The sequence below is a fragment of the Muntiacus reevesi genome, chromosome 11 (genome assembly GCF_963930625.1).
Source record: "Muntiacus reevesi chromosome 11, mMunRee1.1, whole genome shotgun sequence".
NCBI classification, from domain to species: Eukaryota; Metazoa; Chordata; class Mammalia; order Artiodactyla; family Cervidae; genus Muntiacus; species Muntiacus reevesi.
In genome coordinates this window covers 33,612,236-33,881,067 of record NC_089259.1, presented here as the reverse complement: position 1 = coordinate 33,881,067, position 268,832 = coordinate 33,612,236, and the positions used below count along the sequence as shown (strand labels likewise).

General features: G+C 44.1%; 5 protein-coding genes across 13 annotated transcripts; 2 read left to right on the top strand and 3 right to left on the bottom strand.

The window, feature by feature from the left end:
- The first annotated feature begins 14,920 nt into the window (after positions 1-14,920).
- IFT88 (intraflagellar transport 88) lies at positions 14,921-77,077 on the top strand. Of its 6 annotated transcripts, XR_010658524.1 has the most exons (27): positions 14,921-15,040; positions 21,927-22,022; positions 28,240-28,302; positions 34,674-34,730; positions 35,826-35,879; positions 36,492-36,555; positions 37,243-37,312; positions 39,946-40,036; positions 41,337-41,441; positions 42,672-42,774; positions 43,156-43,270; positions 45,072-45,303; positions 46,260-46,330; positions 52,724-52,810; positions 53,196-53,295; positions 55,885-55,971; positions 58,597-58,783; positions 59,668-59,776; positions 61,048-61,198; positions 61,711-61,826; positions 63,172-63,224; positions 64,104-64,169; positions 67,212-67,318; positions 73,139-73,205; positions 74,347-74,639; positions 76,452-76,562; positions 76,771-76,790. XR_010658524.1 is itself a non-coding variant. In XM_065902130.1 (26 exons), exons 2-26 carry the CDS (start codon positions 21,933-21,935, stop codon positions 76,890-76,892), a joined length of 2,478 nt encoding a protein of 825 aa, XP_065758202.1. In that variant the 5' UTR covers positions 14,921-15,040; positions 21,927-21,932; the 3' UTR covers positions 76,893-77,077. The 6 variants fall into 6 exon arrangements, 5 of the variants coding, with proteins under 5 accessions (XP_065758202.1, XP_065758204.1, XP_065758205.1 ...); XM_065902130.1 differs by lacking the exon at positions 74,347-74,639 and having other exon boundaries at positions 76,771-77,077; XM_065902131.1 differs by lacking the exons at positions 14,921-15,040; positions 74,347-74,639 and adding an exon at positions 15,050-15,202 and having other exon boundaries at positions 76,771-77,077.
- Positions 77,078-80,970: 3,893 nt separating this feature from the next.
- IL17D (interleukin 17D) lies at positions 80,971-111,990 on the top strand. The gene is made up of 4 exons (XM_065902287.1): positions 80,971-81,131; positions 81,462-81,622; positions 82,075-82,370; positions 110,655-111,990. The coding sequence occupies exons 2-4, from the start codon at positions 81,608-81,610 to the stop codon at positions 110,935-110,937; spliced, it is 594 nt and encodes a 197-aa protein (XP_065758359.1). The 5' UTR covers positions 80,971-81,131; positions 81,462-81,607; the 3' UTR covers positions 110,938-111,990.
- A 384-nt stretch (positions 111,991-112,374) lies between these two features.
- Positions 112,375-131,012, bottom strand: EEF1AKMT1 (EEF1A lysine methyltransferase 1). Of its 2 annotated transcripts, none has more exons than XM_065902286.1 (5): positions 130,880-131,012; positions 118,880-119,033; positions 117,154-117,236; positions 113,658-113,938; positions 112,375-112,893 (listed from the first exon to the last, which is right to left on the bottom strand). In XM_065902286.1, the coding sequence occupies exons 2-5, from the start codon at positions 119,024-119,026 to the stop codon at positions 112,724-112,726; spliced, it is 681 nt and encodes a 226-aa protein (XP_065758358.1). In that variant the 5' UTR covers positions 119,027-119,033; positions 130,880-131,012; the 3' UTR covers positions 112,375-112,723. The 2 variants fall into 2 exon arrangements, with proteins under 2 accessions (XP_065758358.1, XP_065758357.1); XM_065902285.1 differs by having other exon boundaries at positions 130,819-130,971.
- A 1,160-nt stretch (positions 131,013-132,172) lies between these two features.
- Positions 132,173-224,446, bottom strand: XPO4 (exportin 4). 3 transcript variants are annotated; one of them, XM_065902388.1, is made up of 24 exons: positions 224,323-224,349; positions 207,612-207,717; positions 202,583-202,752; positions 202,333-202,474; positions 198,415-198,553; positions 188,730-188,846; positions 187,879-188,031; positions 176,604-176,717; positions 172,162-172,319; positions 171,788-171,962; positions 156,930-157,106; positions 156,240-156,382; positions 155,597-155,742; positions 154,676-154,853; positions 151,265-151,424; positions 150,610-150,779; positions 149,436-149,610; positions 146,909-147,202; positions 145,691-145,871; positions 142,969-143,087; positions 141,790-141,920; positions 141,160-141,277; positions 140,690-140,782; positions 132,173-138,868 (listed from the first exon to the last, which is right to left on the bottom strand). In XM_065902388.1, exons 4-24 carry the CDS (start codon positions 202,425-202,427, stop codon positions 138,671-138,673), a joined length of 3,234 nt encoding a protein of 1,077 aa, XP_065758460.1. In that variant the 5' UTR covers positions 202,428-202,474; positions 202,583-202,752; positions 207,612-207,717; positions 224,323-224,349; the 3' UTR covers positions 132,173-138,670. The 3 variants fall into 3 exon arrangements, with proteins under 3 accessions (XP_065758460.1, XP_065758458.1, XP_065758459.1); XM_065902386.1 differs by lacking the exon at positions 202,583-202,752 and having other exon boundaries at positions 224,323-224,446; XM_065902387.1 differs by lacking the exon at positions 224,323-224,349 and having other exon boundaries at positions 202,583-202,736.
- Positions 224,447-235,794: 11,348 nt separating this feature from the next.
- On the bottom strand, positions 235,795-267,629 carry LATS2 (large tumor suppressor kinase 2). The gene is made up of 8 exons (XM_065901675.1): positions 267,425-267,629; positions 259,380-259,910; positions 248,218-248,350; positions 245,867-247,080; positions 244,463-245,045; positions 243,095-243,277; positions 241,335-241,441; positions 235,795-237,973 (listed from the first exon to the last, which is right to left on the bottom strand). Exons 2-8 carry the CDS (start codon positions 259,707-259,709, stop codon positions 237,476-237,478), a joined length of 3,048 nt encoding a protein of 1,015 aa, XP_065757747.1. The 5' UTR covers positions 259,710-259,910; positions 267,425-267,629; the 3' UTR covers positions 235,795-237,475.
- Between the last annotated feature and the right edge of the window lie 1,203 nt (positions 267,630-268,832).

Below are 268,832 nucleotides of genomic sequence, written 5' to 3'. Positions count from 1 at the left end.
AAGTTTCTACCATAAGAGCCACTGTGTTAGGGTCAGCTTAATGTTTAGTCTTCAATTAAATTGTAAGCTTAAGGTTAAGAACCATACCTCTTTTTCTCCTTACTAAGCACATACTCTTTTTTCTTTTTAATATGTATTTATTTATTTGGCTGTGTCAGGTCTTAGTTGCATCATGAGGGATCTTTGTTGCGGGGCATAGACTCTGGTTGTGGCATGCAGGCTCGGTAGTTGGCCCCCATCACCACCACGTTCTCCTTGCTTTGCCCCATAATGAAACTTGTCTGCTACAAACTCCAGCCGCGTGGAATTGTTTGGCCTCACTTGCCTTCAGTAATACAGGGAGGGCAGATGGGCCTGGGGGGTGGAGGGAGCCCCACTGCTCCTAGGGGGTCCTCCTGCTCCACAGCCACAGAGCACCCTGTCTCCCCGACTTGGGCCATTTTGGACTCCAACGTAACAGCCATCTCCTGGCTTCTATTCAATCCGTGACTTTTTCCTGGCTCCTTAGATTCCCCAGCAGGAGTCAAATCAGTTCAGTTCAGTTCAGTCGCTCAGTCGTGTCCAACTGTTTGCAACCCCATGGACTGTAGCACGCCAGGCCTCCCAGTCCATCACCTACTCCCAGAGTTTACTCAAACTCATGTTCATCGCGTCATGGGGGATGCCACCCAACTATCTCATCCTCTGTCATCCCCTTCTCCTCCTGCCTTCAATCTTTCCCATCATCAGGGTCTTTTCCAGTGAGTCAGATCTTCACATTAGGTGGCCAAAGTACTGGAGTTTCAGCTTCAACATCAGTCCTTCCAATGAATATTCAGGACTGATTTCCTTTAGGATGGACTGGTTGGATCTCCTTGCAGTCCAAGGGACTCAAGAGTCTTCTCCAACACCACAGTTCAAAAAGAGTCAAATACTCATCCTCTATCTCCCAACCCTCAGTTCTCTGAATGGTCTCTTTCAGTCCACTTTTCCCTCTGTCCACCCACAGTCATCGTGGCAGGTAGAAGAGCACGGATGGCTTCTCACCCCCACCCCCACCATCCCTCCTCCGCCTCCTTTGAGTTCAGCTCCCATCCTTTACCCCAAGGCTGGTTAGGGAACCAAAGTTCTAAACTCTCCTGACAGCTTACTCTGAAAAAAGTGATCTGTGGTGAGGATTAGGGTTAGTTAGCAATTCACCTTTATAGATCTGATGTCTGATGTCTTAGAGTACTGACTGTAATTCCCAACGTAACATCTTGCTATGAAGACCACAGTTACAGGTCAGCATCAGAAAGGCTCAGTGGTACCACGGTCAGCGATGGGGGCTTCAGAGTTGGCCTGCAAGAGCTTCCGTCTCAGATTCTCCATTCCATACTGTGTGATCTGGACCAGTTAATTCATCTCTCAAAACTTAATTTCTTTTTCTTTTTTTTGCCACACTGTGTGGCTTGTGGGATATTGCTTCTCTGACCAGGGATTGAACCTGTGCTCTCAGCAGTGAGAACATAGTCCTATGTTCAGACCACTGGACTACCAGGGAAATCCAAAACTTGGTTTCTTCCCTAGTAGAATGGGCACGATAAGAGCTCCCTCTGAAGGTGGTTACTGTATTCATTGATATAATGGCTTGTTAAACACAGTCAATATCGGCTGACATGTGTCCACACAGTTCTTCATGGCAGGTCTGCTGTGTGCTTTCCCCATGGCCCTCAGAGCCTCCTTGCAGAGCTGGGATGTCATTCTCCCCTCACCCTGACTGAGCACCCGGGCCTCCCAGAGGCTGAGGGAGATACTGAGAATCTTGGATCAGAACTTTTCTTTCCAGTTAAGCTGCCCTGAGTTTTATATTTATCCTAAGATTGAACAATGTTTCTCAAAAGATTTGAAATTTGAATTTCAACTCTGAATTTATAACCTCAGGAACAGTCTCCAGGAACATCCAAAGGAATTGCAAGATCCTAGCAAAAAAAGTACCTCAAAATTAAAGATTCCTTTCTATTTCCATAAATCACGTTTATACCCATGGTCCCACGAGGCCTAGGAAAGCTTAAACTATGCTATATTATCCATACTATATAGCATGTGTAATATATTGAAACTGTTATTTTAACAAGGAGTCAGCATTTTAGAAGCTAGAATTTCAAAATATACCCTAGATAATTCTTTTTCCTTTTCTCCACCTGTTAAACTGCATTAGTTCATTTTCACCAATAATAGAGGGCTGATTTTATACAGGACCTAGAGCAAGTAATGAGCCATTTCACACCTTTGTGTAAGTGAGAAAAAGGCACTTCCTCCTCAGGACACTGTATTCCCATCTGCTTAAGATTGCTGTGCTATATTGATTTTTTAGAATAAGATTATTTTATTGCCATCTTCTGGGAAATAATTTTTATTATTATTATATTTCCTGCTTATTTAACTTATATACAGAGTACATCATGAGAAATGCTGGGCTGGATGAAGCACAAGCTGGAATCAAGATTGCTAGGAGAAATATCAACAACCTCACATATGCAGATGATACCACCCTTATGGCAGAAAGTGAAGAACTGAAGAGCCTCTTGATGAAAGAGGAGAGTGAAAAAGTTGGCTTAAAGCTCAACATTCAGAAAAGTAAGATCATGGCATCTGGTCCCATCACTTCATGACAAATAGATGGGGAAACAGTGGAAACAATGGCTGACTTTATTTTGGGGGGCTCCAAAATCACTGCAGATGATGACTGTGGCCATGAAATTAAAAGAGGCTTACTCCTTGGAAGAAAAGTTATGAACAACCTAGACAGCATATTAAAAAGTAGAGATATTAGTTTGTCAACAAAGGTCTGTCTAGTCAAGGCTATAGTTTTTCCAGTAGTCATGTATGGATGTGAGAGTTGGACTATAAAGAAAGCTGAGCGCCGAAGAATTGATGCTTTTGAACTGTGGCGTTGGAGAAGGCTCTTGAGGGTCCCTTGAACTGCAAGGAGATCCACCCAGTCCATCCTGAAGGAAATCAGTCCTGGGTGTTCATTGGAAGGACTGATGTTGAAGCTGAAACTCCAATACTTTGGCCACCTGATGTGAAGAGCTGACTCATTGGAAAAGACCCTGATGCTGGGAAAGATTGAAGGTGGGAGGAGAAGGGGACGACAGAGGATGAGATGGTTGGATGCCATCACTGACTCAATGGATATCAGTTTGGGTAAACTCCGGGAGTTGGTGATGGACAGAGAGGCCTGGTGTGCTGTGGTTCATGGGGTCGCAAAGAGTCGGACACGATTGAGCAACTGAACTGAACTGACTGAACTGATAAGCACCAAATCTATGATACCCAATATATGATGTATGCCCCTCTTGTGCAGTGCCCAACCTGTATAATCATATGTGACAGAGGCTGTGAGGTGTAAAACATCGTCTAGGGAAATTCATGTGCTTGAATGTAGCTCTGTCTGGAGAGATTGTAACTCCTTGTCAGAAAGGTAGGATTTCATAACCATTATAATCACTATGACTTGTTTCCAAATGATTTCTGAGTTTACCCAGGGAAGATGTCATTCAGGGATTTTACCTTTGTCTGGGCTCAGGATTTTGGGGGTGGCAGGGGGCTCAGAAAGCTGAAGATAAGGGGCTCAATCAATTAGGACCCTCACCCTGAGTGACCCTTGACTTTACTGGGGTTTTAGAGAAAGTCCTTTGATCTCTGTTCCAAAGGCATTACTGGATAGACACATTTGCAATAAAAACAGAGATTCCTCTTGCCTTTTGGCTCAGTTCAACAATTCTGTGTACAAGCCACCTCAAAGAGACAAAAGCCTGGGAATTACCTAGTGGTCCAGTGGTTAGGACTCAGAGCTCCCACTGCCCTGTCTTAGGTTCATTCTCTGGTCAGGGAACTAAGATCCCACAAGCCGAATGGCTTTAAAAAAAAAAAAATCTTCCCACAAATCGCTCCCACTTCCCCCTGGAATTAAACAAACTCACCCAAAACATGAACCAAATGAATGTGATGACTAACAATGTTTCTGTGAAGCGATATTTGTTCTTCACACAGAGAATTTTGACAGCACGCGTCAATACAACAGTAATTCATTTCTCAACATTATGTATTGTATTGTTATAGATATTTAGCAGAATTTACTGACCAGGTCACTGATGATTCTTTAGGCCATGTTCTGGGCTTACAAACATCTGTAGATTATTCCAGTTGTTCCTGGTGGTGCATCAGGTTAGTTTAATGATCTCTGCATCCTGTACAGGTACAGAGTCTGTGGGCAGGTACTCCTGTGATGATGGAAAAGTTCTGCACTTGTGTCTCCAGTACAAACCTGCTGAATGCAGCCAGCGAGACTAAGGAACTAAACTTCATATTTGATTTAATTTTCATTTTAAGTAGTCACCAGCAGCTACTGGTTACCATCTTAGTGCTGCTTATACATTCTGCTCCATCTTCCAGGAATGCCTTATTTCTCAAGACTCTCCTACACCTGAATGAATGAATGAAAGAATGAGCAAATGTTACTATTAAACCCTGAACACAACTGACACAAAGCAATGAAAATATTTATGCTGACAATAGAAAGCACTTAATTTCACTGTTTCAGGTCATTAAATATCCTTGTACAATATTCTAAATGAGTTTTGATTATTTGAGCATACTTGGGTTTGTGTGTGTGTGTGTGTGTGTGTGTGTGTGTGTGTGTGTGTGATTTTGGATGAAAGAGTGAGTGTTTATTTTGGTTTGGATAAAAAGTTATAGGTTTTTTTCCAAGCCACATTCTACCTTCACTGATCCTACTTTGGAGCTAGAAAGCTAAATTCCCGCCTGTTATTATGAAACTGACTTAATTACGGAGTCATGCAAGTAGAAAAAAATTGACATGTTCTACTAGGGTGTGGCTTTTTATAAGCAAGTTGTTATGCAAGCAGAAAGGTAAAGTCAAGGTGAAGGGTATTTACTTTGCACACATGCTTCACAAGCTGCCCTTTGAGAGCAAGGCCTTGGTGAAGCCTGAGTATCTTGGGTGCATGGTGCGTGTGGCTCCCGCAAGGGCTTTCTGAAGAGACCTTTTCACCCTGGTCCGCTTTGCTCCAAGCTCAGCCTGGACCACGGGGGCAGCGATCAGAGGCACCTCAGTTTGCCTTTAACTAGTTTCCATCCATAAATGTTGTCTGAACATTTATTAGTATTTTTCCACTTTTTTCTGTCTGCTGGGCCCACTCCCTTGTGTTAATCAACAATCTCCTTTCACACTGAACACAGACTTGTTACCTTAAATCTAGAGCACTCTACCGACTTAAAAGTGAGAGATTCATGTAAAGGAAAATCTTATTTTTGAATTTAAATATTCATTAATACTAAGGAAACTTCCCTTAACAATAGTTACGTAGTTATTATATACAATTATATATATATACATACACACACATACACACATATATATATAGTTAGATGTGTGAGTGTGTGTGTAAGCAGCTTCAGTTGTGTCCAACTCTTTGTGACCCTACGGACTGTAGCCCATCAGGCTTCTCTATCCATGGGATTCTCCAGGCAAGAATACTGGAATGGGTTGTCATGCTCTCCTTCAGGAGATCTTGCCAACCCAGGGATTGAACCCGCATCTCTTATGTCTCCTATATTGGGTGGCAGGTTCTTTACCACTAGCACCACCTGAGAGGCCCCATAGTTACATAGGTATTCTTAATAATGTCATGGTTATTGGCAGTTATTATATTCAGTATAACTGGATGTGAATTATTAAATGTGTTTGAACTCAGATAAACAAGCTTTATGGGTTAGATGAAAGAATGTGCATGTCTGAATATTTTATAGAAGCTATCTGCAATCCTTTACAAATAAATATTTTTATCTGAGTATTTTTTTTAACTTCTAATTTTCTTTTTATACCACTTATTACTATACCACTTCAGTATTCTCGCCTTGAGAACCCCATGAGCTGTATGAAAAGGCAAAAAGATAGGGCACTGAAAGATGAACTCCCCAGGTCGGTAGGTGCCCAATATGCTACTGGAGATTAGTGGAGAAATAACTCCAGAAAGAATGAAGGGATGGAGCCAAAGCAAAAACAACACCCCAGATGTGGATGTGACTGGTGATGGAAGCAAGGTCCGATGCTGTAAAGGGCAATATTGCATAGGAACCTGGAATGTTAGGTCCATGAAACAAGGCAAATTGGAAGTGTTCAAATAGGAGATGGCAAGAGTGAACGTTGACATTCTAGGAAACAGTGAACTAAAATGAGCTGGAATGGGTGAATTTAACTCAGATGACCATTATAACTACTACTGTGGGCAAGAATCCCTTAGAAGAAATGGAGTAACCATCATAGTCAACAAAAGAGTCTGACATGCAGTGCAGTTCAGTTCAGTTCAGTCGTTCAGTCATGTCCAACTCTTTGCGACCCCATGAATCACAGCACGCCAGGCCTCCCTGTCTGTCACCAACTCCCATGGTTTACCCAAACTCACGTCCATGGAGTCGGTGATGCCATCCAGCCATCTCATCCTCTGTCATCCCCTCTCCTCCTGCTCCCAATCCCTCCCAACATCAGGGTCTTTTCCAATGAGTCAGCTGTTCACATGAGGTGGCCAAAGTATTGGAGTTTTAGCTTCAGCATCAGTCCTTTCAATGAACACCCAGGACTGATCTCCTTTAGGATGCTGAAATGCAGTACTTGGATGCGATCTCAGAAACGACAGAATGATCTCTGTTCATTTCCAAGGCAAACCATTCAATATCACGGTAATCCAGATCTATGCCCTGAATAGTAACACTGAAGAAGCTGAAGTTGAACAGTTCTATAGAGACCTACAAGACCTTTTAGAACTAACACCCAAAAAAGATGTTCTTTTCATTATAGGGGACTGGAATGTAAAAGTAGGAAGTCAAGAAACACCTGGAGTAACAGGCAAATTTGGCCTTGGAGTACAGAAAGAAGCAGGGCAAAGGTTAATAGAGTTCTGCCAAGAGAATGCACTGGTCATAGCAAACACCCTCTTCCAACAACACAAGAGAAGACTACACATGGACATCACCAGATGGTCAACACCGAAATCAGATTGATTATATTCTTTGCAGCCAAGGATGGAGACGCTCTATCCAGTCAGCAAAAACAAGACCAGAGCTGACTGTGGCTCAGATCAAGAACTCCTTATTGCCAAATTCAGACTTAAACTGAAGAAAGTGGGGAAAACTACTAGACCATTCAGGTATGACCTAAATCAAATCCCTTATGATTTTACAGTGGAAGTGAGAAATAGCTTTATGGGACTAGATCTGATAAAGTGCCTGATGAACTATGGACGGAGGTTCATGACATTGTACAGGAGACAGGGAGCAAGACAATCCCCATGAAAACAAAATGCAAAAAAGAAAAATGGCTGTCTGAGGATGCCTTACAAATAGCTGTGAAAAGAAGAGAAGCGAAAAGCAAAGGAGAAAAGGAAAGATATACCCATTTAAACACAGAGTACCAAAGGATAGCAAGGAGAGATAAAAAAAAAAAAAGCCTTCCTCAGTGATCGGTGCAAAGAAATAGAGGAAAACAATAGAATGGGAAAGACTAGAGATCTCTTCAAGAAAATTAGAGACACCAAGGGAACATTTCATGCAAAGATGGGCTCAGTAAAGGACAGAAATGTGGAGAGGGAAATGGCAACCCACTCCAGTATCTTGCCTGGAAAAGTTCATGGACAGAGGAGCCTGGCGGGCTGCAGTCCATGGGATTACATGACTGAGCATGTGTGCACAAGGGTAGAGGGAGATGGGTTGGTAACAATAAAGTGGTAGAACTAAAAAAAAAAAAAAGAAAACAGGACAGAAATGGTATGGATCTAACAGAAGCAGATGATATTAAGAAGAGGTGGCAAGAATACACAGAAGAACTGTACAAAAAAGATCTTCATGACCCAGATAATCACAATGGTGTGATCACTCACCTAAAGCCAGACTTCCTGGAATGTGAAATCAAGTGGGCCTTAGGAAGCATTATTGAACAAAGCTAATGGAGGTGATGGAATTCCAGTTGAGCTATTTCAAATCCTAAAAGATGATGCTGTGAAAGTGCTGCACTCAATATGTCAGCAAATTTGGAAAATTCAGCAGTGGCCACAGGACTGGAAAATGTCAGTTTTCATTCCAATCCCAAAGAAAGGCAATCCCAAAGAATGCTCCAATGACCACACAGTTGGACTCATCTCACATGCTAGTAAAGTAATGCTCCAAATTCTCCAAGCCAGGCTTCAACAGTACATGAACCGTGAACTTCCAGATGTTCAAGCTGGTTTTAGAAAAGGCAGAGGAACCAGAGATCAAATCGCCAACGTCCACTGGAGCATCGAAAAAGCAAGAGTTCCAGAAAAACATCTGTTTCTGCTTTATTGTCTATGCAAAAGACTTTGACTGTATGGATCACAATTAACTGTGGAAAATTCTCAAAGAGATGGGAATACCAGACCACCTGACCTGCCTCCTGAGAAATGTGTATGCAGGTCAGGAAGCAACAGTTAGAACTGGACATGGAACAACAGACTGGTTCCAAATAGGAAAAGGAGTATGTCAAGGCTATATATTGTCACCCTGCTTATTTAACTTATATGCAGACTACATCATGAGAAATTCTGGGCTGGATGAAGCACAAGCTGGAATAAATATTGCTGGGAGAAATATCAATAATCTCAGAAATATCAATAACCCTTATGGCAGAAAGTGAAGAAGAACTTAAGAGCCTCTTGATGAAAGTGAAAGAGGAGAGTGAGAAAGTTAGCTTAAAACTCACCATTCAGAAAACTAAGATCATGGCATCCGGTCCCATCACTTCATGGCAAATAGATGGAGAAACAGTGGATGCAGTGTCAGACTTTAATTTGGGGGCTCCAAAATCACTGCAGATGGTGATTGCAGCCATGAAATTAAAAGATGCTTACTCCTTGAAAGGAAAGTTATGACCAATCTAGATAGCATATTAGAAAGCAGAGACATTACTTTGCCAACAAACATCTGTCTAGTCAAGGCTATGGTTTTTCCAGTAGTCATGTATGGATGTGAGAGTTGGACTATAAAGAAAGCTGAGAGCCGAAGAATTGATGCTTTTGAACTGTGGTGTTGGAGAAGACTCTTGAGAGTCCCTTGGACTGCAAGGAGATCCAACTATTCCATCCTAAAGGAAATCAGTCCTGGATGTTCATTGAAAGGACTGATGTTGAAGTTGAAACTCCAATACTTTGGCCACCTGATGTGAAGAGCTGACTCATAGGAAAAGACCCTGATGCTGGGAAAGATTGAAGGCAGGAGGAGTAAGGGATGACAGAGAATGAGGTGGTTGGATGGCATCACCAATGTGATGGACATGAGTTTGGGTGAACTCTGGGAATTGGTGATCTGCAGGGAATCCTGGCATGCTGTGGATCATGGGGTCGCAAAGAGTCGGACACGACTGAGTGACTGAACTGAACTGAATTTTCTTTTTATAATTGAAAAACTAAGGGAAGAAAAACAAATCTACATATCCATGGAGGATACCAAGAAATATAAGGCCTGGCCCCTGTTGATGGAAATAGTGAGTGTGATAGTCGCTCAGACATATCCGACTCTTTGCAACTCCATGGACTGGAGCCCACTGGGCTCCTCTGTCCATGGAATTCTCCAGGCAAGAATACTGGAATAGGTTGCCATTTCCTTCTCCACCCCACCCCTGTTCAATGAAAATAATCAATAAACAATTTATAATAGGAACAGAAAAGAGCTTTATTTAAGCCAACCTGGAAGACTATAGCCTAGGAAGCACAGATTCAAAAAGCACCTGTGGGCAGGCAACAGTTATAGGAACAACCTGAAGTGTCTCACGCTGCCTTGTATATTACCTCTTGATATCAACCAGTTAATGAGCCTGGTTTCTGTGGTGTGAATGGACAGAGGGTAATTCACAGTCCGATGTCCATTTATTTTAGAACAGATTGAAATTATTGGCAGGTTCAAGTTAATTTGTAACTTGCAAGTAAGAAATCTTTTGAGCCTGAGCACAAAACGTCCACCCAGAATTTAGGGTCTAACAATCCTCCCCAAAGACCCTGAGGTTGACTTCTCTGGCCTTGGCTGGTGCCAGTTAGAGAAGCAGTGCTTTCCATGTTAAGAAATATAACTCTCACTGAGGTGGCTCTGGAAGGAGGCAGCATAGGACATTCGATGGAGAATGTGCAAAATTAGGCCTACTCAATCCTTCTCTTGCACATTTCAACCCAAAGAGAACCCTGGTAAGACATCCTGTGGAGTATAGGTCACTAATATGTCTTACAAACAGTAAAAGATTTAAAAGAGTACATGGAACTTCAGTGACTGTATTTTCATGACACTGAGTGGTGACTATCCTCTTCGTTGTTGTAGCTCAGTCATGTCTGGCTCTTCGTGACCCCATGGACTGTAGCCTACGAGGCTCTTCCGCCTATGGGATTTTCCAGGCAAGAGTATGGGTGGGTTGCCATTTACTTCTCCAGGGGATCTTCCTGATCCAGGGATTGAACCCGGGTCTCTTGCATTGCAGGCAGACGTTTTACCCTCTAAGCCACCAGGGAAGCCCCCTTTAACATGTATTAAAAAGGATGATAAGCTTTACTGGTCGTGTTGTTAGCCTCAGGAAAGACTTGGTCTCAGTTATTTTAAAGATGAGGAAAAAAAACTTTGATTTACATTTTCAGGCTAAATGGCTTCTAGCTTTTACGGTTAAAGAAATTGCCATGATAATTTTAAATATTTAACAGGCAATCACTGCATTTCATGGTATTTTTCTGGGCAGAAGAGGTGAAAGGTCTTCACAGTGCCTAATAAATTACTTATTAGATAAACGAAGTGTTGCCAAGCTGGAGTGGGAAACCAATGGTGATAACACCTGGGGTGTACTTAAATAAACTTTTATGAATAAACAGTAACTATAAAACTGTTATGAGGGACTTCCCTGGTGGTCCAATGGTTAAGAATCCACCTCATAATGCAGGGGTCACAGGTTTGATCCCTAGGCCGGGAGGATTCCACATGCTGCAAAGCAGCTAAGCCCATGTGCCACAGCTGCTAAAGCCTGCACACCTAGAGCCTATGCTCCTCAACAAGAGAAGCCACCACGATGAGAAGCCAGCACCCCGCAACTAGAGAGTAGCTACCTCTTGCTTCAGCTAGAGAAATCCCATGCATCAATGAAGATCCAGAACAGCCAAAAAATAAATTAAATAAATATATAAATCTTAAAAAAAAAACTGTTATAAGCTCTGATACTGGCAGATCCACAGGGCCTCACATACACCAGGTGTTATGGACCAAATCCTGTCCCCCAAATTCAAATGTGGAAGCTCCACCCTCAGGATCCCAGAATGGGACAGTATTTGGAGACAGGGCCTTTAAGGAGGGATTAAGGTGGGCCTAAAAGGAGGCCCTGAGCACAGGACTTAATCCAATCTGACTGGTGTCCTCATTTTATTTACTTATTTATATTTTGGGCACACAGTGCAGCCTGTGGAATCTTAGTTCCCTAACCAGGAATCAAACCTGTGCTTCCTCAATTGCGAGTGCAGAGTCTTAACTACTGGACCACCAAGGAATTCTTAGCATTCGACTTAAAAACAGCCAACATGTGTTCTCATCTGGGGCTTTGACCCAGTAGGAAGGAAGATAAAGGACAGGATGATTAGAAATGGTCCACAGGGGCTGGGACAAAACCAGGGCCCAGTGGGAAAGCAGGACACACCAGAGCCCAGAGCACAGCTGTGTGACCATTCGTCCACCCACAACAAGGCAGGTCTCATGGTACTGAGTCAGCAGGAACCCACAGCAGCAGACTAAGGGGGTGGCCGACTTGTCCTGCTTTTCCTGGGATTTTCCTAGCTTGACACTCGAAAATCCCACACAGGTCCTGAGCAGACAGTGAGGGCAGGTCATGGCTTTGGCCACTCACTTCTGGGGGATGGTTTTGGTTGGGCCTTACTGCCTGATCTGCTGTTGTTTTTCCAAACCTTGCTCCTTAGCTTCTCTGACAATTCCAAGTCACCTGATACCTTTCCAAAAAATTCCTTTTCTGCTTCAGTTAGCAACAATTGATTTTTCTTGGCCACAACAAAGAATCCTGAGTCCTGACCCCTGAAGGGCCTTAGACTTTGTTCACAGGTCAAGGCCAGGGGGACAGAGGGCTCCAGAAGGTTCTGAGTAGAGAGGGATGTGATCAGATTTTCACTGCAGGATGATCACGTAGACTTACACTGTGGAGAACAGATGGAGCGACAGCGAGAGAAGATGGGAGTGAGGAGGCAGTGGGAAGAGTCAGGTGTAAGGAAACTGGGCAGCACAAGATGGCTACCTGGCCTCCAGGTGGGAGGGAACGGACACGAGAATCTGCTCTCTCTGGAGCTTATATTTTAGTAACACAAGTTATGTGACCTTAGCATGTTGTCTGGTGATGTAGGCATGTGCTTAATAAATAGTAGGGCTTCCCTCCTAGTTCAGTTGGTAAAGAATCTGCCTGCAATGCAGGAGACATGGGTTCGATTCCTGGATTGGGAAGATCCCCTGGAGAAGGAAATGGCAACCCACTCCAGTATTCTTGCCTGGAGAACCCCATGGACAGAGGAACCTTGTGGGCTACAGCCCATGGGGTCACAAGAACTGGACACGAGTGAGTGACTTTCACTACTACTACTACGACTAATAAGTAGTAGCTTCATTACAACATTTGAAACGAAAGACGATCCTGTACACCCTGGCAGGTAATGGTATCGTGCTTAAAGGGTGACCAAGTTGAAAGGAACTTGAATCTGTTTCTGATTTAAAACAAAACAAAGACAATTGAGGGAGCTGGAAATTTACAGCCGGGAGATCTAAAGACACAATGAAAATGGAAACAGGGACTTGAGGGCTCTGCAGTGTTCAGCAATTCAACAAAGATGCCATGAGCAGCGGCTTGTGCCAGGCATGGATACTCTCAAGAGCGCCTCCTAGCTGACGAGCTAAGCGGGCGTGTGACTGCAGCAGAAAGTACCAGCTCAGGGACAGGACCTCACTGTTCACTGCCAGCGAGAGCCTGGACTTCATGCACCCTCGGCCCACTCGCCTCCCGAGTCCCAAGGGGGTACCCCAGTGCTGCTGCACAGGCAGTGAGTTTGTGTAACTGCTAAAGGACCTTAAACGGAGGAAACCTCGGTCTTGTGATGAACTACAGGCCAGCACGGGGCTCAGCATTTGCCCTGGAGGCAGACATTGTCTCTACTGTGCCAGAGAGCACAACCTGCCTTTTGCACTGGAGGGAGGCCATGATCTCAGTCTTCCAGTGCATGCATGTGTGGGTGCTCAATCGTGTCCGACTCTTCACGACCTCATGGGTTCCTCTGTCCATAGGATTCTCTAGGCAAGAATACTGGGATGGGTTGCTATTTACCTCTCTAGGGGATTGTCCCAACTCAGGGAACAAACCTGCATCTCCCTGCATTGCAGGCGGGTCCTTTATCACTCTGCCTACCTGGGAAGCCCTTCCTGTACAAAATTCTTTCAAAATATAGTCTCCATAGAGACCGAGTGGGAGAGAAATGACTTTAAGGCATCCACTCTGAGGTTATGGGAGCAGCTGGAGGCCCAGGGTAGAACTGATGTTGTGGCTGAGTCTGAAGGCTACTGGAAGCAGGACTCCCACATTCCCTGGAGGTGTCAGTCTTTCCTAGGCCTTTCAACTGATTGGATGAGGTCCACCCACATTATGGAGGATAATCTGCTTTACTCAAAGTCTACTGACCTAACTGCCAGCCCACCTAAAAAACACCTTCACAGCAACAACTTGACTGGTGTTTGACAAAAAGCTGGGTACCATGGTCCAGCTGAAAATTACATTAACCATCACAATGGTCCAGAACAGAAACAAGACATCGTGGAGAACTGTCTCCCCACATGTACTTAAAGTCTGTTATTGCTCAGTCAGTCAGTGGTGTCTGACTCTTTGTGACCCCATTGACTGCAGCACACCAGGTTCCTCTGTCCTCCACCATCTCCTGGAGTTGGCTCAAACTCATGTATTGAGACGGTGATGCCATCCAACCATCTCATCCTCCACAGCCTGCTTCTCCTTTTGCCCTCAATCTTTCCCAGCATCAGGGTCTCTTCCAATGAGTTGGCTCTTCCCATCAGGTGGCTAAAGTATTGGAGCTTCAGCTTCAGCATCAGTCCTTCCAACGATTATTCAGAGTTGATTTCCTTTAGGATTGACTGTTTGATCTTGCAGTCCAAGGGATTCTCAAGAGTCTTCTCCAGCACAATTCAAACTTTAAAACTTAAAGTTTAAAAATCACTAATTACTGGTGTCTTTAAAAGACGCCTCCTTGCGATTTATTTTAAAATGTAGGAGAAACTTTAATGATGTGAACCAGTTATGAAGTCCACTCCTCATTCTCTTGCTGAGCATCACACTGAGGTGATGGCCTTGGGCCGACTCAGTCCACCCCCGAGGTGTCCAGGGCAGGAATACACAAGACAGGACCACGAGGTGCGGGAGGCTCCCCCGGAGGCTCCCCCCCCCCCGCCCCCCCCATCCTCCAGGCTCCAGCTGGACGCAAGGGGAACCGAGGGGTGGGGCTGGGGGTGGGTCCAGCCAGCCAGCGCGGCCTTGACGCTCTTCCAGGGCTCACAGGCTAGTGCCGCAGCCACCGGAGCTATTCACAGCAACTAGCACCACCCGCCGGTGACCGGCCCTCCAGCTGAGTTCATTAGGATCTAGAGGACTGTGGCTTCCTTGCCTTCCGGTACCCCGTGCCCGATTCCACCATCCCCGTCGCCTCGCTAGGACCGCCTCTGTGTGGCCCCTCCTCCTGCCCGCTTCCACGCGACCGGCCCCGCCCCGCCCCTCGGCCCCGCCCCGCCCGCCAGGCCTATTTCTCTCTAAAGGCTCGGTCCCGCCCTCTCGCGGAGCACTGTGGGAGCGGCTTCCTTGGTTTCGCGCGTGGCAACCCCGCGGACGCGTCGCTCGCTGAAGAGTCCCGCCAAGGCCGCACCCGCCCCGCCGCGCTCGCAGTCGCCCTCCTCCACTCGCGGCGAGGTAGAAGAGGGCCCCGGGGCGGCGCGGGTCCCAGGCGCCCTCTGAGGGGGCCGTGGGGGTGGGACGCGGTAGGGGGCTCTGCCCTTCCCTCCCGCGCGGCCCTAAACCCCTCACCGCGAGTTCGTGACGGGAAGCACCGAAATCCCCGGGAAGGCTTGGCGGGTGAGGGAGGCGCGAGTTCGGGCTTCCGTCACAGAGGTGGGCGTCCCCGGGCTGGAGTCGGCCCCCGCCTCTAGGCAGAGGGCTGTCTGGTGCCGACCCCGGGGGGCAGGAGGCCGCGGGTCGGGACGGGGGCCCCGGGGGGACTTTCCGTGCTGAGTCCGGGAGGCGCCGTCCTGGGAGCTGTCTTTGCACCGGGCCTTGGTGGAGCTCGATCGCCTCACCTGGGCGCCTCACCTTTCCCCACCCACACTCTCTGCGTTTGTTCCCACCGTGTCGGTTTAGGCCGAGTTTCTCAAAGATGAACTTTTTTGGTCTGGTTAGTCCAGAAGAAACGGTCTCCAGTTGTAAAGCAGCTAGTTTTGCTGACAGACATGTCAACTAAATTGACTTAAGTGGGGCTTGTAATCAGGAGGTTCTCCTTGTGCACAGTGGTCCTCAACGTGTGGTCCGTGGACCATATCAGCATCAGCAACACCTGATTAGAAACTTGTTAGAACTTCACTCTCCAAGGAATGAGGGTGATGACTCCCACCAGTGAATAAGATACTGGTGAAGGCGGGGAATGGCAATCTTATTTTAAGAAGTCCGTGGGTTTCTGGCAAATGCTAACCTTTGCGAACCCCTGGTTTCACATTACCTGACCTAAAGCTTGTAAGTTAAAATTTTTTATATATCTTCTGTCATTGACTTAATACTTTCCGGAGGTATTTTGGAATGAATATTTGTATATGATTGACATTTGCTCTTGTGAATTTTCATCTCCAAAAAGTAATGCAAAGTTAACTAAAAAGACCTAAATCTAGGACTTCTCTGGTGGCCCAGTGGTTAAGACTCTGTCCACCAAATGTAGGGTGCATGGGGGAACTGAGACCCACATGCCCCGCCTTTCAGCTTAAAAAAAAAAAAAAATTCCCTAAAGCTAGGAGCTAAAGCCATGAAACCCTTAGAAGAAAACAAGTGTAAGTCTTCTTGAACTTGGATTAGGCAGTGGTTTTTTAGCTCTAACATCTAAAGCACAACCAACCAAAGAATTATGTGTGTGCGCGTGCGCGTACGTGCTCGGTACTGTCCGTCTCTTTGCGACCCATGGACTGTAGCCCTCCAGGCTTTGTCCATGAGATTTTCCAGGCGAGAATATGGAGTGGGTTGCCATTTCCTCCTCCTGGGGATCTTCCCGACCCAGGGATCGAACCTGCATCTTCTGCGTTGGCAGGTAGATTCTTAGCGTACCCCTGCGCCACCTGGGAAGCCCATCATTGAATTAAAAAGTTTTGTGCTTCAAAGGACAAGAAGGTGGAAAGACAGTGCACAGAATGGGAGAAAATATTTGCTAATTGTTTCTCTGACAAGATCTAATATCAAGAATATATAGGGATTCTTTTTTTTTTTCTTCTTCTTTTTTTTTTTTTTTTTTGCATGCCACAAGACTTGGTTTGTGGGACCAGGGAGTGAAGCGCCATGGCAGTGAATGTGCAGGATCCTAACCACTGGACTGCCAGGGTACACCCAAGGAATTCTTTTTTTTAAATTTAAGGATAATTGCTTTACAGAATTTTGTCGTTTTCTGTCAAACCTCAACATGAATCAGATCAAAAAACCAATTTTTAAAAATGGGCAAAGCATCTGAACAGACAAAAAGTTAAACATAATGTTGCCACGTGACCCAGCAATTCCATTCCTCTGTGTGTGTGTGTGTGTGTACATATATATATATATATATGTACACACACACATACAGACACACTCAATAAAATTGAAAATATGCATCTTCACTAAAGCTTGTACAGATAATTCTATAAAGCAATTATCCTTCAGTTGAAAAATTTAAAAAAAAAGAATGCACAGAACTAAAGAATGCACAAGCTAAAGAATGCACTAAAGAACTAAAGCATGTTCATTGTTTATACTGCAGTAGTTTTCTTTGTTTGTTTTGGGGCTCCACTGTGGGGCTTGTGGGATCTTAGTTCATCCTGGAATGCGAAGTCAAGTTGGCCTTAGGAAGCATCACTACGAACAAAGCTAGTGGAGGTGATGAAATTCCAGATGAGCTATTTCAAATCCTAAAAGATGATGCTGTGAAAGTGCTGCACTCAATATGCCAGCAAGTTTGGAAAACTCAGCAGTGGCCACAGGACTGGAAAAGGTCAGTTTTCATTCCAATCCCAAAGAAAGGCAATGCCAAAGAATGTTCAAAGTGAAAGTGAAAGTCTCTCAGTCATGTCCGACTCTTTGCGACCCCATGGACTTAGTCCATGGAATTCTCCAGGCCAGAATACTGGAGTGGGTAGCCTTTTCCTTCTCCAGGGAATCTTCCTAACCCAGGGATCGAACCCAGATCTCCCACTTAACAGGTGGATTCTTGTACAGCTGAGCCACAAGGTCTCCCACTTTACAGGATTCTTGTACAGCTGAGCCTCAAGGGAAGCCCAAGAATACTGGGGTGGGTAGCCTATCTCTTCTCCAGGGGATCTGCCCAACCCAGGAATTGAACTGGGGTCTCCTGCATTGCAGGCGGATTCTAGAGTGTTCAGACTACCGCACAGTTGCACTCATCTCACACACTAGCAAAGTAATGCTCAACATTCTCCAAGCCGGGCTTCAGTAATACGCGAACCATGAACTTCCAGATGTACAAACTGGATTTAGAAAAGGCAGAGGAACCAGAGATCAAATTGCCAACATCAGCTGGATCATCAAAAAAGCAAGAGAATTCCAGAAAAACATCTATTTCTGCTTTATTGACTATGCCAAAATCTTTAGCTGTGTGGATCACAACAAACTGTGGAAAATTCTTCAAGAGATGGGAATTCCAGACCACCTGACCTGGCCCCTGAGAAATCTGTATGCAGGTCAGGAAGCAACAGTTAGAACTGGACATGGAGCAACAGACTGTTTCCAAATCAGGAAAGGAGTACATCAAGTCTGTATATTGTCATCCAGCTTATTTAACTTATATGCAGAGTACATCATGAGAAATGCTGGACTGGCTGAAGCACAAGCTGGAATCAAAATTGCTAGGAGAAATATCCATTACCTCAGATATGCAGATGACACCACTCTTATGGCAGAAAGTGAAGAGGAACTAAAAAGCCTCTTGGTGAAAGTGAAAGAGGAGAATGATAAAGCTGACTTAAAACTCAACATTCAGAAAACTAAGATCATGGCATCTGGTCCCATCACCTCATGGCAAGTAAATGGGGAAACAATGGAAACAGTGACAGACTTTATTTTTGGGGCTCCAGAATCACTGCAGATGGTGACTGCAGTCATGAAATTAAAAGACGCTTACTCCTTGGAAGAAAAGTTATGACCAACCTAGATAGCATATTAAAAAGCAGAGATATTACTTTGCCAACAAAGGTCTGTGTAGTCAAAGCTATGGTTTTTCCAGTAGTCATGTATGGATGTGAAAGTTGGACTATAAAGAAAGTTGAGTGCCAAAGAACTGATGCTTTTGAACTGTGGTGTTGGAGAAGACCCTTGAGAGTCTCTTGGACTGCAAGGAGATCCAACCAGTCCATCCCAAAGGAAATCAGTCCTGAATATTCATTGGAAGGACTGATGCTGAAGCTGAAACTCCAATACTTTGGCCACCTGATGCGAACTGACTCATTGGAAAAAACCCTGATGCTGGGAAAGATTGAAATCAGGAGGAGAAGGGGATGACGGAGGATGAGATGGCTGGTGGCATCACCAACTCAATGGGCATGAATTTGAGTAAACTCCAGGAGTTGGTGATGGACAGGGAGGCCTGGTGTACTGCAGTCCATGGGGTCGCAAAGAGTCAGATACGACTGAGCGACTCAACTCAACTCAACTGTGGGGCTAGTGGGATCTTAGTTCATCCACCAGGGATTGAACCCAGGCCCTCCGCAGTGACAGCACCGAGTCCTAACCACTGAAATGCCAGGGAATTCCCTTGTTTTTGTTTTTAGATTCCAAAGATAAGTGAGATCATGCAGTTTTTGTCTTTCTCTATCTGACTTAATTTCGCTCAGCATAGTGCATTCTCGGCTTCCCAGGTGGTGCAGTCGTAAAGAATCTGCCTGCCAATGCAGGAGATTCAGTTTTGATCCCTAGGTCGGAAAGATGCCCTGGAGAAGGAAATGGTAACCCACCCCAGTATTCTTGCCTGGGAAATCCCATGGACAGAGGAGCCCAGCGGGCTCCAGTCCATGGGGTTACAAAATAATAGGATACTACTTAGTGACTAAACAACAATGCCATATAGATCCATCCATAATCATAATGGCAAAATTTCCTTTTGGGGGCTGAATAGTAGTCCATTGTATGTGTGCACCTGTGTTTGTGTGTGTATCACATTTTCTTTATCCAGTCATCCATCGATGGACACATAGGTTGTTTCCATATCTTACTTGTTAGTAATGATACAGCAAACATAGTGGTGCAGATACTTTTTTGAGTTACTCTTTTCATTTATTTCAGATAAATACCCAGAAGTGGAATTGCTAGATTGTTCAGTAACTGTATTTTTAATTTTTTAGGAATCTCCATACTGTTCTCCATAGTGGCTTCATCAGCTTATAGTCCTACCAACAGTGCACAAGGGTTTCCTTTCCTTCACATCCTCATCAATGCTTTTATTGTTTTTTACAATTACCATTCTAACCAGTGTGAGGTGCTTTCTCCTTGTATTTTTTATTTTATTTCCCTGATGATTAGTGAGGTTGAGCATCTTTTCATAACTATCTGTATTGTCTGATTTGGAAAAATGTATATTTAGGTCCTCTGCTCATTTTTTAAAATACTGTATTTATTTTTGGTTGTCCTGGGTCTTTGTTACTGTGTGAGGGCTTTCTCTAGCTGTGAGCCCCAGGGGCTGCTCTTCGTTGTGTTGCATGGGCTTCTTATTGTACCTTCTTTGTTGTGGAGCACAGGCTCTGAGCTCACCAGCTTCATTAGTTGTGGCACATGGGCTCAGTAGTTGTGGCTCAAAGGCTTTATAGCACAGGCTCCATGACATGTGAGATCTTCCCAGACTAGGGATCAAACCCTTGTCCCCTGCATTGACAGGCGAATTCTTAACCACTGGATCACTGGGGAAGTCCCCTCTGCCCATTTTTTTTTCCATTTATTTTTATTAGTTGGAGGCTAATTACAATATTGTAGTGGTTTTTGCCATACATTGACATGAATCAGCCATGGATTTACATGTGTTCCCCATCCTGAACCCCCCCTCCCAACTCCCTCCCCATCCCTTCCCTTCCTTCTGGGTCATCCCAGTGCACCAGCCCTGAGCACTTGTTTCATGCATCCAACCTAGACTGGCGATCTGTTTCACACTTAATAGTATACATGCTTCAATGCTGTTCTCTCTATTTATCCCACCCTAGCCTTCTCCCATAGAGTCCAGAAGTTTGTTCTATACATCTATGTCTCTTTTTCTGTCTTGCATATAGGGTTATCGTTACCATCTTTCTAAATTCCATATATATGCGTTAGCATACTGTATTGGTGTTTATCTTTCTGGCTTACTTCACTCTGTATAATGGGCTCCAGTTTTATCCATCTCATTAGAATTGATTCAAATGTATTCTTTTTAATGGCTGAATAATAGTCCATTGTGTATATGTACCACAGCTTTCTTATCCGTTCGTCTGCTGATGGGCATCTATGTTGCTTCCATGCCCTGGCTATTATGAACAGTGCTGCGATGAACATTGGGGTACACGTGTCTCTTTCAGATCTGGTTTCCTCCGTGTGTATGATTAGGAGTGGGATTGCTGGGTCATATGGCAGTTCTATTTCCAGGTTTTTAAGGAATCTCCACACTGTTCTCCCTAGTGGCTATACTAGTTTGCATTCCCACCAACAGTGTAAGAGGGTTCCCTTTTCTCCACACCCTCTCCAGCATTTATTGCTTGTAGACTTTTGGATAGCAGCCATCCTGACTGGCGTGTAATGGTACCTCGCTGTGGTTTTGATTTGCATTTCTCTGATAATGAGTGATGTTGAGCATCTTTCCATGTGTTTGTTAGCCATCTGTATGTCTTCTTTGGAGAAATGTCTGTTTAGATCTTTGGCCCATTTTTTGATTGGGTTGTCCATTTTTTAATTGAGTTTTTGTTGTTGTTGTTGAGTTACATGAGTTCTTTATATATTTTGGATATTAACCCCTTATCAGATACATGATTTGCAAATATTTCTCCCAATAACCTTTTCATTTTGTTGATGATTTCATTTGCTGTGCAGAAACTTTTAAGTTTGATTTAGTCCCACTTACCTATTTTTAGTTTTGTTGTCATTTCTTTTGGTGTCAATTCCAGAAAAGGTATCATCAAAACTGATGTCAAGGCACTTATCATCTATGTTTACAAGTTTTATGGTTTCAAGTCTTATGTGCATTTTGCATTGATTTTTGTATATGGTATAAGGTAGGGCCCAGATGTATTTTTTTGCATGTGGCTGTCCAGTTTTCCCAACACCATTTGTCGAAGAGACTGTCCTTTCTCCATTGTTTATTTTTGGGTCCCTTGTCATAAATTAATCGATCTTAAATGCTCACATTTATTGGGCCCTCTCTATTCTGTTCCATTGACTTGTGTGTCTGTTTTGATACCTAGTTTTAAGAATTTGACACGAAAAATGTTTAAGCCATAAACATATGTAGACATAAATTTGACCAGAAAGGTTGTTAATAGTTGCGCTTTATTTCAATTAAGAATTATTTCAAGAATACATTTACAACAGTGATTTTTCACAGGTACAAATGATGCAAAATGTACATCTGGCCCCAGAAACAGATGATGATGATCTTTATTCTGGCTATAATGACTACAATCCAACCTATGATACTGAGGTAAAAAAAAATTTTTGTTTTATTGGTTTTTACTTTGGTCTTTGCTAACCAGCTGGTTTGTGAAAATTTTGAATTTGACAGTTCTGCTATATTATGCTTTAGATTAAGTTAAGTTGATTTAAAGGCTAGAAAAGTGCTATTACTGAAGACTGTACTAACTTCTACCAATAGTAATAATCGCAGCAGAAGGGAAAAGCATAGAGATATGAAAAAATGTTATGGAAAAGAATTAGGATCAATTATATTCTTGTATTCTTTTACACTAGTTACCTGAATATGTATGTTAAAAGACTTAGATCCCTTGAGGTGCCTAAAATTGGTTTTTTACTGCTCTAAATTTGAAATGTCATATAGAGTTACTTTTCTTCTTTGAATTACATTATACAAGTATTTTATAGAAAAACTAGAGAATAAAAATAAAAAATTAAAATAATTGAAACTGTCACCACCCAGAGATAAACATCAACTAAGTTACAGTGCTTAATGCTAAATGTTTCCCTATGCAGAAATATATGTGTATATATATTTATGTATACCGTATGTCTATATGTTTTTGGAGAAAATGGTATCATACTATGTGTACTGTTTTGTAACCTGCTTTTTTCCTTTTATGAATGTTCACTTATGTCAACAAGCCTATATCTGCTTAATATTTAGTGGTATAGTAATTATAGGATGAAATTGTTATTAAGACAATTATTTGATTATTTTAAATCTGTTTACATTGTGAGAATTACAGTTTCCAAATTGTAAAAGACAAAAACCAGAAGAAGCTGCTTTATAAATTTACCTTGAATTAGTGTGTGAAACAATTTAAGGACGAAGGATGTGAGCCCTAATTTTCTTGCTAGTATGTGAGAATCAAATATTAGCATTCAGAGGACTTTAATATAGGAACTTACATTCTATTCTCGAGTTTTTCACGTGACTTTCAGTAATTTTTGAAGTTTTTCCCTCTGGAGAAGAATGATGGTTTGTGAATTTGAGACCTAGAAAGCAAGAAGAGAAAATAGAAACTATTCATTTACTCTGTATGAAGTAAAAATCTAGGAGATATTATTTATCATAGAAAATTTGAAAAATAGAGAAGATTAGAAAAAAAAATAAAATGACAAATACTGTTACCTGGTGATGACCTGTACTGTAGCAGGTCATAGCACCGATGTTTTGCTGTGTTCCTTGTCTTTTTATGTAGATAGGTGTGTCCCTCCCTATATATTTAATACAAACATCTGTATACATGGATATGACTATAGAGCCTAGTTTTTAAAAATATGTATTAAAACATGGGCATTTTCCTAAGTTAGTGTTAATTATGAAAACCATTAAATCTTTCCCTTTCTCCCAGTTATAAAAGTTACATGTATAAAAATATATGTGCCCATTGTTGGAAAACAAAATTGTCCATAATTCCACCACTCAGAAATAACTACTGCTAATGACCATTATATTTACTACTGTGGGCAGGAATCCCTTAGAAGAATGGAGTAGCCATCATAGTCAACAAAAGAATCCGAAATGTAGTACTTGGATGCAATCTCAAAAATGACAGAATGATCTCTGTTCGTTTCCAAGGCAAACCATTCAATATCATGGTAATCCAAGCCTATGCCCCAACCAGTAACGCCGAAGAAACTGAAGTTGAACGGTTCTATGAAGACCTACAAGACCTTTTAGAACTAACACCCAAAAAAGACGTCTTTTTCATTATAGGGGACTGGAATGTAAAAGTAGGAAGTCAAGAAACAACTGGAGTAACAGGCAAATTTGGCCTTGGAGTACAGAATGAAGCAGGGCAAAGGCTAATAGAGTTCTGCCAAGAGAATGCACTGGTCATAGCAAACACCCTCTTCCAACAACACAAGAGAAGACTCTACACATGGACATCACCAGATGGTCAACACCGAAATCAGATTGATTATATTCTTTGCAGCCAAAGATGGAGAAGCTCTATTCAGTCAGCAAAAACAAGAACGGAGCTGACTGTGGCTCAGATCAAGAACTCCTTATTGCCAAATTCAGACTTAAACTGAAGAAAGTAGGGAAAACCACTAGACCATTCAGGTATGACGTAAATCAAATCCCTTATGACTATACAGTGGAAGTAAGAAATAGATTTAAAGGACTAGATCTGATAGAGTGCCTGATGAACCATGGACGAAGGTTCGTGACATTGTACAGGAGACAGGGATCAAGACCATCCCCATGAAAAAGAAATGCAAAAAGGCAAAATGGTTGTCTGAGGTGGCCTTACAAATAGCTGTGAAAAGAAGAGAAGCGAAAAGCAAAGGAGAAAAGGAAAGATATACCGATTTGAACACAGAGTCCCAAGGAGAGATAAGAAAGCCTTCCTCAGCAATCAGTGCAAAGAAATAGAGGAAAACAACAGAATGAGAAAGACTAGAGATCTCGTCAAGAAAATTAGAGACACCAAGGGAACATTTCATGCAAAGATGGGCTCAATAAAGGACAGAAATGGTATGGACCTAACAAAAGCAGATGATATTAAGAAGAGGTGGCGAGAATACACAGAAGGACTATACAAAAAAGATCTTCATGACCCAGATAATCACAATGATGTGATCACTCACCTAGAGCCAGACATCCTGGAATGTGAAGTCAGGTGGTCCTTAGAAAGCATCACTATGAACACAGCTAGTGGAGGTGATGGAATTCCAGTTGAGCTATTTCAAATCCTGAGAGATGATGTTGTGAAGGTGCTGCTTTTAGTATGCCAGCAAATTTGGAAAACTCAGCAGTGGCCACAGGACTGTAAAATGTCAGTTTTCATTCCAATCCCAAAGAATGCTCAAACTACCACACAATTGCACTTAATCTCACACGTTAGTAAAGTAATGCTCAAAATTCTCCAAGCCTGGCTTCAGTAATACGTGAACCGTGAACTTCCAGATGTTCAAGCTAGTTTTAGGAAAGGCAGAGGAACCAGAAATCAAATTGCTGACATCAGCTGGATCATCGAAAAAGCAAGAGAGTTCCATAAAAACATCTATTTCTGCTTTATTGACTATGCCAAAGCCTTTGACTGTGTGGATCACAATAAACTATGGAAAATTCTGAAAGAGATGGGAATACCAGACCACCTGACCCACCTCTTCAGAAACCTATATGCAGGTCAGGAAACAACAGTTAGAACTGGACATGGACCAACAGACTGGTTCCAAATAGGAAAAGGAGTACGTCAAGGCTGTATATTGTTACCCTGCTTGTTTAACTTATATGCAGAGTATATCATGAGAAAGGCTGGGCTGGAAGAAGCACAAGCTGGAATCAAGATTGCTGGGAGAACTATCAATAACCTCAGATATGCAGATGACAGCACCCTTATGGCAGAAAGTGAAGAGGAACTAAAAAGTCTCTTGATGAAAGTGAAAGAAGGGAGTAAAAAAGTTGGCTTAAAGCTCAACATTCCAAAAACTAAGATCATGACATCTGGTCCCATCACTTCATGAGAAATAGATGGGGAAACAGTGGATGCAGTGTCAGACTTTATTTTTGGGGGCTCCAAAATCACTGCAGATGGTGATTGCAGCCATGAAATTAAAAGACGCTTACTCCTTGGAAGGAAATTTATGACCAACCTAAATAGCTTATTAAAAAGCAGAGCCATTACTTTGCCAACAGAGGTCTGTTTAGTCAAGGCTATGGTTTTTCCAGTGGTCATGTATTGTGAGAGTTGGACTGTGAAGAAAGCTGAGCGCCAAAAGATTGATGTTTTTGAACTGTGGTGTTGGAGAAGACTCTTGAGAGTCCCTTGGACTGCAAGGAGATCCAACCAGTCCATCCTAAAGGAGACCAGTCCCGGGTGTTCATTGGAAGGACTGATGCTGAAGCTGAAACTCCAATATTTTGGCCACCTCATGCAAAGAGGTGACTCATTGGAAAAGACCCTGATGTTGGGAGGGATTGGGAGCATAAGGAGAAGGGGACGACAGAGGATGACATGGCTGGATGGCATCACCGACTCGATGGACATGAGTTTGAATAAACTCTGAGAGTTGGTGATAGACAGGGAGGCCTGGTGTGCAGGCCGCAAAGAATTGGACACAACTGAGCAACTGAACTGACTGACTGACTGAATGTTTTGTTTGTCTTTCCTTCATGCATATACACAGAATTTTCTTTTAGAATGTTTGGAACTGAACTAACCATTACTTTTCTGATTACTTACCTATTTTCGGCTATGTCATAAACAATGTCTCATGATACTAAAAATTTAAATATAGTTTTAATGGCTGCATACTACTGACTATATACAATTGATTACTTTCTGACTATAGGATAGTTATTTATAGTTTTCTGCCCCATTAATAACAATAACACAGTGAACAATTTTATGCATAAGTAATTTTTTACCTTGTGATCAAACATTTCTTGGGTAGAGTCCCACAAGTGCAATTAGTAGATCATCATGATCATTTTTAATAATATCAGATAAACTTCCTAACTCTTCAGGTCATCACAGTGTGGCTTTATTATCTATTAATAACTTGAAGCAAATATTCAGAATATCATACACAAATTATACAGTAAAATAAAAATTTGGTTTGCTCATGGTTTCCTTTTATTTTAATTAATTAGAATAAGTTAATATATAACTGAATTACTTGAAACAGTTGCTAAGGTGTTCATAGATTGTGCAAATTGTTAATCAAATCATGAACAAAGGAAAAGAAATTACAAAAGTTGTGTTTGGTATTTGTAATTGGAGAATTTGTTGATAGGTTTTAGTTTATCATTTAGTTAGACTTCTTTGAGGTGATTAATTGAATTTTACTAGTAATATAGGAATATTAGACTTTTTTTCCCCTAAAAGATGTCCCAAGGGAGCCCTTGGCTTGACTCAGGAAAGTTGCCTGGTTTCTATGGCTGAGTGAGATTTGTGTACTTACTTCATTTTTTTTTTTTTTTTTTCTTTTGAAGGGATTCAGCCATACATATACATGTATCCATTCTCCCCCCTCAACCCCTCTCCCATCCAGGCTGCCACATAACATTGAGCAGAGTTCCATGTGCTACACAGTAGGGCCTTGTTGGTTATACATTTTAAATAGAGCAGTGTTGTACTTACTTCATTTTATGTAGTTGATATGGGAGGTTATAAAGATTATTTGAAGTAAAACTAAAGAATGCTTGTGCATAATCATGTTTAAAGTACATTGTATTTTGTTCATTTGTAAAGTACACCTTGGTTATAAAACCATGTTGTCTCCAGGGTTTTAAAAAACTAATTGATAATGACTATTTTTTTTTTAGTGTATTGTTTGTTTTTTAGTAATCAGCAAATATATTTCTGTGGGAAGTAGACTGAAGTGAGTCAGAGGCGAGTGTGAGAAGTGTGCACTGATGTGTATAGAGGGCTGGACTCAGAGCTTATGGTAGTGAAGGAACCAGAGGCAAAGGCTGGTTACACTGGGAGTTGGAAAATAGCATTTTATATAGGAAACCTGGGGGCCCTAGTAACTTGCCCCTGACTAATGTGACTTTCCTCAGGTTCCTGAGGGAGAATGTGAGCACGGGTCAGGAATCAGCAAAGCACAGTAATGTTTTATGTCAGCTGAGCCTTTGGTTCCAAAGCATGACAGGTTGGACCCAGTGGAGCCTCGGCTGGCTCCAGTCTGGGTCTCAGACTTTACCTCTCCCTGAGATGAAAAACCATTTTCACTTGGGAGATGAGACAAGAGAGTTTGCCCAATTTCTGGGAGAGGATGCAGCTTTTTCTGTCCTCAGCTTCTCAGGTAAGGTTAGTAGCCATGGCCCAGGAAATGGAAGAAGAGAGGAGGGGGAAAGGAGGGGGTGATTCTCTGTTCTTGCTGCTCCAGTCACTTGGAAGAGAGAGACAAGAAAGACCACCCACTGAAAAATAAAAAATAAAAAAAATTAAAAATTAAAAAAAAAAAAGAAAGACTTGATCTTGGGACCAGGCATGCTGACAGTACCCATTGAGCCAGTAGCCAGTGACATGTCTTTGCACTTGACTAGATTGTCAGTGCTCCTCTCCCCAAGGGAGAGAGGGCCTTCGGTATTTCTTGTCCTGTGAAGGGCAAGTTGAGGACAGGAGTCCTTGAGCCCTACCTGGATGTCAGCAGATGAAGAAAGATGGATCCTAAAGGTTCCTGAACACCAAACAGTAGTAGCTAAACATTTTTTTAAAATTTGTCACCTCACATTGAATGTTAAATTTGCCTTTTTGTTTTAGGAATTGGAGAATGACACAGCCTTTCAGCAAGCTGTGAGAACTAGTCATGGCAGAAGACCTCCAGTAAGTGAATTTTTTTTGTTATGGTAAAAAAAAAAAAAAAAAAACAATAAAGCTTACCCTGTTCATTGTTTTTAAATGTACACATTGGGAGTGCTAAATTAATTCCCATTGTTGTGAAACTGACCCCTAGAACTTTCCATTTTCCCAAACTGAGGCTCTGTCCTCACTGAATAACGTCCTCCAGCTGCTGGCCACATTTCTACTCTTTATCTTTATGTTTTTGCCTGTTCTAGGTGCCTCATGTTAGTGGAATTGAACAGTTATTTCACTCAGCATAACGTCTTCAAGGTTCATCCATGGTATAGCAGGTGTCAGGGTTTCCTTCCTTTTTAAGGCTGAATGACATTTCATTGTCTGAATGGACCACATCTTGTTCTACACAAACTTGGGTTGCTTCCACCTTTTGGCTGTTGTGAGCAGCACTGCTGTGAACTTGGGGACGCAAATATCATGAGGTCCTGTTTTCAGGGTGTATATCTGGAAGTGGGGTTGCTGGATTGTATGGTAGTTCTGCTGACAGTGCACGCAGGCTCCAGTTCCTCTACCCCTCACTAACACTTGTTATTTTCTGTTTTTTAATAGTAGCAGTTTTAATGGGTATGAGGTGGTTCTCATTGTGGTTTTGATTTGCATTTCTCCAATTATTAGTGATGTTATCTTTTCATATACTTTTTGGCCATTTGTATATGATCTTTGAAGAAATGTCTGTTCAAGTGTTTTACCCATTTTTAAGCTGGGTTATTTAATGTTTTGTTGTTGAGTCGTAGGAGTTCTTTATTGGATATATGCTTTGCAGATATTTTCTCCCATTCTGTACGTAGCTGTTTTTTATTCTGTTGATTGGATCCTTTAGCTCACAAAGGGCTATATGTTTGATGTGGTCCCATTTGTCTGTTTTTGCTTATGTTGCCTGTGCTTTTTGATGTCATATCCAGGAAATCATTGCTAAGTCCAATGCCATGAAGTTGTCCTCTGTTATTTTCTACCAGTTTTATAGTCTTTTAGGTCTCATATGTTTGGGCCTTTAATCTACTTTGAGTTCATTTTTGAATGCTCTATAAGACTAAGGGTCCAATTTCATTGTTTTGTGTGAGGATATCCAGTATTCTCAGCGCTGTTTGGGAGAGACTGACCTTCCCCCGTTGTGTGTTCTTGATACCCTTGTTGAAAGCCATTCCTTTCATTGGTTTCTTATGCCAGCACCACATTGTTTCCAGTGCAATAGCGTTGTAATATGTTTTGAAATCAGCAGATAGGAGTCAACTTAGATCTTTTTCAAAATTTTTCAGCTCTCCAGGGTCTCTTAAGATTCAAAATGACTTTAGGTTGGATTTTTGCATTTCTTAAAAAAGTAAAAAAGATGACATTGGGATTTTGGTAGAGATTGCATTGAATCTGTGTGTTGCTTTGAGTAATATAGATATCTTTTTTTAAAGTAATTTATTTATATCTGGCTGTGTGTTGGGTCTTTGTTGCTGCACATGTGCTTTCTCAAGTTGCAGTGTGTGGGCTTCTAATTGTGGTGGCTTCTCTTGTGGATTGTGGGCTCTAGGGCATGCGGGCTTCAGTAGTTGTGGCTCATGGGCTTAGTTGCCCCGAGGCATGTGGGTTCTTCCCTGACCAAGGATCGAACCCGTGTCCCCTGCATTAGCGGGCAGATTCTTTTTTTTTTTAATCCAGAATATATTTTGAAAACTTTTACACTGATACCAAAGCCAGGCAAAGACACTACAAGAAAATTACAAATATCCTTTATGAATACTGACCTAGAAATCCTGAACAAAATACAAGCAAACCAAAGCAGTGTATTACAACGGTTATACACTATGACCAAGTGGGATTTATTCCTGGAATTTGAGAATGGGTCAACAGACAAAAATTAATCAGTGTGATATGTCACCTTAATAGAATGAAGGGGGAAAAAACCCAAATCATCTCAACTGATGCAATAAAAGAACTTGACAAAATTCCACATCCTTTCACAATAAAAACACATAATGAACTAGAAATAGAAGAAAACTCACTATGATAAAGGCTATATAAGAAAACCCCACTGCTAGCAACATATTTGGTGGTAAAAGACCAAAAGCTTTTCCCCTAGAATTAGGAATAATGCCCACTTTTGCCACTTCCAATCAATTATAGGGCGGGTGTATTCTTAACCACTGGACCACCAGGGAAGTTCAGTATAGATATCTTAACAATATTAAGGTTTACAGCCTTGAATACAGGATGCCTTTCCATTTATTTGTTTCTTTTTCAGTTTCTTATAGCGATGTTTTATAGTTTACAGTATATCCAGTAAGTTAATTTTAAAGTAATATAGATCAAAGAGCTTTTATGCTCTTGAGAATATAAATATTATTACTCATGTAAAACACTGCAATATGTTTACCCAAAACATTATTTTTAAAAATTTGTCTTTCTAATTTTTAATGTTATGTAAATATTGATCTTTGAAAACACTGGGGCTAAAGTTGCAAATTACACCTCCCTTGGATTAATGACTGTCTGCTAATTAATCCTCCACCAGTGCATACATGGGTAGAGTGATTGTTTTCAGTAGTATTAGGAAAGTTTTTATATGTCACACAGAGAATAGACTTCTGCCTTCCATTGTGCATGAATTCTACTGAGCATCTTTTGTAGTTGAAAATAAACAATGTTGGCACTAGGTAAAGCGAGAAGTACAGAAAGTTCTATGCCTAATGTTCTGCCCACCCACGGCTCCAGAGCAGTGGTTCTCAGTGCCCACTTGCCCACCTGCCCTGGCACATATTTGCCCTGGAGATGTTTTTAGTTCTCATAACTTGGACCAGTGCCAGCATCTTGGAGGCAGCAGGCCACCCCACAGTAAGTTACCTAAAAGAGGCCGGCAGTGCCAGGTCAACAGGCTCTTAGGGAGTGAATCCCCTGCTATAGATGGCGTGTCCTCCCGCCTGCCCTCCCTCCCTCTGTCAGAGCCTCTTTCCTCCCACCACACTTAACTGTTCAGCAATAATGAAAGGTCCGCATTAAACCACTTCCGGTGGGAAGGACCTTGCCCATCACGTTTGTGGGGTTCCCTCCTCGAAGTTAGCACAGCCGTCCACAGGACTGTCCTCACTTATAATTCCAGCTGCAGCCACCTTCAGCATCTGTAATTTTCTGAAAAGACTCAAAGAACTCACTGAAAACTATTATACTTAATGGTTTATTTCAGGAGAAGGATACAGATTAAATCTGCTGAGAGAAGAGAGACCTGGGGCAGAGTCTGGGAGGTCAGACGTGGGGGGTCTGGTTGTCCTTTCCCTGTGGAGCCCTGGGTGGCTTTAACCCACCCTGGCCCCTCTGTGTGGTGATGGTACTTGTAGAGCCGGCAAGGAGGCCCTCCCATGGCTGATGTCCAAGGTGTTTATGGGGCTCCGTCACACACTGTCCTTGTGGCTGCCCATTGGTCTCTAGCCCCTCATGGAGCTTCAAGGTAATATATCTGGGAGTTAGACTGTCTGGTGGCCAAAGCCCCCCAGGGAAACAGGGATGTATCAGGCAGGACATTACAGGGGCATACAGATCACCTCCTGGTAGTGAAGGGCAAAGCCAGTACTCTCTTTGGGTGAAGTCAGTTCTTGACTACACATTCCATAAGCTGTATTTTGATTTTAAGGTTACCTTCATCATGGAAAGGAAAACTATAGATTAAGTTCTTGCACTTGGCTAATGACAAGACTGTAACCTTTCTGAAGAGGTCAACTGTCTTATTTATTGATCTTTTCTTTATTTGCTGTGGGTACTCCACAGATCTTTATATCACAACTTAGTGAATAAGTGAAAGTCTTCAGTTTAGTGATTTGGTATATCAACAAGTGATAATGTCTCCAAGCTGGCCCTTCATTGATGTCTAGAAATTAACTTCAGAGACCCTCATGTTAGAGACAGGAAACAAGGCTGGGAGGAGAGGTCTCACAGTTACCTGTAACCAGGACAGAAAGTAGGTATGCACCCCTTTGAATGATATTGTCATCACACCCTACTTCTGTATTAAATGGGAAAAAACTGTGCAACTTTTATAGGAGAGGCCCTGGGCTCATTTAAGAGGGATAAAATTCCAGCTAGCTCCAGAGAAGAGTAAAGTGGACACAAATAGAAATGACAGGGCATATTATAATTTGTGTTTTAAAAAGAGTATAAATTGTTCTGGGACCACAAAGATAAGTTCTTTATCCCTAGTTGGGACAGTCAGGAGATAAATGTACAGTTGAATATTTAAGGATGTGTGCAGTTAAGATCAGCCTTGAGGTATGTTGAGGAAAGGCACTGTGGGTGAGGGTGCAGGGTGAGTAAGGAGCGAGGTGACACAGGATCCAGTCTTTCTAAGAGATCAGTCCAGTGCTAAGAGTAAAAATCAGAAGAACAGATCTAGTCATTAGTGAGTGATTAAAAAGAAAAATAGTCTCTTTCCTTCAGTTTGTTCTCACAGAAAATTTTTGCTGGGAACTACATCCTTCCTTTTCGTGTTTTTCCAAAATCTGTTATCTGTCAGTTTGGTCAAGTTTGTTAATGATTTTGTTCAAATGTTCAGTATTTTTATTGATTTTTTTGGGGGGGAGGGACGCAGGAATTGCAGTTCTATTATTATCAATGAGAAAAATAGATTGTACACTATGACTGTGAATTTCTTTGTTTAGGTTTTTGTTTTATATATTTGTAGTAAAAACATTTAGAATTGTTATATTTTTATGTTGAGTCTTCTATTGTTATGAAATGTCCTTCTGGCTCTAGTAGTGCTGTGTGTCTGTTTTGTCAGGTGTTAGTACATTGCTGTAGAACCCAGGTTCTCTTTTGTCTAGTGTTTGCATTGTATGTCTTCCCCATTTTTTCACTTCCAGCTTTTTCATATCTGTGTATTTGAGATATATTTCTTAGAGAAATATGTTTTATTAGCATTATGAATAGAATTCTGTTTTTGTTTAAATATTGTCAGATAATCTTACTCTTTTAGTGAAATATTTCATCTACTTACATTTAATGAAATTGGTTTCATTTGTTGTCTTAGTATTTGCTTTTTGTTTTTTCCTTCCTCCTTTGTTTTATTTCTTGCCTTTCTTACCTTTTTTTGTTTGATTTTTTATTGCATTTCTCCCTCTGTTCGCTTGGGAGTTTACATTCCTTGACCATTCTTTTAATGTTTTAGTAAAGATTACAATACTCATCTTTTAACTTATCAGTCTAGTATAATTTACTATTTTATTACTTTCTGGACAATGCCAAATTTTTACATTATTTTCAGTTATCCATTTTCCGTAGTTTTCAGTTCTGTCACTGAACATGTTGAGCATGCTGGTCAGAGCCTCTGTTTGATGTTTCTTTCCATCATATGATTCTCCTTCTGCATGTCTTTCCATTTTGTTTCTCTTGGATTTTGATTAGGGACCCTTGCTCCTATGTGTTTGGTTGTTTTAGACTGGATGCCAGACATTGTAAATGAAACATTTTAGAGATAATTTAAGGCATGCGTCTGTGCTGTCTAGAATGATAACCACTAGCCATGTTGTAGCTATTTACATCTAAATCATTAAAAAGTAAGTAAAAATTTAAAATCCAGATGCTACTGCCTGAGCCACATTTCAAATGCTCAACAGCCACGTGGCTGCCTTATCAGGGCAGGTGTCTTTTACTGGAGAGAATTTACTTTTATGTATGGCTGCAGAGATGCTTGGAACACTGAATCACTTCAACCCAGTTGAATGTGAAATGTTTCTAAATTGGGCTCAGGTCTTACACGGGCTGATTGACCTTCCAGTCTGAGTGAAGCCTTGTGAGGTCACAGTCTGAAGTTTGGAGGAGTCCCAGGGCTACCCCCTCAGCAGACCCCCTCTAGGGTTTGTCTGTTCAACCCAGTGCTTCTATGAAAAGCTCCATGATCAACTATGGCTACAATTTTGTGATCAACATGCTTTGTATCTTTATTTCAGAGATGAAAACATTTATGTTCAGAGAGGTAAAGTAAACACAGCAAGTAGAGGGAGAGCTGAGTCTCAAACCCAGGGTCCCTGACTCCAGATTCAGTGTCTGTTGTTAGACCCAGTGTCTGGTGGTGATAATCATGCAGAATTAATGGTAGGTGTGTCCATTGGAGACTCCTGTATCCCACTGACCTACAGGTCACTCTAAAGTTCCTTTTCTCCTTTCAGATGAGTTCCAGAATAGACCTCCTTCTCAGTACTTAAAATACTCCAGCACCTTAATATTTAGAATAATTTAAAAGAAATTATTATAAATGTTATATAAATATTTCCCTATTGATAAGTCTGTATTTTCCATTTATTTTCCAGTTTTCTATTATATAACTTAATCTGAATTCTATTAACTATTTTTTTTTCCTCCCCAAGATAACTGCTAAAATACCAAGCACAGCAGTTTCTAGACCCGTAGCTACTGGATATGGGGTATGTTTTCTTAAGCTGAAGATATGAAGATACTTTTCTCATGTATAAGTTCACTTTAGGCAGTTTTAAATAAGTCTGGCTACCTTTCAGCTCGCGATCCAGATGTATTTTCCATTTTGAATAGTGATAAATATTATTAATTGTTGATAAATAACTTTGAATATTCTAGTCATTTTGGTTGTAAATAAAATGTTTTACTATCTTTTCCTGTCTGTAAACATTGTGTTTGTTGATTTTCATTTTCTATATCATATAACCAAATGTCATATGTATTACATTCGTATATTTTGTGTGAAGTTAGTGTTATACAAATGTAATGTTTATAATTTCTAAAAATTTACTAAGTAATACATGAAAAAATAAAATTGAAGAAAAATTTAAGAGGCATATATAATTGGATCTTGCTTTTATTTGAGATCTTTGGAGGAAAGATGCTATGTAAAAATCCATAAAATCTTTTAAATCTTGCCCAAATTATAAACAATTTGGATATTTTCATTTATGCTAAACAGTAGAGAAATGGGAGAAAAATGAAGAAATAAGGTGAAATAGAATTTCCTAGTCTTTCTGATAATATTTCGTAGGGGTCGTAAAGATGGCTTCAGAACCTAGAGGTCCTGGGCACTGGCCTTCCAGTTATCCCCTTCCTGCAGACTGAGAGAGTGGCCTTAATGTTGTATCGTGTGAAACATCCGTTTATTAATCAGTCAGAGCAGATATCACTCATGAATTTGGTTTTGGTGATGTTTCAGAACAGGAGTCAGCGAGCCTTTCTGTGAAGAGTCAGACGGTTTAGGCTCTGGGGGACCCAGCTGTGCATCTGTGGAGAGGCAGCCACAGACAGTATGCAAATGAAGGGAGTGGCTCTGTCCCACACAAGGGCCGAGGGATGTAGTTTGCTGATGCCTGTTTTAGACTTTTATTGTTTGATCCTATATCCTCGGGAGATAAATGAAAAAAAAATTAGGTTTACTTGCCAGTAGAATGAAGGAAAAAAAAGTTATAAAGAAACTTTTATACCTTGGTTTATTAAATTAAGTGTAGAAGTTTTTTGGAATCATTAAAATGATTAAAACTTAGTTTTTTGTTCACTAGTCCAAGACCTCCCTGGCGTCATCAATGGGAAGACCGATGACAGGGGCTATTCAGGTATCCCCATGTGTGGGTTTGCATCTTGGGCCTTTCTTGTGACTTAGAATATTATTACCGAAGTGTTTTTTAAAGATGCTACTTACATAGTGACCCTGATTCTTTTAAACTGTGAGCTGAAATGTGAACTGCTTGAAATCTTTGGCGGCAGTCTCTGGGTTTATCACTATTTACTCAGGTCTCAAGTGAAATCCCACAGGGGAATGGACATAGGCCTTCTAGTTTGTAGGATGGACTCTGGGACCCGGTTCTCCTGTGCTGTCACTTCCAACGGTTTCTATGGTTTCTCTCATAGGCCTACAGGAGACCAGCCCAAAGTAGGGAGTAGCCAGCCACTAAGCTATATAAGGTACTACTGAAAAACCTTGAGAGTGTTTTTCTTTTCAAACTAGGAGTAAGTCCAGTTTGATTAAAGAATTGAAATTTTATAGGACAATGGAAAAGTTTGGACAGGGTGACACATGAGGAGGCAGAAGTGAGGAACAGTAGGGAGGGATTATAAACCTCTGTCCAAGACTGGGACTTTATTAAGATGTGTGTCATGTGCAGAACTGTAAATAAGAGGTAGATCATACATAAGAACACTTTCTAAATGATTCTTGTTTTCCTAAGGATGGAGTTACTAGACCCATGACAGCAGTGAGAGCCGCTGGCTTTACCAAGGGAGCTTTGAGAGGTTTGTTACATTATTTCAGCTATTAATTTTTTTTCAAATCTTTTAAGTTTTAAAATGTTTTTGTATGTATAAATATATTACCATTTTAAATAAAACTTAACATGTCATTGATTATTTTAGGGTTAGGGTCAGGAAAGGAAAAGGGTGGTGGGAGTGTTCTGTGTCCCAGTTGAGGTATAGTCACACTGCATGTCATGTTAGATCATGCCGTGCTGCACACTGAAAATTTGTCTGTGAGTTAGAGCTAAAGAATCAAAGGTGAAAATAGTATTTAAATGGATGATAAGTTAAATAATAATTTTAAAATAAAACTACTGTGACAAAATTAATGTTTATAATACCAATAATGAAAATTAAAAAGCCAATACCAGGTTATTAATCCCATGATTGACAGTTTAGAAGTCATAACAAGGATAGATTACTGTGGGGAGAAATAAGTACTAAGAGTATTTATTTTTGTTTTTATATGGTAATGCAGTTTTATTTACATGGTTTTATGACGACTGAAGTGACTTAGCAGCAGCATGAGTGTTAAAAATCTTACCAGTTTCTTGATATAAAGAATACTCATGTAAGCATAAAAAAGGTCCATTCCATTTAATAAATAGGTGAATTAGATAGGGTTTCACAGTTCCTCCAATTGTGTGGATGCACACTGAACGTGATCTCTTGACTGTTGTGTCCCAGGTTCTGCGTTTGACCCCCTTGGACAGTCACGGGGCCCCGCACCACCCCTGGAGGCCAGGAGTGAAGACAGGTATGCAAGTCCTGTGCTGCTTTGCTGTGGTGGTTGCATGTCTTCAGTTTTTACTTCTCAAATACATAATCCTTACGTATTTTGAAAGTTTGTGTCAGCAGAATAGTAATCAAAGCATTGTCCTAGCATCTAGGAAGAGACTCATGTCTAAGAAAGGCAGCCCTATGTATCTGTGCAGTTTTACTGGAGCACATTGAAGGCATGTCTCATTTTTTATGGGTGCCAGTATTGATTCTCCTGAAGGCCAAGTGTGGTTGTGTGTGTGATAGATATTCTTATTTTAAAAGCATACTTCAAAGAAAAAAAATTAAAATGTATGTTATATTGATATTGAGAAATTTAATTTTTTATAGTATTAGTTTCATGCTGGTAGAGTAGCTAAAAGCTACAGCATAAAATCAGCTGTGTAGCATGTACTGATACCTGAGCACTGTGAATCTATACATTTTGCAAATAACATCAGCCAGCGCTCACAGTGTGCTCACCGTGTGCCCAGTGCTATGCACATGCGTCTCTAGAAGACCAAGCCCTGTGTCCTCAGTTCAGTGAGAGGGGAGCGTGGAGAGCGAGCTGGGTCCTACAGGGACACATGGGACTGAGATTGGAACCCAGGCTGTGTGCTTCCAGGGCTCATGTCTTTAAATTATAATCCTTAAACCCAGTATTTGGGGTGTTATATAAATTAAATAATTTCCCTTTTTGACTAATAAGGAACTTCTATAGAAATTCAGTTTACCTTGTATGCTAGTTAGTGACAGCAAGTTTGCTAATAAATATTAGTTTATTTAAATATGTCATTTAGGAGCTTTTCAGCTGCTGACAGCAGAAAACACCAGGAAAAACACAAAATTGTTGATTATCTCCCATAACATGAAGTCTGTAGGATGGTTAGCTGCTCTGTAACCTCACACTGGTCCCGCTTCTCTCTGATTCTCTTGGCTTTTCTCAAGGACTGCCTGTCCTCATGATTCCAAGAGGGTCATGGGAGTCTGGAACCTTCGTGTAGTCATTAACACCTAGACTCAGAAGATGCCCGGTCTCAGGTCCCCTTTGAGAAGCAAAGGCCTTTCTGGGAGACGTCTGCCCTGGGAAGACGTGTCTTTGTTTCTCATTGGCCAGAATCTCAGCACAGGTGTCTGATGGAACCAGATGTTTGGCTGGAGAGGGAGACTCTTCTGTAGCCTGGCTTCCGAGCACACGGTGGTAGGCGGGTGCAGGTACCTGTGGGGGGTATCCAGCAGGGTCTGCACACAGGGTTCATTCTCTTGGCATCTGGTGGGGATAGGTCAGTTACTGCCACTGTCCTCATGGAGTTCTCTTACAGATTTAAAATTTTTATATTGACATTTTAGGCTTAAAAGTAACACTCTTTAAGTACTGTTTAAAGACATTTATTAGAGTGTTTCAGACAATTTGAAAATAGAGTTCTGTACTTGAATTCTGAACTTTCTAACCTTTACAAAACCACCATCTATTGTGTTCAGTTACTCAGAATTTTGGAGATCTCTATAATAAAATTTGTTGCCTTAATCCCAGGTTTTACTGAAGAATTTGATTTTATAGACCTAATTTGTTCCTGTGTTCTTTTTAAAAGTCCGTTTGTAGAGAATTAGGAGACTTGATGTTTATTCTGATGTATTTGTAGTAGAAGTTTGTTTAGGCAGTGATGTACATACAGAATGTTGTGGTACTTTGTTAGAAGAAAGTGGTAATGAAACAACGTTGATGCTGGTTTGAAATGTGATTGGTTTGGAGATACTTCGTGTGCTACTGACAGAGTCAAGATTTTTTAAAATTCTTTACGTTGTTAGAAGTCTCTATGGGGAGCTCCCTATTGTGGTCCAGTGATTAGGACTCCGGGCTTTTACTAACGTGGTCTGGGTTCCATCCTTGGTTATCCCAAAAGCAGTGCTCCTCAGCCAAAAAATAAAAAAACTCTGGTATCTATTTGGTAGTAAATCATAATAATTTTTCTCTTTTTTATGGGGGCTTCAGTTATTCCACCATTGATAAAGTTTTCATTTGCCATAGGATCCACTTCCCTTCAGGAATGGTATTAACAATATGATAGCATGGACCCTAGGGTTATCTTATTTGTGTTCAAACCTTGGCTCTGTAACTTACCAGATGTATGATCTCAGGCATAATATTTAGCTTTCTTTCTTTCTTTTTTGGGCCTCTCCACACCACTTATGGATCTCAGTTCCCCAACCAGAGACTGAACCTGAGCCTCCTGCAGTGGAAGCATGCAGAGTCCTAACCACTGGACTGCCAGTACTTAACTTTGTAAACCTCAGTTTCCCTGTCAGTGAAATTAAATAATGATACTACTTGTATCAAATATTTTTATGAAGATTAAGTGACATAATTAGGGTAAAGCATTTAGCTCAAAATTAAATTACACTTATGCTGAAAAAAACATTAACTATATTTACTATTATTATGAATATATACTGTAGTTATTAAAAACAGTGGTATTTTTATTGTTCATTGCCATTTATGTATTTGTCTTATCTGTGACCTACTTTTAAAGTTAATGAGCACATGATGGACTATGTTAAAAGTAAGCTAAATTTCGTACATTTTATTAGTGGTTGAATGATTCAGAATATACTTGGTTTTTTCTTTAACAGTCCAGAAGAAAAGATCAGACAATTAGAGAAGAAAGTAAATGAGTTGGTAGAAGAAAGCTGTATTGCTAACAGTTGTGGAGACTTAAAATTGGTAAGTCCATAAACTGATTAAGATGCAAGATCATGAAGTGTGTGAGTATGTATCTGCACCCATACATGCACACATCTATATAACTATTTTCATTTTGCTGTGGACTGGCCTTGGAGTTTTCACTGAAATAATTATTTTGAGAGTCTATAGTTTTAACTCTGCTTCATAAACTCTGATGTCAAAACAGTTGGCTGATTTTGTAATTTTTCTCTTTGGTCATTTAAGGAGGGGAGAGAATTCTGATGTATCAGTTGACTAAGTTTTGCAGCCTGGTGGATTACTGGATTGATGCACAGTCTGCTGCAGGCAGAGCTACTGTGTTCCACAAAAACAGTACTAAGGGCCTTTTTTCTTATTTAAGCCTCACTGCCCTAAAATATTTTGTCCGAAGTAAAACTGCAAACTCATGATTTGCTTTCTGGGACTCCAACTCTGTGGCTTTTTTTTTTTTTCTCTTAGGTGCTTTGTTCACATTACTTTGATCATCACACCACATAAATACAGTTTCTGTGACTTAATTATCAGATTAAGGCATTAATGGGACTGGTCAGTCTTTCCATGAAAATCAGTTAAAGGTTCTTAATGTTCTGAGTAAGATCTTAGTGAAACTGAGGATCTGTTGTCCTATTGGGTAGCAGTTATCCATGGCTTATCTGTACTTTGAGCATCCCAGAAACCAAACAAACTCACCTAAATTCCTGTCTCATGAGATTGAATTAAAACACCAAAGATTCAGGAGCTGAAAGGAATAAAGAAGTAGAGGGGCATGCAGTGAAAGTTTTAGTCGCTCAGTCATGTTGGATTCTTTGTGACCCCATGGACTGTAGCCTGCCAGGCTCCTCTATCCATGGAATTCTCCAGGCAAGAATACTGAAGTGGGTTGCCATTTCCTCCTCCAGGGGATCTTCCCGACCCAGGGATTGAACTTAGATCTTCTGCATTGTAGGCAGATTCTTTATTGGCTGGGCCACCAAGGAAGCCCTAATGATGGTAGGTCAGACATGTAGGTAGGCATGGTCAGACCTAAAGTTGGTAGGAGGAGAGGTGATGAGAAACTCAGTGTGGGTAGGTATGCTCCAGGTATTAGCCCCCACCTTGTGCTTCCCCTTCTTTTCAAGAGAAGACACATGGACTTTCCATGAGGGATGAGAGCTCACGGTTAGACAAACAGGAGGGGAGTTTATGGTAGGAGCGCTCAGAGCACCCAGGAAGTAGGGGTAATGGATCTGCAGGTGCCTCTGATGCATCAAGAGCTATGTGAGTTTGCGAAGGAGTTGACACCCTTTACACTTGGTTTCAGGCCTTGGAAAAGGCAAAAGATGCAGGCAGAAAGGAGAGAGTCCTGGTGAGGCAACGAGAACAAGTTACAAGGCCAGAGAACATCAACTTGGATTTAACTTACTCAGTAAGTACAAAGTGCCTGTTGAATACAGTTATTTTGGTGAGAATTTATAGATTCCAGAAGTCTTTTTTCTTTGTTGTTTTCTCTTGTTCCTTAAGTCTTACTGGACTTAAGGTGCCCAGAATTCAGTTAATAATGCTCTTCAGTTAATGGGACCACTCTCATCTTTGGTCTGTACAGTGATCTTCTTTAGTTAATCATTTTAAATAATGCAGTAAATACTAGTAAATCTTCCAGCTAAGGACTCCTGAAAATTACTAATATTTGGACTCTATTCAGTGTGGTTACTTTGACAAGACTCCTTTTGTTTTGTTTTGAGGTATAATTGTGATTCAGTGCTCTGTTAATTTCAGCTATTCAACCTGATATTTGTATATATTGTGAAATGATCACCACAATAAGTCTAGTAGACATCCGTCAACAACATAGTTAGATAATGAGGTTTGAATGTGGACTTTTTGGTCTGTGATTTTAGAGAGCTTCAAACTAGATTAATAAGACAGTGTTTTGTGAGGATAGTAGGGGGAAAAAAACAGCTAGTTTCTAGCAAAATTTATTCAATTCTGAAAAGACACTTCTTTCATATATATACTGCTGTTTAAAAGGGTGTATTTTCAGTAGGAGAAATCTTCATAAGCTAAACAAGTGGAAAAAAGGACATTGAAACTTGGAGGAAGAGAATTTAGACATTAACTATTTATAGTTAATATTTTTAGATTCCATGGAATCTTTAGATATGGGAATAATTTACAATGATCATCTTTTTCCTCTAGGAACATACTTTACTGTAGCTCAATTATTTAAATTATAAATTTGCATATAGAGCAGCAATACTCTACAAATTAAGGTTTAAGATAATTCCACATGATGTTTATGTTTTCAAAGAGAATTTGTTCCACTATCTTCCTTACTCTTTTTATTACCAGCAATACTAACAATACACATATATTCTTTGTGGGTCTTCCTGAGATTAAAGGATAGCAAATCCATTGACCAGAAAGAATACATGGAAAATTAGGTGGAATTTAGAGGATAGCTCCACCTGTCCTAATGTTTTGGTTCGTATTGGAATGCAAGATACTCTCTGTGGACTTCATTTCTTAATGGTTTGGGAGTCTTCATAGAGGCAACTAACATTTTTATAGTATTTTATAGTATTTTAATCTCTAGAAAGATAGACAAAAGGGACCTAAGATGATCATTATATGTTTCTTTGCAATATTTTTTCCTTAGGTGCTTTTCAACTTGGCCAGTCAATATTCAGCTAATGAGATGTATGCTGAAGCACTAAACACGTATCAAGTTATAGTGAAAAATAAGATGTTTAGCAATGCAGGTAGGTGTGTGTAGTTAGTTTTTCTGATAAGTATAGTTCTTTTGTAGTGTTAGTTTACAGTTTCCTCAGTTATTCTTATGAAATTATCTAAGCAAGTTAAATTTGTGATAGTGTCCTGCTTAAAGGATATGAAAATTCACACAAATACAAATGAAAAAATATAGTTTGTATAAGACATATTGCCTAATAGTAAATGAAGACTATGTTCTGTATCACAAGTAGAATTAGCCATAGTAACCCCATGGAACATGTTGCCTTGTAGAATTTATCCACAAGAGATTATTGTTTATCTTTAGCATTTATACTGTATACTTTTTGATCTCATAGAAAAAGTGAAAGAAATAGGATATTACATATTCATTAATTTTTTTTTTAAATTAGGACGGTTGAAAGTGAATATGGGAAATATTTATTTAAAGCAACGAAATTATTCCAAAGCCATTAAATTCTACCGAATGGCCTTAGATCAAATTCCAAGTGTCCATAAAGAAATGAGGTAAGTTTGTAAAATTTGTCATTCTTTAGAAACAGAGTCACTCTTCTGACGTGTTGCCAGTGGACTGAGTGCTTTGTGGTATGGGTACATGAGAGGTGTTAGATTTTTCTTATAGGTGTAGTGTTTAGGTCTGACCCTTGCATGCATTTGTATGATGGAAGCTAAAGGTTAAAGGCATAATACGTGATCAGTTGGAATAAAACTGAACTAATGGGCCTGTATAGGAAATAACCCTCCAGCCATTAGCACTGTAATACAACTTACTGCCCACACCAAATCAGACAGCAGTTGTTTAGAACATAGCAGACTCCAGTGTGCCAGACAGGATACTTAATTCCTTACATTCTTACCAGAGCTCGAGAAGGAAATAGTGGAGGAAGGGTTACTGTTGACTCTTAGAAGAGGTGGGCAGGGGAGGTGCTGGGGTATTTCCTATTATAATATTTTAAAGGCAGAAACAGTAAGTTATCTTAGTCTGGTATAACTAGGGGAACTTAGGTTTCTAGGATATTTACTGTTCATAATTTCTCCTGGGCACGGTGCAATTCCCTTGAAAAAGTTAATTTATTTGTAAATGCCACTTTTCGCGAACATTTGTTTTTGAATTATGCAAGATATCTCACTATCATCAGCAGTTATCTAACTTATAGAACATAGTGCCCTTGAGGTACTTTTAACCCAGATGAGACCAAGAATTTAAACATTTTAGAAAAAGATAGTATTATATAGTAAATGGTAAGTGCTTAACAATCCACAGTCAAGAGGTAGTATGGTAATTAAGTTGCAAGAATAATCACTGAGAATAGGAATTCTCAGGAAAGGTCAGGAAAGGCTTAGTGAAGGAGGTGCACTTGAGTTGGTTACTGAAGTGAACACAGAGATGACATTCCAGACAAAAGGACACTGAGAAAAGGCTGAGAAACACCATGGTCTGATGGTCAGAGAATTATGAATAAAGAGATTTAGTTGAAATGGGATTATATTACGTAATGGTTGGAAATAAGGTAGAATAGCTGTCATCAAATATAGACAATGATCAGTGCTGAGGAAGATGCCGAGAAATGAGAGTCCTTATGCACTGAGGATATAAAATAGCACAGACACTTTGGAAAATAATAAGGTTGTTTTTAAAAAAATTAAATGCAAATTTACTATATGGCCAATTCCACTGTTAGGTATATAACCAAGAGAAATGAAAACATATATTGTCACAAAGGAGTATACATGAGTGTTTGTAGCAGCATTATTCATAATATCCAAAAAGTAGAAGCAGTCCAAGTATCTATCACGTAGTCAATGGATGGAAGGTGGTATAGCTGCACTGTAGGATACTATTCAGCAATGAAAAAAGAGTGACATCCTCTTACATGCTGTTATATGGAGGAACCTCAAAAATTATGCTAATTGAATGAAGGCAGAGAATATCACATGTTGTGTAACTCCATTCATATGCAATGTCTAGAAAGGCAAGTCCAGTCCAGAGAGCAGAAAGGAAATTAGCGTTTGCCTGGGGCTAGAGGCTAGATTGAGGAGTGATTGCAGGTGGGCACAGGTGTTCTTTCTAGGGAGATGGAAATGACTTAGAGTGTGATTGTGGTTTCACAACTGTGTTAGTACTGCAGTAGTCATTGAATCACATACTTAAAGCAAGTGAATTTTATAATGTGTAAAATAAACCTCAGTAAATGTTTAACAAAACAAAAAGTAACACGGCAAAGAAAAGGAGGAAATTATTTGTGGAATAACTTGATTGCCAGCTGGGGAGTTTAAACTTCTAAAGGGAGTCCGTGTGTTTTTTCAGGATTAAAATTATGCAGAACATTGGAGTCACATTTATTAAAACTGGCCAGTATTCGGATGCTATCTCTTCTTTTGAGCACATCATGAGTATGGCTCCAAATCTGAAGGCAGGCTTCAATCTGATTCTTAGTTACTTTGCCATTGGAGATCGAGAAAAAATGAAGAAGTCATTCCAAAAACTGATTGCTGTTCCACTAGAAATTGACGAAGATGATAAATACATTTCGCCAAGCGTGAGTATGAAGAAGACTCTTAGGTAGACAGCTCCTAATTAGCTGTGCTTCTCTGTCTCCAGAGTTATGAAGTTGGGGTGAATGACTCTTCAGGTTTCTGTCAGTCCTATATTAATATGTTTTATCATTTTCATTTGTTATTTAGATTAGGTTGACAGTGGAACTATTGAAATAGGGCTGGAGATTATGGTTTAAACAGACTGCACAATTTTACTCAAAAAACAAAAGGGAGAATCTTATGAAAAATTATCATTCCTTAATGTTATCTTATGTGAAGTTAAATCATGTGAAATTGTCCATGTTGATAGATCGTGATGGTATAGTAATGTCAATTTCATAAAAGGAACCTGCTAGATTTTCTTGATGGATTACAAGGGAATGGCAGTGTGGTGGTTGGCCCCACTGCTCAGTATCTATTCTCCTTGTCCTTTGTTTTTAAAATAGCACTAAATACAACAGCCTGCTGTATAGGGTTGTGAGGATCCAATGAGGGAATGCATGTGAAATGCTTAATCCTGGAACATAGTAAGTGCTGGGTAGATGTTAATTATCATATATAACTTTCATATTGAGAAAAAATAATGTATGTTGTGAAAGAAATCATCCGTGTCTTCAATAGGAAGTAGAGGTCAATGTAGGGTCATACTAAGTCACTGATGTCATTAAGGCAATTACATGTGACTTAGGCTTTCACCCGTTTGTACTGACAACCATGGCTTCCGTATTCTTGGTTCTATGCTTTCCAGCCTGACCTTGTGTCAGCTGCTAGAATCTGCATTAGTTCAGTGAAGAGTGTGACAGGTCATCAGAAGGAAGAGAGAAAGTTCTGCTTTACATGAGAAAAACAGTTCAGTAAGACTCACTCACTCTCCACTGTGTACAGTGTGGCCTAGTGCTGAGGCTGATTAGCCACCAGTTCTCAGTATTTACTTCTGATTCCCTCACTTTTCCCCCAGGATGACCCACATACTAATTTAGTGATTGAAGCTATAAAAAATGATCATCTGAGACAAATGGAACGTGAAAGGTAATATTTTGGGCACTTAATGATTAAATATGGTATTCTCTAAGAGACTTGAATGTGCATTCTGATTATTCCTTTCAAAACTTGTTGTGTTGAGTATATTTCTAGAATAGTGCTGTTTCACCATTTCTGTCTTTATTGAATTCTGTTTTCTGCTTCAAAATAATCTCAGTCCTCATGTTAATCCCAGTTATTTTTACTCAGTTTCTCTGTAGTTTGCTTTCCCTCTGCTTCTGGTGCAGTAGTAAGACTTTGTTCATATTACCTTTGTTTAAATATATCTCTCTATTTTTATCCTGCCCAGTTAAATTACAGCTCCCAGAGACAAAATTCTTTCTCTTTAAATCTTTTCTTCCTTTCTCCAGTATGGTACCTAATCTCTGTCAAGTATGGCTTGAACATTCTAATATTGAGTATGCATCAGGCATCTTAGGAGTTATATCACATGAGAGAAGACTCAGTTTTTTTAAATTGTGGTAAAATACACATAATGTAAAATTTATCTCAACCATGGTAGATAATTCTTCATTTCAAAGATAGTGTTAAGTACTGGAACATTCACATTGATTTGTGACTGGTGCTCAGAAGTCTTCACCTTCCACACTGCAGCTCAGTACCCACTGCACAACTCCCCCCACCAACTTCTGCCTACCCCCCAGTCCCTGACAGCCACCACTCTGCTGCCTGTTATATGACATCCACTGCCCTGGGGACCTCATCTGAGTGGAATCACGGTATTTGTTCGTTTATGACTGGCTTTTCATCTGTGTTTAGCATGTGACAGAATTTCCTTCATTTTTAAGGCTGAATAATATTCCATTGTATGTATACATGCATGCTAAGTTGCTTTAGTAGTGTCCGACTCTATATGACCCTCTTGACTGTAGCCCTCCAAGTTCCTCTGTCCGTGGAGATTCTCCAGGCAAGAATACTGGAGAGGATTGCCATGCCCTCCTCCAGGGGATCTTCCTGACCCAGGGATCGAACCTATGTCCCTTAGGTCTCCTGCATTGGCAGGCGGGTTCTTTACCACTAGCACCACCTGGGAAGCCCTGTGTATGGAGAGCCCTCAATCTTTAGGGGTTAGTTTAACAGTAAAAATTAAGCTTATCCTTCTGGGAAGATGGAGTAGATGTACTTTTCCATGTTCGTCCCACTAAGTACAAGTAAAAACCCTGGGAATTGTATATAAAGCAAAGTGAGAAGAAATGTGGAAACAAGAGGGCAGATGAGCAGGGGCCCTGGTGACTTGAAGAGCAGCCTGACAGTGATCCCCTCATGCTTCCCAGACTGGGAGCTGAATAAATAGGGAGTCAGGAAGCCAGGGGCTGCATTTTTTAAAAAGCCTGCTTTCTTTAGCCAAAGGACAAGATGAGGGTCAGAGCAGGCTGTGGGGAATGTGGGCGTCTCCCTTTATCTGCAAGTGATGAGGTGATATCTCTTCTCTGCCAGCTGCAGTGGTGTCAAGAAAGCTAAAACAGAAGATTTCAATAAAATTCAGTCTTTTTATTTTCTACCTATCATTTTTTTCCCAAATAAAATACAAAAGCATTTGCCTCTTTAAAATACATCACTTCCCAAATCCTTAAAATCAAGGTGAAAGTAGTATAGAAGATCCTGAATGAACATTATTTTATTTTTAACTTTTTATTGAAACATAGTTGATCTACTCTCTGTATATTAATATATAAACACTCCCCATTCCCCTTTGTTTTCTATGCCTATGAGTCTGTTTTATAAATAAGTTCACTTGTATCATTTTTTTAGATTCCACATATAAACTGCATATTTGACTTAGTATGTTCATCTCTAGGTCCATCCTTGTTGCTTCACATGACATTATTTCATTCTTTTTTATGGCTGAGTAATATTCCATCATCATATATATACCAAAAATGTCAACATTTCTTTCTTTTTTTTGGTCTGTGCTGCAGCTTGCAGGAGGTCTCAGTTCCCTGACCCAGGAATTGAACGCAGACCATGGCACTGAAAACCCAGAACCCTAACCACTAGGTTGCCAGGGAAGTCCTCAAAATGTCCAAGTTTTGATCAATAATTACTCACCATACCAAGAACCAGGAAGATCTCAGTGAAAAAAGACAGTCCATAGATGCCAACACTGAAATGACAGAAATGTTAGAATTATTTGACAAATTTTAAAGCAACCATGATATAAATGCTTCAATGAGCAATTATGAACATGCTTAAAATTAGAGCATACATCTGCACAGTCACTTAACAAATGTTCATAGTAGCCATCCAAGAAGGGAACCAACCCAAATGTCCACAACATGAATGGATAAAAAATATCTGGTCCATCCATACAATAAAATATTATTTAGCCATAAAATGAATGAGATACTGACATATGCTACAGTACACATAAATCTGACTCCATTTGTATGAAAGGTGAAGATTAGGCAGCTCTATAGAGAAGTGTAGCTGTTCAGTTCTAATATTTACCATAGCTTCTTCAGTGGCGGTTTTCACTCTTTGACTTTCCCAGATGGTGCAGGTCCCAGAGCTTCAGCTGCCGAGTCCTGTGTCTGTCCCCTGCATCCCTCCCTCCCCCTTCCACTCCCTGCTTTCCTTCTTTCATCAGAGGCATCTCAGACCAAAAACTGCTGATCTCACAGGTCATCATGGCCTTCTAATCCCATTTCCTGGTCGTGGTTTTCAACCTGATTTGTAAACAGATTGCTAGCACAGCTGCCCGTAGACAGTGTTGATGCTTGTTGTTATTGTTGTTGTTTAGTCGCTAGGTCGGTGACTCTTTGCGACCCCATAAACTGCAGCACCAGGCTTCCCTGTCCTTCACCATCTCCTGGAGCTTGCTCAAACTCGTGTCCATTAAGTCAGTGATGCCATGCAACCGTCTCATTTTCTGTCGCCCCCTTTTCCTCCTGATCTCAGTCTTTCCCAGCATCAGGGTCTTTTCCTATCAATCAGCTGTTCGAATCAGCTGGCCAAAGTATTGGAGCTTTAGCATCAGTCCGTCCATGAATATTCAGGGTTGATTTCCTTTAGGATTAACTGGTTTGATCTTCTTGTAGTCCGAGGGACTCGAGAGTCTTCTCCAACGCAACAGTTCAAAAGCATCAATTTTTGGTGCTTAGCCTTCTTTATGGTCCTACTCTCACATCCGTACACAATTACTGTAAAAACCATAGCTTTGACTAGATTGACCTTTGTTGGCAAAGTGATATCTCTGCTTTTTAATACACTGTCTGTGCTTATTATAGCTTTTCTTCAGCTCAGTTGTGTCCGACTCTTTGCAACCCCATGGACTGCAGCACGCAAAGCCTCCCTGTCCATCACCAACTCCTGGAACTTACTCAAACTCATGTCCATCGAGTCAGTGATGCCATCCAACTATCTCATCCTCTGTTGGCCCCTTCTCCTCCCGCCTTCAATCTTTCCCAGCATCAGGGTCTTTTCCAGTGAGTCAGTTCTTCCCATCAGTTGGCCAAAAGTGTTGGAGAGCTTCGGCATCAGTCCTTTCAATGAACATCCAGGACTGATTTCCTTTAGGATGGACTGGTTGGATCTCCTTGTAGTCCAAGGGACTCTCAAGAGTCTTCTCTAATACCACAGTTCAAAAGCATCAATTCTTCAGTGCTCAACTTACTCTCACATCCGTACACAACTACTGGAAAAACCATAGTTTTGACTAGACGGACCTTTGTTGACAAAGTAATGTCTCTGCTTTTTAATATGCTGTCTAGGTTGGTCATAGCTTTTCTTCCAAGGAACAAGTGTCTTTTAATTTCATGGCTGCAGTCACCATCTGCAGTGATTTTGGAGCCCAAGAAAATAAAGTCTGTCACTGTTTCCATTGTTTCCCCATCTTATTTGTTATGAAGTGATGGGACCAGGTGCCATGATCTTAGTTTTTTGAATGTTGAGTTTTAAGCCAGCTTTTTCACTCTGCTCTTTCACTTTCATCAAGAAGCTCTTTAGTTCTTCTTCATTTTCTGCCATAAGGGTGGTGTCATCTGCATATCTGAGGTTGTTGATATTTCTCCTGGCAATCTTGATTCCAGCTTGTGCTTCATCTAGCTCAGCATTTCTCATGATGTACTCTGCATATAAGTTAAATAATCATGGTGACAATATACAGCCTTGATGTACTTCTTTCCCGATTTAGAACCAGTCTGCTGCTCCATGTCCAGTTCTGTTGCTTCCTTACCTGCATACAGGATTCTCTGGAGGCAGGTATGGTGGTCTAGTATTCCCATCTCTTAAGAATTTTCCATGGTTTGTTGTGATCCATACAGTCAACAGCTTTAGCATAGTCATTGAAGCAGAAGTAGATGTTTTTTTGGAATTCTCTTGCTTTTTCTGTGATCCACCAGATGTTGGTGATTTGATCTCTGGTTTGTCTGCCTTTTCTAAACCCAGCTTATACATCTGGAAGTTCTCTGTTCATGTACTGCTGAAGCCTAGCTTGAAGGATTTTGAGCATATTCTTGCTGTCATGTGAGATGAGTGCAATTGTGCAGTTATTTGAACATTCTTTGGCATTGCCTTTCTTTGGATTTGGAATGAAAACTGACCTTTTCCAGTCCAGTGGTCACTGCTGAGTTTTCCCAATGTGCTGGCATATTGAGTGAACACTTTTTTTTTTTTTGTTCTACCACTTTATTGCTACCAACCCATCTCCCTCCACCCTTGTGCACACATGCTCAGTCATGTAATCCCATGGACTGCAGCCTGCCAGGCTCCTCTGTTCATGGATTTTTCCAGGCAAGAATACTGGAGTGGGTTGCCATTTCCTTCTCCTGAGTGAACACCTTAACAGCATCATCTTTTAAGATTTAAAATAGCTCATCTGGAATTCTATCACCTCTGCTACTGTTCTTCACAGTAATACTTCCTAAGGCCCACTTGACTTCACACTCCAGGATGTTTGGCTCTAGGCAAGTGACCACACCATTGTGGTTATCCTTGTCGTTAATACCTTTTTTGTGTAGTTCTTCTGTGTATTCTCGTCACCTCTTCTTAGTCTCTTCTGCTTCTGTTGGGTTCTTGCCATTTCTGTCCTTTATTGTGCCCATTTTTGCATGAAATATTCCCCTAGTATCTCTAGTTTTCTTGAAGAGATCTTTGGTCTTTCCTATTCTATTGTTTTCGTCTATTTCTTTGATTCTTCACTGAAGAAGGCTTTCTTATTTCTCCTTGCTAGTCTTTGGAGCACTGCATTCACATGGGTATATCTTTCCCTTTCTTTTTTGCCTTTCATTTCTCTTCTTTTGTCAGCTATTTGTAAGGCTCCCTCACACAACACTTTGCCTTTTTGCATTTCTTTTTCTTGGGGATAGTTTTGGTCATCCCGTCCTATATAATGTACGAACCTCCATCCATAGTTCTTCAGGCTGTCTTCCTACCAAATCGAATCCCTTGAATCTGTTTGTCATCTCCACTGTGTAATCATAAGTGATTTGATTTAGGTCATAAACTAGAGGTTTTCCCTACTTTCTTCAGTTTAAGCCTGAATTTTGCAGTAAGGAGCTGATGATCTGAGCCACAGTCAGCTAGCTCCTGGTCTTGTTTTTGCTGACTGTATATAGCTTCTCCATCTTCGGCTGCAAATAATTTGACCATCTGATGATGTCCATATCTAGACTCGTCTCTTGTGTTGTTGGAAAAGGATGTTTGCTATGACCAGTGCGTTCTCTTGCAAAACTCTGTTAGTCTTTGCCCTGCTTCATTTTGTACTCCAAGGCCAACCTTGCCTGTTGCTCTAGGTTTCTTTTTACTTCCTAGTTTTGTGTTCCAGTCCCCTATGATGAAAAGGACATCTTTTTTTGGTGTTTGTTCTGGAACGTCTTGTAGGTCTTCTTAGAACCATTCAACTTCGGCTTCTTCAGCATTACTGGTTGGGGCATAGACTTGGATTACTGTGATATCGAATGCTTTGCCTTGGAAATGAGCCAAGATGATTCTGTCGTTCTTGAGATTGCCCCAAGTACTGCATTTTGGACTCTTATGTTGACTATGAGGGCCACTGTATTTCTTCTAAAGGATTCTTGCCCACAGTAGTAGATATAATGGTCACTGATTAAATTCACCCATTCCCATCCATTTTAGTTCACTGATTGCTAAGATGTCGGTGTTCAGTCTTGCCATCTCCTGCTTGACCACATCCAATTTACCTTGATTCATAGGTGTAACATTCCAGCTTCCTATGCAGTATTGTTCTTTACAGCATCAGATTCTAGTTTCACTACCAGACACACCCACAGCTGATCAGTGTTTCCGCTTTTGCCCAACTGCTTCATTCTTTCTAGAGCTGTTTCTCTGCTCTTCCCCAGTGGCATAAGTTTATATTTTAAGGAGTAAATTGAAACTTTTTATACCATATTTCTAAATAAAGCTTTTGTTTTTTTGATGTAGAAAAGCCATGGCAGAAAAGTGTATCATGACAGCTGCAAAACTCATTGCTCCTGTAATTGAAACATCCTTTGCTGTAGGTTATGACTGGTAAGAGAGAAATTCACTGTGACTGGATGGACATGGTGTTTTCTTTTATTGATTTAAAATTTTTTTATTAGAAAAATGAATAAATAATTACAAATAGTGATTTCTTCTTATGAAGCAAATCATATTATATGGTAAATTAGCATAGGACACTCTAAAAGTTATAACATTTTAAAAAATTATGTATTTATTTATTTGGCTCCACCAGGTCTTAGTTGGGTACAAGGGGTCTTTAGCTGCGGTATGTGACTCTTAGTTGTAGCATGTGGGGTCTAGTTCACTGACCAGGTGTCTAACCCATGCCCCCTGCATTGGGAGTGCATAGTCTTAACCACTGTACCACCTGGGAAGTCACCTAAAATAACCTTTTTTATGCTTTATTTTATAGGTGTGTTGAAGTTGTGAAAGCCTCTCAGTATGTAGAGCTGGCAAATGATCTGGAAATAAACAAAGCAATTACATACCTGAGACAAAAAGACTTTAATCAAGTAAGTTTAAAAAAAGTGTGTAGATGCACAGGGACTGCCCTCCCACAGTCCCCCAGGCCCCGCTAGCTCTGACAGCCTAGTGTTTGGGTAGGTCTGAATACAATCAGCCACAGGAAGGGGACCCTGGATGGAGCAGGTGAGATGGAGCTCTACTGGCCTGTCCGGTTGTCACTGTCCCCTCTGGGTCTGCTCGGCTCGTGCACTGGCTCTCATTTCATGAATAAGACCAGAAAAAAAAAGTGTTTAGATGGAATTTCATGTTAACTGATCAAAGTGATATTATTATGAAACTCTTTTCTAGAATACTATTACCTGTGATTATTCTGAAGTAGAGTAATATTTTTATTTCTAAACATAATTTCCTTTAACAATGCTGTGTTTTTAATTTTGACCTGTTACTTCTGTTTCTTTCTTTTTTTGCCATGCTAGGCAACTTGCAGGGATTTAGTTCCTGACCAGGAATGGAGCCATGCCTCCAACAGTGGAAGCACAGAGTCCTAATCAGTGGACCACTAGGGAGGTCCCTGTGGTCATCTTTATATCAGAGAAAGAATTCCATTAGAGCTACACATGGACAAGGTGAAGGCCAGTGGTGGTAGATGAACACATTCAGGAAAGCTGAAGCCTGTAGCTTCAGACAGTATCAGCCAGGAAAAGAAATGAAAACAGAGATTTATCTGTTTTCCTAATGAGGGCAGGAGGAGAAGGGGGAAATAGAGGATGAGATGGTTGGATGACATCTCCAACTGAATGGACATGAGTTTGAGTAAACTGTGGGAGATAGTGAAGGACAGGGAAGCCTGGTATGCTGCAGTTCATGGGGCCACAAAGAGTTGGACATGACTTAGCAACTGAATAGCCACAACTACTCTTCTTGGAGGGGAAAAAAAAAACCCAAACTAACACTGTTTATTTTCATTATTTATTTTTCCACTTACAACTAAATTTTATTAAGTTAACTTTTATCAGTTTCATTTATAAATATGTTTATATTATTTTACTTTTAAAAACAAATGTTGGAGACATTCATAAAACATGTAAAGAACATGATGAAAACTGCCTACTTCAGAGCCAAAAATACCTGAGACTGTTCCTTTTATTAGAATTTAATTATTTCAGGATATTATAGTATAGAATCTTAAAATATGAAATATGTTTTTATTCTGTCCATGTTTTTAAGTGGATGTTGGAGCTTCTAAATACTTTTGTAAATTCTTCTAAGTCTGACATCCCTTGTGTCCTGCTTGGTCAGGACATCTCAGACTTGCAGAGGGTTAAGAACGTGCTTTAAAGTCTTCTTGCTGCAGAGTGTAGTCACATTTGGATCTGCAGCAGGTCACTTTGTAATGCTCCAGAATTGCTTCCTGTCCCACTTTTGAGGCTGCTCAGCTGTGTCTCCTTTCCTGGGGCTGCAATCTTGTCTGTCCCTCTCTTCACCTCCATCCACAGGGCCCTCATATTTTAAGAATGTTTCTCAGCCTTTTCTTCCTCTGTGCTTATTTAGGCTCAGTGTTTGCTGAGTCTTGGGTTCAAATTTTGTTGCCTCAGTAGCTCTCCAGTGCCCTCAAAAGTATTTTTAGTGAGTTATCTGACTTTTCTAATTGTTCTCTGAGAGAAGATGGTCTTCTTTAGGTAAACACTGACTACATCACAGGCTCACAGAACCAGTGTCACTGCTCCCTCAGCCAAATCTAATCGGCTGTGGACCCACCAGTTGTGTTCATAACATTACTATTTCTTGTTGTTGTTCAGTCGCTCACTTGTGTCCGACTCTTTGCAATCCCATGGACTGCAGCACGCCAGGCTTCCCTGTCCTTCACCATTTCCTGGAGCTTGCTGAAATTCAGGTCCACTGAGTCAGTGATACCATCCAACCATGTCATCCTTTGTCGCCCCCTTCTCCTCCTGCCTTCAATCTTTCCGAGCATCAGCGTCTTTTCCAATGAGTCAGCTCTTCACATCAGGTGGCCAAAATATTGGAGCTTCAGCTTTAGCATCAGTCCTTCCAGTGAATATTCAGGGTTGATTTCCTTTAGGATTGACTGGTTTGATCTCTTTGCAGTCAAGGGACTCTCAAGAGTCTTCTCCAACACTGAAGTTTGAAAGCATCAATTCTTTGATGCTCAGCCTTCTTTATAGTCCAACTCTCATGTCCATACATGACTACAGGAAAAACCATAGCTTAGACTAGATGGAGTTTTGTTGGCAAAGTAGTGTCTTTACATTTTAGTACTCTGTCTAGGTATGTCATAGCTTTTCTTCCAAGGAGCTTTTACTTTGATGGCTGCAGTCACCATCTGCAGTGATTTTGGAGCCCAAGAAAATAAAGTCTGTCACTGATTCCATTGTTTCCGCATCTGTGTGCTGTGAAGTGAGGGACCTTTGTGAAATTTTAAGTGTTTCTAGTTTGTCCTTTTTCACAAGTCCTGATAATCACTGACCTCCTGACCTGTCACCTATTCTCCTTAACACACTAGCCACCCCTGGCCTTTCTGGGTCCTCTGTCCAGGTACGCTAATCTTGTCCCCTACTTCAGTCTAAGTGCTGTCATGTTACCAGGGTAACAACTTGCAGATTTTTCATTTCTAGGCTGTGGAGACCTTAAAAATGTTTGAAAAAAAGGACAGTAGAGTGAAGAGTGCAGCTGCGACCAACCTCTCTTTCCTGTATTACTTGGTGAGTTTTGCTTTTCACAAGCATGTATTGGAGCCGTGTATTTTTATGCTGGTGCCAAGGTGAGGCTCTGGAAAAGCTGGGGGACTGTGACACCAGGGCAAGGTCAGGGGTGCTGGACTGGCTTTGTGGACAGGAGGGCGAGGGCTGTCCCGGAATGAGGACCTTGGAACTGATCTCAGCTGGGATGTCAGGATGAGAGATGGACTTGGCTGGTTGTCTCTTGGAGGTTTAAGCTTTGATAATAGATTCCGTGGACAGGAGGACCATCTCCCCCAGGTTCATATTTGCAGCCCTCATATCCTGTGTGATGGTATTTGGAGGTGGGGACTTAGGTTTAGCCAAGGCTGTGAGGGGATTTGTGCCTTTATTAGAAGAGGAGGAGACCAGAGCCCTGCCCTCAGAGGACACAGCAAGTGGGCACCTGCAGGTCTGGACATGGCCCTTGTTGGACACCAGGCCTGCTGGCCCCTCGATCCTTGCCCTCCAGTCTCCAGAACCATGAGAGTGACTGTTGTTGTTGAAGGCCCAGCTCTGGTATGAAGACAGCAGCTGTGTGTCCAGGGAGCAAGTGAGGCACAGGATACAGGGTGGGGACCAAGGAGGCCAGAGTGCCAGTCAGATGGAGACAGGAGAGGAGAAGCTCACAACCTGATGACTCTGATTGGTGGGAGGCACGAAGGGAAGTAGGAGTCTTGAGAGTAGAGAGCCAGTGCAGGAGAACAGAGATCCCGGGCTGGAGTTGGGAGTCCTACAGGGGCAGAGAGGGGAGAGGAAGGGCTTGGCCTTCATAGCATCACTTGACGCCTCAGCTGACCCTGAGGACCTTTCCTGCTGTGGTAGGTCTGGGCCTTTGTACCTGCAGCTGCTCCCAGGAGGGGCCCTTGCCCGCCCCAGGGTCATGAGCGGGCTGACAGCAAGGCTGGAACCTGGCATTCCCAGCTGTTCCTGGACGTGTCTCCGCTGCAGCCAGTCCATTAGATTTAGAAAATCTTCAGTGGACTTTGTGAAGATGATTTACTTTCTGACCAGATTTTTATCAGGTTGGATGAGTGTGCAGGAGGAGACCAAGAAAAACTTACAAGGAGGAGGAGAACTGAGTGGTCAGCCAAGCAGAGCCACTGCAGCCTCTGACCAGTGACTCACTGCTCCTGGTTCTGTGGGAGTGTTTAAGGCAGTGTGACCAGTCTGGGGTGTCATGTGGGTGACATAGTCCAAGGTATGTGGCTTGTGTCCAGTGTGGGGTCTGTTGCTCTGTAATAAGCTTGAAGAGCTTCAAGCTCTTGGTGCTTGAAGTCGCCAAGGCCCCCTCACATCCTGCCTGAAGGGCCTGGATTTATCTAGCGCCCCATCACCTGAGGCTGGGAGGTGCTCCCTCTATCTCACAGCTCTGCTTGCTCGTCTGCCAGGGTCCCTGAGAGCAGAGGCTGCTGTCTGCATGGAGTTTGTTGTCTTGTTGGGAAAGGTTTGGAGAGGAGGGTGTGAAGGTTACGGTTGTCCTTGAGGCCATTCTTGAATCTTGCTCCCCTTCTCCCCTCCCCTCCCCTCCTGCTGTAGCTGCCCTCCCTCCCGGGACCCTGAGGTCATCCAGCCACAGTATCAGGCTCAAAGCCATTTCCAGCCTCCACTCCTGGCTCATGGCCTCTCTGCAGCAGCCCCTCACTGCTCTTCCTGCAGCCTAGTCCAGGAGACAGTGTTGCATGTTTCAGTGTGTTTGGCAGCAGCACCCGGCTGATAGGTACTGATTCATGAATTACGGTGCAGGGTCCCCACTGATTCTCATATGTGCGTGCTCAGGGCAGCGCCACTCTCAATAACCATAAGTGGCTAGAAACACCCCAGTGCCCGTCAGCTTGGTGGAGAGGTCCCTGGGATGCGGCTGCCCCCTCTGTGGTTCACTGCCCAGCCTGGCACAGATCCGGGTCATGTTCATCAGCAGGAGGAAGAATTGGACTTTGTGGCAAGGAGCGAGTGAGGACAGCCTGGGGCCCAGGGGCGTCTCCACCCCAGCCCTGCAGCTGGAAACCTGGAAGAACCTTCACCAGGGTGGGGGAGGGTGGTGCTGCCTCACATCCTGGAGCCCCATAGCCGCTGGACAAGAACCACAGGGGAGGGGAGGTGGGAAGCTGGGTCCCTCCCTCAGCCAAGACGATGAGGCACCACCAGTTATGTGAGAGGCCTGCACGGGGCAGGTGAAGGATAGCCGTGTCTGCATCAGGCAGTGACAGAGTGACACTGGGGATGCAGCGGAGGCTGTGGACTGTGGTGATGCGGGGATCCTTGGGCCATGCAGCCAGGGTGGTGGTGGGGACAGTGGTGCCTTGGTAGCTGTGCGGGTGTTGTAGGCCGAGGGTGCTCACACCTTCCATCCGTGGTGACGGGGGATGGAGCCACTGACTTCTGAGTGGTGGGGTGTTCAGACCTTGACTGTGGAGAAGTCATTCATAAGAAACTTCTTGATGATTAAAACCCCTCTGTAGGATGAGTCTGGCAAGACCAGGATATATAAAATGTGTGTTTCTCCTATATGTAATTTCAGAAAGTCCATTTATCATGTCTGTAATCTCAGAAGAGTCAGAAAAGGTATGAAGAGCTTCAGGTAATTTGTGCATTTGGTACTTTATTTAGGAAAATGAATTTGCACAAGCCAGTAGCTATGCAGATTTAGCTGTGAACTCTGACAGATATAATCCGTCGGCTCTTACTAATAAAGGGAATACAGTCTTTGCAAATGGAGACTATGAGAAGGCAGCTGAGTTCTATAAAGAGGCTCTAAGAAATGACTGTTCTTGCACTGAAGCGCTTTATAACATTGGTGAGTAAAATGGGAAAGTTGCCCTTTTTTGATTCCACCCTCCTGGACTGGGGCTGGGTAAGAGGAGCCAGCAGGGAGGAATGAGCAGTTCTAGTGGCACAGGCAGACAGTAAAGCTGCATGTGAAGGAAGGGGCGTAGATAGGAGAGGGACGAGTGTAGACCCCTTGGGGCAGGAGGTCGCTCACCAGGCACCTGTCTGTTTTATCTTCTTCATGCATTTAAATGTGTCTCCTAGTCCATTGCTTGAAGGAGCTTTATTAGTTCTTCTGTGAAAAGGAATTTTTCTATGTTTTCTATGTGAAAGGAATGTTTCTATGTAGTCATATTTGGCTTCTGAAAACTTGTGGCTTATTTGTTTATTGCTTTACGAAGCCCTTCCCCACCTCAAGATTACAAAATCATTTTCCTCTGTTTTCTTTTCATACTTTGATAGCTTTGTTTTTTCTGTTTTGCAAATAAATTATGAATTTATTCAAAAAAGGAAAAAATTCAAGAGAGGACTCTTGATTTTTCGTCGTGCGTGGTCACTTGTCCTGGCACCTTTATAATTTGTCCCTTAGTTGTCCTCAACTTCAAATGCCCACTGACTGAATTCTGTAACCCAGCTTGTTTCTGAACTGTTTGTTATGGTCCTTTCTATCTGTTTCTCATTCCTGCCCCACCCCCCATTTTAAATTATGAAAGCTTTGGGCTTGTTTTGGTGTCTACCAAACATCAATGGAATTTCCTGTCTTCTCTCCCTTTTTAACAAATTGTGTTTATTTTTATTTTGTCTTCTGGATGAATATTTACCTATATTTAAATACTCCTTCTGTTACTTTGAGAAAATTACTACCAGTGCTAATATTTATAATTTATGTTTTTTCTTTTCCTTCTTTTCAAGGCCTTACCTATAAGAAGCTAAACCGGCTTGATGAAGCTTTGGACTGTTTCCTGAAACTTCATGCCATCCTAAGGAACAGCGCCCAAGTCCTTTACCAGATAGCAAATGTGTATCTTCCTTAAGGATGGTTTCATTGATTCACTCAGCTGGTGACTGAGTACCACTTACTAGATAAGCTTAACCAGTGAAGTAATTGATGGGGATATATTTTAAAATCTAGCTATCAGTTTAATATGTGATGAAAATATTATTTGAGTGATCCTGTTTTAAATGGTCATGTGCATTATAGGAGGAATTATTTAGAAGTGACAGCTATTATTAATCTTTAGAAATAATAATTGAAATAATTGGGTGTCATGTCAGGTCCATACAAGCTGTTCATTAAGCATAAATTAGACCCTTCAGGGGGCTCCGTGGTCGCCCAGTGGTTAGGACTGTGTGCTCTCACTGCCAGGCCCTAGATTTGATTCCTGGCCAGGAAACTAAGATACTGAAACCTGTGCATCATGCCAAATAATCAGAAATAATAATGTTTTACATATTGTCTCCTGTTCTTCTGGTAGGGTAGATAAAATTTTTTGGCTAAAAAATTTTAGTTGTAGAGCAGATAGTGTTTGTTACTTCTTTTAGCCTTTTTTATTTTGTGAGTTCTTTTCTCCTGAGATGTCAGTGTTATGACCTGCTGGTGTCTGGTTCCTGATCAGTTTGGGTCCAGACAAACAATTGATGTGTTTGAGGCTATTTGAATACATTTCCTTGTTTTTATGTTTTTCTTGTTGTGTCGTGTTTGTCATCATTAAAAACAGAAGACTTATTTTTCAGTGAAACTTTGGATTGAAATATTTTCATTAAGGTAGCTAATACAAAATAATTAGTAGTCCATAAGTATTGGTATGAATAAATTATTTTAATGTATGCAGAGGATTTACAAGGCACAGAGCTACAAAAATCTGTCTTGGGCTTGTACTGTAATTAGAGAAAAACTCATCGGAAAGAACACAGAAACCATTCTTTTAAAATATTGCTCATGTTAAGAGACGGTGAATAATTGAACACAGCATTCATGTTTCTTTGTTAAGAACAAATTTTGGATAAGACGTTGAATAAAATAGCACACTGTTAATTCTTGTACAAATGTGGTGGCGATCTTAGTGGGTAGTAATGAAGAAGGAAAAGCAAGGTGTACAAAGGGACAGAAGTGCTGTTTCCAGTGAGACCCCGTTTTTCATCCTCATCCCTGAAAAAAATCTGGAGTAAACAGTGTTACGTAGCACATTAGTATAGACTAAGAAACATTTTTATTGAAATGTTGGCTTTAGGTTTGCCTCTTGATCAATGAATTTAGAAAAATTATGTTATCCTTAATTGAAATTGTCTAAGATATGAGTTAATGGAAGATCCCAGTCAAGCTATGGAATGGTTGATGCAGCTGATCAGCGTTGTTCCCACTGACTCCAGGGCCCTGTCTAAACTGGGAGGGCTGTACGACAGCGAGGGGGATAAGTCCCAAGCGTTCCAGTACTACTACGAGGTGGGTGTACAGGCTTGCCTACCTTCCATGAGTTGTTTTAAAGAAGACAGCAGGCCTTTGAAGTTTTAAAAATTAGAAATGCTTATTAGCTTTTATTTTTTTTTTCTCTCTCTCTTTTTTTTTTGGAAATGCTTATTAGCTTTTAAATGAATAATGATTTAAAATAAAGCATCTGTGGAATATAAAGTTAGTTTTTGATTGATTTTAATAAAAAATAAAAATAAAAAGTTCAAATTCATTTTTCTCCTGAAGGATGATTTCATTCCTTTTGAGTCTATTACATATTTAATTTGACTCAGATTGTGTATCAGTACATCAAAAAGATGTTTATAGATAACTGAAAAATGTGTCAAGCGAATCTTAAGTTCTCCAAATCTTGTATACTTTCAAAGGTTGTACAGTGCTTCTGACAGCTGGTGTGTTTTAATTAAGACATGTCACACTGGATAAATTACTCTGGCCAGTAGGTAAATGCTACAGACTGAACCGTTGTTGACTAGTTCACTCTCCAGTCGTATAGGTATTTCCCATCCAACATTGAGGTCATCGAGTGGCTCGGGGCCTATTACATTGACACCCAGTTTTGTGAAAAAGCCATTCAGTACTTTGAAAGAGCTTCACTTATACAGTAAGTAACGTTGTGATTTTGTGTTTAGTTAAGTGCCTGAACTCTGATAGACGTGCTGTGCTCCTGAACAGTTGTAGTGAACATTCATGCGTCATTTCCATTTTCTGTGTTTCATTTGACTTAATCTTTATTGTGATAAATATATTTCCTTTTTATGCACAAGTTAAAAAAAACTTCTTTAAGGTACTTTGTGTATTTTTCACATCTCAGCAAGCAGCTATTATTTCTTTATCAATTAGAAAATGACTATCTCAGTCCAAGGGCAGAGTTTAATTTCTGAAAGAGCCCTAATACAAATGTTTCACTTGTCTCAATTTATAATTGATATACATTGTACAGTTCAGTGTCATATCTTTTTGCCTTTTCATACTGTTTGTGGGGTTCTTAAGGCAAGAACACTGAAGTGGTTTGCCATTGCCTTCTCCATATATTATATATTAAGAATGAAACTTTTAAAGATGACTTTAAGTTCATATCAGAATGTTCTATACATGTCTGATTCAAAAATAATTGGGTTATACCATGTTCTGTTTTGTATTTGGCCTAATTGAATTTTAACGTTAAATGTGGGGAAAGTGGAGGTGGGGGACAAGGTGGGGAGGGAGTGGTTATGAGGATAAAATAAATAAGACACGAAGCCGGTATTGTGCAGCACAGGGAATATAGCCTATATTTTAGAACAACTTTAAATGGAGTCATTTGAATCACTATGTTGTACACTTGAAACTAATACTGTAAATCAACTACATATTTGATTTGGAAAAATAAAGTGAGGAGAGCATTAGATTGTTCCCTAGTCTTTTATTTTGTCAATTTTTTTCTTAGAAATTTTTAATGGTAGTCTTTAGAAATCCTGGTCATGTTTATTTTAGAAAAAAAATTCATTTAATTCTTTTTAAGGGGATAAAAAAAGGATGAGTAGAATTCTTTTTTACTTTCTTTTTAGTAGAAGTCTAATTGTTCAAATACAAGGTCAAAAATTGCCTTTAGGTACTAAATTTGCAAGCCTAAAGCCCAGTTTCCAAGCCTGAGGTACTAAGCCAAAGAACTGGCAAAGGTTTAATATAGAATGCTGAGAAGTTTACCCAGATTGGTGAGCTTTATTCTTACAGCTAAATAAAGGTGTGAATTAGGTTGAAGGACTCTGAATCTAAATTTCCTCATATAAATATGGCAGATGATGGTGAAGGACATTATATATGTATGCTGTTTTTAATAACAAAGGTGATCTAATCATATGTCAAAAAGTAATCAGAAGATAGTACAGGTAGGTGGCTTTATAAAGCTGTTTGACCACAGATTATTTTTGTTTCATCTAATTTCATCTAATTTATTTCTTTTATAGGCCTACACAAGTGAAATGGCAGCTGATGGTAGCTAGTTGTTTTAGAAGAAGTGGTAAATGCTCTTATTCATTTTAATATATGTTGCTTCTTTCTGTCATTTAGGTCATTATGTATAAACGTGTTCTGATTTTGTGTATTTATTAATATTAACTTTTTATAAGCACACATATTTGAGGCATTATATGAAAGACACAGTGGTTGCCACAATAAAGAAAAATGTTATGTTCCTGTTGGCAGTACAACCTCGCTGTGTACACACATTTTATTACATCAGTTGCCTAAACTCACAGAACGCCCGTCTGTGAAGTGTATGTGTGAGGTCCTCTGGTCTGAGCTCCGATGTGTAGGTCAGGAGAAGAGAAGCTGCCTCAGCTAACCCGGCCAACCCGAGCTGGACGCTCCTACTTCACCTCGGTCATTCCCACCAGACTCTGAGGCTTGCAGGGCTGCGCTCTTGTACACGGAGTCCAACACAGGGCCAAAGCTATTTCCTGAGATTTTTGCAAACATCTTTGATCCAAAATTCACTTTTTTAATTCTTTGCTGATATGTGAAGCTAAATTACTTTATTACAAAATAAAATGCCTTCTATAAACTTCTTAATGTTTCAAAATAAAAACAGCAAAACAAGTTATTTTTCATCTTTTCCAGGTGAATGACATTGCAATTAGTCTCTCAAATTATTTTAAGAAGTAGAACTAAATTTCAGCCATCACTGGTTTACATCTGCTTTTACCCCTTTTTCAAATTTATCTGTGCATTTTCTTCCAGAGGTTGTATGAAGAATGGTTACTTATGCTTGTGGCAAGCATGAAAGTCATTCTTCTAAACCAGTGAAGTGGTGCCAGCATATGGAATTTAAATCAGTCCTTTGCTGAATCCTCTGAATTTCTGTAATTGCTTGTATGTTTGTTTTTTCTTTTACTTATAGGTAACTACCAGAAAGCATTAGACACTTATAAAGATATTCACAGAAAATTTCCAGAAAATGTAGAATGTAAGTGGGACTACAGTTTATAACTTGTGAGAGTATAGGTTCTCACATTTTATGTCTAAAGATGTAATAATTACCTTTGTTACAGTAGCTGCATATGTAGATACCAACCTATAATTTGTGGTACATGTATTCAAATATTTGATTATAGGATCAGAAAAATTGACTATGCAAGTACCTGGTGGTGCTAGTGGGAAAGAACCTGCCTGCTAATGCAGCAGACGTTAAGAGATGCAGATTCTGTCTCTGGGTTGGGAAGATCCCCTGGAGGAGGGTGTGGCAACCCACTCCAGTATTCTTGCCTGAAAACTCCCATGAACAGAGGAGCCTGGTGGACTGCAGTCCATATTGTCACAAAGAGTTAGACTGAAATGACTTAGCATACATGCACATATTTTTATAGAATTTAATTGTTGGTGGATTTAAATACATCACTGGGAAATTTCCTGGCAGTCCAGTGGAAAGGATTTCACCCACTCACTGCCAAAGGCCCATGTTCAATCCCTGGTCAGGGAACTAAATTCCACTAATTCCGTAGCTTGGCCAAAAAAAAGAATTTTTTAAAAAGTGAGGCTTCAGTTAAAAACAAATAAATATACCACTTAATTCTCTTCAGTAGCAAAGATATCTATATTTCAAAGCTTTATGAAATTTTAAGACTAGATTTTGGTTTATTATTGATTTTTTAAAGTTTATAAACTATGGTATTTTATAGAAAAGGCATTTTAAACTATCCATTTAATGTATCTTTTTGAGATTGAAAATATACCTTTAGAGTTTATGATAATAGAATGCTAATAATCTTGCTGATACAGCAAATGAAGTTTTATTAGATTATTTTTAAACCTTATGGTATATCTTATTTCCCTTTTATAAAGTTGGTTTTGTATAAAATATTTATTTCTTTCAGTCTTACTACACAGTGGATTTGATGCAACTTGAAGTAACAATGCAAAGTGTTACAGTAACAACAAGACCAGGATCCAGAAAAGGACAAAATAACTGTATTCTATGTGTGTACTCAGTTGCTCAGTTGTGTCTGACTCTCTGTGACCCTTTGGTCTATAACCTCCCAAGTTCCTCTGTCCATATAACCTCCCAGGTTCCTCTGTCCATGCGACTTTTCAGGGAAAAATACTGTGTTCTAGGTTGTATATTCTCACTAAACTACATTTGGCCCTGAGTAGCCTTGGGGCTAAAGGAAAAAGAGAAAACACGGTGGTTTGTATGAATGAAATCTTTACTATTTATGAGCAAAATAGGAAGTAGTTCTTTTGGAGGAAGTAGTTCTTTTGGAGGAAGCAGATCTATTCAGCTCTTGCTGCAGTCGTGTTGAGACGCAGAGGAGGGTGGGCAAGGTCACTGAGAGACGTCGGCCCTCCTGCCAGCATCCCTGCAGCAAGTAGAATATGTGTGTGAAAAGACCATTCTGAATGTTGTCCTCCAGTGACTATGTACACAAAACAGCACGTTTCCGTAAAAACGGATCTTTTCTGGGCCAAGTTTTCAGTGGCACAGTCCAATCCAGGGGTTAGATATGCTGCATGTTCCTTCAGTAATATTTTTCTCAATTTGGCTTTTGGGAAAAACAGAGAACTCAGAATTATGGCCTTTGAAAGGAGCCTAGGGGCAAGGGGTTTTGTAATGCTGCTCAGATGTGGGTTCATTAGCTCACAGCAGTTTCCAAACACCAGTCAAAAAAACAGGATACATGGGGATTACTTGTAAAGCCTGTAAAAACCACAAATCTGTAGCCCAGCCCACAGAGAGTCTCCTTCAGGTTTGCAGTGGACCTGGATGTCTGATTTTTTCCTGTTTCTTTTTTAACAACTTTTAATATAATTCTTAAGCTCGGCCACACTGGGAAACTGATGCTTTAGACATTACATGGGAGCAGTGATAGAATAATCATTATAGTAGTCCCAGCCCAGGTATTGAAGCCACATCTCCCGCACTGCAGGTGGATTCTTTACCAGCTGAACCACAAGGGAAGTACTGGAGTGGGTAGCCTATCCCTTCTCCAGTAGATCTTCCCGACCCAGGAATCGAACCTAGGTCTCCTGCATTGCAGGTGGGATTCTTTACCAGCTGAGCTATCGGGGAAGCCCATTGTAGTAGTAGTAGTAATAATAGTAATTCCATTTTGGAAATGGAAACCCAGCAGTCTGCTAGGCAGAGTTTCCCAGCCTCTGCACCACTGATGTTGGGGATCGGATAATTCTGTTGTGGGGTCGTCCGTGAATTCTGGAATGTCTAACAGCATCCTTGGCCTGCACCCACAGTGCCAGCTGCATACCTTCTGTTGGGTGCTGCCAGGTGTCCCCTGGGGACGCAGTTGACACGGGTGGAAGACCACCACAGTAGCCACAGCATCTCCGCATTGGACGGCAGAGCAAGCACCTCCCTGCAAGGCCACATTTCTTTCTTTAAAGAGAGTTTAGGATACCTTGTAAAAGTCGAATGAGTATCTATGCCACAGGAAATGTCCAGGACACTTGGGCCTGGGTAATTTTCAGAACAGGTGTAATCAGTAGCCTACCTTGATGCTAGCATAGGAGAAACCCTTGCACCCATGTGCAGCCTCACTTTGAGCAGAGTACTTTTCTGATGAACCCAGAAAAGTCATCAGGTGACTGCAGTGCTGGTACATGGCACTGTTCCTGCCCTATGGACGTGGCAGAAAACAAGACACATGAAAATCATGGCCTTGTGGAGCTTGGATTCTAGTGGGAAGGAAAAGACAATAAACATATAACATGTCAGGAGTCATAAATGCATCAAGGAGAAACAGGTGAGAAGCTAAAGGCTCAAACTGTAGGTGTCATGGTCTCCCCTGAAGGGTGGCGGGCAGGTGTGCTGAGTCGCTCTAAGCCCTCTTTCAAGGAGGCTACTTCTCTGAAGGCCAGGAATGCAAACTGCAGAGATTTTTCGGAAGAAACAAACACTGTGAGCATCTTTCCGACTGTCCCCGAGGATCGAGTGTATTGATTTGTTCTTTGAACACCATGTTTAAACACGTCTCTGAAAATGTTTTTCATAATTTAGGTCTACGTTTCTTGGTCCGTCTCTGCACAGACATTGGATTGAAAGAAGTTCAAGAATATGCAACAAAACTCAAGAGATTGGAAAAAATGAAAGAAATCAGAGAACAGGTATCTCACATGAATGAGCTGAAAACTGCTGTCTGTTGATTCTGAAAACATCAGCCTTTTGTGCTCATCTGAGTGATGTCGGGGCTTCTGTCAATAAAACTAAGTTGAAACTAGTTTTCTGCTCTAGCATAAAAGGAGAGATAACTGAAACTGTAGTTTTAGCATACATTTCTGTCAAAACTTTGTTCCTAATCTGAGGAAGTGCATTGGATTCAATGTAGTCCTTAGTGAGTGGCTACTAATAGACTAACAATGGTAATTTTCCTGCTACAAATAACCACAGATTAATTTATAGACCTGACTTCAGCTGGAGAGTCCATGCCTGTGGGAACCAAGATGCAGGGGCTCATGTGTAGCAGTGGTGGTTTTTTGTTGGCTGCTCTGTTGTATAGTAGGACATGGCACTGAGAATAGTGCTGGTGCCTGAAGGGTTGTATGTGTTTGTGTTCCCTGCAGTATTTTTGCTTCTGAAAGTGAGTACTCCCTCCTGTGTTTGAGACTAGACTATTTAAAAACTTTTTTTGAGTATCTGTTTTTCATAGAAATATATTCTTTAAGCTTAAACTTTTTCAAGAACTTAATTACCTTAGATAATTAAACCTAAGTTCCATATTTGCTTTCAAAATGTGGTTATCTTGTGTTTGCTTGGAGGATGTGATCTGTTTTATTCTTTTTAAAATCTGTCCATGGGATTCTCCAGGCAAGAACTCTGGAGTTGGTTGCCATTTCCTCCTGCAGGGGGTCTTGCTGACCCAGGACTGAACCTATGTCTCTTACCTCTCCTTCATTAGAAGGCAGCTTCTCTGATAGCTCAGTTGGTAAAGAATCCACCTGCAATGCAGGAGACCCCAGTTCCATTTCTGAGTCGAGAAGATCCCCTGGAGAAGGGATAGGCTACCCACTCCGGTTTCTTTGGTTTCCCTTGTGGCCCAGCTGATGATGAATCCACCTGTAATGTGGGAGACCTGGGTTCAATTCCTGGGTTGGGAAGATCTCCTGGAGAAAGGAAAGGCTACCCATTCCAGTATTCTGGACTGGAGAATTCCAGGGACTCTATAGTCCATGTGGTCGCAGAGTCAGACCTAACTGAGGGACTTTCACTTTCACTTTCTTTACCCCTGCACCACTTGGGAAACCCCCATCAAGCTAAAAGAGCTTTAAATTGGTCTTGCAGAGCAGGGGCCCTACCCTATACCTATCCCGGCCCCAGAATTAGATCTGTGGAGTCCAAGAGTCTGTATTTTATTTATTTATTTATTTATTTTTGAGTCTGTGTTTTAGAAACAAGTTCTCCAGGTAATTTTTTAATCCACAATATTCAAGAAACACTGGTCTAGAGTTATGCTTCTGAAGGGTTACCTTCAAATGATCAAACACCAGCTTAGGATACAAAGTCTGATTTAAAGGGAAAAGTAAACACAAATTAGGCCATGGACTTTAAAAACTGTTTTCAAATGAAGAAGGATTTGTGTAGACCTGGGGTGGTTCAGATGGTGAAGAATCAACCTGCAGTGTAGGAGACACGGGTTCAATTCCTGGGTCGAGAAAATCCCCTGGAGGAGGAAATGGCAACCCACTTCAGTATTCTTGCCAGGGAAATCCCATGGACAGAGGAACCTGGAGGACTACAGTCCATGGGGTCACAAAGAGTCAAACATGACTTAGCGACTAAACCACCACCACAGAAGGAAAGGTAAATGGATTCAGGTTTATTTGGGTCAGGATAATGGATCTTGCCAAGCCCCTAGGTCCTATTTTAAGATACTGAAGCTGGAAGTTTGTTTCTGTGGACTGACTTTTCACAGGAGCGTGTCCTTTTCTGGAACATTTATGGAGAAGATGACTGTTCTCCCTTTGTGCTCTAGGTCGAGTTCCTGGGCCTGGAGGGAGCCTGCGCCCTGTTCTTGGGGGCAGCGACAAACAGCTGGGCAGGGTGGGACACTGCAGCCCCCAGCAGTGCTGAGTTTTCAGCATTTTGTGTTTCTGCTTCACTGAACATAAAAACATTAGTTGCAAGAAACTTGTGAAACTTTGTTGTACAACTGGAAAAGAGGAAAACGAGAAGAGCAGGAATTGAGGACTGAGTATTTTAAATACAACAAGGAAGAGGAAAATGTTAGCCCAAACTAGAGAGGAGTAGAGAATAAAAGGGAATGACTAGGAGGCAAAAGAGGATGGGAGAGAGACAGTTTACACAATGCAGGAAGTTTTCATTGCTCATCCAAAAATGAAGCATACTCATAATTTGTTCAATTTTAGAAATTGAATTTCTAAATTCTTACAATATTCAAAAAGAGAATTCCCCAAGAGGGAGGAGTTATATGCATATATACAGCGGATTTATGTTGTTGTACAGCAGAAACTAATACAACATTGTAAAGCAGTTATATTGTAACATTAATAAATAAAGAACTCCGGTCTTAATATTTGTCATTCCCATCCCCCCCCCACCCCAGAGAAATCAAACAGTTTCAAGAAATTCTTTGTTTTGGCCAACTTAAAATACCGTGGGACATTCAAAACTAATATAAAATGTAGTTGGTACTTACCCCTAAATTTCCAATTATTTCCAAAAGCTATTTGAGCAGAAACCTATTTGGCTATATTTCTTAAACGGAAAAAGAGTCCATGTGAAGAACTCTTAAAGGCACAGCTTTAAATTGACTGTAAAGGAAATTGTAATAAAAGTGGCAGTCATGTTTTGCACATTTTATATATTATTGGATTTACAAAGTACAAGAAAGAAAACCAGAGGATAACCCATATGACATTTATCCTTGGTGCAAAGTGTATAGTGATTTGGGCTGGATGACACTCTCCAGGTGAGGCTCTGGTGCATTTTGTTGAGGCTTGGGGGCCTTGCGGGCTTCCGTCCTAGGTAGACGGTGCTAGTCCTAGGTTCACCTGTCCAGGAAACAGTCGAATGGGGAAGGTACTCCAGAAGCTGGTCACCTGGTGGGAGAATAAAATGAATGCAGGTTGCTTCCGCCCGGCCCACAGACATGCAGTGTGGTCCTCAGGGTGTGGCTGGACCTCAGGGCCCGGTGCAGAGGCGGGAAGGTGTGAGTTGAGGTGTGAGCAGGAAGGTGCAGCCACGTTCATGGGTTTTTTTGGAGCTAAAGCCATGAAAAAATGTCTTCAGGTCTGTTTTCTATTGAATTTGAAATTAGTCTTCTTAAGGATCCTTAACTTGTTAACATCCGTTCCTTGTTCTAAGACAAGGCTCTAACTCTTACGGAATAAAAGCCCTGTCGTGGACGGAACCCTGGGCTGTTGTCCTTCTTACCCCCAGTCAGCATTCGGAAACTGTCCACAGTGAAGTCAGGTTTGTCCCAGTCTGTCACTGGCATTGCTAGAAAATGGCCATATACTCAGATGTCAGCAACATCCAGTCACTGGGGGAGTTTGCAGCCCACACCGCCCCCCGCCGGGTACTGTGGCCACTCTTGGGGGCAGGCGACAGTGTGGCCACAGGGCACCACATGGTGGGTCCCTGTGGGGGAGCAGTGTTGTGTGTTCACGGCGGGGAGGGTGCTGTCTCCCGACACTCCTCTGTTTACATTCTTCTCTCATTTTTCCCCCAATATGGGAATGGCATCTCTCTCTCTCGTTTTTTTTCCATATTATTGGAAAGACAAGTGTTATTCTAAAAATATAGGTAGATGACTTTTGTAAGTAGTAGTCAAATTAAAATGTGTAAAGAAAAAACTGAAAATCATTAAACCACAACTTTGAGATCACTATTATTAATATTTTGGTATTTATATTCCCAAGCATTTTTACAAATATATACAAACATATATTCAATATGCATTTTAAAATGGGAACTTTTCTTCTTTTTTTTTTTCTTTTTACAAAAGTGAGATTTTTACAAAATACTGCTTATACCCTGCATTTTCCCCCTACTTAGCAAAACAACCTGGGGAGCATCCTGTGTCCCTGAAGGCAGACCCCTGTTATTTTTTGTGGCTCTTCTGTCACGTAGCTGTTTCCTTCACATGTCAGTCCTGTATCCATACCTCACTCCCCCAGATCAGTCCAGATTCCCAGGAACTTTACGAGGTGTCGAAACTCTGAGAAGATGGCAGCGTCTCTCCTCCTGGCATCAGCACAGACCACCTGCTGAGAAAGAAATGAGACAGGCTTCTCAGTCACTGAAATGTGCCTGTGTCCCTGGGGCTGCGTCTGTACCCGCCCTGTTCGCTGTGGGGCTGGGCCCCTCAGTAAGCCATTACTGTTTTACCTGCTCCATTACTGTTCTTCCAGAAAGTTCCCCCAGTCTGGACCTGTCCCTCCTGCTCCCAGGTGTCCCTCTTCCTTCCCTGCCAGGGGGGAGGATTATATGGACATTTGTCTTTACAAGTTTAATTATTTTATCATTGCCTTAAGTCTTTTAAATATGCTGGTAATTATTCATCTATGGGCTTCTCAGGTGGCACTAGTGGTAAAGAATTCGCCTGCCAATGCAGGAGGCACAGGAGATGCAGGTTGGATTCCTGAGTCGGGAAAATCCCCTGGAGGAGGAAACGGGCAGCCCACTCCAGTATTCTTGCTTAGAGAATTCCCATGGACAGAGGAGCTTGGTGGGCTATGGTCCATGGGATCGCACGGGTTGGACATGACTGAACATCTAAGCACAGATAAACACCAAGTTTCTACAGTCTGAGTATAGATATAAATATTTTTGTTACATCATCTTTGGGTTTTCTTTTGTCTGTGGAGGCAAAGGGAGAGATGGGGTTCCCAGCGAGGTTTCTTTTTAATAGAAACTTGAGCATGTTTACTGATATTTGGAAGACTGGAATTTTAGGAGAGTGTTTCATTATACAGACTTGAGTCTTAGATTATGGAAAGAAAAGTGTTTTCTTCTTCCTAGCAGACTATATTATCAATAACCCCATCCATGATCTGATAATTTATAAATAAATTGGAGAGTTGTCAGGTTTGAAGGTGTAAATAATGTGTCCTTTGAGTTATTTATGGAATTATGTTCATGATATTAAAGATCTAAATAAGATATCAACCTTTGTTGAGAAAATTTTAATTCAGTTGTAAATAGTTGTCCAACACTGTCTGTTTCTATTCACTGAGTACTGTTTTCTCTCAATGAACCTTTATATGTACAAGAAACTGACAGTGCTGGAGCCAGGTTCAGTGTTAATTCAAAAATTCTAACTTGGGCAAAACACAGAATAACCGTAAGATTCAGAAAGAAACGTAAGAATGTCACAGTTTGGAGATAATTCTTATGACTTATGTGTGCTTTACATCTAGGAAAGTAGACTGTTGGGCAGACCTTAGGTGTCCTTTGAGATTTAATAGTGCTTTTACTGTGGAAGGTGAATTTCAAAGCCCTGCTGTCCTTTTCCCCCTGAAATAGTTCTGGTCCAGTGTTATCATATGGGGCTAAAGCAGAAACAGCCCACGCTCAAGTCCCCTTCTCCTTCCACCTCTTTAGCTGCTATTTTTAAAACCTGAACTTTCACATCTGGAAAGTACTTGGTTTTTAAGTTACTTGCAGAAGCATGGGTGACCCTGCCCTGTTAAGGCCAAGTGCCATCCGTGTGTGTAGCGGGACTGGGGTCTCCAGGTTTCCCACTTCATTTCCAGGACAGCCGGGCCTTCCTCCTGTGGGGCCGGCTTGAGGGCAGGTCACGTGAACCCAGCCTGAGAGACAGGACCAGTCAGGCCTGGGGGCTGTGTTTTAACAATAAATCAACGCTTGGTTATGGTGGTTCCTGCAGGTATCATCTGTTCTTTTCACTGAAGCAGGACTTGTGTCCAGCGTGTCCTTGTTAACATGTGGTCTTCTTGCTCTAGCGCATCAAGTCTGGTCGGGACAGCAGCGGGTGTCCCCGCGGCCGGAGAGACGGGAGTGCGGGCGGTGGTGAGTGTCCCTGACCCTGGAGAGGCCAGGGTTGGCAGATCCTAGTGCACTGGCTTCTGGAAACTCCTTGAAACAATCTAGAAACATCCTGTTTGTTTTTTTATATACAGCAAACCTCACTTACTTTCACTTTTAGTCCCTTACCTCACTTACTTTAAGTTACTTTTCTAAGCATCAGCCTGCTGTATTATGAACAGGTGTTTGCAGGTGTTAGTAGTTAAATAACCAGCCCTGTTTCTGCTGATTGATGAGTAAATGGTCATGTTGGGTAGATCATTGCAGGCGTCCGTACCAGTGAGGTTTGCTGTGTCACAGTGTTCAGATGGATGTTGTTAGGTGGGGTCTCATAGGATGCTGACGGACCGCTGCACCTCAGTGCAGAAGTGGTGCCAGCCTGGGCACTGAGCAGCATGCCTCTGGACCAGCCACACAAACCCTGCTGCTTTGGGCTGCTCCTGAGTTCCTGCTCTGTGACTGCTTGTGACATCGTTACTTAGAATTTGTTATGTTTTCCTCCCCCTTTTCCCCGTCAACAGAATCCACCTTCTTTCTCTATTTCAGGGGGTAGTAGAAGTTATATTTAGGGGAAGTTGGGTGGTTTTAAGGAAACTAATTAGAAAACCAAGTGCTAAATTGAGATCCAAGTTGTGTCCACACTTAGCCCCACCATGCACACAGGACTGACTTCATCCTGTTGTCTGCTTGTGGTCCAGGGGACATGACACAGGCAGGCCTGGCCTGCAGCTTAGGGAGGTCTTCTTTTCATTCCTTCATTACTGTTGGCTGCATTCTGGGTGCCAGTGACATGAGACGGGGCGCGCGCACGAGCCCTGATCTACTGTGGGTGCTGCCTGGCGGAGTGGGGCCGTGGCCGGGACGGCCACTCCTTGAGAGCGGGGCTTTGCTCCGCAGGTGTGTGCAGCCACTGCAGGCAGCAGGGCACCTGGATGCCCCGAGGGGCAGCCCCACTGCTCCAGGGGAACCCCAGCTATGTAATACCCCTGGGGATCACCTCAGTATCAGGTGATATCTCATTACTTTAGTGAAACAGGAATGTTCACACTGAGGATAAATAATGGCCTGGGATAGCTTCAGGCCAAGGCAGGTTTTATTCTTGACATGAAGCCATGTTTCTCCCCAGAAACCTGCTTTAGCGCCGTTTGGAATTGGGCTTGTAGACGAGGAATGTGGGCCTGCGTGCACCAACAGTTCTCAGCAGCCGGGAAGTTGTGGACCAGCCTGTGCATCCATGAGAAGAGCCTAGAAAGGGCCCCAGCAGCCCTCTCCTCCCACTCCCCTTCTCTTAGGAGGCAGGTTCCCGGGCTGTGAGCGCGTTTGAATTGGGTGTCCCTTTAAGGAATAACCCTAGGGGAGCATCAGTTCTTTACTGAAGTTCAGGATCCTACACTTGGCTCCAGAAATCCTCGGTTCAGAGTAAGCAACCAGTTCCTCCCAAACCCACCACCAAACCTCCTTCCCGGGTCATCATGGGATTGTGCGGTGTGGCTGAGGCCCCACCTCACATTTAAAGTCCACTTTGGAAGCTCCGTCCTCCTAGCCAGGTGTCCTGAGAGCTGGTGAAGCTGAACCAGAGCCCGGAGGACAGTGTCCAGACCCAGAGAGTGTCCCCAGGCCCTGGGATGCTGCCTCAGGCCGAGGAGGGCCAAGACTGTGTGGAGAGGGGCCTCCTGGGGGCCTTCCTGCCGCCGCCGCTGCTATTTCTTAGCAAATTTTCCCTTCTGTCATCCAGCTCATGTCAGCCCAACACAAACAGGCAGTCCTGGTGCACAAACAAGCTTCTGGAAGCTGAAGCTGGGCTTCCCGATGGGCCAGGTATCAGGTCCTGGCCCTGGGGCAGCACCTGGCTCTCTTGCTTCTCTCTCCCAACACTTGCCTTTTTGTTCCTGGTTTCCTGTCATCGCCGATGGCGCCACCTCCTCCCAGCGCCCCCACACTGTTCCGGAGCCTGCCTGTCAGCACTCCCGCCTCCAGTTCTCTCAGGCCCGGGGCCAGGCTCTCCCTGGCTTTGGGGTCTGAGTCCACCAGGCTGTGGCGCCACCTGAATTCCTCCCCACTTCACCTTCTGGGCCCATGGGGCCCTCGTGGACACGGCCCATCTTCAGCAGTGTCCCCTCCCTGCACTTGTCAGCACAGCCTGAGTGTTAAAGGGTGCCCAGTCCTACCACTTCCACTTCTGCCCTGGGAGACCCAGTGATGCACGTTCACGTCTCAGCGTGGACATCTCTGGCATTTCTGTCTGAGTGAGAATCACAGTTCACAAAGGGGAAAGGGGTTTTTTCTTGAGTCCAGTTGAGGCCAGACTTGAGCTGGTTTACGTGTATTGAGTCCAGTTGAGGCCAGACTTGAGAGCTGGTTTAAGTGTAGTGTGTTGAAATAAATGCCATGCCTACAACTGGATTTTTAAAGTGTTGCTTAGGAGAGAGGACCATTTTGTACAAATAATTCTGATTATATATGAGAGGACCATAGGGAACATATAATCAGAATTATTAGTTTCTACAAAATGGCTCTTTCCGAAATGTTTGAGGGCCTTTGAAAATGGTTCTTTTTTGTGTGTCAGACTGGTCTCATTGTAGCCTTATTTCTCAATAATTTGTTTTATAAACCTCAGTACCCTTCTTTATGAGGGGTCCTCAGGTCTTACTGTGTATCAGAGTCACTAGGAAGGCTGGTTAAAACAGACCCAACCCCAGCATCTCTGAGCTGGCCAGTGATGGGCCTGGGACTTTGTGTTTCTGACCAGGTCCCAGCTGTGGTGGTCCCAGGGCCACACCCGGAAAACCACTGCTGTGTCTTACAGGAACGACCTTGTGTAGGTGAGAGGTCACTGCTGCCACTTTTCCACCAGACCCATGGCCACGCAGTGAGAGTCTTTGGCCTCCTAGCCCACTGAGTCTGTGAGGCTGTGGTGGCTCCCAGGCTGCACACAGCTGACGGCGCAGCCCCTCCCCCCAAACTGGGGGACCTCTGCCAGTGTCTCCAGCACCCGGTGGGACCTGAGCCATGTAAAGACTACTCAAGTGATGCTCTCACTATAGTATGAGATTTCTGCTTGGGATTTCACCATGGAATTTCTTAGAAATTTCAGAAGACGAGAATTACATCCCTTGGAAATTGGCTGTCAGATGAAACAACCAGCCTGTTTTTTGGCAGATAACTATACTGTAAGATAATGCAGTGTGATGTTCCCCCGGCATGTTCAACACCTGTTGTTTCCGTTTCCAGACAGTGGCCAGAACTGTAGCGCTGGCAGCAAAGGCGAGCGACTGAGTGCCCAGCTCCGAGCACTGCCTGGCACAGACGAGCCTTATGAGAGCAGCAGCAACAAGGAGCCAGGTGAGTGCCCCTGGCCCATGGGTCTGCTGGGATGGCGGAGGGACAGACGCGTGCCCCTGGGGGTCTCTGCGACACAGACAAAGCTTCTTGTGATTTGGGAGGCGTGCCTGCTCTCTTTGGGTTGCTCACTGTTGACAACGAGTCTAACTGGTTCTACATTTGCTGTTTTTCCTGTTCCTCTAATGTCACCATCTGCTCTGAAACCCAGACGCCTCCTATGTGGATCCGCTTGGCCCTCAAATAGAAAGACCTAAAACCGCAGCCAAAAAGAGAATGGACGAGGATGATTTTGCTGATGAAGAGTTAGGAGATGATTTGCTTCCAGAATAGTACAATTTTAATGTGTTATTTATTAAAGGAAAGAAGTCACTTTACAAGATTATATTCATGTTGAACTTTGAATTAAATATCCAAACTTTAATTTTGCACAGTCAAAACTTTTCATAAGTATATTCTGTTCTGTGAATTTTGGGTTTAGGTTTTGTTTTTAATGGAATAAAAACATGTGAAAATAACACTTAGGCCAGTGACTGACTTACCCTTTTGAAAACATTGATCCACAGTAGGAAGTAAATCTTCTTCCCTAGTGGCTCAGTGGTAGAGAATCTGCCTGCAAGGCAGGAGACTCAGGTCTGATCCCTGGATCAGGAAGATCCTCTGGAGACGGAACTGGCAACCCACTCCAGTATTCTTGCCTGGAGAATCCATGGACAGAGGAGGGGGTCACAAAGAATCGGACACAACTGAGTGACTAATAGTAACAATGAAATATGGACAAGAAGTAAATCTTGCAACACTACCTGGCACCCACACCCATGTAGGTATCACTAATCACTGAGGTATGTGCTGCTCTTTTCTGTAATTTCTTAGACAGTGTTAGTAGTGAAAGAACCATATTGACTTAATGGTTTGTGGCTTGAAAAATACTGTGCTCGGATATACCCTTGATGAGTTGTTGTTCAGGCAAGCTTGCTTGGCGTTTGGGGACTGAGTCTGGAAGTTTTGCCTGGTGGAGGCTCCAGCACTAGTGAAGCAGTTGTGTCTTGAAGGCAGGAAGGTGTAGTGACAGGAAATATCGGGTCTTGAGCCTCTCAATCTTTTCTATAGTCGCCTCCTCCTGCAGCCTCGTAGCACCAACCACCCAAGCAATGGCAGCATCAAGGGGGCTTCCCCATCAGGACACTGGGTGTGGGGTCAAGGCCAGGCCTGCTTGCATCCTCAGCAGTGCACCTGACTGGTTGGCCGTGTCCTGCAGACTTGCATTGGTGGGCAGTCAGGAGAAGTGGCTTGTCTGTAATACCTTATGAGAGAGGAGGGCCCATCCGTCTCATCTTACCTTGTTTCTGCCACATGCATACTTCTGTTAGGTACAGGAGAGAAACACCTAATTAGAGCACATTCCCTGCTTCCTAAAAAGGTCATGACCTGATGGGGCAGGTGTTCAGCAAATGCATGAGATGTCTGGTGTGTGCGAGAGTCTAAGGACACAGTCATGACCAAGAGAGCAACACCCAGTCCGTAAAGAGCTTAAATTCTGGCCAGGGAAACAGATAGTGAATGTAGTTTCAGTGGGCTGTAGGGCAGTTGTTGTTCAGTTGCTCAGTCGTGTCTGACTCTGTGACCCCCATGGACTGCAGCACGCCAGGCTTCCCTGTCCATCACCAGCTCCTGGAGTTTACTCAAACTCATGTCCATTGAGTTGGTGATGCCATCCAACCATCTTATCCTCTGTCACCCCCTTCTCCTCCTGCCCTCAATCTTTGTCAGCATCAGGATCTTTTCCAATAAGTCAGTTCTTTGCATCAGGTGGCCAAAATAATGGAGTTTCAGCTTCAGCATCAGTCCTTCCAATGAATATTCAGGACTGATTTCCTTCAGGATTGACTGGTTGGATCTCCTTGCAGTCCAAGGGATTCTCAAGAGTCTTCTCCAACACCACAGTTCAAAAGCATCTGTTCTTCAGTGCTCAGCCTTCTTTATGGTCCAGCTCTCACATCCACACATGACTACTGGGAACACCACAGCTCTGATGAGGGCAGTTAGAAGATGCAATGAAGGCACATCAGGAGAGTGCTGATGGTGGAGGAGATGATCTGGGAACCCCTCTGGGAGGGGCGTTTGTATCAGCATCAGGTGATGATTCGCAGGCAGCAATGCCCTGGGGCAGGAGGAGCAGATGCTAACCCACAAGCAGGGGAGTCTGGGGCTGTTGGGGGCAGAGAGCTAGAGTGTCTGGGGCCGTCTGTGTGGTGGGTACAGTGTGCTCAGGAGTGGGCAAGGGGCTGCTATCCAGGGAGGCAGTAGTGGGTCTTTTTCTAGCAACAGCAGAGAGGAAGGTGAGTGATGTGACTTAACTTCTAGAAACAGTGACCCCACTGGTGTCAGGGGGATGGGGGAGGGGACCACTTGCAGAGGCCTGGGTGAGAGGTCACCGGGCTGGCCTTGTTCTGGCAGTGAGAGCTGTTGGGATTGATCCATTTGAGCCCATGTTTAGGAGGTGGAGCGTGCCCGTGCAGGAGACTTGGGTTCAATCCCTGGGTCAGGAAGATCCTCTGGAGAAGGAACTGGCAACCCACTCCAGTGTTCTTGCTTGGAGAATCCATGGACAGAGGAGGGGCTTGCAAAGAATTGGACACAACTGAGTGGCTAAACAACACTACTTACTTAAAGAAATAAACATGTTAACAGTTCAGTCCAACCCTGACAAGTAAGAGAAAGGCACACCTAGAGTCCTGATGAGGGAAGCCCAGAAGGGAGGCTGATGGCCACTTTTGCGGCTGAGGAGCTGAGCGGCTGCTGGTGTTGCCTTTTACGGAGGTGGGCGGTTCAGGGGGAAGGCGGTCCAGGGGGAAGGTTGGTCACCCCAGGCCAGAGTTGCTGCTCTAATTCCCAAGGGAGAACAGCAGAAAATCGTGGGTGTTAGGTCACGGGAGGGCTGGAAGCAGCACGACTAAGAAGTGTGTAGAGCCCGGGGCATGGAGGTGAAGGAGAGCAGAGATCCGAGGATGGATGTGGAAGTTAGTCGTCTCTGGAAAAGTGACCGTGAGTCCGGAAGTGTGACGCACAGGGGTGTGGGTGGAGGCCTCAGGTATGTGGCATAGACAGCTGTGTGTGGTCAGCCAGCTGTGTGAACTGAACAGAGCAGCTAAAAAGGATCAAGGGACTGGGGTAACTGTCGAACGTTTGGGGGAGGACACCAGGACTCGTTGGGGTGGGGGGGGCAGTGGTGAAGAGGCAGGGTCAGAGCAAAGAATTGCAGAAGGTGAGGGAAGAAAGTGCTAGTGCCTGAGGTGAGTCACAGGCCACACTGGGAACCGGTATCCACAGTGATCACACCTGGAGGTGGGGGGTAAGGGGTGTGTGCAAGGGGCGGGGGGCCGCCACACGCTCCAGGACCTGAGACCTGATGGGGAACATCGGGTGGAGCCGGGGTAGCCACTTGGAGGCCAGTTTTGGATGACTCCTCGGGTGTCCAAGGTGGGGAGTGAAGAGCAGGGGTGGGACATCCAGGTGCTGACAGAGGAGACGGCAGAGGAAGAGGCGCTGACTTTCACAGGAGGGAAAGAGTTTTGGTCTGCCCTGACCCAGGAAGGTGAGTGGAAACAACTGCCCCCACAGTGGCTCTGGGTGCCTAGATGAGGGGCCGGACTTTTGAGAACGTACTTCCCATTATCTCACTTGTCTTAGCGTGGGATTTGAATTGTTAACATGTTTATTTCATAAGTATGTTCATTTCATAAGTATGTTCATTTCATAAGTATGTTCTGAGCTGAGGGTACTGACTACTGGATTTTGCACCTGTTAGAAGAGAATTTCTCAACTTTGTTTAGTATTGAAAAGATGATTTGTATGTTCTATCAAGTGGGCGAGCATGTTCAGTGTTTATGATCTTTCACAAAATGAAAACTGTTGGAAAGTAAATATTTTCGTTTCCAAGTAACAAGGGAGGAGAGAGAAGTTACTGAGTTATCAGACAGTGGAAGGTATTTCGTTGAATAATGCAGAGGGAACAGTCTGGTCTGTACTGCCTAACCTTTCAAAGTATTCCCACACCTTTACCAAGTTGGGGGAAAAAAAACACAAACAGTATGTTTGTGCATTGATATGTTTATTCCCATTTTACCAGAAAGGAAACAAAGAACACAATTTACCTACTAGTAAAAAAAAAAAAAAAGTAACCTCAAAACGAACGCTTACTCACCAAGCTGTTAATTGCTTAAATTGGCAATTTCTGTGGGCTTTTTAGCAGTAAATAGGGCTATTCCTCTTCAGTTATAGGGTATTCAAGGCATACAAAAGTGTTGTTTTTCTACACAGCATAACTGAAATGTGGTTTCACCAATGATTTACAAGGCAAATACCAAAGCTAGAAACCGTTTAAGGAATCATAAATTGTGTATTTTCTGTACCTTCGGAAACCTTTCAGCTCTTATCATTCTTTTGTTTTTATTGGCGAAGTATGACGGCTGTGAAATGACCGTATTCACCAGGCCGCCGCCTAAAAGCATTAAAGTAGATTTATAGAACGAGCGATCACGTTTGCTTGTTCTTGAAATAGAATCCCTCGAGGTAAGTACATTGTCTTTATTTACAAAGTATCGGTCTTATTTCACACCACTGCTCGCGCTTAGAGTCCCGGCTTCAGGAGCAGGCGTCCAGACACCGGCGCGCCCAAAAGTGCCGGTTTCCAGCCACAAAAGGGCAGCCTGGGTCGGGTGTTTGGTGCTCGGTTTTCTGAGCTGCTGGGGGCGGGGGTGGGTGCAGAGAAGGGCCGTTTCCTGGGCGTTTGGGGGAAGGACAAACTGCCGCTCCCCCACCCGGTTCGGAACACTCAGTCTCCAGTCCCTCAGGAAGGCGTGGTGAGACAGGCTGCCTCCAGGCCCGCGCGCTCCTCTCCAGGTGCCCGTCGTCCCGAGGCTCTTCCCGCGCGACCGGACCCGCTGACTTCCCTTCCAGCCGAGGCGCCTCCTTCCGCTCGCGCCGCGCCGCGCGGCTCCGCTCGGACGTGTCCGCGCCGCCGCGACCACCGGAGCCACTTCGCGGCGATGCTGGGGCCGCCAGTGAGTGCGCGGCGCGAGCGCCAGGCTCAGTCCCGGGCCCGGGCGGCTCGTGGGACCCGCGCGCCTCGGACACGCGGGGGCCGCCGAGGGCCCGGGCGCCGTCACAGGCACTCGCAGCCGGCGGCGCAGCAGCCCGGCCGGCACACGCACACGCGCACCGCACACCCGTGCTCCGCACGGACGCCGGCTCGGGGCGGCGGCGGCGGGGGGCGCGTGGGCCGGCGCGGAGCAGGGCCGCGGGGTCCCCGAGGGCGACGCACGGGCGGGGAGGGCGCGCGGGGCCCGGCGTGGTCCGCACCCATCCTCCGGGCGGGGGGCGCGGGGCCACGGGTGGAGCGCGGGACGGGGCCCCAGAGGTGGAGGGCGCGGGGCGGGGACCCGGGGCAGGGGACGCGGGAGGCCGGGGGTACGGCCCCTCCTGCGCGCGGCGCTGAGCGCGGCCTGTCCCGCAGGTCTGGGCGTTGGTGGCCGGTGTCCTGCTGGCGCTGTCGCCGGGCCGGGCGGGGGGCGCCCCGAAGGCGGGCCGGCGGCCAGCACGGGCGCGGGGCTGCGCGGACCGGCCCGAGGAGCTCCTGGAGCAGCTGTACGGGCGACTGGCGGCCGGCGTGCTCGGCGCCTTCCACCACACGCTGCAGCTGGGCCCGCGCGAGCAGGCGCGCAACGCCAGCTGCCCGGCCGGGGGCAGGCCCGCCGACCGCCGCTTCCGGCCGCCCACCAACCTGCGCAGCGTGTCGCCCTGGGCCTACAGGTGAGCAGGGCGCCGGGAGGGCGGGGGGCGCCAGGGGTCTGGACCCGGAGCAGGCCTTCCCGCAGAGGCCCTACACCTTCCTCCGAGGGGACCGTGTCCTCTGGGGAACTCGTCGTTCTGCCAGACGCCTCAGGGTTTCTTGAGCACCTGCTCTTTGCCAGGTACGTGGTTAAGTGGAGTCCACGGGGGACCGAGCCGGGTGGGCTTTTGTTAACAGAGCTTTGCACCGGCGGCCCGTGAGGGTCTTGCAGATGTTTTCCGGGTGCCTGTGCCCATCCAGGGACAGCTGGGCATTGGATCTCAGTAGCGCATCTTCTGAGTTTTCCAGCCCGTGGCCAAACGGGAGGGGCGGTGGGGGTCACCAGAGAGTAACCGAGGCGGGAGGAGAGAGGAGCTGAGCGTGCGGTGGTTGGCAGGGCACTTTGGAGTTTGGGAGTCTTTACGTGGCTTTTCAAGAGGTCGATCTCCTCGGAGGAAAGGAGCAGCGTGCAGACAGGCCCATTGTGGCTGGAGTGTCCTCAGCACACGTGTGACTGTCCCCTTCTTTCCCCGCCATCCCCGTGCCAAGGCGCTCATAGTCAGACTGCAGAAGGCGGGAGCCTTCACTCCGAAGCCTCGAGAAAGGGAAGGGGTGACCCAGAGGAAAGGAGGAGAGTGAGGGACCCAGGCCTGTGTGCATGTGTGTGGTGGGAGCGCAGGCCTGGGTTTGACTTTAGCAGGGTTGCAAAGTTGACATTTAACCTTGAGGGTGTTTTTCAATCAAGGAAGCTGTCCTCGAGCAGGGTAAACTGGAAGAGAACAGGGACACTCGAACTGGGTCGTAGAGGAGGTGAAGCAGGACCAGTTTGAACAGCATTGCTTCAGGAAGTGAAACTGACCGGGTTGATTGGAGGATGGTTATTGCGGGAGGTAGGGGCTCACTACAGACGTCCCCGCTGGGGTTTGTGTGCAGGGAACCTGTGAAGAACCCCAGGCTGCTTCCCTGGTCTTTGCCCCACCTTCCCACCTCCCCTTGCTCCCCCTTTCTGCTCTGTCTGATGCTCTCGGGACTCATCCTGGCCTTGGTCTCTGCCTTCCCTCCTCCCACCACGCCCAGGGCCCCAGAGGGTGGGTTCTTGTCAGGCCCCTCTTCCTGTAGCCTCCTATACAGCCTTGGTGTGCCACGTGTCCTCGTGGACAACACACTCCTCTCTGCAGGCGGGTAGCTGCTTCCCAGGCCAGTTGAGGCCCGGGGACCACGGGACCATGAGGGGCCTGTTTGCCACGCAACTGGCTTGCGTCGGTGTCTTCTAGCAGCAGCACGAGGAGATGAGTTTTCAGAGCTGGGCCTGCTGGTTCTCATCCCTGAGACTGGGGGCTGGGGGCATGAAGGTGTGTGTGTGTGTAGACCGAGCCCCTGTCTCCCCAGGGGAGTCCTCGGCGCAGAGGGGGAGGCCTCGGAGGGGAGAGAGATGATTGTTGAGAACAGCAGCCAGTGTCCCGGGTGCTGGTAAGGAGCAGGAGTTACACCTGCGTGGTTTTCATGCGTCTCTAGGCGGGTGAGAGTGCCTCTTGTGAGCACTCACGTGGCGGCCGGCCCCACCCTCTGCAGGGGGTTGGCTTCTGGGCGGGGCCTGGGCTGCAGGTGGCTGGCTGCTGGGGGACCCCTCTCCGCCCCGCCCTCGGATCGCCTCCCAACCTCCTGAGTTCCTAGGAAGATTAGAAAAAGTCGTGCACTTGGCAGTCAGGAACCTATTATAAGCTGTGAGTGGTGGGGTCAGCTTCTTAGGTGTTCTTGCCTGGCAGGTCTTGAGCAAAATAGTGGCCTTACCTGTGTGGAGTCAGCTCAGACTCAGAGTGGTGTTTAAGGCTAGAACAAAGGGAACTGGATGAGGAAGCCACTACTTGCCAGACTAGAAAGGACCACTTTAGGTGAATAAGGTCAGCTTTGAAATAGAAACGTGGACTATAAGGTAGCTTTCAGTGTCTTTAGGGGAGAGACAGGTCATTTGATAAATAGTGTTGGGACTGGGTAACCAGCTTGGAAAAGATGCAATTGGATCTCACCCCTGTATGAAAATGAGTTCCAGATGACTCAAAGACTTAAGTGTGAATAATAAAACCACAAAAACCCATAAAGAGCGGTAAGTTATATTCATACTCTTGAGTGGAGAAGGCCTGTTTAGTAGTTTCCAGACCCCCAATGGGCTTCCCTGGTTGCTAGGTGATGGTGAATCTGCCAGCCAGTACCAGAGACCTGGGTTCTATCCTTTGGTCTGCAAGATCCCCTGAAGGAGGGAATGGCAACCCTGTCCAGTATTCTTGGCTGGAGAATCCTATGGACAGAGGAGCCTGTTGGGCTACAGTCCATGGAGTGGCAAAGAGTTGGACACAGCTGAGCAACAAAGGACATACACAAAAGACCCCCAGGGTCACAAAAGAGGAGAGCGATACATTTAATTGCATAGTAATATGCCATTTCTTCTTGGCAAAATTGAAAAAAAAATACAAGGGCAAACTGGAAGAAAATATGGTGCAAAATCCATGTGACAAAGAGCTTGTTTTATAAAGAGTGCTTACAAACCAAGAAAAAGATATGATGAAAGGATGACAGAAGCCATGGACTATCCTGGACAGACCTTGCCTTCAGGTGTAGTGTTGTACCGAGAGAACTTTCCCGGTGGGGCATTCATCAGGCGGGGCTGCAGGTGTGCGAGGGGAAAGTGTCTCCCAACACAGTGTCGGTGTGACTGGTCCAGCTTCCATGGAAGAGAGTTGGGGAGTAACTATGACAGCTTCAAATCCCTACCCTGTCCTTCCGTGATTTCCTCTCCCCATTGGCAACCAGCCACTTGTTTGCTCTCTGTATCTGTTTCTGTTTTGTTTTATTGCTTCTTTTCTGTTTTTTTAAGATGCCACATACAAAAGGGTAACAGTGTTTGTCTTTTCCTGAATAATACCCTCCAGATCTGTCCACAATCCTGCAAGTGGCAAAATTTCATTCTTTTTCTGTGGCTAATATCCCCTTATATATATTTACTATGTCTTCTTTATCCGTTTGCTTGTTGATGGACACCTGGGTTGCTTCCATGTCTTGGCTTTTGTAAACAACGTTGCTATGAATTTTGGGGTATGTGTGTCTTTTTTCATTTTTTCTGGATTTATATCCAGAAGTGGAATTGCTGGATCATATGGTATAACAGTTCTAGTTTTTTAAAAATAATTTATTTTTTTTATTTTTGGCCATGCTGGGCCTCTGTTGCTGTGCAGGCTTTCTTCTGTAGTTGTAGCAAACAGGGGCTACTCTCTAGTTTCAGTTTCTGAAACGCAGGTTTCTCATTGCGGTGACTTCTCGTTGCAGAGCACAGGCTCTAGGGCACGTGGGCTTCAGGGATTGCGGCCCCCCAGGCTCTAGAACACAGGTTCAGTTGCTGTGGTGCATGGGCTCAGTGGTTCCGAGGCATGTGGGACCTTCCTGGACCAGGGATCAAACTGGTTGTCTCCTGTTTGACACCAGTTTACCACCATTGTTTACCACTGAGCTGACAGTGAAGCCCTATTTTTGTTTTTTTGAGGAACGCGCACAATTTTCCATAGAGGATGCACTAATTTACACTCCCACCTACAGTGCACAAGGGTTCCCTTTACTCCACATCCTCACCAGCATTTGATTTTTGTGATCTTTTTGATGATAGCCATTCTGACATGTATGAGGTGATAGCTCTTTGTGGTTTTGATTTGCACTTCCCTGATTAGCAGTGTTGAGCATCTTTTCATGTGCTTGTTGGTCATCTATGTATCTTCTTTGGAAAAATGTATATTCAAGTCTTCTGCCCTTTAAAAAAATTTTTTTATATTGAGTTGTATGAGCTGTTTGTATATTTTTGATAGTAATTATTGGTTTTAACAATTGCAAATATCTTCTCCCATTCAGTAGACTGAGTTTTCACTTTGTCATTAGTTTTCTTTGCTGTGCAAAAGCTTGTAAATTTATTTTTGCTTTCATTTCCTTTGTCTTAAGAAAAGAATTGAAAAAATATCACTATGATTTATGTCAGTGTTCAACCTGATCTTTAGTTGTGAATGTATAGAAATGCAATGGATTTCTCTATATTAATTTTGTTGTCTACAAATTTACTGAATTCATTTATGAGCTGTAACAGTTTTCTGGTGGCATCTTTAGGATTTTCTATGTATAGTATCTTGTCATCTGCAAACAATGACAGTTTTACTTCCTTTCCAATTTGGATCCCTTTTTTTTTTCTTCCGATTGCCATGGCTAGGACTTCCAATAGTAGTATGTTGAATGAAAGTAGTGAGAGTAGGCATTCTTGTTTTCTTTCTTTCTGTCTTGAATTTAATTTTTGCACATTTTTAAGAAAGTCAACTCTCTGTTTTAGAGGTGAGAGTTCTATTTTTTTCATTTTATTTTTTAATTGAAGTATAGTTAGTTTACAATGTAGTGCTCCAGGTGTACCATAAAATGATTCAGTTATGTGTGTGTGTGTACACACACATATATCCTCCCACTTTCCCCCAGTAACCATAAGTTTGTTTTCTACATCTGTGACTCTATTTCTGTTTTGTAAATAAGTTCATTTTACATTTTTTTTAGATTTTCCCATATACGGGGTATCATATATTTGTCTCTCTCTGTCTTACTTCACTCAGTATGATAATCTCTAGGTTCATCCATGTTGCTGCAAGTAGCTTTATTTCATTCTCTTTTATGATTGAGTAATATTCCATTGTGTATATGTACCACATCTTTACCTGTTCAGCTGTTGATGGACATTTAGGTGGCTTTCATGTTTTAGCTATTGTAAATAGTGCTGCAGTGAACATTGGGGTGCATGTATTATTTCAAATTATGGTTTTTTTTTTACAGGGTATATGCCCAGGAGTGGGATTGCAGGATCAGATGTTAGCTCTGTTTCCTGCATGCTGTTTTCCTTTGCTGTACAAAAGCTTTTTAGTTTAATTCGGTTCCATTTGTTTGTTTTTATGTCCACTACTGTAGGAGGTAGATTCAAAAAGATCTTGCTGCAGTTTATATCAACAAGTGTTCTGCCTGTTTTTTTCTTAAGAATATTATAGTATCCAGCCCTACATTTAGGTCTTTAATCCATTTTGAGCTTATTTTTGTGTATGAGGTTAGAGAATGTTCTGATTTCATTTTATATGCAACTGTCCAGTTTTCCCAGCACTTAACTGAAGAGACTATTTTTTATCATTGTTTATTCTTGCCTCCTTTGTTGTAGATTAATTGATCATAGGTATGTGGGTTTATTTCCAGGCTTTCTATCCTGTCTGAGCTAATATGTCTTTTTTTGTGCCAGCACCATACTGTTTTGACTATTGTAGCTTTGCAGTATCGTCTGAAGTCAGGGAATATGATTCTTCCAGCTCCGTTTTTCTCAGTATATGTGGAGGTATGTTCCCTCTATACCCAGGACTGGAGAGTTTGTTGTTGTTGTTTTTTTTAATCATAAATGGATTTTGAATTTTATCCAAAGCTTTTTCCTGCATCTATTGAAATGATCATATGGTTTTTATTCTAAAGTTGGTCAGTGTGGTATATCACACTGATTGATTTATTGATGCTGAAAAAAATCCTTGCGTCCCTGGGATAAATCCTACTTGATCATGGTGTATGGTCCTTTTAGTGTGTTATTGGAATTAGTGTGGTAATATTTTGTTGAGGATTTTTGTGTGTGTTCATCAAGTGATGTTGACCTGTAATTTTCTTTTTTGTATGATATCCTTGTCTAGTTTTGGTATCAAAGTGATTCTGGTCTTGTAGAATGACTTCAGATGCATTCTTCCCTCTGTTTTTCTTTTCTTTTAATAGTCTTCAGAATGATCAACTCTTTTCTAAATGTTTGCTGAAATTCACCCATGAAGCCATCTGGTTCTGCACTTTTGTTTGTTGGGTGTTTTTTAAAATTATTGATTCAATTTGATTACTGGTAATTGGTCTGTTCATATTTTCTATTTCTTCCTTGTTAAGTCTTGGGAGATTGTACATTTCTAGAAATTTGTCCATTTCTTCTAGTTTTGCTATTTTATTGATATACAGTTGTTTGTAATAGTCTTTTATGATCCTTTGTGTTTCTGTGGTATCAATTGTTAACTTTTCCTTTTTCATTTTTGGTTTTAACCAAAATCTCTTTTGATGACTCTGGATAAAGACTTATCAACTTTATCTTTTCAAAGACCAACTCTTAGTTTTATTGATCTTTTTATTTTCTTATTTATTTTTGCCTCAATTTCATTTATTTCTGCTCTGATTTTATCTTTCCTTCTATTAACTTTGAGTTTTGTTCTTATTTTTTCTAGTTCATTTAGGTGCGAGTTTAGGTTGTTTTGAGTTTTTCTTGTTTCTTGAGTGTGTATCACTATAAACTTCCCTCTTAGAGCTGTTTTTTTTTTTAATTTTTAAAAAATACTTATTGAAATAGTCTGCATACTTTTTGTTCAAATGCCCTTAGGTATTTTTTAATTTATTTTATATTTATTTTTTACTGTGTTGGCTTTTCGTTGCTATATTAGGGCTTTCTCCAGCTGCCAGCTCCAGCAAGCAGAGGCTGCTCTCTGGTTGTGGTGTGAGGGCTTCTCATTGCAGTGGCTTCTCTTGTTGTGGATCACGGGCATGTGTGCTTCAAGAGTTTCAGCTCTTGGGCTCCAGAGCCTGGACTCATTAATTGTGGCACACGAGCTCAGTTGCCCCAAGGCATGTGGGATCTTCTTGGACCAGGGATTGAACCAGTGTCCCTTGCATTGCAAGGCGGATTCTTAACCACTTGGACTACCAGGGAAGCTCCTTTTTTTCATTTTTAATTGAAGTGTAGTTTTGATTACAATGTTGTGTTGGCTTCTGGTGTATAGCAAAATGATTCAGATATAATGTACATACACATATGTGTGTATACATATATATATTCATATTCTTTTCCATTATGTTTTCTTATGGATATTGAATATAGTTCCTGTGGTATAGTGTAGGGCCATGTTTTTTATGTATTTTATATACTGTAGTGTGTATCTACTAATCCCAAACTCCTAACCTATCCTTCCCCCTTCTTTTTTGGTAACCTCAGGTTTATGTTCTGTGTCTGGGAGTCTGTTTCTGTTTTGTAAATAAATTCATTTGTGTGACATTTTGGAGTCTACATTTTAGTGGTATCATATGCTATTTGCTTTTCTGTCTGACTTGACTTCATATGATTGCCTCTTGGTCCATTCATGTTGCTGCAAATGACATTATTTTATTGTTTTTCATGGCTGAGTAGTATTCCATTGTATATATGTACCACATCTTCTTTATCCATTCATCCGTTGATGGACATCTATGTTGCTTCCATGTCCTGGGTATTGTAAATAGTGCTGCAGTGAACATTGGGGTGCATGTATCTTTTAGAATTGGAGTTTTCGTTTTTTCCAGATATATGCCCGGGAGTGGGATTATTGGGTCATATGATAGTTCTGTTTTTAATGTTCTAAGGAACCTCCATACTGTTCTCCAGTGGCTGCACCAGTTTACATTCCCACCAACAGTGTAGGAGGGTTCCATCTTTTCCACATCCTCTCCAGCATTTGTTATTCATAGGCTTTTTAATGTCCATTCTGACTGGTCTGAGTGGTTTTGATTTCATTTCTCTAGTAATCAGAAGTGTTGAGCATCTCTTACGTACCTTTTGGCCATCTGTATATCCTCTTTGGGAAAATGCCTTCTAAAAGTTTTCTGCCTACTTTTTTAGTTGGGTATTTTAGTTTTCTGTTATTGAGTTGTATGAGCTATTCGTGTGTTTTGGAAATTAAACCCTTACTGGTTGCATTATTTGCAAATATTTTCTTCCAGTCCTTTTGTAGGTAGTCTTTTCATTTAAAAGCTTTTTAAAATGAAAAAGGATTTTAAAAGTAAAACCTTGAAAGTTTGATTAGGTCCCATTTATTTGTTTTTGCTTTTATTTCTATTGCCTTGGCAGACCAACCTAAGATCACATTGGCAAGATTTATGTGATAATGTTTTGCCTGTGCTCTCTTCTTAGAGTTTTATGGTGTCCTGTCTTATTTTTTTTTAGAACTGTTTTTATTGCATCCCATCAATTTTGAATCATTGGCCTTCTGTTTTCATTTGTATCTGGGTATTTTTAAATTCCTTCTTCTTTGTTGTTTTCTGGCCACACTGCGTGGCATGTGAGATCTTAGTTCCCTGACCAGGGATTGAACTCGTCCGCTGCATTGGCAGGTGGATTCTTAACCACTGGACCACCGGGGAAGTCCCACCTTGAAGTCTTATTAAGTAGATTGCCTGCCTCCATTTCACCTAATGCTTCTGGGTTCTTATGTTGTTCCTCACTTTGGAACGTGTTCCGCTGTTGCCTCATTTTGCCTAGTTAGCTGTTTTTATTTCCATGTATCTGGTAGGTTGGTTGTGTGTCTTGACCTTGGAGAAGTGGCCTCTTGTAGCACACAGGTCCCCTCTGGTCACCAGAGCCGTACGTTGTAGTGAACCCTATGTGGGCTGCCTGTGTCTTTCTGTTGTGGTGGCTGACCACTGTGGGTAGTCTGGGAGGTGTTGCAGGGCCCTGGTACAGTTGACTCTGGTACTAGGCCTTGTCTTGTGTGGAGGCTGCTGGAACCATTGTGGGGCTGGGCCACAAGGAGGATGGCTGCAGGGCCTGCGGGTCCCAGGGACAGTGCTGGCCCATGGCAGGCTTGGTGGGGAGCAGTTCCAAGGTGGGCTGCTCTGGGGCCAGTGTTTCTGGATCTTGTGTCAGCTGCTGGGGGATGGGGCTGGGTTCTTAACATGGCTGCTGCAGGTTGCAGGGTATCCCAGAGCCAGAGCTGGCCTGCTGATGAGTGATGCTGGATCCTGGCGGACTTGCTGAGGGGTCCAAGATGTGTAGAGCTCATGGTGGCCTGGGGGTGGAGGGGGGACTGGAGCCTGGGGTGGGGCCTGGGGCAAGTACTGGTTTAGTGATGGGTGGAGCCAGGTCCCAGATCAATGGTGCTGGGCCTTAGGGACCTGGGCTGGTGCCAGCCTGCTGGTGGTGGGGAGGGGGGGTGGCAGCTGGCCGAGGGGCCCAGGCATCTTAGGGCTGGCATTAGGTGGGCTGTGTCCTGCTGTGGCAGACCTCAGGGCTTCCGTGGTCCTGGGCTGGTGGGGGCCCAGGGTTCGGGGGGCTGGGTCCTGGGCTCCCTGGCTGCTGGGCCCTAGGATCCTAGAGCTGGTGTCAGCCCACTGGTGACTGGCACTGCTCCTGAGGGCACGGCCAGGTCCAGGGGTTCTGGGCTTGGTTGCCGGCTCACTGATGAGTCTAGGGGGGCTGTGGACCCAGGGGTCTTAGGGCAGCCTGTGTGCTGGCAGGTGGGGCTGCGTTTCTGCTCAGTTAGCCGTTTAGCTTGAGGAGTCCCAGTATTGGGGCCTCAGAAGGTGGCCAGGGCAGGGCCGGGTGATGCACTGGAGAGGATCCACAGTGGCGTGTGCCAGTGCCATTGTCCACGTGGTTGGAGGAACTCCAAGGAATGGCCATGCCCATGACTGTGGCCCCCAGAGCTTCAGTCGCCAGCATCCTGGGAAACTCACCAGGATCAGCAGGGGAGCTGATCTAGGCTTCTCTCAGATTACTGCTCCTTGCTACAGGCCCTCAGGGATGCCCTGATGTAAGCCCTACTGGCCTTTAAAGCCAAACATTCTAGGGGCTCGTCTTCCTGGCTCAGGATCCCCAGGCTGGGGAGCCAGGAATGGGCTCAGAGCCAGGAATGAGTGGGGGAACCTCTGCAATGTAGTTGTCCTCCCGTTTGTGGGTTTGCTCACCCTCTGCCCCCCAGGGGTGTGGGTCTTGGCTGTGCTGTGACTTAGCCCTTCCGGCTTGTTTCACCACTGTTCCTTCTTTACATCTTTAGTTGTAGAAGGTCTTCCCTGGTAGGTTCTGGTCTGTGTTATCAATAGTTGCTCTGTAAGTATCTGTCATTTTGGTGTGCCTGTGAGAGGTCGTGAGCTTGGGGTCTTCTTGCTCCCCCATCATGGCCGAGCTCCCGTAAAAAGCTAGAGCAGGGCAGTGGTGGGCAAAGCATCTGAATCTTTTTCATATTAGCATGTGGTTGGTTTACAGTGTTGTGTTCGTCTGTGTACAGCAGAGTGATTCACTTATATATGTATATACATTTATCAATTCTTTCTCAGATTCTTTTCCTATTTAGGCTATTACAAAATACTGAATAGGGTTCCCTGTATCATACAGTAGGTCCTAGGTCCTTGTTATCTATTTTATATGTAGTGGCATGTACATGTCAATCTCTGTTTCCCAATTTGTCCCCCTACCCTTTTCCCTCCGGTAACCATAAGTTTGTTTTCTACCTCCATGACTCTACTTCTGTTTTGTAAATAAATTCATTTCTACCCTTTTTTTGTTTAAGATTCCACATATAAGTGATATCATATTTGTCTTTCTCTGTCTGACTTCACTCAATATGGCAATCTCTAGGTCCATCCATGTTACTGTAAATGGCATTATTTATTCTTTTTTTATGACTGACCAATATTCCATTGTATATATGTACCACATCACGTTTATCCATTCATCTGTTGATGGACATCTAGGTTGCTCCCATGTCATGGCTGTTGTAAATAGTGCCACTATGAACATTGGGTTGCATGTATCTTTTTGAACTGTGTTTTTCTCCAGATATGTGCCCAGGACTGGGGTTGCTGAGTCATATGGTAGGTCTGTTTTTACTTTTTTAAGGAATCTCCATACTGTTCACCATAGTGGCTGCACCAGTTTACATTCCCACAAACAGTATAGGAGGGTTCCCTCCTCTTCACACCCTCTCCAGGATTTATTATTTGTAGGGTTTTTTGATGATGAATATTCTGACCAGTATGAGATCTCATTGTAGTTTTAATTTGCATTTTGTTAATAATTAGTTATTATTAGATGATAATTCCTGATGCTGGGAAAGATTGAAGGCGGGAGGAGAAGGAGATGACAGAGGATGAGATGGTTAGATAGCATCACCAACTCGATGAATATGAGTTTGAGCAAGCTCCGGGAGTTGGTGATGGACAGGGAAGCCTGGCGTGCTGCAGTCCATGGGGTCACAAAGAGTTGGACATGACTGAGCGACTGAACTGAATTGAATAATTAGTGATGTTGAGCATTTTTAAATGTGCTTTTTAAGCTGTCTGTATGTCTTCTTTGGAGAAATGTCTGTGTCAATCTGCTTTTTTTGTGGTTGGATTGTTCGTTTTTTTGATATTGAGCTATCTGTTGTTCAGTCACCAAGTCACACGTCCAACACTTTGCAACCCCATAAACTACAGCACACCAGGCTTCCCTGTGCCTCACCATCTCCTGGAGTTTGCCGAAGTTCATGTCCATTGACTCAGTGATGCCGTTCAACCATCTCATCCTCTATCACCCTCCTCTCCTTTTGCCTTCAATGTTTCCCAGCATCAGGGTCTTTTCCAGTGAGTCAACTTTTTGCATGTGTGGCCAAAGTATTGGAGCTTCAGCTTCAGCATCAGCCCTTCCAAAGAATATTCAGGGTTGATTTCCTTTAAGATGGGCTTGTTTGATCTCCTTGATTCCAAGGAATGCTCAAGAATCTTTTACAGCACCACAGTTCGAAATAATCAATTCTTTGGTGCTTTTATTGTCTAGCTCTCACATCCATACATGACCACTGGAAAAACCATAGCTTTGACTATATGGAACTTTGTTGGCAAAGTGATGTTTTTGCTTTTTAACACAGTGTCTCGATTTCTCATAGCTTTCCTGCCAAGAAGCAATCGTCTTCTAACTTCAGGGCTGCCGTTTGAAGTGATCTTAAATCTGCAATGATTTTAGAGCCCAAGCAGAGGAAATCTGTCACTGCTTCCACCTTTTCCCCTTCTATTTGTCATGAAGTGATGGGACTGGATGCCATGATCTTAGTTTTTTTAATACTGAATTTTAAGCCAGCTTTTTCACTCTTCTCCTTCACCCGCATCAAGAGGCTCCTTTTAGTTCCTCATCACTTTCTGCAAATAGAGTGGTATCATCCATATATCTGAGGTTGTTGATATTTCTCCTAGCCATTTTGATTCTGACTTGTAACTCATACATCCCAGCATTTCACATGATGTGTTCTGTGTATAAGTTAAATAAACAGGGTGACAATAAACAGCCTTGTTGTATTCCTTCTCAATCCTGAACCAGTCAGTTGTTCCATACAGGGTTCTAACTGTTGCTTCCTGACGCACATACAGATTTCTCAGGACACAGGTAAGATGGTCTGGTATTCCCACCTCTTTAAAAGTGTTCCAGTTTGTGTTGATCCACACAGTCAAAGGATTTAGCATAGTCTATGAAACAGAGGTAGATGTTTTTCTGGAATTCCCTTGCTTTCTCCATGATCCAGTGAATGTTGGCAATTTGATCTCTGGTTCCTCTGCCTTTTCTAAACGCAGCTTGAACATCTGGAAGTTCTCAGTTCACTAATGCTGAAGCCCAGCTTGGAGGATTTTGAACATTACCTTACTAGCATGGGAGATGAGTGCAGTTGCCAGTGGTTTGAACATTCTTTAGTACTGCCCTTCTTGGGAATTGGGATGAGGATTGACCTTTTGCAGTCCTGTGGCCACTGCCGGGTTTTCCAAATTTGCTGGCATATTGAGTGCAGCACTTTAACGGCATCACCTTTTAAGATTTTAAATATCTCTTCTGGAATGCTGTCACCTCCACTAGCTTTATTGGCAGCAGTGCTCCCTAAGGCCCACTTGACTTCACACTCCAGAATGTCTGGCTCCGAGTGAGAGACTACACCATCATGGTTATTTGGGTCATTAAGATCTTTTTTTTGTACAGTTCTTCTGTGTATTCTTTCCATCTCTTGATCACTTCTGCTTCTATTACATCTTTACCATTTCTGTCCCTTACTGTGCCTATCTTTGGATGTAATGTTCCTTTGATATTTCCGGCTTTCTAGAAGTGATCTCTAGTCTTACCCTTTCTGTTGTTTTCTTCTATTTCTTTGCATTGAAGAAGGCCTTCTTGTCTCTCCTTGCTATTCTCTGGAACTCTGCATTTAGTTGGGTGTACCTTTCCCTTTCTCCCTTGCTTTTTGCTTCTCTTCTTTCCTCTGTTTGTGAGGCCTCCTCAGAGAACCACTTTCCTTCTTGCATTTCTTCTTCTTTGGGATGGTTTTGTTCGCTGCCTCCTGTACAGTATATGGACCTCTGCCCGTAGTTCTTCAGGCATTCTGTTTACTAAATCTAATCCCTTGGATCTATTCCCTATTTCCACTGCATATTCATAGGGGATTTGATTTAAGTTGTACCTGACTGGGGCCTAGTGGTTTTCCCTAGTGGTTTTGCTATGAGAAGCTGATGATAAGAGTCACAGTCAACTCAAGGTCTTGTTTTTGCTGACTGTAATGAGTATGATTTTGGTATTGACCATCTGGTGATGTCCATGTATAAAGTCATCTCTTGTGTTGTTGAAAAAGGGTGTTTGCTATGATCAGTGCGATCTCTTGGCAGAATCTTGTTAGCCTTTGCCCTGCTTCATTTTGTACTCCCAAGGCCAAACTTGCCTGTTATTCCAGGTATTTCTTGACTTTCTACTTTTGCATTACAGTCCCCTATGATGAATAGGATATCTTTTTTTGGTGTTAGTTCTAGAAGTTCTGGTAGATCTTCATAGAACCGTTCAACTTAGCTGCTTCGCCATTAGTGGTTGGGGCATAGACGTGGATTACTGTGATGTTGAATGGTTTACCTTGGATACGAACTGAGATCATTCTGTCATTTTTAAGGTTGAACCTGAGTACTGAGTTTCGGACTCTGATTATGAGGGCTACTCCATTTCTTCTATGGGATTCTTGCCCACATTAATAGATATAATGGTCATCTGAATTAAATTCACCCATTCTCGTCCATATTAGTTCACTGATTCCTAAGATCTCAATGTTTACTCTTGCCATCTCCTGCTTGATGACGTCCAGTTTACCTTGATTCATAGACCAAACATTCCAGGTTCCTATGCAATACTGTTCTTTACAGCACTGAATTTTACTTTCACCACCAGACATCCACAACTGAGTGTCATTTCTGCTTTGGCCCAGCTGCTTCATGCTTTCTGAAGTTATTAGTGTTGTTTATTAGTTATTAGAGGTTGCTCCCCTCTTCCCCAGTAGCACATTGGACACCTTCTGACCTGGGGGGCTCATCTTTTGGTGTCATATCTTTTTGCCTTTTTATACAGTTCATGGTGTTCTCATGGCTAGTATACTGGAGTGGTTTGCCATTCCCTCCTCCAGTGAACCATGTTTTGTCAGAACTCTCCACCATGACCCATCCAACTTGGGTGGCCCTGCACGGCATGGCTCAAAGCTTCATTTAGTTATGCAAGCCCCTTTTCACGACAAGGCTGTGATCCATGAAGGGGAGCTACCTGAGCTGTTTGTATATTTTGGAGCTTAATCCCTTGTTGGTTGCATTGTTTGCAAATATTTTCCCCCATTCTGTGGGTTGTTTATTCCTTTCCTTTGCTGTGCATAAGCTTTTAAATTGAACTAGGTCCCTTTTGTTTATTTTTGTTATTATTTTCATTACTCTAGGAGGTGGATTCAAAAAGATATCACTGTGATTTATGTCAAAGAGTGTTTTTCCTGCGTTTTCCTCTATAAGTTTTATAGTATCTGGCCTTACATTTAGGTATTTAATAATCCATTTTGAGTGTATTTTTGTGTATTTAGTTAGAGAATGTTCTAATTTAATTCTTTTATATGCTTTCCCAGCAGTGCTTATTGAACAGACTATCTTTTCACCATTGTGTATTCTTGCCTCCTTTGTTGTAGATGAAATGATCATAGGTGTGTGGGTCTATTTCTGGGTTCTCTGCCCTGTTCCCCATTGAGCTATATGTCTGTTTTTGTGCCAGTACCATACTGTTTTGATTACAGTAGCTTTGTAGTATAGTCTGAAGTCAGGGAGCATGATTATTACAGCTCTGTTTTTCTTTCTCAAGATTAAGATCTTTTGTGTTTCCATGTGAATTTAAAAAATTTTTTGTTCCAGTTCTATGAAAAATGCCATTGGTAATTTGATAGGGATTGCAGTGAATCTCTATATTGCCTTGGGTAGGTAGTACGGTTATCTAAAAAATACTCTTCCAATCCAAGAACATATTATATCTTTCCATCTGTTTGTATCATCTTCTATTTCCTTCATCAGCATCTTATAGTTTTCAGAGTACAGGTTTTTTTGCCTCCTTAGGTAGGTTTATTCCTAGGTATTTTATTCTTTTTTGATGAGATGGTAAATGGGATTGTTTCTTGAATTTCTCTTTCTGATCTTTTGTTTAGTTAGCTTATCAGTCAGTTCAGTTGCTCAGTCGTGTCTGACTCTTAGTGACCCTATGGACTGCAGCACGCCAGGCTTCCCTGTCCATCACCAACTCCCAGAGCTTGCTCGAACCCATGTTCATTGAGTTGGTGATGCCATCCAACCATCTCATCCTCTGTAATCCCCTTCTCCTGCCTTCAATCTTTCCCAGCATCAGGGTCTTTTCCAATGAGTCAGTTCTTTGTATCAGGTGGCCGTATTATTGGAACTTCAGCATCAGTCCTTCCAATGAATATTCAGGACTGATTTCCTTTAGAATTGACTGGTTTGATCTCCTTTCAGTTCAAGGGACTCTCAAGAGTCTTCTCCAATACCACAATTCAAAAGCATCAATTCTTTGGCACTCAGTTTTCTTTATAGTCCAACTCTCTCACATCCATATATGACTATTGGAAAAACCATAGTTCTGACTAGATGGAGCTTTGTTGGCCAAGTATGTCTGCTTGTTAATATGCTGTCTAGGTTTGTCATAGCTTTTTTTCCAAGGAGCAAGTGTCTTTTAATTTCATGGCTATAGTCACCATCTGCAGTGATTTTGGAGCCCAGAAAAAGTCTGTCAGTGTTTCCATTGTTTCCCCATCTAGAGTATAGGAATGTATATTGTGTGTCCGGAAACTTTTAAAATTTTTTGTTTAGTTATTTTGTAAACTTTTGACTGTGCTGGGTCTTCATTGCTGCCCAGGCTTTTTCTCTAGTTGTAATGATGGAGCTATTCCGTAGTTGCAGTGTGTGGGCTTCTCATTGCAGTGGCTTCTTTTGTTGCAGAGCAAGGGCTCTAGGGCGCATGGGCTCAGTAGTTGTGGTTCCCGGGCTCTAGAGCACAGACTCAGGAGTTGTGGCCCCGAGGCATGTGGGATCTTCCCAACCCAGGGATTGAACCTGCATCTCCTCCATTGGCAGACCAATTCATTACCATTGAGTCACCTGGGAAGCCCTGTATCCTGACACTTGACCAAATTCACTGAGTCTAGTAGTTTTTTGGTGGTGTCTTTAGGAGTTTCTATGTATAGTATCTTGCTTGTGTGTATAGGCTGAGTGTCATTATCTTCAGTCATAGAGCATCTTTCCTCGTAGGTTCTGGTATGTGTTATCAGTAGTTGATCTGTAAATGTTTGTCATTTTGGTGTGCCTGTGAGAGGATGTGAGCTCATGGTGTTCCTGCTCTACCATCGTGGCCAAGCTCCAAAAAAAGGAGTGGGGGTTGGGCAAAGCATCTGAATTTTACAGTGGAAAGCAGAAAGGGAAATTTACCAGTCATGAGGAAAGAGTAGATACTGGAGAAAGGAGCTTCAGTGGGTCATGACAGCCTCCCATTTCCCAGGAACCTTGGCTTGGAGGAAACTGTTTGCTCTCACAGGCCTCACGGAGGTCAGACACCTGGCACCCACAGCCTGGGTGTGCAGGAGACAGGTGCAGAGGGTGCTGTTTTCCCCACTGTGCTCCCACCGATGGGCTCTTAGAAAGCAACATTCAGCCTCCAGAATATAAAAATATTTTCTCATTTACTTTGTGGCATCCTGTTTGTTTCTCTTAAGCTTAGAAACAAATATGACAAAAATAAAATCAGTGTGGTTGCTCAATAGATATTTTTAAGCTACACTGACATATTAAGGAACCTATTGTAAGAACACAGAGGTTTATTAGGGTTTAAAGATACACGTTGCTGTATTGACTCCCCAAAGATAAATACCCTCCAACACGCTGTGTAATTTTTACTTGTTTATATTCCTCAATTTTGGGTAGTAGTCTAAAGATAACTTTCCTTTGGGATTTATATTTTTAGGCTTTGCTACCTTTCTTTGTCAGTTCCTCCTGGACCTTTAAGCAACCACACCTACGTTAATTGTGTAGTAAACAAGTGCATGGATCACAGCAGCAGCTCGGGAATAAATGGAGGGAAAAAGCAGCAGGACAGGGAGGAGTGGGGTGGACCAGCAGGGGAGGTCGAGGACCTGATGGGAAGGGTGGGGGCAACCATCTTGTGGGGCCATGGGAATGTGCCTGCTTGGGGGACCTGCACGGGCATCCCGGGGTTAGGGGGCGGCGGAAAAGTGGCATTTTCTCAAGAGAACTCAGTTGGCTCTGCTCTCTGCACCCCAAACTCTGTGCAGGTGACTCTGGGGAGCAGGGGTGGAGCAGCAACAGCTTGTGGAGGGGGTCACCCCTCTCCCAGCCAGGCCAGCGGGGTGCCCACAGGGGTCACCCTCATTCCCACAAGCCCCTCAGTGGGTGTTTGGTAATGTTGGTTTCAGGAGGTTGAAACAGGTGCTCTGCTCCCCCCACCCCCACCCCCGACCCCACATCAACCGTCCTCCTTGCAGTGCCCCTTCGTCGAGTCCACTGCCCAGGGTTATGCCCTGGACATCATTTTTTCTTCATTGTAAAATAATTATAAAATTGTAAAGAATATTTTTTTTTATTTTCTTATTTATTTGGCTGTGCGGGATCTTAGTAGTGGTGTGTGGAGTCTAGCTTGACCAGGGATCGAACCCAGGTCCCCTGCACTGGGAGCATGGAGTCTGAGCCACTGCATCACCAGGCAAGTCCCGGTAGAAGAATATTAACTAGAGAAAGTAGAGAGGTGAGGAGCCTGACGCTGGAGACAGCCTTCCCCCTTCTTAATCTCCCTGCTTAGCTTTGTCTCTGTGACCTCCCTCCCCTAGTGCAGGGTCAGACCTGTGTTCAGGCCCCGAGGGCCCAGCCCATCGGCAGGAGCGGGGCTCCCAGGGGGGGCCGCTAGGGGGCAGCACCGGCCCACCCGCCCTCAGCCCTTGCGTCTTTGAACCTGGGGAGCCATGTCTCTGTCTCCTTTGCAAGTTCACTGCTGCCTGGGGCTGCTTCACTGTCCTAATGACTTAGAAAGGAAGCTTTCAGCCCTCACGGGGATCTATGTGTTGTCTACACATCGTCACGGGCACTGAGTCCTTTCTGTTACAAAGGGCAGGGAGGGAGGGAGAAAAGGACCAGGCGGATGGCCTCCAGCCACAGCATGTGACATGGGGGTGGAGGGGACATCGTCAGACTCCGAGGTAGAGAAAGGACAAGCTCATTGTTTAAAGCTGCTTGTTAAATGTTGGTGTGTCTCCCCCACATATTTTTATGGGTAAATGACTTTAATAGGTCGAGGTCCTATATAGTTTTTCTTTTTCTCCAAGCTTCTCAGAACACAGCAGGCTTGGCTGCAGCCACCACTGTTTGAGAGTAAAAATACAAGTGTCATTGGGAGCCTTGTCATGGGATGAGAGTGTTGTGCCTTAAAGGTTGTCTTCTCCGACTGCTGAGTCTTGCTCTTTGTGCTTTTAATGGAAGGTGCATGACTGTTCCGTGGCGTGGTTGCCTCTCAGATCCTGACATCCGGATACGGCGTCTGTGCTCTTCAGGCTGACACGGGGCCGGGCGGGGAGAGGGTGGACAAGCTCTTGGCATCCATCTTCCAGAGCCGCCTGGTGAGGCTTGGAGGAGGGCGGTGCGTGCGCTGCCCCCAGCTGACGAGGTCAGGGAGACGGTAACCTTCCAGAAGCTCCTCACACGAGGGGCTGGCCTGCCCGCTTACCCCGGGAACAGCGCGAGAATGTGGCTCCGACCCCAGATTCTGCAGCTTCCTTGGAGCCTCTGTGGCAAGAGTTCTGTTTTCCTTTGAAGAGACCTGCTGGCCGCTCGGAATGCGTGGCATCTGCCCTGAGGGAGGAGAGGGCCGGGGACTTCTGGCTCACCCGGCCCCTTCTCTGTCCCTGGGCAGCGCTTGGTCCTCCAGTGTCTCCAGGCTCTTCCCTGACCTCCAGGTGGGCACGTCTGCTGTGGCCTCAGGGGATTCACCCTTTCCAGGACCCCTGGTGGTGGGACTGAGCCCCTGGGGGCCTTGGGTCCCCCTGCAGGGGTGGGAGTGAGGACCAACCTGGCGGGCAGAGGACCCCGTGGGTCTGGCTCAGCTTCAGGATGGCAGTGCGGTGGCCTCGGCTTGGGGTGACTGACCCTGGCTGTCCTCACCGGCATGGGGCCAGGTGCTCCCAAGGGGTGGCCTCGGGGTCTGAGCGGGTCAGGCCCGCTGCCCTCCCCACGGCCCTCCCCTGGGATGCACCGCGCAGGTTCCTGTCAGGCGGGGCCGAAGGCCCGTCTGGCTTGGCCTAAGTGCCGGTGCTGTGGTCTTCTGTCCCCTCGTCCCCTTTCCTCCCCCCAGCTGTGGGGCCTGTTCCACAGGGAACCACAGACACCCATCTCGGTGCTTCGTGGCCTCAGACCTGGGCCCGGTGCCCTCCGCTGGGCTGGGCAGGGTTGTCTAGGGGGCTTTCAGGCCTGGCCCTGGGCTGAGCTCCAAGCCCTGGGGAGGGCTCAACTGCCTGGCTGTGTCTGGCAGTGTCAGTGCCACTCCGTCCACGCTGGGTTAGCAGTGGCCTCGAACTCTAGTTAGACTCCTCGGCCGGGGCGTCCCAGCAGGGGGTGGGGGGCATGCTGAGATGGAAGTGTATCGGAAAATGCTCCCCACCTCCGAGGTGCCTGGGGCTACAGCCCAGCTGCGGGGCTTCTGTCCTGGGCCCCCTGGTGGCCAGAGGGCTGAGCTGCTGGGTGTGGGGTGAAGGGTGAGAAGTCGGGGCTGTCACAGGCCCCACGTCACCACCCGATTCTGAAAAAAACAGTTTGGAAGCCTGGTTTCTGCCTCAGTTGCACCCGTGCAGGAGAAGTTCTAGCTCTTGGGAAAGGAACGTGCCCCTTTAAACTTCCCCAAGGGCCACTGCTGTTACCAGCTGTTATCTTGATGGCTAGTGGGAGGTCCCCTTGTCCTTCCCCATGATGGTCTAGACTATTCTGGGCCCTTTTTTGTCTGTGTGAATTTTAGGGCCAGCCTGCCAAGTTTTAAGAGAAATCGACAAGAACTGCACTGACTTGACAGATTACTTTGGGCAGAGTCTCTGATACTTTGGAACCTCCGGATTATAGACATCTTTTTTAAACAGAAAACATTGATAAAAATGTCACTTTATCAGTCTTGCCTTCAGGAAGCTGGGGGACCTCCACTTTGCTGAGAACCAGTGGGGGTGACGCGCCCCTGTTGCTGGTCGGTAAGCAGGTCGGAATGAAATTGTAGGTTCAGGACCCTCATTCCAGGCCGCCCCTTTAAGAAAGTCTGTGGACCTTGGGATCTGGGGACCCCGGGCTATTGAGGTCACTTCCTCCAGTGCTTGTGGCAGAGGGCCTTTCCCCACTTCTTCCTGGCTTTGGGGTCTGGGGTCTTGAGACTGACTGCCGTGGGAGAGACGATCCCACAGCCTCTACTGTTTGTGGACTGGTTTATGCTTTGCAAAGAGGGAGGGTGGGATTGTGCGCCGACTCGGCAGCTCTGTCCTCGACCTGCTCACCGTCCTCGTGAGCTGCTTCAAATTGTTTCCTACGGTCCGGGGCCCAGTGGCTTTTCCTGGCCCTGCCGTCACCCACATTCCTCTGGGCTCGGTTTCCATCCCCTCCTCACGTCCTTTGTTCCTGGATTAAGCCGGCCAGCTGTCACTGCCTCCAGCCAAGCTTCACATGTGGGTCCCAGCAGAGGAGACCTGGCCCGGTTCCCGTTCCCTTAGGCGGGCGCGCACGCAGGGCCGTCCACGGTGTGTCCTTGTTGGTGACAGGGACGACCCCTCTGGCAGCTTTTGATGGCAGTGTTCTTCACAAAGTGCTCCAGTCAAGGGTCTTTCCGAGATCTTGAGGCACGAGGTTGGGGGGGATCAGCTTAAACGTGCATCTATCCTGTGTCCTCAGGCGTCTGGGTCCCTCCCCTCCTACGCTGTGGTCCCCACAGGCCCCCCAGTGCTGGGTGCCACGGCATGGATGCGGGGCACCGCCCCCCCTTGCCAGCATCTCTGTGTTTGGAGAGAAACCCCGGCCATGAACCCAGATGCTGCACGATGGGCGGGGGTCTTGTCCCAGTGCCTTGGCCAGCGCGTCCCCAAGGCCAACTGGTGGGAGAGGGGCGGATATTTTTAGTCGGATGAGGCTTCTGACCCATCGTCGCATCCAGGCAACCGTCAGGTCCACTAGCCAGTGACACAGGGACTGTCACCCGTGTCAAAAGAGAAACCCCAGCTGCAAAAGGGACCTTTGTGCCCCAAGGTCAGACTCAGGTTACAAATGCGGAAGCTGTGCAGGGCCTCTCTGCCAGGCCGGTTCTGTCCCACCCGTGGCGGTATCCACACCGCCTGAGCCGGTCTGCCACTCATAGCCCCTCGTGGCTTCCAGGGCTGGAACTCCAGACTCTGCTCTGGGCTTCAGGGCTCCTGCCACCTCACAGATTTCTTACAGGTCCCTGCCCCACTGCACGCACGTGTGTACCCACACACACACAGGCCATTCCCGCAGGTGTGCTGCTCCCTGCCCAGCATTTCTCTGTCCTCACCTCGCCCCCCGGGCCTCCCTCAGGGCCTGCATGAGTGTGTCCTGACCCCTGGCTGACAGGGTCAGGTTCAGAGGCACATGGTCACTGTGTGTGTGTCTGTGTGTGTGCGTGCGTGTGTGTAGACACTTGCAAGTTTGGTAGTTTCTCTAAAAGGTAAGGACTCTGTTAACAAAACCACAGTACCACTAATACACCTCAAAGTGAATACTTCCTTAATATCTTCAAATAGCCCGGTTCAGATTTTCTTGATTGTCTCATATTTTTTAAAACTTAAAAATTTTTTCTCTTATTATTTAATCCTATGCTTTGAAATAATTTCAAAGTAACAGAAAAACCTGTGAAACTTGCACAAGGAAATCCCTGTGCCCTCTGCCCAGAGGTCAGCATCACCGCTCAGCACGATGAGGACGTGTGTGGAGGCGCTGCCGTGTTCTGACCTGTGACCAGCAGAGGGTCCTACTGGTGCCTCTTTACCGCCTGGGGTCCAGCCTAGAGGCAGCTCAGGGCCCTCAGTCTGTGATGGTCCCTCCATCCTTTACCTATCGTGGCACTTTGTGACACTTTGAAACAATGCTGGAGTGTTGTTTTGTTGAATGTCCCTCTCTAAGGGTGTGATGTTTTTTTAAGCAATCATATAATTTCTCATCCAAATGAAAACACTTGTTAATTGGGACTCAGTTCCTCACTGCACCTGATCTGGAGGTGTAAACCAGGTCAGCAATGCTCTGGCACTTAGTATCTCTGCTCAGGCTCTTAGTTTGTTGAGATATAATTGACAGGTTGTGTTAGTTACAGTTGTACAGTATAATGACTCAATATCTGCATATATAACAAAATGATCACCACAATAAATCACTATCTCCTAGAGTTTGCTCAAACTCATGTCCATTGAGTTGTTGATGGTATCTAACCATCTCATCCTCTGTTGCCTCCTCCTCCTCCCTTCAGTCTTTCCCAGCATCAGGGTCTTTTCCAATGAGTTGGCTCTTCCCATAAGGTGGTCAAAGGGTTGGAGCTTCGGCATCAGTCCTTCCAATGAATATTTAGGGTTGATTTCCTTTAGGGTGGCTTCCCTAGTAGTTCAGCTGGTAAAGAATCCACCTGCAATGCAGGAGACCCTGGTTCAATTCCTGAATCTGCTGGAAAAGGGATAGGCTACCCACTCCAGTGTTTTTGGGCTTCCCTTGTGGCTCAGCTGGTAAAGAGTCCACTGCGATGTGGGAGACCTGGTTTTGATCCCTGGGTTGGGAAGATTCCCTAGAGAAGGGAAAGGCTACCCACACCAGTGTTTTTTTCAATGTATTTATTTGTTTTAATTGGAGGCTAATTACATTACAATATTGTAGTGGTTTTTGCCATACACTGACTTGAATCAGCCATGGGTGTACATGTGTCTCCCATCCTGAACCCCCCTCCCACCTCCCTCCCCATACCATCCCTCAGGGTTGTCCCAGCGCACCAGTCCTGAGCACCCTGTCTCAGGCATCAAACCTGGACTGGCGATCTGTTTCACATATGGTAATATACATGTTTCAATGCTGTTCTCTCAAATCATCCCACTCTCGCCTTCTCCCACAGAGTCCAAAAGTCTGTTCTTTATCTCTGTGTCTCTTTTGCTTTCTTGAATACAGGGTCATCTATACCATCTTTCTAAATTCCATATATATGTGTTAATATACTGTATTGTATACTGTATTGTTTTTCTTTCTGACTTATTTCACTCTGTATAATAGGCTCCAGTTTCGTCCACCTCATTAGAACTGATACATTCTTTTTAGTAGCTGAGTAATATTCCATGGTGTATATGTACCACAGCTTCCTTATCCATTCGTCTGCTGATGGGCATCTAGGTTGCTTCCATGTCCTGGTGATTGTAAACAGTGCTGCGATGAACATTGGGGTGCATGTGTCTCTTTCAATTCTGGTTTCCTCAGTGTGTATGCCCAGCAGTGGGATTGCTGGAGCGTATGGCAGTTCTATTTCCAGTTTTTTAAGGAATCTCCACACTGTTCTCCATAGTAACTGTACTAGTTTGCATTCCCACCAACAGTGTAAGAGGGTCCCTTTTCTCTGCACCCTCTCCAGCATTTATTGTCTGTAGACTTTTTGATGACAGCCATTCTGACTGGCGTGAGATGGTACCTCATTGAGGTTTTGATTTGCATTTCTCTGATAATGAGTGATGTTGAGCATCTTTCCATGTGTTTGTTAGCTGTCTGTATGTCTTCTTTGGAGAAATGTCTGTTTAGTTCTTTGGCCCATTTTTTGATTGAGTCATTTATTTTTCTGGTATTGAGCTGCATGAGCTGCTTATTTTCTCCCATTCTGAAGGCTGTCTTTTCACCTTATAGTTTCCTTTGTTGTGCAAAAGCTTTTAAGTTTAATTAGGTCCCATTTGTTTATTGTTGTTTTTATTTGCTGGGAGGTGGGTCATAGAGGATCCTGCTATGATTTATGTCAGAGAGTGTTTTGCCTATGTTTTCCTCTAAGCCACTCCAGTATTCTGGCCTGGAGAATTCCACTGGACTCAACTGAGCAACTTTCACTTTCCTTTAGGGTTAACTGGTTTGATCTCCTGGCTGTTGAAGGGAGTCCTAAGAATTTACTCTCTTATCAGCTCTCAAATATGCACACAGCATTGTTAACTAGTCCTCATGCTGTACTGTACATCCCCACAATTTATAACCAGAAATTTGTACTGTGGACTCCCTGTGCCATTTTGCCCACCCTCTACTCCCTGCCCTGGCAAACACTGGTCAGTTCTCTATATCTATGGTTGTGTTGTTTTTTGTTTAGATTTCACATATAAGTGAGATCACACAGTGTTTATCTTCCTCTCTCTGACTTACTTCACTTAGCATAATGCCTTCAAGTTCTATCCATGTTGCAAATGGCAAGATTTCATTCTTTATCATGGCTGAAGGATATTCCATTGTATATATACCACGTCCTCTCTATCCATTCATCGATTTGTTGTTTCCATATCTTGGCTGTTGTAAATAATGCTGCAGTGATCATATGTCTTTAAAGGTGGTGTTTTGTTTGCATTGGATAAATACCCAGCAGTGGAATTGCTCTATTATATAGTAGTTCTATTGTTACTTTTTTGAGGAATCTCCGTATTATTTTCCACAGTGTCCGCACCAATTTACACTCCCACCAAGAGTACATGAAGGTTCTCTTTTCTCTGTGTCCTCAGCAATACTTACTTCTTGTCTTTCTGATGACCGCTATTCTTCTTCCAGATGTAGGTGACATCTCATTGTGGTTTTAATTTGCATTTCTCTAATAATTAGTGATGGCGAACATCTGTCTGTGTGCCTGTTGGACATCTATATGCCTTCTTTGGAAAAATGTCTGTTTAGGTCTTGTGCCCATTTTTAAATCACATTTTTATTTTCTGATATTGAGTTATTCTTTGTGTATTTTGTGTATTATCCCCTTGTATATGATTTGCAAATATTTTCTCCTGTTCAGTGGGCTGCCTTTTCATTTTGCTGATGGTTTCTCAAGGCTCTTTTATTTTTTTAATTTATTTACTTTTTAGTTGTGTGTAACTCACGAACTTTATTTTCCTTTTGTTAATCTTCAATTCTTATTAAAAATTTATTTGACTAATTCTGCTTTATTACATTCATGATTAGGAAATTGAAAAAAAAAAAGCCCTAACATTCTTTTTTGTTGTTTTTTTTTTTAATTTTTCAGTGGGTTTTGTCATACATTGATATGAATCAGCCATAGAGTTACACGTATTCCCCATCCCAATCCCCCCTCCCACCTCCCTCTCCACCCGATTCCTCTGGGTCTTCCCAGCCCACCAGGCCCGAGCACTTGACTCATGCATCCCACCTGGGCTGGTGATCTGTTTCACCATAGATAATATACATGCTGTTCTTTCGAAACATCCCACCCTCACCTTCTCCCACAGAGTTCAAAAGTCTGTTCTGTACTTCTGCGTCTCTTCTTCTGTTTTGCATATAGGGTTATCGTTACCATCTTTCTTCAAGGCTCTTTTAATATTTAGTTCCCCTGCCTCTTTTCCCTCTTGGAATGGAAACCTGTTGAGTTTCTCTCTATATGCACTTCCATGAATGATCTTATTTGACTACTATTCATGTGCTAATAATGTAAAAGTCTCCCTCTCAGCCAGGATCCCTCCTGGGCTCCAGACTGTCTTCCACTCTGTACCCTGAGGGATCTAAACTCCACGAGACTGGGTCACTTCTTCCTGTAACATCCTTCTGCCTTCAGGGTCAGACCCTCCACAGAGGGCTCCAGCCACACCAGTTATCCTGGGTGGCACCTCCTAACTGACGTGGTCCTGAGTCTAGGCTCTGACCTCTGCCCAGAGGCCCTTCCTCCCCTCCATCTGGACCAGTCCACCCTGGCTCCACTTTGCCAGGAAGTTGCCCGTGCTGCCATGGCTGGGTTAACTGCTTCTTTGTACATTTATCCCGGAGAGGGTGAGTCCTTGGATGACCGATGACTGTATTATTTCATCTGTATTCCTACTGCCTGAAACATCCCTGGCACTCAGGTGTTTGTTGAATGTGAGTGGAGATATCCACCCTCTCACCATCTGCTGTGCAGGCACCGAGTGGGCTTTCTGGAGCAAGAGGGGAGGACAGATGCAGCCCTTACCTTTCAAGGTAAGGAAAAGGTGCAGTTCTGTCTGAGAGGCCCCAAGTGTTACAGGAATATGGGGAAAGTGAAGGTTAATTTTGACTAAGGCAATCTGAAAACTCTTAAGATACTGACTTGCATTGGACCTTAAGAAATGAGATTGGTTTTGGGGAGAGTTCACCTTGAGCAAAAGCTCAGCTGTGGCCCCCAACAGGTGTCCCACTGTGGGGCTGGGGAGCCTGCCCAAGCTTGGGGAGACAGGCGGCAGCAGCAGGTTGTGGAGGCCTTTGAAGGCGAAGCTGAGGAGCTGGGGTTCTTCGTGACATGACCCCCACCCCTGCCTGCAGGGGTTCCGGGGAGGCTGTGCCCTCACTGAAGGATGGGAATGAGGCGGTTCAGGGGGTGGAGGGCTGGAAAGGTAAAGCTCTTGCAAAGACAGGACTGACCGTAAGTGATGAAAATCCCATAACATGTTGTCAAGCCCTGTGTGTGCACGCTGGACAGGCTCGGTGTGGATCTGAGGTCCTGGGGCAGACGGGGTGCTGGCTGACTGGCTCTGCCGCCCTTCTCCTATTCATCTCGACAGATTTCTGCTGCCACCCCCCACAGCAATGAGAAGGGAATTGCTGGGGGTCCACAACTGAGTTGGCTCTCCCTCTCCATTGTGACACCTGTCTTGGTCACCTGACCTTTCCTGACCTTATCCCCACATCCACGTGGTGACCAAGGACTCGGACATGTCCCTCTGAGCACTGGGGTGCTTGCAGGCAGGTGCGTGGTCCCTGAGTTTAAGCACCCCCTCCTTCCTTGGGGCCACAGATCACCCCACACAGACCGTCCTAGTTCTTTCCTGCTGTATAAGTGGTTTGTACGCAGCGTTATCAGGTGGACTTGCTGCCAAGATGCCATTTCCAGGTCTTCCTGCTCAGTCATCTGCTCAATCAGTGTCTAAAGATGCTGAACCCAAATGAGGAAGCGAGCCATGGGCCTTCCTTCACATCAGGGGCCATGGCTGCCCCCCGGCCGTGGGCAGTTAGCCTGGCTGACACGGTCTCCTTCCTCCAACGCTGACAGCTGGTCAGGTTCTGCCTCCCCACCCTATCACTCATCACGTGCCTTCCTGCATCTCTGCTTCCATAACTGGTTGTGTGAAGATCCTTCTTAGTTGGACACTTCTTAATTCAGCTGCTGCCCAGCAGGCCCAGGCAGTGCAGGCCAGGGAAGACCAGTCCACAGAGGTCCCCTTGGGCTGATCTCGTTTGGTTTATTTCTGTCCTGTGCTCCCGTGGGGCTAGCATTCTAGGGCCTTCCCAGGTGTGACCGGCATAGTGTGTCCCCCATGAGGTCAGCGGTCACAGCTGTGACTCTTGAGACTTCAGGGTCACAAGGTCTCGGCTCTAGAAGAGGGCAGATGAACAGTGATGAGAGTCTGGGGTCATGGCAACCTTGTGACGTGGGGGACGTTAGGGAGGAGTGCTGACCCCCACCAGTGACCTCCTGGTTTCAGGGAGGTGGAGTCAGAGTCCGCCCGGGGCTGCAGGCCCATCGTGGGCGCTGAGGCTTGGATTTTGGCGTCTGACCAGAAAGTAGGGTGACTTGGAGGAACATCGAGTGGTCAGGTTTAGGGTCTCCTTCACTTTCCAGGTCCCAGCCTGCCCACCCCCCTCCCCGTGTCACTCAGCCCCTTCGCGCAGACAGGGGGGTGCGTGAACCTTGACGGACAGAAGGACCTGGGTCTGGGCCTCCTAAACAGGTCTGGCGGCTCGGGGCAGGAGGCCACAGGACCCTTGGAGGAGCTGCAGGCTCCGGGCTGAGAAGGGGCATCTCCCTTTTCGGGGTGTGCAGTAGACTCTGGGCGCGGTTCAGGGAGCATGGCCCGGGGCCCAGCGCCGCCCTCTCCCCGCAGGATCTCCTACGACCCTGGCCGCTTCCCGCGGTACCTGCCCGAGGCCTACTGCCTGTGCCGGGGCTGCCTGACCGGGCCACATGGGGAGGAGGATGTGCGCCTGCGCAGCGTCCCAGTGCTCGTGCCCGCGGTGGTCCTGCGCCGGACCCCAGGCTGCGCGGGTGGTCGCGCCGTCTACGTCGAGGAGTACGTCACCGTGCCCGTGGGCTGCACCTGCGTGCCCGGGCCGGAGAAGGATGCGGACGCTGCCAACTCCAGCCTGGACAAGTCGGTCCGGCCCTGACCACCCACCCGGGACCCCGGGCCCGAGGAAACGTGCCCAGCGGTGGACTGGACCAGACCGGACTGGACCGCGTGGTGGGCCACCCCGGACTTCCTCTTGAGCAGGCGCACAGGGCGGCCGGAAGGTGATGGTGACTGAGCGGGGTGGCCCGCCTCGTCCCCAGGACCAAGGGAGGGGCGAGTCTCAGAGGACAGACGGATGCTTGCAGTTTTAAAAAGTAGAGTAAACCGTTTATTCAGCTATTTTTTCAATAGGGGCAGGAACAAAATATTTTCATGCTAGCCGTTTTGAGCAAGTATATTGTTTTTGCCTGATCTGTAAACATTTTATAAACATTGTTTTCACTTCCTCAGCAGGAATTTTTAGAAGTTCAGGTAGGCTGACTCTTGCTTCGGTTGGTCACCGGTGGACACGGCTGGACAGGACCTGCCCTCCCTATGGGCAGCTCAGCTCACCCCAGTCTCACTTTATTCATGAGGCTATAAATCGCCACAGGTTTATACAGGGAGAAAGTTTTTTACTTTTCAAAGTCAAGGGCCAGTTTATGGACAAGAGGCAGTGAGGTCAGCGCGTGGTATGTGAGATCTGTGCCGATTCCCAGGTATCTGGCTAGTTTTAAGGGCTTCAGGAGCTATTAAGTGCGCAGACTTAACAGTTTCCAGAACGCCTCTTCTAGCACTACAGCTAAAGACCAGAACTATCTGTAAATGTGAGATCTTCTTAACTCGATTTATGTAACACCTGTAGGTAGGTGAAGGGCATGCTGGCTGTGGTTTTCTCTCTGGACCCCGCTTTGATAGGCTCAACTAGTTCTTAGAGGAAACGATGTTTATTAAGGTCTTATCTTAATTTTATGGTTGAAGTTTTTAAGAGCAACTGTGAAGTCAGCCTCTCTGTTTATGTGCTCTCTTCCCCATTTAAAATCAGCCTTGGTTTGATCTGAATGGAAGCTTTACTGAGAACTTCCAGTTTGTACTATATATTGACAGAGGTTGTACATGAAAAACATTGCTGAGCAAAATTCATATTTTCCAAATAAAAATTCAGAACTGAAATTGATAGCTGTGGGTAGTTCTATACAGCTTGGGCCAAATGTTACTTCCCTGCTCAACCTCTGGAAATAACAACATAAGATAAGACTAGTGGTGGTATATCTGAACCTTTCAGAAGGGTTCAGGTTAACAACAAAGAAATACACAAAAAGAAAAACTGCCTTTCAAACCTTGGGTAATTATTTCAATCATCGCCACTATTGTGTAACATTTTCCAGCCACTCTGCAAATATAAATAGTGCAAACATCAGAGCACTGGACAAAGAGTAAATGGATTGCATGTGGAAAATACTGCAGTTCCATTAACCGTGTTCATCAGTTTAGCTCACCTTAACTGTTAAAGGCAGCACATTCCCAATGGAAGAATTGACTTTCCTTGCCAAGATCCAGAAAGGTAACCTTTATTTGCACTTTTCCTCTGAATGGAATTCATTTAACAAATATTTACTGAGCACGTGCCCTCCCTCTTCTGAACACAAACTGTGTCCTCAACTACAAATCCCTTGGCTGTTAGAGCCAGGGGCTGAGGTCTTGGCTGGTCACGACGTACTGCTCTTTACCTGTGTTAAGTGAGGAGAGCAGACTAGATGGGGTCTAAAAGTTCTTCCAGATAAAATTCCACAGACTCAAGTCGGCAAAAGCACCCTGAGCTCCAGGGACATCCTAAGGAAATCATGATGTCTTCATCTCGAAAATGAGGACTGGGGAGGTGGTAGTTTTTCAGACGGGAAATGTCACTTGGGTCCTTCCTGCCCTGGGAGCTGCACTGACAGATCACGGTCCAGCCCGGAGTCGTAATTCACGAAACATCGAAACTCGTTTCCCAGGGTGCGAGTGTGTTCTGGAATAAACTTGCACATCTTCACTCCAAGCAGTTTTGCTGCCGCCTCCTCCATGACAGCACCTGAAGAGAACCACCAGACAAGCCTCAGCGCCACGCTGGCTGGGGCGAGGAGCAGTGAGCTGACAGTTCCACTCAGCAATAGGGGGAAGGTCACACTGCTCTCTATCCTTTTACTTCCTTCAACATTTTTGCCAAGTTCCTACTTTTTTCTACCTCTACAAAGCTGAGATACTTAGAAACTTTAAAAATTGCTTATATTCTACAAAGTAACAAAAGATAATTTTACTAAAAACTTTTCCAACTTGGACTCAGAGGCCCCTTTCTCAATAATATGGAATTGTGCAAACTCATACTGATACATTCGTACCAGCCTCTGGCTGATGAATGCTCTTCTCCCTCCAGCCCCTCCTTAGGACCCACTGCACCATGGGGAGCAAAGGGGCTGCAGGCCTGGAAGTAAGGGGACCTACGGTTCATGTTTTCGTTTTGAAACACCAGGATAATTCCCCTTACCAGTGAGAATGTCTTCTCTTCTCGTAAACTGAACCTAATGTCTCACTCTGTAACCTCTGACATCCAGTTTAACCCCCGAGGTTGCAAATTTCTTTTATCAGCTGGAGAGGCTGAGTCAGACATGTTACTAGAACTGACACTGCTGAGTACAGATAGCACTCCTGGTGCCCTCACCGCACGCCAGACCCCACTTCCTGGGCATTGTGCCACAGAATTCTCAACAGGCCCCGAGAGGCAGCAGCACCTCAGCCCCAGGGTGCAGGGAGTTAAGTGGAATGAGGTCACAGGGTGTGTGGTCAGCCAGCACCCACCTGTGCACAGCAGGATCTTGTCCCGGGTCAGGAGCTTGATGGTTTCCGACATTTTCCTAAGACATTCCTCCGAGAGATAAGGGGGATCTGCCACGACAATGTCAAAGCTGTGTGTGGCGATCCTCTCAGGTAAGTCCACAGGGCTCTTGTAGTCATAGTAGACAAAGTCCTCTCCGTATACGGCAAACCTACGGTCGTACTCAAAGATGCAGACAGAGACATCGTCTCTGTGCCGCTCTCTCAGCTTCTGGTAGACGCTGGGGGCGCTCACACACGCTATTCTGGGACAGAGAGACCCAGCTCATGAACGAGCTTTGTGATAGCGTTATAGCAGCAAATAACCACTTCACTAAAAGAGTATGGAGTGCATTCAGATTTTCTTAAAACAACACTACAAACTAATAACAGCAGTGAATTTTGGGAGGAGTGTGGTGTTTACAGATCTACAACTCATAATTTTTAAGTATGAAATGTACTTTTCATAGTAAAAAATGTGAACTCTTAGGTACAAGAGTTACGCAGCCCATGACCTGAATTTACCTATTATTTTCCTGTTGGTCTCTTTTAACATTTATTTCAAATACTTTTAAGCCTCAAACTAAATATTTTCAAGTTATTTTGTGATATTCATATATTTAATATATAAAGAAAAAGACAGCCTTAGGACTTTCAGATAAAGATGCAGAGGGAACACATTCATTTAGATTTGCTTCTTCAAAGCAAATAAATCATGAGAAAGAAACCTCCAACAGCAAGACAATGAGGGAAGACAAAGGAAACACACTCAGGAAGCTGACAGGCAAGGGTGTGGGCTGGGTGGTTTCTCACTCTGCAGGCCCAAGGGAGCCAAGTCCCAAGCTGGCAGCCAGGAAAGCTGAGAGAGGGCCTCGCCGACACCAAAGCACCTGCAGCTCAGGAAGCTGAAAAACAGGTAACTCAAGAAGTAGGGGGGAAGGGGCGGCAGGGGGACTGTTTTTGGAAGGTCTATTGAAGAGGAAACTTCCCAGGATTCTCATCTCTGTGCCAAGCCGCCACACTGTGGGAGAAAATGGGAAGGATGTTCTCCGGATGGGGGTGGGGGCACAGCTAGTGGTGAAGGGCCGTGTGGAATGGCAAGGATCACATTAAACCCACCAGATGTTGGGACCCCTGACCTATGTGCCTCCTGGAATGAGGTCAACGAGAACTCCGCATTTTAAAATACCTTGAAAATGTTAAATATTTTTAGCTTTGTCCATGCATGCTCAGTCATGTCTGACTCTTTGCGACCCCATGAACTGTAGCCCTCAAGGCTTTTCTGTCCATAGAATTTTCCAGGCAAGATTACTGGAGTGGGTCGCTATTTCATACTCTAGGGGATCTTCCCGACCCAGGGATTGAACCTGAGTCTCCTGCGGATGGAAGGTCGCTCTTTCTGGGGCTTTTACCAGCCCACAAGAAAAAGCCTGGATATACTGACCGGGCATTCCCGGGAAAAGAGCTGATCCATAGCAGCCAACTGCAAACACCAAAGAGAAAGCCTGCCCAAGTATCGGAGCTTCCAGCCTTAGCATGCCCACCTCAACTAGGAGCACACGGCAGAGGGTCAGCAGACAACTCAGAAGAGTCAGCACATACTAGAGCCAAAATATTAATAAAACACGAGAGGCATGCTGGAGCCGGAGACTGCGAGGAGAAGAAATCCTGTAATGTGATATCCTCAGAAGGATGAACAAGATACCATGATAAATATCGAGAGACCGAAGAAATTACAGGTGATAAAGTACAGGACAGCAGAAATGGCAAACTCTGTGGAAATTTTCAAAGATAAAGTTGAGGAATTTTCCCAGAAGGTCAGGTAAGACAAAATATGTGAAAAGGACAGAAAGAAAAATGAATCAGGTAAAGAAGAATAGAGAGAAAAAAAAAAGACAATTTTCCCAAACTGGAGGACCCAAGTTATGAGACCAGAAAGGCGTCCACCCTGTTCAACAGATGAAAGCACCACACCAGGACACACAGAACACTGGGGATCAGTAGAAGACCCTGAGCAGCAGGGGGCAGGGACGGGAAAAACAGGTTTCGCATAAGAAATCAAAATGGCACTGTATTTCTCAATAACACATCAAGAGAATGGGTAGAATAAAAATATTTTCAGACAAGTTTTAAAATGTTCCCTCTAGTGAAAAGTGTTGAAGGATGTATGCAACCAGGATAAAGCTGTGAACTAAGGACTGGGATACTGGATACAGGAAGATCAAAACGAGAGAGATAAGAGGACACTTGGTAGATGGTGGAGGGAAACACCAAGAACAGAGCTGGACATCAACCAGTCCAGACAGAAGAAGATGGCAAAGTCGGGGGCGGGGGGGTGGTGGTGGTATTTTTTCAAGGAGTTGAAATATGTGTGAGTTCGTTGATTAAGACATTTACGCCACTGGGGAGAATTTGAGGATTAGTGATATGGATGTATAAACCCTATTTAACCAAGATAGGATATAACTAACACCAATTCTACACAATCACTTCCAGAAAACAAATACAGTAACACTTCCCAGGTCATTTTACGAAGCTACTAATATGAAACCCAAACCAAGGAAATAAAAGAGGAAATTTCAAATTAATTATCACTCATGAAAGTTGCTGAGTCGTGGCCAACTCTTTGTGACCCCATGGACTTCTCCAGGGGATCTTCCCAACTCAGGGATCAAACCCAGGTCTCCCGCATTGCAGGCTGATTCTTTACCAACTGAGCCACCAGGGAAGTATGTAGAAGCAAAGCCTCAACAAAATATTACCAACAAGTCCAACCATAAAAAAAAAAATGGGCAGAACTACTGGGAGCATGGACAGTAAGCACGTGTGCAGTGGAGGATGAAGGAGCTAAATCCTTAGTCTCTCTTTTTTTTTTTTTCCTCCAGTGGGTTTTGTCATACATTGATATGAATCAGCCATAGAGTTACACGTATTCCCCATCCCGGTCCCCCATCCCACCTCCCTCTTAAGGTGAGATGTCTGTGAGTGACAAGTGAACAAGTGCCAACAAAAACAGCCTTAAAGATGTAGAAGAGCTGAAAGGCAAGGGGGGGACAAGGGGAAAATTAACAATAGATTACTTTTTTCAACAAGTCTTTCAGGTCCATTTGACTTTATATGCACACGAAGTTCTGATAGAAATAAAAACCAAACTAACAAAACCTGTGATTCTTAAAATTTTAGAAAGATCAAACATTAAGATTTTTTTTCTTTTAAAGCAATTCTAGGGGAATAAAAGTAACAGGGTAGAAAAATGTTAAAATAAGAAACAGATTAAGATGACTTATACGGAACAGCGTTTTGAGTGTGCCCCTAGATGTGACAGGAAAGCATTCTTACTTCCTTGTGGTCTTCAAATCATCAACCACAGGTTTTGCAGATTACAGTTGAACCTTCTTACGAACCATCTCTCATCCAGGAAGGACATTTAAAGTATTACTTTAGATTAAAAGGCAAAAGAGAAGCAAACCTGGTATCTCACCTGCCGCCCTCCCCGGCAGCTGCTACGGCATCCTCAGCAAGGCGCAGGGCCGTCTCCGGGCTGTACCAGAACTGGCTCAGCTGCTGTGATAGGAATGAGTGAATTATATTAGACCTGGCATACACTTGTCCTTTTAATTCATATCTACTTACCAATATAAACTCTATCAACAGCCAGTGTCACTGCTGGGCCATGCAGTATATTCTGCGCTTCCTTCTGGTATGGCATCTCCTATTCTTCTAGAGTTAATAAACAAACCACTGTTGCATTTGCTTGGGTTCTCCGAAACTATCCCTAATTCTCCCAACATCATCCTGTAGCTCCTGAAAAGTGGTGCATGGGAAGTCAATGTTGTGAGACTTACCATGTCTAATACATTTAAGATTTTATCCTCACATTTCATTGGTAACTCAGCTGGGCATAGAGTCCTAGACTGAGTGAAATTTTCACTCTAAACACTGAAGGCAGTGCTTCACTTTTTTCCTAGTTTCTAATAAAGCTATTGAGAAGTGCAACGTGACCTGTCCTAAGACACTGGAGGTGACATGCTTTTCTCCAGAAGGTTCTAGGATCTTCTTAGTCACCTACATCCAAGTTTCACACATGCCTCCTGGACTTGCCCTCTAGTTTTATAATGTATTCTTTCAAACTTCCTGGGAGATTTCTTCATTTTTGTGAACAAACCAAAACACGTGCCAAAAATATACAACTAGTTAATTCAGGTAGTGAAATTATGACTTGTTTTTTTAACTGATGTTTTACCTATCTTCTACACCAGCCATAGATTACTTTCAGAATCAGAAAGAAAGTACACAGTATTTAAATAAGCAAAAGGAAAAGACAAAAAGATTACCTTAAGGTGGACTTCAGGTTTCTAATATTTATTATTCAAAGCATCAAGCTAAAAATAAAAACATGAGGAAGGAAAACTAGAGGCATCTGAGTAGGTAGAACATTCAGAGTAAATATAAAGAAACATTTCTGTCACAGTTTCAGAGACGACAGTTTCAAAGACAGGATGAATTTTATATAAAATAATATAAACTTTATAACTTAAAGAGATCTAAACTTGACACAAAATGTAAAAGACTGCACACACACACCTCCCAGATGCAAAGTGATGAAGAGAGGCAGATCAATGATCAAGGTAGTCAAAGAAATTTCAAGCCTCATCTATCTCTAACTATGCTTCAAAAAAGGTAGATTTATACGTTACAGTTTAGGTTAGCTTTCCTCAACTCACTTTTAAAAATTCCTATTTTTATTTGGCCCATAGAAATACAATTAAAATACATACTGTGCACCAGGAACTATTAATATCTTCTTTAAAAACCCCTTTCATCAATTTTTCACTACATGTTTAACACCCCCATTACTACAGTTGCCCCATTACTACAATGATCCCTTCCCACAAGGAATGCTGGGCTCCAGTAAAAACTGACAGAAGGAACCTGTCTTATAAGAAAGAAGTACAGTCTGTGTTGGACACGGTGATATGCTCTTCCCCTATCTGAAACGTTCCCTCCTCTGACCATCAAGCAGCCCGGGTCAGAATGAGGAGAATCTGCACTCCCAGTGTCTTAGCTACTGAACAGGCTATCAGCTTCCTAGTGACAAGTGAGACAAACTGGGCTGTTAGGTGGGGTAAAGACCAACAGTGGACTAGCTACAGAACACGCTCCACACTGCCAACACGTCCTGAAGGATGCGGAGCTTGTTCACTTACCCAGTTCTCTTCTATTATCCCGATGTTATACTTATCGTCACCACGGAGGTCAGAGTGGTGCTGCTGCTGCTCAGCATAAAATTCCTGCAGAGCTGCAAGGGCGTAGGAAGAAAGCTGGGGGGGGCCCTCGTCTTCAGAGTCACTCATCTCACACCTGTGGGGAATGAGTCTAAGTGATGTGAGTGTGTTTTTCTTTTCCATCAAACAATTAAAAAAAATTAACTCACAGCAGTGATCCAAACTGGAAGTGAGTTGTATAAGGAAAACAGGTATTTAAAATTTCTGAGACCAGGAACCTCCCAGATGGTTCAGTGGCCAAGCGCACACTCCCAGTGCAAGGCCCGGTTCTACCCCTGGTCAGGGAACGAGATGCCACGTGCCATTAACAAAGGCCTGGCGCAGCCAAACACATGCATACATACGTCTGCAGAGATCTTCCCCTGAACTACAGCTGAAAAAATAAATGCATGCTTTCTCTCTCCATGTATACAGATTTTACAATAAAATTTTTCACATTTTTATGACTCCTTTCAGAATGAAATCTGTAAAGATGTTTTGCTTTCTCCTGGTACCCCAGTGGTCACATGCAGATAATTCACAGCAGACTCTCTGAATCAGAGCTTTTTATGTGTGAATGTCATTGTCGAGATGACCTAAGGCTCCTAGGTGTTATGATGGGATAAGGGAAGGATTGGTAAAGGAGGGGGAGAGGAAGAGATAGGAAAATTAAAAGGGATGAGAGAGGATGCAAATTACCATCACAATGAGATATAACTATATACCTACCAGACTGACTACAATGGAAAAGACAGGTAACACCGAATGTTTTGGGGGGGGGGGGCGGTGTAGAATAATAGAAACTGCCTTCTTTGCTGCTGAAATGTAAACTGATGAAAACATTTTGGATAACAATATTACCTTACCTCTGCTTCAAACTCAGTAATTCTGTATCATACAACTATATGAAACTCCTGTGATTCACATAGATAGACATAGAGATACGTTCAAAGTGGGAATGTGTACTGGCCACAACAAACTACTGAAATGTCCACTCACTGGACGTTACATAATATACTGCTGTATATTCCTACAGTAGGATATTATATCACAATGAAAACATTTTCTTTTCTCCTTTGCGGGCTTGCCACCTGTAACTGTTATGTAAGTAGTTACTTTAAGGATTACAGGTTTACAGGATATCTATCATGGCACACATTCAAATAACATTACGCCACTTCCTGTGTTATACAAAAACCTTACGATTTGTATATAACTTCCATTTCTCTCCTCTAAGCCTTTGTGTTACTATTGTCCAACATCTTATTTTTATATTTGATATAAAATAAACACATCACAGGCAAATTTGGCCTTCGAGTAATGAAGCAGGGCAAAGGCTAACAGAGTTTTGCCAAGAGAATGCACTGGTCATAGCAAACACCCTCTTCCAACAACACAAGAGAAGACTCTACACATGGACATCACCAGATGGTCAATACCAAAATCAGACTGATTATATTCTTTGCAGCCAAAGATGGAGAAGCTCTATACAGTCAACAAAAACAAGACAGGGAGCTGACTGTAGCTCAGATCATGAACTCCTTATTGCCAAATTCAGACTTACATTGAAGAAAGCAGGGAAAACCACTAGACCAATTCAGGTATGACCTAAATCAAATCCCTTACGATTATACAGTGCAAGTGACAAATAGATTCACGGGATTAGATTTGATAGACAGTGAGTGCCTGAAGAACTATGGATGAAGGTTTGTGACACTGTACAGGAAGCAGTGATCAAGACCATCCCAAGGAAAAGAAATGTAAAAAGGCAAAATAGTTGTCTGAGGAGGCCGTACAAATAGCTGAGAAAAGAGAAACGAAAGACAAAGGACAAAAGGAAAGATACACCCATTTGAATGCAGAGTTCCAAAGAATAGCAAGGAGAGATTAAAAAAAAAAGCCTTCCTCAGTGATCAATGCAAAGAAATAAGAGGAAAATAACAGAATGGGAAAGACTAGAGATGTCTTCAAGAAAATCAGAGATACCAAGGAAGTTTTCACGCAAAGATGGGCAAAATAAAGGACAGAAACGGTATGGACCTAACAGAAGCAGAAGAGGTGTAGAAGAGGTGGCAAGAATACACAGAAGAACTGTACAAAAAAGATCTTCATGACCCAGATAATCACGATGGTGTGATCACTCACCTAGAGCCAGACATCCTGGAATGTGAAGTCAAGTGGACCTTAGGAAGCATCACTATGAACAAAGCTAGTGGAGGTGATGGAATTCCAGCTGAGCTATTTCAAATCCTAAAAGATCATGCTGTGACAGTTCTGTACTCAGTATGCCAGCACATTTGGAACTCAGCAGTGGCCACAGGACTGCAAAATGTCAGTTTTCATTCCAATCCCAAAGAAAGGCAATCCCAAAGAATGCTCCAATGACCACACAGTTGCACTCATCTTACATGCTAGCAAAGGAATGTTCCAAATTCTCCAAGCCAGGCTTCAACAGTACATGAACCGTGAACCTCCAGATGTTTAAGCTGGATTTAGAAAAGGCAGAGGAACCAGAGATCAAATTGCCAATATCCGCTGGATCACTGAAAAAGCAAGAGAGTTCTAGAGAAACATCTACTTCTGCTTTATTGACTATGCCAAACCCTATGACTGTGTGGATCACAACAAACTGGAAAATTCTTCAAGAGATGGGAATACCAGACCAACTGACCTGCCTCCTAAGAAATCTGTATGCAGGTCAAGAAGCAACAGTTAGAACTGGACATGGCACAACAAAGTGTTTCCAAATGGGAAAAGAGTTCGTCAAGGCTGTGCACTGTCACCCTACCTATTTACCTTATGTGCAGAGTATATCATGAGAAACGCTGGGCTGGATGAAGCACAAGCTGGAATCAAGACTGCTAAGAGAAATATTCAACAACCTCAGATATGCAGATGACACCACCCTTATGGCAGACAGTGAAGAACTAAAGAGCCTCTTGATGAAAGTGAAAGGAGAGTGAAAAAGTTGGCTTAAAGCTCAACAGTCAGAAAACTAAGATCACGGCATCTGGTCCCATCAGTTCATGGCAAATAGATGGGGAAACAGTGGAAACAGTGATAGACTTTATTCTGGGGGGCTCCAAAATCACTGCAGATGGTGACTGCAGTCATGAAATTAAAAGACACTTGTTCCTTGGAAGAAAAGTTATAACCAACCTAGACAGCATATCAAAAAGCAGAGAAATTACTTTGCCAACAAAGGTCCATCTAGTCAAGGCTACAGTTTTTCCAATAGTCATGTCATGCATAGATGTGAGAGTTGGACTATAAAGAGAGCTGAGCACTAAAGAATTGATGCTTTTGAACTGTGGTGTTGGAGAAGACTCTTGAGAGTCCCTTGGACTGCAAGGAGATTCAACCAGTCCATCCTAAAGGAAATCAGTCCTGAATATTCATTGGAAGGACTGATGCTGAAACTCCAATACTTTGGCCACCTAATGCAAAGAACTGACTCACTGGAAAAGACCCTGATGCTGGGAAAGATTGAAGGCGGGAGGAGAAGGGGACAACAGAGGATGAGATGGTTGGATGGCATCACCAACTCGATGGACATGAGTTTGAGTAACTCCAGGAACTGGTGATGGACAGGGAGGTCTGGAGTGCTGCAGTCCATGGGGTTGCAGAGTCAGCCATGACCGAGTGACTGAACTGAACTAGAACACACCACACTGTTAAAAAAATCTTTTGTATTTACCTACATAGTAACCACTTACATTGCACTTCATTTTGTATTGATTAATACTGCCATCACCTGTCATTCTCCTTCTGCTTGAACGAACGTTTCTTGTAACGCAGTTCTCTGGAGCTCCTCCTCTGGTACTCACTCTGCCCTGCCTGCTTCCCATGAGGCTTCCCCCAAATCTATCAGTATTTCCTTGAGTCAGAGTGGTCCCTGGGTTCCCTTCCCTGCATAGCAGCCTAAAAACTCTCTCAGGCAGTAAGATGGAACAACCATCAGGCACAGTCTGTTCATTTCCCTTTTTCAGGGTCCACTGACCTTTGTGGCCTGGTTCCTGTTATCTTCAAAGGCATTTTCCCCCATATATTTTACCTGTTTTTCTTTCTTTCTTTTTTTTTTTTTTCCAGTTCTATCAGATGGGAGGGGAAATTTAGTCCTTGTTACTCCTAGTGGAAGTTCACCACAGGGGGAAAAAAAAAAACAAAACCTACAGCCACATATCCTAACAAGAATCAATCTTAAGAATATGTTAAATCACAGAGTTACAGAATACATATAGTATCAATAATTCTATTTCAGTGAAGTTCAGAAACATGGAGATAAAAGCAAGTTAATGAAAAACTAAAGATTAAAGATAGTGGTTACCACTGGGAGTGAGGAATACATAATTTTTAAAATGTTTATTATATTATCTGCAGAGACCCATGGACTTGATTCTGTAACCAAAAAGTGTCTGAAATGGTTTCTAAACACTTTGAGCCTTCCCCAAGTAAAAATCTTTTTCAAAGAACTTAGAATAAATCCCATGACTCATCTATTTTTCTACCTGCATTTTTCACACTGTACAATGATTTCCATTAAGGTATGAATTCAACATAGGAAAATATAAGCTTTTTTAAAAACAGAAAAAAATGCATCCAAGTAAACGTATGGCTTATAGTAGAAGCCAGTAGTGCTCTGTGAAATGTTTTAGCAAAAAATACACATGAGTATAGGGTCATGCATCACGACAAACTTCCTACTGCAGGCTGTAGTCTTAAATGTTTGGAGTTTTTCACTGTAAACGATCTATAATTTTTGCACAGATTCATCTCAAGACTGCGACGTTCTAATACTTTATACAAACAGCTCTTATCTGAAGCAGATACTTGGTATTTTTTATACTGATTGTGAAAAAGCATTTCTGCTATTATTTAGACATTCAGAAAAACAATATAATACTGGATTAAGAGCAAGAACTGCAGCCAAACTACCTAAGCGTAAATCATGGCTTTGCCACTTCTTAACTACATAGCTTTAAGCAAGTGTTTAACTCTTCTATGCCTTAATTTTCTCATCTATGAAATGGAGATAATGTTAAAACTTACTTAATAGAGTTGTTCTGAATTAGATGAGTTTCCAGTGACAAACCACCTAATCGGCCTTGGCACCCAACAGGAACAGAAACAATTACCTTCAGTACTGTTCACGTTGCAGCATCTCACTGACAATATGCAATCTGTGGCAACCACTAGTTTAGTACCTTCATATGACTATCTACTTGGCAGCAAAGGGACCACAAGAAATCAATAATTAAAGAACACTACGAAGTGTGACAGGAAACGATGAGCATGGTGAACGCTGTGTGCAGGGAGCAGGATTGGCTCTGGTTGACTTGTCACATGTCACCTTCACAGATGTAGGATGGACTGATGCTGAATACTCTGGCCACCAGATGTAAAGGGCTGACTCATTAGAAAAGACCCTGATGCTGCAAAAGATTGAGGGACGACAGAGGATGAGATGGTTGGATGGCATCACCGAATCAATGGACATGAATTTGAGCAAACTCTGGGATAGTGAGGGACAGGGGAGCCTGGCATGCTGCAGTCCACAGGGTCACAAAGAACTGGACACAACTGAACAAGCTATCACTATATCACTTTTAGACAAAACACAGATTAACAGATCTGTCATCTCATAGCACAAAATAAAGTGGTCAGAGAGGTGAGACTGTTCAGAAGGTAGACATCATCAAGGTGGGGTCTAAAGGGGGGAAGGAATGGTTAGTGTGTATCAAGTTATTAGAAGGATCTGGGAAGACTGTCTCCATACTAAGAGAATTGTACTGACACAGTCTATCTGATGAAACTACTTCGGATTACTAGTCTATTCAAAGGTTTTCGACTCCCAGGAGAAGACTTAAAATGTCGTTAATTTCAGTCAGTTTGGGCCCTTAACTCAGCAGTGGCTTCCTATCCCCACTTGCCTCAGGAAGGTTTTGTGCTCAGGGGTTAACATACAGCTGAGTGAGGTCAATGCCACGGAAAGTTTGCTGTTCCCAGTTCTAGAAATCCAAGTCACAGCACAGCGGGAAGGACCACCTAAGACTGGTCACATGCAGGAACAAGGAGGCAGGGAGAAAATGGGGACAGTGTTTTTACTGCTCAGACAGTGGGCGGAAGGGGAAAACATCCTATGAGAGCAGAGATGACTTTCCTGTGCACCTGAGAGCTAAGCTGCGGAGAAGACGTAAGCCCCTCCGGCCCTGAGAGGAACAGACGCCAGGCAGACAGACGTGCTAGAGTCTCAGAACGCAACTCCAACAGCTCTAGGAGAAGCTTGTATGTAACACAGTGGGAGGGAAGTGGGCAATAAAGATCCAGTTCTTCAAATAATGGGAATCTGGATTTTGATTGCTGATGGTACTTCTGATCATGGAGGCAGAGGCAGGCAGCCATTGCTGCAGCACTCCCACCCCCACACACCCAGGAGAAGCAATTCTGAGGGGATTTACTGTGCTACCACTGCCCCGCCCCCGTCATGGGCCACACATTTAAGGACCAGACCCTTATAAACAGCAATTGCAAACATGGAGGGATTTAGAAGGTCCATGTGCATGCCCAGGAAAAGGTGTAGGCTTAGAAAGACCTTAAGCTTCCTCAGGCTGATCTTTAGCACAAAAACAGACTAAAATAATCGCAATAACAACAGAATGAGAGGAAAAACAAATCTTGGAGAAGGGGGAGAATCTGATTTCTAGCACTTTGAACAAAATCATACTCTGAACAAAGTATGAACAAAATCATACTTTATGAACAAAGTATGAACAAAAGCACTTTGAACAAAGCATACAGAGAGAGCAAAGTGTGGTCCACTGAAAAGAAAAATGCAAACCAACAGAAGCCATGTCTGAAAAAGGCCACACCGCATACCTGCTAGACAAAGACCTCAACTGTCCTAAATATGCTAAAAGAACTAAAAAGTATGGACAAAGTTAAAAAAACAATAAATGAACATAATGCAAATATCAACAGAGACGGGGTACACCTTCAAGTGAACCATGTTCACTGTCCCAGAAGAAAAAATAAAGGAAGAGATTATTAGCTTTTGTGCAGGACTGAGAGTCAAACACCGCAAACTGACCTGCAAGGTACAAAGAGGCTTCATTCTGGTCTTGTATTTCAGGATTCAGAATCAGGAAAAAAATTTTTAATGCTTTAAAAGTAAGTTTTTTTAATAAATTATGGATATAAAATCTATCAGATGTTTTCAAATATTTTTGCAAAAAAGGTAAATCCCTGACTTGTTCCCCCTCCCCACAAGATACAGAGTAAGAATTTGAACAGACTTCTATATGAAACATAAATATGAAATTCTCATTTATCAGTTGATCCTTAACGGCTCAAACACTTAATATTTTTAGTAAAGGTCCATTGAAATTAAGGAATCAACAAGCCACAGAACAGTTGCTTTCTACTGTCATTATGATGCTCACTGAAAACGCTGAAGGACAAGAACAGGCAATGTGGGAATGCATGTGACAGATATTCAAAGGGCATGGATCTACAAAATCACAAACAATCCAAAGAACACTGCGGGAGAAGTAAATGCTGACTTCCAAAAGAAATCCAAGGAAATCTACATGTATCACAGCCTCTGGCATCTGGTCAAAAGTGATTCTTCTTTATAGAGACATCATTTTGCCCAATCTGTTAACCAGATCAAATCAACCTTAACACATGTCTCATCTGACATGGACTGTTCTCAGTCAGTTTCAAATGAGGCAGATGGGTTGTTTACTGACACTGTGGTGAAACTGTCATGACACAGGGGACTCATGCGTCAAACATGCCATGAGACTGGCTCATCAGCTTTCTGGGAAGCAACTGAATTACTTCCAGGTCACCCTTCTTGTCATCACCGACTCCATACACATCTATAAACAGACAGAGTCTGTGGATGGGATCAGCTTTGCAAGGGTACCAAGCATCCCCGGGTGGCTTCTGTTTGTAAAGTACAGGGAGGAGATATTGACCACACTTTAAAATTTGTAAAATAGACAGGATGGTCCTTAAAACAAGCATTATCTCTTTCTTGTGTTCTCAGGTATCTTAACAGAAAACATTTGTTCACCATGAAAGAGAAGTGATTAAAAATGTAACCAAAGAATCTTGAAAACTTGCTCTGCAGAGTAGCGCCTGTTTCTTCTAAGGAAAGTGGAGAAGATGATCACCGCCTGCATCTGACAATCACGTCACAGTGCCCCAGGGACCCCGATGCAGCAGTGCAACAAGAAACCACACAGGTGGCCTCGGGACACAGGTTCCTGCCTGCTTGAGGATGGGGCTGGGACATTTCCAGAGGGGGTCTAGTGAACAGTATGTCCAAAGAACTGCTGAAAGAACCAACACCCTTGTAACAGATAAGCAGTCTTAACATACCATCAGACAACTAGTGGGTATTTTAATGTCACTACTAGGCATCCCTGAGTGAGCGACTGCAGACCACCAAGGGCCGCCCAGAAGCAGAGTGTGTTTGGAGTTAAAGCAGTATCTGTGCACATCACAGGGACAGGGGTCGCCAGACACTGATGCTAATGTACAGACTCCACAAGATCACAAACAGCAGGGAAGCCAGGCCCTCCAAGACCAAACACGTGAGCTCAGCTAACAGAAGAATGACTTAAAGTATACGGTACTTATAAACTCTAAAGTTTTATAACTCACCTTAAAAAAAAAGAAAGATGAGGGCAGGGAAGCTGAAGAGTTATAAAACCCACAACTCAAATCAGAAGCGAATGATTTTAATCAATGATTCAGAAATGCACGCTCATGTAACCAACTTGTTATAAGACAGGGTTTTTTAGAAGGAAAAATACAAGGAAATGTTTTCTTCCGCAAAGTTTGCAAAATCACATCTTCTTGTATTGCTCATGACCCTCTGACTCTCCCTACTGACTTAAATGGTATTTCTTCACACAAATACTTTTCATGATCAGGTTATTTCCTTAATAAGTTATTTCTTGCTTCAGCTCTTTTACTTCAAAATAAAGAAAAGTGTAATTTACTTATTGGTCTCTACCAATATTCCTTAATTAAAAACTTGTCTTAAAATATAAAGTTGACAGCCTTAACTTTTGGCATGTGTATGTGTGCATACATGATAAAAGAGAAGACTGCAAGCCTTTCCAGCATCACCCACACAATAACAGCTCTAGATGCTACACACCAGGCAGTCACCTGCTTTAGAGCTACACATGGGAACACGAGTTCTTTAAGAAGTGACTGCAGTCTGGGAGGGAAAGAGATTGCCCACTGACTGGGCACCAGACCTTGGCGAGGGCTGTCCAAAGGTCCCACATTTGTGCTAGAAGCTGCTGAGAAATGGAGCAGAACTGCTAAGGGGGTGGATTTAGTGCTCCGATGAGGGGCACTGTTCGCAATCATCAGTAACAGGAGAGCGAAGCTGCAGGGCTGAACCAAGGAGTTCAGATACCCTCATCATGGAATATGACATCTGGGGCAGGTTTATGTTCAGAATGACATGCACATAATGATGACAGGGCACCTGACGCTTACATATCCCAACGAACACTGCCTTTCAAAGTCAAGTCTCTGGGGACTCACAGGCTTGCCATTCCACCAGCACCACTTCTAGAGCTCCCTGCAGAGCTGGATCGAGAGGTGATAAGATCACCTCCATCTCGGTCACAAGCTGGTTTCCTCCCCAAAAGGTGTCCTTCTAACTTCACATTTTTGCCAAAATCAGCTCTAATAAATCAAATGTGCCATCACTGAAAGGATTCTGTCTTGTTCAGTTAGCCAAATATACATTAATCCTTCCTAAGTGGAAGGCCGAGCTTCTGCTGTGGGGAGAAGTACGGACGTGATGAAAGTACGTGTACCCAAGTGCCTTCTGAGAGGTTGTCCAAATGCTTACTAGCTTCCAGTGACACCCACAAGACACATCATCTTTTCTTTTCCTTCAGGATCTCTCTAAAGGTTACTGCTCTAGACAGGGAATCCTAAAAATGTCTGAGCAAGGTGATTATTCTGCCAACAAACATACTGCCATTCTCCCATCTCCTCTCATTGTCAGAGTAAAAGACAGCTTAGAAGACTCAGGAATCTTGGAAAGCCTTGACTATCTTTTCTCTTTGTCCTCTTCTTAGACAGAAAATGAAAATTACCACAAATTATGACTGTAAGTAATATGGAGAAGAAAGTACAGTAGGTCCAGGAGAAATCTCTGACTGTGCCAGCTTTGGGTCAAGCTGAATTTGTTTAGTACGACAACAGTTCAATTTTCTTTGAACAGCTTTACACATCTTAGGTAAACTTAATATGCTCCAGTGAGCAACATACCTATCAAAAAAATTACCCCCTTTTCAGACTTCCCCAGTGGTCCAGTGGCTAAGACTCCATGCTCCCAATGCAGGGGGCCCAGGTCTGATCCTTGGTTGGGGAACTAGATCCCACATGTTGCAGTTAAGACATCCCATGCTGCAGCTAAATATGACACAAGATCCCAAACGCAGCCACTGAGCCCTGACACAGCCAAACATGAACAAAGACAAACACAGACTGCGCTCAAGGCTAAAATAATTCTTAAAAATTGTATTAAAAGTTAAAAAAAACTTTACCCCTTTCTGTAGGTTTGGAAATAATGTTTGTACATAATGTAATTTCTTCAACTCACTCAAGCTACTCTGATCAAAGACCCCAGATAATATGAAACCTTTCACCCCCAGAAAACTGGATCATACACTCCAAGGCAGCACATGTATAAATGTGGAATGGTCACACTGAGTAGCTGCCTGTGCATATTCAGAGCCTCGGTGGAAAATCTGAGGTATTTCCAGGGTGCCCACCTGTCTCCCAGAGACCACACCAGTTCAGCGGAGGTGATGGGGGGCCATCAGCATTTGCTCAGGATGGTCTTACTTCACAACGCTTACGATCTCCTGGGAGCATCCCTACCTAATGGCCTAGTGTGCGTTCATTCAAGGTAAAGCAAAGGCGGGTGGCTTTCTCTCCTTCCCTTTTAGGAAGTTCTGTCAAGGGCAGAAAGTCTAAATTATCTCCCAGTCCTGCCGCCATGTTCAATGGCCAGAGAAGGAGCCACAGATTACTCGTGGGAGTGGGGGAAAACCACACACACGCCTTGGCAGCTGCCAACAGCAAGTGCTAAGATAAAAAACAAGCAACACCCCTTTAGCAAATATTAAAATCCAACGTCTCCTGCGAGACTGCAGGTACAGTTGGTTCCTGATTCCAGCTGCATGACGACACTGCCTGGAAGAGCTGAAGGGCAAGGAAAAGTGAGCGAGTCCACATACTTTCCTACGTACACATATGAATGCATAAGGATGTTTCCACAGCTGCATTTGCGGATGGAGAATGGCTTTCAATTTGCAATCTGAAATCTGTTAGCTAATTATTTAGAAATAAAAACATGAAAACAAAACAGTTGGCTTTAACTTCATGGCAAATAATTCCGAAGGGCAGCTTAAGAAAACTACTTGCATGGCTGACAAAGAAAAAAAAAAAAAATTCCTGCGGAGGGTGGATCTCTAAATTGTCCGTATTTCCAGGATCCGGGCCTCTACGGGGACGCGGGCTCGGCGGGCTCCCGTGCCGGCAGGCTTCCCCATGACCCTCCACAGAACCGACGCCGCCCGCGCCCCCGGTGTCCACACACACACGGCCCACCCCCACCGGCTGCCCCCACAACCGCCCCGCCTCCCGGAACCGCACCGCCGGACGCCGCCCCACCCTACCCCCAACGCCTTGGAGACGGCCGTTACTCCACACGCTGAGACACCCGATGAAGCGCGGCTGCACGCGCCCGGGCCCGGCCCGGCGGCCGCCCTGAGACCACCCGAGACGGCAGCCCCTCCCAACCCCTTCCGCCCAGCCCCGCGGACCAGAGCCTCTACCCTGGCTGTGTCGGGAGACGCGGACGAGCGGAGTCCCGCGGAGTCGGCGCGGGCTGCTCACCCGGCTCGCCGCTCGAGTCCACGCGTGCTCCGTAGCCCGCGGGGCCTGGTCGGGCAGCCGACTGCGTCTGCGCGTGCGCAATGCGGCGCCAGGCCGGAAGCGTGCGCGGGACCCTTCCGCGCCAGCACAGCAGTCCCGCGGGGCGGGGCGGGGCGGGGCGGGGCGGGGCCGTCGTGGGCGGGGCTGCGGGTCGGCCCGGTCCGCGCACGCGCAGACGAGCGCTTCCGGAAGGCCTTGGGCCCCGCGCCGCGTGCAGGGCTGCCTCGAACTAGGAGCTGCGGGGCTGAACACGTGTCCTCGAGGACAGGGGCAGCAGAGACTCTGCAGGTTTTAACGCGCACCAAGAGACCTGCCGTTTGCACTTCATTGTATGTTTCACAAGCAGCAAGGCCCCGTCTGTTCCATCTCCTCCGTCTAATGGAGATATACAGACACAAACCGAGGCTTCGCGCCACCGCTGCGTTGAAGTCGCTCAGTCGTGTCCGACTCTTTGCGACCCCGTGGACTGTAGCCTACCAGGCTCCTCCGTCCATGGGATTCTCCAGGCAAGAATACTGGAGTGGGTTACCATTTCCTTCTCCAGGGGATCTTCCCAACCCAGGGATCGAACCCGGGTCTTACACATTGGAGTCAGACGCTTTAACCTCTGTGCCACCGCTGCGTTAGAGGCCTTTAAAACCCTGCACACGGGCCCCTCCGCGGTGTGTCTGCCGGAGCCACGGTAGGCCCCCGCCTGACACCGAGGGCTCCGGCGATCCGAAGATGCGGTCCCCGTGCTGAGACCGCCTACAAGCTGGGCAAGCCCTCCCCTCCTGAAGCAGCAGCGCTGTGTGCAGCGACTCATGGGTGGGAGCGCGCCCTCCGCGCTGCTGGATCAGAGCCGACCCCTGCGTACGACAGGAGGCGCTTGCAGACCCCCAGCAGTGTCCTGACTGTCCTCCCCCAGGGCCACCAATCCATGCAGCATCCTTGCCTGCTTTCCCCTCATCCTCCTTACCAATTCCGTCATCTTCCCACGTTACCTTCTGTTGAATACCTTTAATCCTTTCTAGTATAAGGTGAGGATATAAATTAAAAACAGGTTCGTTACTGTGGGAATACCTTAATTTCCACTTTAAATACGGCCCCCAAGTTTAGGGCAAACAATGCTTTCATTTTTTTCTTTGATTGCTTGGATGACAAGTCCACTAAGCCGGATATGTTAAAACCAGCTATAATTTAGGAAAGCAGCAGGAAAGAAAACATATACATCAAGCTATAAGAATAAATATGAACCGAGAGACAATAACCGACTTTTATGGCAGTATATTTTTTACAGAGGTAGTAGTGTTCCATACATAGGACACACTGCCTTGGCTTATACAGCAGAAAGGCTTATTTATGTTAAAGCAAGTTATTTTTGGATTAAACAGATCTATAATATTTTAAGCTTTCAAAGCTTCAACTGCTTTCACCGTGAGACAATAGTTATCTGCCATTTAATGTGTATTACTGTTATTTTTATAATTAAAGTGACCACAGTTGTCAGAAGTTCAGATAGTTTCACCTCCACCAACAGTGCTGACTGCTAAGACAGCGTGTCATATAATACATACATTAAGATTAAACTCTTCCAGCTAAAACGCTTGCATTGAAATTTAAAAGCTTTTGCAAATCATAAAAAAAAATTTAAGATACCAAGAGGCAATTTTATTATCATTGAAACAAAGGGGTAAGAAATTGCAGGAATTCCCTTGGCAGCCCAGTGATCAGGATGCAGCGCTTTCACTGCTCAGGCCCTGGGTTCAATCTCTAGTCAGGGAACTGAGATCCCACAAGTCATGTGGCCAATAAATAAATAAAGAGAAGCTACTCGTCAAGTAAACTGGACTAGAAAGATACGTTCAAATCAACCTCAATTCAGGAATTACTTCTTTTGTGTGGCCCTGTGATACACATGACAGACCTGTTATCAATGAAAACCCTAAGAAGCTAAGTCAGAGACTGAGTCTGTGTCTCCAGCCTGTACTCTGCCAGTCCCAACAGCTTCGCCAGGTCAGTCCTGAGAAAGGACCATCCCGGGCACTGCAGTTACAAGCAGTTGTGCAAATAAAACTGCAGCCCGAGAGGCAGGGCTTACTGAGAGGAGTATCTGAAAACTGACCTGGCAAAGCAATCAAGAGTGAACACTACCAAAACTTAAAACTGCTAACTACCACAGGAATAAAAGTATTTAGCACGTCCCTGTTTTAAACTCTCTCTGCAGGACTTCCCGGGCAGTCCAGAGGTCAAGACTGTGCTTCCAAAGCAGGGGCGAGGGTCCAATCCCACATGCTCCACAGCAAGACCACAACGTATAAAAAACAAACGAACAAACAAAAATCTGTCTTTCCTTCAGGTTTTTTTTTTTTTTCATTTATCATCTCTGAGAAGCATCAGTGACTTAATCACAGTTCATTCTCTTGCTAGATGTTAAAAATAATTTACACTGAAAGAGTTCAGCAGGATGTTGACTTATGTGCTAGAAATGACAGTGCTTGCTGCCATTGGTATTGTATGGTGTTTCCAAACAAAAGATTTTTTCCTTGATATCACCAAATACGCCCTTTGCTTCCACTTAAGTTTTAAAAGAATTACCACTTGAGATTACAGAAAATGCACAGGACCCAATCTGGGATCCTATGTTTAAGAAATATACAAAAATGTTTCATAATCTAGTTAATTCACCAAAGCCATCATTCATAAACCACACACTATAAACACACAGTACTTTAAGAGAGCACTAGAATTTTAAAGATGGTATCTAAGAAACAACACCAGACTTTTACATTCGTGGCTCTAAGACCATCTACAGCTTCCTCAAATGCCAGGTGATGTACACAGGTTTAGGTCCCCCCCTTGAGAATGAAAGAACTCCACTGAATTCCTAAACAGTCTAATGTTTCTTTATCCATCCTTGGAGTAGAATTAAATCTCAACATAACCTAAGAAATCAACAAACATTCAAAGCAATATCAAGTTTAAAATAAAAACTTTACCTTTCACTGAATATGTCTACAAGATTTAGGATTAGGTAAAAAAGAAAGTCCACTTAACGCCCAGCAGATGGTACTTTTCCATCTTCCCTGAAGAGTCAAGAACAATGATCCAACTACACTTACTACAAATATGCCTCCACTCCAGTGATTTAACTAATAACTCTGAAATTCTTTCTAAAAGTGTGAGCTGAGATAAAAACACATCTACTCAGTACAACAGAATATAAATGAAATTCTGATTTTCTCTTTGAATCTTGGACATTCTATTAATATTAGGGTTGGGTATTCTCCCAGAAGGCAATGCAACTCCCTATTTTTAACTGTGCAGATACGTCCTCATGTTTTTTATTTAAAATTATTTTGACTGTGTAACGTCCCCAGTGTCAGTCATCCTCGGCTTGGCTGGTCAATGAAGTAGCACCATTCCGTAAGTTTCATATAGTAGTCTAGCTAAACTCCCATGAACAAATCACACATGATCAAAACAAAAATGTAATAAAAATATTTAGTGAAGACATTTTAACTCCCATTTATGAATTTAAAAATACAAATAAAATTTTATCAATTTGATATTCAGCTTATAACTGGCTCAATACACAGCCTTGATTTAATTCCTAGAATTGTACTATAGCATCTTTTGAAAAATTAAATGCAACTTTATATCTTTATTAATAATGTTAATAAAGGTGAATATTTAAACAGTATACTCATCCCTGGGTCTCTTAAAAAAACTGAAAAGTCAGTATAAGTTTAAAATTTTAATATTTATAAATTTAAAAAATTTTACACATGCTGAATGGTAGCAGTGCTAACATTTTGTGACCATTAAACCAGAAATGAAGCCAAAAAGCTCACTGCATGGAGCTTTTTCCTTTGTACAGAGAACCAAATCACAATACCAGTATTTGCAATCTGTCACCATCTTACGTGGTAGATGACACCACACCAGGCAGCCTGGCTTGAGACACTGTGGGCACAGCCCCCTCAGGTACAGAGCGCAGACGCACTGCTGAATGTCAAGCTGGGACAGTCGGCCATCAGTACATTCTGACCGCTCCTAACAGCTGAGAGCCTAAGAACACAGATTGAAAAGAAGATCCAAGGCCAAAAGCTCTCCAATGCTGGAAACTCTGGGGCCAGGTGAAGGGCAGATCACAGAGGGCAAGTGGGACATAGATGGTTTGGGGTGAGAGCCTCGGGGGCTGACATGCGGACCACATCTCACCATCACTGTGCATCCACCTTTACAAAGACTCATGTGCACAGAGCTGGAGACAAGAAACAGATCACGTCATCCATCCTCTGCAGGACACAGAGTATGCCCATCGTTAGGCTTTCATCTTTACCTGAACCGAATACAGTCTTTGGCTAAATGTCATGGATTCCCAGTATAATTGATCAGGAATACGTCACATTTCTTACATCTAAATTAAAATGTTTAAAGTTCAATTTGAACTACAGCACTTCAAACTAATTTCAGCTCAGCAATATACCTAAGTTGGATATTTTAAAATTTTAGAATATCAATTTTTAAAGAGTTCTTAAATGCAGTGTTTTCAGAACATAGTTATTACCAAGTCAGAGAATATCCACTTACATTTAAAAATAATTTAAAACATTATCATATCCTCAAATCACCTATGCTGTTTTACAGAGAAATTTACAGAAAATTATAATATTAAGAACTCAAATTCCAAATTGGGTCCTTATTCTCTGGTTATGAAAAACCCCTAAGAAGTACTGAGGTTTCCTCTTCTGAACAGTTAATATTTTATTCAGGAACTTTTAACAAGAATCATTGTCAGAGTCAGCTAATTACTAAGATCTAATGACAACACCTCTAACAGCAGAGGTGACAAACAGAAACATGTAAAATTGTGAAAATAATATTTTAAGGGTGCAACAGACCCTGCAGATTAAGATACTCAAACTTGAAATCCTTGAAACTGACAACTCATTTCCTTCAGTACTTGAGGGATTTATACAAGTATTAACAGACATGGAGAATATGGTCATATCAGAAATACAAAGACTTGACATTTTTGGTAGAAGAGAAAATCCAGCCAAAGAAAGTAAGGAAAGTTAAGTAAAGCTGACTGGGGGAAAGATGTTTGGTTTTGAAATGCAAGCTGTGAAGAAAAAAAAAAAGGTAGTAACCACCTCCTCTGAACAGAGTAATGTAATATAGTTAGAAACACTGTTTACAAGGAAATAAGACTAAATTGTTAAAACTAGTTTGAAAAAAACTGCAAAGTTTGGAAATATGCCATGATTTCCCAGTCCATGAAGACCCAAATCAGTGTTGAAAAGACGCTGTCAGGTGTGCCCCAGGCAGCCAGACGCCCAGGACTGCACACAGAACCTGCACGCTGACCAGTCCTTCCCACAGAGCTGCTAACGCTTGTCAGAGGTTGTCACAGGAATACACACTGCAAAGATACACAGAGTCCGCGGGGATTGCGCCTCCAGACACAGAAGGGCCGAGGAAAATAAAACCCGAGAAAGAGAGCTGACAGCAGAGGTGAAAGGATGCCATCCGTGAACCAGAGAAAGTATAAACACACTCATGTAGGAACTCAAATACGCAATGGTGTCCCTTGAATGTATAAAAATGGGGCACAAATAATGTTTTTGCTTTGAAAACTCCTTTGACAACAGTTTTAACAGTAAAAATCAATTTACTAGAATTAAGCCAGCATTCCTCACACCCACTCAGCCAAGACCATAACAACAGAACCCTCCAAAACTGGGAAGCCAACAAACATAGCAAAGTAAAACACAACACCCAAGCTAAACAGGTATCCAACCAGGAAAACACACACACAAATGCCTGGAAAGAGCCTGGCTCCGACCACCCAGACATGGTGGTGGCCCGTCTTTCCAGTCTGCCACTAACCCACAGTCTTATGATACTTTCAGTACCATTTGGTCCAAGCTGAAGAAACTCTCATTTCAATTGAATGGTTCCTAATGAAAACACAGTATCATGACAGAATATGGGCAAATTTAGCAAAGACATCTCTGTCCAGATGCCCTGTTGTTTACCAAGGCAGTCCTTTCCACTTATCTTTCTTTTTTTTTTTTTATAACAACTTGAGTACAGTCTTGTCACAGTCAGAGGACTGGCCCGGTCGGCTGCATCTTGGTGCCCTTAGGCAGAGGGACAGGGATGTATTTAGATCACAACTGCTGGGCCCGAGGACACTTGGACACTGAAACACCAGAACAACACAAACAGAAACAGAGTGACTCCTGCTGCCTCTGACTTCAAGTTCTCTAAGGGAAGGAAAGAGAACCCTAAAAGTAAATGCACTGCCCCAAGTGTCTCAGGAAGGTGGTCATATGTGTACTTCTGGAAGAGGACACCAGCTTCCCCAGATGTCTTCTGAGATGTTTCTGTTCCACCTCAGTTGTTAACCAGCCATGACTGAGCAAGAGATCATTCCACAAAAAGCTGAGGCTTTGCTCTGTGTCCAGTGGTACCTGCATAGGCTGGGGGCCTGTAACTAACCAGAGTGCAGGGCCCTGCACCGCACACGTCCTCTGTGACCGTGCTGTGGGTCCTGACCCACAGGGGCCAGGGTCACATGCCTGCAGTACACAAATCCCGATTAAAAAAATCAAAGGAGATCAAGGTGAACTTTTTAATCTTCTTAAGTTCATGTGGCTCCTGTGAAATGAGGGTGATTACTGCTCTGACATCCCCACGTTTAAGTGTGTGTATGAACCAGCAATTCATATCCTTAAAAAGAGTTATTGCTTAAGCAAGCCATTCAGAGCAGAGTATCAGCCACGGGCCACAAGGGTGGACAGAAACAGAAACATACTCAGAAAGTTAGACTAGGTATGAATGAGCCTTTCATTTCACCCATAAAACCACAGAAACACAATTGAACGGGCCCTGGGTTCATAGCAGCCAACACCCTAAACCACCTCTGAAGCGTCAAGACTTGATTTCTCACTAAAACAATCTGCTCCTTTTTGTAATTTCTTCTGAAAATTAAGGCAATGAAATGGCTACAGTTCCTAAAGTTATTTTTATGGAACAAAAATAGACACACATTTTCCTCCTCTGGTTCAGGCATCAGAGCAGGTTCACAGGACCTGCAGAGGTCAGGCTGCCGTGACCCAGCAGACAGGGGGTAACGAGAGGCCACAGACACCCACCCTGGTGCCCTTCTCTGGTCGGAGCACCTGTCCCTCCCAGAGAAGGACCGGACTGGGTTGGGGGTGGGGTGGGGGCAGGGCACATTGCTAGAAGCATTCATGTCTCCCGCACTGACTGACAGCTACGGCGTGGCAGAAGAGAGGAGCTTGTTAAAATGAAGAATCCAGGGTCCAACAAACAAACTCTGAGGGTCCACGGTTGGGCCCCAGGGTCTACCCTTTCAACCAGCTCCTCGGTGATGTGCTGTCAATGGCCAGTGGCCGAGCAGACATCCAGCTGTTTGTAATGACAAGACTGGACGCTGGTGGCCACCTGATGCTCTGTCAAAGAGGGAAAAGGCACTGGGGATGTACTTCCTGGTGCCCACGTGTGTTTGCACACAGACTGAGTTTCATTTGACAAAGTACAAGCCCTATGCCGCACGGCGGCTGACGCCTACAGCAGACGCCGATTTGAGCCGACTCTCCCCGCATCACACCCCGAGCTGGCAGGCTCTCCAGAGTCCGAGCGGCTGTGGGATTGATGAACAGGACAAGACTCTAGTCAACTCTCAGCAATTCAGTGCACTTCGCAGGAAGGGTCTGGTACAGCATAAAGCTCTGTTGTTTATTTTACACAAAGGAGACCACCAACATTTGCCATAAACTCTTCTAAACTCTTCAGGAAGGCCATCTTCTGCTTCCGGTCCAGCGCAGGGGGTGTGCTGCTCGCGGTCAACTTGTTGAAGGCATCAGCTAGCCTCTGGTAAATGACTGGGTCTTGCTGACTCGACAGCAGTGTTTCCACCAGCTCAGAGTACTCTGCCTGTTGGAGAGAGAAGGGCACAGAGCACCTGTGGGATAAGTACATGAAAGCATGACTGTCCTCAGACACTACACAAAACACCAACCAGTGGGCTGCGGTGTCCGAGAGGCAGGCCAGCAGCTCTTCTGATCCCCGACACTTCCTGCCCTGAGCTTTTCCACCGGTAACTCACTGCTGTGTAACAAGCCTGTGAGGCAGACTCTGTTGACACCCCTGCTTTATAGACAAAAGCTCTCCACAAAGAGAGTCGAGGACATACCCGAGACCAGAGGCCTTTGAGCAAGAAAGATCCAAGAACCCGCGTCCAGAGCCCAAAGGGTCACCTACCTTGTGCCGCCACCTCTCCCTGCTGTTTCAAAGCACTTTTTTTTTGCATTTTACGATACTCTTGGTGGGTAGATTTATGGTGGACTCCTGGGCCCTACATCTTCAAGCTGACTCCCAGGTTTCCTCGAGGTCGATGTAGAAATCCTACCCGCACAGCAATGACAGCGCATGCACAAAGTGCAAACAGAAGCTGGGGCGGGGGCGGGGGGGGGGCACGGCCCCGCCTCCCTTGCAGCAGAAGGGAGGTGTGCTCCAGGCTCAGTGGCGTGGGGCGGTAGTGGGCATGGCTTCCCTACCCGTGACGCCCTCCACAATAAAGCATAGCACGGCCAACAGGGTGTGGGTTAAGGGAACGCATGCAGGTCAGCTTTCTAAGATAAGCGCCATGAAAAAAGCTGCTTTTACTCCTTCTCCTGAGTTTCTCAGGACATCATGAACCAAAGTGGGGAGGCCAGATGCTAAACCCATCTGGACAAAGAGGAGTGAGGCACACACCCCACCCCACGCCCCAGCATGGAGCTAGCCTAACTGCCCCCAGGAGGCAGGCCTATGCACAGGGATTGAGTGTACACACACACACAAAGATATGAGTGTGTGCGCACGCACGCACACACACACGCACACACACATACGTCACTTCCCCAGTCACAGGAATAGCAGTGGCTCTAGGGCCAGACCAGCCAAGCCTGAGGCCCTGCCCTCTTTTCTACAATGTGTGCCTGTGTTTTCTAAAAGGCCACCAAGATGTAATGGCTTATTTCCAGGGGTGGAGGAAAGACGGTGGAGGGAAGTAGGTGATGGAGGAGCACCCCTCCCCCCAGCTGGGCACCACGCATGGCAGAGGTGAGGAGTCCCTGAGCCCCCTGGAGCCAAGAGCTGCAGGAAGGTAGTCTTTAGCATGTGAGGCTCTTCAAAACCTACCCTGGGTCCCAGCTTTAGCAAATGCACAGCCTCTGTACCTCCCCCACACCCACAGGCACCTCTCCACTGGGAAGGGGGACAGGGCGCTGTGGAAAATGGGCAGGCCAGTCAAACCCCTGCACTCCCCCCATCCCCACCCCGTCAAGGGGGTACTGCACATGCCCTCCAGGCTCCAACCGCCCACAGCTGTCCACCTTGTCCTAGGACACAACACACTGGCTTTCCAGGCTTCCTGAGGGCAGACTCCTCGGGGTTCCCAGGCGCCTGTATCTCGTTTCCTTGCAAAACTGTGAGTTTCTCAAGGACAGAGACCATGTCTTTCAGCACAGGTGTTCAGGACAAGTTTTAGGGTAGCCATCAAGCAAAGGATGGTCATGACAATGGAGAAGGAAAAGTAACTACTTATGAACAGTTTGTCAGATAAACACAGAGAATGTCTGAGCTACTGAGAACAAGGCTTCGAGGAAGGAGCAGACGCATGGACGCCCAATCCCTGAGGAACAAGCAGCCCATCTGTCCAACACCCCCACCCCCGCCTCATGAGCCAGGAGAGGCCCAGGGACACACCAGTACCTGATGCAGGCACACCAGCGTGTAGAAGGCCTCGCCAGCCGCAGTGGTCATCTCCGTGCTGTGCTTCTGCAAAACCAGCATATCAAACACCAGCTGAAAGACAAAGGAACACCTCTCAATAAACACATGGGATGACCGTACCACCCTTCAGTCCCTCCCCATTCCAAGAGGGAAAAAGAAGGTGGTAGTTATTCTTATTTATTAAGTAACTCTAAAAAGTAAACAAAATGGTTTTCTAAAAACCCACGGACAAATGTGAAGATGTTACTGCTTGCTGTAGTAAATAAAGTTATCTGATTATCAAATTCCTGGTACAGTCACCATGTGGAATTTCAAGAACACAAAGCGACAGAGGAGTGGTACCCGAGGAAGCTAGGAAGCTGAGCTCCAGAAACCGCAGTGGAAAGAAAGACAGCCTTGTCAGGGACAAAGCCGTCAGAACCGCCTGGCAGGAAGCCCCAGTGCCTCACCTTGAGGAAGTGCCGCGTGGCGAGGAAGAGGGGCGCGTCCGTCTCCTGGGCTTTTGCACACTGCTCAGCTAATGGAGTCAAAGCTTCCAGGCACAGCTGGCAAACCTCCGAACTCATTCTGAGCATCACGGTCAAGGAACAACGAGCACAGAGAGCCGTGACTCAGAACACAACACTTAGAGCTGTCAGCCAGTGGACGGCTGTTCTAGAAGCGAGCGCACTGAAGTGAGTACATGGGAGTCTGCTGAGTGAGGTGAGAGACGAGGATTCCCCACTGTGTCCCAGCCTGCCTGCATGGTCTGGGGCCCAGGACTAGGGGTCTCCATGTGCTCTGACTGCAATGCATACAACCGGGTAGGGCTAAGATCAGAGGCCAGCAACAGGGCCCAGCTCCACTGACTGGGCTCTGTCAGACAGGACTCTGGGACCAGGGACCAGAGACCCTGGGATCTGCGAAAGGAAGCCAAGGTGAGGCAAATTCATGAAGAAACACAGCATCACTGTAGCTAAGAGACGCTGCTTTTCAAGAAATAAGACTGAACAACAAAAGGAAAAATACAACTCCTGAAAATGCTTCTTCAAGCACGTTTCCCCAGTGCAAAGTGCTCACGACACACAGTTAAAGGATATGATGTCATTCCTAGTTCCAGCGAGTACATCAGACTTTTAAAAAGATCTTCAGGAAGCTGTGGTATTTTCTCAGGAAAAATCTCACAGATAAATGTGATTAATTTGTAGTATTGATTACATAGAGTTGGAAACTGAAAAAGAAATATTAAATATTTAGATGTTCAATATCTGTTTTCATTAGTGGAATAAAGCATTAAGCACCAAGCTTCTAATGGTTTGTTTAAAACACATACAGGATACAGAAAACACAAAGACACAAATAAGATGTTAAAAAAAAGTTACAATAAAGCGAGTATGTTAGGAACTAATGGATCCTGTGCTGGGAACTAACAACCCTCATCCTGACCCTCAACTGCACACGCCCCTCAGGGTCTCTCTCCACACCCATTCTGTATACACACACACACTCCTCAGGGTCTCCCCCACCATTCTGTGTACACACACACTCCTCAGGGTGTCCCCCCATTCTGTGTAGCAAATGCTCCTCAGGGTCTCCCCGCATTGTGTGTACACACGTTCCTCAGGCTCTGCCCCCACATTCTGTGTATGCACACGCTCCTCAGGGTCTCCCCTACCATTCCATGTATACACACGCTCCTCAGGGTCTGCCCCTCCCCCGAATTCTGTGTAGCACCCAGCCCCCTCTTCCTCTCCCTCCTATTCCTGGATGGTTCTGGGGTGGGCGGGGCAGAAGGGGTGTGAGGCCTCATCACCAGCACAGCCTCCACACAGACTGGTGAGAGGAGACAAGGCCCAGTGCAGTCAGACAGGGAGCGTGACCAGCTGAGTTAGCCCTGCTCTCTCCACCTGTTTGTCCAGGAGCAGCTGGGATGGACCCTGATGCCCAGCCCCTCAGCCTGGGCATGTGCTGGGGAAGTACCAGAGGACACATCTACATGTACAACTACACACATACAACGTACTATATCTGCTGAACACAAGCAACCAGCATCCCTAGAAGACCCAGTCTTTCCCTGCCACCGAGGGACCGATGGGCACAGGGCTGGGGCAGGCCCAGGTGTGAAGGACACAGCACACCAACACACAGGCTGTTTTCACGCACACTTCACAGGTATTGGCCCCTTAATTAAATCAGATGTGCACTTGTGTCCCAAGTATCCTGAACCTTCACGTTCAAGCACGCATGGTTTCAACGTTGACATTCCTCTCTTCACGTGCCTTCAAGAGGTCCTGTGACATCAAAGGCAGGATCAGGTTCACTCCATATAACACAACGTCTGCCGCCGACACAGATCTGCTCGCTGCCGGCCCAGGCTCCTGACCTCTGAACACTTCATCTGCAATGTGACAACAAAGCGGTCTTACAGCTACAACATCAACAGACAGATATGCTCTCCCACCTGAGAGTGAAAGTGGAGTCACGCCCCAGGACAAAACAAATCCACGGAAGGATGACACAGACACCCAGGTCCTCCTTTCCTGCTTCGCTCTAAGGGTCTGAGCACTGGGTGCACGTATTCTGTGTTGACATTATCATTCTACAGTGATGAAAGTAAAACTAGTGCTTCATCAACGTTTTTTGAAAAGTAATGGTGACTCCACTGACACAATGGTCATATTGTGGAGTAAATTATTTCCATAGCAATATTCATTTTTCTAAGCTGAAAAGGAAGGGAGAAAAATACTGGAATATTACATAAAATAGAGGGTTCTTTTTTAAGTTGCCAATATGACAAAGAATTATTATTCTTAATCCAAAAATGAGGCATAAATTACTAAGACTCCTAAGACCTAGATAGATAAAGGACCAAAATTCACAAATAAACATCTAAGAAACTGTATTTCAAATGTTCAATATTAGGAAAACAGGAGGGTTAACATGCAGTCATGAGAAAGTCATGAGATGTGTTAAAGACAAAGGAAAAGCTAACAATGAAAAAGGCAGAATATAAAATTACATTTGGACTATGACCACAAAAAAAATTGTACAAAATAACCTAAAGAGAAATTAACAAAAAGCAACTGAAACAGCTGACTCTGGATTAAGTCAAAGTATGGGTGGTTTTTCGGTCTATATACTTCACATCTTTTCTACTATGAGATATTACACTTACAACAAGGAGGAAAAAAAAAATGGGGTTTAAAAAAAAAAAAAACCTACCTCTACTTAAAAACCATGTTTTCAGTGTAATTCTGTCCTTCTCTTCAGAGGCTCAGCTCTAGCTGGGAGGATCCTACTGTCCACAGTCGGGCACTGCTGAACCTGTCCCACTGGTAGGAAGCCTGGGCTGCTCGTGGGGCTCCCCGCGCCCCGCACCTGCTCACGGGACAGGCTCTGGGCCCGGACTGTGGCACTTGGCTCTGCAGCCGCCGGTTCCCCCAGGAACGTCGCTCAGAGGCTCACTTTCAAATGTGTTTTGATATCTCACCCAGTGTGTTATTAATTTTATTTCATAATATTAAAATATTTTCTATCTTATCTCACCTATTACCTTTATTTTTAAAATAATCACTTAAAAACATTCTTTCTAATTTTACCATCTGTTTTTATCAGCTAATGCTGCTGCTTTTTCATTTTGTACTTTAACTGTCTTCATTTTTTTTCCTTCTAGATTTCAACTCTACCCACCTTTATTCTTTTTACCCTTCTTTTATACTTTCAATCCTGAGCATTTTGGCCTCAATTTCTTTTCTGTTAAAATGATTTTAATCCTTTTGCTTTTTTATTCTGAAAACCTGCCTGTCCACAGTGACCCATAACCTCTTTTCCACGGCTCACTCCTGGGGTCTTCTGGCCCCTCCGAATGCCCTTCACACAAAGCTCTCTGTCCCTCCCAACTTCTCAACTCCAGTCAGGGCTCAGGGCTCGCGTACTATGGTCCACACTCCCCTCAGATGTCCACATACCAATGGGCACAGTGCTCGAACCTCAGCAAGTCGTGTCACACACACCCTTCGAGGGAAAGGTCAGAACAGCTTGAGGCGTTACAGGGTCACCTGATCTAGGAAAGGTGACGCAGTGCCAGCCTGAAGGAATCAGGAGCCCCAGGACTGACACCCACGTGAGCAGCGAGGCCTGGAGACAGTGGGCAGTGGAGGTCCGTCATCTCAGGGCCCTGACACAGGGCAGAGACTGCCAGAAACCGCTGGTGAGTGGACAGGAAAGTGACCAGTGCAAAGAACAGTGTCCAGTGTCAGGTGTGCTGAGCTCAGGGGCTGGGAGGTTTCTGAGAAGAGGAGACAGCAGTACTCACCAGGTCAAATCACCCAGATGCACTGGCCTGTGACGGCGGAGGTGACGAGACCGCAAGTGATGAGAAGAGGTACCAGAAGTACCTTGCAGTTCATTGTTAACCCACCTGAAACCCACCTGACTAGACAGGCACTGACCATCACACCCCCTCTATAGTGTGGGAGGCCCAGCAGAGCTAACAGACTTCCCCCAGGTCCTGCTGGTGGGGAGGCCCCAGCGCAGGGCTTCACAGAGTGGTATGCCAGCGCCCAACTTCAGTGGCTCCCAAGCTGCACTGACCAAGGCTTGGGCTCCCTAGGCATGCCGCAGAGGACACAGAGGAGAGAGTCAATTAAACTAACTCTGAAGACAATGGCCTCTGGAGTACCATGTGGGGATGTGAGCACCAGCCCTGCTACCTGCTAGCTGTGCACCTTTGGGCAAGTGGCACACCCTCTCTGTGCCGTTTCCTCCTCTCTTATGTGAGTGAGCAGTGGTACCAGCCTCATGCTGCTGGACAGGAGCATGCCTGGCACTGACCGGAACCTTATGAAGGGCAGACACCAGCACTGCTGTCCCTGGAAGAGGAGAGCCTGGCACACAGAGCGCTGGGCCCCCCGCCCCGCCCCCACAGCCACAGAGACCAACTCTGCCTACCATGTGAACGGAGCTTCCGGGGAGGCCACACCGAAGCCTCGCACACGTTACCTGTGTCGCTGAAATCTATGAACTCTTTGGACAGAAGGTTGGTCAGAAGCTCCATGATGAGCAGAAGGTCCTGGTACTGCTCCTCCTCAGCTGTGACATCGATTCTCTGCCGCCCCAAGTTATTCTTTGAATACACTTGCAGCAGAGTGAGGCAGGCTTCATACAAGTTCATGGCTTTGGACTGGAAAAAAGCAGGCAGAAGTTATGCTACAAGGGAGAACCTGGCTGGGAAATAAACATAAATATCAAAGAACATTTAAATTTGGATATAATAAATTTACTCTAAATTCTGATAGTTGCTCTAACATTTGTTTTAAATTATATTAAAGCATTAATAAAAATGGAAAAGCATAAGACTACAGTTGCATTTAAAGTATTAGTAGTCTAACATAAAATTTGACACTTTGTGTGAATTTGATAATACATACGAGAAAGACAGTATGATTTTGGCAACAGAACTACTTTACTACTTCAACTTCTTGTATGACAAGCTTTATTTTAAGATTGAAAATGGTTTAACTTGCAGAAGCACAGAGTACCAAAGCTTAGAATAAACAGCCCTGGCCTAACCACTGAACAACGCACCTGTGATGACACTTAACACCATTTACAAAATGAAACCTCACTTCTGAGCAGTTTCCTTTGATCTAATGGAGAGGGAAATGGCAACCCACTCCAGCATTCTTGCTTGGAGAATCCCACAGAGGAGCCTGGCAGGCTACAGCCCGTGGGGTCACAAAGAGTCGGCCACGACTGAGCAACTAAACCACCACTTTGATCTAACAGCAACAACAACAAAACACAAATCGGGAACATCTTTGCTGACTGAATATAAAAGAACTTAGTCAGTCTAAACATTCACCTGATTACAAAACAAAGACACAAATCGCCACCTAAGATTCTAAGTCCCAGGGTTCCACCACAGAGAACTTGGTTACAATTTTCTACCATAATCCAACTGTTTTATCAAATAGTCTTCATCTGAATAAGGAGTAAAATACTAGTCAAAAGAAACGACTGATGATTAACATTTTTAGGGCAAGAATTTACATTCATTCCATGAGCCATCCTCTGAACTCTTTTGAAAATAATTTTTTTGAACAATGTTTTGGGGGCACAAGAGTATTATTTCAAATAATTGTTCACTCAGTGGGAAGGGTCTGTTACCCTGTTACACAGCTCTCAGGAACTCTGATCTGGAAGGGACCAACGACTCACCTCTCCAAGATAGCATATCTGCTTATGCGCAACTTCAACAAAAACTTCTATAATGAGGTTGACTGTCTCTGGCGTGTTTTTGTAAACTTCCATCAACCCAATGCAATTGGTAAGGAAGTCCATAAGAAAGTTAAAAAGGATGGCCACATTGTCCACCTGGGTGGCCTCAGCAATGCCACACAGGGCCTCCAGCGTGGCCGTGATCTCCTGCTTCACCTCCTCCTGCTGGCATGTCTGTGGGAAGTTCTCCTGGTTTATCACTCTCAAGAACCGCTGCTGAAGCGGCTGAAGAACCTAGAAAATAAAGCATGAGTTTTCTAAATGTATGACTCACAAGCTTTTTCAATTTGGACAAATACTCACTTTCCACCACATTTCTAATTGTTGGAGGCAAAAAAGCGCAGAAAACAAAGGTGATCCTAACTTCTGGCAAACAAATCACCCAGCGGCACATGGAAAGGTGCTCACATGATGAGGCAACAGGAAAACCAAGTCAAAACTCTGTGAAATACCTCACACCTGTCAGAGTGGCCATCCTCAAAAAGACAAGAAACAAGTGCCAGTGAGGATGTGGAGGAAAGGGAACCTCCATGCACTGTCAGTGGGAACTCGAGTTGGTGCAGCCACTATGGAAACAGTATGGCGGTTCCTCAAAAAATTAAAATTAGAATTACCACATGATCCAGTCATTCCACCTTGGGTATTTATCTGAAAAAAGAAACACTAATTCAAAAAGATACACGCATCTAATATTCACAGCAGCACCACTTACAACAGCCAAGATGAGGCAGCAACTAAAGTGTCCGCTGACAGATGAATGGGTAAAGAAGGTGAGGTACATACACACAGTGGAATATTACTTGGCCATCAAGGACAAGGAATTCATGCCATTCATTCATGGAGGGAGGAAGACGGTCAAAAGCACAAACTTTCTTTTAAAGGAAGCACTGAGGGTATAACATACATGACTCAACTACAGTTAACCACTGCTGTAGGAGATGTGGGAAGGTTAAGAGAGGTAATCTCAGGAGTTGTCATCACAAGAAAATAAATGTTCTTTAACTGCTGCTTCTTTTTTGTTACCCATGAGATGATGGATGCTAACTAAACTTACTGCAGCAATCCATTTCACAACATATGTAAGTTAAACCACTATGCTGCAAACCTTAAAGTTATACATGATGTATGTCAATCACGTCCCAGTAAAACTGAAATAAAGAAGTTAATGTTTATGAAAAAGCATGTAAGTTCATGCGATCATCTTACTTCCTTCAGTAATTTGAGAAGAAAAAAAACATGACTTCCTCAATGCCATTCACAGAATTCAGCTACTATTCTCATCTCTTTTCCATTAGGGGGAAAAAAAGATACTTTATAAAGGGCCAGAGTGTAGATATTTTAGACTTTATAGGACAAACATCTCTGGCCTAACTACTCAATTATGATTTCACTGTAGTGCAGAAGTAGCCAAGGAAAAGATATAACTGATTAAGTATGACTGTATTTCAATAAAACTTTATTTATAAAATCAGACAGCAGTCAGATTTGGCCTGCAAGCTGCAGGCCAACCTCTGTCCTATGGGTGAAGACCAATAAGCTCTGAGTCTATCTCTTTCCTTCCCAACTCCTCTTGGCACAGACCATAACTCCAGATACTGAGGCCTGCCCTGGGTACAAGTAAATATGAGTAACCATGAAGAGGATGTCTTAATACTATTTAAAGCTGCACATACAATAATAAATTTAAATAGAACACATGGGACTGGGCTGGTTTTTTATCCTGTTCTAAAACCAGACCATTGCCTATTTCTGTTCTTGTGCCCTCTCAAGCACTGAGAGCATCCAATCACAGAGGTGACAGACTGCTAACTCTCAGTGCCAGCTGAAACCTTCTTATATAAGACACTGTGTCTAGGGAGGCTGCTATGGGTTGAATTGCATCTGAGCTGTGTTCAGTCATGTGTCCAACTCTTCACAGCCTCAAACTGCAGCCTGCCAGGTTCCTCTGTTCATGGAATGTCCCAGGCAAGAATTCTGGGGTGGGTTGCCATTTCCTCCTCTAGGGGATTGTTCCAACCCAGGAATCAAACATAGGTCTCCTGCATCGGCAGCTGGATTCTTTACCACTGCACCACCTGGGAAGCCCACGGGTTGAATTACATCCCCCCAAATGGAAATGCTGATGTCTGAACCCCTAGCACCTCAGAACACGACCTTATTTGGAAACAGGGCTATTTCAGAACCCCCACAGGTGACAAGGCTTCCCTGGTGGACACTGAGACACAAGGGCTTCTCTGGTAGCGCAGCTGGTAAAGAATTGCCTGCAATGTGGGAGACCTGGGTTTGATCCCTGGGTTGGGAAGATCCCCTGGAGAAGGGAATGGCTACCCACTCCAGTATTGTGGCCTGGAGAATTCTATGGATTGTACAGTCCATGGGGTTGCAAAGAGCCAGACACGACTGACCAACTTTCACTTTCACTTCATGGGCGACACAGAGATGCCATGCAGATAGGGGGGGCCATTACCTCTGTCCAGTACTGCTGCTTGGTTTCTGTGTCCATGTGTGCAAACCCTCCCAAGACAAGCGCCTTCATCAGCGTCCTCTGCACAGGGCTGGACAAGAAGTTCAGAGGTGGGCTTCGGCTTGCAAACTGCTTGGCTAAGTTCCACCAGTTTTCACACTGAATGACTAAGTTTGCCCTGCAGGGAGAAAGGACAGACATAAGATGCATTACTTACTTACCCTGCATGGACACGCAGTAACAAAAGTGGAAAACAACTGGACTTAACTACTTTTTCAAGTCCAGCATGGTAAACTTGGTACAGACTTGGGAGTCTTGTATTCAAACCCAATTAGCCGTTTGTCAAGGTAAAATTTATTTAATCTCCCTTAATTACCAGCTTCCTCATCTGTAAAATAAAGATAACAAGAATAACAGCTCTGAACCTCATGACTGAGACTGATGAGACGTGCAGATGCCGCACGTGCAATGTCAGGAGCATCACCTGGTAAACTGTGAGAACTCAACAAACAGCAGCCAACGACAGGAGTAACCACAACCACGGACCCACGGAGTAAGAAAACTGAAAACATTTCCAGAATTTGTTGTAGAACACACTAAAAATTTTATTCTGTAAAATTAAAGTAATTGTTAAATTACCAACTTTTCTCATCTGTAAAATGGAGTAATACTAATGGGATACCTGAAAATTCAAATTAGACCACTCTACTCCTAATGTGGGAGAGACCGCTCTGCATTTGTACCAACAGTTTAATACATTTTCTAAAGCAGCAGTGCCTAACCATTTTGGCACTGGGGACCAGTTTCGTGGAAGACTATTTTCCCATGGACGGGCAAGAGGTGTGGGGGTGGTTTGCGGATGATTCAAGCACATCTCACTTGTGCTCCTGCCCCCTCATCTGACAGGAGGCAGAGCTCACGCAGCGGTGCCAACAATGGGGAACGATGGTAAATATAGATGAAGCCCGCTCACCTCCTGCTGGGCAGCCAGGTTCCCAACAGGACATGGACAGTACCCATCAATGGCCCGAGGGCTGGCACCCGTTTTAAACACTGCTCCAAAACTGCAGGGTCTCCCTGGACCTCAGGACCGGGCGACTGTCCGTCAGTGGGAAAATCTCTCCTGACCTGACAGGCGAAGCTCAGACGGCAGTGCCTGAGGTCAGCATCTGCTCACCTCTCCCTTCTCTCCACCAGCGTGACAAGCAGCTGAACCGTGTCATCCGCAAGGCCCTGCTCACTGCTGCACACTGAGAGGTTGTTCAGGACCTTCTCTAAGAGGTAGCCAACAATCCACTGAGAGCCCTCTGTGTCTGCTCCAAACGCTGTGCTGAACGGCACACTTATCTTCAGAGAGAAAACAAACGTTTTAAGGTCAGAAAGATCTGCTGAAAAAGAAAGGAAGAAAAACCCACAGAGAAATCAAACTGAAATTAGCACTAAACCTGAAGTACCTCGCACCAATTTTCTATAGGTATTCATTTCCTGAAGTCCAGAAAGGACACTCTTAACCCACAGATGTTCCCCACTATGGCTTTTCTGTTAGCATTAACTATTCTCATAACAGGAACATAGGCAGGTATTTACATCAAATGCAGAGCATGTAAATTAATCCATTCCTAAATAGTATTCTGAACTTCACAGAGCTTAAAGTATGCAGAATCACACAATGCACTCTAGGAAAAGTTAATAAAACAGCACACTGTCCACACAGTGTGGAAGATGCTTAGCTATTACTCACATCCTGATAAGAAAATCACCAAGAAAATTGTTCTCATTTTTCTAACTCCCATCATAAACGCAAACCCAGTCAAGCGGTGCCACATTCTGACCTGATCATACAGCTTCTCATCCACCAGGAGGTAAGTCTTTGCCCAACGCTTTAGAAACCAGACAATGTCTTTGCCCATCTGAGGGCTTAGCAGGTGTGTGAGGTGAGCCCTTATTGCCCGAGACTCAACTTCTGAAACTCTGAGGACGGCAGACAACAGCCTGTGGGCACAAAAAGGAGGTCATGTATTTATTTATTTATTTACTGGCTGTCTAACCATATTTTTTCCCCTAAAAGCCCTTTTCTGTTTCTCAACTCTCTGAAACTGTCTTCAAGAGTGTTGGAGACACATCTGTGTCTCTTACTGATGACCTTTCAGGAAGCAGGAGGAAAGAAAACATAAGAGTCATGGCTAGAGACACCTTCTTCGGGGACAGAGCACACGTGAATCTACCATGTACAGATTCAAGATGGAGAAGTGCATGAAGTTAACCGCACAGAGTAAATGCAACTTAAAATTCCCACTGTTGGCACTGCTCTATTTTCACATGCTGGCTATTTTACGGTGTACATGGGCACAGCTAAGTTACTCATCTGAATATTGAGTACTGTCTCTAAATCTGACAGTCTTATTTACTTTCTAACAAACTTGATTAGTAATGGCATTTTTCAATAAAAATGTTGCACATATGATCCTTTCTGAACACTATGAGGTTCAGATACTACACATACCCTGTGTAGTATTAACATAGCAGGATATGCGGGTAAGTAAAAAAGTCTTTGTTCTGTGTTTGGGAGGGGACACAAGTTATGTCCATTTAACTTGACTTTGGCTAAAAGTCTAAGCAGCGAAGAACTTAAGGGGAGGAGCCCATCCTGATACCACTTCAGCAGCTTCAGTGCCGAGGCAAGACCGCTCCTCTCGGGACAGAAATCCCCTCATTACATGGAAGCTCATAGACAGTTTCAGCTCCTGACCCAACCAGCTACTGAGAAGCACCTCCTGCCATGGCTGCTCCCCGCTGCCCGGCTCCTTCCAGGCCTGTGACAACACACCCACCTCCCACACCACGTGGATTCTAACGTCCTGTCCCCAGAACCTCTTATGTCTCACTATATATGTATGTATATACAATGCTATGCCAACAGTGCTAAAAGTTAGAGAGTTTATGAACAAAAATAACCCAACAATTTCACAACCCATTTTAAGCTGGCATATCAGATTTTTTCCATTAATTGTTTAAATGATATAATTTGCAGCTTCACAGAATCTGAACTAAGTAATTACAGTGGCCACTTGAATGTATGCATTGGAATGTAATAATCATAGAATTCTGACACCACCATCATTCATTTGAAAAATAAACAAATTGTTCTTTTAACAGTTGGAAACTTTATACTCTCTTTCTCCTTAAATTTTTATTTCTATTTCATTCCCCATAAAATATTATCCTAACACAATAAATGTTTATACTCACTTTATTGATCATATACCATACACTTCTCTGAAACAAGTATATAAAGATATTAAAATACCATTCTTAAAAATTTCCCATAAGACTGTGCTAAAGATGTCCTCTGGATTAAGTTATCATTACAATACTTATTAGTACACAACTAAGCAAAATGTAATGCCAATTTAAATAAATTAAACACATTTATTTAAAAATTTCTGTACAATATAGCCAAAATCTCATAACTATAAATGTTACATAAACTTTAAAAATTGTGAATCACTATATTGTACAGCTGTAATTCACATAATATTGCAGGCCAATTATACTGCAACTTCAAAAATTATCATACACAAAGATGTATGTATCTGAATAAGAAAAATGTAGGTTTTCTTTTTCTAAATTAGCCCATATTATGTTTGATTCCTGCTTTTCATTTCAATGGATGTTAAGCACTGAGAACACACATTCATGTAAGTAAATAGAAGGTATTTCTAAAACAGCAGGGCACCTGGTGCCTCTGAGGTAAAGCCCACGTTCGTGGCATCAGGTGACATCGCGTGACATGACAGCAGCCGTGAGGTCTGCCCATGGCCCTGTCTGCTTCCCGCAGCTCCTATGCTGGCTAACAATTCCCCCGCTTCCTACTTCTCCCTCTTGCCCATAAGGAGCTGGAAGATGGGAGCCTCTGTTTGCTTTGGCTAGACCAGTGTCTGGTGCATAGTAAGGATTCAATAGTTGTCAAATGATCAATTCTTCAAGAAATATGAACTACTTTTTTAATAAACAAGGCCTGATTCTCTCCTACCACTCAATTTCACACTAATTCTTTGGACTGAAAAACAATAGCGATTCTTTGTTGTTTCACCCCCACCTCAACCCTCCATAGTCTGTGCTCTCAGATACCAAAATGTTTTGCCCCCACACTGATACCCAAGAGTGGTAAGACTCGAAAAAGCACTGAAAATACAAGGACAGCATTCCTGAGGGTGCTGCCCAGACAGGGACAAAGGCAGGGAAAACAACAGGACGGCACCATGGAGTTAACACTCCCCATGAACCAAACCAATCCAAACCAGCTGCTCACCTAAGGCCTACAAGCAACTCCAAAGGGAAGAAAGAAGAGTCTTCCAGTAAAGGCTGGGTATTTTATTCCCAATGAGAGAATGCAACAATAAAGGAAATAAATTCCCAAACATTTCCTTGACGTCTGCTTAACAGTTTAATGTTTTAAAAATCGTATTTTTCATTGCACAGGCTTAAGTGGTATCTATGTATTTTGCATTAAAATAAAAAGAATGAGGGGGCAGCATCTTGAGTTACTGATCTTGCAACTGACAGATGCAGTATTTCATTATTCTCTCTTCCAGCCACCTAAATTTAAAGATGCTGAAACTTAAACTGCTGTTTTCAAATCTGCTTTCAGGAGGATATTTAGTTGAGGTTCATCCCACCTTAACCTCACCATCAAGAATTAATGGAAGATCTGCCACTGCTCTTAGAAAGATCACAGTGAATTTTCTCTCTGGAGGCTGCTGCCATCTTGTAACAGGGCTCCCAAGGGTCACATACTCAGGACAAACACTTCTGCTTTGAAAGAGGCGGGAACGCCCCTGGAAAAACGTTCCAGCTTCCTGAACAGCAAGGATGTGCTCAGAACTCCCCAGTCCTGGTGCTTTCACTCGGGTGCCTGAGCCCACATTAGCACTGCTTTCTGGTGGGCAAGGGACGTGTTTGTGACAATCAGCCCGGATGTCCCCCCAGAGCCTCGCCGCACCCGGAGTAACCTCACGCTGTTTTCCTCAGCCCTGGACACGCTGTCCGTTCCCAGCAGAGTGATGCTGCTCAAATGCACAGAGTACCTGCATCCTTGCTTGTTTCAAGGCTTCTCTAAGTTTTCTCTTCTTTCATGTGTCAGCTTTACAACAACCTGTCTGTCACTCGAGTCATCTACCCATCAACTCAGAATTTATAAAACAGAATAAATTGCAAGAGCACAGCTATAGAGGTCATATTACCTAATCACAGAATCTGTTCTGTTGTACCCTGGGATGGAAGAAGCCTTTTCTCCTGGAGATCCCAAAATTTGAAGTGTTGTATTAATGTCAACTTCAGATGAATGCTTAATGGAATATTCCATTATTTCTGGAGGTATTAGCGGAGTCTCTCCCTGAGTATCATCAGCTAAGAGGTAGCCTTCAGTTTAAAAAAAATTAAAAATGAACACTTAACAATCTACATTTATCAAATTGCACTATAAATGCGTTCAGTTTTGATTTATATACATCATATAAATTGATGTAAAAGTAAATAATAAACGTTAATATGTTAATTTCAAGCTTGATGAGAAGAAACTTTCTATTTCTAAGATAATTAATCCTCAAAAATACAGGAAAGGACAAATGTTTTATTCACCAATTTTAAAATTCATATATTGACATGTAGGCTTTTTACTCTATGATCTTTAAAGAATTTCTGGTAATATATTCTTCAAAATTAACATGAATTCTATTACCTCAATAAAAAGTCAATATTTGGGAACGCCTTTCCAAACAGTAAGGTCTTTTCCCCTTTGATTATTTAAAATACAGAAACACTGACAACATGGTTACAGAAGACCCTAAAGGAAAGTCAGACTGCCAGGACCAGCACTCTGGCTCCAAATGTTAGCATGGCCAGGGCCAGTCTCCAGGTCTCAGCTTCTTCACAGATAAGACGGGTGATAATTAACAGCCAGAGTATCAATAACAGCAACAAGGACACAGTGAGACCTAGTGACGGCACCAATGCAGGGCCGCACTGAGCTCCACACAGAACGTGTGGTTCGGGACCGGTAAGGACACTGCCCCTGCTCTGGGACACACCCAGCTGTGTCCAGGTCTCAAGTTCAACCCTACACGAGAACTGCTGCTATTAACACAGGCCAGGAAACAACTGACCTGTAACTAGAATGAGCCAGTGGATGTCCTCGTACAGGTCGTCTAACGTCTTGCTGTCGGCGGAGCCTGAGGCGGGCGAGGCGAGGAGCTGCTGCTGCTGCCGCTGGAGCTGCCCGTGGAGCCGCGTGACTCTCTCCTCTAACAGACTACAAGAGGGAAGACACCAACGCCTTCATGAGGCTCGGAGAGCAAAGACCAGAGCGACTTAGCACTCCCACTTACTGACAGCGTGGATTCAGATGTTAGCACAGAGCACATATACAGAAATATTTATTATATACACAATGTTCTCATGGCGCTAAAAGAATTGTGATTTATTGTTTACGACATAGTATTAAAACATCACTTTACAAACAATCAAGGTTTACAACAGGCATTTGAAAACCAGTTATTCCAGGTGTTTATTGATATGGGTCCAATGTTTCTCATACCACGTTTTCCATAATCTGTCTGCCATCTATGCTGTGGTGCCTGGGCTCCAAATGTACAAGCCAAGGAACGCCACCACGAGTGCGTTTCTGTCCACTTGTTCCATGTGCTGTGCCCGGGGCGGGGGTGTTTACAGTCTTTAAACACTTAAAGCTCTCCGGGGCATGTGACTACAGGGTGTTTGCTCCATGGGGTGTCTTTGGACCGTGTGTACCTTGTCAGGAGAGGGATACAGTGCTCTGCAGCAATGCGTCCTAGCATTCCTACACTGGCTAGCTGATCAGAAAACTGGTCTCGGTCGTCCTCCTGGAGTTCACTGATCTCTTCTTCCTCCCGAGAGGCCACTCCGTTGGCAGTCTGTTATTGACGAAAGAAAGAAAAGACTGAGCTGATCTTAGGACCCAGCCTGTTGCTGTGCTGAGGAACAGAAACCTCAAGACCTTCAAGAAGGAGCATCTTCAAGTGCAGCTGGTAGGGATGCCCGCCTGCCTGCCCAGTTACTAAAAGGGGGGAAATTCGAAGAGAAAGAAGTGGGGGTCTGACCACTCCCACCAATCACAGGTAAACATGGCCAGTGCACACCTACACTCCACTCCCCACACGGAGTGGAGTTCCTGTCGTCTCTGAGAAGCTCTGACATCACTAAGAGCCACCACCCCTTGGGTGTCACTGGACAATCAGCAAGACACAGCAGGTGACTGAGAACTAAAGAGAAATAGAGAACCAGAAGCCACAGCCCATGAAACACGAACCTGCATACATGCCTGCTCTCCACCTGGCACTCTCAGCAAGTCCTTGGAAAGAGCTCACCCTAAATTTCTAGTATCATGTGTGATGGGAAAAACAGACCAACGAGAGCCCACAAGGAAACAGGTTTTTAACTACAACCTGGCTTAAAACTCACCAGATTCCTTGTGCCATCGGGTGCAGCGAGGTGGCACTGAATGTAGGAATTGAACACCTGGACTGCGTGCTGGGTGAAAAAGCCTTTATGGAAGTGCTTGTCGTCTTGTACCAGCGTCAGCCAGGATTCCAGCAGCCTGTCGTATGCCTCCATGTACACCATGTCGTCTTTGTCCAGCTAGGAGGAAGGGGCATTCACAAGACAGACACCAGTGAGACGAGTCACCACAGACAGGTCCACGCGTTGGCCTTCAACAAAGTTCCCAATCAGCAATCAGCAACTGAGCTAACTGATCTCATCTTCAAATTAACTGATCAACTCAAACACTGCAGTAAACATGTACAGGCTTCTTATTACACTTTCTAAAAAGCTTTCTAACTTAATCAAATTCTTAGGCAAATAGGAATTAATGTTCATTTCTGTAAAAGACTAACCGTTCAGGACTTTGTAGATCACGTATTTTTCAAGCAAAGATAACTGACATTTGTCTATGTCAAGAAGAGAACTGTTCGGGCTTTGTACATACTCCATGACATTGTATTAGAAACTGGAAAGGCAAGAATGGGACTCAGAGAACCCGGAGGAGGGCCCTAAGGAGAAGCATGAGTGAGGACTCATGGGGAGGCCAGCAGATGGCGAGCAAACCTGGGGGTCAGGGGTGGGTGTCAGACTTGGATAGCATGTCCCCAGCGTGGACAGGCTGGGTTCTAAGATCACTTCAGAGCAGAGGGTTTCTCGGTGAGGAAGAGTCCACACTGAGTGACTCTGGGCAGCTCTGCGAGCACAGCGTCTGACACTTTAATCTTCTCACGTGCCAGTGAGAAACCACGCCTGAATTTTGCCATTAATTAGTATGACTGTATACAATTCAGTCTTTGCATTGATTTGTTCATCCACAAATTCACCAGATCACCAATCAGCAAAATCCAGAATACTTATGTATCAAGCACTATGTTCAAAAACATAAATAACAGCATTCAGAGGCTTTCACATTGTGTCCAATGAAAAAAAGGGAGAAGCGAACAAACAATCGCAGAAGACACACTAAAGATCACAAGAGAGAAATGCACATCACCAGGCTGGTATTTGCTGTGATAATGGTGTCTCTCAGGTTTGGTCTACAGCTTGTCTTCTGGCCTCAAGCTACAAACACAGAGGTCTGGAACCTCCATCAGAGAACAACCACCTCAGACTGTTATCCCAGCAATCTGTCAATGACTCAAAGAAGGAAGTAATGGGAGATCTCTTTCAAGAATTCCAAATAAGCCAGACGTCAAATACCACCTTCAGACGGGAGTAGGTTAAGTACCTGAAGAACTGCGTCCAGCAATAGTGTTTTATGTCTTTAGCTTTACTAACCTAGGGAATACAGAGAAAAATGGTCATTTTCTATATCAGATGAAGCTTTAATTTTTTGAAAAAATATTTTAAAGTAATCTGTGAAAACTTCACAAAAGAATAATGGGAAAGTAAAAAAAAAAATCTTCATTAGATAACTTCATAACGAATTTAAAAATAGCAAACCCAGAGCTTCCCTGGTGGTCTAGCTGTTAAGAATTTACCTGCCAACACAAGGGACAGAGTTCATTCCCTAATCTGGCAAGATCCCACAAGCCTCAGAGCAACTAAGCCCGGGAGCTGCAATGGCTGAAGCACACGCAGCTGGAGCCCCTGCCCTGCAACAAGAGGCCCGAGCACCTCAACAAGAGAAAGTTCTCTTCAGCAATGAAGAACCAGCGCAGCCAAAAATAAATCAGTAAATTATACAAATAATTTTTTAAAATAGCAAACCCAAATTTTATTCCTATTTTTCTGATCGTGAAGGTGTTTTTACTGAAAACGAGCAACATTATTTGAGTACAACTAACTAGGACATACTCATGTTGTAAACAGTCAATTCTTAGTATCTGTGATATTTACATCCTGTAAAGTTGACCCAGCACTGAATCAGGGAACACTCTGGTCACTGCAGTTACACTGTGCAAAGGTGGACAAACGGATACATCACTTTGTTTCACATGTGTTTCTGTGCATAGACACCTTACTTCACATACAATGTTGATTCATGGCCAGCAGCCTGTTCAACAAAGCTCATCTAACACACACATCTTCTCCCTAAGGCATGCTCCAGCCTCAATGCACTTGGGCACAACACCTGGAAGCCATCTGAAATAGCAAGATCATCGAATTGTTACGTACTTCAGTATTTTTTGACAAAAATTTGGGGAACCCCATTTCACACAAAAATGCAGCACTGGAGATGGTAAGAAGGACATCTGTTTGTAGTGAGAACAAGCATGCTGGGTGGATCATGGTTTTTGTCACTCTCTTGCATGCACATGTCCATAAATGACCAAGAAAAGTCACACCAGTGCTGATTTTGGGGGTCACAAAGAGTTCTCAGCAAGAAAGTGAATCTGCAAATATGGAATCCACATTCAACGAGGACCAACTGCACTTGTAAAGTCTAACTTCAGGAGGTCCTAGTGTTCTACTCATGCTGGTTCTTCCTGCTCACGCACCATCAGAAGGTGTTTTTTCAAACCATGACAACTCATAATTTTGTTGAAGGACAGCCATGTTCTTGGTTCCATAAAGGTAGTAACATATATTCGCTTAATTTCTAAATACCAATAAAAATGATCAATTCAGTCAATTTTTCCATTACATCAGTTATTTCCTTCCACATTGCTTTCAATGCAATTTTAAACCCTATTAAACAAATTCTTTTGCACAAACATCAAAAAAGATGAAGGAGTACCGTCAGTAAACTTTAGGAAACTTTAAATTCACAAAATATTGGGTGAAGCTTTTCCATGGAATAACTGACTGGATGAGAATGCCATATTTTCTTTTTGTTCTTGGAAATAAGACTGTTGGCTCATAAATTGTTGAGCTTGGGAAAACTGATCGCGTAAAACTGTCTCAGATTTCACTTACACATCAGTTTTACCAACATTATTAGAGCTCAGAGAGCTGCTGTCTCTACATTCATCTTCTGCTTAGCACTGTGAAACATCTTATTCTGAAAATTTCTCTCTTTGATACTCTGGGCAGAAAGTGAAAAACTCTGAATTTAAAATAGCATTCAATGAAACGTTAACAACAATGACATAACATAAAAAAGATGGCATCTCAAGATCTCTTGAAAGACTGTATCATATTTTAGAAAATGCAATCAGGAAACTGAAGTCATAAAGAGTATTTATTCTATTTGTGATGATTAATTTCACTATTCCACCAACCTTGTAGGTGATTCTATCATTCTTCCATTTTCTTATTCTTTTAGTCTCTTTTTTTTATTATAGATGGGAATTGATGAGTAATGGTGAACTACTTTCTAAGATTATGAAATAGCAAAACGCTTCAAAATATAAAGCAGATCACTAAAATTCCACAATGCATTTTAGCCTTATGTTAAGATAATTACAAATATTCTTTTTGTTCTAAGGTCTCTAAGGAAGAATAAAAATAATGAAAAACTGATGATTAAATAGAGCTGTTCAAAAAGAAATCCAAAAGCTAGACTCTGGTGGAACACTGAAGGTTAAAGAGTCAAATAAAACCTATTCAGATATCATCTGTTGCCATGGGATTGAGGATCCGTGTCATTCACAACATGAAGCTTTGCAGGAGATCATTTTCCATCTTTATTTTTACCAAATATTCGGGAGCATTCCTCTGAGGAGCAGGTGTGCTTCCTCTTTTTCTCCCAAGAGCCTTCTAAGGACCTGGTTATCTCCAGCCCCTTCTAAAAAGTCAGGCTTGCGGGTACAGATACTACAGCCTGATTGTTCAGATTGCTCCTTTTCTCTAGGCTTGACTTTCTACTTTCCTCTTTCATCTAATTGCCTTCTGCAAGTTCTAAAAGATTATCTCACTATAAATATTCTTTTTATAAGCCATCAGAAGTTTTGTATGAAATAAAGCGTTATGAAAGAATACAATAAACTCTGTTATAGTTTTAATGACTAAGTTCTTTCTCTCTAGGACACATCCACTGTTAAAGGCTGCCCAATTCATGAAAGGGAAACCTTACAGAGAACAAGACACCATTTGAGGGGTTATGTGAAAATGGAGCTGATTTAAGAATGTCTGTCTAACCCGGGAGTCACTTGTGATTTGTGCATGAGAGTATTTGCTGCAGCATTACTGAAAACAATACAAACTAATTCACTGAATCATTCCCTAAGGTTCTGCATTAAAAACGATTTCTAACTCCAATTAATGACATTGGATGCTGATTATATAAAGGTATTAAATAGGTCTGGATGTGAATCAACAGATGCCAAGAAAGTGATAAATGATGGAATGTTGGAGAATTTTAATTTCATGTACTATCTGAATTGCTTTTACCAATGACCATATACCATTTTCATATTAAAACTGTATTCTAAAATAACAGTAGGAACAAAATTATAAGAAATAGGCACGTTTCATTCTAATAAATGTATTAATAGAAAAAAAAGTGACTTCATATTTGGATCAAGGAAAAAAGGAAACCTGAATACTCCCATAACTAACCAAAAAAAAATTTTTTTTTTTAATTCTTCCCCCAAAGAAAATACCAGCTTATTAAACTTACAGGTGAGATCTACTAAACTAGCAAAAAGCAAAAACAAAACAACCAATCTTACAGAGACTGATCCAGAGAAGAGGAAACAAGAATGAGAAAGACATAACTCAGGAAGTGATGTGACCCTGACACCAAATAAACCCAGCCATTCACAAAAGGCCATGACACAAGGTTGAGCTGGGTTCAACTCAGAAATGCAAGGGCAACTTTAACAAAAGAAAAATCTATAAAACCAACTGATCACACTAACAGATCAAGTAGAAACACAATTAATGACATTCAATACTCAACCATGTTTTTAAAATCTATTAGTGGGGCTGCCCTGGTGGTTCGGTGGTTAAGAATCCATCTTCCAATGTCGAGGACACAGGTTCCATCCCCGGTCAGGGAACTAAGATCTCACTTGCCTCGGGGCAACTATGCCGGCAAGGTGCAACTACCGAGGCTGCACTCTACAACAAGAGAGGCCCCCATGCAAGCAGAGAAAGCCCACATATCACAATGAAGACCTAGCAATCAAAATTTAAAAACAAACAAAAAACTTATTACTCATTCTGATAAAGGAGAGCTCAAAAACGGTTAGCAAACATTACTCCTAATGATGAACCAGAAAACATGTCTTCTATTACCAAGTGATTCAACACTGTGCCATAAGAAATGAATCATACACTAAGCATCAGAAATACAAATAGTGAAGACTGAAAAAAACAAGACTGTCATTATTCAGATGACACGATTGTCCACAGAGGAAAACTGTTAGAATCAATAAGAATTCTGAAAGGTCAGTAAATATCAGATTAACATACAAACGCCAACTTCAATTCTCCATGCCAGCAGCAATCTCAAAAATGAGATTTACAAAAGATACTATTTACAACAGCAACAAGAATGAAAGGTACTAAAGGAAAACTTATTCCTTATTGAAAGGAAATAAATTATACCTTAATTAATATGGAGAAATACCACATTTATGGGCAGAATTAATACAGTAGAGATGTCTACTTTTCACTAAAGAATCACTATAATTCCAAGCACAATCCAACTTGAAAAACTGACACAATTTTTACAGAAAATGAAAAAGCCAACACAGGTCAAGATTCCTCCTGAAAATCCAGGGTGCAGTGGGAACTGACATTATCTTAAAACAACACAAAGGTGCAAAAATAGACTAACTGACCAATAGAAGTGGTTAGTGCTCAGGAAAGATGAACTAGTATGTGAACACTAGATATATGACAGTAATAGTCTTACAAATCATTAGGAAAGGAAGGGCTATTTGATGTAAGTTGCTGGCAGCAGATGAAAATAGCAACAAAACAAAAAGACAATCTAACAAATGGGGAAAAAATATTTGCAAACCATATATTTGATAAGAGGTTAATATCCAAAATATATAAGAAACTCTTGCAATCCAACAGCAAAAAAAAAAAAAAGAACAAAAAAAACAGATGAAAGAAACAGCTTAAGAATCTGATTAAGGCTGGGAGATTAACATGGTGGAAGAGAAGGACTCGAAGCTCATCTCCCCCTCTAAATTCATTTAGACTACATCTCTATGTGGAACGATTCTCACTGAATACCCACTGGAAGCTGGCAGAAGACCTCATACAATCAAAACTGCCAGAAAGCTTATCATGTAGCTGGTATGACAAAAGAAAAAAAAAAAAAAAATCAGGGAATCAGGATGGGACCTGCGCAACAGGAAAGGTGCTCTCACCCTTCACCAGCTGGGGGAGCAGCATGGACTGCGGCGTGCAGGACAGAGAGATGGGCACACAGAGTCCTGGCCACCACCCTGCAGTCTCCAGTCTTAGTGCAGACAGACCTGGGGTGAGCACAGGGTGGGCTGTGTGGAGACAGGCCAAAGGGGCTGGAGTGTGGTCAGAGCCACAGTCAGGGGTGTGGGGTATGTGTGCGGCCCTGAGCCCAGGTCCACCGCGGGCCCCCCATCAGGGCAGAGCAGCCTAAGAAACTGAGCGGGCTCTGCAGCAGGACACAAGAGGGAAACACTACATTAATGAAACATCAGAAGGAGAAAGTAAAAAAAAAAAAAATCCTTTTAAAATCACATACAAAAAAATAAAATACTTAAGAATAAACCTGACCAAGGAGATGAAAGACTTATATGTTGACAACTATAAAAAGATGATAAAGACATAAATCTGGAAAAGACAAATGTGTTCATAGCAGCAGTATTCACAATAGCCAAGACATGGAAGCAACCTAAACATCCATCGACAGACGAATGGATAAAGATGTGGTACAGGTGTACAATGGAATATTACTCAGCCAGTAACATTCTCAGTTGGGCTGAGAGCTCACCTGTGGGCATTTTGTTATTGTTTATTTTTATCTGTATTATATATGCTATAACACAGTTGTGGATGCTGGTTCTCAGGACTCGAGAAAGACACATAAAGTGGCCAGGTAAGTGCTGGATCTGCTTTGAGCAGCAGCAGCAGAGCAGCTGGCCATGGGCCTTCAACACAAATCTCTAACCCAGAGCCAACTAAGGATGGAGGAGGGGGATCAACAAGACAGTCTCCGTCCAGAGAAACATCTGCGGACTGTCAATACACTTCACGAAGCATGTGCTTTGCAGACATCATTTGTTAAGTCTTAACACAATTTATCTTGCCAAAATAAACAGACTGGTGACATATCTTAAGAGGAACAGCATCCTCTGAGCCCATGTCTCAAGAGGAAGAAGCAATGTTCCTCACTGTCCCTCAGCATATATGTGATGCATGCTTACCGTGTTTAATCTGAAATTCTGACACAGAGAAATACAAAAAAACTGTAAAAGCCTTACTTAGAAGCTGTTTACTCTTGGAAGAGCATTCCACAGTCCATCGTACAAAGCCCTGATGTGAGACAAACCAGGATCACATCGGACACTCAGCCCCCTCCCTGAAGCAGATCTAAAATAAGCACTGCAAGCTTCCCAGAGCCTTCTGTTCCACTTGGAAACCAGCACAAGTGACTCATCAGGCAAAGTGTGAGAAATCTGGCTGATGACAATTAGCAGCTAAACTTTCAGTCTAATCAGAGAACTGAAACCTGGCCCAGCCCTGTCTCCTAATGCTTTGGCCCCGCTCCACTGCCCCTCTGGCCAGCACCCAGCAGCCGAGCCAGAGCACGTGCCCAGCGCTAACGAAGGGACCAAGCTGGACACTGCTCGCGCCCGGGGGCCCTTGGGCCCACTGCCAGCAGAGCTCTAGAGAGGCCCTGGAGCTTAGGGGGGTACTTGACCCCACTCAATTCGTCTGGGAACAGAGGGTGGAGAACGTAATTAAAACATGATATCAGCACTGACACGTCAACACCCATAATTAACTTGCGAGTGTACAGAGGGGTGAACTTGCAGCTCTCCAGCCTCAGGAAAACAGTCTGCTTTTATATCTGGTAACTATTTGAACCCATTCATGGATCACAGCTTTGTCACAGCAAGGGGCTTCCATAACCCAATGAAGCCATGAGCCATGACATGCAGAGCCACGCAAGATGGACGGGTCACCCTGGAGGGTTCTGACAAAACGTGGTCCACTGGAGGAGGGAATGACACACCACTCCAGTATTCTTGCTGCAAGAACCCCATGAACAGTATGAAAAGGCAAAGAGATATGACACCAGAAGGTGAGCTCCACCTGGTCAGAAGGTGTCCAATACGCTACAGGAGAAGGGCAGAGGCCAATTACTAATAGCTCCTGAAAGAATGAAGAGGTTGTGCCAAAGTGGAAACGGCAGTCAGCTGTGGATGTTTGGTGAGGAAAGTAAAGTCCAATGCTGTCAAGAACAATATCACATAGGAACCTGGAATGTTAGGTTCATGAATCAAGGTAAACTGTACATGATCAAGCAGGAGATGGCAAGAGTAAAGATCAACATCTTAGAATCAGTGAGCTAAAATGGATGGGAATGGGTGAATTTAATTCAGATGACCACTATATCTACTACTGTGGGCAAAAATCCCTTAGAAGAGATGGAGTAGTTCTCATAGTCAAACAGAAGAGTCTGAAATGCAGTACTTGTGTGCAATCTCAAAAAATGACAAAATGACCTCAGTTTGTTTCCAAGGCAAACCATTCAGTATCACAGTAATTCAAGTTTATGCCCTAAACACTATCCTGTATGATTATACAGTGGAAGTGACAGATAGATTCAAGGGATTAGATCTGATAGAGTGCCTGAAAAACTATGGACAGAGGTTCGTGACATTGTACAGGAGGCAGTGATCAAGACCATCCCTAAGGAAAAGAAATGCAAAAAGGCAAAATGGTTGTCTTATGAATTCCTGAAAGAAGAGAAGTGAAAGGCAAAGAGGATAAACCCAACTGAGTGCAGAGTTCCAGAGAACAGCAAGGAGAGATAAAGCCTTCTTAAGTGAACAAGCAAAGAAATAAAGGAAAACAATAGAATGGGAAAGACTAGAGATCTCAAGAAAATTGGAGATACCAAGGGAACATTTCATACAAAGATGCACTCAATAAAGGACAGAAATGGTATGTATGGACCTAAGAGAAGCAGAAGATATTAAGAAGACATGGCAAGAATACACAGAACTACACAAAAAATATCTTAATGACCCAGATAACATCAATGGTGTGATCACTCACCTAGAGCCAGAATGCTGGAGTATTAACTCAAGTGGGCCTTAGGAAGCATCACTATGAACAAAGCTAGTGGAGGTGATGGAATTCCAACTGAGCTATTTCAAATCCTAAAAGTTGATGCTGTTAAGAGTGCTACACTCAATATGCCAGAAAATTTGCAAAACTCACCAGTGGCCACAGGACTGGAAAAGGTCAGTTTTCATTCCAATCCCAAAGAAAGGCAATGCCAAAAAATGTTCAAATTCCATACAATTGTACTTATTTCACATGATAGCAAGATTATGCTCAAAATTCTCCAAGCAAGGCTTCAGCAGGACATGAACTGAGAACTTCCACATGTACAAGTTGGATATAGAAAAGACAGAAGAACCAGAGACAAAATTGCCAACATCCACTGGATCACAGAAAAACAAAGGAAATTCCAAAAAACACATACTTTTACTTCACTGACTTCACTAAAGCCTTCGATTGTGTGGATCACAACGAACTGTGAAAAATTCTTAAAGAGATGGAATACCAGACCACCTTACCTGCCTCCTGAGAAATCTGTATATAGGTCAAGAAGCAAGTTAGAACTGGACATGGAACAATGGACTGATTCCAAATTGGGAAAGGAGTACGTCAAGGTTGTATACTGTCACCCTGCTTATTTAACTTATATATGCAGGGTACATTGTGCAAAATGTCCAGTTCAACGAATCACAAGCTGGAATCAAGATTGCCAGGAGAAATATCTACAACCTCAGATATGCAGATGATACCACCCTAATGGCAGAAAGTGAAGAGAAACTAAAGAGCCTTTTGATGAGGGTGAAAGAGGAGAGTGAAAAAGCTGGCTTAAAACTCAACATTAAAAAAACTAAGATCATGGCATCCAGTCCCATCACTTCATGGCAAACAGAAGGGCCAAAGAAGAAAACAGTGACAGACTGTATTTTCTTGGGCTCCAAAATCACTGTGGACAGTGACTGCAGCCATGAAATCAAAAGACACTTGCTCCCTGGAAGAAAAGCTATGACTAACCTAGACAGCATATTAAAAAGCAGAGACATCACTTTGCCAACAAAGGTCCGTCTAGTCAAAGTTGTGGTTTTTCCAGTACTCAAATACAGATGTGAGAGTTGGACCATAAAGAAGGCTGAGCACTAAAGAATTGATGCTTTCGAATTGTGGCATTGGAGAAGACTCTTAAGAGTCCCTTGGACTGCAAGGAGATCCAACCAGTCCATCCTAAAGGAAATCAGTCCTGAATATTCACTGGAAGGACTGATGCTGAAGCTGAAGCTCCAATACTTTGGTCACCTGATGCAAAGAGCTGACTCACTGGAAAAGACCCTGATGCTGGGAAAGACTGAGGGTAGGAGAAGAAGGGGACGACAGAGGACAAGATGGCTAGATGGCATCACTGACTCAACGGACATGAGTTTAATTAAGCACACTCTGGGAGATAGTGAAGGACAGGGAAGCCTGGCATGCTGCCATCTTTGGGGTCAAAAAGTGCCTAAAACATGACTTAGCAACTGAACAACAAGAACCATTTGGACACACAGAAACAGTGGTTAATTTTGTTTATGAAAACACTGCCGAATGAAGTTTGGGGAAGAAAAGTTTCAGTATGTGAGTCTGGTCTCCTTTTAACATGCATGTGAATTTCAGATTAAAATCTAGCATGACTGTACAATTTCAACTATATGACATTTAAAGGCCACACTTTGCAGACAAGGAAAAGATCCCTGGTTGCCAGGGAGGGGTGGGCTGGGGGCAGTAAGACTCCTCTGTGTGAAACCATAATGGCAGATGCACTCATCACACATGTCCACACCCATGACCCATACAACACAAGGAACCCTGACAAAGACATGGGCTCGGGGAGCTGGTGACAGGGTAGACTGACTGTCAGGCCAGTAGTAGTCAGGTAGTCAGACAGACAGGTTCATCAACTGTCACACATGCACCCTCTGGTAGGATGTTGATGGTGGGGGAGGCTGTGTGTTGGGGGGGGCTGCAGTGGAAACTCTGTATTTTTACTCCATTTGTTATGAATCTAAAACTCTGCTAAAAAAATAAAGTGTGCATGTGTGCCTAACGTCAGATACTGTAAAAGTATACCAGATAAAACCTGGTGCCAGTGTGCTTCTAACATTTGACTGCTGTGCTGCAGACAACTCCAGCAGACCTTTTTCTACAAATAGCAAAAAACCAACGTGACAACTCCAAATCATTTTCACAAAACTGGGAAGCTCTCTCTCTGCCTGGGAGTATTGTCTTCATATATAAACGTGAGTTACCTGACTCAGTTAAGAAAAGCATTATGATCCACAGACATAAAGACTACAGTAAGTGGCTGTGGGCCATCAGCTCTCACATGGAGCCGCACCTCTAATGAAAAGCCTGCTGAACACTTGTTTCCTGTGCACAGCCAGGGGCTGCTTTCCTGCTCTCAGGAGGACTTGGGAAGGCGAGCACGCAGAACTATCGAGGTCACAGAGGGTGGAAAGGAGCCAACAGCACGGCCCGGCACCCTGACAGCACTCATTAGCAAACACGACACAAAATCATTTGGCAGAAGTAACTTGCGCAATATAAACCATGCTTATGACAACAGGGGGAAACTCCAGGTAGTTGGAAGGGGGAAAGGCACCAGGGATATACTGTAATATCTGCATGGCTGGCACACAGCTGTTCATCTTATTATTCTTCACAGTGTTTAGACACACACACACACACATTTAAGCTTTTACTTGACATGAACAAAACACTTCACAATAAGTTTAAATTTTATAGGCAGTGCCATAGCCCACAAGTCCAATGACAGATAATACATGTGTGATACATATATCAGATAATATATAGTGTAAAATAGCAAGCAAGGACATACGAAAGATTAAAGATGGAAAGAACTAAAACAGTCTGTGCCGTTGTTCATCTGCTACACTCTTTCTGGTATGCATGCATGCTAAGTCACTTCAGCTGTGTCTCTGTGACTGCATTCTTTCTGACTCTACGGACTATAGTCTGCCAGGCTCCCCAGTCCACGGGATTCTCCAGGCAAGAATACTGGAGTGGGCTGCCATTTCAGCCTCCAGGGGATCTTCCCAACCCCAGTGTCTCTTACATCTCCAGCACGGGTAGCTGGGTTCTTGAGGTTCTTAACTACTAGCTTAACTACTAGCCCCTAGAAAGGGGCTTTCCAGGTGTAGCATCGTATGAAGCAAAAAATCACAACATAGAGAAAAAACACAGAAATGTTACAAATAAAAAGTCATGATCTCTCCATTTTAAAAAGAATTTAGGGACTTCCCTGGTGGTCCAGTGGTTAAGACTCCACGATCCCAATGCAGGGGGCCCAGGTTCAGTCCCTGGTTGGGGAACTAGATCCCTAAGGTTGCAACTAAAACTTCTCATGCTGTGACTAAAGATCCTGTGGGCTGCAACTAAGTCTAGGTGCAGCCAAACAAATATTAAAAAAAAAAAAGAGAGAATTTAGAGAAGTCTCTGAATGTCAAATGTAATAGAAATTAATTCATTCTCTTGTTTTTCTAGCCAGTCCTTACAGCACAGAATTAATTTGACTTAGAGCACCCATGCATATGACAGTGTTCCTGGCCTCTGAATAAATAGTCTGAATTATAACTTTTCAGAGAATTTTTAATGTTACACTCTTAGATTAACTTTTTCCTTTTGGAAACATACATGACTTTCCAAATTCTTAACGCTAAAGAACGTATTCATCAAACACAGTGCCTGGTGAAATGAAGGCAATAGATAAACGTTCACAGAACTGGACTGACCCAGCAGCCCTCCTAAGGGCCAGTGTCGCTGGGACTTGCGCACCTGCCCTGAGGTGGCCAGGCCTCCTTACTCAAGTGTTCCCTTATGAAACCCTGGCCATTAGATCTAGTTGTTTCCAACAATAGTCTTGTAAGCAGTACCACCCTTGCCAATTTGGTTGCTATGAGTCATGGAAAGCATGAGACAAATCTTTTCCCTCTGCTTTTTTCAATGGATAACCAACTGTTTCTAACACCATTTCTTAAACGTCATAAACAGGTTAAAAGAAGTTGATTTGTTAAAAGAAAGGAAGACAGCACAATAAACATCCACTCTCTGCAAGGGCAGTCAGGCTCTCTGAGTTCCAATACTTCTATGTCAAACCTTGGCAGAAACAATGTTTTCCAAGTTGTTAGTCCCCTAGGCAAAATAAATAAATGCTCAAATTAAAAATCTGCAAACCAAAAATGTTATGTATCTTCCAACAATTTCTCTGTAAAATGGTTAGAAGATTCCTCAACCCACAGACAGACACTAAAAAGCAGCTGTGTTTCCCACACTTTCCAACACACAAATGTCTTCCTGGTCTGGCTCCGTCCCCATCAAACCACGGGGTGCCCACGGTGCAGACACAGCCACATCTGGGTTCTTCACGCTCTGACACCTCCAAAAAGGGACACTAAACACTTCCATGCATGTTGCCAGATCTCCAACAAAACAGCCGTTAGGACTTAACTCGAAATTCTGTCAAGTTCACAAATATTCTTACCCTTACAATCTTTGAAAAGGATTTACATTTCATAAAAAGAAAAATTAGTTTCAACAATAACTACTTTGCAGGGAAAAAAATCAATTACTTCCCAAGATTAATGGAGTTATTCACAGTAACGACTACACACACAGCTTTGCTGTCAAAAGTTTAGTACATGTTTTCTAAATTAAATATAAAACTTGGAAGATAAGCATTTAAAATCTGTACCAAGAAACATCTCTGAGTACTGAACTGGTCTTCATTTTAAAGTAAATTAAAATTTACTAAGGTATATTATTAAACCATAGCACCAAAAAAATTTTCAAGAGCATAGTCTAATCAAAATAAACAGGGTTACAATTATTTGAACCAAATTATAAAACCAAATTATATTTACGCAATTTTCAGGTAAGCCCAAGATTTTTAAATTCTCAAGAAACACTTAAAATTATATACAGTCACAACCATACCATAAAGCTCACAGCACCCTTTGAACTTAATCAAATAGCTTAATATTAAAATGGGCTTTCAGCATAATATTTAATATAAACATTTCACTCCATCTCCTATATTCATGTACTAAATTATTTCAACTTAAAACCTTTAAACCAGGGCTAAAGTGGCTCGGTGGTAAAGAATCCTCCTGCCAATGCAAGAGACACGGGTTTGATCTCTGATCAGGGGAAGATTCCACATGCCGAAGAGCAACCAAGTCTGTGCACCAGAACCCCTGAGCCTGTGGTCTAGAGCCCAGGATCCAAACAAGAGAAGCCATCACAATGAGAAGCTCAAGCACCACAACCAGAGAGAAGCCCCCACCTGCCACAAGTAGAGAAAAGGCCTATGCAGTCAAAAATAAATAACTAAAATTATAAGAAATAGACGAAAGTAATTAAAAATAATTACTTAGACCAATAAGGGAAGCCTGGCGTGCTGCAGTCCACGGGGTCACAGAGAGTCAGACATAACTGAGCTGAAAGTGATTTTAATCACAAATGTTTTAAAAGCCCTGTTTCCAAGCACAGATCGCCAAATAATTTGCACATATAAACAAGAACACACACCTTTAAAACAATGACTCGCTGTGAGCAGTGCTCAGCGGCCCTCACTGTGAGACGGACACCGTGTGATAAGAGGAGCCACTTACCACTTCCTCCAGTGCAGCGCTGCGCCCGAAAGAGCAGGTGAGGTGCGTGAGGCAGTTGACGAAGGACGAGAAGAGCTCTCGGGGGATGGCAGTCAGCACGTTGCGAGGGAACACGGTGATCAGGTTGCTGATGATGCTGGAGATGCCCACAGCCTCAGAGTCTTCTATCTCGATCCTACGACCCAAGGGGTGGGCACCAGCGTTAAGTGGAGCAAGGGAAACTGGTTTCCATCCACTCACTCCAAAGGCACGTCTCTGTGTGCTCACTTCACATATAACTCTACTTCATAGGGTTAAGGGGAATCACTGGTTTCTCTTCCCTCCACCACGAGCCATGCAGGAGAGCCAGGGACACTCCCAGCTGGGACACCTACCCGTTGATGGTGCCCAACAGGCCCTCGATGAAGTGGGAGAGGTAGTCCACCTGAGCGCCCTCATCAGGGAAGACAGGCCCGTGCAGGGACGCCAACTGCGCGAGGCACTGCAGCGAGTCCTGGGCCATGTCAGAATCCTCTCTGATCTTTCGATGTACCTGTTGGAAAGATGAGCTAATCCATAAAAATAAATTCCTCTTATTTAAAGGTCACGCCAAATGAAGGGAAAGAAAAATTCACTGCAGCTGATTATTTCTAGAAAACTGATTCCCAAGTTAAATTTGAAAATTGTGCCTCAGTGCACTGCTTGTTATAGGCCATGATTTTAAACGTATTAGTTTATCTTCAGTGGAGGGCTACCTACATTGTGAAAACTGAACTGTCTCCAGTCTATTGTGACAAAGAGAGAAACAGATGCTGGCCAGTCAGGCACACTGCTCCTTCTAAAAACAGCAAGGACGACAGTCGCCTGTATTATGCTAACTATGCCTCACCCAGGCTCCTGCTAAAGTTAGCGAAGTTCAGGCAGGAGTGTACAGATGGCACTCCGGTGGACACAGACAGTCACACTCAGAAAACCAGCGCATCCCTCCAACCCTAGGAGCGCGCTCATTCAGACAACACATAAACAGTCTTCCATTAACTCTGAGACTGCCTACAAGTTGTCCCAATCTCATTTTATGCTACATCATTGCAATTAATAAATTAAAAAAAATTTACTTTTAGATTATATTTAAGTTCACTTTGAACCTCATCTAGATTTTACTTCAGTTCTGCAATATTTATCTGAAATACCTGGCATACAGCATTCTGATGAAGGTCATTAATGTTCTCAGAGTTAATAACCAAAACCACCCAGGAAAACGTGTTCAGAGAACTCACAGGAAACTTCTCGTCTTAACCCACCACACTTACTATGGCCATCTTCTACTTTCCACAAGCATTTCACTTTTCTAGCCCCCTTTCTCCTACACAAACCTCTCTGCTTTCTGAATGTCACAATGTATACATTTATTCTCCATGGGTTTCATGTTATTTCACTCTGACTCTACAAATCACTTACAAGTTATGTGAAGGTAGAATGTTTCCCAAGTATGGACTGGCGCAGGGTTGGGACACTGAGCACTTACACAACCCCAGTTCTCAGATGGATTCCACTAGCCTTCAATTCCCGAGCTTCTTAAGGTTCTAAGAAACTTAAAATATTAGAAACTTACCACAAGTCACAAAATTAATTTATCTACTGACATGTTACCCTCTCTGGTTGAGAAAAGGGGTTGGCAACCCACAGCCCATGGGCCAGACCTGGCTTCCTGCCTGTTTCTGTGTGGCCTGTGAGGTAAGAATGGTGTTTACCTTTGCATGTGGCTGGGAAAAACAAAACTGAAGAATGATACAGTATTTCAGGACATATGAAAATTACACAGAACTCATGACTTAACAGCTTTCAGGTCATTTTTGCTGTGTGCTTGTCTTCGGAGGGTAGAGTAGAAGCTGCCTTGGAGAACTCACGACCTGCGAAGCCCAGCAGCTCACCTGGCCAGGCCCTCCCTGGTCCAGAGCAACACAGTGTTTTTAGAAGTATATCCGGTGTTTTATATAAAGTTGATTAAAAGTACGATGCACAAGGGCATATATACACTCTACTTCAAGAACTTCTGAACACAACTATTCTCAAGCGCCTTATCTGAAGGCTGTAACTACATTTCTATCATTGTGTTTTTTAACCGTATCAACATTTAAATGTGACAGACAGCACAGTCTGGGGCCCCAGAGGGCTGCTTCATCAGCCAAGTGGTCGCTCGACCCTGGTCTAGAGATGAGGAAGCAAAAGAAATAACCAATGTGGACCATGTCATGATATAAATAAAATAAAATAAAATAAACCATCCCCAAAGCCTGACTTCACTGTTCGGGTTTATCTTTCCTGAAACATGAACCACATGTTCACGTAAAGCACATGATAAATCAACGACTGATTCTTATGGAAGATGTAGATTCCTGCCCTTCTTCCATCACACAGGAGCTCTACCATACTACGTTACACAACTTAAGACCCGAATCCAACACCTGAATAGGGGAAAACAGAGGGATAAAGAAAGGCTAAGTCCAGCCAAAGATCCAGAGAGGTGAGTGGAGAAGCAAGACAGGAAATACAGAGTAAAGAAAGGCTCATGAGTAAGCCGCTGGGCTCTGTGGAGACACAGGCAATCAAAGATGTCTGTGGGCCTCCAGTCAAGTGCCTGGTGAGGCATGGGACCAGAAGGCTCTGGGACTGAACACAGACAAGGAGTGGGGCGAGACGGGCGATGAGCAGAAGACAAGTACAAGGAGATCGCACACGGCTGCAAAGCTGAGAGCTGAGACGGGACCACCAGTTTCCACACAGCAAGCAGTGTGAAGAAGAGACCACGTGGAAGATCAGAAAGGAAAAACTAAGGAGAGGGGCTTCTCCAACACCTAAGGGAAAGGAGAAAACGGGATCAGTCGTCAACCTGCAAGGGTCGGAAGGCCATCCAGCCCCCTGAACCCAGAAGGGCCACATCCAGGTCTTGAGGCTATGACACAGTACATGCAAGTGCAGCAATCCAAACCTAGAGAAAAGGGACAACCTGTGGAAAAATGCTGGAAAGAGGCAATAAATTCACAGAACTGAAACTTAAAAAGTAAACTTAAAAAAAAAAAAAAACAAGATTAGTCACTGACATTTTTCTAACAAATGACAAAATTACAATTATTCATAAAGTGCATACGTGAATGTAACAGACCACAGACACAAAACTGTTAAAATAACAAAGCAAAAGGGTTAATTCTCAAGGCTGAGTGATTGCCCATGGTGGCTCCCAGCTGACAGGGGCAGCTGCCGCCGTGTCTAGACAGCTGTTTGGGCCAGGAGCCACTTCCAGCACTGCCGGAAAGTTTTCTACCTGATCAAAAACTGTTTTCAGTCAAATGAATAATACAGAGAATTGAACTTGGATCCACATCAAAACAATTTCTGCCCGAGGAGGCAGGCAAAAGAGTGTTAAAGTGTAGTTACAATCACCTTTGATACTGATACTGTTTTTACCCATTACTTCTTGGATTTACAGGATAAAATGCAAGGTAATACTCAGTTTGAACATTTCCACAGAAAAATATTTTTATGTACACCGAGCGACAAATAACCTTGTTCTCGCTTTTTTTTTAATATATACTATATGCCTACAATATTTTAAATGCTGTATAAATAGGCAAGCAGTTGTAAGGCTGGTGACTAGCATTTTTAAAACAAATGAAAAGGTAAACTATAATTAATGGTTGGGATTTAGCAAAATAGCTTATCACTGGTCTTTATTTGCACTTTTGTCCCAGTTGCTATAACTAATGTGGATATTTGCACTGTATTTGCAGACCAGCATCCAACACACACACACTCTCCCACACTCTATCACACACACACACACACACACACACACACACACACACACACACACACACACACACACACACACACACACACACACACACACACACACACACACACACACACACACATGTATTTTCCCCAGCTTCTGCCTATTACACCGGGGACTCTCTTGGGCAAAAATGGGAACACGTTCCTAACTTCTTCATTATTTAGCAAACAATAAGCAGGACTACTTAAAGCAGGGGTACAGCCGAAGTGAACTACTACTCAAGAACACTGACTTAGCCCATGGCTGGCAACAAAGTGCACTGCTCCAGGGAGCTCTTCTCAAGTGGCCCACGGTCCCCAGGACTTCCTCGATTCTGCCAGGTCATAAGGTCAACACTCCTCTCAGCGCTGTGAGGGCAGTGCCTGCCTTCTCCACTCCCACTGCCCAACCCCCGCCTCCAACACACACACGCTCTGAGTGTCGGTAATGTGATGGCAAAGCTGCAACCAACTGGACAAGGAGCAGAGGTGAGGGCTGGGCTAGGATGCCAGACATCAGCGCCATCTGCAAAAACGTCAACTATGCCACTCTTCTCACTAAAGGTTTAATTTGTTTTTAAAAATGTAACTATTTGCTCACTGAAATGTTATTTATGTTACAATGTAGTGGTCTGATATTGCTATTTTTAGGTGAATTAATAACTTATATTTTAAAGTTCTTAGTTTGAATTTTTAATATGGGAAATATAAATACTATTAGCTATAACCTACATAAACAAAAGCTCTTTGGGGTTCTCGATAATTTTTAAGAGTGTAAAGAGGTCCCAAGAGCAAACACCTTGAGCCCTATGACATTAAACTGATCCTAATTATATAACATTTTTATAAACCAGCAAAAACATATCATCTTTGTTTAAGCAGTATACTGATTAGAAGAGAAGGCTTCAAAGGAGAAAAGCCATCTGTCTTGTTTCACTTAAGAGAAATACAGAAGCTGGCATTCCCATGGCACCCTTCTGGCAGGGGTGAGGGGGGAAGGACTTACAGTAAAGAACAGCTCCATGACCTTGCTGTTCAGAAGGGCCTCCCGCCAGGACTCCGTCGGCTTCAGGAGCACGTTCTGTGAGGACTCAAACATGGCTATATAATGTCTGCCCAGTGATCTGGGGTCAAGGTCAACCACAATAACATTCCGACTTTGTCTAAAATGTAAGCCTAAATATAACAGAGCCATCCAGAAAGAATGTAATGGAAACAGTTTAAGCCTCTTCACATATGCTACACAATTCCTGCCTGAAGCTAAGGAATAAAAGGCATTAAGTCCTGGAAAAAAAAGAATGCTACAGGAATGCAGATAGCAGTTCCATTATAATTATATGTCACGCTGCAGGGATAGGCGATCTGAGTGGTGGCAACAGAAGGAAACCAATGCAAAACAGATGCCAAAACACAGGCAAAGAAAAAAGAAAAATCAACTTCTGCATTTTTATCCCATCACTTCCCTCCAGGATTTTATAGCAGCTAAAACCACTTATACAAAGTGCAAGTCTCATACAGTCTGCTTGGAAAAACAGCATTTTCCCCAAAGAAATACATTTTCTGGGAAACAAAAAAAGAGCACAGTAAGAGCAAATACACGTGGTGCTGAAGGAGAACAAGTCCCACACATCAGAGCATTTGACCTCACACAGAGAAGTTATCTGTTTACACACTCTATCTCAGGCTAAAAACCAACGTTTACAGTATTCAGGCATTCACTGTTGGCTGCTTCACACAGAACCCTGTCCGCGCCAGAGAGTCACCACGACACACCTGCAGGTGTCTGTGAGCAGAACTCACTTGGAGACACGGACAAAGTCACTGAGGGTGTGAGAAAGGAGAAGGCTGTGTGGGCACAGAGACAGAGCTGCACCCCGTCTGCACGAGCTAAGTGTCCACAGACGTATGTCAATTAGGCCACATGCTCATCGCCCAGTGAGAAACTTCAACAGGTTATCCAAAAGTACAGGTTGCAAAAATCAGACATAAGTTCAAATGCTGTATTTCCATTAAAGCCCAAATCATTAACGGAGAACATTACAGGCAATGCTCTGGAAATGTTTTAGAAGATTTTTGCTTATAAGTATCTAATCTCACTCTGTATCTTAACAGCAAGGAGGGGCACTGAGAGTTCCTTCAGAAAAGAAGCCATTGCTTGCTTCTGAAAAGTCACCCCAGAAATGGCCTGCCTTCACGTGACTGCTGAAAAGTGAAACTCAAACCAGGTTCCGTCCAGCTCACTTTCCCCTTCCTCTGTCTGCCCCCTCGTGGAGTCAGGAGCAATGGGGACTCTGTGCATGGTGGGGAAGGCACCACCTCCTCCATGACCTCATCCTCTCACAGAGCTCCCATTTGGGGTACGGCTCCACCAGAAGGGAACACAATGACTGAGCACTAGGTCTCCCCACGAGCTGTCTACAAACGGGGTTTGATCGCCCTTTAGAGAAACACACTGACATGTCTGTGGTGAACTTATCTGATGTCTAGGACGTGCCTCACAATAATCTGGGGCTGGAAGAGCACACATGAAATAAAGCTTACAGCTGTTGAAGCTGCGTGTTCTATTTCTGTGCATCTTTGGAATTTTCCACAATAAAAGGTTGGGGCATAAAACAAGGAGGCTCGAACACATGAAATAAAGCACCTGCATAAGGCAATAAAGTTTTTGTACTTTACTAAAAATACTTCACTTACTCTTTTCCAAGTTAATTTCCTTAATTTGCAATGTCCCATTTTTGCCAACTAAAGGCAATTTGGGGGTATTTAACTTGTTCAATAATGAAAAATATTTATTAAATACTTACACTGAGTACAATGTTGAGCAAAGATGCACAAAAAAATTACAACAATTTCGTTTTATTTTTTTAAGGAGTCACAACCTGACATTAAAATGGTAATAAACTGTTATCTGTTGGATATTAAAATCTAATACACAAAATATATGTGCATAATCACTACACACTTTCAATTAGGAAAATAACAGAACTTTATATGCTATATGCTAAGGTGTCAAGATTCTACCTCACATCAGGGGAGTTGTGCGACAGACTCGCTGAGCCTGATAGAATGGTCAGGTCACTTGCCCTGGGTTTTATTCACACAGCCGCCCAGGCAGCACAAACGCATGCAGCTCTCGGGTGAGGAGTAGTGGAGGCCCCTGGAAGGCCCAGCACAGAGTGGGAGCACTGGGGGCAGAAGCAAAGAGGGCGCTTACGGACTCTGATAGCCCTGGACACACGGAAAAGCTCATTTCAGCCTGCCAGTTACAAAACAGCACGGGTTTCGTCCAGGTCCTTTGGTGACTGCAAGGTGATAACGTGAAAAATAAGTGTTACAAAAGAAACAAGACCTAGACCCAGACACTTGTTCAAGTCTCCTTCCTATCTTTCAATTACGAAGAGCGTATGCTCCATAAATAGTTGTAGATATCAGTTACTCATATTAAGAGGAAATAGGTAAAAGTTTGAGAGAGGGCTTTTTTCCAGATATGAAATGGAATTACATGCAATGGCTCACCTAAACATCAGGTGCAAAATAATCCTCAAATCTTTTACTTCCAGTGTTAACTTCTCTTGATTTTAGCTGGTTTTAAACACACTGATTCCTGAACCCAGTCTCTACGGGAAAATGTCCTTAAAAAGCTGACAACCAGGCTGGTTTTAGAATCATCATTCCTTACATGTTCTCCACAGCACAAGAAGACCTCAGACTTTAATATCGGGCACCATCAGAAAATACTTTTCCCCAACAAGTATTTTAAAGTTCCAGGTAAGTTTTGTTTTCTAACTCCAAACCTGGAAAGGCTCTGTATCTCTGGCATGATTCTTGCCTTCTGCTGAGAAAGCTCACTGGTAACATGCCTGACCAAGAGGCAGGCTGACTGTTCCCCGAGGAATCGCTCTAGATCCCGCAGACTAACCTACCTTTTCTCTACTGCTCAGCTGAGCACCACCACCTAACACTAGGTGTTCACAGAAGAGTGAACATGTGCTCCAGTTTGTACAACAGGACACAATCCTATGATTCAGTTATAAACAACATCTCTACTAAAATAACGTAATTATCCTCAGACACGTTTTAACACGAACTTAAAACATAAAAACAACAAAATGAAACAAATTTTTTAAAATGCTATTCTAACAAGAAACACACATTCTTAGCACACTGTCCTGTGAAACGGCTGCAGTTGCTGCCTGTGAAAGGAGAGAATAGGGACCCCTGTGCTGCCTAAAATACTGCTATTAAGAATGTGTACCCACACCACAGTTCAACTAAAAAGCCAGTTACAACCGTATCACAGCGTGAACACACCAGTCACCCGTAGATCTGGACCGTAACTGCAGACTCAAAATAACATAGAGAATTAAGGTAATTCAACTTTTGATTTGGCATTACCAGTTACTTACGTCTGTATCTATGTATAAGTGACCCCGAAATACACGTCTCCAAGATAATTCTTAATGTAGAATACTTTAAAAACAAAAGGAGAAGACCATCATTAAGGTTCAGAAATCTAGCACTTTTCCTCTTAAGAAAGTAATTTTAAATGATTTAAAATTTAAATGAAGCAGTATTTCCCCTTCTTTTCCAGTTTTGTGCCTTTTTTCTTCCTCTTCTGTGACCATCATACCACTTCTTTCCATGATTCCAAAATCTTTAACTTTTTCAAGTTCTTGTTTAATAATTTGTGATTCTCTTCAAACCTAGTCTATGATATACAAATGGTAATCACACTTCTCTTTTCCTGATAGACAAAAGTAACTTTTCCCAAAAAACTATTACACTAAGCAAGAGTCTCTAACAGTTTTAGCAAAACAACAGGTTCCTTAAATAGTAAAAAGTTGCAAAAGTCTCAGTTTACAGCACTACTTTAACAGCTGTGTCATAATATCAATATTATATTGCTTTATCTTTTTATTTAAATACATTATCAATAAAGAGAAGTGTGATAATGAACTGATCATTTACTAAATGATCGTTTATTATATACCAGTCAGATTTTAGGAGACATATAAGTCAATCTGGTGATTAAAAACATTAAATAGCAATCGTTTACCAAAATTCAAATCAGATTTTAAACCAAGAATTTTCTGGGGCTATGGCTTTACATATTTTTTTAAATAAATACTAAACTCAAGTAATTAATATTTTGTATCAGAACCATTCATTTGTGATCAAATAAAATTCAACCCACATGACAGACACAGGGAGCTGCTTTCAGCTTTTAATAATCCCACATTAAAAAAAAAAAATGTCATCATCTGTCATCATGTCAATGTCACTTCACCTTCCCGTGTTTTCACCAACTTTGCAAACAGGAGCTACAGTACAAGGAATCCCGTGTCCCTGGACACACTATAAGCCCCTCTCCGAGCAAGGCTGCAATGCTGAAGTGGAAACCCTGTGTCTTCCAAGCTCTGCGCTCTCAGTCCCCTGGAAATTGGTCACAGCTGGAGGCTAACTGCACACACGGCGTAGAATTAACTCTCCGACTCCTGGCCTTCCTCCGGCGGAGAGTTTACAGAGCTCTAGAGCTCTCCTTGGGTGAAGCTCACCCGTCCAAGCAACCAGAGGCACCAGCACCTGGCTGGCCCCGGGACCGCCGGCCAGAGCCTCACACACCGAGAAGCAGGGGCACAGAAGTGTCAGCAGATAAACCAGCCACGTCTTCTGTCTCAACCACACAGCGTGACCCTAACTAAGTACAGGCTCTTAACACAAAGGGAAGGTCACCCTGGAAACACACATGCAAATGAGGTCCTGTTCATCTGCGGACCCCTTGACCCCTTCCGCACAGAATCACCACGCAGTGGGGACCAACAGCAAAGCAACGACTCCACAGCTCACACCACAGCGACAAGTTACCCTCCGACAAACGTGGAAAGGCTAGACTCTTGGCAGCCTGGCCGTGCAAGCACCTCACAGCCCAGGGAGCCCTCGCGGCAACCTCATGCACATCTCACAGAGGGAATACCTTAACTCCCCCATCTGCCCACACTCTTTGCCCCACCTCATAGGTAAAATGAAAAATTTCAGAAGCAAGGGGAAGCCCAGTTTTTCTCCTGACATATTTAATCTCCATTGGTACTACTTTTTCTAACAACAAAAACTGCTATTTCTGGCACAGCACAGAACCACGGAGCCCAGTCTCACACAGCACTTAGTCCAAGGGACCAAAGTCCTTTGAAATAAAGGAGAACTGACCTCACCTGAAAGTCTTCCAAAGCCTTGCCTCCAAATAGCAACGTCGGCTTTACTGGAAATCCTAGAGTAGGGGAAGTTTCTGTACCCCGTTACTATCTTATGATCCAGTTAGCTTCCGCAAGGGCTTGAGCCGAAAAATTTTACCAAAACCAAATCGGATCCACAAAAATAGAATACCAATAAAAGGCAGTGTAACCAAACTAAAAAAAGAATGACTACTTATGCCAACATACCACACATACCTGCCAAGCATTCTTATTACAAAACGACATTGTCATCTCTGATGAGCGTTGCCAATACCCGAGCGTTTATGGACACTAGGTGTGCTGACTGCTAAACAGTGTCAGCAGCAGAGAGAGACACCCGAGGCCTGAGCGAAGACTGTTGAGCTGCCTGCTCAGTAAGCAGGACGCACGCACGTGTCAGGCATCTGTCACCGCACGCTGGACACTGCACGGAGCTGACCACCCAGCAGCAGGACACAGCCGCGCTTCCCTGCGCTCCCAGAAAAGCAGCAGACAGGCACTGCTCAACACACTAACGAAAGGAACGTGACACCTGAGAAGTGGGCCAGTGGGAGAAAAGCACGCACAGTGTGCACGTCAAAAGCCACAGCAAAGTAAACGTGGCATGGCCAGGGTGCGGGACAGAGGGATGGTCAGGAGGCAGAGAACTCCACGTGCAGAGGCCCAGGGCAGAAGGAGGCAGGGCTCACGGGGGCAGCGCATACTTTTCAATGGGGATGGAGGTAAGACAGAGGATCCAGGACAAGGATACTCCCTTTAGACAATAATAATCCAAAAAAACGAAAGCAGGTGAATTTCACCTCAGATCTTTAAAGACAGTGAGCCCAGAGTGGCTGTCTGTGACATCTGCCAAATTGCAGGAGCTACAGGCCTTGCACCGCCAGGCCTGGAGTGAGGACACCTCCATAAACCACTTCTGTGCATATGAAACCTACATGTAAATCCTTAAAAAAAAAACAAAAAAAGTTTGCAGAAGACATGTACACAAAAAATCCAAAAACAATTCAATAAGAATATTTTTTGAGCTAATAAGCAGGTTCAGCAACGTTATATGGTACAAGATCAATATACAAAAACTTGTATTTTTATATACCAGCAATAAACACAAAAATAATTTTAAAATCAGCTATTTGTAACTGAATTAAAAAAATTAAATACTCAGAATAAATTTAACAAAAAAAGTATAAACTTATATTCTGAGAACTATTAAAAGAGAGTTGAAAGAAAAAAAGAGACCTAAAAAGTGGAAAGACATCCCATATTCATGGATTTGAAAACTTAATATTTTGCCACTTGTTAACATGGCAACTCTCCTCAAACTGATCTACAGATTTAACATAATTCCTATCAAAATCCAAGCAGGCTTTTTTGAAGAAATTGATAAACTGACCCTAAACTCCATATGGTTACAAAAAAAGACACAGAGAAGACAAAATAATCTTGAAATACACTATTACATTTACAGTCAGGTGATTTTACACATGGAGACCAAAGCAATTCAACTGAGAAAAAAATACCTTTATAATAAACTATGCAGGAACAACAGGATATTACATGCAAAATCCCATTATACCTTATATTAATATCTCCACAAAACTTAAAATGGATAATAGACCTCATGCATGATAGACCTACACACAAGGGCCAAAACTATAAAACTCTTAGAACAAAATAAAGGATTGAATCTTTGTGATCTTTGGAACAAAGAACAGACACAACTCAACTTATTATAAATCTACAAAAATCAAGACAATATGGTTTTGGAGAAAGAACAAATAGATCAATGGCACAGAACAGAGAAACCAGAAATAGACCTACAGACACATAGTCAAATGATCTTTGATGAAGACTAATACAATGAGGCAAAAAAAGTCTTCCACAAAGGCTTAATTACTGGATATTCATATACCAAAAAAACAGACTCAAGACACAGACCATATACTTTTCAAAAAAGCCAACTCCAACTGGATCACAGACCTAAAGGTAAAAAGGGAAAACTGCAAGGGACTTCCTGGCAGTCCAGAGGTTAAGACTCCATGTTTTCCACACAGAGGACACAGGTTCAACCCTGGTCGGGGAACTACAATCTCACATGCCATGCAGCGCAGCTGAGAGAGAAAAAAAAGAATCTTACAAAACTCCTAGAAGACAATATAGGAGAAAATCTAGACGATCTTGTGTTTGGCTGAATAACAAGGCATGATCCACGTTAAGAAAGAACTGATATGCTGGACTTTACTAAAATTAAACATCTCTGATCTGTTCAACTCAATATACTGAGTTAAATGTGATCATTAGATCTTTTACAAGATATAAAACTAACCATTCAACTCCTGCTCAGTTTCCTAAACAGCAGATCTCCAAGAAATGGCCAAAATTAGAAATTATGTCAGAACTGGGATCCTTGCAACTAATTTTCTTAATCAGCACTGACAATATATTAACAACTAAGATGTTCAAGATGAATTTTAAAAAGGCAGAGGAACCAGAGATCAAACTGCCAACATCCACTCAATCATCGAAAAAGCAAGAGAGTTCCAGAAAAACATCTACTACTGCTTTATTGACTATGCTAAAGCCTTTGACTGTGTCAATCACAACAAACAATGGAAAATTCTTCAAGAGATGGGAAAACCAGACCACCTGACCTGCCTCCTGAGAAATCTGTATGCAGGTCAAGAAACAACAGCTAGAACTGGACATGGAACAACGGACTGGTTCCAAATCAGGAAAAGAGTACACTCAGGCTGTATATTGTCACCCTGTTTATTTAACTTATATGCAGAAATGCATATTAACTTATATGCAGAAATGCATGAGAAATGCTGGGCTGGATGAAGCACAAGCTGGAATCAAGATTGCCAGGAGAAATATCAATAACCTCAGATATGCAGATGACACCACATTTATGGCAGAAAGCTAAGGAGAACTAAAGAGCCTCTTGATGAAAGTGAAAGAGGAGAGTGAAAAAGTTGGCTTAAAACTCAACATGCAGAAAATTAAGATCATGGCATCCAGTCCTATCACTTCATGGCAAATAGAAGTGGAAACAATGGAAACAGTGACAGATTTTATTTTGGGGGAACTCCCAAATCACTGCAGATGGTGACTGCAGCCATGAAATTAAAAGATGCTTGCTCCTTGGAAGAAAAGCTATAACAAACCTAGACAGCATATTGAAAAGCAGAGACAGTACTCTGTCAACAAAGGTTCATCTAGTCAAAGTTATGGTTTTTGCAGTAGTCATGTATGGATGTGAGAGTTGGACTATAAAGAAAGCTGAGAGCCGAATAATTGATGCTTTTGAACTGTGGTGTTGAAGAAGACTCTTCAGAGTCCCTTGGACTGCAAAGAGATCCAACCAGTCCATCCTAAAGGAAATCAGTCCTGAATATTCATTGGAAAGACTGATGCTGAAGCTGAAGCTCTAGTACTCTGGTCACCTGATGCGAAGAACTGACTCATTTGAAAAGACCCTGATGCTGGGCAAGATTGAAGGCGGGAGGAGAAGGGGACAACAGAGGATGAGATGGTTGGATGGCATCACCTACTCAATGGACATGAGTTTTAGTAAGTTCTGAGAGTTGGTGATGGACTAACTCCCAGGGTAACCTCTGGGAGTTAGTAAGCTCAGGGATGTCTGGTGTGCTGCAGTCCATGATGTTGCAAAGAGTTGGACGCGACTGAGCGACTGAACTGAACTGAGTTTCATTCCACTGCCATAGTCTTTGTCCTACATTTGGGCTAATCCACTCAGAGGAAGAAATGCTTGACTGCAGTTCCTGAGCCAGCGGACGGCTGTACAGGAACACACAGGCAGAGAGACACCCCTTGTGCATCGTGACAAAGGATCCCGTCCCGCAAGACTGAGGCTCACTTTTCTTGACACAAGGAGAGCTTGCCTTCAGCGACACTACAGTCCTGTTTATCATTTTCAGATGACAGGTCTTCCAAAGCCCTCACTACACTTTATAAAAACATTTTGTATGTGTATATCTTTAAACAAATTCTGTTTCCAAACTCCCAGAGCACTATTTCCCTGTACAAAACAGTTGTTCTTCAGTCAACTGAATTTTCGCGTAAAACAGAGACTTTAAAGTTGGCTACAATATACACAGCATAACTTTCCTTGATTTTCCCACATATCATTAATGTTTTGATAGTTCCATATGGCATGTTACTTTTTCAATCTGTCCCAAAGTTTTTCAATATCTTTCATCCTCTCCACCAGATCTTCCTGGTGGCTCAGACAGTCAAGTGTCTGCCTATAATTCAGGTAGACCTGGGTTCAATCCCTGGGTTGGGAAGATCCCCTGGAGAAGGAAATGGCAACCCACTCCAGTATTATTGCCTGGAAAATCTCATGGACAGAGGAGCCTGGCAGGCTACAGTCCATGGAGTCTCGAAGAGTCAGACACGACTGAGCAACTTCACTTTCTTTCTTTTCCCCTCAACCCCCAACAAAAACTGGAGCAAAACTTAAGACTGCAAAACACAAACGGGAAATGTTTTTCAAAGCAAACCTAAGGTAATACATGCCCCCTAACAATCAAAAGGAATATACTGAAGATATAAAGCTGATTATTAGGAGAAAGAGGACTCGAGACTAGGATGGTAAGGATTAACCTCCCTGTGAGCTCTGCCCCGCTCACTGTGACCCCCTCTGGGCAAGAGGTCTGGGGACTCATTCCCCTTCCCAGCATCTGATAGCTCACGTTCTGTCACATAAATGGAGTAGCCCCCCCACCAAACTCCCAGTTTACAGCCCAGGGGACGAATGAGTTCCCATCTGCGAAGAGTCCCCAGTGCATCCTCATGTCTGAAATGGTTGGTTCTCTACGTCCTTCTGCTGATCGTCTGCTCTTTTCTCCTAAACAGACCCCCATCCTCCAAGAAGGGACTAACACACAGAGAACAGGTTAAATGAAACACCGTGTAACTTCCTGTACTGCAAGGAATAGATCAGATCAAGGAAAAGAGAGCACAGCACAGACAGACAGCTGATCAAGCAGACGCCTACGAGCTCAGCAAACATGTGCTAGCTCCCAAGAGTGCTGTAAATGCATCCTCTCGTTCACTCATAGTTCATGTCCCCATTCTACAGGTAGATACAGTGAGACTCAAAGGAGTAAGTAACAGGCCTGAGATCGGCTGAAACTCGAGCCTGGATCTGTGACTCAACTAGGATGCATATTACTGCTTTGTCTATCAAGTGAGCAAATGTGCTAGAAAAGAAAATCAAACTCTAAGGAACAGCAGCAACTCATTTAGAACAGTTCTAATAGCAGTTCTAACACCCAAGTATCTCTACTTAAGTAAATAATTAAAAAGCAGATACTTTGTGTCTATAATATAGTCCATTTAAACTCTGTACTACTAATGTGCTGTGCTTAGTCCTGTCTGACTCCTTTCAATCCCATGGACTGTAGCCTGCCAGGTTCCTCTGTCCATGGAACTCTCCAGGCAAGAATACTGGAGTGGGTTATCGTGCCCTCCTCCAGGGAATCTTCCCAACCCAGGAATCGAACCAGGGTCTCCTGCATTGCAGGTGGATTCTTTACCAGTTGAGCTACTGAAATTTTCATGTTTTTATATTGGGAACAATTTTTGAGGAGTAAACATATTATTACCTTATTATCTAAACTTTAACAACACTGTAATGAACAAAGATCAAGTGGAGAACTCCCAACTAGCCTTAAGGAAAGTCAGCCACAATCTGAATGGAATCACAGGTTACAGGAGAAAATGACTGGGTTTCTTCATAAAATCCCTCCCCACTAAGGCATGCAGCTATCCCTTGGTTAGCAACAGCCCAGTGATGTACCACGCTTCCATGTATTCAACCCTCTTCTACAAAGTTATAAATGAAACTTTAAATGTCCTAAGTATTCCACTGCACTGTGGTAACATAAAGTAAAATTCCATTTCTAAAAGGTTCTTCTTCTCTTTCAAAAACATGTTCCCTTGATCTACAGAGACACAGTGCCCTCAGCTACAAAAGTCATCCATGACCACGGCCACATGTCAGCCTGCAGAGGCTGGAAGGATATGGTTTGGAGGCAGGAAGTTCCAGCTGAGGACGTGGTTGGCCAGGGCGAGGTAGCGCTGGAACACGGACGACATCTGGGCGCTAAGGTGCTCCCGCTGGCTGAACTCCTGCAGCACCTGCACCGTCAGCAAGAAGATCTGGCGGAGGTCTTCCTCCTGCAGTCAATTAACCACACGTGCGCTGGTCAAACGCTTATACAAAATACATTCCCTTTTAGAACCATAAAAGCAAACAAACAGAAACCTTAAAATCTCCAATGGAAAGCATGACTTCTTTAAAAACACCTTCCATTTTTAGGTCTGCCTGGAAGTTACATCGCAGAATGCTCTCAAGTGATGCCATCTGAAGACACCACCGTCACTTACAGGCCACTCTCCAGAGAACCAGGTCTGAGGTGAGAGCCAGTGGCTTCAGCGTGAGCCTTCCGACTGAAACCAGTGTCTTCACATAACTCACTTTGGAGTCAAACAATACACACAAAACAAAGAGACCATGCCATCTGCAATAACACTGAAATACACAGCCCTTTCTGGCACACTGCCAGGCCTATTTTTAAGACCGGCAGAATCCCACCAACTGAATTAGTTCTATCTAAACACAATACAAACAAAATTAATAAGCTGAGGATCTTAACAGTAGCATTTCTGTTTTAAGACTAAAATTAAACAAATAACCTTAAATCATCAACTACGTTCACCGAAGCTATCGTTTTACTGTATTCTATGAAATCACAACACAAATTTTCACATACAGGCTATCATTCAACTAGATAAAAGAAACATTCTCACTCCACTAGAAACAAATTGAGTAAAAAGTGAATGATCTAATGATTAAAACATAAAAATCACAGTACCTGGAAAACTCTTTTGCAGTTGCCATGGAACTCCATACTCAGTCCAATGTTGCTTGTTTTACTTGAACTTGAGAATTCACTCAACAGTGCAGTGAGAATTGAACAGGCCAAAGTTTGCTGTAAGTATTCGATAACAAATGATCGTGAGTCACTGTTTTCCCATGCTTGGTTTCAATACAATATCTGTTCAACATAATGAAATGCTTTTATCTCTGGAGCACCCATCATATCTTCTGCCACGAGAAAATCACACACAACAGGGTAAAGATGAGCTCGCCGCTCCCTGTGGCCTTGGAATTGTGGATACATCAGCTCACCCCAGTTATGGGAGACTCTGAGCCTGGTACTCAGGACGCCCTCCTACTGCTCCTCAACCACAGTATAAATGGTATTTTAAGATGATTGATATTTAATGCATTATTTCTTTTGATTCACATAATCCATATCCCCATTTGACATTTGAAAGAAGTGAGAGTCAAAGGGCAAGTCATCAAGGCCAACTGAGTTTTGAACCCAGGTTTGTCTGACTCTAAGTTCTGATGACTGTAACCTGTATTTCCAAACAGAAGAAAAGTGAAACAGATTTTAGAGTCTCCAAAATATTAACCAGGTAGTACTGCTGAGTTTTTACAACTGAAAACAAAGATTTTCCTTCTCGGTAGCTGTATCAACAGGCCCAGATATCAGCTCACTGCTTTTACTCACAGTGTCAAGGTACCATGACAGGGACGATACCACTTACTCTGGCAAGTTTCCAGAGGTTACACAGAAATATGCACACTACCCACAGAAATATGCACACTACCTCTGAACAACCCAAAGATTAAAGTCAGGACGATACTATTTATGCTGCTTATACAACAGCTGAGCACAGTCCTACCCGCCCACCAACTGCAGCATCTCTGCTCAGAAATGCTTCTGATGTCCGTACCTTGACCTTACAGATACTTGTCTCGGCAATCTTAGCAAATACACATAAAATTAAATTCCTAAAGATTACCACACATTGATACTTGTTGAAGATGAAAGATGGCTACACAGGTGACCACTATACTACCCATAGTGTACTTGTACACTTTTGTAGTATTGGTATGCTTTTGCACGTGTCTAAAATTTTCCTCAAAGAAAACGCAAAAAAGAAATAAATTCCTATTGGCCTCTAAATCTTAACTGGTAAGTATGATGTATAATTAACAATTATGATAGCACACTGACCCAGAGATTCAAGCAGCTTGTCAGACTTTTCCATACCAGAAAGCCCTAACAACATGGATTATGTGTGAATACCCTAAGGAATCCCGGGGTGCACACACCCGACTGCCTTTGACAGTAAGTCCTCTGACTATAGATATAAAGCTTAAAGACACACACATTCACTTTGTAACTGTACTTCAAAATACACTTAGGTTATAACACTAAAATATCCCCTTTTACCCAATCTTCAAGAAGAGTGTGTAAGTTGGACTGCCTTTGCAGGGACCCAGGCACAGGGGAGAAACGAGCGTTCAAAGCTTCTCTCAAAGCGACAGCTGACCACACTCCCTTCATCTCACAGTTGAAAGGGGCACAGACATGCACCAAGTGCAACCATCTTCATGTTTAGCTAACAAAACTGGTTGAAAAACTGGCTTTCTTTTAAAATAGTGATTAATGATTGAAGTGCCAGCAATCAAAAGTTCACAGATACATTTAAGTAGCATTGGGATCAACAATGAATGTAGTTTTTAAATATGGCTAGGTTCTGGTAGGGAAAGTGGGTAGTAGTATTAAATACAAATTAATGAAATTCAAAAGGAAAAGTTAACTTACAAGGATGTAACATGATGAGTTATAAGATCCTATGATTCTGAAAACAATTTCCCCCCATACTTTCCACTTTTCTCTTAGCCCTTCTAAATAAGACCTCAGTACACAGAAAGAACACTATGAACAGAAACCTAAATGTTTAAGAAAACATGTCTTACTGAAAAACAGAAACTAATTTTGGAATCTCAGGTGAAATAATCAATCTACTGAAAACAGGACTGATGCACAAGTTATTCAAAAACATGCAAACTGAAAAGAACCCAGAAGCACTCGTTAAATATAAACTTATCATCTTTACAAATTATCTATAATAGTTTTGCACAAGTAATCTACAACTTGCCACAAACTGTTTTTTAGTGCCAGATTATTTTGTTATTCAGCTAAGTCCTGTCCAACTCTTTGCAACTCCATGGACGGCAGCACGACAGGCTTCCCTATCCTTCGCTATTTCCTGGAGTTTGCTCAAACTCATGTCCATTGATTCGGTGATGCCATCCAACCATCTCATCCTCTGCTGCCCACTTCTCTTTCTGCCCTCAATCTTTCCCAGTAACAGGGTATTTTCCAACTGAGTAGGTTGGCTCTTCAAATCAGGTGGCCAAAGTATTGGAGCTTCAGCTTCAGCATCAGTCCTTCCAGTGATCATTTAGGGATGATTTCCTTTAGGATTGACTGGTTTAATCTCTTTGATGTCTAAGGGATTCTCAAGAGTCGTGCCTAGCACCACAGTTCAGAAGTTTCAACTCTTCAGTGCTCAGTCTTCTTTATGGTCCTACTGTCATGTCCATGCATGACTACTGGAAAAACCACAGCTTTGACTAGATGGACCTTTGTTGGCAAAATGATGTCTCTGCTTTTTAATATGCTGTCTAGATTTGTCATTGTTTTTCTTCCAAGGAGCAAGGGTCTTTTTATCTCATGGCTGCAGTCTCCATCCACAGTGACTTTGGAGCCCAAGAAAATAAATCTGTCACTGTTTCCACTTCTCCAAACTATATTCACCTCAAAACAGCATAAACTACAACCATATATAAATGTTTAGTAACATAACTCACTTTATTGCTTGGGTACATGCTGATTGAGCATGTACTCAAGCAATAAAGCTTTATTTTTATGTGAAATAAGCACTTCCTGGGAGTACGAGCACGGGTCTGTGGTAAGCGAGTGAAGGAGGCAGGAGCAGGGAGAGGTGAGGACCTTCCTGAGGCCACTCCAGCAGAAGAGAAGGAAGCATGCTTAAAAGTCAGTCTCCTTTAACCACAAGCCTCAGCAGACACAGAGGGAGTCCCCAGTGGTATGGTATTGTTTTCGCAACATCCCAGCAGAACGGAGACTTTCACACCAATAAAGTACAAATTCACCCATAAAGGGAAGTGTATTCTTAACGCTAGATTGGCCAAAAAGTTCATAAGATGTCACGGGAAAATGGGAATAAATTTTTTAGCCGACTCAATACATAAGTAAAAATAAACTACATTCTTATTGTAGACTTAGTTTGTTGACCATAAGAATATTTTGCTTTTAAATTAATTTTTCTTCCTACAAAAATAAGCACTGAGAGGTTACTACTGTAATGTGTTTACTGCTTTCTAATTTTTAAGTGCAGTTATACATTATTTATTATAATACATTACCATTATCCCAGTGTATTGTTTTATATTCTACCTTTTCCACTTTACAATTATGAAACAAAAGGACAAACTTTCAAAAACAAGTGGGTCCCTAGCAAATCCACCATTCAAGGACTTAAGAAATACATGAAAATAAATCATGCAGCATGGTCAGCGGTGCTACCAGAAATCAAATATCCTGGCTTTGACCTACCTAAAACAACCAGCTCTTTAAGAACTAAAGTTAAGTGAGATACTGTATCACTAAAAGATAACTGAACACTTTTATTCGCTCCTTAATGTGGAAGCCCTGCAAGGCTTCGAGGTTGGCATCATTAATGAGAATACTGTGACCCAGAAGTGCCAGTTAACAGAAATCCCTGGAGAATGATCAACGTGAAGCATGGACTGCACACAGAATAAGCGAGGTGCTCTGCACAGACCAGCAGAGCTCTCTTCCTGTTCACAGAGGATGTAGACACTTCCTGGTGTCTAAGACGAGTCACTCGTCTCCAGACCATCTACCAACCAGATCCCATGAACACAAAGCATCGTGCAAGCAGGGCAGGGCACTCAGGAGGCGGCCAAAGAGCCTCAGAGAAGGGGAAGCTCCTTCTCGGGGAGAAGTGGAGGAAGTCCTCCCCTCTGCCAGCTCCAGAGGGCCCCAGAGGGCATAACCCCTGAACCCCCACAGCTCAGTGCCTTCTGGGGCTAGGTCTTATTAGTGTTCTAGAGACAGCCAGGACTAGGTCTTATTGCTGTATTAGAGACAGTGACTCCAATATTTCGGGGGCCAGAAACAGAATCTGTGGTCACTACAGTGGGAACCCCACTGAAACCAGGTCAGAGGTGACTGGCTGACTGGCAAGCAGTGTACCGTGAGGCTCGCACTGAAGTTATCAATCGGGATGAAGTTGGTATAAAGGACCGTCAGTACAAAGAGGTGAACACGGCAATGCTTCATTTATCCAAAATCATAAAGACTAGGTATCTGTTGATCTTCCAAATGCAGCAAGCAAACGCTTTTAATGAAACTTACTTCATGTAAAATTTTCCAAAGCAACCATTCTAAGGCAATTATACATGGTGTGGTGACAAAGCGAACACCAAGAATCTACTAAAACACACAAGGCGAGTTCCCAGCCCAGGACACTGGGGGCAGAGCCCAGCCCTGCTGGACAGACGTGTGCCCACGGCTGTGCCCAGGCGCCGTCTGTGCCTGTCACTCGCTGATGCTGGCAGTGTGATCAGCACTAACAAGCAGCCCCAAGCGACAGCGTTCATTTCCAATAACTCAAAAGTCAAATAATAATATTCGTTACAACTATACCCCAAATCAATTCCAAATGAAAACCCTCCGCGGGACTCTCCCAGTGGGCCAGGACATGGACCTTAAACCCTACTGTTTCACATAAAGAGGTCAGAAAAGCTGGGCCCTGACAGGCTGAGGCTCAGCACGTCTAGTGACTGAACCCAAGCACTTCATCTGCTCAGCGTCGACTGTCAACCATGAAACGGCTATACCTTGTCACCACAGAGGTCACATGACGACCCTGAGGTTCAGACTGGACGATGGGGGGAAATGCTACATAAATGCAGCAAATATGACAGGATAAAGTCAAAAGGCAACAGCATCCTCATGATCATAAAAATAGCCTGTGTTGGCTTCTCTGGTCCTACTTTCTGACTGTTAACTACAATCCACCAAATTAAAATCACAAGGTAAGTTACCAATTTAAAAAAGAAAACCAAAACTAAAGCATCGCTCGTCCAACAGTGCTTGCTCACCTAGGTTAGTAAGCCAACCTGTGCCTGACACAAGGGAAGGAGGAAAATTAACATTAACACAAGGGAAGGAGGAAAATGAGTGTTCCCAATTTTTTTAGCTATTGATGAATGTCAAAGACAAAACTTAATATGTAAAACAAGTAGAGGACATTCAATGAGGTTTGAAGGTAATGAAAGAGTCTGTATGTTTTCTTTCACTGAAGTACTAAAACTCACAAGTCGATTCACCAGCTAACAGCTGAAGTAACTGCAGCCTTCATGTTAGAAGTCTTAAAGCAGAATTCTCATTTCCAGTAAAAGACACTAATTTCACAGAAGTGGAAAGAACACCCTTCAGGGACAACGTGCCTCACTCTCCAGCTTACTGTCACTAGAACAAGATACTCGCACACTAACCAGCTGACAAAATACAATACTCTTGTTCAGAGAGAACTGTCTCTTATAATAGCCTGGCTCTTGCCCCTAGAGCTTTATTACCAAGAATAAACTTTATGAAAGGTTGCCATACATAAAGCAGACCTCCAGCTGCTCCTCTAAGCAAACATCAATGAGACTTGTGATAAGAGAGATTAAGTTGCTATCACGTCCACCAGCAGCCGGGAATTTCTCACCCTCTTCTCTCTAGCATGGCAAAGAGGAAGAAAGGAGGCTTAAACCACACATTCAACAGCTTTAAGAGTGACTTACATAGGCCAACTGCTTTCAAAGGAAATAAAACAAACATGAAATAGGTTAAAAATTTAGCCTGAATGTTAATTAAAATACAACATTTAGCCACTTTCCTTGGGAAGCGAGGACTCCTATTAACTCCTCCAAGGGGTGACCCCCTGCCCTGGGGACAAAGCAGTCCAGGGGGAGGCCTGTGCACATCAGGAGAGGACGGCACAGGACAGAGACCCGCACACATACCACCTGCAAAGACAGCACAACACACAGACAACTGTGTGGTCTCAACAGGAAACTGTGTTAACTCACAAAATGCAGAGAACAAAGACCATAGGGCACTCTTAAAGTGTTTAAAGGAAACATGCTGGTCATATACTCTTAAAATACACAAATAGTTTTCATTCATGGATAAGAGCAGAAATACCTTCTTCTGGTTTTCAGCACTTAAAATGCCACTGAATAGACAAAGACGATAGCATGTCCTAAGATCCTGTAAAAAAAGGGGTGTGAGGCCACGAGGGACATAGCATTTGCCAAGTGCTCTTAATGCTGTCCTTCCCATAATGGTCAATTACCACCCAGAGAAGTTAAAACAATTTCTCAAGTAAGAGAGGTAGTTTACCACCACTGATAAATGGCAAAGCTAGGACGTGAACCTAAGTGTGAATCCAAAGTCAAAATCCATGCTGTAGCATATGATCCTGCCCCAAATGCGTTCACACTTGCAACTTGACTAGCACGATGCTGGACCAGAAGCTACACTCCGAAAGCAAAGGGGAGAGCCAGAACTAAGTTGGCTAATAGTCAGTTAGCCAAACTGACTACTTCCCAGTCAATTAGGGACAGCAGGAAGCATCGTTCTTAAAAGGGTAAGGTTAGTCAACTAACCTACAACATCATGAGGCCAACCCTTTCTTTCATCCAGAGAAAACCAGTTACCACTTCAAGTATCTCTAAAATCACCTTTATACCAAAAGTTTCTGGCCACCATCATCAGTTTTCCGATTTTATCATTTTGCTTTCTTATCAAAGTTTTAAACCTTTTCCTCACTGCTATTCATGTCTCCAAGACTAAGAAAATCTCATGCCAACTCTTGAAGCACTCGCACAAATCCTTAGCAGCTGAGAAGACGGGAAGACAGACTAAAACGTTTCCTGGTCTGCAGCCTCATCTTTAAACCTGCCGAAGGAACAGGAACGGCTCCAGGCACACGTCTTGAACTTGAATTTGCCATATAAATGCGGGAATGCTTTCCAAGACCACACATTTTCAGTGTGGTCACCAAAACAAATTCATCTAGCAATCTTGAAATTAAGTTCTACATCCCACTACTGACTTCCTGCTACTATAAAAGTCCTGTTAGGAAAAATTTAATTTTAAAAAATTCCCCCTGTTTTGGAATAGTTCCTGAGAATATTAAATTTACTCATTCCTCTCAAAGGGAATGTACTGTGAACAGCGCAAAATCTTCTCTAACTAAACAGCTACATCTGTTTCAATCATTCTCAGAACATCGGTTATTTCAGTGGCTCTAAGAACCAATTGCCATTTGCAGTGGGCCTACTTTCTGGGGTGGGTCAGGGTTGGTTACCCAGGGGGAGAGAGAGGAGGGCACAATTCCCAATTCCCGGCACGTGCGCATTCCTGACAGCAAGGGCTCCAGGCCTTCGTCTTCAGTATCCAGAGACTACCATGGTGAATGAGAACAGAGTAGAAATTCCACCTCGACACTGACACCTCAGCCGACAGGATCACCAAGGACAAACAACAACAATCCCAGAGCCACTGCTAAGTTCCTCAAGTTCACCTCCTGGTGAGTCACAGTAAGCTGGAATCCTGTCCTGCACACAAGTCACCTGAGACAGAGAGTCGCTAAGTAAAATCAAAGTTACAAAGAGGAGCCTGTTCAGAGTTGGGGCTGGGATGATATTTCCAAGGGGCAGCCTCAGCTCCAACTTTTTCCCTATGAGTTCCAGCCAGACAGGCTGCCACATGACTTCCCCATGACCATCAGCAAGGCCCTTGCTGGACTGCCCACATGGCCAAAAGTGAGGCAGGAAATGTTAACAAAATCCACGCCACTGTGGTACTCTGGACACACAATGAATGCAGGCCCTGAGGTGCCAGTGCCTCAAGAGCAAAGCTCTTCACCAGAAGTGGGAGACTCCACCTACCTACAGAGGGTTTTGAGAGCGTATTCCCAGGTATCTTTACCTTGGAAACTGTTAATGAAATCTTATCTGCAGACTATTTTCAACAGAGCTCCTCACTACACAAAGTCAAAACAACTCATAAAATGTAATGATTCAAACATGCACATCTTTGAAGTTGTTAGCTTTATATAAACAATTAAACTAGAAGACTACAATTAAGTGGAAGGAACAAAGAATAGGATTTTTAGACTACAAAGTCTCTAGACTACAGGGTCCAATTCAGTTGTCTTTTGTGGTGTGTGGCTATCTTGAATTCAAATAAAATTTAATTAAAATAAAATAAAAAATTCAGCTCCTCAGTCACACAAGCCACATTTCAAATACTCAGAAGCTGCATGTGCCACAAGCTGGAGAGTGAAGACAGAACATCTGCATCAACACAGTGACTTCCACCAACAGCATGGCTCCTGGAAGAAACCAGCCACAACACAACACACAGCACACCATTTACACAGTCAATCTCAAACACTCTGTGTCTTGACTGTGTGGTTGTTCACTGGCACACAGAACTGTCACAACTTGATGGATACAGTAATGCATGGAATTTATTCAATAAAGCTGGTAAGAAAAACTCCAAAGGAAAGAAATACCTAGGGCAGGTATAGGAAATTCCTTTGGTGGAGACCTCACTGGGTCATTCCCAGAAGGAGTGGGAGGTAAGCGTGCACACACATATGTTGTGTCTGTGTGTGTGTCAGAAGTGGCAGAAGACACGCCAGATACTGTAGAAGGGAAGGGACAGGGCCCATGGTCCTCCTAAAATGATCTCACACCACAAGTCACATACCACCACCCTGCTCGCTGGGGGACCACTAGACACCATCCATAAAGAGACGTAAGGGGCAGAGCCTCAAAGACACCTTTCAAATGATTAAGGAAAAGGAACTGGGAAAGTGAAAAGATGGCCCAAAATACCGAAAGGTTTAACACCTGAGAATCAGCTGAGCCAGGTACTGCCAACCCCAACTGGACACAAACTAAATCTCCCCCAGCGGATGAAGTCAGCAACTCCAGCCAAGAACCACAGCTGACCACAGCCCACCACTCTCTAGATTGACTGGTTCTCATAGGCAACAGGAAATGGAAAGGTAAGAACCAGCCAGGCTCCCCAGAAAACTCAGGTGTGCAGTCACACCTGGTAGTCATAGCACGCCTTCACCTATTAGTATTAAAACACTTAAGAATTTTCATGTCAGATATCATTTTCATATTTGCCTCACACATTTCCAAATCCTTGTGAAAGGTTTATTAAAAATGGGGGGAAATGTTCAACAGAAGGGTAATGGTTAAGAATATTATGGTATATTAGCTTGTAATACCGGACACCATTAAATAGGATTATGAAAACTATACAAGATTTATGAACTTATGATTATGAATCCTGGTAACACAGAAAAACAGAATCAAATGAAAAAGCAAAGTACACTCTACCCACAGTATGTACACATATAAAAGAAAGACTAGAAGAAAACATGAACAAACAGAAATTGCTTGATTTATCAGACTGTGCCTTTTTTTAATGTAGATACCCATTACTGTTGCTGTAACAGTATTAGTGTAATACAAAATAAAACTTAAATATTTACAAATAGCACACTTACCACAGTGGGGTTGCCACTACTTATCAACTGGCTGACTTCATGAAAAATGCTTTTGCAGTCAATTGATTTATCTAATGATCCTCGTTTTACAATTACTGCTACTGCTAATAGAATCTGTTCCCGAACATACTTTTGGAGGCTGTAAAACATAAAAATCAATGTGAAAACTTTTACACAAATCCAATATAAAAATACTCCCAGATTCCTCACTGTGCCTGCAGCTGCTAGCAGCACGGCTCACAACTAGGGTAGCGTGCTCCTGGTCAAACAATGGTCTACTGCAGAGTCCGGGGCTCGAATCCACACTCCAGCAGCAATGGTTATGTGACCCTGGGCAAGCCCCTTCACACCCAGAGCCTCAGTCTCCTCATGAAATAGGGGTAAGAGTAACAGGGTTGTCACAACAAGGACTGCCCACTCTCCCCTTCACAGTCCATGCACACTAAGCGCCATGGCAACTCCGGGCAACCTTGCCAGATGGACATGCTGCAACTTCGTCTCCATCTCCATCACCGCTAACATGGAAAGGTAATGTGCCAGCTAGCCAAGACACAGCACTATAAAAACATACACACTCTTAAAAACCTATTTGTACATATACGAACACGAAATACAAAAGTCTTTGTATCTAAGTTCTGTTCCTCAGTGTGGTGGCAGAAACACCCGTTTCAGATGGAAGCCTCCTACAAAACCCATTGGGCCACAGTACAGACTTAACTGCCTTTTTACAACCGTTTCTTAAAAAGAAGGCTTGGAAAACCTAACTCTGAACTTCATAATCCAGCCTCTAGAACGTCACACAGATTCAACAACCACGTGCCCCTGGGACAAAACCCAAACTCCCCAGCATGGCTCATGGCAGTAGGAGCCACCCCAGACTCCCCATCCCTTGCCGTCCAGCAAAAGAACAAACAGCGCCTGCTTTACTCTGAATGGTGTCCCCATGCAGACATAAAAGGTAGAGCCCTCACTTTTAAGGGGGTTCCTGGGCCTCCCTCCATCTCAGCCCCTCCCCTCACTCTCACAACTGCAGCTACACTGAACCTCCCTCAGGGCCTGCCCCCTAAACACTGCTCTCTGCACCTGGCTGGTCATCCAGAGGAGGGTTCCCCATACCACACACAACACGAAGTGTCTGTTTCTGGGGGGTTAACTGTGTCTCCCAGGCTGGTTGCCATGCCGAGCATGCTGCTGTAGTCCCATGGAAAAAGCACACTGCCTGCCACACAACAGGCATTTACCAGACATTCATCCAAATGAACAAACATGACTTGCTCTGTCAAGAATGAAGAGAAAAATATTCCTTCAAAATAGACCTGAAGGATTCATTAAGCAAATAAAAGCAAAGACCCTACTGTGTGTAAGAATGTGAGGTGACCAGGGGGAATGTTTGTACTTCTCAGGGACACAACAGTTTGAAACAATGACTGCCACTAGAGAGGTACACAGAGCTAGTTTTAAAGATCACTACTGGGACTCTTTACGACCCGATGGACTGTATGCCACCAGGCTCATCTGTCCATGGAAAAATTCCAGGCAAAAATACTAGAGTGGGTTGCCTTTCCCTTCTCCAGGGGATCTTCCCAACCCAGGGATCAAACCCGTGTCTCCTGCACTGCAGGCAGATTCTTCACCATCTGAGCCACCAGGGAAGTCCAAATCACTGGAGAACAGTAATACCTAAAATTCATTAAGTGCTTATGATCTGTCTTTATATAAACTAACTTCACAAAAATTAATACATTTAATCCTCACAATCTTTTGAGTAAAGTACAACTATTCACTCTATTTAATAATGAGACAACTAATGCACAAAGACATTAATTTGCCCAAGGCCACGGAGTTAGTAAGGGGCACAAGGGGGATTCATAGTCCAGTTCTCAATCACTATGCTATACTGCCTCTAAAAAGTGTACCCTGCATTTCACTCACAGATTGGAGGAAAGAGTAGAAAAGAAAGGAAAACTGTGGTGCCTGCCATGGGGGATACACAGCAGTATGTATGTATTAGTCTACAGTCCCTAACCTGTAGCACTCTACCCATGTGGCATACCAAAAGCTTTAACTTGACTCTGATCCACTCACAGGACATTCTACAAGATTAAAACATCTGTGCCACGAAAAGTCCAAAAAAGGCAGAACTGTTTCAGATTAAACGAGACACAACAACTAAATACATATAATCTGTGGTTAAATCCTGGATCAAAAAGTAGCCTACAGAAGATAAAAGGGATACAAGCAGCACTATTGAGACAACTGGGAAGGTCAGAATCATAGTGAATAATGTAAATACAGAGTTATATCAAGAGCACTGAGATGATCTCAGGAGAGCTGCACTGCAGGATTTAAGGGGTGGGAGTCACTCAGTCTCCCTGGCTGAGCCTCTGCCAGGGAGAAGGCACATGGCATGGTCACAGCACTCCTCTTTCCACTTGGCTGAAAACCTTTTTCCCAAAAAGTAAGTGTGGGAGACAATATATAAGTGAACTATTTCCATGTGGAACCTGACAATCAACTCTAAAATAGCTCCTGAACTCACTGGAATTATTATGGTGAGATGATTTTGGATAACACAAGAGATGACATGCACATAACTGAACTCTGCCAAGCTGAAAGGCTGGGTAAGTAGGCGCGTACGGGCGGGGATGGGGAGACCTGTGATAAATGAGCAGCTCCAGGTTGGTGGGGGAGCGTCTGTGTTTGTATGTGGCAGGGGTGGACTGTGATACATGAGAAGCTTCAGGGCAAGTTGACAGCAACATCCAAAAGGGTTCATTAAACAACAAATTTAAATAAAGGAAGAAAAACAGCATGAAGGAGAAGAGAAAGGTCTGAAACAGGAGCAAGTTTTCCTTATGCTGTTAAAACTGAAACAAATAAGCCACACCCTTACTCGGAGACAAGCACCTTTGCTCCTCCCTGGAACACTTTATCCTTCCAACCTGTGATGCTAATAGGCTGAGTCACAGCCTGTTGGGATTTTTCCCTTGTGCATTTTTCTACATGAAACACTTACTAGCACTTTACTGAGCGCTAAGTACTGTGAACTCAGAGACCGCTAGTGAACCGAGCAGGAACAAAGCCACAAAGAACATTCTGACATATCTTTAAGGCTGTGTGCATCTCTGTCACCACGACCAGCATCCTTAATCACCAGCAGTTCTCATTACGTAACATTTCTACATCGAGTGTGAAAATAAATTCTGTGCAAAAAGTGTTCAACTGCACAAACTGCACACAGACAAGTTACGATGCCTCTCCTTAGAAGACTTGGCATTGAGGGGACTTAAAAAAAAATGGTACAAAAGTATACAGTAAATGAATTTCTCCCAAAATCTGTATGGCCAGTAGTTTTCCTCATTTGTTTCTAAATCATACAGGAAATGAATTCATACAATCTTGCAAAATTTTTAAACAACACAATGTGTATAATATAAAAAGAAAACTCACTCTCACCCCATTCCTCAGACCTGACCCCTCTCCACAGGAAACTTAAAAAGAATGCAGTGTTTTCTGCTCTATGACCTTCCCAACATGTACATGTTAATGGTGCCTGACTTCCCCCAACCCTCATGGCTACTCACCTATTGTAATACACACCAAGAACCAAAAGAAGCATAAGTAAGTACAAAGGATTTTCGACTGAGTCAAAGATCAACTTTTATTTATAAACAAAATCCTAGAACTAAACAACAACAAAAAGCCCTAACATCCAAGCATAATCTATTCAAAGAAATGAAACCCAGTGTCACAAGTTTATAGTAAAAAATCTTCTTTCATTAAGTTTCAAAACAACCTACAATCACATGCATGTGAATTTTTAAGATACGAGCCACACACAGAGCTTAACCATAAACGTCAGTGATTGAAAAGCAAAGGAAGACCCAACCCAAGGATGAGTTGAGAGCAGGTACTCACTGAGGCCTCTGCAGGACATAGTTCAGAAGGAAGGTGCGTAGGGACTCAATAATGCCCTTCTCCAGGAGAATCCACTCTCGGACCACGGCCTCCATGATGGCCGTGGCAGCTTGGAAGAGGACATAGTCCACTTTACTCGTTTCTGGGGAGGAAACCAGACACCATCGTTAAACAGCAGACCACCTTCCCCTGCGCACTCTGCGTTTATTAATTTTAAAGAGAACTTTCAGACAAGGAAGGAGATGGTTACCTGTTCCTTTTTTATCCAGTGACCTTGCTCTAGCACCACAAAGAGGTTAGTTCCTCTCAGAAGACACCTCAGGCAGGTGGCAGCTAGTCACCGATCACAATTGTCACAAACTTTCCTCACCTCTCTTCAACTGTTACTTCCAAAGCATGAAGAACTAAAAAATAACACAGCTTTAACAAAAATAAAATAAAAATAGAAAGCAATCAGAAAATGTTCTAAGAGATTCTCACCCTATGCAAAACAGAACTTTGTATCTGCAGAGAATCTGACAAATGAGCCTCTGAACATTACTATCTGTGATGAGCCATGCTGTCAAGGCATCTCAAGTTTGTTAGGTAATTAAGCTTTGAGCAGAATGGCCCATCTCCAATAGCAAGTTCAGAAATGAGCACAATCACATTCAGGTTCTTTTCCTCAAAATGTTTAAGAAATAATAAAGTCACATTTACACAAGGTGAGAAGTTCTTGTGAATTTTCTGATTGCAGTAGTGATCAAACTGAGTAAAATCCCAAAGCTACACTCAGAAAGATCCAGCTTTAATGAGCAAGTTACAGCATTTGCACTGAACTCACTTCTGAGGGGAAACCAGACACCATCTTTAAACAGCAGCTCCCCTTCCCTTGCGCATTCTGCGCTTATTCATTTTAAACAGAACTTTCAGACAAGGAAGGAGATGGTTACCTGTTCCTTTTTTACCCAGTGAACTAAAACTAAATCAAGAAAGTTTAAAAAAAGAAAAAAATAGAAAATTAACATACTGAAGAAACGCTTTACATTAATTTTCTATTTTTTTCTTTTATTCACCAACACCACTATTATCGGTTTCCAAAGCAGCATTATCAAAAGGGAGAAACAGTCAAAATGAAGTCAAGAAAAAGTAGAAATTTTCTGAAGCTCTACAAAATAACCATCATGTGCAACCCACACGGAGTCTGACCCGACTCCGGGTTTCTGCCTAGATCACTGCACAGGAGTGCCTGAGGCCCGAGAGACACTTGCAGGCACAGAACAGCACCTACAATGACTTCTCAGCAGAGAATGAAGACATGGGCAGGCACATCATATTCTCCGCTTTTCAAGTGCAGACCATTTATTACAAGTGATCTCGACACAACTTCCTATAGAAGTGTTAGAGGAAAGGTATGCCTACGTCAATTCCAATCATACTAGGGTTCAGTGGGGGCGGGTTTGAAAATATCAAAACTAGTAAGGGGATGAATCAATCTGGACCTTTTTCTTTTTTTTTTTTTTGATTAGTCCATGCCATTTTAACATGAATTCTAATAGAAATGGTAATCAGAACTCACAAAATTTTAGAAAACTTAAAACATAATGAATAAATGTAAAACCTATCCAAAAATGTAAACCTATCCTAAAAAGATGCATTTAAAGTTCTAGTAGGGAAAAGAAAGTGTTTTAGTCAAAGAGGAGTTGAAACAGAAACCAGTGCTATTATCTATTTAGCTCACTAAGGAGAAATATGGTACTGCCTCATAAAAGTAATTCAAATCATCTACTACAAACCTCTTCTTAAAACAATGGCTATTTGCCTATCTGCACTTTTCACTGCAACGTAAAGTTTTTAAGGACCTGCAATCCTTAACCTTGGATTTGAACAGGGAAGTAATATTGTAGGGACTCACAGAATTTTAGAAACAGAACCCTGAAGATCCCCTAATCCAATCCTTGCATGACACAGCTGAAGAAGTTGCACCGAGACACAGAGGAGACTGAGGCCCGCGTGGCTGGCCCTGTCTGTTGGGTGATGTGGGCCCGCCCTGAATGCAGGTGCCAGGAGGGGGCCTGGCAGGCACTCCTGCTTCTCATGACCGCTGAACATGCTCCTGTCTAACTGTGCTTACAGTCTAGCCTTTTTCCTCCCTGTCCCATTCTTTGCAATTGTAAGGGGACAATTACAGAAAGTAAATGACATACAGAAGTTTTCAAGAGAACTCTTTTCCTTGTACTACTATTCCTGAAAGAAAATGTCTCTTTTAAGAAAGGAGGAATCTGAAAAAAAAAAGTCAGATTCCAAATTTAAGAGTAGTTTTCCTAACTTAATAAAAAGTTCTTTCTCATAAACACTGCCACTGGCCTTCCTAAACTGCACTTAAACATGACAGAAACGTGCAGAAGATGGCAGCCAGAACTCTGCAAGCCTGCCAGTAGCAGGCGAGGCCTTCGCACACAAAGGAGCCTCTGTCTTGCTCTCTGCTGAGATGCTCAAAACTGCAAGGTCCCTGTGCAGAGCTCCCGGCTCAGCTGGAATCACCAGCACTCTGAGGGGTGATTTCCCACTGACTAGGACACTGTCTGAAAGATGACAAGTTAATTTAAGCCAGCTTAGCAGGAAACTTTTACTTCCTACCATGGTAACTCACTCTAATAACAATTATAAATAAAATTCAGGTGCATCTTGTCGGCCATCTGAAACCAGACAGAGACAGGAAGACTAAACAGAGAGCAAAGCTAAGGGCTGGGAGCACAAGCACTGCCTTCCAGCATCCAGCAACTGCACCGCCCTGCCCGCTGGGGCTCCCGTCCAAAGCAGAGGCCAAGGAAGCCGCATGGTGACACACGCACACCAACAGTGTTAAGGCTCAGATTCGCTCTGTCTCGGCTGTCTCTGAGATGAAAAACGAGAAAAATCCTCTTCTCTCGGAGAGCTCCAAAAGTGCTGGTCTGGGGGTGAATTTCTTCAACAAGAGCAGAACGCACAGGTTTCCTGAAGGAACATCTGACCATACAAAACTAGTAAATTCCTAAGTGCCAAAGACTTCTGAGGCGAAAAAGTCAGAAAGTGCCCTTCTAACAAAATGCAGAAACATGCAACATGCACACATGTGCACACACTCAGAAAAGAGCAAAGAAATTAAAGCTACAATGAAAACAAAAGCTTAAGACCAGAAAGAAATGAGGAAAAATAAGAAATAACAAAACTTAAGTAGAAGAGAGAGGGAAGAATTTTAAAAAGCCAGAAAAAGGAAACATCCAAGAGAAAGCCTCCCCTTCATCAGAACCTATCACCCAGACACTCCACACAAGTGACCTATATCCTGAAACAAGAACGTGAAAACCCTGGATTGCAATTGACTGCCACATGCGTGAGAAGTCTTCTCAGAGGAACTAACATTTCTGGGCTGGTGGCAACTGGGTAAGGAGTTAAGCTTTCTGTGAAGTTCAGAGGTCAACATTAATGTAACACCAGGCTTTGCAGTACATTAATGATTATGCTTGTAACACATGCACCCAACTTTTAAATAGTTATGTCTCAAAACCCAAAATGCTTTCAGTAGCGTAGCCAGAACTAGCAATACTATTCTTTAGAAATTTTTATCAGGAAAACAAAAGTATTCTAAAACAAGCTCAAGTCATAACAAAGCAATAGTTCTTCATAAAATATACATACTCTAAAAAAGAGAGTGGTAAACAAATACACTCTAATATCATACTTATCACTGAGACCGGTATTTCCCAGCCAGTACAGAATGACAACCGAGTCGTGGCCGGAAGTCTGATGAGACACCATGGTGACCTGCTGATGCAGTTAGGCCGAAGCCTCAAAAGCCAGGCTCAGATCATCTGAGCTTTTCTCCCTCCACTGACTCTGACTCTGACCTCCAGCTTCAAGGTCGTAAGGATGAAGAAGCAAGGCTCCCTCCAACTCTTAATGATCTTCAGTTTTGCTTCTTTTAATACTGAGTTAAATATTCTCCACATGGTAACAAGTTTTCTTAATGTCAGAAACAAATTCAACCAAGTATAAAAATTGACTACTCAAAAAAAAAACACCTTGCCTCATTTAGAATTAAAGGTGAGTATTAGACTGCTTCTCTAAATCAAGCTCTAACTCCTGAAGGGGACAGGGCCGCCTTTACCACCGCTGCCGGCTCCGCACAGAGCACTTTTCAAAGGCCGTCTGACATGTGGTCACGCAGCAATGACCTTCACCTGACCTCTCATCAAGTGTTTTCACAATGTTGCTCTATCTGCGCCTCACTACGACTTAACACGGTCAAGTCCATTTAAGGAAATGGCATCATTATGCCCATTTCACAGATAGAAAAGGCTCTGAGGGGCAATGTGACTTCCCGTGCTGCTTCCAGGCTGCAGGGACCCCAGCGCCCAGCCCTTCCACTAAAGGCCCTGGACCTCAGCCCTGACCCAGAAAGCACTGAGCACACAGAGACCGACTGTGGGCTATTTACCAGAGCGCTGGGGGTCAGCGGGTTAGCCTTCCTAAAGCACAAGAACACACGGCAGATTCTTCAGCTCCTAACACTCAACTAACCAATTCTGTAGCCATGGACACCTCAAAAGGCTTCCTTTCAGAGCCCCCAGTAGGGATTACAAAAAATGATTCCAAATAAGAAAAACAGCCAACAAAAATCTTTCTTATAATAATTGAAAAATATCTAAGAGGCAAAGAGAATGCCATCTTTGAACAAGTTATAATTGCTGTTATTACTTTTAAAGGAAAGAGATCACTCTGTACGTATGTCAGATATAAAGTATAAACAAAACATTTTTTACAAGAGTAAAAAACTCAATGTTTCATTTTAGGACATACAATGAAAACCTACACAGAACTGACTAATATTCACTACGTGAGCTGAGTACAAACTATTATATACGGTTTTTAAAAAACTGAAAAAACAACTAAAAGAAACTGTAGAAATCTCCAAAAATAATCTTAACTTTAAAACACTGGGATGAATTACAGTGCATTTCCTGTAAGTGATATCATACTTGAAAACAACAGAAAAAACATTAGATTTTCCTCTCACCATTATCAGCCTTGACATTATGGCCAATAATGAAACAACTTATTGAATGCGACACTCAGCGAAGAAAAATCCAAAGCAAAACCAAAGTTTTCTCTCTGGCCTTATGGAATATCTTTAAAGTCACTCCAATGGAATGACTAATGGAAAATTTAACTGTACAAACCTGCTTATCTTTAAATGCATTCAAACATCTAAAGTTCAAGATAGAAAAATAAGATATTTTTAAAGTAAACACACTTACCCAAAATATGCTTGCAAACGGCAAACGGTGACTTTGACTTCCTGAATGACAAGAATATGTGCTCGGCATGCTGGCGCTGCTCGGTGTTAACCATGGAAGGTGGTGCCTTGAGAGTCAAACACACACAGAGCACACTTGTTTAATAAGGAGACTTCAACAACAGCAATCCTTTTATCCACAACAAGAGAAGATATTTTCACTTTCAGGGGACAACAGGAGGACAAACACTTGCTTAAGGAACTACAGTATTAAACATTATAATAGACACCTAAAATACATCTTCAAGAAAACAGAAGAAACTCCTGGCAAGGTTTGGATCAAGTTGCCTAACATTTTAGAAAGGTAGATATTTATTTAAAAATTTTTGGTAAACTTTTTAAAAAACATAGCTAATATTGTCTCTTATTCCCAAATATACCATTCCATTTAAACTGATGAAGTTCAAATCACTTCTAAACTCTTAGGCACTGGTGAAACTGAATCCAAAGTTACTAAAACTTGATTTCTAAAAATGATCTTTTAAGATAGTCTGCCCAGGTCTTCAAGTTCCATTTTGTTTTAACAATATTTCTTTCAAAGACAGTATCTTCTGAACCAGCCCGACCTAAAACATACATTCCCATTCCACGGTTCAGTTATCTTTGACTTCACTGAGACCCATCTGAAGCTTAGAAGGAGAGACTGGCTTATACAGCATACAGATTAAAATATCAGATTCCTCAACAGGGGGGGGGGGTGGCAAAAAAATAAACCTTTGTTGCTGTAACCAATATAAATTAGGGAAATCACTTCAAGTGTATTCAAAGACCTAGGAAGATGAAAAACATTTTGCCAGATACATTAAATCAATACTCAATATAAAGTCTATCCACTATGCAACATTAGTCACTCTATTTTCAGTTAAAATAGTTTTTAAAAATCCAAGAAGTCAACTAACTTTGATTCTCTTGCCTAAAGTAATTCTAATTAGCTAAAGCCAGTTCAGACTACTATTCCTAAAGATATAGCACCCTCTACAGCTCTCCAGGTAAAAATGAAAAATTTCCACTAAAAATCTCCAGTAAACAGAGAACAAGAATCACACTGCACAGCACAGGGAACGACGGCTCTTATTCTGTAATAACCTACAATGGAGTATAATCTACAAAACCACTGACGATACTGTACACCTGAAACTAAGACTGTAAATCATCTATTTGTCAGTCTTTTAAAAAGAACTGTGTTACATTCAGTTCTGTTTTATAATTTTGGCCCCACCAGGTTTTTGTTGCAGCACTCAGGATGTTCAGTTACAGCAGGTAACTTAGTTGCAGCATGCAGGATCTTAGTTTCAACCAGGGATCAAACCCGCATCCCCTAAATTGGAAACACAGAGTCTTAGCCACTGAACCATCAGGGAAGTCCCCTTGAATATTTTTAAAGGCTTTATTAATAAAATACTGTGAACAGCTAACTATGCTAAATATAAATATTTTTTCATTTGCAAATTCTTCATTTCCACCATTTTCCCTAACTCAACGAGTTGAGTCTGTGCTCTCATAAGACCCTTCATCTACTGACTATGACCTGAATACACAGCATGCTAAACACTACCACCACCTGCTACACTGTTTATGAATACAAGTTCTACAAACAAAACAGTTCCCAAAGTTAATGATACTGGGACAGCCTAATATCATACACTTAATAAGATACAAGTCTGAATACAATTTTAATATAACATAAAAAATGAATTTCATTTTTAAGTTCAAATGATGAAGTATAAACTAAAAGCTTGTGTTAACCACCTGGTTCAATATCATACAAACAATAAAATCGTCAAGTCAATAAGTTAAGGTACAAGATGGTATTCACTTTAATTTCTCAAAACTAAACTTTCAAATTCTTTCTCCCTGAAAATGAGTTTAAAACGGTTTCCAAGTAGCAAGTTATTATAAAGTCCTGAGAAACTTCGTCTTAAAAAAAAAAATCCCCAGTGCCTGAAGATTCAACAGGCTGGGAGTCAAAACCAAACACACGCATCTCCCTTCCAAGATCCCCAGGCAGCTCTGACCTAGAATGCCCTCCTCTTCAGAACGTCACCCTTCACAGCTGCCTCAGTCCCGACCCTCTTTACCAGCCTCTCTTGACCTTCCCCTAGATGAAGCACAAGAGACGTCTCTACCCCACCTCACACCACCAACACGTGAGTCCCCAGTACCCACACGTGTGAAGCCTCCATCACCCGACTCATCACAAGGTACTGCAGGTATTCACTGCCCTCGTTCCTTTCTCTACTGTTTCTGTGACACCAGAGCCATCCTTTCACTCATCTCTAAATTCCTAGAGCCGAGCCCATGCACAAGGGAGAGGTGGGAAGAGCACTGACATTGAGTATGGAGCACTCAGCACAGTTTGCACTAGACAGGTAGACAGGTCTTTCTGTTTACAACAGGTCAGCTCTCTTAAAAATCCCTTACAGCCATCAGAAAGACCTGGTTTCTAATTGTTTATCTGTGCAGCACAACAGTTGGGAAGCCTTGGGCAAGGACCCCTCTCTGGTCCCCCCATATAATGATGCTAAGGAATGCACCTTATAATTGCTAAGAGAACTGTGGTTAAAAACGTGCTTATGGATCTCCCAAAATCCACCTCCAGTAATTAAACCTTCTTGAGACTTAAACTGGAATTGTACTACCTCAGAATATGACAAGGTGACCCAGACACATCTAAGAAAAGACAAGGAACAGTCAAAATAATTTGGAAAAGGGGCGCTTTAGGGCCTTATGCTAAATGAAATAAGTCAGACAGAGAAAAGCAAATACCTTACGGTCCCACTTACATCTGGAACCTAACAACAACAAAATGCACAACCCTAAGCATAAGATACAGAAAACAGAAATTGGTGGCTGTCTGAAGCAGAAGGGGGGAGTGGTCAAAATGAATGAAGGTGGTTAAAAGGTACAAACTTCTAGTTACAAAAGAACTAAGCCTTGGGAGTGTAAAGCACTGCGTGGTAACTGCAATAACCATTCTGTTGGCTGTTTAGTCACAAAGCCCGTGCGCCTCTGCAACCCCATGGTCTGTAGCCGCCAGGCTCCTATTCCATGAAATTTCTCAAACAGGAACACTGGAGTGGATAAACATTTCCTTCTTCAAGTGACCCAGGGATCAAGCCCAGGTCTTCTGTATTAGTAGAGATTCTTTACCACTGAGCCACCTGGGAAGCCCACAATTAATTATACTGAACTGCTTACCTGAATATTGCTTAGAGGACAGATCTTAAAAGTTCTCATCACACACACACACACACACACTCACACTATAAAAATATTTGGCGATAGATGTCAACTAGACTTATTATGATGACCATTTATCAATATATACAAATCATTATGTCTTACATTTGAAACTAACGTAACTCGGGTGGCTTTTTTTTGGTTGCTTTTTGTTTGTTATGTCTTTGGCCTCGTGGCATACAGGATCTTAGTTCCTGGCCAGGGATCAAACCCTCACCCGCTGCACTAGAAGCACAGAGTCTTAACCACTGGACTGCCAGGGAAATCCCTGAAACTAACATAATGTTAAATGACTATTACACCTCAAATAAAAAGCAAATCACACTTGAAGTTCAAAAAAATAGCCTTTTAGAAACATGCAGAAAAAGAATGATAAGAAGGGAGTCTTATCCAACCAGATATAAATACTTAAAATAATAATTTAAGTGTCAACACTTAAGGCATAATAATAATTTAAAACACAGTATAAGAGCAGGAAAAAACAAACAATGGAACAGAGAGAATTCCCAGAAACTCATGAGATGCAACAAATTAGTGAAGACTAAACTTTACAATACAAGGCACTAGAACGTTGGCTATTTATAAGCAAAAACGTAAGATTAGCTCTCCACCCGTTTATACACACAGTAATAAATTCTAGGTGAAAAGTGAAAAGCAAAACTTTAAAAAAACTTTTAACAAGACACAGGAAAGCACCAGGGTAGGGCAGGACTTTTTAAACAATAAATGACACAGCTTTTTTAATCAATTCAATTATATTAAAATAATTCCTAAATGTTAACCATAAGTAAAAGACGATTAGGAGATAATAACTGCACTGCATGTAATTAACAAAGGATTAATCATAGAAACCCCACAAAAGAAAGGACAACATGCAGCATGATGGGCAGCTCGTCCTCTTCAGTCCCAGAGCTCAGGCACTGTCATCGGCGTTTCCTGTTACATGCGGCCAAATCCAATCCCAGCGGATAGGCAACTCAGCAGAAAAATGGCCAATGGACAGACAACTCACAGAGTAGAAGGAAAACTGCTTGATAAACAAGGGGACATACTCAATCTCACTGGGAACCTCAGAAATGCACGCTGAAACAATGAGCTGTCTGTCTCTGAATGCTGGACAGAAGTCTAGTACAAAAACAAGAGGCTGGAGAGCTCGGGGTACTGCAAACAGTTATAAACTGCTGACGATCTAAGACGGGCCATTCACTTGAAATTCACAGTTCTCTAGAGTAAGTTCATGGGCCTGAACAGCAAGGTGTGCACCAGTCCACTTCTGGGCACTTATTCCTGGAGAACCTCTCCCCTACACTCGGACATGCCTACAAGACTACTAACAACAACGACATTCCCACCAACGGGGAATACGTGCAGTACCACCGTAGAATGGTTTGTAAGAGCTATGTTTACCAAGGAGATAAACTCTGAAAGTTATTCTGAAGAAGCAAATGATGAGACATATACAATGTATCATTTATGTAAAAACATTTTTAACTCAATATATTATTTACCTTGTAGGCAAAGTGTACAAACTCAAAAAGGAAACAACTTTAAAACCGTGGTTATCTTTGTGGATGAAGAAGCAGGGCTGAAGAATGGTATCTAAAGGAAACCCAAAGGGGCCTGAATCATATCTGTGATTTCTTTTTTTAAAGACTAAGTAAAATGGCTATTAACATGTTACCCAAGGAGGTAGGTACAGGGGTGTGATTTATATTGTTCTATGTGCTTTCCCAATTATTTAAAACATGTACTTTTTTTAAATGAGTGGGCATTCAATCCTGATAGTAATGATGACCAGATACCTTGAACAACTCTTTTGCTAAAACCAAATTAAAATAGTGAATAAAACACTTCTTTAAAATTTTAATATACTGCTGTACTTACAAGAAATCAAGGAATCCCCAGAAGTGAGAAAGGAAGCAAAAGCAGGGATCCAAAGATGACATGACAGCATGTTCTCATGGATCCACCCTGGAGACACCTACCAACCCTGAGTCACCACAAGCTCCATCTGGATAGCTGCCCAAGACGTAGAGGACAGGAGAAATAGCCAGGGCCCTCCTGAGACAGGGACACATTCCACAGAAAGCAAGCATCCTCCAGACAAGGGTAAACTTTTAAAAAAATCAGAAGGAGGAGGAAGGAAAAGAGGGAGAAGCTTGCCAGTCTGGCCCCCAGTGGATAAAAGAGGGAAAATGACTCCAGACAGCTGACAACCAGAAGCCGGTCCACAGACAGAGTTCTTGTTCCAGTTCAACAGGACCCATGAGGTCTGGAAACTTTTACCCGAGAAACATAAAGTAGTCCTGTGTTCAGGCATTAGAGTAACACAGTGAACACTGGCTTTGGAGTTTACCACAAACACTTCCAGAGCTGATATTCGAATTCCAAATATACGAAGACACAAGCCACCCTAAGTTTGCAGAACAGCAAATCAAAGGATCAAACTAGCAACACTCGCAGACACTGGAAATGCCAGAAATGTAATATAAAATGTTTGAAAGAAAAATTTGAAACATATGAAGCAGATGTCATCAAAAATAAAAACCTTTGTACATCAAATGATATTATCAATGGAGATAATGGCAATTCAGAGAATGTGAGAAATTCAGAAAATTATTGAATATTACAAGTCAGAATCTATAAAGAACTCTTAAAACATCAGCTAAAAATAAAAAACAATTTTAAAATGGGCAAAGGAAAAGATCTCTCTGTTCATCCAGGGGTTAACATTCCTTGCTCTTAATGCAGGGGGCACGGGTTTGATCCCTGCTTGGGGAACGAAGATCTTACATGCCACACACAGCATGGCCAAAAAAAAAAGGGGGGGCAAAAAACTTGAATATATGTTTCTCCAAAGAAGATAATACACAAATGGCCAAAAAGCACTTGATAAAGTCTCAAGATCACTAATCTGGGAAACATATCAACATTGCAATGATATAGCACTTGATGAAACACAACAAAGCAAAAAACAAAACAAAAAAAAAAAAACCCAGAAAATAACTTGTTGGCAAGGATGTAAAGAAAGTGGAACCCTTGTCTACTGTTGGAGGGAATGTAAAAGGTGCCAGGTTAAAAAAAAAATACACAGCCACCATGGAAGACAGTGGCGGTTTCTCAAAAAATTACACACACTATACAAGACAGCATTCTACCTCTAGGTACACATTCAAAAGAACTGAGAGCATGACTCAAAAAGGTTGTACACCAATGTTCAGAGCAGCACTATTCAAAATGGACAAAAGGGAGAAACAACCAAGTGTCCACTGATGGACAAATGGGTAAATAATACAGCCACAGGGTGCGATGTATTCAGTTTTATAAAGGAATGAAATTCTGGCACATGCTATAACATGGGTGAATCTCAAAAACCTTATGCTAAGTGAAATCAGACAGACACAAAAAGACAAATACTGTATGATTCCACACATATGAGGTACCTAAAATATAAAATAGTTGAATTCATGGATAAAGAAAGCAGAATAGTGGTACCAGGAGCTGGGGGATGGGGAGAATGTGGAGTTACTGTTTAGTGCAACCAGTTTCACTTTGGGAAGATGAAAAATTCTGGACATAGTGATGATGGTTGCACAACAATGTGAAAGTACTCAAAATGGAAAATCCTATGTTATATTTTACATATAAGTAAAAATTTTACATTTTTAAAAAAAATATAAGAAGGAAGACAACACAACAGAGCCTTCCCAGGTGGTGCTAATGGTAAAGAACACACCTGCCAATGCAGGAGACTAAGACACAGGTTTGATCCCTGGGTCGGGAAGATCCCCTGGAGAAGGACATGGCAACCCACTCCAGTATTCTCACCTGGAGAATCCTATGGACAGAGGAGCCCGGCGGGCTACAGTCCATGGGTCACAAAGAGTCAGACACGACTAAAGCTACTTTGCATGCACATGCACCAGACAACAGAATTTTGAGGAGCAGTGAGAGAAGCTTGAATATTCATAGACACAGACCTTATTTGGATGGTAGTTACAAGCGTATATTCAACTGCCCCAACTCCTCAAAACAGACACCCAAGATTTGTGAATTTTACTGTAAGTCAATACACCACAAGCAAAATATTTTAAAAACTCAACAGGCAAATTAAAAGACAGACTAGATGCATTGAGAAGAAAACTGAACACAGATATGAAAAATTATTGAGAATGAAGAAAGGCACAAATATTAAGAGTCTTAGAGGACAAAATGACGGTCGGTTCTCTGCCCTCCATGGAGCCCCAGGAGCTGACCCACAGAGACCAGGCCCTCCAGCCTCCTCACCTCTTCCTGGCCCCAGTACCTCCTTTCCCCACCAAAGCCACAGCTCCCACAAGGCTGCTTGCCCCTGCAGCCACAGTCCTTTCCAATTCTTCAGTCTCCCTCCCTGCCCTGGATATGTTGCGGGAGAAAGACGACATTATCATTTTTTTTTTTTTAATGCAGAAACATGTTTATTAAGAAACATGTTTATTAAATTTTTAGCAAAGTAGGAATGGTTAGAGATTTCCTTAACCTGATAGAAAGAACTTAAAAAAAAAAAAAAAACTACAGCAGACATCAACTAATGTTGAAACAAAAAAGGTATTTCCTTGAATTGTCAGTAAACTCCACCAAGGTCCAACTCAGAAATTTTGGAGATTTCTTTTTTCTTTTTAAAGCAGTTTTAACTAATTGCAAGGCTTGATATTTCATGATTTTTACTTAGAGGTCTTCCAAAGAATAAAGGCAAATTCTATTTTTAAAAAACAGAATAAAACTCACTGTAATTTGAAGTCATTTATGGATCCAATGGACCCTTTTCTAAGACATATAAGATGATCTTGGTGATCATATTTTTTCCATATCTTGAAAGATTTTGTTATTTCATCATTCTAAGGATTATTCCATCAGAACTCACCAATTATTTCAAATTATGCTAAGAAAAAACTAATAACAAAATTTTAAAAAAAGAAATGATTTTAAAGCCACCTAGAAAAGTAATACAATAGTAAAATAAAAATAAATCAGCACTATTATATTATCCTCAATTTTTTTACTACATTGTTCAGAGTGTAATATGATCTTCCTAGAAGGTAAAAATGAAACCTGGGAACACCATCTTTGTAGTTTTTAAGTTTCATTGAACAGTGTTGAGAATTAAGAATTTTTCATTTTCTAACCATAATGACAAAGAGAAAAAAACTGGTAAGGAAAGGCATTTCACAACTGAAATATAAATCAGAAGATGAATGCAAAAAGACATACAGCAGCACACTAAACCTACACTGTCTAAAACAGCAGTGACTGGCCACATTTGTTGAAATTAAAAGAAACTTCAAGAGGAAGGGGACAAACATACCTCTGATCCATGTTGATGTAGGGCAGAAACCAACACAATATTGTAAAACAATTACCCTCCAGTTAAAAATAATTTAAAAAATAGATGAAATGGAAAATTCAGTTCCTTGGCTGCACTAGCCACATTTCAAGTGCTTAACTTAACACCTTGTGTGGCTGGCAGCTACCACACTGGACCACACAGAACATTCCTATCACAGCAGAGAGTTCTAAGGGACAACTCCACTAATGATGATAAAACTGATCATATAAGTGTAATCTCAGCCCTCGTCTTGAGATGGTGATACTCGAAATCAGTTGTTCTCAGCTGAGGCCACTGTGTGCCCTAGGGGGCAGCTAGAAGTGTCTGGAGACACTTTTGGTTGCCACAGCTGGGAAGGGATGCCACTGGCAACAAGTGCAGAAAGAGCAGGGATGCTGTTCAAGGTCCTGCAGTGCACAGCCCAGCCCCAAACACCCAGAGTGACAGGGCTGGGAAACCCCACCCCAGGTGGATTTTCTCAGACTCAATAATCAACGAGAGAACAACATACCTCCAAGGACAAAAAGGCAATTCAGAATTATACAGAACTACTTCATTACCCAATATTCTGTCACAAGAACCTGAACCAACATGTTTTGCTAAAAGGATATGTGACAATGTCTTCTCTCTTATGATGTCTGTGTAAGAAAATCTGCTTGATACAGTTCATAAAATGATTCTACAGCAAGAAAAAGAAAAAACAAATTAAAGATGGCTTCCCAGGTGGCTGAGTGGTAAAGAATCCACCTGCCAATACAGGATACATGGGTTCAATTCTTGTGTCGGGAAGATCCCCTGGAGGAGGAAATGGCAGCCCACTCCAGTCCTCTTGCCTGGCAAATCCCATGGACAGAGGAGCCTGGCAGGGGTCACAAAAGAATCAGTATTTGCGGAGCAGAAGGTGAAACCAAAGAGATACAGTCACACTTTACACCCGAGCTGCCCAAAATGGTAGCCACTGCCCCCATACGACTGTTTTAAAGTAAAAAACTCAGTTCCTCCTTTGCACAAGCCATCTTTCAAGGGTTCAACAACCACCTGTGGCTACTGGCTACCTCACTGGAGAGTGCAGATATAGAGGACACTTGAAGAGAAGACACTTGAAAAAATTTAATTAATTCAGCAAATCTTTACTAAGTGGTTCCTATGAGATTACCTAGATTCACATGATTTCGTGCAATGTTATTTGACAGATTAATGTACAAAATAACAGCTATCACTTCTAGAGCACTTACTATGTACCAGGTCTGTATTAAACATGTTTCTTTTAAAGTAAATGAAATCACTTAATCTATACATTAACTCTCTGGAAATAATATATTTCCCTATTTTGGAGATGAGGAAACAGACACAGAGGTTAAGTGACTTGCCAAGTGTCACATGTCTGGTCATGGGTGGAGCCAAGAAGAATCCAAACAGCTTGGCTCCAGAACCTCTATGTTTTCCTGCTGCTCAATTCCTAAGAGTCAGTACTTATGCTTCCTGGTCTAGCAATGGGATGACTTTCTAACATCTTATCTATGTCACCGTCATAATAGTATTATTTCCCAATTAGCTCTCTAATCCCTGCCACAAAGTCACAAACTATAGACAGACCAGAAGGAATGGGGTCAAAGAATTTTATATTTGAACACTTCTATATTTCATAAAATAAATATATTTTGTATTTATTTATATGGATACATTATGGACTAAAATAAAATTTCTATTAAGGTAAAAACTCAGAAATTCTTAGCTTATACAAGCTGTTCAGCTTCCCTCAAATACACATGCACTCTCTTTTACCAAACAAATCATCCTGGCATTAAAAAATTTTTGGAAGAATATTAACATATCCCTCTTCCATCCTAGCTTTGCGCAGAGTCTCATCCTCTCTTTGCAGAACAACGTCGAAAGCCTCCTAACTGGTCTTTGAACTTAACGTCTTGCTTCTCTCAGGCCGATCTTCACATTGCTGTCACCCAGCGAAACCACCAAACTGGTGCGGAATACTGCAGGGCGACCTTAGATCACCCACCCTGCCCATCCCCCTGGGCCCATCTTCCTTCCCTATTTACTCATTCCCTTCCTTCAACAAATATTACCAACCAAATATTAAGTGCAAACGAAGTTCCTAAGCTAATACATATTAGCATGCAGCCAGTGAGACCAACAGAGAAGGCAATGACAATCCACTCCGGTACTCTTGCCTGGAAAATCCCATGGATGGAGGAGCCTAGAAGGCTGCGGTCCATGGGGTTGCATAGAGTGGGACACAACTGAGTGACTTCACTTTCACTTTTCACTTTCATGCACTGGAGAAGGAAATGGCAACCCACTCCAGTATTCTTGCCTGGAGAATCCCAGGGACAGTGGAGCCTTGTGGGCTGCTGTCTATGGGGCTGCACAGAGCCGGACACGACTGAAGTGACTTAGCAGCAGCAGTGAGACCAACATTTATTCATTAATCACACAAACAAATGTAAAATCCCAGATGGCACAGATGTACCTAAGTTCAGGACAGGTGAGTCTCACATTTCTGGGAAGCTAAGAGGGCATTCCTGAGACCTGAAGGATCAAGTGAGAGTGAGGAAAAGTGTTTCAGGCAGAGTGACCAGGAACGAAAGGCTCTGAGACAGGACCAAGGACAGGATGGGAGATGGAAGAATGGAGAGAGCTGCTATGCTGATTCAAACAAAAGCGATGGGAGAAGGGGCCTCGGAAGCTGGAAAGATAGAAACTTATCCAGAGTCTTACAAACAGAAAATGTAGTGAAACTTCAAACCCAGGCACTCTGTCTGGAACCCTCCCCTACAACATATTTCTATCCACAAATTACAATCAAACGTCCACTCTGTGCTAGGCAATGTGCTAGATGCTTCAGACACAAGTCAGTCAATGATAAGCAAAAACAAACAGAATCCGTGTTTCCCAGGAGCTCACAATCCAGCAGAGGAGTCAATTACATAATCGACAAGTAGCATAAAACTGGAGGTTTTATAACTGTTACTAAAGCAAACAGTGATATGAAAAGAGCATTAAATCTAGTCCAGAGTGCTCAGACTTGTTTCTGCCAAAGCGAACAACTACACTGAGATCTGAAAAGCCACTAGGTACAAGCGGGAGAAGGCTGTTGCAAGCCAGGGGCGTACCTGCTTGGGAGGCTCAGGGAGGAGGAAGCTGATCCAATGTGACAGACAGGTGCCAGTCTACAAAGCCCCAGGCCAGCTTGCCAAGTATGTGACCAGGGCGGTAGCATCGGGCCCAGCTCTCTCCAAAGGGCCTCAACCTTAATGTGACACTCTGTGGTGGCCATCCTGAAATTCTTAACCATTTTATCTTTGAACCTGTGTCTTGTAAGTGAAGCCCAACAGGACAATGGAGAATGCATAGGAGTGGTGAGGACAGACATTCAAGAACATGCCTCTAGGAGGCCTGGGGCACCCGGCCAAGGGGGCTAGAGCGGGAGCTGGGTCCAAGCAGCAGCAGCAGAAGGGCGCCACCACCCTGCTGGTCCACCCCAGAGCCTGGCCCTAAGGCACCCTACAGATACTAAATGCTTCAGACTGAACTTAATGACAGGAACTCTGTCAAGACTTAAATCTTTTAAGAAAAAACTTTCTGCAAGAATCATCAGCTCTAAATGTACTGCAACTTATACTTGTAAATAACTACTTTCAGCCCTGTGTATCCACAGATTCAACCAACTACAGAGCAAAAATATTTAGGACAAAATTTCATAAAGTTCCAAAAAGCAAAACTTGAAATTGGGACTTCCCTGGCAGTTTAGTGGTTAAGACAGCATTTCCACCTCAGGGGCTGCAGGTTCAATCCTGGTGGGAGAACTAGATCCCACAGGCTACAACTAAGACCTGGCAAAGCCAAATAAATATTTTTTTTAAAAGGTCTCTTTTCTCCTGTTTCCTCAGCATGTACAATTCATGCCTAGCAGACGTGTACTGAAGACACTCTGTAGAATGAGTGAATGGCCAGACACTGAATTCCAGAGCCAAACCATCTGTGTGACCATGGGCACACCAGTTACCATCTCTGAACCTCGGATTTTCTCATTTATAAAGTTTAAGAATAACTCTTCTCCCATCCACTTCACAGGGCTGATTTAAGAATGGTGGACTTCCCTGGTGGTTCACAGGTTGAGAATCTGTCTGCCAATGCAGGAGACAAGGGGTCAATCCCTTATCCCAGAGGATCCCACATGCTGCTCCACAACTTCTGAGCCCGTGGCTTAGGGCGGTGCTCCACAGGAGAAACCGCCAGTTCACTACAACTCAAGAGAAAGCCTACACGCAGCAGCTGTCCCAGTGCAGCCAAAAAGAGAATCAAATAAAATGGAAAGAATTGTTCTACAGCACTACATTTTGGCCAATGCTTTTAAAATGTTAACCAAATTCCGTAATAAAAACCAATCTCATTAAAGTTCCATTTAGATTCATTAAAACCTATTGCAGCTTTAAAACAAATATAAAGTATCAATTAATGTATGTGTTCTCCATTATTTTATATTATCACTGCACACACTCATTAAGGACAATCACAATAAACTGTGGAAAATTCTCAAAGAGATGGGAATACCAGACCACCTGACCTGCCTCTTGACAAACCTGTATGCAGGTCAGGAAGCAACAGTTAAAAACTGGACATGCATACAGAACAGACTTTTGAACTCTGTGGGAGAAGGTGAGGGTGGAATGTTTTGAAAGAACAGCATGTACATTATCTATGGTGAAACAGATCACCAGCCCAGGTGGGATGCATGAGACAAGTGCTCGGGCCTGGTGCACTGGGAGGACCCAGAGGAGTCGGGTGGAGAGGGAGGTGGGAGGGGGGATCGGGATGGGGAATACGTGTAACTCTATGGCTGATTCATGTCAATGTATGACAAAACCCACTGAAATGTTGTGAAGTAATTAGCCTCCAACTAATAAGAAAAAAATTTTTTAATAAAAATAAAAAAATAATAAAAAAATAAAAAAACTGGACATGCAACAACAGACTAGTTCCAAATAGGAAAAGGAGTTCGTCAAGGCTGTATATTGTCACCCTGCTTATTTAACTTATATGCAGAGTACATCATGAGAAAGGCTGGGCTGGAAGAAGCACAAGCTGGAATCAAGATTGCCGGGAGAAATATCAGTAACCTCAGAAATGCAGATGACACCACCCTTATGGCAGAAAGTGAAGAAGAACTAAAGAGCCTCTTGATGAAAGTGAAAAAGGAGAGTGAAAAAGTTGACTTAAAGCTCAGCATTCAGAAAAGTAAGATCATGGCATCCGGTTCCATCACTTCATGGCAAATAGATGGGGAAACAGTGGCTGACTATTTTCGGGGGCTCCCAAAAATGCAGATGGTGACTGCAGTCATGAAATTAAAAGACACTTACTACTTGGATGAAAAGTTATGACCAACCTACAGCATATTAAAAAGCAAAGACATTACGTTGCAACAAAGGTCCGTCTAGTCAAGGCTATGGTTTTTCCAGTAGTCATGTATGGATGTGAGAGTTGGACTATAAAGAAAGCTGAGTGCTGAAGAATTGATGTGGTACTGGAGAAGACTCTTGAGAGTCCCTTGGACTGCAAGGAGATCCAACCAGTCCATCCTGAAGATCAGTCCTGGGTGTTCATTGGAAGGACTGATGTTGAAGCTGAAACTCCAATACTTTGGCCACCTGATGCGAAGAGCTGACCCATTTGAAAAGATGCTGATGCTGGGAAAGATTGAGGGCAGGAAGAGAAGGGGATGACAGAGGATGAGATGGTTGGATGGCATCATCAACTTGGTGGACATGAGTCTGGGTAGGCTCTGAGAGTTAGTGATGGACAGGGAGGCCTGGCGTGCTGCAGTTCATGGGGTCACAAAGAGTCAGATGCAACTGAACTGAACAGTAAGTAACTGAAGGAGGTTTGACAATCTTCAGTTAAATTGCTCAGTCATGTCCAACTCTTTGTGACCCCATGGACTTCAGCACGCCAGGTATCCCCAAATAATTAGTTCACCTGCTTTCTATTCCCACTACCCCGAAGGCTAAAATCCACGCATTGGTAACAGATGAACCTGCGTTGGATTCCCCACTCTACCACCTTCTTTGAAAATTTAGGTAAATTACTTAACATCTACTACATATTTCAGTCCCTTAGTCTTTCATGAAAATGAAAGTAATAACTACCTCACAGTTACTGATGATCAAATAAGGTAATACATGTGAAGTGGCTGGCATAGTGCCTCACACACAGTGAGCACTGGGTAAAATGTCAGTTGTCACTCTTAAGATGGACTGCAGCTTCCATCTGGGAAACCACGCGGCTCTGCTACATATCCACACTGTCAAACAGTAAGTGGACTTTCCAAAAAGAAATTTTCTATTTTAATACCGCTTTTTTCAATACTCTTCTCCTCTGGAAAGATTTCAAGTATGTAAACAGATACCAATACAACACACAGAAAAGGTGGTGAGGCAGAGCAGAAAGAGACCCAGCTTTAGAGCCACATATGGGAGTTGTAGACCTAATTCAGCCACAAAGTAATTATGTAACCTGGGCCACTTAAGCTCTCTCTCAACCTTGTAAAGGCGTTGCAAGGATTAACAAAGTATGTAAAGCATCAAGAACAGTGTCAGGCGGGTGATATGCACTCAATTACTAGTATTTACTCGGACTCCTCCCCCCTACTCCCTTACAAGTGATAAGAATAGCTTTGCCAGGAAGAGAAAAGGTCCTAGCAAGCACAAATACTAACCAGTACTGAGACCAACTATGAAGGACAACTATTTTATACTAGTTGCCATGAGAACTAAAGCCGTGTTTTGGGGGGGAGGGAGTCACATACTCCTTCCAAGTCTAATGAAAACGGGGCCTCTGCCTTATAGAAAATTTCCAGATATCTCAGGAAACGCTCTAAGTCAGAGATTTTAAGAACATGGTATTTAAGGGAAATAATAGCTAGTTTTTTTCTGGACTTAAGTTGCCAGAGTCTGAAAACGTTCCCTAAGTCACTTTTTGTGATAAAACGATTCACCTAACTTCGCTCATATTGCGGCAAGTAAACCCTGCTTTAATTAAACTTCTCAGCTTCATAAGCTAAATTTCATAAGCTATCTGGTGTTGGGTGTGAAAACTTGATAAAAGGAACTACGAACTATATGAAAATTAGTTCAAAAGTTTAAAATGTGATGCCTGAACATATAACCCAAACACCTAACCAAAAGGGGGTAAAAGGTGCAAAAAGGTACCGAAGATTGCTGCATTCAATTCTTAATAAGGCTGTTTGTCAATTCAAGGAATCAAGCCTCTTAACTTCCAGAGAAATCAAAAACACGGAAGTCGTGGTTTACAAAAACAAAACTGAGCCAGCAAGTAGTTTATTGAGTAACTAAACATGGTTTATCCTTGTTTCTACTCTGTGAGTGGAATGCCTTACTCTGACTCGGCCTCACCTTCTCGAGTAGGTAATAACCTACTGACTAAATTGTTGTGTTCATTGTACTGCAGCAGGAAAAAGTCCACGAGAGCTGCACACCCAACTCTCCCCAACGCACGACCCACACGGAGCTCGGCCCCAAAGTTTGCCCCAATGACCTTGGTCCTAGGATTCCCCTCCCTCCCTCCCGCCGCTCCTTCCTTGTGCGGCCGGCTTTGGCTGCCCAGCCGCGGTCGCAGGTGGGAGAAAGCGCTCGGGGACCCAAAAGCACGAGCGGAACCACAGCTGCAGACGGCACCCGGGCCATGCCAGCCCTCCGCCGGCACCCGCTCCCCAGCGGCGCGCACAGCCCCGACCTAGCGCCCGCCTCCCCCCGACCCCGAGCGGAGGGCCGGGGCGCACGAAGCATTCCTTCGGCCCCACTCGGTGGCGCGGCTGGGGCGCTGCACAGTCAGAGAGCGGACAGTCCGGCCAGGGGCGCCGAGGCAGGAGCGCAGGCGGAGAAGAGTCCTGCGCCACGCCACCGCCGCCTGCTCCAGCCCTGGGCTCCCGGGAGGCCCCGGCCGGTCACCAGTCCGGCGGGCGCCAAGGCCGAGCACGGCAGCGCCGGCAGAGACCGCGGGCGCGGGGCGCGGGGGCGCGGGCACTTACCATCAGAACTTTGGCCGCGTTCTCCAGCTGAGCGATCACTTCTGGGGGCCCCAGCGCCGCCGCCATCATGGTCTCTCTTCAATGACGCGCCATGCGCTGCATTCTGGGAGTGGGCGCCCGGCCGGCCAATCGCGAGATTCCTCGGGCTCGCGCGCTCCCGCCCGAGCCGTCGCGGCCGCCGACGTCGACGCAGGGTCGCGGGGTCACGGGTGCGGGCGGGCGAGGGCTGTGGGCGCTCCCCTGGGACCGGCCGCCTCCCGGCTCGCCCGTTCGCTCGCCGCCGGCCCCGGGAGCGCTTCTGGCCCTGCCGTGTCCTCTGTGAACGCATCCCTCCCAGGCAGGGCGGCTTGCGCCCCGCGAGAGCGCGTGCCCCCGTGCGGCGTCGGCGCGGGACCGGGCCGAGGTCGGGGCCAGCCCCCGCGAGACCGACTTCCGGGCGGAGCCGACGGGCAGGTCTGGCAAGGGCTCACAGCCCAGCTTTCCCCCCAGAGCCTGAGAGCTCCCTGTCCGCGCTCGCGCCGGCCCTCAACTGCTGGAGACCAGGCTCTGTTCTGAGCGACACCTGCGTACCTGCTACTAGCTTCCACCTCTTGGTGCCGGTCTGCTTCTTGGGGTACACAGAAAGTCAATTTCGTTTCAGTGTAAGTTTCCTCTGTTAACAACTTCCCTTTATTTCCTCTTCCAATTGTAAATAAGCCATATTTGCGGAGTTTTCCCTTTTTTATGTCCCTGCAACAGATTTGCATTGTTAACTTCTTTGAGAAACGAGTTATTATATGTTTGGCATCTCTACAACATGAAGTTGAGGAAGTGAATTAACAAGGTTTTTATTGCTTAAGAAACAAAGGAAGTACCTCTTATTTCGTTACAAAAGGGCAAAGTGAGTGCAGTTAATGGCTTTTTTAAAAATTGTGTGAAATTGGTTCACATAGTGCCTCACATGTAGAAGGCATTCAATAAATATTTCACTAAGTACAAACGTCTGGACGTAATGATTTTACGACTACTCCATGGTGTGAAGCCATACATATTCATTAGAAACTGTACTTCAGATTTTGATCTCTTCCTGGGCAGCAGGTGCGGTCTGATACCAACGTGGTGCACAATCAGGAAGGTGAACAACTGATATCTTAGAAACATTCTGTTTTTCACTTTCAGTACCATGTTCACTAAATTAAATGAGACAGTCAACACTATTATAAAATAGACTCGCTATTAGATGATTTTGCCCAGCTGGAGGCTAATATAAGTGTTCCGACCACCTTTAATGTAGGTGAGGCTAAGCTGTGAGGTTTGGCAGGTTAGATGTATTAAATGCATTTTCAGCTTATGATGTTTTCAACTTATGATGGGTTTATTGGGACGTGACTCGATCATAAGCCAAGGAAGATCTGTATAGCAATCTGCAAGATTACAGTGTCTCTACCTGCTACCAAGAGTTATCACTGCAGATCAAAGATACATCTTCAAAAATGTAGACAAATGAGTATTTTATGACATTAAATGTTTGAGGCTTATAATGCTTCAGATTGTGCCCTGTGTTCCAGAGCATTTGTTTTGTACAGCTACACAAGAGCTTTGCATCAAAATGCTCTTTAAGAATGAAGAAGAAAAGGTATTTTATTAAATGTGAAGATGAGTATGCTTCCTTTCAAATTAGCTTAGCATTTTGAAGTTACATCTCAACATAATGGAGCCATAAATTTTAGGACAGGGTTGTAGACTCTCACTGTTGAAAGATACTAGAATTTACCTACTACTTAAGCCTTCTCTCCAGTGTCTGACTCTTGTTATTTCTTGACTTACTATTCGACAGTAGCATTCTCCTGGGGTGGGGCAGAGTAGTGTCCCTGCCTACCCACATAACGCTTCACATCCTTAGGTAGAAGAAAGTTGTCAGATTGCAATTTCTCACTTGACACAAAAGAGAAATATTTATGGTCTAAGAATCTGCTCGAAATGTTCCTGGAATCAAGAACAGTTCACAAATACTACATCTCCTATACTCTTAGGGTATGCCTTTAACACTTGTGATGTCATGGGCTCCAAAAGTGATTAGTTGAATATATTGTATACTTTTCCTTGGAAACAGGTTTAGTTTGGGGGATGTGGGGTGGTTTTTTGGTCTTTGTGTGTGTGTGTCAAGCCATAAACATCTTGTCAACATAAACATGCTGATTGAAATACCTTGGAGCAACAGTTCTCAGAACGTAGGCTAGGGACACTTACTAAGTCCCAGAACATCAAGGAGATCCCTAAGATCCTATGAGAGGATCTTGGTCAAAACTATTTTCAGATGGCTTTAGTCCTATAGCCATGGATGGATGGCATCACCAATTCAATGGACATGAACTTGGGCAAACTCCAGGAGATAGTGAGGGACAGGGTGGCCTGGCTTGTTGCAGTCCATGGGGTCACAAAGAGTCAGACTGAGGCATGACTCAGACTCAGTCATGACTGAGCAACTGAACAACAACTTAGTGACTAGTCCTATCAGTAACTACTTTGAATTGATTAACTCCCCAATCAAGACACAGATTAGCTAAATGGATTAAAAACACAGGATCCAACTATCTGTTCCCTCTTACTACTTCTATTCAACATACTAATGGATGTCCTAGCCAAAGCAATTAGGCAAGATATTTTTTTTTTGTTTAAAATTTTATTCTTTAATTTTTTAAAATATTTTTATGTAATAAAAAGTAAAAGTCCTTGTCCAACCATCCTTGCGGGGCATGTCTGTTTCTCTTACGCGTGTGACTCAAGTTAATGGGGAAGAAAGAACAGGGGGCCCAAGGTTATAAATAATAGAAAATAAAAGATCTTCGTCTCCAGCAGGGAGAGGGGGGATAGATGAGAGGACGGGAGGGCAAGATGGGGTGGGGATGGGCAGGGGTAGAGCAGGAACCCCCCCCACCCCCGCTGGACCCTGGCCCTACCCACTTTGAGGCCCTTCCCATTCAAGGTGCTTAGCAGGAATTCCCCAGCTCCCCAGGGGCTGGGAAAGGGGGTGGGGGGCTGGGACTGGTCCGAGCTGCTGGGGGAAGAGACATAGATCACTCTTCCCTCCACTCGTGGAGGTCGACGTGATCTTATATACAGAAAATCCTAAAGATTCCACAAAAATCTGTTAGAACTAATCAATGAATTCCACAAAGTTACAAAATATAAAATGAATTTTAAAATGTCAGTTGCATTTTTATATACTAACAATGAGCCATCAGGAAAGGAAATTAAGAACAGTTTCAGGGAATTCCCTTTTGGTCCCATGGTTAAGAACCCACCTTCCACTGCAGGGGACTCAGGTTCCATCCTCCCCGGGGAAGGAAGATCCCACATGCCTCAGAGCAATTAAGCCCTTAATCTGGCAAGCCGCAACTACTAAGCCAGCATGCCACAACGGAGAGCCTGGGTCCCACGTGCTGCAGCTAAGGCCCAAGGCAGCCAACTAAATATTTGTTTGAAAAATTATATCCAAGTCAAAACTACAGTGAAGCCTTACAAGGAACATAGATAAAATTATGCAACAGAGAGATTATTCTATTTTACTTGAGAGACTCAAGAACAAATCTCTTTTTAAAAAGGCATTTCTAAACCCAAATTAAATGGCCACACTTAATAAAAATAATTCTATATCAATAGAGGACACCTGATCTAGAAAGTGTTAAGGGATCTTATGACCCAAAGTTCTGAAAACTTTGAAGGCAGCAGTATAGAACCGAATGTATTATGGTATCAAATTTATAGGAGCTTAATATATTTGTCCAGAAATAAAAACATAAGACCAAAAGGGAACTATGTCTTCAAAATATCTCCTTTGTACAGAAAGTATATTTCTGTACATATGATATGTCTGTGAAATGTTACTATTTAAAGTTCTTAAATATTAAATACTTGATTAACATAGCACAGTTCTGATGTCTATCAAAGTAACTGTAAACAGCAGTGCTTTATCCCTCCTGTTCTCACAACATATCATCTTGAAATTTACTTCTAAACCAGTTTAACCAAGTACAATATTCGATCTTCCTTATAAAGTTGAATGTTATAAGGCATCCATCCCATTAAAATTTTTGAGACCGGGATGAAGACCTCTTTTCCAGAGAGGTCTCTGGAATTCCGACAACCCAGCAACCTAAAGGCATGAGTTGCATCAGATTTCCAAAGGCTTTACCCAAGCCCCCTGCTGCTGGGGAGCCTCTGGGTACCCAGCCAGCCAGAGGCTCAGTCCAAGGAGCGACCACCTAAAGGGCTACTGTGCCATCCTAGTGCATGATGTCATGGTGTGGAAAAGCCACCTGAGGGTAGGCCTGGTTTCGCCTGGAAAACAGAAATTATAGATGCATCAGGGGCAAGACAGAAGATGCCATGGAGAGGCGGCAGAGGGATGCTGTAGTTTGTCAGGGTTCAGAGCCTGAAGCTCAGGCAGAGTAGAGGCAGGGGTCCAGTCGGGTCAGAGGGGAGCCTCAGCCTGGGACCAAGTTCCTCTCAAGCAGGCCTGATCAGGCTCTTCAAATGATGCCACAGGACTGACATTTCAAGATGTCCTTTGCTCATGGAGAAGAATCAGAGCCAAAGCTGCTGGCAGTGGACAAAGGACTGCCCAGCTGGGCTTCTGCTGCGAGTTCTTGGGAGTGGGGCCTGGAGGGGGCCTCCCATCCCAGGGACAGGGCTGGCTTGTCTGAGAACAGCAACTAGGACTTGGTTCCTGCCTCAGTCCTGGGCCTGAGCCCTGTGACCAGGAACTGACAGTGATACCTGCCTGGGTTCTGACAGAACAGAGGCTGGTGGAGGTGGTTCCTGATGGGACACCCTCGGAGTCCATCACTAGCCCCCAGAGATGATCTGGGTGGTTGTCAGTAGAGCTCTGCTTTTTTCTGAATGCCTTAAGACAACAGGAAATTGGCAAAAGTGGGACTTGATTTATAAATGTCCTGAAGCCGCTCCTGTCCCTGTTCGTGGTGTCTGTCCTCTGACCTGTGGGCAGCCCCGGGCCTGCACAGAGGTGTCCTGCCATCCCCACCCAGCTGTCATCTTACTTTGAGCCCTGAGGGCATCCTCCAACAAGACACAGATGTCACAAACAATGGCATTTGGATCCTCTAATCTGAATATTCTGGGTCATTATTGATGGCAACTTTGCCAAATGTTCCAAAATATTCTGATTCTTTTAAAGCCTCTGATAAGCTGGGCAAGAGGAAGACTCACAGCAAAGATGACGTTTGTGCAGTACAGACACCAGGCAGTCCGAAGCCGTGGGTTCTGTCTTCTCTTGTTTTGTGTCTGTGTTTTCCTCATTCTTTATCCTCCTCCACTCTTCCTGGGAGGGTGGGCTGTTACCGCAGGGGCTTCTGGACTGCCCCTCTACCTGCAGGACTAAGCCCTGTGTTGTCACTGCAGACCTGACGCACCCAGCAGCCACGGGGGTGAGGGCCTGCCTCACAGACGCCCAGAGGAGAGCAGCCACTCCGCCCGCCCGCCCAGACGGCCTAGCCGGCTCTAAAACAAGACTTCAAGAACCAACCTGCTGCTCTGGCAAATGCACCCACCAGGAAGAGCCTCCTCTGACACGTCTGGAGAGAAGGAACAAAGTATTTGGCAACTGCTGATTTGCCTGCTTTTTTGACAGCCTCGGCTAGCTTGGTCCCACTGTCCCCAAGACCAGTTGCCCCACTGCACCTGGCCTCGGCCCTGCAACTGCCGCCCTCCCCCCAGCAGCCTTCTTGCCTCCTGCTGCGACTGCTGGCCTTCAACACAGCACAAGCCCACAGGCTCTCAAAGACTGCCCTGGGGGCCCTGTCGGCTCTCCTGACTCTTTACCCTGCATGTTTTCCTAAAAGGAAGAAAGGGTCCTGGGTCCTGGTTTAAGTAAAACTGTTCTTTCTGTAGCCTTAAATAATTTTCTCTCCAAGTTTGATTAAAGTAATGACTATGGAATGTATTCACAGAATCAGCTAATCCCATCTGTTTTATAGTTTGTCCTGCAAAAAATCTGTGATAAATTTATGTAGAGACTAGGACTTCCCTAAAGATCCTGCATGCTGCAACAAAGATCCAGCACAGCCAAATAAATAAATTCTTTTTAAGAATTTCTGTAGAGACTTCTAGGGCTTTTTAAACATTCAAGCTTCCACTTTAAGGATTTAATACGTGCCACGTGGTACTCAATTATACACACTAAACACAGTGCTGCCCAATGTATTTTTGACTCAATGTGTACTGAACAAATAGTAGGTGCCCATAATGATTCAAGACCAGAGTAAGCCACACTATTCTGGGATCCCTTGACAGTCCAGTTTTTAAATTGGGGGGAGAAGGGGAGAGGAAGGAGACATACTGTAGATTTGCCTTAAGAAAATAGAAATATGCACCATATTTATCGCTTCTAAGTGACTGAGTAGGTTCAACAGCACCTTCCTGGAATATATAGATATAAAAAGAAAGAACACATTGCATGAATAAAAAAAAGTCCTACTGTAGAGCACAGGGAACTATATACAGTCTCCTGGGATAAACCATAATGAAGAATATAATATTCTATACAGTATTTTAGTATTTATATATATAGGGACTTCCCTGGGGGTCCAGTGGTTAAGACCCTGCACTTCCACTGCAAGGGGAATTGGGTTCGATCCCTGATCGGGGAACTAAATTCCCACAAGCCTTGTGGTGTGTCCCAAAAAAAGAAAGGAAAAAAAAAATGTGTAAGTCTCTTTGCTATACAGCAGAAATTAGCACAAAACTGTAAATCAACTAGACTTCAACTATAAAACGTGAAAGAAAAACACTGCAATTTGTGGGTGGTTTAATAAGAATCCCTCCCTACTTTCTGCTCCCTAGAAAGGACCTACCAGGACATTCTCTGAGTGCAGATCTTAAAGTAAGTGCAGATGTTACTTGCAAAAGCACATCACCAGCTCCCTCTGCTGTCTGTTGGTTGGACTTGGAACTCAGAGATTCAGAATCTGTGGTACTTTCTGGACTAAAATTCTGTACAGAATTCAGGATAAGTTAAGACTGGATTAGGCACAGGCAGGTCTATTCTGTATATATTACATATTCCAGAGTAAAGGAAAGCAAACCACCAAATTTGCAGAAGGGATTCCTACATATATTTTCACTATAATAATGTCTGTTTTTGCTTCAGCTATGACCATGTAACCTCTTGTTGTGAAGAAGTAAGACTTGCAACATCTATGTGTTTATTTAGTATAAATTACACGGTCCAGAAGAGAAACATGCAAAGCAAATTGACTTAAGACAATTCAGATGATCTCATGAAGTTACTTGTGGAAGATCAGAGCAGGGCAGCCAACACCCACCGAGAGAGTTCCGAAGCCTCTGGGTGTGAACTCCACTGACCCAAACAGCTAAGCACCAACAGAAAATTCCCAAACGGCTTGAGATGGCACCTGGGCTACCTCTGCCTTGAACTGAAGCTTTCCTCTCCAGTTCATCAGCTCTTTAAGGTCAAAATTCTGGGGTGGGGGGGAACAGACAACTAATTAATTAGGAAGAAACCCTGAAGCTGTATTTAGGTTAATTTTATTTTCTTTTCCTGTCCTTCAAGTATTTTTCATTCCAAGTATTAAAGCGTTCTTGAAATCGCCAAGATGGAAAGTGATTATAGAAATAGTGTGGTTCACCGGTGATAACATTTACATAGTTGTAGTAAGAAGGAAAGTTATGACCAACCTAGACAGCGTATTAAAAAGCAGAGATGCTACTTTGCCAACAAAGGTCCTTCTAGGTAAGGCTATGGTTTTTCCAGTAGTCATGTATGGATGTGAGAGCTGGACCATAAAGAAAGCTGAGCGCTGCAGAATTGATGCTTTTGAACTGTGGTGTTGGAGAAGACTCTTGAGAGTCCCTTGGACTGCAAGGGGATCCAACCAGTCCATCCTAAAGGAAATCAGTACTGAATATTCACTGGAAGGACTGATGTTGAAGCTGAAGCTCCAGTACTTTGGCCACCTAATGCAAAGAACTGACTCTTTGGAAAAGACCCTGATGCTGGGAAAGACTGAAGGTGGGAGGAGAAGGGGATGACAGAGGATGAGATGGTTGGATGGCATCACCGACTCAATGGACATGAGTTTGGGTAAACTCCGGGAATTAGTGATGGACAGGGAGGACTAGCGTGCTGCAGTCCATGGGGTCACAAAGAGTCGGACACGACTGAGCGACTGAACTGAGTAACATGCTAATTATCAACTTTACCAAAAGTCTGACAGTGTGTATCAGGAAGATGGGAGTGGGAAGGACAGGCCTGGGCAGGGGGGAAGAGGGCTTAAAAGGAACTAAATTGTCATCTTCTGTAACAACAGGAAGTTAAGTACATCATGCCAAGATGAAAAACTCAAAAAAGATACTGCTTTCCAAGAATACAATCTGGATACGAGTCCTCTGTCAGATCTGTGCACAGATAATATTCACCCGTTTTTATAATGGTGACTTTATTATTTTGAAAAAGATCTTTATTTGCTTTGTGAAAGTTGCTCAGTTGTGTCCGACTCTTTGCAACACCAAAGACTCTACAGTCCAAGGAATTCTCTAGGCCAGAATACTGGAGTGGGTAGCCTTTCCCTCCTCCAGGGGATCTTCCTGATCCAGGAATCAAACCGGGGTCTCCTGCATTGCAGGCAGATTCTTTACCAACTGAGGTATCAGAGAAGCCCTTATTTGCTTTACATAGCACTAAAAATTATATATTATACATCATGTATATCTGGGCTCAGTCACTAAGTCATTCCAACTCCTTTGTGACTCCTTGGACTATAGCCCATCAGGCTCCTCCGTCCATGTAATTTTCCAGGCAAGAATACTGGAGTGGGTTGCCATTTCCTACTCCAGTGGAAAGTTTTAATTTTTATGAAGCCAAATGTATTTTCTTTTACTTTTGGTGCTTTCAGTGTTCTACTTAAGAAGTCCTTTCCTTCTTCACGATGGTAAAGAAATTTTTCTGTTTTCATCTAGCTTTTTAGGTGAAGTGTTTACATTAAATCTATGATTCCTGTCGAAGTATTTTTGTGTATATTGAATTAATCATTGGCTTGTGTTTTCCATTTACTGTTTTTTATATCCTCCTCCCAAATCCAATCCCAAACTGTTCTCCAAGCACCAATCTCCTCTAAGGCAGGTAAATTACCTCTTTCCAGCAAAGGTCATCTCCTACACCCTCTGACCAAGGATCTGAGCAAGCGGCCCACCCCCCACACCTGGGGCACAGCTGTCCTTTGGGACCCCCAACAGCTCCCAGGAGCCCCCTCACTCCTCCCCTTTGTTGGATCCGCTTCTTACAGCCCGTGTCTGCCTCCAGCTTTCTGGGAAAATATATGGGAAGAAAATATTCTTAATTCTTGAATGTCTGAAATGTCTTTATTCTACCCTCATAGTCAACTAATGACGTGTCTGGATTGAAAACAGTTGTGTGCTCAGTCACGTCCAGCGCTTTGTGACTCCATGGACTGTAGCCCACCAGGTTCCTCTGACTGTGGGATTTTCCATTGGAGTGGGTTGCCATTTCCTTCTTTTCACACAATTTGAAGGCCTTGTTCCATCATCCTCTAGTGTCTAGAATTGGTGTTACCCTCAAAGTCGTTCTGATTCTTTTTATCTTTTGGTTCTGATTCTTGATCCTTTGTATATGAACTGTTTTATCTCTCTGAAGTTTGCAGGACTTTCCCTTTGTTCCAAACATTCTTGAATTTTCTGATGACGTACATTTATTTGTGTGATTCTATTTTTAGCCATTAGTTCTGGGCACTTCAGGTCCTTTCAATCTAAAAATATACCCCTGGGACTTCCCAGAGATCCAGTGCTCCCAATGCAGGGGGCCTGGGTTCAATCCCTGGTCAGGGAACTAGATCCCACATACCACAACTAAGGGTGCACATGCCATGACTAAAAGATCCCACACACCGCAACTAAGACCCCAGCACATAAAAAAAAAAAAAAAAGTGCATTAGTATATAATGGAATTGCCAGAAAAAATAACACAGAAGACATGAGAGAGGCTGGGGATCAGGAGATGGCAAGAGATGGACAGAGACTCTTTAAAAAAAAACCCACAAAAAACATAATTTTGGGACTTCCCAGGTGGTCCAGTGGTCAAGACTCTTGGCTTGTACTGCACGGGGGCACAGGGAGGCAGGCTTCTCTCAGTCCTGTATCTACAAGCTACTGTGATCCTTTTGAAGACACTAGTCACCAGCTTAAGAAGGCTAGAAACTGGCGATTTTACGAGGGTCCGTGTTTGGAACAGCAAGCAGGAAAGGAAAAGGGTGAGATGCTGCTGAGTGGAAGACAGTGCTGGACTCTGGATGGTCAGGGGACCTGCTTCTCCACTACCCAAGTGTGAATGACACAGGAGAAACAGATGAAGGCCAACTGCTCACACTAGTCCCCTGATTCTGCCAGATGTCAGTACCAGGATTAATGCAGAGCCAGAGGACCCTTCTCAGATCCCAGCTATCCAACATGGATCCTGGCTGCATGTGGCAGTAAGTTTGAGACACAAGGCTGGTGTGACTGAGGAAGTGAGCTGTGAATCTTCATTAGTTAAAACTGAAATTGAAACCCACTTCAAGACAGATTTTTCTTCTAAAACTCCTGGACACTGTATACAAAATAGAAGATCTTGAAAGGTGGGGAGGCAGGAAAACTGGGCCCCAGGACTACACAGCACTAAGTTCTCTCGGTATTGTCTTTGCCTCCACATTCCAGATTTGGAGCTGAAGCCAGCAACCTGGAAATGTCAACAAGTCCAACCCCCTGGCACTCCTGCCAGAGGTGAGGGGCAAATGGGCAATAACTGCTCCACTCCAGTCAATCAGACCAGAAAACTCTGCCCCCACCCCCCATGCCAGCAGAGCTCCCTAAAGTCCTTGCTGGGGTGCTGGGCAGGATGCTGAGATCTCCAGGCCACTTGGCTGGTGATGCCTCCCCAACATGGGAGACTAAGAGGAAAGCTGGGCCCACGTAAGTGGAACCCTGTCTCCACAAGGACAGGGTCCGAGATGGCCTGGTGGAGTGGCAACTGCCCAGTGGTGACCACGTGACTGCACCTTTCAAAAGAACAATTCAGAATCAACCAATGACAGCTTCTGGAGCTCTTAATACCATTGACCATTCTGAAGCAAAGGTGGCGTGTTACCCTTGTACCGTCAGTGTGACTGTCTTGGGCAGGGCAATCGGCTCCCACTCACGATCTATCTGACAGCCCACTGACCCTACTCAGCAATCTAATGCCGTACACCCATCACCACCTTCAGGAAGAAAGCTGGTCGCAGAACCGCACCTGGACTTGGACCCTGTGCTGTGACCTGAAACCCAATCTCCAAACCCCAGACCCTTCCCAAGACAAGAGCTCCTCTCCCTCGCAATGGCAGCCCCTGCTGTGTTTGAATCATGGGGAAAGCACACAAGACAAATAAGAACTTACAAATCTCAATAAAATTTGACACCTAGGGATTTGGATTCAAACTTTTAATAATAAATTGTGCCAGTAGAAGCTTTTCAAAGGCAATGATATATCAATAAATAATAGTTAAATTGAGTTCCTGAGAAAGAACCTACCACATGAAGGCTGTCAAAGTGTAAATAACAACACGGCGTTACTGCAAAACTAGAGAAACACTGACAGTCACGACACAGCACAGCAGACTCAGAACCTGCCACTCATACACATGTAAACCAGTACACAGGAATCTTCTTCTTCAGTTTAGACATCCATAGACATGTGAGTGTTGCTGCCTAGAGATACACTAAGTAATGGATACATTATGCTAAAAACCTCAAGGAAAAATATGTGAATATAACAAAAAATATGATGCATCAGGTTTTTAAAAAGCAAAAAAGAAATTTAACTTTTTATTCAAATATAAATCACTTTAAATAGGAATCATACTAATTTGAAATAGGAATATTTTGTGTGTTTATCTATATAGTTATATATACATCTATACTCCTAAGAAAATATGTATGGCTTAATTATCTTTTTTCCCCCTCCAACATCACTTTGAATAGTCCTTGCTGTTTCACAAAGATTAGAAAAATGTGCTTTTAAAACCGAGTTAAGTTGGATCCTTCAAAGCACACTAAAAGCACTGCAGAGAGAACTCTCCACAGGTCAGCACGGTGGGGCTCTGGCTCCCTGTGTTGGCTGGGCCACAGGACAGCATCCTGACTGGCGAGACAGACAGCGGTCCATGGCTAACTTACTTTTTTTGGCAGAGCTAAGTGAATCCCTTTTGATGTACACAAGTTTAGTGTAGGACAAATGTCTTTGCCTCCTCAAAGAATCCAATCACACCCACGACACATACAGTCACATCTCTCAGGTACACATGCATTTCTGCAATGAGAGAGGAGGGGGTGCAGTCACAGCGAGGAAGTCACTCACAATGCGGCATCAGCACACTGTCCAGAACAACTCATCCAAGGACACTCAGTAAAAACATATTCACAGAACCTGCTGTGAATGGCAAGACACGGTCACGTTATATTAATAATAGAAAAACCCTGTTCATGCTCTCTCCATACCTGATGTCTGAAGTCACACCCGCATGATCAACTGCTCACACTTCCTATTATGCTATAATATGCAAAAAGAGAACAGAACAAAACAACAAAAGCAGCTTTTAACATATATCACAATTTTGAAATGTGGGAAAAATATAAAACAAAAACTGCTGTGTGAATAAAATGGTTATCAGCAACATCAGGACATCAGGACAGTGTTATCTTTTTTTTTTTAAACATTATTGCACAGAGATTTCTTATCACATGTTCTTCAATCTTTATGTCTTTCCCTAATGTGAGTAAGTGCTGTGGATAAAATACAAACGTAAAAAATAACAGCAGCATGATTTGTCAAAATTAATCCTATAATTTAATAAGAAAAATGGCTATAAACAAAATAAGTGCTCTTTCTACTGTACTGATTTAAAAAATATTGTTTTAATGTCGTGAAGGTCCTCAAAGCTAATTCCAGGCTGCGCTGACACCTCCTGCCTCCACCAGAACCTGGAGATGCAGACCTCAGAGGTGAGTCCTCTTTCAGAAGCTTTTCTGCTTTGGTTTTGGGTGCAGACTAGACTTTGAGGGGCAACCAGCCAACTGACCTGACGGGCTGACCTCCCCGTCCACCAGTCTACACGTACACGGGCTGGCAGCCCCCGGCCTGCGCCCCCAGGGCCGGACCCACCGAAGTCGGCTGCTCAGCCTCGGTCACAGCTTCAGCCACTGCAGGCTTGGGGCAACGGAACGGGTGGCCGTTGTCATCGAAGAACCTCCGGAAGGTGAACTCGTAAAAGGCATGCTCAGGGTGCCGGCTGCCCGCAGGGCCCAGCGCATCCCAGGCTTTGGAGCTGTCCTCACTGCCATCCTGCCAGGGGCCCTCCTCATCCACTGGGTCAAAGTTGGATGTGTCCATGGGGTGGCTGATGGTGGGCACGTAGGGGGCCGGCTGCCTCCGGATGTCACTGGAGAAGTCGATGGCACCCAGGAACGGGTGGGCCTTCAGATCATCAGCCCCATTGCGGCCTAACCGGTGCTCAGCTGCACAGCACAGCTTGGCAATGAGGTCCCGGGCCTCAGGGCTCAGCTCCACCTGCGCAGGGATGTGCAGCGTGCTCTCCCAGTTAATCACCTGCAGGGACAACACACCCAGTGTTCCTTCCTTCTCACTCTCGAGGCCAAAGAGGGCCATTATAGGACAGAGTGTTAAAGAACATGATTGTTTCGCAACATCACTAATCATTAGGGGAATGCAAATCAAAACCAAAATGAGCTATCACCTCACACAAGTCAGAATGACCATCATCAAAAAGCTGACAAATAATAAAGGCTGAAGAGGGTGTATGGAGAAAAGGGAACCCTCCTACACTGTTGGTGGGGATGTAAACTGGTGCACCACTCTGGAGAACAGTATAGAGGTTTCTTACAAAACTAAAATTAGACTTAGCATATGACCCAGCAATCCCACTCCTGGGCATAAATCCAGACAAAACTCTAATTCAAAAAGAAACATGCACCCCTGTGTTCATAGCAGCTCTATTTACAATAGCCAAGAAGCAAACTAAATATCCATCAACAAATGAACTGATAAAAAATGTGGTCTATATATACAATGGAATTCTACTCAGCTATAAAAAAGAACAAAATAATGCCATTTGCAGCAACATGGATGAACTTAAGAGATTGTCATACGAAGAGAAGAAGACAGACAAATACCATATGATATCGCTTATAGTGGAATCTAAAATACAAAATGAACTTAATTACAAAACAGAAATAGACTTACACTTGTGTAATTAAGTTCATTTTGTATTTTAGATTCCATACATAAAACAGATAACAACGGCTGACTGGATAGCACAGAGAATTATATTCAATATCACACAATAACCTATAATGGAAAAGAATCTGAAAATATAATCTGAATCACTTTGCTCTACACCTGAAACTAATACTGTAAATCAATTATACTTAAATAAAAATAATTTTTAAAAGATTTTGATAGTTTCACAATAGGGGAACCAACAGACATAGGAGGATCTGATGCAGCTACAAATGGCCAATGTGGTTTCAGCAGGAGCCCACAGTCTGAGGCACAGGGTAAGGAAGCCACCCCCAGACAGCAGTGATCAACAACACAAACCAGCCATCCAGATGCTCTACCAAGGGCTTATTTATTCCTGGAATCAGAACAAAGGTCAATGTAACTGGGAGTTGTGCGGAGGTGCAAGGACTGGTGTGGGCTTCCTCAGTGGCCTAGCAATAAAGAATCTGTCTGCAATGCAGGAGACACAGGTCTGATCCCTGGGTTGGGAAGATCCCCTAGAGGAGGAAGACATGCCAACCCACTCCAGTATTCTTGCCTGGGAAATCCCATGGACAGAGGAGCCTGGTGGGCTACAGTCCATGGGGTTGCAAAGAGTCGGACACAACAGTGCACATGCACAACACAGATATAAAACTCAAAAGAAAAAAAAACATAAGGCAAAAATCTTCATGAGGGACATCCCTGGTGGTCCAGTGGCTAAGACTGTGCTCCCAATGGAGGGGGTCCATGTTCAATCCCTGGTCAGGGAACTAGATCCCACATGCTGTAACTGAAACCCAATGCAGCAAATAAAATAAATAAAATATATATATTAAAAAAAATCTTCGTGACGTTCAATTTGGCAATGATTCCCTGGATATGATACCTAAAAGCACAGGCAATAAAAGAAAAAAACACATAAAAGTCTTCATCAAAATTTAAAACTTTTGTACATCAAAGGACCCTATCAACAGAGTGAAAAGACAAACTTATGGAAAGGGAGAATGTATTTACAAAGTATACATCTGATAAGGAATTAATAAGCAGAATACATAAAAAACTAAAACTCAATAACAAAAACCCAAACAACCTAATTAAAAAAGGGCAAAGGATTTGAATAAACATTTCTCCAAAGAAGGTGTCTACACATGCCCACATATGAAAAGAAATTCAATATCTGAACATCAGGGAAATACAAATCAAAATCACAATGAGACTGATACCACCTCACACCCACTAGGATAGCTACTATTAAAAAATAATAATAAATGTTGGCTAGGATATGAAGAAATGGGAGCTTCATTTTACTGTTGGTGGGAATGTAAAATGGTGCAGTCATATGAAAACAGTATGGAGGTTCCTCAAGAAGTTTCACCACAGAATGCTCCTATGACCCAGCAATTTCACTCCCGGGTATACATCCAAGGGAACTGAAAGCAGGGAGCAGACAGACACACACACACTGATGTGCACAGCAGCACTACTCCCAGGAGCCCAAAAGGTGCAAGCAACCGAAACCCTCATTGCCAGATGACGGAGAAAGAAAAGGGAATGCTATTTACATACCGCGGAGTATTTATATTCAATATTACATACAATGTAGCAGTATTTAGCCTTAGAAAGGAAGAACATTCTGACACATGTTCCGACAGGGATGAACCTTGAGGATGTTATGCTGATGAACTCAGTCAGTCACAAAAGGAAAAATACTGTGTGACTCCACTTATATGAAGTTCCTAAGAATAGGCAATTCATAGAGACAGAAAGTAGAAGAGTGGTTACAGAAGCAAAGAGGAGGGAAGAATGGAGTTATCATGTAGTGGGTGAAGCTCTGCTTGGGATGGTGAAAATGGTTGGAAATAAGTAGTAGTGAATATACCTAATGCCTCTGATTGTACTATTAAGTGTAGTTAAAATGGTAAAATTCATCACAATTTTAAAAACTGGGTGATTATCCTGCCGGCAAATTACTAACTAGAAAAAAATTATTAACTAGTTCAGCAATTCAATTAGGATATAGATAATACCAAGTTCCAATTTCATTGTTACTGGAAAGAAACAGGGCCTTAATTGAGGATTTTTTTAACTAAGAGGCCATCACAGTAACTATTACTAACATTCCCGGGTCTACCTCCGACTCGGGTGTGTGAATACGTCCTACAATAGTGTTACAAGAGCACTGTTCCGAGACGTTCCAAAGGTTTCATCAGATTCTCTAGTCAATCTTTCTTAAGGAATCAAATTAATTGCTTCAGAGAGTAAAAGACCACCATTCTAAAACTATTGAGTATTATTACTTGACAGGATAATCTTTCAATTAGTTTAAACACTGGAAATGTGCATAATAAGTGGCTGAGCCCACAGCTCTTATATTATGCCTACAGTACAGACATAACGTCCAAACCAACCAACTCATCTCCTCAAGGCCACACGGTTCAGACCGGGCTCTGCCTGCCAGCCCAAACGTGCGGTCACGGTGCCTCCCCCGCGTCCAGGTCACACGCACGTCACAGCTCAGCTCTGACCTTGGGCCTTTACTCACTCAAATTAAAAAACCTAATAGGAAGTAACAAAAATACCTGAAAACTCCTCACTTCATACAGCTGACACTCCTGCACTACCCGGAACCAAAGGCCCAGTGTCAGCCGGAGACCCCAGGGCTTCTCAGAGGCCCGCGCCCTATTACCTTCAGCTGGGTCTCCGTGGGCGTCGGCGCCAGGAACGGCGGCTGCCCCACCAGCATCTCGAAGAGAATCACGCCGACACTCCACCAGTCGCAGAGCTGGGTGTAACCTGAAAGACAGCAGGGCTCAGCTCGCACCCGGCCTCGGACGCGCTGAGAGCGTGGCTCTGGTCAGCGAGGAAGCCCCCAACTGCGCAGGCGGGAAAGAGCTGCCGCGAGTCACGGGGCTCGCGCGTCACGCTCCACCTCCCGCCTCCGCGGCGCACACGTGACGTTACTGCTTCCTGCACAGGGGCCCGGGACAGACAGCTGGAAAAAGGCTGCCGAAGGTCACAGCCTCCACATGGCAGGAGTGTGGGCACGAGTGTTTTCTGATTTTACAGCATTAGTCTATGATAAACACAGAATGCTCTTATAATAACAGATCTTTTAAATTTAAAAAGTTACTGTTATTGTTAATAACAATACTAAACCAGGAATTTAAGTTCTTAAAGGACACAGACACAAATTAAAATCGTAGAAACTAAGGACTTCCCCGGCTGTCTGATGGTTAGGGTTGTGCGCCTGGCACAGGCTGGACCCCTAGTCAGAGAGCTAAGATTACACAGACTCTGATGCGGCCACACACACACAAAAAAAGTAGAAACTAAAAAGCAGAAACGCTGTGACCAGAGGTCATGTATGGAAAGTGCCGAGGCTCCCTGGGGAGCTTTTGGGAGAAGAGGGGAGGAAACTGTGGCAAAGGTAATGGCTGCCCCTTCCCTGTCCCTTGGGGGCACAGAGGGAGTCAAGCTCCTCACCCCCTGCAGGGCTCCCACAGCCAGGGCTCCCGAAGGACAGCCTTGTAGGGGTGTCAGAGAAGGCTGATCTTTGATTCTGTCCCAAGTCCCAGTCCGAGCCCCGCTCTGGTCCCACTGTCACCGAATTCTTGCTAAGTGTGACCTGTGGCCCCTATCTGCCTGGCCCTGGAGGCTCTGCTGGGCTACTGCTCATGGCAGTGTTGGGGGACACCAGTGAACCCCCTTGCAGACCAGCACCCACCCCCCCACTTTGCAAGGACAGAGTAGGCGTCCTGTACTGGGCAGTGAGGTCAACACGCCCAGGAGGTACATAAGGAGGTACTGCCCTTATGTGAGTCTCTAAGAGACTGGCAACCTGCCATGAGGCACACAGCTCACAGAAAACACCATGAGGACAGAGCCTGCTGGCTCCAACAGTGGAAACCACTGGTGAGGACAGACAGGTCTGGCGCTGTTCAGGTTTCTTACAGGGAATCAGATCCACGCACGCTGCCACTGGGGACCTCTACAGCTGACCATCAGAGGTGCCTCTCATGTTGGTCAAGTGCCTGCTGGATGGGTTGGAGCACTCCATCCCTGAGGCTTACCTTGAAGGGACCTCTGGACCAGTGGGGAGAACTAGAGACACAGAGAGAGAAGGTCTGCATCCTCACACCCACTGACCAGGGAAGATGGTGGGACCCAGTGAGGACCCTGAACCCAGTCCTGACCCTCAAACAACTCCTCTGGGCTCTAGGGAGCAAGCCCACCATGCAGCCAGCTCATCAGTTTCAGCCTAAGGAGGAGCAAGTGGAGACGACAGGCCAGCTCCCAAGCAGAGGGGGATACACTGGAGATTTGTCTGTGGACAGAACCCCACTCTCGGGCTCCCGTGGGTAGACACAAGGGGACACTGAGACTCTGACAGTGGGAGCTGGGACCCTAGGAGATCACCCAGCTTGGGTGCACAGCCAAAGCACGCACCTTTCCGGAGGAGCACTTCCGGGGCAATGTAGTTTGGGGTCCCAACCAGGGAGTGAGCCAGACATCGCTGGTGCTGCCTCCGCGCCCTCTGCTCCAGGGTCTTGAGCCGGTCTCCACACCGGCAGTTAGACACATCGTCCCAGAGGTCGCTAGGCTCCATGCTGTCCTGCCGGGAGTGACTCCCTGTCACCCAGGAAGCAGGGTGGGGAGAGAAGAGAACAGAAAACAAAGTCAATTTTCAGTCTTCAACAATGCAATAAACCCCGAGCTTCAAAAGGAAAAGTAACCTGACCCAGCTCCTCGCACAGTGAGAGAGAGTCCCCTGGCAGCTCCCAGAATGGTTGTGGTCCCAGGCCTCAGACCCAAGCATGAAGTACACACACACCTCAGGACAGGAGCCAGGGTCTGTGCCCTGTGCTGGGGGCTCTGCTGCTGCTGCTGCTAAGTCGCTTCAGTCGTGTCCGACTCTGTGTGACCCCAGACGGCAGCCCACCAGGCTTCGCCGTCCCTGGGATTCTCCAGGCAAGAACACTGGAGTGGGTTGCCATTTCCTTCTCCAATGCGTGAAAGTGAAGTCACTCAGTCATGTCCAACTCTTAGCGACCCCATGGACTGCAGCCTACCAGGCTCCTCCATCCATGGGATCTTCCAGGCAAGAGTACTGGAGCAAAGGCTAACACCATCTGTTTGTCAGACATGTTTTGAGACAGGCATGGAAAAGATTAAGGATTTCAAAAATATGGACACAGATGATTTCAATGCCAAAAAAAAAAAAGAATGAATCAAATGATTTATAACTAGTTTTGAGTTAAAAAACAGAAGTCTGAGCTATAGTAATAAAATAACTAGTTCAAAGAATTCAAGTCAGGGCTTCCCTGGTGGTTCAGTGGTTAAGAATCTGCCTGCCAATGCAGGGGACACAGGCTTGAACCCTGGCCAGGAAGATCCCACATGCTTCGGAGCAACTGAGCCTGTGCTCTAGAAACCATGCTCTATGAGAGAGGCCACCGCAAGGAGAAGCCCATCACTGCAAGGAAGGGTCGCCCCCACTCCTGGCAACTAGAGAAAAACCCTCACAGCAACAAAGACCCAGAACAGTCAAAAATAAATAAATAAATTTAAAAGGAAAAAAAAAGAATTCAAGCTACAAATAAGATGATGACCAGCTACTTCCGGCCCCAAGATACCCTATGGCCTACTGTCCTTGAAACATTTCAGTAAAACTTGAAGCCACTAACTTAAAAACAAACACCTCACACATCATAGTACTTCTTCATGGAGAAAAGGGTATCACACCAAATTATGAAATCACACAGGGACAGGTGCACCACCCAGAATGGGGTGAGGAGGAGAGGCCGGAGGCAGTACCTTTCTGGTAGTATTTGGAGTTGTGGGTCCACCTGAATCCAGTGCAGAGGCCGAAGTCTGTCAGCTTGATGTGGCCGTCAAGGTCTATGAGGATGTTGTCAGGCTTGATGTCCCGGTGGATGAACCCCATCCTGTGAACGCTCTCGACGGCCAGCGTCAGCTCAGCAATGTAGAAGCGTGCCAGGTGCTCAGGGAACACCTCCATGCGGATGAGCAGGCTCATCATGTCCCCGCCTGGGATGTAGTCCATCACAAAGTACAGGCTGTCCTTGTCCTGGAAGGAGTAGTAGAGCTTGACCACCCATTCATTGTCCGCCTCCGCCAGGATGTCCCGCTCTGCCTTGACGTGGGCCACCTGGTTGCGGTTCAGGACGTCCTTCTTTCTCAGGGTCTTCATGGCATACAGCGCGTGTGTGTCCACCTTGCAGGCCAGGCACACCTCCCCAAAGGCGCCAACGCCCAGGGTCTTCACCTTCACAAACATGGACTTGTCCATCTTGGCCCGCTTGAGCCTATTGTAATTAGACTCCTTCTGGTAGAGAATCTTCCTCATCTGCTCCTGCTCTGCCTCACAGAGCCCGGCCTGTGCAGGAGGAAACAGGACAGGGTCACACTGGACGGACCCCATGGGGACGGGAGGCCCCAGAGTGGAGGGCACACCATGATCTGTGGAAGGGAGGGTGCAGAAGAACCCGGCTAATGCTACAAGTGAGAAAATGACTGTTGGTTCTCTACATCCACAGTCACAGATCTAGAATCAAAAGGGAAGATGTAAAAATAAGTTGTTCTTTCTCCAGGTTGACTTTTAGGCTCTGAAAACTAAAGACAGCTTGTATTACTAAAAATTTGTGGGAAAGGGGACCATAAAATTCCTGGAACTCTTAAGAGCAATGTAATAATTTAATGACAGTTCAGGGGAAAATGGGAAAACAAAAAGAAAAGTCAAATGAAAATGGAATAGCATTTTCACTGGGATCCGATCTTATTTTTAGAACTTTTTAGAATCTGAAATTACCATAGCATTTTAATGTAAATGATTTCATTAATAATTAACATTCCCTAACAGCTTAGTGTCAACTAGCATATACTTCAAACATTATTTTAATAACTATAGACTTCATTAAGAATGAACTGAATCACTACTAGCTATACTTCTTTTTTAAAATTCCCACAATGTCAATGTGTAAAACCTCAAGTTTCCTTTCTCCTCTTTCAAAGTGTTTCTTTACCAATTGGAGAGCCTTGATGGATTTGCTCCCCGGAAAGGACACACCGTAACAAGCAACGCGTTTGTTCACCGGGGGCACATCCGCACAGCCCTCCCCACCCCGAACTGGGACAGAGGACACGGTGCAGGGGGCTTCTCTCACTGGGACCCCGACACCAGGCGTGCCCTGCGCCCACCTTCGCCATCTCCTGCTCCAGCTGCAGCCGGCGCGCCACCTTCTGCTGGTGGGTCTTGAGCACGTTCTCCACATGCTGCTCCATGAAGAACTTGAAGGCCGACGGCGAATAGCTCTTGATGCGCGACTCGCGCCTGTCCTCGTCGCGGCCGCCCCTGCGCACGGGCACCGGGGATGTCTGGATCTGCTTCCGGTCTCTGCACCCCCTATCGGCCTTGGTGGCCCCGGGGCTCGCGGGGCTGCCATCGGGGGGCTCGGCGGCGCGGCCGCCCCGGAGCCCCTGCTGCAGCCCGGCGCACAGCCCGTCCACGTCAAGCGGCTCGGCGCGGGCCTGCGGCCGCAGCAGATGCCGCGGATAGGGCGGGGGCCGGCCCCGCGCCTCAGCTCCCCCTGCTAGCTCGTCCGCAGGCTCCGGGCCATCGGGCGGGGGCGCCGGCGCCCAAGCGGGGTGCGAGGGCCCCACGGCCGTCTGGGGCTCAGGTCGCAGCACGCGCACGCTCCGCACCGGGTGTAGGATACGCGCGGCCGTCACGGCCGTCACGGCGTTGGGCGGGGCCGTGGCACCGCTGAACGAGCCAGTGCGGCTGGGGCCTGGCTTAGGCATCGAGTCCCGCCGGGCCAGGCCGGCGCCCGGCCAGGGCGGCGCGCCCGGCTCGAAGCGCTCGGCGCCCAGGCCAGTGCGCGCGGGGGCGGCCAGGCCAGGCGGGGCGCTGTCGCCGGCGAACGCGGCGCCTCGGGGCCCCCCCGCGTGTCCCTGATGCGGCGGCTTGGGGTGCGGGGCCGGAGCGTAAGCGGCGCCGGGGGCCGGGAAGGGAAGGCCGGCGGGTGGCACCGGCACGCCCGCACCCTTGGCGGCCAGCCCCGCATACGCGCCGGCCTCCGGGGCCGCCTTGCTTTGGAAGGAGGGGCTGCGCTGGATGCCATAGCCCAGGGGCTCCGCGGGCACCAGCAGCGGGGCTCTGTAGTGCGCGCCCCCGGGACCCGCGAGGCCCATGCGGGCGGCCTCCCCGGTGGCCGTGTAGCCCTTGGGCAGGTGCGGACGACAAGGAGGCCCGATGCCAGCAAAGAGGAAGTCCGGGTACGGGCGGGGTGCTTCCTCCAGGGCGGCGGGGCCCTCGAAGGCCGGCCCGGCCACCTGCGCGAAGGGCGGGAAAGGCTCGCCCGCTGCTTCGAAGCTCGGCCTCCGCGGCCCGGGGGCCGGCGCCAGGCCCTTTCCTAGGGGCAGAGACGGAGGCGGTTTTAGAAGGCCGCGGCAGAAGGCCCAGAAGGTACCCGCCTCCCCCCTCCCCCCTCCCCCCAAGTCCCGCGAAGCCCCGCAGGCGAAGATGAAGCACCAGCCAGGGCTGCCCCCAGGGCCTGGGAGGGGCGATGAGCTGCCACACAGACCCCGAGATCCCAAAGGTCTGGATGCTGTGGCAGCAAGGCATTGCTTAAGGGCATTCCTCAGTCAAGAGAAGAGAAACGGGCAAAAGTCCGTGTTCTCACCGCTTTCACTCAGTCAGTGCCTGAGACAAGCGGTTAAATTCACCCACAGTGAAAATACATTTTTCTATTGTTCTTTTAATTTTGTCGATTTCTACTTTATATATTTTGAGGATATGTAGTAGATAAATACACTTTTGAAATGTTATGCCTTCAAAAAGAAGAAAAGGGAAACCTGTGTTCTCATCTCAAGGAAGGTACAATGTATTTATTACAAAGCCTTTGCAAGTTCCTCACTCAGCAGATGAACTGGGTTTATCCAGGGTCTCCAGCGAAAACTCCTGGTCAATATACCGAATCCCTTATTACCCCCCAGGGGCCTCAGGTCCCCAAAATGTCTCCATCTGCTCTACCGAGGAAGAGAACACCCACTGGCTAGCAGGCAGGGGTGCTGAAGCGACTGGCCCTCCCCAAGGGCATGGCGTGGGGACGGGGGGGGGGGGGGGGGGGGGGGGCGGGCTCCCTCCCGGGGCGGGGCTTTCCCACACCTCTGCCTGAGTCCCTGGACTCTGGAGCCACCTGTCACCGTGCAGCCTGCTCTCTGAGCCCACAGAGTGGGAAACAAGTGTGTTTTAGAAATTCATGAAATAAGCCTTCCCTTAAGAATCCCTCACAAGTCCAGAAAGATCCTGCTGAGTGGCCTAATTTTCATTTATTTTGAATTTTCCTTTTCATGAACAGAACAACTCCACAAACCCCCAGTAAGGAAGGACCCAGCTAAGTGTCAATCTGCCCCCACCCTGGGGGACAGGATGTTTGGCAGGGCAGGTTCAGTCCCCGTGCCCCCACTCCTGCGAGGGAGGTGGGCAGCACGATGGCCACGCGGCCCTCTCCCCAAAGCCGCCTCTCCACAGCCCCCAGCGCGCTCACCTGGAGAGGTCTGCTTGACGACCCGCACGATCTGCTCCTTGCCTGGCTCCAGGTAGCCCATCTTACTGATGAACTCCAGGGCGGCCTCGATGCTGCGGCTGCCAGTCTGCTTGAGGGCCCTGCCCGCCATCTCCTGGAGAGGGGAGCAGAGAGACATTAGCTGGGGGCCTGGGCGTGGGTCACATGAAGCTTCCAGGGACAGTCTTTCTGTCCTGCACCCGCCTCCGAGCCAGTGGAGCAAGAACTGCTGGGGACTTGTCTTGGGGCTGATAAATGTCACACACACTCAGTTCAGTCTCTCAGTCGTGTCCGACTCTTTGTGAGCCCATGAGCTGCAGCATGCCAGGCTTCCCTGTCCTTCAACTCCTGAAACTTGCTCAAACTCATGTCCATCGAGTCAAGTGATGCCATCCAACCATTTCATCCTCTGTCATCCCCTTCTCCTCCTGCCTTCAATCTTTCCCAGCATCAGGGTGTTTTCCAGTGAGTCAGTTCTTTGAATCAGGTGGCCAAAGTATTGGCGTTTCAGCTTCAGCATCAGTTCTTCCAATGAATATTCAGGACTGATTTCCTTTAGGATGGACTGGTTGAATCCCCTTGCAGTCCAAGGGACTCTCAAGAGTCTTCTCCAACACCACAGTTCAAAAGCATCAATTCTTTGGCACTCAGCTTTCTTTATAGTCCAACTCTCACATCCGTACATGACTACTGGAAAAACCATAGCCTTGACCAGAGAGACCTTTGCTGGCAAAGTAATGTCTCTGCTTTTTAATATGCTCTCTAGGTTGGTCACAGCTTTTCTTCCAAACAGCAAGCATCTTTTAATTTCATGCCTGCAAGTCACCATCCGCAGTGATTTTGGAGCCCCTCAAAAATTAAGTCTGTCAGCGTTTCCATTGTTTCCCATCTATTTGCCATGAAGTGATGGGACCGGATGCCATGATATTAGTTTTCTGCATATTGAGTTTTAAGCCATCTTTTTCACTCTCCTCTTTCACTTTCATCAAGAGGCTCTTTAGTTCTTCTTTGCTTTCTGCCATAAGGGTGGCATCATCTGTGTATCTGAGGTTATTGATATTTCTCCCGGCAATCTTGATTCCAGCTTGTGCTTCATCCAGCCTGGCATTTCGCATGATGTACTACTCTGCATGTAAGTTAAATAAGCAGGGTGACACTACACAGCCTTGATGTACTCCTTTCCCAATTTGGAACCAGTCCATTGTTCCATGTCCAGTTCTAACTGTTGCTTCTTGACCTGCATACAGATTTCTCAGGAGGCAGGTCAAGTGGTCTGGTATTCCCATCTCTTGAAGAATTTTCTACAGTTTATTGTGATCCACACAGTCAAAGGCTTTGGCATAGTCAATAAAGAAGTAAATGTTTTTCTGGAACTCTCTTGCTTTTTCGATGATCCAAAGGATTTTGGCAATTTGATCTCTGGTTCTTCTGCCTCACACACACTGACCCCACCCAGATCTTTGATCTCTGTTTCCTCTTCCTCACACACACACTGACCCCACCCAGATCTTGACGGTGGACCTTGAAGACTTTGTATTCTGCTCCTCCTGAGAAAACTTCTGTGACTGGACTGAGACATTCCTGCCTGGTCTGTGGAAGTCAGAGAACCAACCTTGCCCCACATGAGGGAGGGAGCCAGGGGAAGGGATACAGTGGGTGAGAGAGCATGGGCCCCCGGGACAGGCCCGGCAGGACAGCTCCCTGCCTCCCAGAACAGTCCCAGAAGGACAGGTGCCCCCCGCCCCCGACCCCCCAGCACTGCTAGCAGGATGAGTTTCCGGGGAAGAGGGCCAGAGGAAGGAGAGGAACCAGGGACTGTCCTCAGGCTAGATGAGGACACACAGCCGGCTCTTTAAGGACAGCAGGATGTGGGCAGATGGTGGAGAAAAGGTATTCTTGGCTGGTAGTCAGAGCAGGGTGGGGGGAACCATAGACCAGTCAACTGTCCTGAACCTTCTATTCTCTTCACATATCCCTGTGTCCAGAAATGAGCATAACAATACCTGCAATCTCATGTGCACAGGCTCAGCTCTGCCCCTAGAATGTTGGTGGCCTGCAGTCTGCTCCAGGGAGCAAGATTAGGCCAGTGCCAGCTGCCAGACTCAGCTGCAGTTCCAACATGTGAGCAAACAGCCTGGATGCTCAACCCCAGCAACATAGCTGGGCAGCCCAGAGGATCATAATAAGTAATAAACTATGGTTGTTCTTCAGCCGCTAAAACTTCTGGGATGGTTTGTACAACAGTATATAATGGGTAACTACTTTTACTGCAGGTATAATCTGAAAAATATGTCCACCTATTAATTTTACCTCAACTCTGAATGGTTGGGTTTGCTAAATAAACTCAATTTGTTAAGATCAGTTTTATGGAAAGTTAAATTTAACTTTGATATTTAATATATTTAATATTTATATTAAGTATATTTAATATATATTAAATATATTTATAATATATTTAATATAATCACAGAGATTTAACAAAACACCAAGAAATAATATTTCACCAGAAAATGAGAACATTATCGCAATATTGATTACTAGTGTGAGGAGTGAAGCTTAAGAACCTTAAAAATGTATTTTTATTCCAGTATATCCCATAGATTATTCCAGTTGTCCTGTTAGGAGGCTGATAATAAAGTACAAATTTTGCTTCTATTTGTCATAATCTGGCTGCACAGTCAGCAGGAAGTACTGCTTTCTACATCATCTTGCAACTTTACAGTCCCTCAAATAAGAATTTTGGTTGGATTCATATTTAACTACAAAACTATTCTTACATCTCCATGATTTGTTCTTAAGGAAGAAGCACTACATTCTTGTATACAGTTGTTATGGTAACTTAGGTCCAACCTCTTTTGAAGAAAAACACATCTATTTTTTTCAGTAATGAATTCATGTGGAATTTGAATTCATTCTTGTTGGGAACTCTGGTTTTCATGACGCAGATTCAGTCTGTCTCAGCCCACAGTGCCGGAGGAAGAACTGGGAGGCGATGGGCCAGTGTGGGAGTAGCAGGACCCCAGGCCCAGGGCGCACATGGGCGGCAGGGGATGGGGAGACAGGCCCCGTGGGGGGGACCGCCTAACCGGCGGGGACAAGTCTGCACCGGGAGACGGGGGCAGCGGGCAGAGCAGATGAACCACTGCAGGTTTCATCACCGGTGACGAGCCGGCGTCAGCTCCTGGGACTCAGCGGGCTGAGTGTGGGGGAACTCTCCTGGGCAGACAACTACTACCGTCCAGTCCTACCATTCAGACGTCTCCCTGCAAAGAGCACACAGGCCTCCTCACCAAGCATCCTTGTCACAGACCTTCGAGCTCCAGTCCACACTTTTAAAATAAGCAGCTGCTGTGTCTCGTGTGTGTCCACAGTAGCCCCTGTGCAGCCGTGGTCCCACTGCGCAGGGGACAGTCAACTCATGGCCAACCAGGGGCAGCGATGTCAGGATGCAGATGTCATACAGATGCTTCCTTCCCTCCATCAAGACGGGCTTCCAGAGATTGTGCATGTGTGGGGGCTCCCGCTTCATGTCAGCACGTGTGTCCTTTTCTCGATCTACAGATATACGTGACACATGTGCTCTGCTGTGTGTGACCTGGCTGCACAGATGCTCCTTGTCGCAGGGAAGCTGTGATCTCCGGCTGGTCCTGTGCCCACAGGTGGCAGGCTGAACCCTGGACAGTAACTGGTCATCCACGGCAGAGCATGGATGTTTTCTCTGAGAAAACCACCAAGTGACCCCATGTGGGGCAGTCTATACACCAGGAGGCTCGGCCCTAGGCCAAGAATTTCAAAATGTGGGCCACTGCAGAGTTAACAGTTCCAAAGATGACAGAACATTCTATTTATTAACACCTGCCAAAGCTCCATGAGAAAATGTTCCAGTCAAACTTTCTACTAGCACTGCTCCCACTTTAAGATGTCCTTAGAAAGTGCCATTAACACCCCTGCTGGAGAGTCTGCATGGAGAGGCTGTTGGCAAGTTTTTAAAGAACCTGGCAGGATGCCAGTGGAGTGAAGGCGTGCAGAGGGCTCTGTACCTAAGCCCTGTCCTGCCTGCCAGTCACCCCAAGAAATGAGCGCCGCCGGCCAAGTGTCAAAGAAGGAAAAGGCGAGACTAAGATGGATGACTGCAGCCATGAAATTAATAGATGCTTGCTCCCTGGAAGGAAAGCTATAACAAACCTAGACAGTGTATTAAAAAGCAGAGACATCACTTTGCCAACAAAGGTCCATATAAGTCAAAGTTATCTATGATTTTTCCAGTAATTATGTACATATGTGAGAGTTGGACCATAAAGAAGGCCGAGTGGCAAAGATTTGATGCCTTTGAATTGTACTGGAGAAGACTCTTTGGATCTCCTTGCTGTCATCAGTCAATCCTAAAGGAAATCAACCCTGAATATTCATTAGAAGGACTGATGCTGAAGCTGAAGCTCCGATACTTTGGCCACCTGATTGGAAGAACTGACTCATTGGAAAAGACCCTGACTCTGGGAAAGGAGAAGAGGAGGACAGCAGAGGATTAGATGGTTGGATATCATCACCGACTCAATGAACGTAAGTCTGAGCAAACTCTGGGAGATAGTGAAGAACAGGGAAGCCTGGTGTGCTGCAGTCCATGTGGTAGCAGAGTCAGACACGACTTAGCGACTGAACAAGAAGGCAGATGAGCAATTTACTCAAAATCACAACGTTGACAAGGACTGGATAGACGGAGAGGAGCTCGGAGAACTTGTGTCTGTTATAGAGCAATTGATGCCAGCACTGTCACAGTCCCCTCTCCGCTCTGGATGCTGGAGAACCTGCAGGTTCTCACCACCCACCTGCACGCCACCTGGGCCAGTTACAGCAGCTGTGGTGGCAGGTCTGGGGCACCATGTCAGTCCCACCTGGACGGAATTAGTCGCTCTGACTTGAAGCCAAAGGATCTTCTCATTTCTTACACTGAGCAATGTGCTCGAGGGAATATTTATTACCTTATAAAAGCAAAAATTAGCGTGTGCTATGATTCTAAAATCTATGCAAAGAGGCTGATTTTCTGTAGACAAGCTCTAAAACAGGCAAGAAAGGTAATGAAAGGCTGTAAGTGACACAAGTACTGACCGTGGTAAAGGCCATACCAGAATCCTGTCTCACAGATGCACTTGCAAGTTGTGTTGGAATGTTCTGTTTAGTTATTCTTTGAAATGTCCCTTTCCTTGTCCTTCCACTAAATGTAAACAGATCATTTTAAAGTTAAATAAGGAAGTGGTATTAAAATGCTAGATAATTTAGAGGAAAAAACAGATGAGAAAACAACTATTTTTTTGTCCTCACCACAAAGAATCTTAACTACTGGACTTCCAGGGACGGTGGGGTCTGTGACATAGCCGCCCATTGCTGATGGATGGAGAGGCCTGCCAACCTTCGGAGCCCAGTGGGCAGTCTGCAGCACACGGATGCTGGGGCAGCAGCCAGAGGAGGGAGGCTGGCAGGCAGAGCGCCACCCAGCCCCCATGTGGGATACATGGGGCTCCAGTGCTGTGGTGTAAGCGCCCTGCTCCCTCAGCCAGCACTGCGCCATAAAGTGTGCTTCTGAAGGAAAAGCAATTCGCTGGACACTTTCTCAAGTCACCTGCCAGGAAGGCTTTCCGGCAGCGTGAGAGGCTGAGATCCCTGGTGACAATGCACTTCCACCCCTGGGGCAGAGAAACATGAGCCCAGCAGTAACACGAACACTGCCGGCTCCAGGGACCCAGCATGACTGCTCTGAGCCAGAAGGTCCCATCGGAGCGGCAGACCAGACATTACTGGATCAATGAAGGAAGAGTATAGTACTCCAAAAAAAAAAAAAAAAGAATGTCTGCTGGGTGGCTTTACAAATTCAATCAAATGAAATCTCCTTTCTCAGAAATTCAAAGTAACACTTAATATTCTTTTTCTAGCTGAAAAACCTAAACTAAACAAAGATCCAATCTGTTTTATAACAATTTAGTTTTGGGAAAAGGGTAGTGAAAATGTAATTTTCAGTTTCAAAATCAGGGCTTCTCTCTCCTTTTCTGAGGAATGTGGACCCTCCAGGAGTTACAGGTGGCCTGTCATCCTCTAGGCAGGAAAGGCTAGCAGTCCATCTACAGCACACGGCAGTTTTGTCTTCACTCTCACAATTTCGTAAAAACAACACTTAACCTTATTTACGTGTGATCTGACTCTGCACTGTTATCAGAGCCCACAAAACCGATTATTCCACCCATTCAAGGATCCAGCTCTGTAGCTGGAAAAACACCTAACTAAAAATGCCTGAGTGCTGTCAGCAGGTGACACCTTATCAGAAGATAACTCCCTTCTTCACAGGAGCCACGAGGAGTTTGGGGAAGAGTCATCCCTCAAGTAGCCTCCCTCCTCTGGACCACCTCATTCACACAGGACCTCCCCACTCCCAGGCTAGCGCATATGTACACAGACACATCAGAAAGGTCTCTGAGGAACTTCCCTGGTGGTCCAATTGATAAGAGTCTGTCTTGCAGTGCAGAGGACACTGGTTTGAACCCTGGTCCAGGAAGATCCCACAGGCAGCAGAGCAACTAAGCCCATGTGCCACATATACTTGAGCTCATGCTCCAGAGCCCCTAAGCCACAAGTGTCACGCCCATGTGTCACAACTACTGAAACCTGCATGCTTTAGAGACACCACTGCATGAGATGCCCATGCACCCACAACGAAGAGTCGCCCAGCTCGCCGCCAACTAGAGAAAGCCTGCACACAGCAACAAACACCAAGCACAGCCAAAAATAAATAAATAAATATTATTTTAGGAAAAAGGTCTCTGAAACCTTAGACCCTCCCTCAGCTCCTGTCAGGTGTCTGTAGAACCGTGTAGCATCCAACAAGAAGGTGAGCAGTCAGTGTTATGTGGCAGCCTGGATAGGTGGGGAGTTTGGGGGGAGAATGGATACGTGTACACGGCTGAGTCCCTTTGCTGTCCACCTGAAACTATCACAACGTTATTAATGAGCTATACCCCAATACAAAATGTTTTTGGTGCAAAAAATAAAATTTTACAAGTGAGTCACTGTCCTGATACTGTCACCCAGGTGCCCAAGTGGGACAGTCTGCTCCACACGAACTCTCCCAGGAAGCTACTGCGTGCCTCTGTTTTGTTTTCAACTATTTGTTTTTACTATCTTGCTGCGCCGGTTCTTGAGCTGTGGCACTGGGATCTTTCAGTCACGGCATGTGTCTCTCTCTTTGCAGCCTGTGAACTCTTAGTGGTTGCACAGGGCTCAGTGTCCCAGGAGGGACGGAACCCATGGCCCGGTACTGGGAGCGGGGAGTCTCAGCCCCGGGCCTCCAGGGAGGTCCCACAGTCCCTGCGTGGCTGCCTGTCCCGGGTGCGCCCGCTGTGTTCTGGGGACCGGTCAGGAGGTTCAGCCTCCAGGCTGGAGGCAGGTCCCATCTGGGAACCTCCTGGGGCCGGCGGGCGCCCCCCGCGGGCGTAGAGGAATCGCACATTTAGAAAAACAGAAGTGTGCGGTTTTGCTTGAATTTTTGAATACTTTAAATCGCTCAAAAAACTAAGCTTAGTTGCTTTCTCATTGGTCCGTCGGCCGCGGGTTTCTCGTGAGCGGTGCCCTCGCTCCGACCCCGCCTCTCCGTCACGACGGCCCCGCCTGGACCTGCGGGCGGCGCTCCCACGGCCCACCGCCCTCCCCGCGGTCTCCTCAGCGGAGGCAACAGGCTGCGCGCCAGGCGCCCCTCGCACGGCAGGGCGGGTCGTGGGGGTGCGGCCCGAGCTCGGCCCCACACACCCCTGGCCTTTGACTCAGAGGAGCCACCTCACCCGGTGACCCTGCGGTGCCCCTCAGCCCTCCTCCGCCCAGGACCCCACACCCCACAGCGGAGCCTCCGCGCAGGCAGCTCGCATCCCCGTCTTCCGTGCCGCCTCCGGAGTCACCGACCCGGACAGAAGACCACGGGGCCTCACTGCGTCCACAAAGGAAGCTTCCGGGAGAAAAACACAAGGCTCTGCTTTCAGAGAGGCAGTGGGACACAGCACTTCGATCACATATTAAAAAATAAGTGATAAAACACTTGTGATAAGTGATAAATCATCAAGTTCCCTCTTGACTCTTCAGCTGGGTGCTTTGCCAAATGGCTGCCCTTTGGTATTCCTCCCACCTGGGCATCCTTTTTTTTCTTTAATTGGAGTATCCTTGATTTATAATGTTGCATTAGTTTCAGGTGTACTGCGAAGTGATTCAATTATACATCTCTCTATTATTCTTTTTCAGACTTTCTCACACAGGTTATCACAGGATATTGAGTAGAGTTCCTTGTGCTATATGCTAAGTCCTTGGTTACCTATTTTACATAATAGTGTGTATATGTTACAAACTCCTGATTTATCCCTCCCCCACGTTTTGCCTTTGGTAACCAGAAGGTTGTTTTTGATAGCTGTAAGTCTCTTTATTTTGTAAATAAATTCATTTGTATCTTTTAAAAAAATCAGATTCCACATATAACTAATGATTATCTTTCTCTGACTTGCTTCACTTAATATGACAATCTCTAAGTTGCATCCATGTTGCTGCAAATGGCATTATTTCATTGTTTATGGCAGACACATATGCCATTGTGTGTGTATACACACACCACATCCTCTTTATTCATTCATTCACTGACAGACATTTAGGTTGCTGCCGTGTCTTGGCTATTGTAAACAATGCTGCTCTGAACACAGAGATGCATATATCTTTCTGAACTAGAGTTTTTATATTTTCTGGATTTATGCCCAGGAGTGGGATTGCTGGGTCATGCAGTAACTCTATGTTCAGTTTTTTAAGAAACCTCCATACTGTTCTCCATAGTGGCTGCACCAGTTTACATTCCTACCAACAGTGTGTAAGAGGATTCTGGTTTCTCCACACCCTCTCCAGTATTTATTTGTAGACTTTCTGATAACGGCCATTCTGACCTCTCTGAGGGGGTACCTCACTGTAGGTTTGATTTGCATTTCTCTATTAATTAGTGATGCTGAACATCCTTTCATGTGCCTTAGGAATCTTTTTAAAAATTTTTTTCCACCGTTTTGGCCACACCTCACAGCATGTTGGATCTTAGTTCCCCAACTAGCGATTAAAGCCACACCTCCTGCATTGGAAGAGGGGAGTCTAAATCACTGGACTACCAGGGAAGTTTCCAGATTATAACTTTTGAACCAGATTTCTCTGAAAGCAAATGTACCCTCTAACCAGGCCAGGAAAAAGTCTGAGTTGGAAGGTCAGAGTGAAGGTACAGTTGTTTTAAGTCATAAAGTAACACTATACACCAAACTGATGGATGATTTCAGGAGCATTTAAATGTCGGTCCTTTCTGCTAGCAATTAACATAAATTAAATGCTGATGGGAACTTACAGGTACCCCAACACTTCATTTTACTATATTTGTGTTTTAATATATTGGAAACAGTACCCACTTCATTATTTCCTGTACTCCAATTATCACTAATGGATTTTACCACAATGAGATCCCACCTGAATTCTGGATCATTTGCCTGATTTGTTTCTTTATATCACAACTGCAATAACAGCTCTTTTGTTTGTAAGTGACTTCCAGGAGGTTTTTAGCTCTGCAGTCAGGCTGAGTATCTGCACTCTCATCCACTATTTCCCTGGGATGGCTGGCTCCTTCTGACCACCACAACCATCTCACCTGTCTGTCAGGTGGCAGCAGCTGGCAGCGGATGTCGCTTCACATGCTCACAGAGAACGGTTGGGCCTCTGCTGTCACTTGCACTTACCACTCTGCACTAGTTGCTCACAGCCCTGGGCTGGAGCAGAGCAGCTCTCAACACAACAAAGCTCATCACCCACAGGAGGGTCCCCGCACCCACAGGAGAGTTCCCACATGGCCCAGAGGCTCCAGGAAGCCTGCAAGCAGAACCACTAGTCTCACAAACAGATCATCTGGGAAATGTAGGTTCTCTGGTAAGAAACTACAAGAGAGTTGACGGAGCTTTTAGAAGTAAAAGGGCGAGTTGCTTCTTTTCTCCCAGGTCCCAGGACTCCAAGGCCAGGAGTGCATAATTAGGGTATTTATAAGGAACTGAAGGTGCTCAAGCCCTCCTGAGATGCCCTGAGCATGAACCCTGCTCAGTCCCCAAGGAGCAGAAGTGCCCGGCTTGTGTCCTCGTTCACCCAGCTCTGACTTCCACACAACAGGTGCTGGTAAAGCACTTGCCTTCAGAAACCGTTTCATGAGGCAAGGGCATTTTTACTGGTTACATGTCACTGATAGCCCATGCACAGCTCAGCATCGCTAGGTGCACAGTTCCCGTGTGTGTTTACGTGTATTTGGTGCCTCCTTCCTGATAGCTCAGTTGGCAAAGAATCCGCCTGCAATGCAGGAGACCCCAGTTCAATTCCTGGGTCGGGAAGATCCCCTGGAGAAGGGATAGCCTACCCACTCCAGATTCTTGGGCTTCCCTGTGGCTCAGCTGGTAAAGAATCTGCCTGCAATGTGGGAGACCTGGGTTCAACTGCTGGGTTGGGAAGAGCCCTTGGAGAAGGGAAAGGCTACCCACAGTATTCTGGCCTAGAGAATTCCACGGGCTGTACAGTCCATGGGGTCACAAAGTGTCAGACACAACTGAGCGACTCTCACTTTCACACCACTAAGTGGAGACGTCACGCTGTGTTGCACCATTCTGATGATTTCTGAAGCTTTTTATTCTAGTCTTTCTCCTTTCTTTAGCATAGTTACATCTCCTCTAACAGCGTATGTGCTATCTTTTAAAACAGAAGGAAAAAGAGTCAAAGAGCCAATTCATGCTAATCAACCTTCCCCCTGAGCTAAAAAACGCACAGAACAAAAACAAGTTAAAGGAAGCCTGTCTCTTTCCCGTGACAGCCCAGAATAAGCCAAATAAACCTTAAAAAGGGCTATGTGGGAAAGCCTGCCAGTCCTCCCAGGGGCACCCTTTGGGGAGAGCTCAGATTTCTGGATCATGCAGGAGAAGGAAAATGGCTCACAGGACGGTTTTGGGGAGAAGGGGACTTGTAGCCCAGACACCCCTCTCCAGGGACATCTGCAGGGCTCTTCTGCACCCCAAATGGGCTATCCCTGGGCTGGGCCGCAAGCAGCCTCTGGGGCCTGTACCCACCTGGTCACAGCCTGCATCCACCAGCTCCTGCAGCATCTGTCGGTTCACTTCTGTGGCAGCCGAGGTGCCCGACTCGTTAGCAAAGGGGAGCAAGGAGTATCTGATCTCCCTCAGGGCTTTCTGATATGGCCCGAACTTCGGGGCACCCCTCATCTGCTGCTGCCGGGCGGTGTCCTTGCCCCCCAGGACCTTGCCCCCGAGGACCTTGGCGTCCAGGGTGGCGTCACTGCCCGGCCCCGCAGGCGGCTGCTTCAGCCCCTCCCGGATCTCCTGCAGCCGCTGCCGGCTGTTCCCCGAGTACGTGGTGGCGGGGAAGGTCTTCGGCCGCATGGTCGGCGCAGGTTCCTCTGACCATAAATACAATCTTCTTAAAGCGTTTTATTATTTAAGAGACAAGACCAACAGTATCAGTTAGCTGTAAACAAGCTTTCACAACAGTTTCCTTTTGAAAGTGTCCTTTCCTTCCATTTTTGTAGTTCCTGCAGAGAACCAAACATTTTCCAGGGTCTTCATTTCGAAGATCATCTCCACCTGAAAAGGAAAATCAGAAGGTGTTCATTGGTGTTTCCCACATAATATTAGCAGTACTTTTTGGTGGTGGTTTAGTCGCTAAGTTGTGTCCAACTCTAGTGACCCCGTGGACTGTAGTCCACTAGGCTCCTCTGTCAGTGGGATTCTCCAGGCAAGAATATTGGAGTGGATTGCCATTTCCTTCTCCAGGGGATCTTCCTGACCCAGGAATAGAACCCGGGTCTCCTGCATTTCAGGCAAATTCTTTACCAACTGAGCTATGAGGAAAGCCCCTTAGCAGCACTGCTGGTGTTTCCCACATAAAGTTAGCAGTACTTTTTAGGAATGGACAAACTCAACAACAACAAAAAACAAACAACCTAATCAAAAAATGGGTAGAAGACCTAAACAGACATTTCTCTAAAGAAGACATACAGATGGTCAACAGGCACATGTCAAGATGCTCAACATCACTAATTATTAGAGAAATGCAAATCAAAACCACAATGAGGTATCACCTCACACTGGTCAGAATGGCCAACATCAAAATGTCTACAAATAACAAATGCTAGAGAGGGTATGGAGAAAGGGGAACGCTCCTACTCTGTTGATGGGAATGTAAATTGATACAGTCACTTTGCAGAATTGTATGGAGGTTCCCAGAAAAACTAAAAACAGAGGCAATCCCACTCCTGGGCACATATCTGGAGAAAACTCTACTTCAAAACGATATATGCACTATATTCACAGCAGCACTACTTATTAATACAACAGACATAATATGGCAGCAACCTAAATGCCCATCAACTGATGAGTAGATAAAGATGTGGTACATATACTCAACGAAAAACTACTCAGCCATTAAAAAGAATGAAATGCCATTTGCAGCAACATGGATGGACTTTTTTTAAAAAGATTACCTTACTAAGTGAAGTAAGTCAAACAGAGAAAAACTAATACCATGTGACATCACTTATATGTGGAATATAAAATATGACACAAAAGAGCTTATCTATAAAGCAGAAATAGACTCACAGGCATAGAGAACAGACTTGTGGTTGCCACAGGGGAAAGGTGGGAGGGGGCCTGTTGGGTTAGGAGTTTGAGGTTAGCAGATACAGACTATTATATATAGAATAGATAAAAAAGATCCTAATGTATAGCACAGGGAACTATATTCAATATCCTGCAATAAGCCACAATGGAAAACAATATGAAAAATAGTGATTATATGTGCATAATTGAGTCACTTTACCGAAGAGTCGAAATTAATACAGCACTGTAAATCAGCTGTGCTTCAAAGTCAAAAAATGAGTTTTTGATGACAACATTTAAAAAGTTAAAGCATCTTTCTTTTTAAAGAGAGAAAAGCTCAGACAGGGAAAGGCTGACACCATTAGACTCTGTGTGAACACAGCCTGAATCAGGCTGCACAGCTCTGAGGACCTGGTTCTTCTTCCAGCTGGAGCGTGGCAAGCCTGCCCTGTGTCCAGGGACAACCCCCTTCCACCTGCTCACCACGTGAACCTCAGGGCTCCCAGCTGTAAACCCCTCCAGAGCAGAGGGCCCCTCGCCCACCCAACCTCGGAGACCCTGCTGTTTCACCCCCAGGCCCCAGCACCTGAACTGTGAGAACTGAGGGTGGGAGCCGCTGCCCACTGCCTGGAACTGCCTGGGTCTGTGCCCTCTCCTGGGCTGGAGCTGAAACCTACCCCCGGGGGTCTCGGGAGAGCACTCAGCAGGGGTTGTGCCCCTTCTCCAAGGCTTCAGATGCAATATTTCTGATGTTTACACAAAACCACTGTAAGAAGCTGCACAACTGTGCTATACTACTCAGCCAGAAAACGCAGTAAAGCTCTGACACAAGCTGGTGTTCAGTCACTAGGTTGTGCTGGAGTCTTTGCAACCCCATGGACTAAAACCCACCAGGCTCCTCTGTCCATGAGATTTTTCAGGCAAGTATACTGGAGTGAGTCACCACTTCCTTCTCCACGGGATGTTCCCGACCCAGGGATCGAACCCACGTCTCCTGGATGGCAGGCAGGTTCTTTACTGCTGAGCCACCAGGGAAGTCGACAGGCTACAATGTGGATGAACCTTGAGGACATTACGCTGTGTGAAGCAAGCCAGACACAGAAGGAAAACACTATGTGACTCTGATGAGGCAAATGCAGAGACAAGGTGGACTGCAGTTACCAGGGCTGGGCCGAGAAGGTTATTACTTACTGGGTACAGAGCTTCTGTTTGGGACACTGAAAAAGTCAGGATTGTGGCAGTGACTGCACTGACAGTGTGCATGTATTTACTGCCACTGAACTGTACACTCAGGAATGTTTAAAATGATAAGCATTACGCCAACTCATCTAATGTTCATATCCAGCGGGCCAGCGTCTGACCATGCTCCCCCTCCAAACACAGCTGTGTTGGGAAAGGCCGGACCTCAGCACTGGTGCTGACACAAGTGCACCCCGCTCACAGACGGAGGTCTGAACCGCCTGGTACCCCCCACCCCACACAGAAGCACAATGGGGAGTGGCTTCCCAAGGCCACACACCCCCAGATACTTTTGAGTGCCTGTGGGTCCCACAAACGTTCTGATTATAAAGCCGAGCAGTGCAGGAGAGACCGGACATGTGTGCATTTACACATGAGCTTAGAAACACCGGGGCAGGGCTGAACGGAATCCAGGTCAGACGTAGTAGTATCTGTCCTTTCTTTTCCTCCCCTTCAGCATTTCATTATGAAGATTTTCAAACATACAGAAAAGGTGACAGAGTTATTCAGTGACAGCCCCTCAACCTGCACCTAGGAAAGCTCCTTGTGCAGAGGGGGCGGGAGGACCCCCCTCCATCCTCTCATCCTCTTCCCACTGTGCTCCCCTAGGCACACCTGGCTTCCTCAGTGATGGTGCCAGACACTTAGGGAAGGATGAAACTTTCCTTCAGTCGCACAAAGAATCCAAGTATTTTCTCAGCTTGAGACCTTGTATTTTAGACTTTAGTTTGACAACAGTTGATTTCATGGCAAAATTATGAACTTCTGAAAGCATTTTTCATGAGAATACTCATCAGTCAAATTACGATTGCAGCTGGAAATGAGCCCCTCTGACACACTACAGTATCATTTTAATAAGCTCTCTCATCTAGAATTTCAAAAGGCCCTAAGGGTCCTATGACCTAAGGTCTCAAGAGTCAAAAAAAATGAGGGTGGGCCTCCCTGGTAGCTCAGTGGTAAAGAATCTGCCTGCCAGTGCAGAAGATATGGGTTCGATCCCTGGTCTGGGAAGATCCCACATGCCATGGAGCAACTAAACTGGTGCGCCCCAACTACTGAGCCTGTGCTCTAGAGCCCGGGAGCCGCAACTACCGAGTCCATGTGCTGTAACTACTGAGACCTTGTGCCTAGAGTTTGTGCTCCGGGACAAGAGAAGCCACTCGCACACCTCAACGACAACGTAGCCCCCGCTCCCCACAACTAGAGAGAAAACCTGCACAGCGTCAAAGACCCATCACAGCCAAAAATAAATTAATACAATTATACAGGCTTCCCAGGGGGCATTAGTGGTAAAAAACTGGCCTGCCAATGCAGGAAACATGAGACACGGGTTCAATCCCTGGGTCAGGAAGATCCCTGGAAGAGGGCATGGGAACCCACTCCAGTATTCCTGCCTGGAGAATCCCATGGACAGAGGAGCCTGGTGGGTACAGTCCATGGGGTCGCAAGAGTTGCACACAGCTGAAGCGACTTAGCATACATGCATACACGGGAAATCCCTGGTGGTGCAGTGGTTACAATTCTGTGTTTTCACTACTGAGGCCAGAGAACTAAGATCCCACAAGCCACAGTGCGCCAAAAAAAAGGTGGGGTGGGTAGCAAACAAAGCAGTCTAATGTTGGGAATTTCTTAGGTATCATCAACTGACTTAAATATGCTTCAAAAGAAACTATAAGACACTGGAAATTTAAAATTGCAATACAACACACAAAACAAAACTCATTTTCAAATCTGGGGCTGAGACGAAGGCTAAGGCCTATCCCGAATACAGGCAGCTCTGCTAAAAACAAAATGAGAGCAGTATTCTAAGCAAACCTTAATGTGGCCCTATCAAACTCAATTCTAGTCTTTCAACCAATCCTAGAAAATGTTATCAGATGTTCAAGAATTTTCATTCTAATTCCTCCAAGTGCTTCACAACCTCACTGGCTGCCAAATACACATTTCAGCACCAACCAGGGAACCAACGAAACCCACGTCCTTTGGGATCCACACTACTGACATACGGCATTTTTTTTAAACAGTATTTCTTGGGCCTAAAATTCCAGTTGTTATTTAAATTGTATCTTTACTATAATTAACTAGCAAAACTGAAACGAGATCAGGCAGCCGGGCCAGGCCTCCAGCCAGGTGCTGAACACCAGAATCATAAACCACCACGCTGATGGCTGACTCCAGGGCTGCGCCAGCCAGGAGACTCCATGCCAGGGCTACCCCTCACCGGGAAGGTCCCTGAGAACATCCTTCCAATCAAGGGTGCAATCACAAGGTTTCAGAGGGCACAGAGGTCTTCCACATATGCCAAATGTTGTGCTGGACGGTACGTCAGGTTACCCAGGTAGGAAGAGCCTCACCTCCAAATAAGTTTCTGACCCAGGGAAAAGAAACCACCACATGCCTTATTGGCTCTATACACGACATCGGTATGACATATATACACAGATATCCGTGTGTGTGTACACCCACACACAGACACACACATGAATAACAGCATATAAACCATGGAGCTATAGAAGTCTGTACCCAAGACCACCACGCGGAATGAGCAGGCCAGGGATAAACGTATGGTCCGTTTTGTGCAGCACTCCTCACAGCAAGCAACCCAGCAAATGAGTCTCCTGTGTTCTTTCCACACCCCAGCAGGGTTTCCACTCTTCAAGAAGCCTTGCCTCCTTCCAACAACCCTCCCTTCCCAGGGTCAGACACTTCCTGGCCAGGGCTCTGACCACCTGAGCCACTGCTGTGGACAGAGGTGATCTTGACTGTCCCCAGAATCCCAGTGCTCAGGCCTATTCAGAGAAGACCTCTCAGAGAAAGGGTCGTGTCACCAAAGCTGGAAAGGGGAAAGGGCTGACATTGGACGGAGGAAGTGTGAAGCTATTCCTGGAGCCTGAGACTTCCTGTGAAAAGGCTAAAACACAGAAGAGAAAGACCAACAGGGAGATAACTGTGGGTGTGTGTGTTGGGGGGAGGTACCCTCTGGGTCAATTTAATGAAAACACAGGAGTGGCACTCCAGTGAAGCAGGACAGGACTGAATTAATGAGTAAGGAAAAAGCCAGTCCTCAGCACTCCAGCTCAAGATCACCGCCTGGAGTCGCTACCCCAAACAGAGACCCACTCCATTCAAAAGCCAACTTACATCCTCAGAAAGGTTCTCACCACCCTAACTGCATTTAGAGACTACAGGATCTGCCTGGCACCACAAAATCGGAACGGTTAATAGTAAATGCAAACCAACGCTACAAAATATGAGTTTTCACTTATCCTGCAGAAAAATTCCTATGAACGTCAAATATTACCACACAGACAAAAATTAAGTAAAAAAAAAAAAAAACACCTGTCACTATTAGGTTGACAAATGGCAAGAGATACAAAGTTTTCCTAGAGTGAATGGCAAACATTGAACAATGTCAGAGTCAAATTCCCACCCTAATTTTAGCATTGTAACTGTTCTCTCTCTGTCCAAGGGTACCAACCTTTGCTGGCTTTAAAGCAACCAACACGGAAGTGAGCAGCGAAGCAGGCTACCTCCCTTCAGGCCCCAGCAGCCTCCACAGGTGCTGCTGTGATAAAACCCAACCCCATCTCCACAAAGAGCGGCAGCCGCCAGCACACAATGGGGCTGGGGTCCCTGGACTGCTGAGGCTGGACGGGGATTACCAAATACTCGGCTTCTTTAAAAAGGAGGAGATTCACAGAGATTTTTTAGAGCAGATTTACAGTCAAAGCAAAGTAAATGCAGCGAATTGATCTTTCTTCAAACCCATCATTCTTTTAAAAATCAGTGAAGAACATTATTTAGAAGTTTCACATTATTATCACCATGAAATAAAATATAAAAGCAGTTTTTCAAAACTATGTTAATCTGTTTTTTCCAATACAAATCGGAACACCTCCCTGTAAAGTTCCCCACATCTTTTCTGTGAGTTTACCGGGTATTTATCAGCTTCAACACCTCTCCCCACCCCCAGCCCACACATGCAGTGAGGTTTAGGAGACCAGGGCTGGCTATTTACAACAAGATATTCAAAATAACAAGGCATCTTATTGTAAACAGCCCCCCCCCCCGCCCCCACCAAAGGAAAGTCCCTCCCACCAACCCGGGGATTTGCTAAGGAAAGAAAGAAATATGTACAGCTAAGTCAAAACTACTTCAAGTCAGATGGAGAGCTGCAAGAACTCTCTCCAGTTCAAAAATTCCGAGATTCTAGTAATTCACCTTAATAATTTTTCATGACAGCTTCTGCTGAGATACGTTATTCAATAAACTGCTTGACTTTTTAAGATTTATTAAATGTTCAGCAATTTTAATTTCAAAGGAATGCTGGTATATTCACTAAACAGTGACCAAATTTTATGAGGCTGAATAACAGTGTCTTGTTAATTATAATTTAAAACAGACTTTATTAAACAGTCTGTGCATTCTTATTTTGAAGATTTTCCTCTTACTGCCTTGTTAATACATTTGCTAAAGAAAAAAAAAACTGAAAAGATACAAAGTAGCTTAGTCTCTAGATTGAGCGCTCAAAAATGGTGATCCGTCGCAGGGAACGGAGCTTAAATTCAACTGAAAATATGGACCAAAGTCTCCTTAGTACAATTTTCCTAATAATGCGCCAGGATTACTTTCTCCATTACTAAGGGAAGGCCTGTCAACTCCTGGGTTAAAATTTAAACTGAACACCTGTGTGAACAACACGCAGTTTGTGACTTTCCATTCAAGTTTCTTAGTAAAATGTGGCCAAACTTTCCTCTGAAAACGTACGTATTTGCTGAGTACTTTGGGAAGAGAGCTGCCTGGCCACTGACTCTACCTGCCAGGCGCTGGACCCCGCGAGGCCCCGGGCGGGGGCTCCAGCCAGGATTCCAGCCCGGCGAGACCCCGGTCCCGCCGCTCGCGGACCGCACGCCCAGTTCACCGGCCTGGCCCGGCCGACGCCCGCGGGCCGGGCAGGTGTGCCACCCAGGCCCCGCCTGCCCCCGCCGGCGCCCCAGGACCGCGAGCCCGTCCCAGAGCCGGACGCGGGGGGCCCGGGAGGCCCGGCTCCGGACCGGGTCAGGGCGGGGGGCAAGTGGGGGAGGGGGTTGCCCGGGGGGTGCGACCCGGCCGGAGCGGAGAGAGACCTCGGCGGGGGACCACCGCCCGCGGGGCCGAGGGGCGGGGGCCAAGGCGGCCCGACGGCGCGGACACCCCCCCGACCGAGCGCGCGGCCCCGCCCGCCGCCCCGTCCCGGGTCCGGACCCCACCGCCCCGCTCACCTCGCGCCGTCTACGCCGTCCGCGGCCGCCTGGCCCGCGGCTCCGGGGCCTCGCGGGGGACGCCGGGCCCGGGGGCGGCCAGCGGGCGGGGACACGGGGCGCCGGCGGGCTGGCGAGCGGGCGGCCCCATCTTCCGGCGCGAGCGCCGCGGCCCAGCGCGCAGCCCGAGCGGGACATTCGCTACATTGTTGGCATTCCTGGACCGTCACGTGACCGTCACGTCAGCGCCGCCCCGCCCCGCTCCCCGCGGCGGCGGCGGCGGCGGCGGCCCCGCCTCTGCCCCGCCCCTCTCCGGCCCCGCCCCCACAGCCGGCCCAGTCCCGCCCCCCGCAGCGGCGGCCCCGCCCCACAGCCAGCCCGGTCCCGCCCCCAGCCGACCCGGTCCCGCCCACGCCGGCCCCGCCTCCCGCACGTCAGGCCCCGAACTGTCCGCGAGGGCCAGCCGGCCCCGCCCCGCCCTCCTGCTCAGCCCTCAGGGAGCGCCTGGATCCCGGCACCTGCGCCCCGCCCAGCCCCTCACCTGGACGCGGACCTCCGCCCTCACTCGTTCTCGGCCCGGGCCGGCCCCCTCCTCGCTTTGTGTGCGGGAGAAGTTCCTTCCCTTGCTCTGTCCTCGACGACAGAGACAAAACTAACCAAAACAGATAGACTGTAAATAAAATGGACTTTACAATTTATGAGTGAGACACCTAATCAAATTTTGGAATTGTTTGCAATAGTGAAAAATCAGGAAGAACCTAAAAGTCCAGCAATGGGGAACAGTGGGGAAATAAAACATGTAAAATATATCAGTGAAACCTGAGTGTAGTTAGACTTCAAAAATCATTGCAGAGGGGAGAAAAGTTAGGTGCAGAACTATATATACATTACAACAGCATGTTTATTAAAAAAACCAAATGTCACAGAACCTATACTGATCAAGCACTGTATACTCATACCCACAAGGGCTGCAAGACACACACGCGGAAATCATGACAGCTGTGGCCGGGCAGCAGGGAGGCTGGAAACTGGACTCAGGAGGAAACTGGGGGCATCATCTTTCTCTCCAGTCTTTCTTTATTTGGAAGAAACTGTCCGAACTTTAAAATTTGTTGATTCTCAGTGATTAGGTTCAATAATGTATGCTGTGTTATTATTCTTTGTGCCTTTTTAAAAAACATCTTTTAAAATTTTTCACATATACAGGAAACAAATTGGAAACAAATTTCCAGATAGAGTCTCACTTGAGGAAACTGATATAGAATATAGGAGAACAGTTGTGTTTATTGACACAGAGTCAATCATTCTTTTAGGTGTGTTTTTTTGTTTTTTGTTTTTTGTTTTTTGAGGACCTACCATGAACCATTGGAGAAAGCACTGGCAACCCACTCCAGTACTCTTGCCTGGAAAATCCCATGGATGGAGGAGC

What these genes read in the sequence shown, in the direction of transcription:
- IFT88 (XM_065902130.1), top strand. Translation starts at nt 21,933, where the DNA reads ATGATGCAAAATGTACATCTGGCCCCAGAAACAGATGATGATGATCTT. An exon ending in ATAAATACATTTCGCCAAGC is followed by an intron (nt 45,304 to 46,259) that starts GTGAGTATGAAG and finishes CTTTTCCCCCAG; the next exon opens with GATGACCCACATACTAATTT. An exon ending in TGAAAGAAATCAGAGAACAG is followed by an intron (nt 67,319 to 73,138) that starts GTATCTCACATG and finishes TTCTTGCTCTAG; the next exon opens with CGCATCAAGTCTGGTCGGGA.
- IL17D (XM_065902287.1), top strand. An exon ending in GTGTCGCCCTGGGCCTACAG is followed by an intron (nt 82,371 to 110,654) that starts GTGAGCAGGGCG and finishes CTCTCCCCGCAG; the next exon opens with GATCTCCTACGACCCTGGCC.
- EEF1AKMT1 (XM_065902286.1), bottom strand. Translation starts at nt 119,026, where the DNA reads ATGAGTGACTCTGAAGACGAGGGCCCCCCCCAGCTTTCTTCCTACGCC. An exon ending in GGATAATAGAAGAGAACTGG is followed by an intron (nt 117,237 to 118,879) that starts GTAAGTGAACAA and finishes TTCCTATCACAG; the next exon opens with CAGCTGAGCCAGTTCTGGTA. An exon ending in CAAGATCCTGCTGTGCACAG is followed by an intron (nt 112,894 to 113,657) that starts GTGGGTGCTGGC and finishes GGTTCTCTTCAG; the next exon opens with GTGCTGTCATGGAGGAGGCG.
- XPO4 (XM_065902386.1), bottom strand. Translation starts at nt 224,391, where the DNA reads ATGATGGCGGCGGCGCTGGGGCCCCCAGAAGTGATCGCTCAGCTGGAG. An exon ending in CGTTTGCAAGCATATTTTGG is followed by an intron (nt 202,475 to 207,611) that starts GTAAGTGTGTTT and finishes TTTCCTCCCCAG; the next exon opens with AAACGAGTAAAGTGGACTAT. An exon ending in CCGATGGCACAAGGAATCTG is followed by an intron (nt 156,383 to 156,929) that starts GTGAGTTTTAAG and finishes CGTCAATAACAG; the next exon opens with ACTGCCAACGGAGTGGCCTC.
- LATS2 (XM_065901675.1), bottom strand. Translation starts at nt 259,709, where the DNA reads ATGCGGCCGAAGACCTTCCCCGCCACCACGTACTCGGGGAACAGCCGG. An exon ending in CTCCAAATACTACCAGAAAG is followed by an intron (nt 243,278 to 244,462) that starts GTACTGCCTCCG and finishes CCTGGGTGACAG; the next exon opens with GGAGTCACTCCCGGCAGGAC. An exon ending in GGAAGTGCTCCTCCGGAAAG is followed by an intron (nt 241,442 to 243,094) that starts GTGCGTGCTTTG and finishes GCTGTCTTTCAG; the next exon opens with GTTACACCCAGCTCTGCGAC.